This window comes from Molossus molossus, unplaced genomic scaffold (assembly GCF_014108415.1).
Source record: "Molossus molossus isolate mMolMol1 unplaced genomic scaffold, mMolMol1.p scaffold_m16_p_8, whole genome shotgun sequence".
Taxonomy (NCBI): domain Eukaryota; kingdom Metazoa; phylum Chordata; class Mammalia; order Chiroptera; family Molossidae; genus Molossus; species Molossus molossus.
Window position 1 is genome coordinate 5,415,378 of NW_023425402.1, and position 279,799 is coordinate 5,695,176.

Consider the following 279,799-nt stretch of genomic DNA (forward strand, 5'->3'; position numbering starts at 1 on the left):
AACCTGTCAGGTTGAAAGGAAATTACTTTCACCTCCTCTCCCCTCTTCTGGAGCGGGGACCTACGGGGCAAGACTGGCAGCGTGGGCGAGGGGCTCCGCGAGCGGAGGGCGCCCATCACCTAAGCCCGCCTGGAGGAATTCGGGGCTCGGTGTCCGCTGCCCGCTCCCCGGGGCGAGGTGCCGGCGGAGACTCCGAGGCCTCAGTTTTTGTTGAGGAAGCAAACGAGATCCTTTGACTTCAACGTGGAGAGGAACGGGGGTTCGGGTAAGAGTGGCACTTGAAGGCGCCCAAAACGTCTGTGGATTCCTCCTCAAACCCAAAGAATAGAAGGCAATGTCTGTAGGCTCCCCAGGGACCCCAGGAGCAGGCTGGTGGACCCAGGGGTCTGCACTGGCGGCTCCCCAGTAACGCTCGATCACGTCGCCTCCCGTGGGACGCGCGGGTGCCAGTTCTCCACGGCTCCAGAGGACCCTCGGCCCCACTACCGGACACCTGGCACCGCTGCGGGGCGGCCGAGCTGGTCCTCGGCCCCGCCCAGAAACCCCGAGGGGCGGAGCTGCTGATGCCCACCCGGACCTCGAGCTAAAGACCCGCGGAGGAGCTGCCGGCCGAACCCCACAGCTGGGAGCGCGGGGCGTGCCGGCCGTTGGACGCATGGGCGTGGGGGCTGCGGCGTCCTCTCGCACCCCGCCCGCGCCCCGCGCAGAGGCCTCGGGGTAACGGCCGCCCCCAACGGCTCCGCGGTCTGCCGCCCCCAGCTGCTTGAGCGCGTAAACGGGCCTGGACCATCGCAAGGGATGGGGGCGCCCTCCTGCAGGCTGAGAGCCGTGGCCCAGAGGGAGAGCGGTGGATGTGCCCGGCGGGTCCGGCGCCAGGAGCTCGGTTCTCCGTCCAAGCAGGCGAGGGCGGCCGCTGAAACAGGAGCGGGCTTGGGGCACCTGAGTGTGGGGCGGGCACTGCAGGGGCACCCAGGTGGCTGCCGTATGTTGGGGAGGAGGATTTGGGGAGTTACATTTACATAGCTCAGCCCACAACGTGGTTCCTGTGAAGTGAGCTTGCTGGGCTGCCTCCTGAGGGGCGCGTCCTGAAGACCAGCGGGTGGGGTGCGGCCAACAGGAGCGCACGCCCGAGGGGTCGCTCCCGCAACGGGCCCGGGGACGGAAACGAGGAACGTTAATGACCGGACTTCAACAGCTAACGACATGGGGTGGGCGGATGCCAGCTCAGATATTAAATAAGGACTGGTGGGCGTCATAATGTAAAAAGTGGGGGGCGGGGCTTGGAGGAGAAGAGGGTGGGGTGGTGTCCCTATCACCTAGCACAGCCGGCTCGTCAGCTTTTTAGTATCAGTCGTCAGCTGCCTTTGGGAGACATTCCCTGACTGTGGAATCTGTCCGTGCAGTGGGAGGGGGGAGACAGATATTCGGAGAAATACCTTCCTTCGCAGATTAGCCCAGAGTACAGCACATCTTTTGAGTCTCACCAAGTAGCAAAGGTTCTGAAGCCAGCTGGCATGACTTCATCCTTAGGTTTTCCATCACCAGCACCTGGAAAAGAGCTCTTCCATCCCAACGTCCCCCTCTGGCCAGGCCTGACAGCCTTTCCTAGGGAGAGGGCAAGGGGAGGGGTGCCGGGCTCGGGCGGCTTCCGGGCCGACTCGTGTCCTGGGGGTCACGGCATCAGGCCGGGTGTTAGTTGTGCTGCAAGACTTTGCCTATGTGACATATATGGGGAAGGTTTTGGGTTTTTTCTTTTTTTCCTTTTTAAATTTTGATCTTCATACATTCGATATGTTTGAAGAACAGCTTCCCATGTTAAAATTAAAAAAAAAAAATCCTGGACCAAATGGTCCCTAGAATGTGGACAGCCCGCAGGTCTGATTCATCTGGAATGGTTTCCCGGCCTCCCTCAGGCCTGGAGAACACTGACAGTGCCCCGGGAAGGAGGGGGAGGGCGAGGACAGCAGCTGGACGCGCCGGACTGTCCGCACACCAAGCTCGCAGCAGGGCACCCGGCGAGGCTCCGCGCCCGTCGCCGCCTGCGCCCTGGCCCTGCGTCTCCCCCCGTGCCCGGTGTACTGGTGCTGCGGCAGCTGTGGACCACATCCAGCAAGGTTACCGAGGTGGCACTGTCCCCTAAATTCACCTGACTTTCCAACGTGAGGCAGACTTCCCTTCCAGGCAAGGAGTGCCTCATTCACCTCCGGGCCCTTCAGACCGGCGTTGAACTGGGCATGGTTGGCACTGGCAGTGCACATACTTCCTGGATCTTGAAGACCCAAACTGCAGGCACACAGGCTGCACATCGGCAGTGGGGCGGGGAGGGGCTGGGGGACTGACGGAAAACCCTGGGATGTACTCGAGGAGGCAGTTGAGTTTGAGCTTTAACTGCTGGAGAATGGAGGCTGAGCAGCCCACATGCTGACACACTTGTAGAAAAGCTAATGTGCCTTCCAGGGACCTGAGAGCCAGTAGGAAGTTCCCTTCCTGTTGAACCATGAAGGGTTTCTGGGTGGGCACTGGCTTGTCTATGGGCCATGGCAGTACATCCCCCATGCCCCGGCCCCCAAAGTTACCTCCTCCCGAAAAATGTATGGAGACTACAGCAGCCTGGGCTAACTTCCTGAAGAAAGGATCAAGGAAGACCTGAGCCTGTGCCTGGCCCAGAGAGATCAGAGTTCAAAGGGAACCGTCAGAGTGGGTGACAGTGCCCAGATCCTTACAGTTGAAGTGAAGGCCCTGTACCCTTACTGGTGACTTGAACCTCCAGCTGTGGTGTCCACCCCATTGGTGCTCTCTGGAGTGGTCCCCTCCTCAGGGAGGCAGCTGTGGTTGACCTGCCAGGCGCACACCCTCCCCGGGATGCCAGGCTATTCTCGGCTTGGTTCTATTTTCGCTGGCTGTGGGAGCCTTCGGTCCTCAAAGCCAAGGAGTCAGAGCCCCTAAGGAACATCGCTGAAAGGACCAGAGACGCCTCACTGCCCCGGGTCCGTAGGGACTCGTGAGCTGTGAGGGCTGCTGAGCAGGAATTCTCGGATGAGGGTCGGGGTTGCAGGCACAGATGGCACGAGCCACACCTAAAGGCGGTGTCGATATGAGTGCATTCCAGACTCTTCCAAGGCCGACTTCCTCACCCGCTCCCCAGAGTTCACTGTGGAGTCGTGGGGGTTCCGGAGGCATTCCTGGCTCAGGGTAGTCCCCGCCTGTGGGGCAAGGCCAAGGCCCCCACTGGGACAGTGGCTCCCGCTTTGCCCAGACACAGACCCCACAAGCTGAGCTCTCTCACAAGAACAAGCAACAGCAGGATTGACCCTCCACAAACCTGAGGACTCTCAGGGAGTCCTGGGCAGTGGTCCCTGCAGGGCTCTGGGCTCCGGGGGCTGGGAGCAGGATCATGTCCCAGGGACCTCTGTGCGTGGGGATGACGGTCAGAGACTGGCCAAGGCCAGGGAGACTGTTAGGTCTGAGGTCGTGGTTTCTTCTGGACTTTAGCCAGAGGCAGAGCCCCTGGCCCCAGCCTGCTCCCCTCCAGCCTCCCTGCCTGCGGCTCAGGCAGAGCTGCACCGCTCACCTGACTCCAGGGTCATGAATTCCCCTCCGGAGGCAAACTGGGTACGTGACGGCTCCTTCCCTGGGTGCCAGCTCAGCTGGAACGTGGGCATCGGCTACTTGAAATGGATGACTCCTATTTGTGTGGTCCTTGTGTATCCTCTGCACCCGAGACATGGTCCCTGCCCCGCCCTGTGGGTGGTGCCCCCCCCCCCCCAGCTACTGCAGTCCTCTGCTGGATTCCTCTCAGATTCACCTGGAGCCGGCAGATGCACTTTAGCCACAAATACAGGAGTGGGAAGTTCACCTAAAAAGTGGTCCTGGGACAGTACACACTGGGGCAGAAGAAAGAGCAAACCTCCTCTTGGCCCCCTCTAGCCCCAGGCCTCCCATGGAAAGGTGTGCTTGCCAGGGGAGATGCTGTCACCTGAGGCCACACAGCCTTAGGGCCTCGGAGAACTCTGGACCACGGCTCTCGGGTGGGATCGCAGGGAGATGGAAAGACAAGCAATGGGGCAGAGGAGCTGACCAGCCATGATCTCTCTGCCCCTGCACCTGCCCGTCAGACCCTCTCTCTGAGCTCAAAGCCCCTGAGCCCGGAGAGCATCTGCCGGCAATAAAATGGGGCCAAGGTGGGCAGGGAACCCTGTGGACTTCTCAGACACCTCCGTTTCTCTCCCACGGGGGGTGGTTCCAGAACCCGGGGTGGCCTCGAGCTGGGGACTGGCAGAGGACGGGGAAGATGCGGTCCCCGGGCACAGAGCGCACCTCTCCGTTCTGCAACCTAATTGGGCAGAAAAATTCCAGGTGCAGGTGGGCCTCCACCTGGACTGGAGATTCTTGTGGAGAGCAGGGCCTTTGGCTGCTCAGATGACTGATCTCCCCCACCTCTCCCGCCTCCAGGCTCCAGATGTTTTTAAGCTGCCCCAGCACTTAGCAGGCCTGACATTAAGTTTGCTGCAGATTTGGGCCTGAACCGACATGTGCTCCATGGCCCCTGGTCCCTGGTTGCCCCCGTGAGAAGAGCCACAGACTGGGGTCCTTTAGAGTGGCTGCCCTGTTCGTTTAGAATTTCAGGCTCCTTCTCCATCCCAGGACTATTCTAAGGGCACAACCTGGGAAGGCGTGTGCTGGAAGCCCAGAGCGGCACGCCCTGATCTTCCTGTGACACCTTAGGACGGCACAAGGACTGACGTTTGTCTTTCTGGTTGGAGAGGGAAGGATGGATAACACTCCTTTCTCCGATCAGTCAGAAGGAGACAACTTGACCAGGATAGGGGAATAAGAGAGCGGGCAGCAGGCTTGGGGCAAGCTGGAAATAAGTCGCAACACAGGCTGGAAGGAGCCCAGGAAGGGGCAGGGGACCTCCGGCTTGGCCTGTAATGTGTGAGCCTGTTCTAATAAATCGATTAGCAAAGGATCTCCACGCAATGCTCTTTAAACTCTAACATATGTTCCCATAAATAATTCACACCGTAGATATTAATTAGAAGGTTTGGGAGGAGGGGATGGCCACTTTAAAAGTGCGCTGAGATGTTTCTTTGCCAAGAAATGCAAACTGAAACCCCTCCCTAGATGTAGACTGTTGTGAGCCCTGTGCCCGGGGACCAGTCTTACCTGCCCCCCGCCAGCCCCCAGCTCACGGCCACCCTGGGTTCTGGAACCACCACTGGCAGGGAAGAAACTGAGGTGTTTGGAAAACGCACAGGAATTTTCCTCCTCCTGTCCCTTAGTCACAGGCTGACACATCACCCCGCCCTGTCCCCAGCAATGACCCCGGAGGCAGTGGCCTGGGCCAAGCTGCCAGGCCCCCAGGCACCCTAGGGGTGTCCATGGATTTCTAGAACTGCAAGCATGCATCACACACGGCCTCCCCACCAGCAGGCGGAGGGCTGTTGCTCCGGCAGGGCACGGGACCGGAAGCAGCATGTCCCACAGGCAGCCTGGAGGCTCTGCTGGGCTCCTCCTTACCTGGGCCCTCAGACAGAGAGCAGGGGTCCAGGGTCAGTGATGGGAAGATCCTAGACCAACTCAGAGGAGATATCCCCCTACCCGCTTGGTTTTTGGAGGGTTCCAAGCCCCTTGCCTCCTTATCTCAGCAGTTTCCTTTGGAGTTTTGGCTTCTTTAGCAGATAATCATTGCTTTTAACTTTGGAAGGATCGGGGTTCTGCGGCCCCCACCAAGGGGCCTTGTCAGCCACGTTCTTGCAGTGGGCGGCTGATTGCCTGGCAGGTGGCCGGGCTTGTGCCACGGAGTAGGAGAGGAGCCGCACCTGGCCTGGGCAGGGGCCAGGGAGACGCGAATTCGTCTCATCTTCTGGGGGAATAGTTTGCAGCTCACTGAGACCAACTGGGAATTGAGAATACGCACAAGAAAAGTACTTTATACCCTTCGATGTCTGCTCTCCATCAAATATTGAAAGGGTTTAAGCACTGGGTAGAGAAATTGCCGGGCCTGGGGCCCATCCCCATCAGCAGGCGCCACACTTCATGCGGAAGAGGGCTGCCAAGGTTCTGTTGGTGAACTCGGGTCAGAGTGCCGTCTCCACTGGCACTTGGAGCCCATTTAGATGCCAAGCCAGCATGTAGACTGGCCGGGAAGCAGCAGCGCTGGCTGGGGGCCCGAACAGCAGGTGGGGCCATGCGCTTGCCCAGGCGGAGTCCAGGAGCCACCCACACCTTCTTCTCCATGAATTAACTGAGCATTTAGTTCCTGGAAGCTTGCTCTGCTGCAGGGCGTGCTCCTTTCTTTGTTTCGGAGTCTCTCGGTGCTGTCTTTGCTATAACCATTTTCTTTCTGGCTGGAGTCTTTGGCACGGAGAGAATGTAACGAGGTGGAGATCTCTGGGGCTGAGAAGAGCTGCTGGGCTGTTATTTCACACTTTCAGATTAAAAATCCAGAAAGAAGAGGTGGTCTCCCAGACGGATTCTCCCTTTCTGGGGATTCCCCTCTTGACTACAGATTCAAAGTTAGAGACCCGCCTGGGTGGGCGCCTTAGACCCCCGAGGAAAGGCTACGTGGTTGGAAGTCAGTGTGGACAGCACAAGGGGGACCTCCAGTGAGGTCGCAGCGGGCTGTGAGCGATGGAGGTGGCCACTGTTGGCCTCTTTCTTGGAAAACATTTACCATCTCACAGGATGGGCCTCAGGCTGCAGACAAGGCCTGGCTGGAGGTCAGTGCGGCCTCTGGGCACATAGTGTGTGGTTCTTGGCTGAAAGAAGGAGGGGTGGCTGGGGTGAGGCTCCAGACACTGTCACCGGCTCTGTCATTTAGGGTGGTGCCCTCGGAAGCCGCTGAGTAGTCAGGACAGCCCGCGGTCAGACCGCTTGTCGAGATTCAATGGGATGGAGGATGGGCCAGGGGCCAATGGCAGGTCAACTTGCTTTGTTTTATCCATAGGGACCAACATTTTTAGCTTCTATAGAGAGGCACCCAGATTCCAAGAGCAGAAAATGCCAATGAATGGAAAATAGAAACCTTCCCAATTTATGTAATGAGAACGTATTAGCCGGCACAGGTCCCCAGCGGTGGGGAGAACATGTCTCTGGAAGCCAGAGGTGGGCTTGGCAGAACAGAAGAGAATGATTGGTCTAAAGTCAACCTTTGCCCAGCTGGTGTGGCTCAGTGGTTGAGCGTCGACCTATTCACCAAGAGGTCACTGGCTCAATTCCCAGTCAGGGCACATGTCCAGGTGGTGGGCCCAATCCCCAGTGGGGCCATGCAGGAGGCGGCCAATCGATGTTCTCTCATCAATGTTTCTATCTCTCTCTCCCTCTCCCTTTCTCTCTCTCTAAAAATAAATAAAGAAAAAAATAAAGTCAACCTTTAGCCCTACTGCGGCCCAGATCTGATTTTCTCTCTCCAGTGATGTGGGAAGGTTTTGAGCACCAAGCCAAGGGAAGGGGTGTGCCTGCAAAGGCAGAATATAGGGATGTGACCAGGATCATCAGGAAAGGCAGGTGACGGCCGCTGCTGCTCCTCCATCGGTGCTCCCTAATGCTGCAGCGCGTGGTCTGAGAGGGGCAGAGCATGGGGAACAAGTGTTCTGTTATTTCTGTGGCTAGAAATGCAGGCACAGTCAAGAGCAGGAATCTCACAAAACACACACTGTATCTACTCCATCGCCTGCCTCTCCACCCCAAGGCTTCCCTAAGTACCAGCCTATGTCTTCTTTTCTTGAGGTGCCTGGAATGTGACTTACTCCCCTCTGGCTGGGCTTCTGTTCCAATATGGAGAGCTCTTTCCCCACCTGCTTCATCAGTTCCAAGCCTGGCCAGGTCTCAGTCCCAAATCATTTCCTGGGGAGCACCTTCCAGGACCCTTGGCCCCAGCAGCTGTTGGGGACATCTCCACTAACACCCCCTTGTGGCATTTAGCACAGTTTGAAATCATGCATTTATTTGTGTGATTATTTGATTAATGTCTCTCTCCCCTCCAAGAATGAACTTGCCTGGTTCAACTCACCATTTCCCCCAGCCTCTTGCAATGCCCAGCTCTTAATAGGTCCTCAATAAATATCTGTAGATGCATGAATGACGGGAACAAGGAGGTCCCCCTTTCCTCACACTCACCTGTGCAACCCTCATTCACTGGGCAGTTCACTTGAATTGCTTGGCTGCCTGGCTCCAGGAAGAGTAGGGGGGGGGGGGTCTGGAGCAACAGGCAGGGACATGGAGACCCACCTGAGGACCACTAGCATAAAGATGATAAAGGAGGCCGCCTGAAAAGCCAGAACATTCAAGGGGTCAGCAGAGGAAGATGGGCCAGTGTTGAGGGTTAGAGGAGGGAGTGAGAAGAAGAGGTAAGAATCCAACAGCAGAGTTTGCAGGCGGAAGTGGGGGCGGGGCTGCGGCTGCACCAGTCATGAGGGTGGAGGCACCTGCCCAGGTGTGCTGTGGGTGGGCAGGGGAGCTGGGACAGCCTTTTGGGGGGGCCATTTTAAATATAAAAAGTGGTTGCACTTTGGGGACTCTCTCCAACAAAAACACATTACTTTGTGAGGATATACATACAAGAAGAGTTGTGGCCATGTCGCAATGTTAAAAATTGGAAACAACCCAAGTGGTTAATTGGGAGCAGTTAGATTTATTCATATGATGGGAAACTGCAGCCTCACCAAGGTGTGAGGGAGATTTGCAACGATGTGAAAATTCGTCGATGCAGCAATTGAAAAAATAAGCTATTGAACGATGTTTGCTAGGATCCCATCTTCTGTTTTTTGTTTTGTTTTACAGAATTCCAATATTTCATCTATAACTCTGTGCATTAAGAACTGAGTCAAATTCTTTGAGAAATGTGTCGATGGCCATGAGGGAAGCCATCTGTGCTCCTTTGGTGTGAACCTGGACCATTAACGATGGGGCCAAGCCTCCAATGCTGGTAGACAAATATTAATTAGCATACGGTGAGACTGTTGTAAGTGGCTATATTTGCTGCATAAGATGATGTATCTAATGGGGAGTAATTTGCATGCACAAGGCTCAAGCCAGCTCTGCCTTGGCCGCATTAACTGGGTTTTCCGTCGCTCTTCTGTGTGAACTGTCTCTAGAGTCTCAACACAGAGCCGCTAGTACATGCCGAGTGGCAGGGCGGAGTCCAGGCAATGAGGTGCGCCAGGCACTGCTGCCGCTGATCCTGCTTGATCTAGGTCCGTAGCCTGTGGCAACCACGATGCAAGCCCACCGTCTGCTTCTTGAGGTGGCTTCAACGCCAAAGCAGTGGCGGGAGGCAGGAACCACGGCGCACAGTGTAGGTGCACACCGTGAGCAAGGAGTGTGTTCATTGAACATCTTGTGTCGAATGAGAGCAGGAGCATGCCCCTCAGTAACGGGTGGTGCGGCATGTTCACCTCGCAGACCATCACAGGGAGACGGTCTGCAACAGCCGCTGGCCCAGAGTCACAGTTCATCACTGTACACCAAGGGCGTTAGGTGTCTGTGTAAGCGGGTTCGATCCCCATTTCTTTTTTAAAGCAAACTTCTATCTCTGTGCATAAAACTACATATATATATTTGTGCATAGAAAAAAGTCAGGGAGGGTCCGGCCGGTGTAGCTCGGTGGTTGAGCACTGACCCATGAACCAAGAGGTCGCCAGTTCGACTCCCGGTCAGGGCACATGCCCAGGTTGTGGGCCCGATCCCCAGTGGGGGGGAGTGCAGGAGGCGGCCAATCAACGTTCTCTCTCGTCGATGTTTCTATCTCTCTCTCCCTCTCCCTTCTTCTTTCTCTACAATCAATAAAGGAAAAAAAAATTTTTTTAAGAAAAAGTCAGGGCGGGCACGCACAAGCCCACCTTCACTGCGCCTCGCCCCGGAGAAGAGGACTCGGCAGGGCAGGAGCGCGCGCTGTTTGGCGCTCTCTGTGGCGCAGTTAGAACAGCGTGTGCTTCTGTGTGAAGGAAGAGGAAAGGCTGTCTGACTGGAGTGCAGGGGCCCGCCCTCTGGAGCTCAGACTGCTCAGGCTCGGATGGAGGGCCAAGTGCACCGAGAGGAGTGGAAAGGAGGCATGGACAAGCTCCTGCAACTTCGAAGATCTTTCCAGACGTTTTCTGGTGAATGGCATTTTAAAAAGAGGGTGCGAGCCGAGAGACGACGCATGGTGGACGGAAGCTGTCTCACCTGTGGGAGGTGAGGCACGTTGGCGGGCTGCGGGGAGAGGCAGGGTCAGAGGGGTTTCACAGGGTACCTGGGAGGGATCCTTGGCTGGAAGCCAGCCTGGGGTGTGCGGGACCCAAAGCCCGAGTGGGGGCCTTACCCTCAGAGTGAGGGTCCTGCGGCGGGGTGGGGGGGGGAATACAGATGGATACGCGAGGTGGGAGGGCCCAGAGGGAGTCCGCGTGGACAGCGGGTGTTCACCGGTGCAGAGTGGCTGTGCCTCGGACAGGGAGCAGGCGAGGAATGGGAACGGTGGCGTGAGGCCGAGGTGACCTAGGAGTGGAGTAAAGGAAGAGCAAGCTGCCTACCAGCTGATGACGGGGAAGACCCTGCTGAACTCCTAAACCTTCGCAGCGGAACGACCCCGGGAGCTGCATCTTCCCCTTGCAGGCCCAGGAAAAACCGCTTGGTTCCGAGGCTGGGACCACAGGCCAGTCCAGCACAAAGTGGGGTGGGGCTGACCAGGAGGTACAGAAGCGACATGATATGGAACAGGAGTCTGCAAGTTGGGGTGAGCGGCCATGGAAGCACTTCGAGAGAAGGGAATTGTGGGGAGCGAAGCTGGGCTCCGTAGGTAATTCTGGGTTTGTCTCAGTGGGGCAGAATTGGAGCTAAGATTCTGAGGGCAGAGGTCTTAATCCATTCATTCAACCAATATTTATTGAGCACCTACTATGTGCCAGACAGAATTCTCAGCCCTCACGGGGAGGGGATGTGGGCGTCCGTTGGTTGTTAACAGATGAAGATGGGCAGAGAGAGCCATGTGCCACGGAATGTGGGCTCCAAGCGGAAGAGGGAGCATGACTTTGGAAGGAGTTAGAATGGTCTGGAAGATGAAGCCGGAAGCTAGGAGGGCTTGGGTGGATGGGAGAAGGGGAGCCGCTCTCTCAGAAGGGCTGGAGGAGTGCAGTCAGGGAGGGGCAGGCTCCGAGGAGCGAGGGAGGGGGGCTGGTGTGATCCTCCGGAGCCTCCCCCCCCCCCCCCCCACGGTGCAGGGCAGCCGGTGGGCGGGTCTCTCCTCAGCGGGCGGGAGGCGCTGTGCCGGCAGCTCCGGATCCTGGCTCGCAGCCACTGGGTGGAAGTGGAGAGAACGAGAGGGCAGGAAGACCAGACGGCGCTAGGAGAGAGAAGCGCCCAGGTGAAGAGAGGTGGGTGAAGACCAAGCCGGGAAGCCAGCAGGTGCTCCTGAAAGGATGTGGGTACAGAGAAGAAGCAGGACTGGAAGCAGTCGGATGCGAGGGGAAGGGGCCAGGCTCATTATCTGGCTCTGCCATGTCTTAGGGGTTCCCATTAGCCTGCAGAGGTCCCCCTGATGGCTTCTGCCTGTTCCTCAGGCCACCTACAGCCCTGGAGGGGGAAGAGGGTGGGGGCAGTGGTGCAGAACCCGTGACCTGGGCTCACGCCCCCAACCAAGGCGCCTTCCCTTCTACCAGCACATCCTGGCCCATGCCCAGTAGCCACCTTTCCACTTCCTAGGGTCACCTGCTTTCATTCTGACCTATTCCCTGCACTGCTGCCCTTGTCACTTGACTTGAGCCCTGTTCTTCATCCCCCCTCTCCTGGGAGTGGGGTCCCCACACGCACCCAGGGTGTGCCATGGGCTGCGCGCTGGCAACCAAGCTCTGCTCTTAGATTCCAGAAGAAACTCCCGGGCAGAGTGCCTGGGGCTGCCGGCACCCCGCACCCCAGACGCCTGCTCTAGGGGACCTCTCTGGTCTGGACGGACTTTCCGGAGGAGCAGGAGGCAGAGGCCTTTCGAGAGAAGGCAGGCGAGGAGCTGCGTTCCTGTGGATGCTCCTCCTCGGGCCCTCCGGCTCGGCCGCCAGCAGGCTGCAGGCGGTCAGGTTCCTCCTCGCCTCTCAGCAGCCGCTGCTTCGGGAGGGAAATCACAGGCAGCGGAGACGGGCGGGGGAAGGGAGGGCGACAGGAGCTGAGGAGTGGGAGCCGAGCCCTGGGAAGGGACACCGCGGGTCTCCTTAAAGAGGGGTGGGAATGGGGGGGCTGGAGGAAAGGCCTGCAGGTGGCCCCTGTGAGGCGCGGCAGAGAATTCTGGGGGAGAATGAGGGAAGAGGCAGGACAGCTGGAAACCGCTTAGAGGGCCTGAGGCAAAAGAGCAAAACCAGCCCGAGCTAGAAACAGCGGCTCCGGGGTTGAGGGCGGGTGGCGCCGGCCGGGGCTGCTTTGGGAGGAAGGAGGGCTCCGTCGCAGGCAGCTCCCTGGAGCCCACACACGCCTGTGCTCACCACCCTCCCGTGCTCGCTGGCGTCTCTGTGCGGCAGTCCTCTGCCCTGGGGCTGGAGCCCCATCCTGAACTCTGCAGAAGGGCACGTGCAGGGCGGGGCTCCCTCTCTGCTTCCCCTGACCCCCACTCCCAGGCTTTGGCTCTGCTCTGACTAAGCTCTGCCTTCTTCTGAGACCGTGCTAGCTTCTCACCGCCCAGACCTCTGCCCCCCGCTCCAGGTGCTTGCCCTCCCCCAGGGCAGAGTCTCGGAGGACTGGCGCCTGGTGCTGAGCCTCGGAGGGGCTCCCGGCACGCCCGCAACCGGCTGGGGCCTCTCATGCTCTTCGTGCATCTTAACCCTACTTTGTGTTCATTTTCAGCCTAGAAACCTCTCTTGAGAGAAGCTACCTGCTTGGCTAAATGGGTCCTTGCAGCCCCGAAGGGTGTCCTAGTCCTGTCGTAGGATTTCACGAACTGACCACGGGCCCTGCTGGCCTGTCCTTACAGCCTGGACAGCCCCGCTCAACCCTCCTCTTTCTAGAACCCTTGACCTTCCTGGCACCCTTCTCTGGACTAGGAAAAAGCCTGGTCACATCTGGCTTAAATAAACAGCCCCTCAAGTCGGCCTCAGGAGTGGAAGCGCCCCACTCTGTGTCAGGGTCCCTGAGGTTCTCTTCGGCTTCCCACTGGGCGTGCTCAGGGTGGCAGATCCCGTCCTCATTATAAGGGGATGGAGCTGAGTAACCAGGAAGTGCAGGTTTATTGAGGGAAATACCTGCCGGGCTGCCTCCAAGTAGAGCGCAGACTAAGGGTTTTTAAACTTAGGGCTGGGGTGGGGGGCTCCCCGCTGAGGAGTCGGGTCGTCCTCGATTGGTCGATTGGCCTGGCCGGGGCTGGGGTCTTCCGAGTTGTTCTCCTCCAGCGGCTGTTTAGGTTTAGGTGGGGGTTTCAGGATCCCGGTCCGCCTGGCCAGAGCCGTAAGCTTTCGTTTCCTGGAATAAGGGGCTTGGGGCGAGGTTAAACAGTAAGAGGCTGTAAGAGGCTGGGGGTAGTAATATGGAAGTTAAAGTTAACATCTGTCTGCAGCCGGACAGGGCCGTGCTTCCACCATGCACACTGGGCGCCGTCTGTCCTCCCTGAAGTTCAAGTCTGCCGTTTACTTCCCCCTGGTGGGCCTCCTCCGCCCCTCCCACCCCGCCCCCACCAGTAGTGGGGGATTGAACTGCTGGCGTTGAGTTGTCATTGGTTTTTGTATTCTCATTCTCCATTCAATAGGACAGCCCCCAGCACGGCGGCTGGGAACCGTTCTCTGCAGAAATACACATTTGGTTCTGCCTTTGAGTTTTGCTTTTGGCGATCACCTATCTGTACACGTGTTTGACACACCTTCTGTCTCAGATTTCTTCCTCCTTGAAACCCAGCCCCCAGACCTGCCTGTTCCCTTTCCAGGCCCCGCCCAGCTGGACGGACAGATCGGAGGGGAGGTCTCGTGATCCTGCCCCAGCCTTCCCTGTGTTCAGCACACGGGTCCTCTGGAGGGTGAGCTTCGGCTGTAACTCCTTCGGACAATGCCGGGGGTGAAGAGGGGAAGGCGGGAAGGCGGCAGCACCAGCCCCAGTCCTCCCCGTTTCGCCTCCTGGGCCCCATGGCAGTGTCCTTGCGGGCTCCCCCTCTTCTTTTTGTCCCTGCTGCTGTCCACACTCCTCTGAGAGCCACGCTCCAGCCCTCTCCACAGCCCCGCCCAGTCTAGGCTCAGGAGGCTGGCCTGAGGCCCGGCCGCAGGACGGCCGCCAGTGGGGCCAGGGGTGAACGGCACTGGGCAGCGTGAGCACTGGTGCAGCCCTGGTGGGCGCTCGGGCCCGGCTGACCTCTCTACTGCTGTCCTCTCTGGTCTCCAGCTGAGTGCCCATTCTTTCTAGGTCCCTGGAGGAGCTCAAGGTGACGACGCCACTGCTGGGCCTCCGCCAAGGCAGAGTCTCTGAAGACTGGCGGGGGCTGGTGCTGAAGCCCTCCACTGCAGACATCAGCGGCGACGCCCTTGTTCCCTGGCCGGGGGTCCTTTCCAGCGTGCCTTCCCAGCCTCTCAATCCCGGTTCCTGTTGGAAACACATCAGCCGGCACTCTGCCGGAAATTCTGATGCACCTCTTGGGTAGTGTGGGAGGCCCACGCCGCCGAGTGGACACACCGTGGATGCTCAGGGGACACCGTTGGCTCTGCCTGTGCCAGCCGGCTCTGTGGAGGGGACCTCTATGTTGTCTGGTCTTGGCAGCGATGGCAGACCTCGGTCTTGAGTTCAGCTAAGAAAGAATTCAGAGCCAAGAACTCTAGTGCTCTGCAAGCAAAGCAAAAGTACGTTAGAAAGAAAGAATTGAGCGTGTTGGCAAGGGCTCCCTTCAACCAGGAGGGGCTACTTTTTATTATTATTATTATTAATAACCAAATTTTAACGAACTGTTACTAGAAAGACTTTCGCAAGAGAGGAGGCAAAGTTCAGGGCAGCTTAGCTCTCAACACAAACTTTAAATGAACTTGGGCGTGAACTCCTCCCTCCTTTAGCTGACCTGCTGTCCCCTGTCCTGTACAGGAGCTGGTGATGCGATTCCCCACCCCTGTTCCTCCTCTGAGGGGTCTAAACCGCCTGGCTGACGAGGTGCTGGGGGCGGGAAGGCCATGCTGGGGGCGCGGTCCTAGCCCACAACAGTTGTTTTCCCTGGTTTTGCCCATGGCTGGGCCCCCGGGACTCCAGGCTGGCGACATCGTGCCTGGCCCCTCGTCCTCACTGCCTTCTCTGCCAGTCTGTGCAGTGAAACCCTGGATGGCTGGTTTCCTAAATGTAAGGTTTGCTGTGCATTTATTGAAGAGGCATCTCTGTGAGATGCTGAGACTCTTCCGGGGCCTCCAGGTGGAGCGGCTGGCTAGGAAGCCTGGGGGGCGGGGGGTCCCCAAGGTGGTGGTGCTGAGAGGAGGGACCCAGGAAGGAGATGAACCCTGAACTTGGAGGAAAGTTGAGGCCTCGGGGGCCAGCAGAAGTGACGTGTGCGGGAGAGTCACGAAAGGGCAGAGGCAGGGTGGAGAGAGATACGAGGAAAAATTGCTGTCCCGGAAGTAGAGTCTCAACAGAACACTGGTGTCAAATGCCACCTAGAGACCTGTGCTGTGTCCCATGAACATAGCAGGGCTGGTAGTGAGCTCAGCGTGGGGGCCTCTGCGGGGCCCCAGCCCTCTGAGGAAGGGGCTGCCTGGGTCAGGGCCTCAGAGAGGGAGGGGCTGAGGGTTCTGGGCTGAGGCCTAAGTCCTGGGGGCGGGGTGGGCAGGGGTCCCGGGCCCATCCCCCACTCCTGGATGCCTGGGGAAAGAGCCAAGTTCAGCTGATGGGCACACGGGCATGGCAAGGGGAGCGGGGAGCGGGGAGCGGGGAGGGAGGGCGGGTGAAGGCCCCCCGCTCCAGGACTTTCCTAACTAGCTCAGGGGCCTTGTGGAGTTTGGGTGATGGCTGCAGGAGGCTGGCTGTCGCCCCAGGTGAGGGTGTGGCACCGCGGGCACTCAGTCCTGGACAGCAGCTGTCCTGGGGAAGAGCGTGGGCTGCAGGGGAGCCTCCCCCGCCTGTCGCTTTGGAGAAGGAGCACAACCCGTTTCCCGTCTTCATGAAGAGAAACTCTTGTCTCACCCCAGAGGGGGCCCCTGGGGTCTTTGTCCCCTGAGGGTGAGCAGCGGAGGGGTGGAGCCAGGAGCCAGTCAGCCTGAGCAGTGAAAAGGCAGCTGGCACACAGGGTAGTGGTGCACGGGGGAGAGAACATCCTGGACAGCCGGGGGGCCTCTCAGGGCAGTTAGTGAGACGAGAGTTAGTTATTGAGAACAAGTCCATTGTGTTTGCGTGACAACTGTCTGCTTACCTCCCCCCTCCGGAGAACTGGCTGCTGAACCAGCCCCCCATGCAGCCCTCCCGGGCTCCCCTCCACAGAGAACCGCCTTGGCCGGAGCCACCGCCCCCTAGCGGTGACCCTCCGCCTCCCTCTTGCACCTCCCTCCCGGGGCCTGCGCCGCCCTGTTCCAGGCAGCATCCGACTCCGCTGGTGATGTGTGTGCAGAAAGTCACACACTTTGTCCGCTTCTCTGCCACTTCCCGAGCCTGCCAGTGTCCAGTTACGTGTATACATTTCACTGTTACTCCAGGTACCCGTCAACCTCTGACGGTGTGACGCCGATCGCTGTCTTCTCTGACTTGACTTGGAACCCTACAGGGTCCACTTGAGTCTCACTCCCAGCAGCTCAGAGCCGCTCACCCAGCGGTGCATTCAGTGTCAGAGGCCCTGGCGTGTCTCGGTCCTGCCCCGACCGGAAGACTTGGGGGGAGCCGAGGACGGTAGGATGAAAAATGAACAGCAGGCAGAGTGGGAGGAACTGAACGAAAGGTGAGCCCAGCGGCAACAGCCTGAGGGGCAGGGACAGCAGCCAGCTGTGTGGGTGATCTGGGGGCTGGAGCTTCTGGAAAAGGGGACCGGGCTCCAACAGAATTCGCAATGCAGACACAACATAACATTGCATTGTTTATTTTCAATGAAAGCATATTCAAGATTGTAGAGTGTATTTTTTATAATTGATGCAGCAAAGACTGGATGTATAGTCCCATCTGGCATAAATCAGCCTTAGAAATATATTGGCAGAAATGTACGTTGCATAGTTACTCAGCGGTGATTGTGCATTCTTTGTTTTCAATTATTTTATTGAATTTATTGGGCTAACACTCGTCAGTACAGTTGTAGAGGTGCCAGGCGCACAGCTCTGTGGGTTACGGCTTCTTGACACATTCGTCTTCTAGAGCTCCCGCTTGGTACCGGCATGGGCACCTGGAGCCCCCGCTCCATACCCCCTCGGTACCGGCATGGGCACCTGGCGGCCCCCGCTCCATACCCCTCGTACGGGCCATGGGCACAGGGGCCCCCGCTCCATACACCCTCGGTGACGGGCATGGGCACCCTGGCCGGCCCCAGCTCCCATACCCCCTCGGTACGGGCATGGGCACCTGGCGGCCCCCGCTCCATACCCCCTCGGTACGGGCATGGGCACCTGGCGGCCCCCGCTCCATACCCCCTCGGTACGGGCATGGGCACCTGGCGGCCCCCGCTCCATACCCCCTCGGTACGGGCATGGGCACCTGGCAGCCCCACTCGATGCCCACTCTTGGCTCTTGGAGGTAGATTTATGAAGGTGTTACTACACAATACAAGGTTTTACTTTTATAATTTGGGTGGTTTAGCCAGGAGAAGAAGCTAAACCTTTACATGCTGAAATAATTATTTCTTTGAGAGTATTGGGCTGGATGTGCAAATACAAACACAAAGTGAAAAATAAATTAACTTAGACTTTTTTTTTTTTTAAATGGGGTGTTGGGGAGATGGAGAGATGGGGAGAGGCGACTGAAGAAGCCCCAACATTCGGAGGAAGAATGAGAGGCGTGAGCGTCATGCTGGGCACGAGGTGCCCTTGAGCTGGGGTGACCTGGAGGGCAGGCATCTGGGCCTGGGGAGCAGAGAAGGGAGTTTGGGAATGAGGGCCACCACCCTCTGGGACCACAGACGAGCAAACGATGGGCAGTCTGATAGAAACCTCTCTTCTGCAGCCTCTGGCTTGGCCCCGGTGGGGGCTCCAGCTCCTCCCTCCCTCCCCCACCTCCTGAGTCACCACCAGCACTGGCAGCACAGTCCTGGGTCAGCCCATGGCTGGCCAGGGCACGAGGTCCACGCACTGCCCATCTCTCCCTGATATAGACCCCCAAATCCAAATAACGGGAGTTCCTCCCTGCCAGGCCTTTCCCCACTTGCTCCCTTACCCCCAGCAAACAGACTCCCCCAGATCCGCCTGCCTCAGCTGTCTGTCCTCTGGGACAGGCCTAAGGGAGGAGGGCTACTCAGGCCTCGCGAGCCAACCTCCCGGGCCTGCGGAAAAGCCACACGGAAATAGGAGGAGACTGACTAGAAGGACCCCCTTCAGTGGGCCCCAGGGATGCACCCTGGGGTGTCCCCTAGGAGTACTGCCGCTTCTAAGTATCTGCAGCTCCCCACCCACCCCTCACCTCTCACCACGCAGCCCACGAGGTCCGCCTGGGCCCCTGTCCTCCAGGGAGCGTTCGCGGTTCGTTCTGCCCCCGCTCCGGCTCCGCCAGCGCAGCGGTCTCGTGCTTGCTTGCGCGCGTGACTGAGCGCAGTCACACTCCGTTTGCAGCCCAGCTCTGCGCTTCTCCCCAAGAGTTTCTCAGGCGTATTTCTGCTCTAGCAAGACAACAAACTCCTTGAGGATGGATCTGACCCTGCACTTCTTTTAAAGCCCTCCCCCACCCTCTGAGCACTGATGGCCAGTGTCCTGGTGGCGTGGATAAGGGGACCGGGCGAACCAGATACTGGCCACAGACAGCGCGGGCACCCACAGCTGCGGAGGTCTCAGGGCGGAGGAGATGCTCTGTCCAAGGGCAAGGGCCTGGTCCCTAGGGCCCTCTCTGGACCTAGGGAACACAGGGCTGCGGCGGGGCTGAGGCATGGGGTGTGGCCTCCAGGAAGGGAAGCCCTTTGGAAGGGAGTGGACTAGGGAATGGGGCCGAGAGGACAGTGGTGGGCTGGCTTTTTTTCGTCAGTCCTGTTCCAGCCAGGTCAGCTCAGAGGAGGGCGGTGGAGGGGAGTGTCAGGTTTGGGGTACAAGGAGGGGACGGAAGGAGGTCCCTCCCAGGGCCCAGAGCTGGGGCCCACAGCAGGCTCCCGGAGGCTGGAAGTAGGGAACGGCCCAGGTGCTCAGTGAGCACAGGCTGAGCTGAACTGAACAGGGTGGGTAATAAATCACCCCTCGAATGTTGTCACCTCCGGAGGGAGAGGCAGTGGAAGGGGAGAGGAGCCCCATGCGATGCTAGCCAGGGCTCAGTTTCGGTGGGCTTGTCCTCCTTCCTCTTCAGAGACAACTGGCTGAGTCGAGGCAGCAGGGGGGCTCCTAGTGGGTGATGGGAGCAGGTTCCGGTGGGAGACGGGCCAGGCAGACCAGGCAGGGGGCTCCAGGGAGCAGCTTCTCCCTGGGGAGCAGGCCTGGGCGCCTCATCCCTGCTGGCCCACCCCGATCGATTCCCAGATAATAGAAACTGTCTGGCTTCTCCTGAAACACTTTTTCTTCTGCGCACTGCTGACTCGTCCTCATCCCTCCAGCTCACCTGGCACCCTCTGGGGAAAGTCTTCTCTGATGCCACGGCTCCGTGGCTCCCCACCAAGGCTGCCCTGTCCCCTGGGGGCTGGTCTCTCCCAGCGCGTACCATTACCTGCAGCTATCTGCCTGTCTGGTTTCCTGCTGGTGTCTGTCCGTCCACGGGGTGGGGGTGGGGGGGCGGGGTGCTTTCTGCGGGCAGGTTCTGTTGTTCTCAACTGCGCTGTCCCTTCGGCTTGCAGAGTGGGCACTGGCCCGGGGCGGGCACTGTGAGGGTTTGTGAATGAATGGGTGGGTGGGTGGGTGGACGCCAACAGACGGACAAGCACCGGGGCGCAAGTGGGGTGGGGGTTGTGCCAAACCTCCTTGACTCTCATCTTAGGGTGACCGGAAAGGGGACCTGGCCCTGAGCAGGTCTGCCTGGGCCCGCCGCCTGGCACTCGGTGGATTTTTGAGTTTGTGCAGGAAAAGTTTCTCAGGTGAATTTTAGGGGACGTTTATTAAAGTTGAGGACAGTGACATAAGGAGGGGCTGGGAACTGAGCCCAGGCTGGGCTGCTTTGGCTCACTGAGAAGTCAGAGAAAAGGGGACCTTGGGGACAGGTTCAGGGAGTTTGTCTGGGAGGAACTGCCGCTGCCCGTTGCTGCCCTGGTTGCAAGGCTCACGGGGTCCCTGGGCGGTTAGGAGGTGCTGCCTGTGGGGGAGAAGGGGCGGGGGAGACGCGTGGGCGGGCTCCTGGGTGGGAGAGCACCTCCTGGGCCCTTTGTCTTGAAGCTTTTATTTCTCTCTTGCAGGTGGGAACCTTAGGGGAGGTCTCAAGGGAGGTTTTCCACAGAATATCCATCAGCTTTATGCTGACGCACCAAAATGAGATTTACTCCCTTAACTTCATCTGTCCTGGGGTGTGGTTGGCAAATGGCACTAACTGGAATCCTGCTCTGTCTCCCTGAGTAGGTGACTTAAGCTATTAGCCCTCTGGTTGGGGAGAGTGCAAACCATTTACTCCCGAGTGGCCCTGGTTCAGGGAAGACAGGATGGACTAGGTGGCTGTGAACCGCTGTGTGGCTGTTTCCCTATTCCACTTGCCGAGGAATTTTCCTAGCTTCTTACTAACCTGCCTCACTCCCCCTCAGAGGCTTCTGTCTCTAAAATCTTTTAGGGGTGATGAGGGAGGGCGGTCTGTCTTCAGTGGCTGCTTCCTGCAGACAGGGCGGTGGTCCCACCTGCGCAGGGCAGGGCACGGAGTCTCTGCCGGCCCAGGGAGACGGGGACCTGAGACAGCCCGAGAGGCTGTTAGCTGCTTCTTTCCAAGGGGGATGGGCCGGAGTCCCTGACGCATCATCATCTTGATGTGAAATTGTGGTGCCCTAGGGGTGGCAGATTGCCAAGAAGGTTAAAAAGACATGGTCCAAAGATGAGGAGAAGTACAAATGCTGAGGGCCTAGTGAGGGCAGAAACCGGGTCACGGAGGGATGAGCAGACACGACAGTCCCCCCCGACTGAGTTGGCGTTAGGGTCCCTTTCCAAGGTCATGAAGCCGGCGGCCTGGTCATAGATTTTTATTTTTATTTTTTATGTCTTCCTCTGTTTGGCTCGAAGAGTGGCTGTAGGTGCAGCAGGTTGTGTCTGACTGCGCCCTCCCTCCGCCCGCAGGGAGCCGAGGGCCAGCTGCCGTGGGCACAGCGAGGCGAGGGTAGAGACCCCTGTCAGCGTCTGCAGCCGCCGCCAGTCCTTTCCAGGGCGTCCGCTGCCGGTCGAGCTTCGTAAGGTGGCCTCGTGGTAGCACATCCTCCCCAAGGGGCTGCTGGGCCGATGGCGGCCCCCATACCAGCAACAGTGAGACCGATGCCCTTTTATTTGCAGGGTGAGTGGCTTTATGAACAGTGACAGAAATCCTTCAGGGGCCAAGAAGACCTAAGGTGCACTGACTTAGAAATTGTATGTCCACACACGGCTGGTAGGCAAGAGCAGGTAATGGCTGGCGAGGCTTGCTGTAAGGGCTGCCATCATAAGGTAGGCTATTTTGGGGTGTCCACAAAGGAAGAGCTATCCATGAGGGGCTCATGCCCGCTGGGCATCTATGCTGTTGAGAACCAGGCTTGTAGGCTTGGACCCCAGTTGGTATCTACCTTGCAGTCAGGTGAGAGGGGTCCCCCTTTTAGGAGGGGTCCCTTGGCCCTGTGGGGGCTCTATGTGCTGTGGGGACTTGGTAAACAAGTTTCCAGTTATCATTAGTTTCTCCCAGCCAATAGCTGCAGGTGTTCTGAGGGTCGTTTTGAGAATTAGTTTCCCAGACACCCGACGGCCCCTGTGGCTTGGTGGGCACACCAGTGTGTCAGGTCAGGAGCACAAGAAACACTGTTAGAAAGAGTCTTGGGATACATTGTGACGGGACAGGACCATCTAGTTCAAGCTCACTGGTGCCTTTGTTGGCAGAAAACAATGACAGCAAGCTTCTTTAGGGGTTTTGCATAAAATCCCCAATACTGACCGGTCATTAATCTGGTTAACGATCGAGGTGAGGCTGGTGAAGGGAAGCCACCGGGAACGTGAGGGAGGCTTACTAACGAAGGACTACGTTTTCAGACTTTTGGGGGGCACTCTGATAATGGAGTTAGAGTCAAGGTGAGGTGGGAGAGCCATTGCGATTGGCTGTCTATTGTGACCCAGCGATGGGAAAGCGGACTAGGGCAGTGCTGGAGCGGGAACCATTCACTCCACTGTGCGTTCGCCTCCCGGCGTCCCTGCAGGCCCGGCGTGCAGGGGGGTTGGTTAGCGGGGTGGGGGTGGCCTTAACTGATAGGGAAAGACAATGGCACTAAAGCCCTAGTCCCGTCACTTGTCTGTGGCAGCTTGTTTCCTGAAGAGGAGCCTGAGGTCCCGGTGGGTTCATAAGAGTAGGTCTCAGGGGGGTTCCTGCGGGACTCACAACAAACAGGCTGAACCGGAGCTAAGGGAGCCCAGCTGCTGTCCTGGCTGGGCGCTAGGGGACCCGGAGGGGCCTTCCGTCTGGGTGTAGCTGGGACTCGGGACAGTTGTCCTCGGGGCTGACTGTCTGTCTGCTGGTCTCCGGGGGGGCAGACTCGGTGCCCCGCCCCCGCAATGCTCTTTGGCCTGTGCTAGGTCCGTGGTGGGAGACAGCAGTGCGGGGTTTGCTCATCTGTCAGCAGGTCGGATCTGAGGACGCCCAGAGGTGAGTTCAAGGGGCGCACCTGTACCTCTCCTTCAGGTGCTGCTTTCGTTCCCGTGAGACCTGTGGGTGACATGACACCCAGGACTCAGGGTCTCCACAGCGCTGGGCTAGGGTCCTTTGTGGGGTCTGATGAGCTCTTCCCACCTCCCCAGGGACTGAGTGTGAGTCCCGGAGCTCGAGCCGGTTGTGGGGTGATCTTGGCTGCAGAAGAAGGTCCACTGTCGCTCTGAAAGCTTCCTGGTACCAGAATGACATTTTATCTGAGTTCTCTTTGTAAGTGTTGGAAATCAGTAAATCATCAGCACATTGTGGGAGGGTCCCGCCGGTCAACTGGCATTCCCTCAGCTCCCTGCTAAGGCGTTTCCAGACAAGTGGGGACTGTCCCCGAAGCCCCAAGGGGCCACAGTCCAAGGGCACTGGCAGGTCTCCCAGCTTGGGGTTAGTCCATCCAAACGCGAACAGGTGCTGGGAATCAGGATGAAGGGCGGTGCGGAAAAAGGCCTCCTTTAGACCTAACACAGTGAGACCACTGGCTTGAGTTCAGATGGTGGGGGGTTGGGAGCACAGGTGTGCGGGAATTGCAGCCTCATTTCCTGCCTCAGGCCTTGCACAGCCGGTGTTCTCGGGGGCTTGTGCTGGGCGGAGGGGGTACTGCGCGGGGAGCAGGGCCCCAGAAGCGGCGCTTTCATATCCTTCAGCGAGAGGTTCGAGCCCTGTTATGGCCTCAGGTTTGGGGGGACTGTCTCGTGTTGGGTAGGGTACCCCTGGTTTTAGGGATATTCTGAGGGTACGTTTGTTGCCCCGCCCAGTATTCTAGTTTCCCACACCTCAGGTTGCCTTGCACGAGGACAGATCCTGGGATATTTCTAATTTCTGGCTCAGGGTGAGAGGTTAGACTGGCCCCTGGCATAACAACGAGGGTTCATTACCTCCTTTGGCCGGGGCTCCTGGGGTTACGGTAGACCCTGGACTAGACGGGTGTCCCTCCCTAACAAGGGAACGGGGCGCCCAGAACCACAAGAGAGGCACGATTGCAAGTGAGGTTCCCGAGCAGCAGCTGAGGGTTGAGTGAACAGTAGCGTTGAGGGTGCCCCCCCCCCGCCCAGTGAGCAACAGGTTTTGGGAGAAAGGCCCTGGTGAGTGGGTCAGAGCGGAGTGAGCAGCCCCCGTGTCTAATAAAGGTGTAACGGGCTTACCTGCCCCGTCAAGGGTCAGCCAAGGCTTCTCTGGCGTGATGGCCAGATGGTCAGTAGAGGCGGTGGGGGACCCGAGGCACCGTCAATTCTCGGGTGTTTCACCATCATTGGTTTGGAGGCACTGGGCTCCCTCGGAACCAGAGCACCTACATGTCCAGCGGCCTTCTGTCGGCAGGGGGCACGGTGCTGGAGGCAGCTGGGCCGAGTCGTGGTGGGCACTCCTTCTCCGTGTCCTTGTCCGCAGGAAGGGCGCCACCCCGTTGTTGTCCGCTGTGGCTTGGGAGCCAGGGGACCCTGAGGTGGCCTCAGACTGGAAGCTGCGGCTAGCCATGAGCCATTGGGCAGTCCTTGGTTCTTCCCACGCCTCTCGGTTGTTAAAAGCGCTGCCGGCCGTCACTCCCAGTGTCCCCGTGGGGCCTGGGTCCCTAGGCTAGTTTCTGCACCTTTCTCCTGATGTCTGGGGCTGCCCGCTGGGTAAAATGTATCTCCGAAGTGCTCAGTCCTCAGCAGACTTGGGGTCGAAGTTTGTGTACTTTCTAAAGCTTCAGTTAATCGCCCCCAAAAAAGAACGAGGTTTGGTCCAGTTCTTTAGTAACCTCTTTCTTTGGCTTTGTCATAATTAACAGGCTTAATTAATAGCACATTTTTTCACCCCCTCTATGAAGCAGGTTATCATGTGGGACCAGCGGGCCCTTCCCTCTGGTCCTTGATCCGACCCGGTTTGATGACCCGGCTGGGTCCTGCCTGGACGGCCTCTGCCCTGCTCAGTTAGGATGAGCATGACGACCGGCTAGTCCATCAGCGCAGGTCCTGGCGGCTCCTGTGAGGCGCTGCTTCCCACCTGCCGCGCAGCCGTGGGACCAGACGGTCTGTAAGTCACCCCAAGTCAGGTCGTGAGTCAGAGTTAAGGGGTCGAGCCCCTCTGTGAATTTGCCAGGGTCCTCAGAAAACCGACTACGTTTTTCTTTGCAAAGGGCCAGGACCATCTGAATATAAGGTATTTCACTCCATCTGCCTTCATTTTTGCAAAACAAATCTAATTGGAAAGTAGTGTTAACGTAACAGGCAGTTAGACAGACAGTAGCAGAGCAAGGACGGTGGGCCAGGTCAGAAGTCACCAGGGCAGGAGGCCCAGATGCCTAGCAAGAGTGAGGCCCGGTGGCTTTGCAGGCCCAGCCCTGCCCGTGGATCACGGTCGGATGAGTCTCTGCAGCCTCCCACACTGCGGTCCACACAGGGCAAGGTGCCTGCCGGGCATTTCCTCTGCGTGGACCAGCCACCCCCAAATCTGTCCCAGCTCCCACCCCATTCACTTCCCACTCCTTGTACTCATTTGTAACTGGGCTCTTGCCAGTTGGGCCCCCTCCTGCTTCCAGGCCTCGGGTCATCTCCCCACGATCCCTTCCTTGCTTGGGTCTCAGGGTCTCCGTTTGGCTTCCTCTTTCCTTCACAGCTGCAACCACCTACCCTACCTCTAGGGCGCTCCAGCTGCCTGATCCAGGACCTCCCAGTCAAGTGCAAAGGCCCTGTCCATTTTAAATGCTTATCTGCTAAGAATAAACAACATCAGGGTATTAAGGAATCTCAGAAACGATCACGAAGCAGTTGTCTCTAACCCCACAGAAATGTCAGTGGCGGGAAGGGCTCTTCTCCTCGGGCCCCAGGCTGTCTTCATGTTCGCACACCTTTGGATTTTCTTGAGTGTCCTAAAGGTCAGCTGAGACCAGTCTGTGCTGGATACTGTATGTGGATTCACAGGCTGCAAGAATTCGGGGGGGGGGGGGGCAGACTGTTTTGTTTGAGCAGCACCAGAGGACCCCATGGAAGGTGGGTGACAGCGAGCTGAGGCAGAGGGCCTGAGACAAAGGGCCGGGACAGGTCCATGTATCAGTCTCTGAGCCTTCCTGGCAACCCCCAACCCCATCGGCTGGAAAAGATTTGGTGAAGGGTCGAATGTAGATGGTAGAAGGGTTGGGGGCTTCCTAGGCAGCAACACTCACACTAAAGACCTTCAAAGGAGGGACCCCCTTGGGACTGACCCTGCCTGACAGCCCGCTCTGTAGTGAGGGCAATGGAATCCCAGCTGGGGTCTGTGGCTGTAAGGTTTGGGGGCGTGCCATTTTTGTAAGAATCAGGTATTGACATCACTGAGGTCTGACATCACTGCTATTCTAATTTCCGGGAGCTGTAGGCTTAGGGAGTTGAGTCAAGAGGACAGGGGGCTAAGGGTTAGCCCAGATGGCCGTGAAGGCAGAATGTCTGGTACTGGAATCCTGACAGAGGGAAGGCACCCTACGAGCAGAGGGGGCAACGGAGAGAGTGGGAACTGCTCCCTAAGAATCGGGGTTGGAGGCGTGGGGGGCTGTCCCTGGCTGAGGAGTGGCGGTATGGAGGAGCCGGGGGCAGAGCCTGAGTCAGGACGTCCATGGGGTCAGTCCCCTCTGGAACATAGCCTGGCCTTGAACTTGGCCTGGATGGTGAGAGACTCTTTGGCCTCAACTTCTTGGGAAGAGAATGTACACAAGAGCAGGGATGGGGTGGTTTGGGGCCTTCGTGGACTGAGGTGGCATCATCTGCCATGTGGCGAGCCAGTTCCACGCCAAAATGTCATCAAGGAGCAAGATAGGAAGTCCAGGAATAAAACCCAGATGGCGAGGTAGCCCAACATTTCAGGGCTAGGGTTGAAAGAGGGGGCACTGCGATTTGTTCTGGAAGAGGTGGAGGAGGCGACGAAGTAACCGTCAGCTTTGGGGTCTCAGTGGCGCCTGGGCCACAGCCCCAGGAGGCAGCGAGCTCGGCTGTGGCTCTGAGGAAGCGGCTGGTCCCCCTCACCTGCGAGGTGCACCTGGCCAGGCTCGGCCCGCTGGTCATGCAGTGTGCAGCGGGCCAGGTGGAAAAGGAAGGGCGAGCGGGCCCTGCCCGCCCAGGGCCGGTTGGGAAGGAGAGCAAAACCCCTTCTCCGGGGTTCAGCTGCAGAGCAGGACGGGCATGGCGAGCTGAGTGAGGTCAAAGCAGAGGGTGAGTGGCCACCTGCCCCTGGGCCAGCTGTCCTGTGCAGGCTGAGGGGTCATGCATCTTAGTTTTCCTTGACCTGCCCTTGTCCCCCCATGCTGTAGGCATTTGGCCCAAAGCTACCTAACATAGGGGTCATTCCAGTGGACACCAGGCTGGAGCACGCGGAGGCCACAGCTGGCTCGGAGCGTCACCAGGAGTGCCGCGTGGGCCACCGGAGCCACAGCCCCGCACCGGGCAGAACCCGCCCTGAAGACCTGGGACCCACACCTGGCCCGGCCGAGCCTCTCCGTTGTTGAATGGGACTGAACTTTAACCCTGACTGGGCACTTGGGCAAGGTTTTTATTTAAACTAGACAGAGTAAAGACATTTTATTTTCTCTAGTTCGTTTCAGGTGTTGGTCACACATCGCAGCCCTGCCCTGGCAGCCACCACTGTCACCGGGAGCTGCAGCCCTTGGAGATGAGGCCTCCTGAGCCGCCGGCATCTCCTGGTCCTTTCCAACGTGTGGACGGTTGTCAGCTGTGTGAGGACAGGAACCTGCTGGCCGAGCCCACGACGGCCTTGGCCCGAAACTCCTGTGTCCTGGCCAGCACTGGGCCCAAGGCTGCAGTGGTGAGCCCAGCGCACACCTCCGGGCCTGGCCGCCCTCCCACGCCCCAGCCTCAAGGTCTTACGATCCACCCTCCAGGGTAGGTGACAAGCCTTGGCAGGCGTCCCTGGCGAGGTGGATGGAGCCAGACAGGCCAGTGGAGATCAGGAAACATGCGAGCCCTCCTCCCCCCTCCTCCCACGCCAGGGGCCCTGGGCTCCGACTGTGCAGGAAAACAGAACCCGAACTGGGTGCAGGAGCCTGGGGACATCTGGCTGGGCTCTCGGCTCACAGGTGCCCACAGTGGGGTCTCCTAGCGGGGCGATGGCACAGCAGCGGGCAGCCAGGACACGAGGAGGGTGGCCAGGGGAGTCTCCCCAGGGGTCTTGGCCAGTGGCCGAGGCACAGCAGCCATGTCCCCGGGACAGGAAGTGTGGCGTGTGGAAGGCTGGGGCACAGGCCTCGGGACCTTGTCCATCTTCTGGGGTTCTTAGCATGTCACCTCCGTCCCTGTGGGCACAAGATGCTCCTCTAGGTGCCACGGGAAGGGACAGGGGCCTGCAGGGGCAGAATGGGCCACCACCACCCCCTTTTAACTGCCTATATTTTGGTAAACGCTCATTTATTTATTTACTTATTTTTAGAGAATAGTTTATTGATTTTTAGAGAGAGAGGAAGGAAGAGGGAGAGAGAAACATTGATGTGAGAGTAAAACTCGATGGGCTGCCTCCTGCACGCCCTCTACCAGGGATTGAGCCCGAAACCCGGGCAGGTGCCCTTGACCAGGAATCCAGCCAGCAACCTCCTGGTGCACAGGACGACGCCCGCCAGCAGCCGCGCGGCCAGGGCAGACAGGGCCTTTTCGGCCCAGTGCCTTCTGCCCGCGTCGTCAGCCAGGACCCTCGTGCGCCGCCCCTGTGGAGGCCTTGCCGCTGCCCCGAGGCGTTGACTGGGCTCTTGTGGCCCCTCCGCAGCAGCCAGGACGGTACGGCCGCTGCCACCAGTACAGGGCGAGCAGGGCAGGCTGGGGACAGCACGGGGTGTGGGGAGCACACAGGAGAGATGAAGACCTAAGGGACGAACAGCGGCAGGCGGGCAATGACTCCGGGAAGGTGGCTAATGACACAGCTAAGGGACCAGGAGGAATTCAACTGGAATGCCAAGTGCGGGCCACGCTGCAGAAGGAGCAGGGCCAGGCCAGGCATACGGGGCCTTCGGGCCACGCGGAGGGGTGGGCAGTGATGGGATCCCGTGTGGGCTGGACAGGCTCTTGGGTTGCAGGTGGCACAGGCAGGCTTGGGGCGGAAGCCAGCTGGGAGACTGTTGCAGTTAGAGAGGCAGGGAAACTAGAGCCTGAGCTCAGGAAAGGGCAGGGAGGGAACAGGACTCCAGAGACAGGCCCCAAGGCGGAGGCACATGCAGAGGCGTTGGCAGGGCGCTGGGCAGCGGGTGGCTTCCAGCGAGGGAGGGACGTGGGGAAGGAGCCAGCTCTGGGCAGAAGGGGCCTGTCTGATCGGAGAGGCTGGGACCAGCCTGCTGAGGAAGAGATGGAAGATGTGGGCACCTGGTCCAGGTGCTTGGCAGAGTTCACCCGTCCTCCCGGTTGTGCCACCTATGCGGAGGCCATCACCAAGGTAAACCGCCCTGCCACTGACAGCCGGGAAAACGGGTGAGGGATGAGGGGTAGGCAGAATGGGTCCGTTTCCTTTGGGCCAGCCTTGGCAGCTCTGGGTGGGCGTCTACAAGTCCCTCCCTGCCCCCATCCCGCCCCCTCCCGTTTCCCAGCGCCACCAGCGTCCTGGCTGCACTCGGTCAATCATGAGGTTCTGAGGGGAGCAGGGGACGAGGAGCAGCATCACTGGGCCTTTAGACTGTCCCCTGAGGAATGAGCAAAGGGCAGGCAGCTCCAGCCTCTGCCAGGGTGCCTGATGCCGCTGGGGTGGGCTGCGGTGCAGATCACACCAACCAATGCTCTGGCCCATCACAGATGCGAGAGAGGGGGTGATAACTCCCTGTATTAGGATTTCAGCCACCCCCAGAGCGAATGCAGAGAATTTTGTCCCTGGCTCCTTGAAAACCGGGTGGAGGCAGAGATCTGGGTTTCTGTCGTCAGAGGTACCACTGTGAAGCTGCCCAGGAAATTCCATTTCCCAAAAAATGAGGGGCCTTGGAGTCTTTGGTGGGTGAGCAGAGCTTCTGGAGTCCGGCCCCAGCACCCCAGGTGCCAAGCAGGGTGTGGTTAGCTGGCGCAGCACCTGCTTCTGGAAGGACAGGGCCACATGACCTGTCCCGAGATACCTCTGCGGGCCTGTCCCGGGAACAGGTGCGCTACAGGCGTCCTTCAGTAAGCCCCCTTTCCTCTTCACCGACATGAGGCTTCCCGAAAAGCCCTGCACACGAGCAGGAGTGTGGGTGAAGATCCCAGCAGGCCCCACGGAGGACGAGAGTTCCATGGGACAAGGAAAGCCCATCAGACAGGACCCCAGGGGCCAAAGCGTAGATGGAGGCAGGAAGGGAACCCACAATGGAAAATGGGATGCACCAGGCCCAAGTCAGAGGCTTGAGAGGCCAAGGATTGGCTGCTTTAGTTTCCTCACCTGTATAAACAGGATGGTAATCATTCACTCGCTCATTCATTCATTTGCTACTTCATTCATTCATTGGCTCATTCACTCTTTCACTCATTCATTCATTCATTCATTCAATCATTCCCCCACTCCATTTCCTCACTCATTCCCTCACTCACTCATTCATTCTTTCATTCGCTCACTCATTTCCTGAACAAGTATTTTCAGTCCACAGTTGAACAAAGGTTTTCAGATACCTGTCTCTGGGAATACAGCCATGAATAAGACAGACAAGCACACACCTCTCAGGGACCAATGTTCCAGATGACAGGCAGGGGGACAAAACAAACGCATAACAAATTAATAGTGTGTCCAAAGCTGTGGGTGTGGCAAAGAAAATAAAACCAAAGTTGGTGTCACTGAGCTGCAGGAGGAGCGAGGCAGCCTCTGTTGGAGGAGGAAGGAGCTGCTGGGGATGGGGGCAGAGAGAACAGTGAGCTCAGGCCCAGCTCCCTCGGTGGGGGCCTTGGAAGGCTGGAGGAGAGGACGGGCCTCGGCACAGCCCCCAGCCTGTGGCACTCCCAGAGGGAGGGAGAGGGTGACAGAGGTGGCAGGGAAGGGGGCAGGCTCTTGTCTTGTGGTTGCCCTGCTCTCTGTGACATGGGAGGTACGGCTCCGACTGGGGGCCTGCCGAGCCTGCTGGGGACATGTGGGTGTCGAAGTGGGGACCTCAGGGAGAGAGGCCAAGAAGGCTGAGACACGGGAGCACTGATGGGACGGATCTGGGGATGTAGCCCAGACGGTGGGTGGGAGAGGCAGGCCCGCAGCGGGAGGCACGGAGGACCAGAGCAAGGTCAGGAGCCCCTTCCAGGGACAAGAAGGGACCCGGGCACAGGAGTGGATGTGGGCCACCTCTGGCGGGGCAGATTCAGGGGGTGGGAGAGGCCTCAGTGCTGTGTGTGGCCGCAGGTGGCCAGTCCCGGGAGAGGCCACCCACACAGCAGGCTCACTTCCAGGTGAGTGGTTGCAGGCACCTCGTTCTGCTCCATCGCGGCACCCGGGTCCTCCTCAGGCCCTAAAACCTTGGCCCTACACACGATCCCCACCAGCGCCTGAAGAAGGAAATTGGGGGGAGGGGATTGAAATTTTAAATGTATTTAAACTGTCACCAAAACAGATAGTCATTTATAGATTTTTATGAGTAAACAGAAATTTTTACAAAGGACTTTGTGTTATTTTGGAGAAAAGACAGATGGGAGGAAGAATTTGCATTTATTTGGTGCCTACTATGTGCCCTCTGTCCACCAGTGGGCAGCAGCCTCCCCACCCCAGTTCTTGGCCACTCCAAATGAGACAGCTTGGAGAGCTCACAGGACAACCACTGAACATGCTTTTTGCCCAGAGACACGTCGTGTCCCCACTGGGCTCACAGCCCGCTGGCCTCCTCCTCCTGGCCACCTTCTGAACCGAGAAGAACCCGGCGGAGACAGGGTGGGGCGGGCGGGGCGGGTGTGAGGTCAGGCTCCTTTGCCAGGGAGCTGGAAGGAGGCCACAGGACAGTGGGGTCGGAGGGGGCGTGCGTGGAGTTACACTGGGAAGTGGAGGTGAGCAGCTGGGAGCCCGAGGGGCGGGGCCGGGGCACCTGCGTCCCCTCCAGCTCTTCCGCGGGCTTTGCCGCAGGGCTTCCTGGTCCCGGAGCAGCAGGGACTAAGCAGTGAGCGAGGGCAGCCCACCGCTTGGCAGCTCAGGGCCTTGGGCCAACTCCTAACCCGTCTGGGCCTCACCGCCTCCTTGACATGGGGACAGCATGTCTCACAGGGTTTCTGGGAGGGACAAATGTGACGGAGCATTTCCTATTCTAAGCATAATGCTGACACTTAGCAAGAAGAACTGAGCACGCACAGTGGGGTTCAGGGCTCACGGACACAGGTACCGCCACCCCTCCCTCCGCCCCAGCGCCTGCCCAGCCCATGCTTCTTGGTCCCACCGAACGGCCACCTCTTCGCTGTTTGCTCGTCTCAGTTCCATGGATCTGACATGCCCTTGCCCTTGACGCACGGCACCCTCCCACCCTCCTTCTCTTCACTTAAGGCCCATGGCTCCCCTACCCACCCTCAGAGTGCCCGGGCAGGGCTGAAGGATGTGTCACAGACTAAGGAGGGTCAGGTGACAACACCGTCCCAACTCTCGAAGGGGGAGTCTGGTGGCCAGGGAAGGAGGCCACAGGGCACACTTGCTCCCAGGCTCCTGGGTTCTGAGACCCTCCGGACCCCAGCACCAGGGACAGCGGCAGGCGGGGGGGGGGGGGTGGCGGCAGCCGCCCAAGGGCAGGAGCCCTGTCACCGTCCCCAGCGCTGGCCACCCAGACTGGCAGGGTGCCTCAGTCGCCACGGGACATCCAGCCCCTGCCTTTTGGGTAATGGAACCCTGCTTTTTAGGTGGAAAACAAGAGGTTGCACAATTTCACAGCCGTCCTTGGCAGCCGGTGTGGCCATGTGACTGGCCAGCAGCAACTGCCACGTGTGGACTTTGGTCAGCACCTCCAGGGATGCGCCTCTCGTCCTGGCTGGCTGATCAGAGTGATGTGCCACCTCTGACCACGACAAAGCATCTGGCCGCCACTGCACCACCGAGGACCAGCCCTGGACTGCCTCCGTCAAGGTGAGAGCGAAACATCTGTCTCATTAAGTCATCATTGTTGTGCAGGCAAACCTGATCCTGAGACACAGTACCACGATCCTTCCTCCCTCTCCCCTGTCTCCTACCAACGCTGATGAAGCACCTCCCAGGTGGAGAGCAGAGGAGGGACACAGGAGCGCGAGAGGCGAGTTAGAAAGGGCGAGGGGGCCAAGGTCGCGGAGGCGGTGTGGGCAGGGTAGAGCCCGGTGAGGGTCTGTCTGAGTAGAGGTGGTGGGCAGGGCCTCCCTGAGGAGCAGGGAGCAGGATCCCACATCCATCCCCACGCCTGCCCAGCTCTCCCTGGAGGGACCAGTATCCCCTCTCGACCCTTCACCTGCCCATCAAGGCTCAGTTCACCTTCTTTTTTTTTGTTTGTTTGGTATGTGCCCCTAGCGGGAACCGAACCTAGAACTCTCTGGTCCGCAGGCCAATGTTCCAACCGCTGAGCCAAACAGGCCAGGGCTCAGCTCACCTTCTTGATGAAGCAGCTGGTGGGGGTGAGGGTGCTGGTCTGGGGAGAGGGGCTCTGATGAGAGTCTGAGGCCAGAGCGAGGGGAGGGAGTGTCCCCCTAGACATGAAGGTTTTTCCAAATCAAGACAACAGGTCTAGAGGTGACCACGGGGCTCCCACCTCATTCTGCAGCCCCTATGCCGTCCATGTGGCTCACTTCTTAGAAGTGGGCTTCCTACTGGGTCCCCTTTGAGCTCAGTTCAGTAAACAGTCCTATTGTGTACACAACACGTGCACATGTACAAAAACTGCCAAAGGCCCCACACTGCAGGCCCAGGGCACAGCCCTGACTGGCTGGCCCGGCATGGGAGCAAGCTGGTGCAGGTTTCACAGCCAGCTCTCCGGCCTGGAGAGCTTGCAGAGTCCTGTGGTCTGACTCCTCACCGTGGCCCGTCCAGGCTGCATGCACAGAGTACCTGCAAGTGGACTTGGGAGGGGAGCTCAGCTCCACAATCAGCACACCCCTGCCGGGGGCCTCCAGCCTCGGCCATAGGTGCTACCTTCACCAGTGTGTCTTGGCCCTGAGCCCACAGGTTCCTGGCCCGGGTTTGGCCCCTGGGAAGGTGGGGCCTGGGCCCTAGAACCTCTTACCAGCCTGCACCTTGTCTGTGGCCGATCAGCCACCTGTACCGGGTAGAGAAGAATCAGGGGCCAGTCAGCACCCTCCGGAGGTGCTCACTCCCCCTGACTCCTGCCACCCTCCAGGTCCTGTCCTACTCTGCCTACTCTCCCTCCGTGCCTTCTCCTCGCCTTCAAGTTCTCTTGCTCCTGGTCAGAAGGGACCATCCCGTAGCATTTGGAGCCCAAGCCTCTTCCCAGCCCCCAAGCCTTTTCTCTACCTTGGAGCAGAGACTCTGCAACACCTACACACGCACACACACACACACACACACACACGCACACACACGCACACACGGTGCTTCCACAGCTGCTTCCTTCCGGGCTCTCATCCCCTCACCCCTTTGGCCCTGCTGCCAACAACCTGCCCCCCTGCCCCTCAGCCCCCCAGCCCCCCACTTGTCGCAGATGAGGCTTCTACAACACTCTCCCCCTGCAGGTCTGCCGCTCTCCGGGGCTGCCAGGCACTGCTGTCTTCAGGGAGGAGTGGGACTCCCCCAGCCTGCCTGCCGGGCTGCCCGGCCTAGCCCCAGCCAGCCTGGAATCGTCTGTCCCACCTCCAGGCGCTCAGAGCCCGCCCCCTCTGCCCGTGCACTGAGCCTTTATGGCTCCGGGTAGGACTCTGGATCTGGGCCCCCAGCTCCCAGGCTCCGAGGTGCCATCCCTGTAGGGGAGTTGCTTAACGACCTTGTGAGCAGTAATTACACCCCAGGGCCTGCTCTTAATAACCACGTATTCTCCCTGTCAATGTGCCTTAATTGAAAATGAGTAGGCGATACAAGTTGCTGTGAAGTTGGCTGGCAAGCCCTTAACGTGATATTAATTGCAGTAATTAGTAGTCACTTTGTGTTGGAGTCATCTATAAATAGGGGGCCCATTAGTTTAGCAAAAGAGCATGATTTAAAATGCAAATAAAAGCCCAATTATACAGAAAAATTACCAGTCTTTCCCAGTAAATGAAGGGGAGGGGACACTGCAGCCACTTTGAGGATACATTGGTCAGTTCAGGGGCTCTGGACTCCACATCATCTGAGCAGCCCATCTGGAACGCTGTCCCTTTAAACAGGTTTGCCAGGCTCCCTCAGGAGACTGTCACTCTTGGGGAGTACCGCAGACTTTATTGGCACAACTTGTGGTCAGGCCCCAAGTAGCTCCTCCCCCATCTGCTGATTGGTTCCCTCTAGTAACACAGGAGCACTTTTTTAAAGAGACTGAGCCCTGAAAGAATGGGCTGCGGTGTGGGAGGGCTCCCCTTTTTGAACGCAGCTCTCTGTGGCCCAGACAGAGTGAACCATGGATGCCACATGCCGGCCTGTGACCCACATGAGTTAAAAGCAGACTCACACATTGCTCTGGGAATGAACAACTTACTCTCCACTCCTCCCTTCCTTCCACAAAAATACGTGTGGTTTATCACACGCGCAGACCACACACAGAATGTTTCCACAGGCTTCGGCAAACCCTGGACGTGGAAATGGCTGAAAACAAAAGGTGGCAGCTGGGGAGGTGCCAAGGCCAGAGGGGGGACCGGCTAGTTCAGCCCTTGTCTGAGTACAGCCACACTGTGCCCAGCGTCTTCTCCCACACCCTCACCTCATCTCCCAGGTAGAGCTCCGCTGAGACCCGCCTGGAGACACGGCGCCAGTCCTTCCTCGGGTCGGCGCCAGTCCTTCTGGGGACCTGTGGTTCAGAGTCTCGATCCGAACTCATCCTGAGCCCACTGCCACCTGCCACCAGCCCCTCCCTCCCCTGAGCCATCCGCCTCACGGACAGCTGAGCTTGGTGCTCACAGGAGTCGCATTTTAACGAGTCAAAGCCGTAAGACAAGGCGGCCATGCCCAACAGCAACTGTCCATTCCAGCAGGAACTGTCCTGGTTGCCTGAGAAAGGAGGGGAAAGCAGGCAATTTGAGAGTAGTAGCTTTTAATTTACCCTCAATATTTTTATCCTTTTATAATGCTTGCAACAGGTGGTAGTACTTCTGATGTTTAATGTCCTGTTTGACAAAATAAAATATTGGCAACCCTATGTGGGTCCTAAAAATAGTTTTTAGAATTATTGCTAGGGTATAAAATCTAAACGTCTGAGAGCTGCTGAGCTAAAAGACCGACTCAGGGACTCGAGGCCAGATGAGCCGGCGGTGTGGGGGCTGAACTAGCACAGGAAGGCAGCTGGACCATGGCTAGGGACCTGGAGGGAGGCCCAGCACTGCCCCATCTGACCGCCCTGTGTTACAGAGGAGGCAGCTGAGGCCCAAGGAGGGACAGTGACTGGGCAGAGCCACACGGTGAGTTAGGCTCCAGGCTCTGTCCATCCTACACTGAGATCACCGCTTACCGCGCCCACCAGCCCTTTGTTCCTGTGCTGGCCCAAAGCAAGTGGCAGAGCAGATGTCCTAGGAGAGGGGAGGTAGGTCTGGGCCCACTGTTTCTACTTGTTCTGCAACAGGGACAATATGTTCACCCCGCTGATGATCAGACCAAGAAGTTCCCAAAGGAACAAAGGCCATGCACAGAAGAGCACACAGGCCGCTCCGGGCCAGTCTCTGAGAGATGGCACTTCCCACCAGTGACAGTTGATCACTGTTTTGATCCTCCCACCTCCTAGATAGGAACTAAGCTCCCTGTCACTGAATCACTCTACTCTTAGCAGCGCCCAACCCCAGAGGGGCCTCTGCTTCCCCGCCCTCCCCAAACCACTCAGCACGACCTAACCCTCTAAGAGGCCCCGCTCAGAACCCTCTTTTCGAGGTGCTCCAGAGGTGCTCCGGGTGTGTTCTCCTTTGCTGCAGCAAGCTAAACAAACTGGATATTTTTATTACAGGTATGTTTCTGGGGTATTTAGTTGTTGGGCTTTGAACACCCAACAAATACTTGAACCACAGTGTTCCAGGCCATGTGCTGGTGAAGAAAAGCAGGGAATAGGAGAACTGTGGCTTCAGTTAGGCATATAACGTGATCAGTGGCATAGGACCGAGAGTCCAGAAATACAATGTGTCCATGGTCAACTGATTTTCCACGAGGGTGCCAGGACTGTTCAACGGGGTAACGAATAATCCTTTCAACAAACGGTGCTGGGACAACTAGACAGCCCTACACAAAAGAATAAAATTAGACCCTTACTTCATGTCAAAAATTAGTTCAAGCCCTGGCCAGTTTCGTTCAGAGGTTAGAGCATCGGCTCATGCATCAAAGGCTCATGGGTTTGATTCGGGTTAAGGGCACGTACCTGGGTTGCAGATTCAATCCCAGTCCAGTCGGGGTTGTATAGGAGGCAACCAATCAATGTGCCTCTCTCACATCTCTCTCTCTCTCTCTCTCTCTCTCTCTCTCTCCCCCTCCCTCCCTCCCTCCCTTCCACTCTATCTAAAAATCAATGGAAAAATATCCTCAGGTAAGGATTAACAACAACAAAAATTTAGTTCAAAATAAATTGAAGACCTAAATGTAAGAGCTAAACCTATACAATTCTTAGAAGGAAACGTAGAGATACATCTTCAGAAGCTCAGATTTGACAATGGACTTCTGACACCAAAGCAAAGCAACAAAAGTACACTGAACTTAATGAAAATTGAAAACTTGTGCTTCAAAGGACACTAGCGAGAAATTGAAAAGACAGCCCATACAATAGGAGAAATTATTTGCAAATCAGATATCCAATAAGGGACTTGTATCTCAAATAAAGAACTCTTACAGCCCTGGCCAGTTTGGCTCAGCGGTTAGAGCGTCGGCCTGCGGTCCGGAGAGACCCAGGTTCGGTTCCCGCTAAGGGCACGTACTTCGGTTGCAGTTTGTCCCTGGCCCTGGTTGGTCGTGCGGGTGGCAGCCACTCGATGTGTCCCTTCACGTCGATGTTTCTCTCTCTCTCCCTTCCTCTCTCTCCCTCCCGCTCTATCTGAACAAAAAATGGAAAAATATCCTCAGGTGAGGATAAAAAAAAAAAAGAACTCTTACAATTCACCCTGGCCAGTTTGGCTCAGCAGTTGAGCATTGGCCTGTGGACCAGAAAGTCCTGGGTTTGGTTCCTGCTAGGGGCACGTACCACACACACACACACACACACACACAAATGGTTTTTAAAAAAAGAACTCTTACAATTCAATAAAAAGACAATTTAATTTTAAAATGGGCACAAGGTCTGAATAGATATTTTTCCAAGCAAGATATACAAATGGTCAATAAGCACATAAAAAATATGCTTGACATCATTAGTCTTCAGGAAATCCAAATCAAAACCATGAGATATCACTTCACTAGGGTGGCTATGATCACAGTCAGACAAGTATTGCTGGGTGTATGAAGAGATCCGAACCCTCACACACTTGCAGTGGGAATGTAAAACAGGGCAGCCACTTTGGAAAGCAGTTTTGCATCAAAAGTCAAACATAGAGTTGCCATTTGACCCAGAAATTCCTCTCCTAGGCGTGTGGACCCTGAGAAAGAAGATACCTACTCAAAAGGGCTCCCTGTGGCTCACTGGGCCCAAATTGAAAAAACAACAAAAACAGCCTAGCAGTCATTTCAATATAGGGGCCTCTTGTGCAAATTGTACTTCAGGGAAAAGCTTGCCCTGAACTGCCTGCCTCTGCACTGACCCGCCGCCTGCACTGCTCCTGCAGTCTGAGCCAGCTCTTATACGGAGTTCCTGGAATCCTATTTCAGCCAATAGGGCTGAGACTTTTCCTATCCCACTGGAGCTGAGCATAGCATCTTCACTGACCAATCAGAGTGGCTCCATTCTGACCAATCAGGGCAGTGCCTTTTGGACCAATCAAACTGCAGAGATTTGGAGTCTTCATTTGCATAAGGATGGACAATCAGAACTAGGGGCAGGTACTTGTGCCAAAGCCGGGCAGACCAGCGCAGGAGCAGAACAGAGCAGACCTGTCTAGTCAGAGAGGGGCCTCGCCCCAGGATCTCCTGGCTCCAGGGCTGCCTCACCGCTGCACAGTGTCACACTGAGCTGTTTGCACAAATAAAGTCTCTTTCTTCACCACACCTCAAGTCGGGGATACCTGTTGGCACTGAATTAGTTAACAGTATGTATCCAAGAGAAATTAAAACATACATCCACACAAAACTGTGTACACAAATAATCATAGCAGTGGTATTTACAATAGCCAAAGGTGGAAACAGCCCAGATGTCTATCTGATAAATGGATGAAGAAAAGGTGGTATACCGTACAATGGAATATCATTCAGCCATAGAAAGGAATGAAGTATTGCTCCGCACTACAACATGGATGAACCTGGAACCATCATGCTAAGACTAGTGAAGGAACTCAACCACAAAAGACCATATAGTATGTGATTTATTTGAAATGTCCAGAATAGGTGAATCTGTACAAAGGCGATTAGTGGTTGCTTATAGCTGAGGGGAGTGAGGGAGGGGGTGATAACTAAAGAGTACGGGGCTTCTTTTCAAGGGTATGAAAATATTCTAAAATTGATTGCGGTGATGGTTGCGCTTATCTGTGAATATGCTAATTCAACATACTACTGAATTTTATACTTTAAGTGGATGAGTTGTATGGAATGTAAATTATTGCTCAATAAAACTGCTTACGATAAAATAGAGCCAGCCCTCGCCCACGGAGGCTTGGTTCGGAGGACAAGGTTCACGCGAACAGACCACCCACCAGCACACAGCTCTGTGGACGGGGGCCGTGGGAAGGCAGAGGGCCAGGGACAGGCAGGGGGGCTGCGTCTGGAGGGAGCTGGGAACAGGTGTTAGCGAGGCTGCTCTGGGGAACTGACTCTTTTAATACCTTCTTTATTTTACAGCTTTAATGAGCTAATTTTTTTTTTTTCCTGGCCATAAATGTATTCAACATGAAATAATCCCTCCAACTCTACTGAGGTGGTCAGCCACGTCCACAACCCATCCGCCCCTGGACTGGAATCCCATGGCTGACCCAGCGCAGCCGGGGCTTTCCTGTCAGCAGGTGGGGCACAGTGCTCTCCCTCTCTGGGCGTCTCTGTCAGCTTCCCCTCCGGTGAGTCTCAGGACACTCCCCCCAGACCTGCCAGTCTCAGGCCGCTGCGGCGCAAAGTGGCAGGCACGATCTCAGGGGGCAGGTGGAGGTAATCTCGGAGATACTGGATGCCCTCGTTGGTAAAGTACCAGTAGAAGTGTCTCCAGGCAAACTGTTCCTTCACGTAGCCTCGGGATTTGAGAGACTGTAAGACAGAAAACTACTGCTGAGACACAACTAGAGGCTTGAAACTAGAAATGAGGCGCAAAGGGAAGCTAGACTGCATAGTGGACAGTTTCAGGATGTATCTACCTCACAGCCCTTCAAGGCAGCAAGAAGCTCTGGCTGTCCTGCCCTCTCCTCGGGATTTGCCTTGAACAGCAGTGGAACCCCTCCATCTGCACCCCACTCCAGCAGCGCCCGGCTACCTGCATGGCCTTCATGACGTGAAGATTAGGCACGTTCTTGTCTGCCAGCTCGGGGTGTTTAGGCATGTGCACGTCCTTCTTGGCCACCATCACCCCCTCCTTAGAAAGGAGTTCATAAATGGCAATCCGGTTCTTCCGGGGCGTCAGCATCGCGATGGCCACTGCATGCAGGGCAGGAGCGGAAAACAATGAGTTATAGTTTATATACCATAAAGTTCACCCAACTCAAATGTGCAGTATTTGGTGGATTTACTGTGTGGTGCAACCATCAACCATAATACAGCTTTAGAATACTTCCTTCACCCCAAAAAAGGCTTCTTAAGCCCAAATACAATCAACGCCATTCCTGGCAAATCTGTAGGTTTGCCTTTTCTGGGAATTTCACATAAATGGACCGTAATGCAGTGCCGCATGTCTGGCTTAGCATGCTCTGAAGGCCCGGGCTGTAGCACCCTGTGGTGAAGAGCGCCCCAGGGATGGAAGCCACGGTTGCTCACCTGTGCACCTGCTGAGGGACAGCGGGCTGCTTCCGGTGTGAGTGCAACTGCTGGGGACACTTCACACACGTCTCTGTGCAGATGTGTTTGTATTTTCCTTGGGTCATGCCTGGGCGAGGAATTGCTGAATCATATGGTAAATTTAACTTTTTAAAAGACTTTATTTTCCCAAGTCCTACCGTTTTAGATCCTGTGGGGAACTGGCATTTCCGCTGAGACCTACCAGGTGGGGAGGCGCCGGACCCGCGCAGTGGGCGAGGGGCGCTGCCGGCAGGGCGGGTGGGACAGCAGTGTGGCTCGAGGCCCGGAGGCCAAAGCTCACGGGACGGCGGAGCTGTCTCCCCTAGGACAAACGGGTGCGGTTCTTTCTACTGAGCCCGAAACTACACAAATGTGAGAATACAAAAAGGAGTCAGAAAGAATGAGGCCTCCAGGGCCGGACGGTGGGAACACAGGGTGTGTGTGGTGAACATGGGCAACAGGAATGTCCGTGATGTCGGGAGACTGCCGTTAGGGCGTCGCTGCAGGGGACAGCGCCAGCTGTGGAGTGAGGCCAGCCCGGGTTCCAACCCGGCGCGGCTCTGGGACGCTGGGCAGGGTTCCTAACCTCTCAGAGCACCAGTCTCCTCCCCCTGCCACAGGGGGCTTGAGGACTAGCCACAATGTGTCCCACCCAGAAGCCACAGCCACGGGTGGAGCCCCCAGACCAGCGGCGGAGGTGAGGAACAGCTCGCGGGGCCTGCCTGGGGCTGCAGCTTCATCTGGCCGGGAGGCAGAGCGAGCCCGCTGGAGGACTGAGCTGGCCAGCGGTCGGCGGCCCCGGGGACGTGCAGAGAAGGGGTCAGCGCTGGGAAGACAGGAGGCAAGTCATTCTGCTGTGATCGCAGTAATCCAGGCAGGATGACAAGAGCCAGGGAGGCGGAGGGAGAGGCTGGTAAGGGAGGAAGGGCAGGGTTACCACATGTGGGGAGGTGGAGATGGAGGAGTCTAGCGTGTCTCCAGGTGTCTGGCTTGGGTTGAACGCCCGGGAAGACCGAAGACTAGGCAGCAGCGTTGGCAGGGAGAGGGGAAGGTCCTGGGCCAGTAGACAAGCCTGTGCTGTGCCCACTGGGCCCTGGCAGATGTGGGAGGCCCTGTTTCTGGGAGGCTCAGGGTGTGGACTCGGGTGCTCTCAGGAGCAGCCCTTCCTGGGTGCCCATGTGCCTGCTGCCGCTGGCCTTGAGGAAGCTCCCCTCTCCTTCCTCCTCCGTTTTGTTCCCTTTCCCAATTCCCCAGCTCCCTGGGGCGTCCCGGCTGTGACTTTCAACAAGTCCCTGAGGTTTGGGAGTAATCGTATCGCGTGACCACACCAAAGCGTGTCTTCCGAGGCTGGCTGGCTGCATTACCCTGGCTTTGCCCTCTGCCCCGCCTGCGTGTCTTAGCCAAGCAGATCCCTGCATACAGAAAACGAGGGTTCCCCTGCCACAGCCTGCAGTGCCCAGCATCCTCTGTCTCCTGTGGACTCCTGACTTGCATCCAGGCATGTACCATCCGGAATAACCCACATTTCCACTCTGCTTGCAGCTGGGTGGTCATATGACTAAGTCTAGATGATAAGTGACAGTATCTTTTCCATTAAGTATCTATAAAGAGAGGAGGTGTGGCCTTCCTCCTTCCTCCTTCCTCCTTCCTCCTTCCTCCTTCCTCCTTCCTCCTTCCTCCTTCCTGTTGGAATACAGGTGTAAGGTCTGGAGCTCCAACAATGAACTCGATCATGAAGTGGGGGTGACCTCAGAAAGGAAGCCACACACAACAGAACAAGATAGAAGGAGCCTGACCGTGGCCTCCATTGCCCAGCTTCGGGGCACCCTTTCCATTGTATTCTGTGGTGACAGAGTACAGGATACAGGGGGAAAGGCACCCGGAGTCTGCGGAGCAGCGGCATGGCGCCTGACACCAGAGTGCCGCGCAGCCTGCAGCCGGGCTACCCCACCCTGGGTCTAAACCCAGCCCCGTCCTCCGTTCCTCTGCCCAGACCCTGTGTGCCCAGGTGATGACTGCTGACTCCCTTCGGGACAAACCCAGCCGAGCCCTGGGAGCAGCCCTGCACGCCAGCCCCCAGAGTGGCATAGCCAGGGCTGCCCACGGTCCCGGCCGTTCTCCTAGGTCTCACCGGCCCGTATCGTGTGATCATCTATTGCCAACCACTCCGAACTCCGACCTTCACACTATAATTTATCTCCCATGGTTTTCTGGGCTCACCAGGCATTTCTAACATAGGGACCCCACCCCGTCCCCTCGCCTCCTCTGCCCCTTCCTCCAGGAAGCCTCTGGCAGTCAGATGGTGCTGAGGCAGGAGTCATTGGAAGGCTCAACTGAGCTGGACATCCACAGTGACGTCCCCCACCCGGCGGGCAGCACGGCTGGGAGCTCGGCTGGGGCTGTCGGCAGGAGCCCCGGCCCGAGCTTCTCAGCGTGCAGGCCGGGTTCCCAGAAGCGTCCGGGAGAGAGCATTCCAGGGAGCAGGCGGGAGTGCAAGGCGCCAATGCTCCGGCCTTGGAAGTCACAGGGCGTCACTCCTGCCTCGTGGTTTGGGCCAGCGCAGGGTCAAAGGAGAGGACGACACAGGCCGTGACCACCGGCAAGCAGGGTGCATCAGGGCCTCCCTGCCACAGACACGGGCCAGAGCTTGTGCAGACACGGACTTGGACATCAGCAGTACCCATGCTAACTGAAGGCCGGACGACGAATCCTGCGTGCACGTGAGCGCGTGTAGCATGCGCAGTGTGTGTGGTGTCTGTTGTGTGTTAGGGGGGATGTTTATGTGGTGTGTGCTGGTGGCAGGTGCAGTGTGGGGATGGGGTACACACGTATCTGCACGTGGTGGGGGCTGGAGGCTGGCAGAGAATAAGTGGGATTCAAAGGAGGGGTGTGTCTTTAAATTAGTCTTCGGGGGTTTAACTCCCTTTTCTGCTGCTTCCCACTTTCCTCCTCCAGAGCCTGCGCCACCACCAGGAGGGGTGTTACTAGAGGCCAGCTCTGGGGGAGGAACCGGGCCTGGTCTCACCCTGCCCGCAGCCCCTCCTCGCTGCCCACTCACCGGGCCGAGGTGCAGGTGGAGGTCCCGCAGGCAGGAGGGCAGGGCTTACAAGCCAGCGGCTCCCAGAGTACGCGGTTCCTGTCACACCTCGGCCCCAGGCCAGGAGGCCTCTGGGAGGGAGCGTGGACCCTGGGGTCCTAGAGGCAAAAATCACGGGGCCAGAAGTCAGGAGTCCTGGGCCCCACTCCGGCCACGTGGCTGCAGGTGGGCCCCTCTGAGCCCACCAGAGGGCTGAATCAGACCCCGGCCATTTCACGCAGTCCCGGCACCGAACAGGGCTCCACTCAGCCTCCCTTGCTCTCCCTCAGTCATGTTCTACTTTCACGGGTGACACCTGGGGGTCCACAGAGGCAGGTCAGCACCTGAGCTCCGGAGGTGATCTCAGGCCGAGCCCTGCTTGGCTGCCAGCAGCGTCCCTGCCTGATCCAGGGCTCTGTCCGTCAGGCAGGGCCCAGCGGCGGCAGGGGAGGGAACAGAGGGGAGTTAATCTTCCCTGGAATATTAATGGCCCCGTCAGGAGTGCTGGGGACGCGCTGCGCAGCAATCTGCCCTCATTAAGGAGGCAGGCACCAGCTGGAGCACCGGCCGCAGACCGGAGCGGGGAGCGGCGGCAGCGTAAGGGGCCAGGAGGGCCGGGCAGCAGGTGGACAGCAGAGGGGGTGACCACACCTGTGCCTCCAAACCCCCTCCACCCTCAGCCACTGCACCTACCCCACTGCGGCCCCTCGCCTCCTCCGCCCCTTTCTCCAGGAAGCCTCTGGTGGTCGTGCTTGGCTGCGAGTCCGCAGGGCCTCCATTGGAACTGGCCGGTCACTAGCCCCGAGTTCTCAGCCCTGCCGCACGCCAGAAGCCCTGGCGAGGCTTCCTGCCCCTGGTGCCCGCCCGCACCCGGATCCTGATTTGCACGGTCCAGAGGGGGCTTGCCGGAGTGTTATGTGCTGTTAGTCCCCCAGGGGCTCCCCATGTGCAGCCACAGTGGAGACACCCTGCCTGACCTAGGGGCCCCTCACTGCCCGGCCCCCACGCTGCTGCGAGTGCTGACTTCCGTGTGCTCCCTGCGGGCCGGGCCCAGTGCCGCCTCATTTACACACACTGAACCTCACGCCACCAGCGACCAACTGTTAGGCCCCAGTTTAGTGGGGAAACTGAGGCACGGGAAGGTAGAGTAGCTGGCCAAGGTCACACAAACACAGCAGTGGGGCTCCAGAGCTGGGCTCCTCACCTCTGCACCAGGCGCCGGCGAGAGGGGCCTGCGAGAGGCACGTCTTAAACAGAGGCAGCCCTTGAAGGGGCGACAGCTGACAGACACCTGGTGTGTGGGCACCTCCGGCCGCGGGGGCCAAGCCCTTGGTTCCTGAAGGAGGATCTGGGCAGCGCCTCGCAATGTTCCCACGCGAGTCCACGTCCCGGGCTGGGTTCAAGTTCTTGAGAAAGAATCTGTCTCTGCTCTTGGTCAGGGGTCCACTCTAAGCCAACAAGCTGTGCCCAGCAGCTGCCAAGTTTCTTGGGACAAACAGCCCTTCAGCTGCGGACGGCGGGACCGGAGGAGGGCGCAGCATGAAGAGCCTCCAAACGTGTCCTCTGCGTTCAGTGCCGGGCGGGCGAGATTGCTGAGGCCAGGGGCTGGGTGCACCCAGCAGGGAGTCACGGCAAGAGGCTTCGACCAGGGAGGGCTTCACTCGGCCTGTCCCAGGGCGGGTCTGGGAGAAGGCGGTCCTGGGCTGGCACCGTAGCTTACGGGGTCGCTGGGGACCTGGAGCCCTTCTGTCTCCCTGCTCCATCAGATTTAGCATGTTGACTTTGTCCTCAGCGTTACAAGGTGACTGCCGCACCTTTGGTGACCACATCTGTGCTCCCCTTAAACAAGGCGAAGGGAACCGGACCCCGGAAAGGAGTGGGAAAGGGAGGGCGCTGGGCCGTCCCTGTGTGTGGAGGGGAATGCGCGCTCCCAGGACTTCACCTGCGCCCATCGCCGAGCAGTGGGAGCCGGGAGGGGAGCTCGCAGCTTCCCAGCCGTAGACCAGACGGGGGACAGGAGAGGGCGCTTGGTGATAGCTTCTGGGGGTTCACCACTGTGTGTGCCGCCACCACTCTGCCTGCCTGACCTCGGGCAAGCCATTTAGCCTCCGGCCTCAGTGTCCCCATCGATAATGGAGATAATCCTAGTGTTCACACCACTCGGTGAGTTCATACGACAGGCCTGGTGCTGGGAGACTCTCAGTGGATGTCAGCACCGCTGTGACTGGTGGCCCGGGATTCCAGGGCACAGTGGCGGCGTGCTGGGGGGCTCTGCCTGGGAGGGACAGCTCGCTGCAGTGTGGGGATGTGCCCCGGGGAAGCAGGCGGGCCAGGACTTGGTTTCAGTTTGAGGTGTTTGGGGTCACAGACAGGGGCCCCAGGATTTGGGGATGCAGCTGGGTGTGGCTGTGTCCCCTGCCCTGGGGGGGCGGGGCAAGGCAGCCTTCAGCTTGGGGGCGGGGCAGCTCAGTGGCATGTGACGGCTGGCTGGGCCCCTCTGGTGGGCACGATTCATTTTGATGAGTGGAATTTGGCCCTGGGGCTCAGTGATTCATTTCTCTTCTTCACTGTTGAGGAATCAGAACAAATAGATTGTGAGCAACTTTAATAAATTGTTTCAGTTTGATGAACAAAAGAGGCAAAAGAGAGGGAACTATGTGTCACTTCCAGCCATAGGCTGGTGGTTAATCTCGGCTTCATAACCCTGTCCGGTGGGGGCTTAAGTGCAGTGAGACTGGCCAAGGGGCGCCCTCCCGAGCCCGGCTTATCTGCAAAGGAGCCAATGGCCCACCTGGTCGGTGTACTCCGCTCCCCACCTGCAGACGCCCTCGGGGACCTGGGACATGCGGGGCAGGTCACATCTGCAGCCCCCACACCTGCAGACTTGCAGGAACATGCCAGCCCACACACTCCCACGTGTCCACACACGGTCCGGTCAAGCAGGAAGCCCTCTCACCCCAGCACTGGGCACACGGTCACACATGGACCCCCCCGCCTAGCCCCTCACCCTCCAGCCTCAGTTTCCCCCTCAGTAGTACGGGCACTGGCACGGTCTCCGAGGGCCTCAGGTAACTGGTGGCGAGCCACCCGGCCTTTGCCCAAGGCTTGCATCGCTTTGGCTCTCTAGCCCCCCTGTGACCCCCACTCCCCTGCCAGCTGACTGAATCTGCATGTGTTCTCAGAGCCCCAGTTCCCGGTGCCCTGGCCCCCGGTTGTGTGCATGAGGCCTAGGTCTTCTCCCAAAGGACCCGCAGCTCCAGCCCCTCTCGTCACAGGCCCCTCTCGCCACAGGCCCCTCTCGCCGGTTGCCAGGGAAGATGTGACCCCCCGGGTGGCCCGGGACTTGGACTCGCGTGGGAACATTGCGATGCGCTGCCCAGATCCTCCTTCAGGAACCAAGGGCGGAGGTGCCCACACACCAGGTGTCTGTCAGCTGTCGCCCCTTCAAGGGCTGCCTCTGTCTGAGACGTGCCAAGCCCTCTCTCCTGGGCTGCAGACACCCAGTGACTGATGGGGGAGGGGAGTTTCGAAGACCTGGTCCCCTCGCTATTCTAGGCCCACAGCTTCCCATGAAGTCAGCTGAGGACACTTTGGGGGTAGAGTCAGAACCCAGCTTCTCCCGCTATCCACTCCTGCATCCTCCCCTTTCCCTCCTCAGGCGTCAGTCCTGAGAACATTCCTCATAAACGCCCCCCACAATAAACTCACCTCACAGTCTGCCTCCCAGGGAACTTGGCCCGAGACACACGAGCTGAAGAAACAGACAGTTGTCATCCGTGAACAGAGATGAGAAGCCAGAACCTGGAGCGCAAGAAGGGGCGGGCGGAGAGGCCACGCGGAGAGGCCACGCGGAGAGGCCACGCGGAGAGACCACAGGGCCTCTGGAGGGAGCGGGCGAAGCAAGTGTCTGCTGATTCCTGGCGTTCCCCGGCTCCTGGCGAAGCCCTCCGGTTCTGTGGACACCCCTGATTCCTCACAGCACCCCTCTGTAGAGCTGGATTCCTATTTCTGTTTCTTGCCATCATACTATCCTTGAACGAGACCTGCTGCTGCTCTGGGTTTATGAATGAGAAACGGAAGCTCAGAGGGTGGGCCTTCCCTGAGGCCACAGGTGAGTGAAAGGGCTAGGTCTTCACCCTTCATTTATGCAACAAACAGCTCCTGAGGACCTGCCATGTGCAGGAATGGTGTCGGTGGGGTCATAACTCTAAGCAAGGCGAACATACGCCCTATGATCACTGAGCTCACAACCCCGTGAGAGAGACAAGTAAACAGGTAGTTACAGTAGGGAGAGAGATGTTATAAAACCCCTGGGAAGGGACTTAGACCAGGCTTGGAACCTCATGGAAGCCTCCTGGCTGATACCTGTGCCAAGGCCGCCAGGGGAGCAGAGCCCTGCAGGAAGAGGGACGGAGGCGGAAAGGCTCAGAACTAGAGGAGCAGGTGTGTGGAGTCCACATCCTGGTTTTGTCTGCTCAGCATCTGTCCCTTAGCGGGGCCTCAGCTCCCTGGCAACCGCCTTCTTCTGGGCGCCTGTGTCCCTCATCATAGGGCTAGTGCCATGGCCCCGTCTAGCCAGTCAGAACCTCTCAAGAATCTGCCTCCCTCGTGGAGACACGCAGGACGGACGGTGGCTGAGCCCAGCGTGGTCGTCAGGCTGCTGAGCCCCGAGCCGCCGGGCAGCCCCTCCTGAGCCCGTGTCTGACTTTCCCTCCGTTGCGTGACCTGCTGCACCGTCTCTTTAGTAAAGCCCTATTCTCATGTCTCTTTTTCACAGTCAATTTTTGGTTCTTGCAACCAAATAATCCCTATTTAAAAATTAGTACCAGGAGTGGGACTCGTGAAAAACCCCCAGGGATGTGTGAGCAGCTTGGAAGTGGTTTTCATGACTCCACGTGGCCAAAATCAGTAGGACTCTGGTTTCCTTTATTTAACAGAACAGGATACCAATGTCACCCAGCAGGGAAGGGCTGGTCACGTTGTCCCTCCAGCCCCGGGCCATGTGCCCCTGGAAGGGAGAGGCTCTGGCAGCCGCAGGGCCGAGGCACAGGGTGAGGAACCCGGGCTGGAGGCAGTGGTGGGCCCGGCACTGGACCATGAGCAAGAACACGACAGGCTCAAGTCGAATTGTTCACCTCAAGACACAGAATAAAACTCGGGGCCCGTCCACGGCCAGGCTGGAGGAATCTTCATCACACGTAGCCACAGAACTGAAATTGCTGAGCCTGAACCTAGAGGCTGAGTTTGAAGTTACTGAATGACGGGGCAGTCGAATCCACAGCCCGCCAGGTTCCGATGTGAAAGGGAGGAGGGCTTTGTCGGGCAGCCTCAGCATCCTTGGACTCTGAGGACTCGCAGGACCCTCAGTCCCCAGAGCCCACGTCACCCGAGCTCCCTCACGACCCACCCCCGTCTCTTCCAGAGCGTTCAGGATCCAGACTCCTTGCGGAGCAGACGCTGCAGCACAGAGTCCAGGGAAGGGGTGTGTTACAGCAGAAAGAGCTGCAGGGAGTCACCCGTCTCTGTGGCAGGGTGTGAGGGGTGCGGGTGCGGTGGACTCCGGGCACCGTGATCAAGCTGGGAGGGGCAGAGTGTGCACCGAGCTGTGTTTATTGATCTGAGTGTCATCACCAGAAATTTGCATTCTGGGTGCTCCCAGGCAGTTGGTAGAAGTTCTGACATTTGCAGAAGTCACTAATGGGAATCTGGGCCACATAATGATCTGCACGAATTGGCTAAAAATGACCAGAAAACCCCTGGCGTGATTAGAAGAAGGAAGGAAAGCTGAGTGCACCTGCTAGCCCCAGGACGCTCCCTCCCTGCAGCCCCTGGGGACACGGTCAGCAAGGCAGGAGCACAGTCTTGACTTTTTCCATCGAAAATTAGTACCGAATTTCAGACATACAAGAGGTGTAAAGAATAAGGTAACAAACATCCATGAACCTCCTGTCCACTTAAGATATGAAATGTGTGAGTTTGAGCCCTCTGAAAGCAGACAAGAGGAGATTAGAAAACACCGTGAGGGGAAATGGGGTGGGGAGGGCCCTCAGATCACCATGCGGTCTGACCAGGGACGGACAGGGGAAGGGAGGCAGCTTGGGAAGGAAGCGCCCGGACAGCAGCCAGGCCCGTGGAGCCAAGGTCCCGGTAAGAGGGGCCGCGTCCACAGGCGGCCTGCCTGATATCCCTGCCGGGCCAGTCGGGCGGGTGCAGCCTGGGGCATGTGGCCGTCACACCAGGCCCGTGGAGAACTTGAGTACCGCAGCGGGGCCATCGGTCAGTTTCGGGCATGGCGGTAGGCACGGCACATTTCCACGGCCACACGTGAACTGACCGATGGCAACCAAACCCCTCGTAAGCAGTGCTTCCCAAATCTTTACAGGGACTGAGCCACTGTCTCCAGGAGTTCGGGAAGCATGGCTGCTGAAGGGTGGGACTTTGAACCCCAGAGTGGGTGGGAGGAGCCCAGCGCGGGTGACTGTGTGAATATTGGGGGGTGTCCACTCTTTACGGGCAGAGGCCAGTGGGATGGGGCTATGGGACTCTCCCAGAGGCAGAGATCCCTGGACACGGGTGACTGATCCTTAGGGACAAAATGAGTGAGCAGCTCACTGAGGCCTCATTGGGGACCCACAGCCTCGAAACTGCAGAGGGGGCCATGCTTCCGGCGGGACCTGCCGTGACAGCACAGAGGGCGTGGTGAGGCTTCCGTCCAGCTGCTGCCCTTGCCCTGGAGCACCGGGCACAGGTGAGTGGAGACGAGTACTGGCCACTCTGACTCCGGGGACAGGAGCGCCACCATGGTCTGCAGGTCGGGGGCACTTCGCCCCCTCCAGGACTTACCTCTCAAGTTCCTGAGAGAAAACCCCGGTCCCTGTGGGTGACGTAACTCAGGGTCTGCCACCCTGTGAGGGTCGCACAGGTCTGTGGTCTGAGGTGTGCTGGAATGTTCTCTTCAAGGTGAAGGAGAACTGGCTGCGACGTGAACCCCTGACCTCTGCAAGGGAGGCACGTGCTCGGCGGCCTTTGGATTCTGAGAGCAGCCTCAAGGTCGGCTCTCCTGACATCCGGCTCTGAGGGTCCCAAGCAGCGGAGGCTGTGCCGGGGCCCGGGCTGTGGGCAGGGCTCAGGGCTGCGGGCTCACCGGCAGCCCCCCGTGGGAAAGTCCCAGAGGAGCCTCCTGCTTTGAGGAAACAGGTTCCTGCCACGGGCTCGAGAAAGACTGGACACCTGACCCGAGCCGTCAAGCGGTCCACAGCCTGGGATGCCCGTCAGGAAGCAGGTGCCCCGGCCTCACCCTCCTCCAACTCCAGGGGCTCTGTGTGTGGCCTGTGTCGGCTCTCACACGACAAGGAGCTTCGGTGCTCTGGGCAGCAGAGACCAGGGGCATCAGGAAGGAATGTGTGCTGGCAAGTAACAGAAAACACTGGCTTAAACAGAAAGGCTCACAGAATTTTAAAATATACAAAGTTAACTGCTTCAAGTGAAGCTGGATCCAGCAGCCCTTTGCTATCACTTGCTCCTGCCGTTCCACTCTGCTTTCCGTGGTGCTAACCTTCCTCTAACGTTGTCTTCTCTGCCCCGCAGGATGGCCGCCAGCATTCCCGGTGCCACGCTGGCTTCCTCCTCGAGTCCGGTGGCAATAAGCACAATTCTGATGGCAACTCTTGGGAAAGCAGAGGGGCCCCTTTCCCCGGATCCCCCAGCATCCCTGTGTCTCACTGGCCTAAATTGGAGCATGTGCCATTAGTACACCAACTCTTATTATGGCTGGGGAGTTTCACTGATTGGCTACAGGCATCCAGGCCCTGCCCCTGGGGCTGAGGGGAGCCAATCCTATCCAAGCAGCATGACCAAGCGTGGAGGAGGGGCAGTCTTCAAAGGGAATGGGGACTTCATTGTGGTAAGTGAGGGGAAAGGGCCCTGGGTCCTACAAACAACAGGCAGTGGAGGGAGGGGAATTGATTACAGAATCCCAGTCCCGTTTGTGGCTTGAATCTTATAAATTCTCAGACTCCAGCCATGCTCCGGGACGCCTCCTCCTCTGGGCTCTGCTGGCTGTGGGGAGGGGAGGAAGCCGTGGCCCCTGGGTGGAGGGCTGGGGGGACCGAGCTTCCGCTCCAGCTCTGTCTCTCCTGAATTCCCAGGCAAAGCCCTTCCCCCTCCCAAGGGTTGGCTTATTTTTTTTTTTTTTTTTATCCTCACACAAGGGCATTTTTCCATTTTTTTACTCAGATAGAACAGGAGGGAAAGAGAGAGGAAGAGAGAGAGAGAGAGACATCGACGTGAGAGGGACACAGCGAGTGGCTGCCACCCGCACGACCAACCAGGGCCGGGGACAAACTGCAACCGAGGTACGTGCCCTTAGCGGGAACCGAACCCAGGTCTCTCCAGACCGCAGGCCGACGCTCTAACCACTGAGCCAAACCAGCCAGAGCCAAGGGTTGGCTTTTTCTTCCATTTTTCTTCTTCTGCCCTGGGCACCTGTGGGCCACAAAGACTGCCTACTAACAAGGTTGGGAACCTGGGAACCAAGTCCCTCAGGCTCTGCAGTGGGAGACTCTTTGCCTCACTAGCTCTTATACAACTTTTCAAACAGCACCCGCCCCCCCGCCACGCCTCTTATCATACAAGCCTACCTCTCTTACTGGACAGGGGAGGGGCTACCTCTGTTACCAGAAAGGGGACCTGGCCAGGGCGGGCCGGCCTCCGCTGGCCTGTAGTCTGTGGTTCTTGACTTCGAGCAGGAAAGAGTTCGCAGTACAAGTCCAGGTGATTTTGAGGGTACATTTATTAACGCTGGGACAGTGAGGCCGGAAGGGCCGAGGACAGAAGAAGCGACAGGAGAGCCGGGGCCGGGCTGCTTTGGTTCCCTAGAAATGTAATAGAAAAGAAATGGTCCTATGCAAGAAGGGGGCCTTGGGGACAGGGTCAGGGATTAGCCCAGGACGAGCTGCCGCTGCCCATTGCTCCCCTGGTTGCAAGTGTCATGGGGCCCCATAGAGCTTAGGAGAGGCACACCTGAGAGGGGAGAAAGACTGCTCCTGGGAGGAGAGGGCACTGGGTCCTTCCTGGGAGGGTTTCAAGGCTGGGCCCTCAGGCGAGGTCTTAGGGGCGGGTCTCAATAGAATATTCATCAGTTTTATGCTGACGCACCAAAATGAGACTCATTCCCTTAACTTCATCAGTCTTTGGGTGTGGTTGGCAAATGGCACTAATTGGATTTCTGCTATCAGTCTCCCTGAGTAGGGTGCTTCAAGCTATTTACCTTCTGGTTGGGGAGGAGAAGTGTAAACCATTTACTCTTAAGTGTCCTTGGTTAGGGAAGATAGGACTTTTCGATTTATTAGATGGCTGCAAATTGCTTGGCTGTTTAACTATCTGTCTGTTTCCCTACTCCGCTTGTCCTGGCTTAGCAGCCTGTCTCGCCTGGAAGATACTGTGGGTTTGCTTCCAGACCAATAAAGTGAGCAGCAATCTTTTTGCTGGGGGACAGTTTTGCCTTCAATTTGTAAAAAACACAACATCTGTGAAGCATGATTAGCGAGGCGCGATAAAATGAGGTCTGCCTGCACAAACACTGTGCCCCCAAAGCCCCTAATTAAATAGACTGCAAAGAGACATTTCTGCGTTACGGTTTCAGACAGAGACACACTCACCACCTGCTTCCCGGACGCTGCCGTCTCCAGGCAGACTGTCCTCCAGGCAGACTGTCGTGTGGGCGCCTCTGCGTCTCATGCACGTCTGCAAGGACCAGGCTGCTTCTCTGTTATCACCCAGCAGGCAGTGCAGCGAGGAGGCACCTTCCCGCCGGCTGCTGCCTGCGCCCGCGCACACCTGCTCGGCGGCGCCTGGTGAGCCCTCACTCTGCCCTGAAGTAACTGTTCTCTGTACAACTTTACTTTCCACTGCAAGGTCAGCAGGAGCACGAAGGCACTGCCTGCGAGTCGGTCCTCGGAGCCCACGCCTCGCGTGTGGGGAAGATAAACTTCATCACATTACATTTGAGTGCAGACCAGAGCACTGAGTTAATTTCAGTCATTGTTTACTGTGTACATCAACTTGTTTTCCTTGTTCAGTTGCTGTCTTTTTCTATCTGTGAGAAGTTGAGTGTCTTGGCATGGACTAGATAGAACACACCATAATTTTATCATTAAAATTAATGGGAAAATTTTTTTAAATTTTTTATTGATTGATTGATTGATTTTAGAGAGAGAAGAAGGGGAAGAGAGAGAGAATCACTAATGTGAGTGAGAAACACAGATCAGTTGCCTCTTGTACGCACCCCAACCAGGGATCGAACCCAAAACCTGGGTGTATGCCTTCACCAGGAATGAACCCATGACCTTTTGGTGTACAGGGACCATGCTCCAGCCAACTGAGCCACATCAGCCAGGGCTGAAAAAATTTTCATTTGATAATATTTCATCCAGGGCAGGGTTTTCAGAAATGAATTAAAGTAACTGAATGAGGGGTAGGTGTGTTCACCCTGGCCTTACTGAGCATGACCTCTGTGGGCAGAGGTGGAAGAGGCGCCTTGCCCGGGCCTGCAGGTCCCGAGATGAGCCCCACTGAGTCCCCCGAGTTCTCTGCAGTGAACTTTATAGCCCTTCTCTCCCTAACTCACCTCACACTCCTCAGATTCCTTTTGACCCCCAGCACCCCGCCCAGTGCTGAGTGCCCTGGTACTGAATGGATTCTGATGACTGAAAGGCAGGTGGCAACCCTGCCCACAGGAGGGCTGCACCCCTGGGGCTGGCACCAGCGTCTGGAGATCAGGGATGTGGGGAGACGGCCAGCAAGGCCTCGGAGGCTGCCTTCTGACTGGTTGGCCCCTGGGCCCAGGAGGCCAAGCTAGCTCAGATGGCCCACTCCCTGCCTCCACTCCCCCCTGGGCCAGGGGCTCCCAAGGGCAGGCAGACTAGCACTGTCTCCCTACTGGGTCATGTCCAGAGGGCTGGAGGGGATGGACAGGAGCAAACTCCCATCCCATGTGCCTCCTGGAGATTTGGCCTGGAGCAGGGGAGAAGGAAGAGCACACTGAGTCAGAAGCTGACCCCTGGGGAAGTCTGCTGCTTCTACCCATTATCTTCTTCCGCTTGTCTGTCTGGAGTATAAAGACTTTTTAAAAAATCCTTACCAGAGGATATGTTTATTGATTTGAGGAGAGAGAGAAATCAACGTGAGAGAGAAACATCAGTCGGCTGTCTCCCGTACACACCTCACTAGGGATTGAACCCAAAACCTAGGTATGTGCCCTGCCCGGGGATCAAACCACAACCTTTTTTTTGTACGAGATGACACTCCAACCAACTGAGCTGAGCCACCCGACCAGGCTAAAGACATTTTTCTTGCAGCTAGGAGTGGTCATCTGAACTTTCAGGAATTTTACTTAAAGACAGCTGGCACACACACTTTGCTTTTTTTTATTCATCCCTTCTTCCTTTCTGCTGATGGAAAGAGGATGAGATGGCTGGAGCTGCAGCAACCATCTTGGACTATGAGGTGACCTTGGAATGGAGACCATGCATAACAGAGTAATAAGGAAATTAAATCCCCAATCCCTGAGGACTGTTTAGAGCAGAGCTGCTGTGTAGTTCCTGAACTACTTTACCCAAGAGAGGACCACAATTTTATCTTGTTCAATTTATTGATATTTTGTCTATTACTCCTAGTCAAACATAATTCTGTTGAATTCACGTTCTAATCCTGTGATTCTCTAGTGAGCCCAATAAGAAGGCTCTGGGGTAGTGGGATACTGGAGCTATATTGGAGCTCCAAGGACTGAGGCCATCCCCGAGGACACGGCTTCCCTCGTCCCTGTTCACTGCTGCTTCCCACCTCTGCCCCCATACACAAAGACCACCCCCGTCAGGACTCCACACCGCAGCAGAGCTCGCTCCGTGGCCGACAGGTACTGTGCACCTGTTCTCCGCACGTCTTGGGCACTCGGAGCTGAGACGTGGCTTCTGCAGACGCTCGCAGAGTCATGGGGTGATGACAGGCAGGAAGTACCACAGATGGAGTGTGCACGGGCACTGGTGCAAGGCATGAAAGTCAAAGAGTTGAGTCTTAATGGATGAACAGAATTTTGCTAGACAGCAAAGAGCATTCTAGACCTGAGATTTTCAACCTTTTTTATTTCATGGCACACATAAACTGATTACTAAAATTCTGCGGCACACCAAAAAGTATATTCTTTTGCAAATCTGACCAAAAAGATAGGAATAATTTTGATTCATTCACAATGGACGGCTGTTGTCGTGTTGGCTGTTGTCATTATTTTATTTCACAGTCTAAGTGAAAAGGGGTCAGTGCCCCTGACTGAAGAGTCAGGTTTGACATGTTTTAAACCCCCTTGTGGCACACCGGTTGCAAGTCGTAGTTCTAGGCTGAGGGACAAGCAAAAACAAGTATGAACGAACAGGTACATTCAGGAAACAGCCAACAATTCCCCAGGGCTGGAATGTGGGGTCTAGGGCAGGAAGGTGGGGAGCAGGCTGGAAAGGCAGCTGGGCCAGGCCCCTGGGTCGTGATGTCCACAGGAGACGGCTCCCACTCCCTAAGCAATGGGGAGCCAGCGATTCTCCAGGGGGCACGGTGCAAGGCCAGGTGTGTGATGCTGGTGTGACCAGTGAGGAAATTGGAGGAAGTGCCTGGCTGGGGTCTGGTCACTCATTTATCAGAGGTGCCCACACAGGAGCCCTGGATGGGCAGAGCCGCAGGGTGGCCCAGAGCTGCTCCCAGGGGGCGGGGCCTCTCCTCTGTCCTTCCTCCCAGGTGCCTGCCAGGCTGGGTCAAGTGTGCAGTACTGCCCCCACTTTGTTGGGGCCACAGGAGGTCACCTGAGGGCCGAGCTGGGGAGGGAGACCACGGGCCTCTCGGGGGCAGGGCTCAGGGAAAGAGCCTGGCCGGCCCGAGACCCCGCAGTCAGTGTTGGCCCCATGCTGCTCAGGGACAGTGAAGGGATGAGCTGTGGAGCCATCCCTGTCAGCTGCTGCTTGGTGCGCGACCCTGGCCCAGGACATGGACACAAATAAAACCCAGCCCTGTCCCTGGGGAGACCCTGGCCCAGGACATGGAGACAAATGAAACCCTGCCCTGTCCTGTCCTGCCCTGTCCTGTCCTGCCCTGCCTGCCCTGGGGAGCTCGCCGCCTGGAAGAGGAGGGGTCTGTAGCCGGCTCTGGCACTGTAGCAACTGCCCAGTCGCTGTAGCAACTGCTCGCTACAAATGGGGTCACATCAACTTGTAAACCTGTGGTTTATCTGCTCGAATGTGCCCAAGTAGTCTGTCGGCTTCTTACAGAGGCCCCTCCCCAGGGAGACCCTGAAAGTGCCCCATGCCAGCTTCAGCCAGCAATTTCTCATGCCCTGGAAGCTCCGGGCTGTGCCCTTGATGGGCTCAATTCAGTGGCACCCTGCCCTGCCCTGCCCTGCCCTGCCCTGTCCTGCCCTGCCCTGTCCTGCCCTGTCCTGCCCTGCCCTGCCCTGCCTGCCAGCCCTGCCCTGTCCTGCCCTGCCCTGCCCTGCCCTGTCCTGCCTGTCCTGCCTGTCCTGCCTGCCCTGCCCTGCACTGCCCTGTCCTGCCCTGCCTGCCCTGCCCTGCCTGCCAGCCCTGCCCTGTCCTGCCCTGCCCTGCCCTGCCCTGTCCTGCCTGTCCTGCCTGTCCTGCCTGCCCTGCCCTGCACTGCCCTGTCCTGCCCTGCCTGCCCTGCCCTGCCTGCCAGCCCTGCCCTGTCCTGCCCTGCCCTGCCCTGCCCTGCCCTGCCTGTCCTGCCTGTCCTGCCTGCCCTGCCCTGCACTGCCCTGTCCTGCCCTGCCTGTCCTGCCTGCCCTGCCCTGCACTGCCCTGTCCTGCCCTGCCTGTCCTGCCCTGCCCTGACTGTCCTGCCTGTCCTGCCTGCCCTGTCCTGCCCTGTCCTGCCCTGTCCTGCCCTGACTGTCCTGCCTGCCCTGCCTGCCCTGTCCTGCCCTGTCCTGCCCTGTCCTGCCTGCCCTGTCCTGCCCTGTCCTGCCTGCCCTGTCCTGCCCTGTCCTGCCCTGTCCTGCCCTGCCCTGTCCTGCCCTGACTGTCCTGCCTGTCCTGCCTGCCCTGCCCTGTCCTGTCCTGCCCTGTCCTGCCCTGCCCTGCCCTGTCCTGCCCTGCCCTGTCCTGCCCTGTCCTGCCCTGCCCTGCCCTGCCCTGTCCTGCCCTGCCCTGTCCTGCCCTGACTGTCCTGCCTGCCCTGCCTGCCCTGTCCTGTCCTGCCCTGTCCTGCCCTGTCCTGCCCTGCCCTGCCCTGTCCTGTCCTGCCTGCCCTGCCCTGTCCTGTCCTGCCCTGTCCTGCCCTGCCTGCCCTGCCTGCCCTGTCCTGCCCTGTCCTGCCCTGCCTGCCCTGCCTGCCCTGTCCTGCCCTGCCTGCCCTGTCCTGCCCTGTCCTGCCCTGTCCTGCCTGCCCTGTACTGCCCTGTCCTGCCCTGCCTGCCCTGCCTGCCCTGCCTGCCCTGTCCTGCCCTGTCCTGCCCTGTCCTGCCTGCCCTGCCCTGTCCTGTCCTGCCTGCCCTGCCCTGTCCTGTCCTGCCCTGTCCTGCCTGCCCTGTCCTGCCCTGTCCTGCCCTGCCTGCCCTGCCTGCCCTGTCCTGCCCTGTCCTGCCCTGCCTGCCCTGCCTGCCCTGTCCTGCCCTGTCCTGCCCTGCCTGCCCTGCCTGCCCTGTCCTGCCCTGCCTGCCCTGTCCTGCCCTGTCCTGCCTGCCCTGTCCTGCACTGCCCTGTACTGCCCTGTCCTGCCCTGCCTGCCCTGTCCTGCCCTGTCCTGCCCTGTCCTGCCCTGACTGTCCTGCCTGTCCTGCCTGCCCTGTCCTGCCCTGTCCTGCCCTGTCCTGCCCTGACTGTCCTGCCTGCCCTGCCTGCCCTGTCCTGCCCTGTCCTGCCCTGTCCTGCCTGCCCTGTCCTGCCCTGTCCTGCCTGCCCTGTCCTGCCCTGTCCTGCCCTGCCCTGTCCTGCCCTGACTGTCCTGCCTGTCCTGCCTGCCCTGCCCTGTCCTGTCCTGCCCTGTCCTGCCCTGCCCTGCCCTGTCCTGCCCTGCCCTGTCCTGCCCTGTCCTGCCCTGCCCTGTCCTGCCCTGCCCTGTCCTGCCCTGTCCTGTCCTGCCCTGCCCTGTCCTGCCTGCCCTGTCCTGCCTGCCCATCCCTGCCTGCCCTGTCCTGTCCTGCCCTGTCCTGCCCTGCCCTGTCCTGCCCTGCCCTGCCCTGTCCTGCCCTGTCCTGTCCTGCCCTGACTGTCCTGCCTGCCCTGCCTGCCCTGTCCTGTCCTGCCCTGTCCTGCCCTGTCCTGCCCTGCCTGCCCTGCCCTGTGTCAGGCCTCCTGACAGGAGCATGGGGTGTGTCAGGAGGTGGATGGGAGCATCAGCCCCGGGAGAGACTCAAGGCGGAGAGTTAGACCCTGCTCTGATATGGCAGACACTGGCAATGGGGAGCCATTGAATGTTCGGGGCAAGGGGCTACGACTCTCCTACTGACCCCCAGCGTCTCTCACCCCAAGCAGCAGCTCCAGGCCCCACCTGTTTGCAAAGCTCCCCTTGCTCCCCTGTCCCCAAGTCCAGTGACAGACACCCAGCAGCCACAGGAGTGCGGATGTGAGGGAGCTGCCCTGAGCTCAGCAGTGGGGTACCCCAGTGCCTCCGCAGGTGAGCAGGCACGTGTGCACCTGGGCTATGGAACTTCCGGGTGGGTGTCAAGTTGCTCGGACCATAGGACCTTCTCTGACTGCCACCTGCCTTCCAAGGGTCCTTGTCCCTGCGGCCCCCACAGCAACCCACCACACAGGTGTCTGTCTTTGCCCTAATGCTACTGCTTGACAACTGGCTACTGGTCTATCTCCCTCCTGGACGCAGTTTCCTCGGGCGGTGACAGGTTATCGTCCTGTCCCTGGGGAGCACCGCACCTGGCCTAGAATAGGTGCCCAGGAAGTGCCCACTGGCAATGGCTGTGCTCTTGGACAGCACAAGAGCTGAGTCTGGGGGTGCCTCTGAGGGGGGTGGGGGTGCAACAGCCCATGTGGTCCGGCCTGCATCTCCCTCCCCAGGGAAGCTCCTGCCAGGACCAGGAGGGGCAGGTGTCTGTCCCACAGCATTTGCATGGCAGGTGTGACAGGTTGTCTAACTGATAATGAGGAGGACCAGGAGGGGTGCTGGTTCCTTCTCTCTGTATTGACGCCACCAATCCTTCACAGCCTGAGAGGGGGTAATTAAAAGACGCTTCAGCATGCTGGTTATTGCCAATTAACAGACTTCAATATAAACAATTAATAAAGCCGGTGGGAGGCCAGAGGGAGGGATTCAGTGCCCCAGGCTGGGCAGCTCTGCCAGCTGCCGGGTCTCTGGGCCCAGCCACACAGATGGCCCTGCCCTGGGGGTCGGGTTACAGGTGGGTGCCTGGGAAGCGGTAGGGAGATGCCAGGAGAGAGTGCCGGGAGTCTGCCAGCCCTGGACCTGGAGGGAGGTGCGGGGCTGGAGTCCATCCCGCAATACCCATAGGGCATAGTCCCCGGGCGTGCTCGCCAAATTCCCCAGGGACCACCTGTACAGAGCTCCCGCTCTTCCCCGCGCCCCCCCCGCCCCCCGCCACCAGGCAGCAGCCAAGCCCAGCGGGTCAGGTCTCTGCCCCAACCCAAGGCCAAGGGGTCTTCACCAGTTACTGTGCCTCTTAGGAGAGAGGGTGTGACTGTCGCACCGGCCAGCGGGGTGCGGTGACTTGCTTTCTGCAGGATTGATGTGCCACACTGCCTAGGAGTGGTCTTGCCTCCTAAGGGCTGCTTTCGGGGATTGTGGTGTGAGCCTCCCAGGGGTGCCACCCTGCACCCACTAAGGTCAGATGCCACGCACACCCATCTCATGAAAGTCTCAAACAGATCTTGGTGAAGGGAGTGACTTAAAGATGGGGAAACACTCACCCCTCGAGAGGTGGTCGGATCACTCAGCCAGTACGTGGGGGGCCCTGCACAGGACCAGGTCCAGGCTCCACAAGCTGAGGGGCCCTAGGCCAGGGAGGCACACTTGCTCTGGACCACACACAGCGTGTGTCACAGCCCCCAACTGCGGATGGCGGTGCAAAAGCTGCCTCAGACAACGCCTAAGTGGACACTCGTGGTGCCAAGAAAACTTTATTTGTACACAACAACATTTTCATTTCCTGTAAGTTTTACATTACAAACTATTTTTATTTTTTTATTTTTTTTATCCTCACCGGAGGACATTTTTCCATTTTTTTGTTGTTGTTGTTGTTCAGGTAGAGTGGGAAGGAGAGAGAGGAAGAGAGAGAGAGAGAAACATTGATGTGAAAGGGACACATCGAGTGGCTGCCACCTGCACAACCGACCAGGGCCGTGGACAAACTGCAACCGAGGTACATACATGCCCTTAGCGGGAACCGAACCCGGGTCTCTCAGGACCGCAGGCCGATGCTCTAACTGCTGAGCCAAACCGGCCAGGGCCAAACTATTTTTATTTTGATTCTTGTACCGAACTCAAGGGGTTCACCACTTGAGGTGCTGTGTTCAAAATGGAGACGTGGTTTGCAAGGTAGTTGTAGTCACCTGCAGCAGGTAGAGGAGACGGGGTCACACCCACAGCTCTGCCTGTGAGGGAGGCTTAGTCACTGCTCACAGACACTGTGTGGTCAATTACATCGGTTGATTTCCTCTCGCAGTTGACTGCTTCCCTCTGGCTGAGTTCCTGGCGGCTGTCCTGTTTGCTGCTGCATCTGCAAAATACTGTGCTAGATTTCAACACCGAACAAGAAAGCAGTATTGAGTAAGAATGACTGCGACCTTGAGACCCTTGTCCTATCTGACAGTTCTTTTTCCCTCATTTAAAGGTGAAAAACCATTCTTAGCTCACAGGCTATACAAAAACAGGTGGCGGGCCAGGTTCGGCCCACAGGCCACAGCGCGGCAACCTCTGATTTAGACTTTAAGAATCTTTGGGACTTCCTGGGCACCCCAAAGGGAACTTTCCTGGGATATGATCCCTGGGGAGAGGGAGTCTATAAAGTCCCACCATACAGCCTTGCTGGTGGGGAGTGGGAAGGGCAAAAATGGGGTACTAGAGAACCTGTTCCCCCAGAAAGCCAAATGGCCACAAAACATGGCCCATGACATGCTGAGAGGCTGGTATGAATGGGAGTCAAGACAGACAGACAAACAGACAACGAGTGATGCCACCAGCTCTCCTGCTGCCCAGCTGGCGTGGGGCAGGGTGTGGACAATCCAGAATGGCCCCGGACAGCCTCCTGCGTCACATGGAACCACAGGTGCAGCTGAGGCCCGGCTACTGCGGTGTGGACGAGGGGCCGACCGGAGGGAGCCGATCGGGCGTCTCACCTGCTTCTTTCAGCCACCAGCATTTTCTAACATTCACGAAAGGCGCTCGTTTTCTGTTGGAGACAAAGCCTCCTGGTTTGCGGCTGTTTTAGGGAGTGATCCTGGGGGCGGGAGCATTGTGTCTCAGTACCAGGGATGTTCCTGAGCCGCACGGGAAAGGAATAAGCAGGACTCGTGTCAACCGAGCCGAGCCGGTAAGCGGTCTCCTGAGGGAGCCTCTGGGTGTTGGCGGCAGGTGAGTTAGCGAAGCCGCGCTCCGTGGAGGCAGCGGGAAGGCTTCATGTAAAAGGCAGAACTGACTGATGGGACAGGCACCAGCTCTGAGAAACCGAGAGGTGGGTTTGCAATCTGGCCGCTGTTGGGTGCTCCCCCCACCCCACGCCACCTCCCGTTGTCCCTGCCTCCTGCCTTGGCTTCCACAGGGCACCTTGTCCGCTGGGGCTGGGGCGGAACCAGAGCTCCCCATCCCAGCTGGAGCAGCCAGGGAGCCGATGAGCACCTCTCCTTTTCCCCGAAACCCTGCCGCTCTGCCTTAGACATGCTCCCCCCATCCCGCCACTTCTTCCCCCAACTACCACTCTGGCTGGCCTGGGGGATGCGGCCACCTCCTCACAGGCCTTCCTGCCCCATCGTCCACCCCCACCTGCACCACCGCAGCCCTGTGAAAGCCACTCAGACCGCGTCTCTGGCCCCCACGGTCCCACAGCCCTCCCTAGAATGAACCCACATGTTTAGCTCAAAACTCTGCAGCCTCGTGGCCACCACCCTCCCCCACTGGTGCACACCCAGAACACCTGCCTCCTCTGGCCCCCCATGACTGCCTGCGGGTGTCCCCTCCCGACTGGCTCCTTCCCACCTCCCCTGTCCTCCCTGCATTTCACCCCCTGGCTACCTCATCTGTTTATTTCCTGCTGTCTCCTGCTCCTGGGAAAGGCCTGGCGTCTGCAGACCTGGTCGGAGGATCCCTGCGCAGACTTCAGAGGGTCTGTGAATGTGTTTGGAAAAACACCACCTCTTTGTTTTGCCTCATCTTTAGTGAAATGTAGCTCTTCCTCCCATAGAGCATGTTGGCACAAGCCACGCGGTCGGCACAGAGCAGGTCATTTCATATCATAACGTAACTGTGCAGAAATCTTGAGATATTACTTATGCTCAGCCTACTTCAAACTGACGCTACTTCTATCAGACTCGCTGCTCACTTCTACCACTTATTGCATTAATAAAGAAGCATGTATATGACTTCATCCCAAGTTTTTCTTAATATTTTGATAACTGCATTTTAATATAATTGGTTTCATTTGAATCTTTTCGATTTTATTGTGTAGATTTACAAAGGTTATTCCGAGAAGGGGTCCAGATGTCAGAGGGGTCCAGGGCACAGCAACAGTGAGGGGCCCCTGTTCTAGAATGTAAACTGCAGAGAGAGCCAACCCAGCGTAGGGGCTCCAGAGATGCAGGTGGGGAGGAAGACAGGTAGGAGGAGGTGGGGAGCGGCAGGGGTGGAGGGCCCAGCCCAGAGTGCATGCAGCTCAGTGGCGAGCGCAGGGCCCGGTCAGCTGCCCTGGCTGAGCCCAGCTCCACCCAGTGCTCAGCATGGAGCCGTGGGTGTGTCATGGAGCCTCCCAGAGCCTCAGTTTGCTCATCTGTAAGATGGAGACAGTCTGCTTCACGTGGTTGTGGTAGAGATTAACAGTATGTTTGGTGCAGGACCTGGTGCACAGGCAATGCTCAGTGATGATGACGTATTTGGGTCAACGCCGTGGCTTCCCCAGCTCTGGGCCCATGAGTCTGGCTGCTCAGCCAGGAAGGCAGAGGGGCGCCCGGGGCGCTCCCGCTGTAGGTGCCCAGCGCCTCTGAGGAGACCGGCCGCACGGGCAGCCCGGCCAGCGCTGGGCCACAGGCGGTGTCTGGCAGCAGAGCGCAGACCTGCCCATCCTGGCTGGGCTGCGGGTGGTGCCTGCGCCTCATTCCTGGTTGGGGGGTGCAGTCTAACCGTGCCCCTGGGAGGAGAACCCTCCAAGACCCTCACTCCTGAACGTGGGGCATTTTCAGGGTGGTGGTGCCAGGAAAGCACCTGGGACAACGGTTAAGAGGGTCCTGGGAGCCCTGGCAGGTTTGCTCAGCGGTTAGAGCATTGGCTCACGGACCAGAGAGTCCTGGGTTCGGTTCCCACCAAGGGCAAGTACCTTGGTTATAGCTTATCCCGGCCCTGGTTGGGGTCATGTGGGTGGCAACCACTCGATGTGTCTCTCTCACATCGATGTTTCTCTCTTTCTTCCTCCCTCTCTCCCTCCTTCTCTATCTGAAGATAAATGCAAAAATGTCCTTGGGTGAGGATAAAAAAAAGAGGGTCCTGAGAGCCTGGGACAAACACGGCCTTACTGGCCTGCATCTGATTGTCCCGTTTCACCCTGTGACTCCGTCCGGGGCCAGCACGCCTGGGTTGGCATCTGAGGCCTTGCTTCCCAACCTTTCGCCCATCACAGCACGCTGGATGACAACCGTCTGCAGGGCGCACTGTGGCGAACAGGACAGAGAAGCCCTCGGGCCCCACCGGGCCGCCTCCTCGCCCCTCAGCGGGCAGCGCGCCCCTGCCTCAGGGCCTCTGGTCTGGTCCACGTGCCCGCAGGATTTGGCCCCTCTCCTCTAGGCCCATGGTCCAGCCTTCTCCATGGCCTGCCCGGAGTCCGAGGTGATGGAACCACCCCGGAGTCTGTTGTCTGTAAATAGGACAGTGCCACTGGCCCCTGGGTGGGACACAAGGACAGAGATGGTGTCTAGGCATTCCCGGCTGGAGCAGGCACCTGACGAGGGCCCTGGGACAGCTGGCCCCACCCCAGCTCTGCTGGTGAGAGAATGTGGTTTGGGGTTGGGATCTCCATCGGGGAGGTGCCGTCCCCCCTGGACCTCAGAGAGACCCAGCCCACTGTCCCACTCCGCCTCACAGCGTCCCCAGCACAGAGCACACTGGCTCCCCTCAGCTCCTCCCGGTCCTTGGAGGGAGGAGAGGTGCTGCCCAGGAGGAGCCCAAGGCCCCCCAGGGGAGGGGGGAGCACCCGGTCTCCCTGCACTGCCTGCCCCTGCTGCAGCCCTTTCTGCAGGCTGAGCCGCACGACTGTGCTCAGCGAGGGTGCAAGGTGGATTCGGGTCTGCAGTGTCGCCAGTATTTGTGTTTTGAGCCCTGACCGTGGGCTATGTGTCTGACTCTGGGACCTGCTAATCCTCACAAGTCTAGGAATAGGCATGGCTGTCCCCCATCCCCTGTCCTGACACTCAGCTATGAGAAACCCAGCCAGCAGCAGGAGTCAGCACAGCCCATGTGACATGACAATCTGGGCTCTCCCCTGCAGCAGATGAGAAGGGAGACAGGGACAGAGAGAGCGGACGGCAGCTGCACGTTTGGGGAGCGTGGGATGCTGGAGGGGAGGCAAGGGCGGGGAGCTGATTCGGGAGACAGAGCTGGAGCCAGGAAAAGCAGGCTAGCAGCCACTGGGGAGCCAGCTGGGGAGCCGAAGGGCTTGGCAGAGGAGAAGGAAGCTGCCGACACATCTGCACCCTCAGGGGCCAAAGAGCTTGGGGCAATGCTGGGATGAGAAGCGGGCTCCTAGGGACACTGGTGACACGTCCCTGCCCTGACAGGCCTGGCCTCCATGGCCATGACTGCACTCCAAGTATTGCAGTCCCTCCTGAGTTCAAAGATTGGACCTAGGGACAGTCAGATGCAGTGGGTCCCTGGGTGTTGCCATGTGGGCTAAATTTCTGAGGGCTGGTCAACCTGGGCTGGGTAGCTGCAAGGCAAGAGGGGCAACTTGTCACTTTGGGTGTGCATGTGTGTACTAACTATGTGCGCATGTATACCATGTATTCTTCATGCATGGGCCGCTGGTGTGTCTGCGTATGCACGTGGTGTGTGCATGTGTGTGTGCATGAGCGTGGATTGAGTGTGGGTGCTTGTGCGTGTGTGCATGTAGTGTGTGAGAGCACATGCTGTGCTCATGCACATGTATGCACACATGTGCACGTGTGTGTGCTGGAGAACTCTGCACAGAGAGCGGGAGTAATGGGGGAAGGATCCCGCTGTTCCCATCACCCCACTGAAGCTGGCTGGGTGAGGGATGTGCAGGGAGCAGGAGTCCTGGGGAGCCTTCTTCTCCCAAAGGTGCCATCAGCAGCAGGGGAGGAAGAGAGGGAGGAAGAAGCACCTTATTTAAATGCAAATGACTGAAATACAACTTTCTTTATTAAAATGCAAATTGCACTTCAGTCTCTGACACCTCAGGAGTGCCAGAGCCACAGAACACAATCAGGAATCCAAGCTTTGGGACCCCCAAGCAGCCAGGATGGTTCAGGTGTTGAAGATAGGGGCCAGGGGATGGGCCTCAGGTGGGCTTGGACCTCAGGTGGGCTTGGGCCTCAGGTGGGCTTGGGCCTCAGGTGGGCTTGGACCTCAGGTGGGCTTGGACTGCTGAGCCAGATGTTCCTCCTGCCTCCAGGGCTTCAGGGAGAGGTTGCAGCCACTGATGCCACAAGTAGGGGCCAGAGTCCAGATGTCACCCCTATGGGAGACCAGGCCGCAGCTTGTCATGGGCCATTTCCTGCTGGCTCTCTGCCTGGCGAGGGCAACATGCCCTGTGAGTTCCTGAGCCCGGGTCTCCCTGGCGAGCCTGGAGCTCCCAGCCGGGAGACGGCATGAACTGTTTGTCTGTTGCCAGCATGGTAAACAGACTGCATCTTGGGTCGTCAGACCTGGCTACTGGCAGCAGAGCACTGCGGCCCACCTAAAGCAGCACTGTCTCCGAGCTCAGGCCCGAGGCAGGCCTGCCCCTCGCAGCCCAGCCCCCTGCCAGGCGCTCAGGAGCAGGATGCCGGGCTGCCAGGTACAGCTGTTCAGGTCATAAGGGGCTGCAGTTAGGCCCATGCCCTGCTCCCCAAGCTAGGTGACCTGGCATGGGGCCTGTCCCTCTGGGAATAAGGGTGTCTTCTTCACACAGAGACACACTGGACTAAAACCTTTTTCTAATTCATCGGCCCACAGAGGGCACCTTTCCTATTTTGCACAAGTCACTGTAGAAGTTGGGGGCCACTGAGACCCCTGCCTCCTCTTTCTTCTGCTCTCTACCTCTCCCTGTCAGACCTTACCCCTCCTCCCTGCTCTGTGGTCCCTCACCTCAGCTATACTTTGTTCCTTCCACCCCTTCCTTGTCCTCGGCCTCTGCACCTCTCCTCTGTGGGATCCCCTGGTTTGTCCCCCCAGAATCAAAGTGGGACCAAATCCTTACCCCCAGGGGCTGAGGCATGCAGGAAGGGTGGGCAGGGCCCCGCTGGCTCAGGGCCGCCCTGGCTCGCAGAGAGCCCTGGTTGTGGGGAGGGCTGCTCCTTCCATCTGCCAGCACCCTAATATAGACTGCAGCAGCCCGGGTGCGACAGAAGGCGAGCTGGAGCTGGAGGGTGACGGGGCTGCGGTGCCTCATATGAATAGGCCCGTCTGTCATCCTGGGCGAGTGGCTTCCTGGGACACTTCTGATGTCATTGGCTTCCCAGGGGAGCTTGGCTGGTGGGAGCTGGGGGCCTGTGACAGGGTCTGAGGCGAGGAAGCTGCAGTGCTGGCGACCTGGCCCGACACACCTCAGGGGCCAACGCCTCAGGCAGATCTGGCCTCTTCTAAGCACCACTTGGGAGCCACAGGCTCACACCCAGGCTGTGCAGGCCACAGCTTGAGCCCCGCTGAGGTGCCTACAAAGTACCCTTCTTAGACATCACCTCCAAATCACGCAGCTGGTCCACCAAGCCCAGGGCCTGTACTAGCTCTGGAATGGCTCCCTGGGGGTCCCTGAGGGGGTGGTAACCTCATATAGATCCCCCCTCGTGGGGAGAGGGGTCCATGCAATGACAAGGAGTGTGGTGAGAGACCGGTGGCCTCCCCCCTCAGCATGGCCTGCCCCGGCCCGGTTCCCTCCGGGAGGGCCCACAAAGCTTTCTTCTCGCACCCACATGGCAGCCCCCGACCCCCAGCTGGTATTTTCGGGTGTCAGTGCAGGCATGCTCAGACCCTGCCGCCTTGTCAGGAAGGTGGAGAACACAGAGCTGCCCCCAGGTCTGGGGCCGTGCCTCCCAAGGGGACCAGGGGGCCAGGGGACGAGGCTGGTCGGCCCATCTGACTGCAGCTCCTGGAGGGGCTGGGCAGCGTCCCCGCTCCCTCTCAGTCCCTTTCCTGCGGAGGACTCCTGCAGGCCTGCTGGTGGACTGTCTGGAGAGCCCGATCTGGCCTGGAAAGTGGGGAGCTGCTGAGGCTTCACCCGGACCCCGACTAACAGGAGCGGCCTGAGCCTGCAGCAGGCAGGCCCACAGGACACTGCAAAGGGGAGGCCCCGGGCTGAGCTGGTCCGGGGGGAAGCCAGCAGAGCAGTGAGCTGGGAGCCCCCCTCACCCCAGGGAGCCGGGCTCAAATGTCCTCGAAGGGGGGACAGGTGGAGCGGGGCTGCGCCCTGGAGACCCCTGTGTGGCCGGTGGGTATCAAGCAGTACGCTCACCCTGCCGGCGGCTCCGTTGGTTGAGCGTCATCCTGTGCCCCTAAAGATGCCAGCTACATTCCCCGTCAGGGCACGTGCCCGGGTTGTGGGTTCAGTCCCAGGTTGGGACACGGATGGAAGGCAACCAATTGATGCCTGTTCCTCTTTCTCTCTCCCTTCCTCTCTCCAGGCATGTGCTCGTGTGGGAATTCAAAACAGAAACCAAACCTCAGTGCAGCCGCCGCAGCCCGGGAGCCTGCCGGAGCGGGAGCCGGAGCCGGAGCCGTCACTGCCCTCGCTAGCTGAGAGGACAGCGCGGCACGCGACCTCTCTGAGCCCACGCCCGCCCAGGGAGCCGGTCGGGACCGCGCCATGGGAGTGACTGCATGCAGCCCAGCTCCCGCCTCCTCTTCCTCGAGGGGTGCACGCCACGTCCCCTCTGCCCTGTCCACTCTGCACCCCGACTTGCAGCCCAGGACTTGTTGGAGAGCAGAGATGACTCTCCACCGTCTTCATTTGAGCCCCTCGTAGGGGAACTGTGGGGGTGCTCGGCGCCTCTCCCAGAGGTCCCCAGAGCTGCCTCCCTGCCTGTCTCGTGCCCCACCCCCTCCCAGCATTTCCTGAGATCGCTTCCCGATTAAACTTCAGTCAGAGAGATTTGAACCCCTGACTCAGGGCCGGCCTCTGGGGGAGCCCAAACGAAGAGTTCCGCACAGCTGTGGGCTAGTGCTCCCCAAGGCCAGGTGACAGAGAGGCTGGAACTGGGCAGAGGGCGAGCCGGCCACCGGGCGCTGCAGGGTCCCCCCGGGCGCAGTGACAGACCTGTCCCCTCCCAGACTCTCTGTGCGCCCATTGTCTCCCTTCTGCGTGGCTGTCGGCGGCGTGTGGGCGGCAGTCAAGTCCTGTCCGGGGTCGAGGAGGTGGGGATCCCGGGGCCGCTCCTGACAACCCGCGCGGGGCTGCCGTGTGCACCCGGCAGCGAGTTCGCTGCACGAGGACATCTGGCGAGAGCACAGACCGTGTTCTTCCCTCCGCGCAGCGCGCGGTTCACACCCGTGTCCCTGGGCGGGGGCGGGGAAGCTTCCTAAGGGTGATGTAGCGGACACGCTGGGCCATCTACCGCCTCGCTCGTGAGGGGCCCACAGTTATCTCCGTTGGAACGTCCGGAGGCAGCGCAGAGCAGAGCTCACTAACTTGCCCACGTTTCCTGGGCACCCAAGAGGTTAAAATGAGCTCTGACCCAAGACCACGGTCTCCGGAGCGTGTATTCCTGCTCCTCCACCTTGACAGGGCTGGGCCGGTGAGAGAGCTGGAAACCGGCGAGGGCTCGGATTCGGGGCGTCAGTCCTGAGGCCCCCGGAGAACGGAGGGGAGACCGCTCTCCCCGGCGACCAGGGTCCAGAGCCCAGGCCTGAGCTGCTGGCCACGGGGGCTGAGGCTATGGCAGGAAGCTCGGAGACCGGGATTTGGTCGCTTGTGATCCTGAGCAAACCACCTGGCCTCACGGAGCCTCAGTTTCCCCACCTACAAAATGGGCTGGCCAGGCCCCCCGCGGGCCTCGCGGGCCAGGACCAGCCAGCGGGAAGTTCCCCAGGGAAGGAGGCGCTCTGCAGTGCTGGGCTCACATCGGGCACTGCCCTGAGTGCTTGTCGGTCACCTGCTTAACAAACACTGCCCAGGCCTGTGGCGAAGCCCCTCTGGCTGCTGGAGCCCGCCGCCGCCCTGTCACACGGAGCCGCAGAGCCCAATGCCAGGGCGCTTCCGGCTAATGACTCAGCCTCCATAACGAGCCCAAACATCTGGCTGACAAAGGGCACGGCTCGCTCCCGAAGCGACTCCTTCTGCACAAATATGTTCCTAATATTCAATTAGTATTTATCCACCACGAACAGCAATTACGCTACTGACTCTCAACGAAGCTCCTGGTTAATTAATTAACGCCGTCTTTAGCATGCTGGCAGTGCTTCTCCGTGAGTGCCATGGTTAAAACTGGCCCGGTGGCGGCGGGATGAGCGGCACTGGGGGCTGCCGGGGTTTTCTGGGCTCCAGAGCGAGCCCCTCCCCCTCCGCCTGCTTCCTCCTCAGTAGGGGCTGGGCCAGGTGATCACCAGGGGGCCTCGGAGCCCCAAACACAGCTCGGTTCCTGACATTCAGATCTATGTTGACCCCACACCACCACCCAAGGACTGCCTGGGCTCCGACAGCCTGTCCCCTCGGGCAGCTGTGACCACACACCTGACACCTCCCTTCCCACACTGCCCCTGCCTCGCTGACTGTCCCAGCACCTGCTCCTCAGGCCCTGTTTCTTCCTCTTGTCCTTCGCCCTGGGAGGAGAGCGGGGACCATGATGGACAGGAGCAGCCTCTGCCACATGCCTCGGGGGCTGTTAGATAAACACAAACCCTTAGCACCTGGCAATCACAAATACCCCACAGGCGATTATTGTTATCACTGAAAGGGGCAGGAGAGGATAATAGAATAGGAAACTAATCATAGTGGCAGAGTAGCCTTAGTTATAAGAAATGTTAATCAGCCTTTGCAATGTTAATTACAGTTGCTTTGTTCTGATTAAAGAAAAGCCCACTCTGACCGGGCTGGGAGGGGTGCGCCTCTCGAGCTGACCTCAGGGATGCTGTCCCTTGTCCTGATCTGAGGACAGGGGACTTCCAGACATGGTGGAAAGATCAACAACCTGATATGTGTCTGCACGCTGAACCCTGGACCCACAACTGGGACTCCCTGGCGACCACTCCCCGCACCCCCCGGCCCACATTCCTCCCCCCCGCCCGAAACCTTTACAACGCACCCCCACGCCCCTCCCCCCTGCCTGCCATTGTTTCTCTACCCTTTAGAAGCAGCTGGCAAGGGGGGTCAGGGCAGAGCGGGTTTTAAGGGATGACCCAGTGCTCCCCGTACTGCCGCAATGTTGGAATAAACGCTCATATACGATTCAACCTTGTCTCTGCTTAATTGGCTTAAGTAGTGACCGGCGGCCTGGACCATTCGTTGTCCAGTTTCAGTCGTAAACACCCCATAGGCGGTTACTGCTATTACTACATGCGCCCACACTAGGTTCTGTGGGTACCAGGTCAATAAGACAGTCCCCACGTGTGAGCCCCCGCGGAGGAGGGTGACAGAGGAGAGAGATGAATGACCACCCACCATCCTTCAGAAAGCGCCACACCAAAGTATAGCCAAGGTGCCTCGGGTCGGGCAGGAGGAGGTGAGGGCTGGGCGGGGACCCAGGACTGGCTTTGCAGGGGCATGGCAAGGACCCAGTGTGGCCGCAGCCAGGCAGGGCCGTCACGGTCACATCAGGAGGACAGAAAAGCACCTGTCGAGGCTGGAGAATTGGACTTTCTTCTGGGGGGGGCAATGGGGGCTTTTGGACAGGTGAGCACAGTGACCTATATGTCCAATGTTCCTCAGGTACAGAAAGGAGAGGGGACTGGATCAAAGCAAAGGACTGGTCCTCGGCACGCTTCCCACGGCAGGCCCCCCAGTCCTGCAAGCCTGCGGTCCACACTATTCAAGTCCCCCTTACAGCCAGGTGCTGGCGTATGAATGTGGTTCTGCGGGCAGAAGCTGTCACCCGGGACCTGGGAGGCACGGCGGGTAGAGGTCACCTTCTGGCCGTGTCGTTTCCCACTGCAAACAAGGAAAGGTCACTGTGGCTCTGCAGCCGCGTCCCAGTGTCCAGACTCCCGCCTCCTGGGAGGTCCAGCAGTGGCGGGGTGGCCCCCTCCCCCGCTCCTGACCCTAGTCAGCTCCAGGACAGGGGGTGTTCTCAAACCAACGGCTCCCATGAAGGCTTCGAGCCCCCCGGCAGAGGCCCCACTGGCAGCCCGTCGGCGGTCAGCGTGGGCACCGTTCGTGCAGGCCCGGCCCGGAGTCAGGCCCTTCTGAAGACTGAACGAGCGCCCGAAGGGCTTGAGCCGGGGAGGCCAGCTGAGAGGGTCAGGCGCGGTCGGCAAGAGGCGGGGTCGGCCTGGACCGGGGCTGCGGCTGCAGGCTGGGGATTTGAGAATAGAGTTGAAAGGATTCTGAGGAGCCCATTAGGCTCGTCAATTTGTTGAGGGTAGATGGTGGGGGGCTATAAAGGACCCCAGCCCTGGCTGGGTGGCTCGGTTGGTTGGAGCATCATCCCATACACCAAAAGGTTTCGGGTTCGATCCTGGTCAGGCACGTTCCTAGGCTGCAGGTCTGATCCCCAGTTGGGGTGTGTACAGGAAGCAACCAATCTGTTTCTCACTCACACCGATGTTTCTCTCTTCCCCTTCCTCTCTCTCTAAAATCAATGAAAAACGAGAAGGAAGGTGACGGTTCCAAACTGGCCCCTTGGTCTGAGGCCCTGGGGGACGTCCAGGTGAAGGTGTCCAGTCAGCAGGTGCGGACTTGGGTCAGGAGCGCAGGAGGAAGACCGAGTCACACTGGCCAGAGGTGGGAATTCCAGCCACAGGGGGAGCCGGGGAGGGGGATACAGTTGGGAGGAGAAGGGAGTCCTGGCCTGAACTCTGGGGAACCCCAACATTTAGGGAGTGAATGGAGGAAAAGCGACCAGAGGAAAGGTCTGAGGTGGGGGGGGATGGGTGAAGGTGTCACCTCACAGTGAGGGCAGCAGGGTCCAATGTCCCTGGGAAGTCGCATGGGACAAGCCTTCCCATTCTACTAGGAGGCTCCTAGCAGCCTCAGCCCTTAGGTACTCCACTGAAATGGAATTTCATCTTTATGCATTTCCTCTAGGGTTTGCTTATCCATTTAGCTCCTTGATTGGCTTCCTGGCATCATGGCAGGTGGGGCCAGAAGCCTGCTGTGAGGGGCTGATCGAGGACGTTGGGTGGAGACAGCTCCATGGAGGTGTCTGCAGGGGTGGGGGGAGCCCAGGAGGCAGGGCAGGAAAGGACTTCCTTTTGGGGGAGTGGGGGTGGGAGCGGGCCTGTAGGTCGGGAGGACAGGGAGGTTGCAGCTGCTCCCCACCCTCCACCTATAGCCAGGTCGGTGCGCGGTCACCGGCTCCCCTTCAGGGCATCCTCCAGCCAAGTTAGAGTGAGCTCCTCAAACCCACCACGCCTCACCCTTCCTTACAATCACTCACTGGCTCCCTGTCGCCCCAAAGTCCCAGGCCTTCACACTCCAGGGCAGAGCCCTCCCCGTCGCCCCGCCGCTCGCCTTCCCAAACCATTTGCCTGCTCTTTCCTGCCCCAAATCTGCGGCCACAGCCAAACCACCCCAATTTAATTCCCCCAGATGTATCATGGTCACTCAGGCCTGCGAAAAAGCCACTCTGGCTCTGTTAAACACTTGTTTGAATTCCCTTGCTGGTTTCACAAATGTTGGGAAGCAAAAGGGTTTGATCCTTTGAGAAGCCAAGTGGTGATACCCACCGAACAGACGTGTCCCTGTCTTCCCCTGTGGGGGCTCAGGGAGGAAGTATCCTCCCCCAAGGCCACACATGATCGCCAAAGCCAATTATGGCAAACCCATCGCTCCCTTTTGCCTGTGACTGATTTAAAGGTGGGCATGTGACCCAATTTTGATCAATAAGTTATAAAGAGAAGCTTGCAGGAAGGACTCTGGGAAAGATTTTACTCCCTGATAAAAAGAGAGCCATAGGTTGGGAGAGGAGCCCTCCTTTTCTGCTTTTGGATACTGTGGTGGGGGAATGTGATGTAGCAGCCACTTTGTAACCATGAGGGGAAACACGGCTGACACGCTGATAATAGTGAGCAGAAGTGAGGTCCAAGATCATGTACTAAGCTGCTGGACCTATTCTGGATCTGCCCAACCTCCTGGCATCTTGTTACATGAGCTTGTGACCTTAAGAGAGCTACTTTAGCTTCCTCACTTGTAAAATTAATAGTAACAATAATGATAACAATACCTAATTGGATTGTGATGAGGATAAAAGTGAGTTATTATTTGTAAACCACTTAGAAATATGCCTGGAAATATTGGTGTTAAATAAATAGAAATAACTAAAACTCCTATTGGTTAAACCACTTTGAGTTGGCTTTTCTGTTACTTGCGGCCCAAAGTGTCGTGGCTGATACGCAGGTGGTGGGCAGTGAGCTCCTGCAGCAGGAGGCGGGCTGGGAAGCTGGCAGGATGAGCCTGGGAAGGACCCGGAGCCTCTGGGAGGGCGTGTGAGGTGCTGGCCTCTGGCCTGTGGGGGGAGGGTAGCATCAGCATGGTCTGGATGGTGTGGGGGACACCAGCCTCATCTCCAGCAGCTGTGTCCAGCACACAGTCTTGGACCGACGCCTCCTGCAGAGGGGACCTGAGCACACACGGGCTGTCGAGCAGGATGACCTTCAGGTGTCTGGGTGGCAAGACATGAGGCTCTGTGTGTCTCAGTCTCATCTCCAAACCATCTATGAGCCACTTCTCTAACTAGACACACCCTCCTCTACTTCTGCTGTGAGGATCCATCCCTTTCCCCTTGGTAAAAACTCACCTCCTCCAGGAAGCTGACCTGGATTAGTGATACCACATTGGATTGTCTCCTTTGCTCTACTCCAGCCCTGAAGCATTTGCATCTGTGATACTCTCGTGGGGCCCCATTCTGTCTCTGTCCAGTGTGTGTGTGTGTGTGTGTGTGTGTGTGTGTGTGTGTCCTGTTTCTCTCATTGAACTGGGAGTTCTACAGAGGCAGGACTCTCTCTCTGAAAACAAAGGTGGTCTCTCCCACCTGACCCAACTGAGGACAGGACTGTGTCTCCTCATTAGACAGGATTCCCAGAGGGCACAGCAGGGTGTCCTGTGTCGTGACATCTTTCCGGCCCAGTGACTGCATGGACAGAGACTTTTCTCCATGTCGTCCCCTAGTCAGATCATGGTAACAAGGACCAGCTGATCCAGCCGGGCTCTAACATGGCTAAGCCTCTCTAAATAATTCTCCAGTTCCCTGGCTCATGTGTGGGGAGGGGCCTAGGCTTCCATCAAAATCCCCGAAATCCTGAGTCCTGTCGAGAGGCCTGGAGGGTTGCCTCAGCCTGGGCGCTGCACACAGGGCTTCTCCCCTGTCCCCAGCCATCAGGAGGGGCGGCGTCTCCTAGTCACACTCCTGGCCTGGCCGAGGGGCGCTTGCCCTCCTTCTCTCTGACGGTCACACGGCGTGGCCTCCGAAGCACCCCTTTCCTGGGACCAGGCCCCTCCCCTGGCGCCTGCTCCCCCCTGGGCAGCTGAGGACGCACCGTGCGGCATGGTGGTGGGAGCGGTGGGAAGTAGGGCCCCAGCACTGGTGGTGGTGGAGGGCCCCAGAGCGGCTCAGGGTCTCGATACCAGCGCTGTGCAGCCGATTAGAGGCCTGGACTCCCCTGGACTTTGAGTCTCTGCCGGGCTCTGTGAGCCTGACCCCCCACCACCCCCCTCCTGGGCATGCTGCCAGGCACATGTGGTTCAGTGCTCTGTCCTGCCGCCGGGATTCCTCATCATTCCCCACAGGCCCACTGGGCCCTGCAAACTCCAGAGCCAGCCCTGCTCTGTGCCCAGACTGGAGTTTCTGTTCTTGCCACCGCAGCCCCAAGCTCCAGTCTATCCACCCCCTGTCCCAGCAGGTGCTGCTCTCAGACGTAACCCCCTGGACACCACCCTCCTGGCCCCGGAGCCGGCTCCCAAGCCCCTTGCCCCACGGCCACCTCCTGGGTTCGGGTCCACACTGCAGCCTGGATGACAGACTATAACAGCTCCTAGTCCATCTCTGGCTTCCAGGCCTCTCCCTCCTGTCTGGCCAGCAGCCACCAAGATCTGTCTAAATTACAAATCCAATCATGTCCCTTGACTGCTTATAACACTTCAGGGAGTCCTGCAGCTAGAGTTATAAGCCCCAAAGCCCCGTGGCCCCGGCACAAAGCACTCCTAATCCCACCCTGTCTGTGTTTCTAAAATCATCCCAAGCCATGCGCTCCCCGCCCAGTGTTCTCCGGCCTCCCCGTCTCTTTCAATTCCCAGCAAGAGCCTGCTTCATGCTCCGTTTCCCTGCAGTTGTTCCTGCCGCTGGAAGGCCCTTTCTCCAGTTCCCACTCAGCCTGCCCTCGGGCCACCGCCTCCAGGAAGCCTCCCCGTGCCCCAGCCCCTCGGGCCTCTCTCAAAGCAGTGGCTCTGACTGTCTTCTTGCCTGTCCCCTCCGCGTGCAGCACAAAGCCTCTGGTACGGCAGGGGCCTGCGGACTGCTGTGGCACCAGGGTCACTTCCTCTCTCTGGACCTCACTCTTCCGGTCTATTTGTTCAGCAGCAAATACGTGCTGGGCGCTTGCTGTGTGCTCGGCCCTCCAGGAGGGAGCTGGGCTCCAGGGAGATGACAAGAACACGGGGACCGTCCGATGTCAGTAAACACTACGGATACACTAAAGCACTCAGGGGACAGAGTGGGGACGAGGTGCTGTCTCATGTCGGGCCATCATGAGGGCCTCTCTGAGGAGTGGACAGTTGAACACAGGCCTGGAAGGGACAAGGGAGCCCTGCTGGTGTCTGAGGGGAAAGTTACAAACAGAGGAAGCTCGAGGGCAAAGGGAGAAAGAATGCCCGGTGGGCCCCGGGGCCAGGGAGGACGCCAGTGTGGCTGGAGGAGGGTGGTGAGGGGAAGAATGGAAAGAGATGAGGTCAGAGAGGCACTGGGCCTGATCTTGGAAGCATCCCCCAGCTCCTCCTTTGGGACCCCACCCCACACCGACGTTTGGCAGCCCAGGGTTCCCTCATCCAAGGTACCGCCGTCCTGGGGCAGCCCACATCGCTAACTGGTCAAATGGGGAAGACCACAGCCGACGCCCGGGCCTCTGCCGGGCCATCCGGACCCAGGGCTCCCTGAGGGGCAGCCAGGCCGCTGCTGGGGACTGCACCACCGCCGAGCTGCCTGCCAGTCCTGTTTCCTCACTCAACAGGTGTCATCCCGGGACTCTCCCCAGGTAGGGGGTCCGGCAAGTGAATTTAGCAAGGTCTCAGCACATAACGTCAACACACAAAATCAACTATTTCTATATACTAGCAATGAATACTCGGAAACCAAAATGTTTTTTTAAAAAATACCATTTACAATAGTTGCTAAAAATGCAATATTTAAACATTACTATGACAAATCCCCCCAAAATGGGGGATTTGTGTGCTGAAAACTACAAATGCTGATGAAAAAAATCAAAGAAGACCTAAATAAATGGAGAGATATACCATGTTCATGAATTGGAGGATTCAGTGTAGTTGAATATCAATTCTCTCCTAAGTGACCTACAGCTTTAACCCAATGCCAATCAAATTCCAGTGAGATTTTTCTTGCAGATATAAGCAGTGGATTCTAAAATCGATATGGAAAAACAATGGAACCAGAACAGCCAAAACAATCTTGAAAAAGAAAAAGCTGGAGGAACCAACTACCCAATTTTAAGACTTAATGATAAAGGCAAGGAGGTATTAGCAGAGGGAGAGACCCAGAGGCTAATGGAATAGACCGAGAACCCAGGAATGGACCTGCGCACATGTGGCCAAATGACTTTGAAAACGGTAAAGGCAATTCAGTGGAGGAAGGATACTCTTTTCAACAAATGTTGGTGGAACAGGTGGAAAAAATGCAAAAAAAAAAAAAAGGAATCTAAATCCCACAATTTATGCAAAACTTAACTCAAAATGAATCATAAACCTAAATTTAAATGTAAAATTATAAAACTTTCAGAAGGAAACATAGAAGAAAATCGAAAATCTTCACATCCTGGAGTTAGCCAAAGAGTTCTCACCAAAAGCACAATCCACACAAAAAAATGACAAAGTGCATTCATTGAAAATAAAAACTTTGCTCTGTGAAAGACACTGTTAAGAGGATAAAACAAACAAACAAACTACACACTGGGAAGAAAACACTTGCAAATCACATGTCTGACAAAGGACTGTCATCTAAAATATATAATGGCCCTGGCCGGTGTGGCTCAGCAGTTAGAGCATTGGCCCAAGGACTGAGGAGTTGCAGGTTCAATTCCCGGTCAAGGGCACATACCTCAGTTGCAGGTTTGAGCTCAGGCCCTAGATGGGGTCATTCGGGAGGCAACTGATTGATGTGTCTGTCTTTCTCACATCGATGTCTCTCTTTCTCTCTCCCTCCCACTCTATCTAAAAATCAGTGGGAAAATATCCTCGGGTGAGGATTGACCAGATAAAATAAAATAAAATATATAATAAACTCTCAAAACTCAATAGAAAAAACAACCAATTTTTAAATGTGCAAAAGACATTGATAGTTCACCAAAGAGGATATGTGAATATCAAGTGTGAACATGAAAAGATGCTCAACATCATTAGCCATCAGAGAAAAACAAATCAAAATCATAGATGCACACCTACAGAGGCCGCATTCACGACACCTGGGGCCGGCGAGGATGCTCAGCGACTGGCAGACCCGGCGTTGCTGGGGGGGATGGAGGCCGTGCGGCCACTCCAGAAAAGTGCGGCCGTTTCTTAGTACATTAAATATACACGTCATATGACCCAGCAACCCCACTCCTGGATACTTACCCTAGAGAGATGAAACCTCATACTCACACACAAAACCTGCAGAGGAGTGTTTATGGCAGCTATATTTATAATCACCAGAAATTGGGACCAACCCAAGCGTACTTCAGTGAGTGAAGCATTCAGTGAAGACGCCCACAGAGCGTGCCCTCAGTGTGACGCTGCTCAGGAAGGAGGAGACGATTCTCTCTCTTTTTTTTTTTTTCAGATACGGTGGAATGGGGGAGACGGGGAAGAGAGAAGAGAGAGAAACATAGATGTGAGAGACGCATCGATCAGTTGCCCCCCTGGCACAACACCTACCCTGCAACCCTTTGGTCCACGGGCCAGTGCGAACTGCTGAGCCAAACCGGCCAGGGCGGAAAGGACTATTTTTTATTGAACTTGTTGGGGTGACATTGGTTAACAAAATTACATAGGTTTTAGAGGCACAATTCTATAATCCATCATCTGTATATTGTATTGTGTGTTGAAAGGGGACTATTGATAAATGCAATCACTTGGAAAAATCTCAACGGTATTTTGCTAGATGTTAGAAGCCAATCTCAAAAAATTGTATGTTGTGAGATTCCATTCATACGGCATCTGGAAAAGGCAAAGCTACAGCGATGGAGGGCAGGCGGCTGCGGGTGGGGGCGGGGGTGACCGCGCAGGGCCAGCGCCAGGGTCTGGGAGCTGAGGCGCTGCTGGGGCTCCTGCCCTGGTGGTGGTCACACGAGTAAACACATGTGTTAAAGTTCACACTGCACGCCCTCCCGAAAGTCAATTTCACTCTGTCTGAATTTTTTAAATTAATTTGACCATGTCATTCTCCTGCTGACAATCTGCACTGGTGTCCAGTGGTCGGGCAGGAGCCAGAGTCTCACGGCAGGGCCTCCAGCCCCTGGCAGCTCCGTCGCACAGGGCGGCCCTGCGCTCCGCACCCCAGGCTCACCGCCTCCCCTCGGTCCTTCGGTCCTTTGGAGGCGCAGGCTCTCTCCTGCCAGGGCCTTTGCCCGGGGGGGCCCTTCTTCCGTGGGCCTCCTCCTGCCCCTCTGCAGCCAGCGTTGGCGAGTTGCAGAAGGAAGTGTGTGAAGGGGCACTAGCCTCCCTCCACTGCTTCACAGCTGGTGGGCAACTACCTGATCACCCCACCTCTGCCACACCACCCCTAAACTTGTCATGATTCCCAAGGACCAGGAGTTAAAAATGCAGACTGAAGGTTAACCTCAGAGCACACCTCTCACCAGGTCTTCAAATGTGTGCACCTCAGAAACACAAGCAGGGAGGGGCTGACCCATGTGACACGGTCCGCGCCCCAGAGGAACCAACACAGGGGTCAGGGCTGCCCAGGGACCTCATTTCAACACGAGCCAGAGGCCTGGGCTGGGGCTGGCGACCCTGGTTCAGGGCGCCCTGCCGCATCTCCGCACCCCCTCTGCCAGCGGACAGCCTGGGACAGGTGCCCAGGTCTGCGTGGGCAGCGCAAGGCTGAGCCCCCTCTGTGGAAGCAAAGGGAAGCCTTCTCATTGCTCCTTTGTGAGGACAAAGGACACAAGGCTGACTTCCCATCACAGTTCCTGGGGGCACAGAGCGCAGGGACTTGGCAGCGGCAGCCACCGTGATCGGCTGGATTTCAGGGCAGTGGTGTAGGGTTGGTGGTGGCGACCAGCCTGCCTGCCTGCCTGTGGGGTCAGGGGGGCGGCAGGAGGGTGGGTGTGAGAGCAGGCGGGGGCACTGGGCCTGGACACGGCCCCGCTGAGGGCAGTCGGGATAGGGGGCTTGCAACTGAAAGTTGGGGGTGCAGAGGGTTAGGGGGCAAGGACCCCTTTCCCCAAGGCTGCATCTCCCACTCTTAACTGTCCAGGACCCCATCACCTGCAGGCTAAGCCCTAAACAGCCATTCTCCACATCTGCAGGCTCTCCCAGGGTGATAGAAATCACACACACACACGCGTGCGTGCTTGCACACACACACAGCCACATGCACACGCGTGCACACACACTTCCCCTCTCTGGCTGGGGCAGAGCCCTCCTCCCAGCCCAGTCAAGGCCTCAGACCAGGGTGTACAGCAGGGGGTTGGGAGCCCTGGCTGCATAATGACAGGAGGAAAAGGCCCCAGTGAAAGGTTCTCCCCAGACCATGAGCTAGTTCCAAAAGGCTCCAGAAGGTTCCTGGAAGGGGCAAAGGGACCAGACTTCCAACAGAGAGTCAAGGCTCTGAGGGAGGCGGATGTGCTGGGGGGGGGGGGGGGGTGCTGCCAAAGGCCGGAGGGAGAAGGCCCTTCCCAGACTCAAGCCGGGACCTGTGCGTCCTGACAGTTCCACCCTTAAAAATCCAGACTCCCTGCCCGTCCAGGCCCCATCACCCCCCGGACAGTCCAGGCAGCCCTTTGTGGCCTGTCCCTCAGAAGCCACAGGAACCCTGTAGAGTGTCAGATGCTGTCACTCTCCTGTTCTGAACCCTCCCCTGTCCCCCGCTTCACTGCTCAAACCGTTCGACCTGGCTCCCAGCACAGGGCCTTGGCCGGCTGCTCCGCCGCTGCCCTTTCCCCAGATGCCCCGTGGCTCCCTTCCCTGCTTCAGGGTCTGCTCAGTGTCACCTCCCTGACAGGCCTCTCCTGCCACCGCACAGGGCCCCCTCCCTGTCTACAGCGCCTGGTTGAACAGCCCACCAGTGTGCCTCCCCCTCTCCAGCGACCATGCCCCTGCCCCTTGGGGTTGCCCCGTGGGCCGCCTGGCACACTGGGCAAGACAAGCAGAATCACCAGAGCACACAGGGCCGTGCCAAGGCTCAGCACTGTCAGCTCACCGAGTGGCACCGACCCCCAGAAGTTGGTACCGTGATCATTTTAAAGGTGAGGAAACTGAGGCCCAAGAGGCTAAAAGACTGTGGAAGAACAGACAGGGGGCGAGTCTCACTGTGCAGCAGGACTCGGGGCCTCGCTCCAGACGCCACAAGCCCAGGCTCCCGTCAGCCCACCGACCTGCAGGGAGCCAGGACCTGCCAGCTTACTGCCGGTAGGGTTCCCCACGCACCCGCCCTCCTCCCTCCCCAGCCTGGTGCCCCACATCAGCACCAGCGGTGGGTGTGGGAGGGAGGGAACTTTTGTCTGTTGAGCTCCTGCCAGGAGCTGGTTATCCTGCCGAGTGCTTCTCCGTCAGCTCTGTGCGCCTCACCGTGACCCCATTACCGGCCGAGTGGGCTGAGGACAGAGAGCTTAAGTAACTGTCCTACACCACACAGCTAACAAGGGGCAGAATGGGGCTCCCAATACCCGGAGATGGTCGCCAAGCCCCTCGGCTTTCCTGTCCCTCCCACCAGCTCCGATGCCCCCTGCCCGGGAGTGTCCCTGCCGGCCCAGTGGGCAGGAGAGCCAGCAGCCCAGCGGGGGGCGGCCGCTGTGTTTATTAATTTTCTGCTCCGGTGGGTCTGCAGCCCCAGCCAGAGTAGGCAGATTTGCCATCCAGTCCACTAAGTAATTCTATCTGGAAGAAGCTGGCATTCAGGCACCGCACTGCTGGGCCTTTCGAAGTTAATGGCCCTGCTGACCGAGATTAGAAGTGGGGAGGTGGGCAGGGGCCCAAACGAGAAGACCTGCGTTCCAGAGGCGGGGGTTGTGGGGAATGAAGTTCTGTCCGCCCCTCCCAGCCCTGGCATCTCACACCCTCCAGATCACCTGGGGGGCCTGCCAGGCCTGAGCCCCCAAACCTCCCCATCAAAGCGTTGGCTGCCTGGCCCCGGCTCCTCCGGCCAGCCACGCCAGGCTGCGTCTCCCTGCGTTTCCCGCAGCGTCCACTCCCCAGCCTTTGCTCATGAAGCCTCCCCACTTGGAAAGCTGTTCTGTCACCAGCGAACGCTCCCACCCTCCCGAAGCCCTCCAGGCCCCAGCAGAGCCAGGGCCGCCTCCGGGGTGGGAGCCCCCGAGAAAGGCCGTGTCCCCTGTGGTTCTGGTTGGTGCGGAGCCACCTGTCAGCGGCTGCACTGGATAACAGGCGACTTTCAGCTCCGAAAGACTCCTTCTTCCACCTCTTCCTTCCTGCATTTCCCTTCCCCCTTTCTCTCGGCTCTGTGCCTCCTGCCCTGGGGAAGCAGGTCTGAGGGAGGCCAGAGACAGGGCCCTGTCCTGGTTTCTCCCCTTCCACCTTCCAGGTGGCCTTCCCCAGAGCAAGGTTTGGGTCTTCACACACCCCAGAGACCCCCACCCCGACATACCAAGGCCTCACTGTCCACCAGCCGTCCTTCCCTACCTCCCTGAGCTCCCTTCTCTCTTTGCCCAGTCACGTCTCCAAGTTCCTGTGCAGTCACCCATTTCTCTGGAAATCATTCCTGAAAATCAGGCACAACTCCAAAGCTCTGAGCAACTTGATTCCGTACACATTGGTTGAGCACCTACTGTGCACCAGGAACGGTGCCAGGGCTGAGGACACAGCAGTGAACGAGGCCCCTGCCCTGTGGAGCTGACATCTGGTGCGGAGAAACAAAATACTAAGAAAACAAGTAAGGAAACAGATAATTGTAGAAAGCATGAAGTGTGCTAAGAAGAAATGAGAACCCAAGTGATGAGATGACCTGAGCGGTGACTGGTGAGGAGCAGCTGTGTTGAATGAGGTGGTCAGGGGAGGCTGTCTGGGGAGGGGACACCGAGCTGTGACCTGAGCCTGAGAGGCAGCTCACTGTGCAGAGCTTTGCAGGAAGGAATTTCTGAGTGGAGGACATGGTAAGTGCAAAGGCCCTGGGGCAGAAGCTTGTTTGGGAGGTTGGAGAAGTAAACCTAAGACCAGGGTTACTGAGGGTAGGAACTAGTGATATGACATAAGGTTGCCGTTTTGACTCCTTCACTCAATCACGGCCATCCTGGGAGCTGTTTGGAGAGGGAAGGGGGTCTTAAGTTTTGCTGGTCAGGCCAGATGGGCTCTTTCTATGTCAAGGTCAGAGAGTCAGACCCACATGATAGAAATGAGGCTCACAGGCATCTTTGTGGCCCCATAAGTAGCCTTAAAGCCTCGCAGCCCCCAGAGGGGAATTCTGGAAAGGAAAACCACTCAGGGCCCAAGGTAGCCACAGCCTCTGGCCTCTTGGTCAGACCACAGAGCGGGATCAGATGCATTTCTCATCTAGATGGAGACCAGCTCCTGTCCACTAGTCCCTCTGAGCCCAGCTGGGGACCTTGCCATCTTCATGTACCTTCTCTGACCAGGGCTTCTGCTCCCGTGTCTCCAGCTGTGGCCCCGTGTCGGGCGCCTGGACACAGCCCTCTCCGTAGGCCCCGTCACCCACGGCCTGTCTCACAGACCTCCTGCCAGGGGAGAACCAGCCAGAATGCTCCAGCCACCCCTGCGTATCCTGCCCCGGGTGTACGGTCAGGCTTCTCCCCAGCCGCTGGCCATGCGCTTGGGGCTCAGAGTCACGTGTCCACTGTGGGTGCTGTTGCCAATGGCCAGGCTCGCCGAGGCCATGGCCTGTGTGTAAGGACCGAGCTCGCCTGGAAAGCAGGGGGCGGCGGCCTGGGCCACCGGGGTCTGGCGACACCCGGCATTCGCAACAGCAGAGCTCTTTCTGAAATGAAATCTAAGTAGAACCACAATATGCAAAGCAGATAAAAGTCATACTCTGTTAGCACAAACGCACTTGATATATTCACGTGTGCCGAGGGAGAACAGTTCTAATAAGATTAGATAAGATGAGGACAAAGCTGTTTGGTTGAGTATAAGATAAAATTAAGGAATTATCAGTGACAGTTTCCACATTTTGTTTGTATTATACACTATTATTTATTCTTACAGATAAGTAATTGCAAATTGAGAGAGGATCATGCCTCCTGCAGTACTCTTCAATTAAACCGAGCAGGGGGGCGGCAGCCGCGGGCCCTCAGAGCAGCCTCTCTGAGCTTGCAAACGGGTTACAAGTTCTGTGACATCATTGCCAGTCTGTGTTTGTTTCTAAGTGGTGTTTTATTGTAAAAAATGGTATTGAGCCCTGGCCGGGTGGCTCGCTCGGTTGGAACGTCATCCTACGCGCCAAAGGTTGAGGGTTTGGTCAGGGCACATAACCTGGGGTGAAAGTTCGATCTCCGGTCAGGGCGCGTACAGGAGGCAACTGATCCATGTTTCTCCCTCTCTCAATACAAAACATACCCTTGGGTAAGGATTTTAAAAATAAAGTGTTCATAATGGTATTGAAACGCGCTTGAGTCAGACACTGGCATGTGCCGAGGTGCTCCCCGCGTACCCTGGGGCCGCAGACAGAAACCCAGCTCAGCCCTTGTTTCCCAGAGGAATTAACACAGGCTGAGCGTTGGGAAGGACCCCAGGGCTCCGTGATTCAAAGCCTACCTTGTGCAGGACTTCCTCCATAGCCCCTCCTACAGCAAGCCCTTCATCCTCTGCTTGAATACCTGAAGTGATGGAGAACTCACCACCTCAGGAGGCTGCCGGGTTCCATCATGGGGCAGCTCTAATTGTGGAGTGTCTTCTTCTGAGCCTATCTCCTTATCTACATCCAGTGCACTGCTGTGAAGACCAAATCAGATGACACTGAGCTGGCATAGACTGTGTTCAACACGTCTAGTCTCCTGTGTCCTTCTCTGTCCCCAGAGCACTGTCATTTTAGAGGGACAGACAGCCTTATGCCTGCAGGGACAAGTGCACAGTGTGGGGTGTGCTGTGCAGGGTGGCAAGGGTGGGCTGGGTGCGGAGGGACATTCCTCTGAGAAATCCCTCAGGGAAGCCTGCGGGGGGTGGGGGGCGGGGTGCCCATGGGAGCGAGGGGGGCTTGTGCCCCAGTGAGCTTCACCATTGCGCATGCCCCCCCTCTGCCTCAGAGCCCCATCTGTCTGCCCTCCTGTCACCCAGGCTGGAGCCTGTGGGGGAGGCAGGAGATTGAATCCCAGGGCAGCCCGCCCCGCCAGTGAGCAGGCACTCCATTACCAGCCTGCCCGCTGTCTGCGGCCATTGATCGGCCCTGGCCCGGGTGACCTCCGATCGATGGGCAGCGTGTTATTTACTGGATTCTGCTCTGAGCTGCCTGAGAAGAGTGGGAAGGGACCCGGTCAGAGCACAGCCACCTTCCTGAGACAGGACCAGGCACCGCAGGCCCTGGGGCGGGAGCGGAAGCCCAGTGGCGGCCGGGAGCCCTCCTCCGGGAGCCGGGGCCCTGGGCCCAGCGCAGCCGCAAGGCTGACATCCCGGCCTTCCCTTTCCCCAGGCCGCACAAACGCAGCTGCCCATCGGGTGACGGGAAGAGAAGATGAGTGGAGAGGCCGGTGCCCTGCCCAAGGAGGAGGCACCTGGTTCCCTCTGCCCCACCCCCCCACGCCTCATCACCGCCCCCCTCGGACTTGGGAAGTTGGGGAAGTGTCTGAGGCTGCCCAGCAAGCACCGGCCCACCTCCCCTCCTCCTCCTCACGCAGCCCCTCACCCTCCGCACGGAGGGAGGTACAAGGGAGCCCGGCTTCTGGGCGTCTCTGAGAGGGTGTGTTTGAGGTAGGCCTTGACCTAGAAGAGGGCATGGGAGATGGGTACAGGATTGCGGGGGCCCCCGCCCCAGTCCCAAGCTCTGCCCCAGCCCCTTTAGAAGGTCAGCTTGGTGAGGACCAAGGTTCTCATGGCCCTGGCTGGGGACCAGGGTGGGCACCCAATGAGGGGCTGGCCAGTCACTAGTGACAGAGGCTGCCTTGACCTATGGCTTGACCTGGAATCTGCTCAGAAGCTTGACCAGAGTATAGGGGACATTGGACAGGCAGTTGCCATTGGAGGGGGCAGGGGACATGCTGGAGAGGCCACGACGGGCCACATGGAATCCAAGGTGGGAGACAGCGCGTTCTGTGAAAGCAGGGTGAGCGGAAGCCCGAGCCCACACTGCACACAGGCGGCGGGGGCCCCCAGGACAGCCCTCAAAGAGGACCAGCCCCGGTCCCCACCTCCTCACAGACCCCCAGCCTGTCGCATGACTCCTTCAATAAACCTTTGGTTAAGATAGGTCAAGTGCGTCTGTTCTTTGCAACCAGATACCTGAGCTAGGACCTGAGTGGGAAGGGTTCTTGCAGTGGGCACAGCGCGGGTATGAATGACCAAACCTTTGCCCCTTGGCAGCTGAGCCAACCACCTCCACCCGTGACCCCCCACCCCACCCCTGACACCCATGCTCGGGCACCACATTCACATGTCTTCACATGTATTCACTTATCACAAACCAAAAATGGATAACGCCTCTAAGAAAGAGGTCCTGAGGGACCGGGCCGGCCTTGTGCTGACCACGGCCAGAGGTCTGCGGAGAAGGGGGGACAGGATGGGGTGGGTGAATGGGTGTCCCTCAGGTCTCTCTGCTAGGGGTCACAGAGAGGGGGCCATGCCGGGGCCTCTGGACCTGACCACAGTGTGTACATGCAGACCTCAGCCCTAGAGTGGGGGATTGGGAAACAGTAGGTAAAAGCTTAAATGTTTTGGTCTGGAGAAAGCAGCCTGTCCTTGTTCAGCTGTTTTAGTCTCAATTAACCTCTCACGTGGGTTTATGGGGATCTCCTTGCTGTTTTGGAGATTCTTCATACCAGCCCTTCTGTTTCACTAACTTGCGCAGTCTCCTGCCAGCCAGCTTCAGCCGAGTGTAAGGACACCTCCTCCTGGGTGCCTTCCTGGCTTGCCCCTTCATCTTGTGGCTGTCACCCCACCTTCCTCCCACGCTGCACAGACGCACATTGGCACTCACTCCCTGAGTGGAACTGTGTCCCTGTCCCCACCCCACGTACACTAGACCACTAGCTCGCACACTCATTTGGTGTCACGACCCCTTTAAATGATTTAGGATTCCAAAGAGCTTTTGTTTGTATGGCTTTATTAATGTTTCACCATATTAGAAATTAAAACTGAGAAACTACTAAGTATTCATTTGTTAGCTCGTTTAAAATAAAAATAGCCCTGGCTGGTTTGGCTCAGCGGTTAGAGCATCGGCCTGTGGACCAGAGAGTCCCAGGTTCAGTTCCCACTAAGGGCACGTACCTCGGTTGCAGTTTGTCCCCGGCCCCGGTTGGGGTCGTGTGGGTGGCAGCCACTCGATGTGTTTCTCTTACATCGATGTTTCTCTCTCTCTCTCTTCCTCTCTTCCCTCCCTCCCATTTTATCTGTAGATAAATGCAATAAAAATTAAAAAAAGTCCTCTGGTGAGGATAAAAAAAAACATATATGTATTAAAATAAAAATAAACTCAGTGCATATTAATATAAGTAATATATGTTTGTGAGATTACTTTCAAAAACAAAAAGAGCAGCCCTGGCCGGTTTGGCTCAGCGATTGGAGCGTCGGCCTGCGGTCCGGAGAGACCCGGGTTCGGTTCCCGCTAAGGGCATGTGCCTCGGTTGCAGTTTGTCCCCGGCCCTGGTTGGTCGTGCGGGTGGCAGCCACTCGATGTGTTCCTTCACATCGATGTTTCTCTCTCTCTCTTCCTCTCTCTCCCTCCTGCTCTATCTGAACAAAAAATGGAAAAAAACAAAAAAAACAAAAAAAAAAACAAAAAGAGCAGAGCGGGACTGTTTCTCATTTTAAATGTCTGGCTCCGCAGAAGACGGCTGGTCTGCCTCTGCATCGCCCCCTCCCCACCCCCCAGCATGCAGCCTTCACTGGAGGGAGCCCGGGAGCCCGCCTCCCTCCATACGCAGGCGGGGCAGGGGAATCCCAGTGTGGTCATTCTTTGATACTACACCAAAGCTCAATGCGTGGTAGACTTTTTTCTTTTTTTCTTTATTGAGACAGGTTTAGAGAGAGGAAGAGGGAGAGAGATATAAATATTAATGAGAATATTGATTGGCCGGCTCTTGTATGCCCCCCACTGGGCATCAGGCCCACAACCTGGGCATGTGCCCTGACCAGGAATCAAACTGGTGACCTCTTGGTGCATGGGTTGATGCTCAACCACTGAGCCACACTGGCCGAGCATGTGGTAGACTCTTGAGGGTTAAAGTCTGGAATCTGAACCCTCTTCAAAAAACTTTTTTATTCTGTCAAATTAAAATGCATTGGTCTGTCTGCACTTAGAACAGATCATTTACCTCGTATAATTTCATAACATCATGCATTGGCCATTTGGAAATAAAAGCCTTTAAGTATTGGGAAGCTCTCAAGCTCATAATTGCAGATAAACAGTGTCCAAAATTCACATTCTTGCTTTGAAATTTTGAAGCTCATATTTTATCACTGGCAACAAATGCTGACAGTTGTTTTCCTTGAAGTGACATGCTCACTTCATTCATTTTCAGGAAAATATGTGCCAAGTACCCAAGACTGGGGCACTTACTTTGTCTACAGTTGTACGAAATTTGGCCGCTCGGCTTCTGTCAATCACCCACGGCTGCTCTGTGAGCCAGCGCCGCACCGCGCCGGCAGCGGACACGCGTCGCCCGCACTTCCCCTGCATCTCCCAGAGGATTGAAAAGATGTGAACTCGAGGTGGGGATTTACTAAAGCGAATGATTTTCATTGGCTTATGAAGGACATCGTAGTGAGACTGCTCTGTCCCCCTGCGTGGCGGGGTGCATGGCCCCCAGCAGTTTGGTGCCACCACCTAGACGGGGGCGCAGACGCCAGCCCTGGAGCTCTTGGGCCATCCATGGCAAATGCCAACACAGGGACCACGGCGATGGCACCTCACTGTTACTGTGAGAATCCTTTTGGCCTCGTGGTCCCGGAAAGGGTGTTGGGACCACACCTTGAGGACTGTGTCTCTGAAGGGCTATTGGTCTTGTTCCCGCGTCCTTGGCACAGAGACAGTGCCCAACAAACCTGTGCAGAGTGACAGGCAGCAGCGCCGCGCTCGCCGGGACGTCCGGCCCTCACGCATCACCTTCACCACCACTCGGAGGCGGATGTCCTCACCCCCCACCAGCGGGGAAACTGAGGCACAGAGCAGTGCCTCCCTCCGCTGCCTCACTGTTGGCAAGAAAACCACGCTGACCTCCAGAGACGAGGCTGGAAATTCGACCAAACTCCATCAATGCACGGGAACCCCCTGGGCACCCCGCAGAAGGCCAGCAGCCCTCTTCATCCCTACGCTGCCGTCAGAGAAGCAGAGACCCCCCGAGACACGAAGGGCCTGCCCGGGACCTGAAACCAGGTGGCCAGGTCCCCTGGTGGCAGTGCCCCTCCCCCGACACGCTCCACTCCTCATCCTGGGACCCTGGCCCTGTGGACAGGTCTGGCTCTGGCTGGGCTGTATGACCTGGAAGAATGGCCTCCTCTCTCTGTACCAAATCTCCCCACTGGGACAGTAGGCGGTGGGTGGTGGTTGGCCTCTGACCACAGCTCCCTCCAGCTGCCGGCGCTGCTCCAGGCCTGCCGTGCGGGGCAGTGTGTCTGTGACCCAGTCAGTTAACACAGACGCCTCTCCAATGCGGAGGGTCCTGTGCTCATTCCCCCTCTCCCAGGATCACAGAAAAGTAAATAATCGCCTAGAGTTTGCCCTCCAAATTTCCACCGCCCCCACCCCGGGAGGCTGCACCAGGGCTGACCGGTGTATCAGTAGTTCACTGCCCTGACTCCTCTGTCCACTGCCCACCCCCGCCCCCAGCCCCTGTGTCAGAGCGGGAGGGTCTGCAGTGGCGGGACAGGCTCCCTGAGGGGCGCTGCAGAGCCAGCCAGAGAAGGCTCTGGAGGCCTGGAAAGGGCAGGCCTGGGGGTGCAAAGTGAGGGACATAAGTGGCCTGCAGCCAGCCAGGGCCCGACCCCCTGCCAACCGCAATGCCATGGCCCCCGGATCTCTGCACATTTTGTGAGGAGTACCCGCCACCCGGAGTCCCCTCTCCAAGGCTGCCGGGCCCTCACACTCTCCTCACCCGGCCCCAGGCTCCTGTCACCCCAACTTCTTCATGTCTCTATTCTGCTCCCCCTCACCCTCTACTCCCCTCCCTGTTCTCATCCCTTCCACCCTGAGCAGCCCCCATGACAGCCCCTCTCCCCCCTGGGTCCCTCCAAAGCATGTCCAAGGCCCTGGGGACAGGCACAGGCCAGGCCCTGAGGCTCCCGCCGAGGAGCCCAGCAGGCACAGAGGGTCACACAACTGAAAAAGGCTCTTTACAGGTGAGGGAACGGAGGGGGCAAGGCTGAGGGACTTGCCCGCGGTTACGGCTGGCAGGTGGCTGCGCCAGACTGGACTCCGGGCCCTTTTCCTGACACTGGGGAGGACGGGGCTACAGAGCAACAGGACACGTTGGACGGACTCCAGTCCTCGGGAGTGTCTGCAACACTCTGAACCTCAGTTTCTTCATCTGTGAAATGGGAGCAGACAGTCTCTGCCTCAGAGAGACATAGGAGAGCATCTGTCACCCAGTAGGTATTTAGAAAGCAGGAGCTCTAATTACTATTATTATTATTATTTTATATACTAAAGTTATTGTGGACTCGAATAACAGTCCCAAATCCAAGAGTAATTTTTTAAAACTATTTTTATTGATTTTTAGAGGGAGAGGAAGAAAAAGGGAGAGAAACATCGATGTGAGAGCATAACATCCATCGGCTGCCTCCTGCATGTGCCCTGACTGGGGATCAAGCCTGACACCCGGACCTGTGTCCTGACCAGGAATCGAACCAGCAACCTTTCTGCGCATCGGACGACACCCAACCAGCCGAGCCACACCGGCCAGGGCCCGAGAGTGATTTTTGTAAGGGACAGTTTTCCAGACAAACAGCCCCTCCCAGGGCCCCAGAATAAGAACTACTGGTGAAGGGTCAGGCTCCGGGGACTGGGTCGGGGTGAGGGGAGGGGACTGTGACAGCTGGGGTCAGAAGCGAAGCCGACAGGGCCGCACAAGCTCTGCCAGCGGCAGCAGGACGAGGACGGCCAGGGGAAACCAAGACCGCACGTCCCAGAGGTCAGCGAGAGGGCAGGAGGCTGGTCGATAACCTCGAAGAGGCCGGATGAGGAGAAGGGCCCTGGAGCCTGAGGGGTCATCTGGGGACAGAGGTGGCAGCTTGGAGTCAGCCCACAGCACAGGCTGGGAGCTGGCCCATCCCTGAGATGTCAGGTTCGGGGAGTCCCACGTTCCGAAGGTTCTGCCTCAGGCAGGAGAGGCCGCTGGCCAGGGAAGAAGCAGGCGTCAGAGGGCTACCAGGGTGTGGCCCAGAGGGCACCCCGACGTGAGGCCCAGCGTCCAGGCTCTGGCCGCCACACTGACGTGACTGCGGGCGGCGCCGGGCATGTCGGCTGGCTCGGAGCTTACACGCAGAGAACACTCACGTCTGTCTTGTTTAAGCCCTGCTAGCGTGGGCCTCTGCCGCGTGACCCTGGTCCTTCGTGGTCACCAATGGCCTCATCATGCCTCTGCTGGCTGGGGGCCGGTGGCCGTCCCACAGCAGTCTCCTTCCACCTTAGAACTCACTCTTTGGGACAGGCAGGACACGCACATAGCACGGCATTTCAAAGGCACTGAAGCCCTGGCTGGTTTGGCTCAGCGGTTAGAGCGTCGTCCTGCAGTCCGAGAGACCCGGGTTCGGTTCCCACTAAGGGCACGTACCTCTGTTGCAGTTTGTCCCCGGCCCTAGTTGGGTCGTGTGGGTGGCAGCCACTTGATTTATGTCGATGTTTCTCTCTTCTCTCTCTCCCTCCCACTCTATCTGAACAAAAAAAAATATCGAAAAATGCCCTCGGGTGAGGATAAAAAAACGGCACTGAAGTTGATCTTCAAGACAAAGGTTGACTGTCACAGAGATTGTCATTTGATAGTGACTTCTCTCGCAGGTGAGAGTCTGGAATAAGCGATCCAGGACATTCTGCGCCCCCAGGAGCTCAGGGTCCCGGGCTCCTTCATTTCACTGCCCACCCTGGGGTCCCCTTCTTCGTGGCCCAGCATGGCAGCCAGGATGGCTGTGCCCGGCAACAGCAGGGAGACAGGGAGGATGAAGAACGTGGCAGACTCATTAGTTGTCTTTTAAGGACAGTATTTAGAAGCTGCTGCAGGCTGCTTCTTCGTGCACCCCACAAACCCGAACTTAATCGGGAACCACACCAGCGGCACAGAGACTGGGAAACGCAGCCTCCCTGGCAGCCAGGTGCGCGAGGGGGGGTCGGGGACAGCTGTGCCGTGGAGAGTCTCTGGCGGGCATTCTCCGGGAAGGGGCAGCAGGGAGCTTTCGGGGCGAAGTCAGGTTCTCTGTCGTGCCAGGTTAGATGACACAGGTGCGTGCAGCTCTCAGCGCTCAAGGGACCATCCGCTGAATCTCTGCATTCCACTTTATGTAAATGTTATCTCTAGAGATCTTGAAACAAGCAAAAAAGAACTGTAAACAAACACTGAACTTCGGTGAACCATGCACACACTGCAGTGTCCAGGAGGAAGGACGGGGGTCACAGCTGCCTCTGACATGCATCGTGGAGTGAGGGGGGCGGGTGGAGGGATGTGGGATGAAGTAAATGGGAGAAATGTTCATGGTGGAATTTAGGTGCTGGATGGATGAGTGTAGACTGCCAACTCTTTCAACCTCTCTGCATGCTTGAAAGTTTTCATACTAAATATTTGCAAAAGAAGTCTCCTTGTCCCCACCCCCTCCTCTAGCCACCCATCCTCCCGCCAGCTTCCGTGGGACCCGCTGCCTGAGCCTCGGCATGTCACACACACCCTCAAGCGTCAGTCTGCTCTGTGTGCTGTTTGCTCCGTGATCCAGAGAAATCCCCCGGTCAAAGCCCCTGGGACCTGCTGCCCCGAGCTGGCCCAGGCAATCGAAGGAACAGCCACTTAGAGACCTGCCTTGGTCACTTCAATATCACTGCTGTCTACCGGCTGCCCCCACCCCACCGGCTCAGACCCTACCTAATGTACCACCACCCCCTCTTCTGAGACCCTCCCTGCCCTCAGGACCCTAGGAAACCTGGCTGACTCCTTTCCAGGACTGTTAGTCCTCCCCCTCCCCTGGCTCAGCATAAAGGTGATGCCAGGCGCTCATCCTGGTGGGCTGGAGGTCACAGTGCACACGTTTGCAGAGGCTGGGAGGTACCTCCTTGGCCTCCTGGGGTCATTGTCCTCTGGGTCCAGGTCTTCGTTCAGGCTCATAGCACATGGACTTCCTTGCCGCCCTTCTGGTCGGCCCTCCTGCCCACCCCCCATGGGGGAGACTGGGGCCAGGGCTTAGGGAGGTGGCATCTCGGTGAGGTCTTGGCAGGCGGCGGGTGAGCAAGTCCAGCAGAGTTGACAGCACAGTGAGGGCTGCAGGTGGGGGTGACTGTGGGTTGTGGGGCGGGGCCTGCTGGGTGGGGAGGAGGAAGCCAGGGCCTTGACCCCATGCAAAGGAATGGCCACAGCTCAGGTAGGCGAGGCAGTTTATGGGGGCAGGGGTGCCCCCCCATCAGAGGCTGAAAAGGACAGAGCCACCCAGGGGCCCGGGCCCTCAGGAAGGTGTTGGATGTTGAGGAAGGGCAGGAAAGACATTTTTAATTGAAAAGTATTGGCAAATTCTCCTCGGCGGGGCTGTGGCAGCCCCCCAGCTCCTTCCAGCAGGTTTGAGAGGCTGGTTTGTTCAGTTTCTAAACACAGCACGCAGGCACGGTGCCTGGAGGCCCAGCCAGGTATTGGTTTCCCCCAGCGGCTACAGACAAGCCCCGCCCTCTGCTGGTCCCTTCCCTCCCTCCGCCTGGCCTAGCTGCAGCTTCCCACCCTCACCAAGCTCCGGGCCCACCCTGTGAGCTTCAGCCCGTAACTGCCTCTTCCCAGAAACCCTGCCTGAACCCCTGTTCAGGGGGATGAGGAGCTTTTCTCTATACCTCCATTCTGCGTGGGTGTTGTTCAACCCCCACACCTCTTCCCACATGTTGCAACTCTTGGTTTAAGGTTAGCTGTGAGTTCTTTGTGTGTTGAGGGGGTGGTCTTCCAACCGCTGGGTGGCCATCTGTCCTCTTAGGCCCTAAGTTCACTGACACCTATGCAGCCAGCAGCATGCGTTTGCATCTGCTGGTAAAACGGCCTCTCTCTCTGCTGCCTTGTAGAAAGGACTCTTCGAGCCCAGCCGGTGTGGCTCAGTGGTTGAGCATCAACCCATGCACCAAGAGGTCACCGGTTCAATTCCCGGTCAGGGCACATGCCCAGGTTGTGGGCCAAATCCCCAGTGAAGAGCATGCAGGAGGCAGTCAGGCGATGTTCTCTCTAATCAGTGTTTCTCTCTCTCCCTCCCTCTTCCTTCCTCTCTCTCTCTAAAATCAATAAAGAATAACATATATATATATATATATATATATATATATTTTTTTTTTTTTTTTAAAGAAAGGACTCTATTGGAAGTTAGGGTGTAAAGACTCACATGAGACAAGTGGATGGAGTTCAGGTTCTAGTTGCCAGGGTCGGGTGGGGAGGTGAAGGCCAGGGCAAACCCAAGGACTCACATCCTACAGCATGACTGACCTAGAAAGATCGATGGCACCTTTTTACCCTCTCGGGAGGTTTGGGGCTTGTTTTCTACCCCAGCATGACTCAGCTCATGCTGACAATTACGACACTCCCTGGGCAGAGGAGAACGGTCCCCGTCTCCTCGTTATGCAGACAAGACATGGATACAGAGACCCGGCGCGGGGCAGCCTCACAGCACTCGCTCATCAACCATGCAGGACGTACTTATTGAGCACATGCTGTCGGACATGTTCTAGGCACTGAGGATACAGTAATGAGCAAGGGTCAAAAGTCCCTGCTCACATGCAGCTTGTAATCCAGCAAAGAAAAGACAGTCAATAAATTTTAAAAAGCAACAGGTACATATAAAGTTTTCATAGCACTTACAAGGAAAAAGCAAAGCCAGAGGACAGAGGCCTGTAGTGTGTGCTGTTTTAGATGGGTAGTCACAGGGCCCTCTGTGAGGAGATGACATTTGAGCTGAGACTAAAAGGAAGTAAAGCATGAACCATATGGCTATCTGGAGAAAGAGTGGTCCAGACAGAGTGACAGCAAGTGCAAAGGCCCTGAGGCAGGGGGCTACTTAGCACTTGGTGTGCTTCCTGCCTGCTGTAACTGGGGCCAAGACCTAGGTCTTTCTCGCTCTCACTCTGGCTCTCTCACTTGCTCCAGCAGCTAAGAAGAAAAACAGAGTTGGACCAGATTCAAGGGGGAGTGAATCAGCCGGGCTGCCCTGGGGCCTCCTTCCTTGAGTCCTCCCAACCACAGCCCTGTATTGCCAGCCCTGGCTGCCCTCCCAAGTTAACAGGTAGCCACATAACTGTTCATGCCAGGACTCCAGAGCACTGCCTTATTTTCATGCCAAGTTCCCTGATTTTTTACTCAAAGCCAAACACCATAATGCCTAACAGCTGTAACAGGCTCCCCAACCTAGATCCCGTGAGCCAGGAACTGGGCCTAGGGCGAGTCCTGTTCCTTAGTGTCCAGGTGTGGGAGAAGGAAGGGACCTCTAAAGTAGGTGCCCTGCCCCCAACCCCTAGGATCAGCTGGTTAAAGCTTGTCCCCCAAGGCACAGTGGTAGGTCACAGGAGAGGAAGCCCCAGGTGCTCCTAAAACAATGCCACTGAGACAGCTGTCCAGAAAAGGAGTTTCCCAAGCAGGCCGCCAGGACGCGAGGCTCGCAGCCAGGATGCCTGGGCTTTGATCCCTGCTCCATCCCACCAGCTGCCCGCCCAGGCAGGTCAGTTCCCGCAGGTGCCCTCTCCTGTAAAGGAGCAGGCTAAATGAGATCGTGTCTGTAAGGTTCTTAGCCTATGACAAGTGCTATAAAAGTGTGTGTGTGTTTAAGTTAAAAGGAAAGTGCTCAGCAAAGTGTATTTTATAATCACTCTCTTTCATGTAATTGTATTGAAAACGTTCACTAGGAAAAGGATTTGCCCCGTTTAAGAACAATCTGGGAAAAAACTGCTTCTGTCAGCACCAAGTGAGTGATCAGGAAACAAAGCAAGTGTTGCTGATGGTTTAATTAGTTCCTTTTAGCACCCAGGGCGAGGCCTCTAGGCCTGTGCCTTGGGAGGTGAGCAGCCTGGGGAGGGCCAGCAAAGCCCTGAGTTTGGGCCCCAGCAGCAGTGACCCCAATCCCAGCCTTGGCCCGCGGGCTGAGCTGCACTGGCAGAGCTGGGATGCGGTCCGGGGTCTTAGCTGTAGGAATCTGACCCTCAACAGCCAGAGGCCTGGGCGAGGTGAAGAGTTCTACGGGCAGGGCCTGGCAGCGGGACGGGTGAGTCCATGACAAGCGCATGGTGAGAATGGCAAGTCCTGTGAAGACAAGCAGAGGCTCAAGTCGGCAGGCACTAGGCCAGGCCTCCATTGTCCGTCCAGCCTTTCCGGACAGGTGTCGCCTGTTTCTTTCCATCTCTTTCATCACTAAGGTGCACTTCCAGTTTGCCCTAAAAAGGAAAACGCATGACTGGCAGGGAGGCGGGCATGAGCCTGGTCCTTTCCAGGTCTGTGTCCACAAAAGCAAATGCTAGTATCACCTATTGAGCGCCTAATAAGTGCCTTGCCGTGTACATTCGCCATTCCTCACAACTGCTACCCACAATGAGACCACACGCCCATTTCACAGACAGGAAAACTGAGGGTACATGACTGACTGCTCTGCAAAACTGCCAAGCTCAGAGCTCTCCTCCCATAGAGTAGATTTTCCTCAGAAGGAGTGCTCAGTGGTCAGGACTATGGCTGGGGTCCTGTTTGCCCCCCTTTCCTCCTTAGATCTCTTTACCTGCCTCCACCTCCCTCCTTCAGGTACTCATCCCTTGGTGACCCCTTCAAGGACTTAACCAGACAACAAACTCCCTTCAAACAACAGCAGTCACAGGGAAGGAAGTTAGTTCCCACCAAGCACCAGAATGCAGCGGGGTTAAAAGAGGGGCCGGGACTGCGGTCCGGAGAGACCCGGGTTCGGTTCCCGCTAAGGGCACGTACTTCGGTTGCAGTTTGTCCCCGGCCCTGGTTGGTCGAGCGGGTGGCAGCCACTCGATGTGTCCCTTCACGTCGATGTTTCTCTCTCTCTCTCCCTTCCTCTCTCTCCCTCCCACTCTATCTGTACAAAAAATGGAAAAATATCCTCGGGTGAGGATAGAAAAAAATAATAATAATAATTAAAAAAAAGAGGGGCCGGGAGAGATGCAGGTGGACATTCACAAATGGAGAGCTACGTGCTGCTCATGGACCCGGGGGGCTCATGCAGCAGAATGTCAGTTCTCCCTGCAATGATCTGTAGATTCAGGACAATCCCCACCAAAGTCCCAGCAGCTTTTAGTGGAAATTGACACGTCTATTCTAAAAATTACATCAAAATGCAAAAGACCTAAAATAGTCCCAACAATGATGAAGAAGAAGAAAGATGAATGACTTAAAGTACCCGAACTTAAAACCTTCCATGTGGAAGTCCAAGTAAAGCTACAGAATTAAGACACTGATACAAGGGTAGACAAATAGACCAATGGAATAGAATAGAGAGAATCCAAACAGAGGCCTACACACACATTGGTCAATTGGCTTATGACAAAGACGCCAGTACAGTTCAGTGGAGAAAGGATTCTTTTCAATAAGTGGGGCTGGACCAATTGGACCAATTGGATCATATAGAAAAAAATGAAGCTTGACTCCTACCTCACACTAGAAACAAAAATGAATTCTAAGAGGATCACAGATCTTAATGTGAAAAGCAAAACAATAAAGCTTCTAGACAAAAATATAAGAGAATATTTTCATGACTTTGGGATAGACAAAGATTCCTTAAACATAACAAAGCCTACGGACTACAAAGGAAACAGTGGATGTCACTGCAATGTAAACATCTGTTCTTCAGAAGCAGCCACCGAGAGAGGAGCAGAGCCACAGAGCGGCAGCAGCTCCTGCCCTGCGCGTCTGGAACTCACCCACAGCACATAGGTGGTCTCCGCAAACCAACAAGGCAAACAGCCAATTAAAAACGGCCAAAAAACTTCACCAGCCACTTCATAGAGAAGATACCCAAATATTCAATAAGCCGTACAAATCACCACTAGAATGCAAATTAAAGCCAAAACGAGATACCAGGAAGGCGCGGAGCCGCAGCACCTGTCCCAGCTGCCGTGGCGGTGAGCGGGCGGGCGCAGCACCGTGGAGGGGACGGGCGGGCGCCGTGGAGGGGAACGGGCGGGGCGCAGCCGCTGTGAGTGACGGCGCAGGGCGCGGAGCCGTGGAGGGAACGGGCGGGCGCAGCGCTTGGAGGGGAACGGGCGGGCGCCGTGGAGGGGAACGGGCGGGCGCAGCGCCGTGGAGGGGACGGGCGGGCGCAGCGCCGTGGAGGGAACGGGCGGGCGCGGCGCCGTGGAGGGGACGGGCGGGCGCCGTGGAGGGGACGGGCGGGCGCCGTGGAGGGAACGGGCGGGCGCCGTGGAGGGAAAGGGCGGGCGCGGCGCCGTGGAGGGAACGGGCGGGCGCGGCGCCGTGGAGGGGACGGGCGGGCGCGGCGCCGTGGAGGGGAACGGGCGGGCGCGGCGCCGGGGAGGGGAGGGCGGGCGCGGCGCCGTGGAGGGGAACGGGCGGGCGCGGCGCCGTGGAGGGGGACGGGCGGGCGCGGCGCCGTGGCGGTGAAGGGCGGGCCGCGGCGCCGTGGCGGGAACGGCGCGGGCGCGGCGCGACGTGGATGGGAACGGGCGGGCGCGGCGCCGTGGCGGTGAACGGGCGGGCGGGCGCCGTGGAGGGGACGGGCGGGCGCCGTGGAGGGAACGGGGCGGGGCGCGGCGCCGTGAGGGGACCGGGCGGCACGCGCCGTGGCGGTGTGACCGGCGCGGGGCGCGGCGCGTGTGAGGGGACGGGCGGGGGCGCCGGGAGGGGAAAGGGCGGGGCGGCGCCATGGGGGGACGGGCGGGCGCCGTGGAGGGAACGGGCGGGGGCGCGGCGCCGTGGAGGGGACGGGCGGGCGCCGTGGAGGGGAACGGGCGGGCGCGGCGCCGTGGAGGGGACGGGCGGGCACGGCGCCGTGGCGGTGAACGGGCGGGCGCGGCGCCGTGGAGGGGACGGGCGGGCGCCGTGGAGGGGACGGGCGGGCGCCGTGGAGGGAAACGGGCGGGCGCCGTGGAGGGGAACGGGCGGGCGCCGTGGAGGGGAACGGGCGGGCGCAGCGCCGTGGAGGGGACGGGCGGGCGCCGTGGAGGGAACGGGCGGGCGCAGCGCTTGGAGGTGAACGGGCGCGGCCGGCCTGGAAAACCACTCGGCTCCGCGCCTCGAACCTAAAGCTCGTGTCAAACCTGTGACCCAGCACGTCCACGCTAGGCACTTACTGTAGAAAATCAAAATACGTGTTTACGAGAGAGTTCAGAGAAGCTTATTCAGACCGCCCAGAATGGAAAGAACGCAGAGCTGCGTCACAGGGAGAGAGAACAAGCACGGCCGCTAACCATTCAGAGGAATACACTCGGCAAGCAGGAGTGAGCTACGGGCGTGGACACGATGCAGGAATCTCACAGGTATTATAGTGAGAAACAGTCCAGACACAAAAGAGTACAGGCTGTTTGCTTCCACTTATTTGAAGTTCAAAAATGTAAAACTAGTTATGATGATAGAATAGTGGCGGTTACTTACCGACTAGGAGAGGCATGAGGAATGGTCTGCAGTTCTGGAATATTCTATACCTTAACTTGAATAATGGTTACATGGCTATAAACACATGTAAAGATTCATCACACAGACTTAAGATGTATTCAATTTACTATAAGTTTGTTTTATCACAATTTTTTTAAATAATAAAAAGAAAGAGAAGCTATGGATGCTAAGGCCCACCGGGGCTCCAGCTCTCTCCCCACAGGGGCCCCAAAGCCAAGGGAGGCTAGAATGCCCAGGAAATTGAAAGGTGAAGTGTGTGCCTTTGATGAGTCCTAAGCCCTGCCCTTCGGCCCCTTCCTCCACCCACCTCCCACTCCCCACCCACAATAAGTTGAAAGACCTAACCGGGAGGAAGCCTCCTGAGTGTCCTATGGCACAGCCCCAGTTATCTGATTCCAGGGGGGCTCTGCCTTTCAGCTGCTCTTACAACTCTGGAAACTGTACAGAACTGATGGTTAAGCAAATGATTCTTTTGCATAGAAATGCAAATGAATTTTGTCCGCAGTGGTACAAATGAGCATTGACCTGAGGCTATTGACCAGTTTCTCATCCATTGCAAATTCCTTTCCTGGAGGCCAACCTACGGATTTGCAATTAGGATTCTCCTCTGAACCAGTTGTAACATCTTACTGGTTCCCACTTGAAATAATAAGTTAAAGTCTTTGATACACATTTACTTTATATTTATATTGACAGCAATTTTTTAACATCTTCTTGACCCAATTTCCTCTCTACCCACTCCCTCCCTACCCCCCTCCCGAAAACATCCTGGCTTCACTTCATCTCACGAAGTTCAAGCCTGGGGTCCCTGGAAGCCCCGGTTTTTCAAACCCACCCTCATTGGTGGAGCACCTGGTGTTTGCTGGGCTCTGTGGACACACAAGGGAGGAAGGCCCAGTTCTGCCCTCCCAGGCCAGGAGAGAAGACCTGACTAATTTGTGAAAGTTTTCAGGGCCTCAATTTGATCCTTGTAACAAACTCCGAGGCAACAGTCATTACTATTTATGTTGCTGTTAACATCTCTGCTTCACTGGTAGGAAACTGCGGCCCAGAGAAGTGAACTAGCTTGCCCAAGTGGGCCCAGGACTCGAAGCAGGTCTCCAGGTCCATTAGAGCTGCTGGGTGCTTAAATGTCCATTTCACACAGGTCAGCAGCTCCCAGCCCCCTCCCCTTGGGAACCCTGTGCCCATCCCAACACCTTTGTCCCTCCTAGCAGCCTGGTCTCATAGTGGGCACCAGAGGGGAGGCCCACTTGCTGAGTTGAGAGCCTGGGGGCGCTCTGGCCAGCTTGGGGAGACGCTGAGATATGAGCACCTTCCTGAGCCCCCAAAGGCAGTTGTTTTCCGAGAGGGACTCTGGGCCGTTGCTGTACCAGGCCATGCCACACAAATCAATGGTCTTGTTAATGAAGAGCTGCTGCCTCTGGGGGTGCCTACCTGGGCACTCCAGGTCCCTTGGGCTCCAGAATCGGCTTCATCCAAAATCCAGGCCAGGCCCATCATCCTGCCTCCCAGCCCCACCTGCCCACGGAGGGTCTCTCTGGGGACCAGAGCAAAGGTAAGAAGAGGCTTCAGAGGCAGCGAGAGGGTAGGACGGATGGAGCACAGGGCTGGACAGGATGCCAGTCACAGAGGCCAGAGGCCGGGTAGTGGCCATCGACTGGTAACAAGAGGTGACCTCTCTGCCCCCACAGGTGTCCTATTCCCCAAAGACTAGATCACGGAAGGGAAAACACTAGAGACGTTTGCCCCTCTTGTGCTTCTGGCCCAGGAGATCTGCAGAGAGAGGCTGCGGGAAGCCAGGAGCTTCTGTACCGGGGCTGCTCCCAGCAGGGGAGAGAGCCAAGGCGGGGGCAGGCCTCTCCCCTTCTGAACCATGGCACCACGTTTGGGGAGTACGAGCTGACAGCTGAAGACCTACTGTGTGCCACCCCCGTTTTAAGCACTTTACATCCTCGACTCATTTAATCCCCACAACAGTGCTATGAGGTCAATACAATTATCATCTCCATTTTACAGATGAGACAGACAACTGAGGCACAGAGCTATTGATTAACATGCCTGAGACCACACTGTAGTAAGTGGTGGAGACAGGATTCAGAAGTAGCAGCTGGCCTATTCTCCAATTCCCAACATGCTAGAAAGTGGGGTGCCCTTACATTACTGAATATTCAACAAGCATTCACAGAAGACTGCTGGATGCTGTGTCCACCAGGCAGAGGACACAGCACACACACGGCGCCTGCTCCGCCTGGACCCCAGCCCAGTCCAGGGCTCCCCAGTGCTGGTGGGGTGCCGTACACCGTGTGTAAACCTGTACTGTCTCCCCGGAGCAGCACGGGGTGAAAATATATTTTTCTGCTACCACAACAACGGTTGGGTCCCTCCTGGCCCCACGCGTGCAGGAGGGCATTGGTATTGACCTTACAGAGGGCCAGCATCTGCCCAGGTCTCACAGCTAGGAGGGCAGAGCAGATTTGAATCCTATCACTACAGGATTCCAAGAGCTAAACCATTACCACGGCCAGCTGAGCAGGTGGACTGTGGATTGAAATAAAGTTTGGGGTGAAGTTCAATGGGTAAACCAGCCGCCTACCCCTGCAACACACAGGCCCGTTTGCACATTGGCCCTGGCCAGGGGTTCAGAGGGGTCATGAACTCTCAGAAGAGGTCGCTGGTGGGTGTAGGCCAGCTAAACTGTGCGGGTTGGACAACAGCGGGGACGGGAGGCTGGGGCGCTGGAAGGTGCTGGGAGCAGAGCCACCCGGGCAGGCCACCCAGAGCCCTGTTAGGCGAGGCAGCTTCTTGGTCTCCATGGCGACGGGAGGGGGCCGAGCACGGGAGGCAGGAGGAGAGGCCTCTGCGTATTGATCTCTCTCCAGTCAGATTCAATCCCGAGTGAAATGCATTTTTTAATGCGTCTATTAGCTGCTTTGAAAACGCAAATTGAGTTCAGGAGAAACGGAGGCCGCCATCAGAAAACAATTTGGCGTCTGAGGCCCTGGGGAGTGAGACACGCCTCAGCAGGAAGACCGCCCCCTCCGGGCCTGAGTTTAGCCTTGGTGAGGGGGCAGGAGGACACACCCTGGTCCCTAGCGTGCGGAGATGTGGGCCAGCTCTTCTACAGAAATGAGCCGGTTGCGAACCCGAGGGAAGCCAGGCCCTGTGAAGGGCGCAGTCCCCGAAGGCTTCCCGATGCGGGAGGATTCTGAGGGTCCTTTGAAGATGACACTCAGCATATCCCGGGCCCAGGGAACAAATGATGCCCAGCCAGGTTTGGCCCAGCACCTCACAATTTACAAAGGGTTCCCTTGCTTGCTCTTTTTTTATTTTTTATTTATTTTTTTATCCTCACCCAAGGACATTTTTCGATATTTTGTTCAGATAGAGTGGGAGGAAGAGAGAGAGAGAGAGAAACATCGATGTGAAAGGGACACATCAAGTGGCTGCCACCCACACGACCCAACCAGGGCCGGGGACAAACTGCAACCGAGGCACATGCCCTTAGCGGGAACCGAACCCGGGTCTCTCCAGACCGCAGGAGGACGCTCTAACCGCTGAGCCAAACCGGCCAGGGCGCCTTGCTTGCTCTTAAAGACAGTTTAGTCGTCTTAAAGACTACAGAGAGCAGGTTGTGAGCCCATCTTACAGTTAAGGAAATCGAGGCCGGGGAGGCGCCTTGCCAAGATCTCTCAAGTAGGACCAAGGCTAGAGTGCCCAGTCCCTCTGTTGTGAGACCCACCTGTCCTGGAGGAAAAGGAGCGTCAGGGGCGGGCCTGAGCCTGAGGGCTTGGGGGCAGGAGGTCCGACTGGCCTGGCCTCGGTGGGGAACAGGCTGCCTCTCCGTCAGTTTTCAAGAGAAGCTAAGGAGGGGGTGGAGGAGGCAGGAAGTGGAAGGGAGGGATGTTGGGATTTGGGTCAGATACACAATTACTTCTCTCCATTATCATTCGCTGTGTATGGAGTCTTTGCATATGCAAATAAGTTCATCCTCCCACAATTACACAGTAATCAGGAACAAATTACCTTCTTGCTGTTTCCTTGCAGCGTCCTTAATTAATCTGGTTATTAGACAATTAATGAAGCTTGTTTGGCAAGAAATCCATAGTAAGAATGGAGAGGGGTGTGTGTGTGTAGGGGTGAGAGATGCTGCTCTAACCCAGAAATAGAGGCAATCCCTGGGCCTCCCCTCAGCCTCGCAGCCTCTCCTGCCTCCAGTTTCCTGTGCACACCCCGGCCCTGCTCTCCTTTCCCCAACCCACCATTCCCAGCTTCCTCTTGCAGACCATCACCTCCTCCACGAAGCCTTCGTGGATTGGGAAGGTGGCCCCTAGTGTTCCCCAGAGTCCCTTGAGGGCAGAGTCCCCAAACAGGCCTTCTCTATTGGCCCCGGGCCCACTCCAGGTGCCCAATTTCACACTGCCTCATGTTCCTGCCCCAGCCTGTGTCCAGGCAATGTTCCAAAGGGGGCCCTCTCTCTCTCAGGTGACCTTCTGTGGGCCAGGCCTCTGTCCAGAGGTTACTGAGTGTCACACACACACTGGGCCATGAAATCACTAAGCCCATCTAGAGGGAACATTAGGATCATATTTCTTTTAATATTTTAACAGTAAGTGTGGGCCCCCACCTGCTCATGCTGGCATTTCTCCTGAGGTACATTCTCTACGTAATTTCTGGGCATCCGAGGACCAGTGTTCCATCCTAGGGTCATTTGTAATCTGACTCTTTCTATTTAGCTGCTTTACAGAGCTCTTTGGATTTCTGCGGTTTCACTACAGTGTTTCTGGGTTTCTCCTTATTTACTCTGCTTGAATTCTTCACGCTTCCTTCCCAGGAATTGTCATTTGTCTTTTTTATCATTTCTGAAAAATTCCTAATCAACATATCTTTAGATATTGCCTCCCCCAGTTCTCTCAATTATCTTTCTGAAATTTCTAGATGACATTTGAGATTTGTAGATGACATATCCCATGTCTTTTTTCCTTTTGTTCATGTTTTTCTCTCTGTGTTGAATTATGGCTAATGATTTCTTCAAATCTATTTTCCAGTTCACTAACTGTCTCTTCAGTTGTATCTAATCTGCTGTTTAACCCGTCCCTTGGGTTTTAAATTTCAATATTATCATTTTCATTTCTGAGTCTATTTGTTCATTTTCTATTTGCCTGGCTTTCCCTGTAGCATCTTTATTTCTCTTAACATTTTAATAAATAAGCTGTTTTTTGTGTGTGTTTTTTTTTAATATTCTGGACCTTATCATTCCAATATTTTAAGTGTCAAAGGTCTAATTTTGCCATTTGTTGTTTTTACTGACTCACTCAGGGTCGATTGTTTCCCTGTGTGCTTTGTGATTTTATACAGTAAATTCAAGCTTAGCTGGGCTAGCCATGGGAATCCTGTTCAGTACGGGTTGAGAATTTGCTTTTGCTTCTGCCCGATGCCCCAGGTGCTACCAACACAGCTGGAGTTAATTTCACTACCTGGAATTTCCTGGAACACCAGGAAATTCACATGCTGTCCCTAAAGCCCTGGGTAGACAAGCTTGTGGTTATAAATTTAAAGGCTTTTCTTTTTACCTTGAGCAAAAACTAAAATAGACAAGTATTCTTATCATTTCTCTTTGCCACCGGATAGATTTTTTCCTCTATCCTTTCACAAATAGTGTAGCCTTTGAGAGCCCTGGGTTTCTGTAGAGGTCTCAGTTATACTCCCCGTGATACACTGCCCTCAGCCTGCCTCCTTCTTCTCTGTAGGACCCTTAACACCCAAGTCTCTTGGCCTTTGTTTCTCGCCCTGGACAACATTGTCCCCCAGGGAACATTTCTGGTTGTCAAAACTGAAGGAGGGAGGTGCTACCGGCATCTAGTGGGTAGAGGCCAAGGTTGCTGCCAAACACAGAGTGCACAGGACAGCCCACCTCAACAAAAAATAATCTGGCCTAAAATGCCCGTAGTGCTGCTAGGTCATGGAGATGTCTGTGCAAATGTCCTGAGGTGTCCCTGCAGCTTCAGAGCCAACTAGCACCCAGGCTTCTGGCATTCTCTTTATATTTGACATCCTAAAGGTTGTCCTTGCATTCGTTCATGCATCCATTCATTTCACAAACAATCATGCTGCATTTTCCGGCACACTTCTCTGGGTGGCTGCATCTTCCGGCACACCTCTCTGGGTGGCTGCATCGTCCGGCACACTTCTCTGGGTGGCTGCATCTTCCGGCACACATCTCTGGGTGGCTGCATCTTCCGGCACACCTCTCTGGGTGGCTGCATCTTCCGGCACACCTCTCTGGGTGGCTGCATCGTCCGGCACACCTCTCTGGGTGGCTGCATCTTCCGGCACACCTCTCTGGGTGGCTGCATCTTCCGGCACACCTCTCTGGGTGGCTGCATCGTCCGGCACACCTCTCTGGGTGGCTGCATCTTCCGGCACACCTCTCTGGGTGGCTGCATCGTCCGGCACACCTCTCTGGGTGGCTGCATCGTCCGGCACACCTCTCTGGGTGGCTGCATCGTCCGGCACACCTCTCTGGGTGGCTGCATCGTCCGGCACACCTCTCTGGGTGGCTGCATCTTCCGGCACACCTCTCTGGGTGGCTGCATTGTCCGGCACACCTCTCTGGGTGTTCGGTGGTGGGAGATTTCTCAGGATATCACTCCTGCCTGTGTCCACAGCTCTAATGTTTGCTCCCCCAGCTCATCTCTCACTGTCTTGTAACCCCGTCCCTATTTCATATCCGCTCCCTGCCCCAGTGCGCATCTGCAAGCCTAGAGAACGTATTACTGAATGTTTGGAAAAGAATCAAAAGACAGGATGTGATGTGGCAGTAACTCTTGAGACTCACAAAGGCCAAAATCCCACCCCGTGGCCCCTGCCTGATTCCACAATGTCTTTCTTCCCCAGATCTCCAGGTTTCTTCACCTCCTGGCCACAGCCTCAGGGAGTGTCCTTTCCTCCCTTCAGCCAAGGATGAAGTAACTCCTGCAGCAGGACGGTGCAGCCTGTCCCTTAGGGTCTGTGTCAGCCTTGTGCACTCTGGTGTCCGGTGCCTAGGCCACAGGAGGGCTCAGTACTGACTTGCTGAGTGATGAATGAATGAATGAATGAGTGAATGAATGAACGAGGTCCGGCTTCTGGGCTCAGGCAAGGCAGTCATAACTGAGTGTACATTTCCCAGAGTCTGGGTTATTCAACTTCAAAGTGACACCATGTGGGGACAGTCACAGAGCAGTCTAACTGCACGTGTAGGGAAGACGTTTCCGTAATGCTCCAAAGGCACAGCCGGCGAAGCTCCCACTTTCCCGACCGAATAGCGCCCTAAACGGCCTCTGCACTTAGATTTGTGGGGACTTGACGGTTTCCTCCAGAACAAATGGGGTGGGCTCCTGGATGGGGACAAGGCAAAGCAGGCTTGTTCTGCCTCCAAAAGCCCAAACTATCCGCAGTCCCAGCTGGCCACTCCCCAGAAAAACAACACAAGGTCTCCATCTTCCATCCTTGGAAGTGCAGAGTCCTTCCTTCCCTCCTTCCTTCATTTGTTCATTCATTCGATATTTGCAGACTGTCTTCCATGTGCCAGGCACTGTTTCCGGCGTTAGAAGTTCAGTGGGAAACAGAGTAAGGTCCCTGCCTGCTCAGGGCTTGTGCTCTCCTGGGGGAGAGACGCCTCATCAGTGTGTCCTGTAACGTGGGGGTGATGGGGTGATGGGGTGGCAGAGGAACGTGTGGGCCAGTGGCTACCCTGATGCAGGCCGGTGGATGTGTCTCTGTGGAGATAGCGTAGTGAAGTTCCCCAGAATTCAGGGAGAAGATGCCGTGGTGAAAAAACTGGACTGTTTGGCCCAGCCGGTGTGGCTCAGTGGTTGAGCGTCGGCCCATGCACCAAGAGGTCGCCAGTTCAATTCCCGGTCATGGCACACGCCCAGGTTGTGGGCCCGATCCCCAGTGCAGGGCACACAGGAGGCAGCCAATCGATGTTCTCTCTCACTGATGATTCCATCTCTCTCTCCCTCTCTTTTCTTCTCTCTCTAAAATTAATAAAGAAAAAACAATTTTTTAAAGGAACTGGAGCGTTCGGGAAGAGCGAGGAGGCCCAGGGGGCTGCCGTGGGTGAAAGGGAGGGAGAAAAGGAGCAGGAGGAGCTCAGAGGGCCTAGGCCAGAGGTCTGGGGTCCGTTCCAGGTATGAGGGAAGCCTGCTGGGTTTTAAACAAGGCTATGAAAGAACCGATTTTGACAAGATCTTTCTGGTGCTGCTGGGGAGCTGAGTGAGGGGTGAGGGCTGAGGCAGGGGCCGCTCGGAGGGGCCGCCATGGTGGTTTGTACCTCATGGGAAGAAGCAGGTGGATTCTGGGACATCCAAAAGGTGAGCCAACAGGATTTGCTGACACACTGGATGAGGGTGGCAGGTAGGGGTCAAGGTTGATCCCAAGCTTTCTGACCTTGAGGATCACGGAGCCTTTCGTTGAGGGGGAAGCGGGTTGAGAACATGCTCAGGAGTCTGGATCTGCATGTGCTGGGGTGGAGGTGACTGGTGATGGGGTTCAGGACACGGTGCCTCAAAAGGTGGCACCTTAGCATGCCTAATATTTTAAGCTGAAGATGTGGCAGAAAGGTCCCTCTGAGCATCCCCGCCACCCCTTCTCCCTGAGACAGATTATAAAGCCCTCCTGTAAGAAGTACCTTCTTACGCAGGGACAAAACAAGCTTCCTTGTCCCTGGAGACAAAGGGACCTCAAAAGGAACCCTCATCAACAGCCTCACCCTCTCACCCGCCGTGTGTCTGCCGACCGCCCTGTTCTCTCAGCCACACGGAGACACTCGGCTGACTGCCTTTGGTCTTCGTCCTCAGAGGGCTCCCAGGTTGCCTAACACTTACAGCGAATGACTGTGTATGCTCTTCCCCTGTGAGTCTGTCTGTTAGTTTACTTTTCAGACCCAGCCAGGGAGCCCAGGAGAGTAGAGGGAGATGTTCCCTCCCCTACAGTGGGGAGTGGGCCGGCCGTCCAGGTGCAAGGACCGTCCAGGTGCAAGGACCGGGCGCATATGTGCATTCGGGAGTCAGAGCCACCGACCTGGTGACAGCCCTGGGGCGACACACCTGGAGAAGCACGGAGGAGGCCCGCAGGCCGCGAGCCCTGGACACATACAGTTCAGAGGTCACTTAGCGCTTTCCAGCGGCCTCCTGGCTGCATGCTGCCCGGTCCTGGTGACCTCCCTGTGGGCCCCTCTGCCCTCACCGCGCCCACAGGCCCCGCAATCTGCGCTCCAGCCTCAGCCTCCTTCAGTTCTTTTTTTTTTTAACTCAAAAATACTTGGGTTTTTTATTTATTTTAAAGCAGTCCTTTTAATTATGTTTTAAGTTTTGACTATTTTATTACAGCTGTCCCCTCTTCCCCCCACTGACACCCTTCCCCGCGCCCTCCGCCCCGCGTCCCCAGCCCTCCACCTTCGCTGTCTGTGTGCAGACCCTTTCCCATCTCGGGGCCTTTGCACATACTGTTCCTGCTGCCCTGAAGGGCTCTTCCCTCCCCCTTCCCCTGACTGTGTTCTTTTCCTTTGGATCTCACCTCAAAGGAAGCCTCCTCAGAGAGGACTTCCCTGACCCCCACTTCAGTGGGGTCTCACACACACACACACACACACACACACACACCCCGACATTCTCCTTCGTGGGACTCTGTTCTTGTCTTTCAGAGCACTTATTACAAAATGTAACTCCTTAGCCCTGGCCGGTTTGGCTCCGCAGTTAGAGCGCTGGCCCCCGGACCAGAGAGACCCGGGCTGGGTTCCCGCTAGGGGCACGTACCTCGGTTGCAGTTTGTCCTCCTCCCGGTTGGAGTCGTGTGGGTGGCAACCAGTCAATGTGTCTCTCTCACATCAATGTTTCTCTCTCTCTTCCTCTCTCCCTCCCACTCTATCTGAAGATAAATGCAAAAATGTCCTCAGGTGAGGATAAAACAAAACAAACAAAATGGAATGTGTTGATCTGAGTAATGTCTGTCCCTCTCCCCCCCCCCCCCCCCCCCCGACTGCAAGCTCCATGCGATGAGGGAGGCGGCTGTGTCTCGCCACCAAGGTGATAACCCGGGAACAGAAACACACTGGCTGACTGTGGGCTGTTCTCCGTGTTGGGCCAGGTTGCCACCCGCCCGACTGCGGCAGACATCACCCTGCTAACCACCATTTCCACGCCTGTCTCCTGCAGGCACGCGACCGCTGGGAGCGCCTGTCTGGGCCAGCGCACTGCGGGCAGGGGGTGCGCCACTCCGGGTGGACGCGGTCCGAGCTGCTGTGCAACCCGCCTGGACCTCCCCGCCAGGGAGGCTGTGCGCCGTGAGGCCGTCATGAGGGGGCCAGCCTGCCATCCCTCAACCTAGGCTGCAATCTCTGAGGTCAGCATGGCCACTCCAGCTCCTGCCATCACATCAGCATCCCAGCCAGAGGGAAAAGGAAAACGTTAAGTGGAATGCATGCCAATCCTTTTAAAGATACAACTGAGAAGTCAAGGCTTCACCCTCCCCTTCCAACAGCTCCAGTATCGAGTCACCAAGCCAGCCTCATTCCAACTCTTCCCCCTCAGTTACCCTCTACATCCAACCAAGTCCCTTCTCTCCAGGTCTTCACCTCCTGCCGGGCCCATGGCAGTGGCCTTCTAACAGGTCTCCCGCCTCCAGCGCAGACCCTTCCGACCCGTCATCCACACAGCCTCTGTCCTAATTGCAGCTCTGACCAGATCACTTCATCCTCGGAGGAAAGTCCAGGCCCCTGGGCAGGGCCCTCCTCCCCTCACCCACGCCTGCCTCTCCAGTTTCAGTTCTCACCTCTGGGGTGCTCATCTCCACCTTCCCAATGTCCCTGCTCAGCTCCTCCCTGTCCCTTTGCTCATCCCTGAAATAGCATTTCTTGTCTTCACCTTACAGACTCCTTAGCTTTAGGAATCAGCTCAGGCATACTCCTTAGGAAACAAACTCTGAGCTCCTGGTACGTGAACAACTCTCCACTTCCCCATTATTCTATAATTATTTCTTATTTTTTTTAATCCTCCCCCGAGGATATTTTCCCATCCATCATCAGATAGAGTGGGAGGGAGGGAGAGACATAGAGGGAGAGAGAAACATCGATGTGAGAGAGACACATCAACCGACTGCCTCCGGCACGACCCGACCAGGGCCAGAGACGAACCACAGCCGAGGTACATGTCCTTGACCGGAATCGAACCCGCAACTCATTGGTCCACGGGCTGACACTAACTGCTGAGCCAAACCAGCCAGGGCTATAATTATTAAGGCTATATCTCTAGCAACTACTAGCGGATCTGGGCACAGCAGTACTTGAAAAACAACTGAGAGAGAAATGAATGGTGGGAGCAGAAGCCAGCCAGAGTGTCGTAGAGAGGAGGCTGAGGGCGAGCACTGTAGCCGACTGCTGGGTTCAAATCCCCACTCACTACTTCCTCGCTGTGTGCACCTGCGCAAGTTATTTAACCTCTCTGAGCCTCAGTGTCTACTTCTGTAAAATGAGAACAAAAACAGTGCTTTGCTCATACAGTTGTAAAGATGAAGCGATTCAATGCATGTGGAACTTAGAACAGTGCCCAGCACTAAACTAGCCCTTCTTGTTATTAGGCCAAGGTCACTGAGAACTTCTGACGAGAGCCTGAGCAGGTTTGCAACTCAGAAAGAGAGGAGAACACTTCCACTTCCTACCAAAGTAAAGTAGCAGAGACCAGACCTACCTTTCTGCTGAAACAACAATAAAATGGACAGAACCCATGAAACCACAGCTCTGAAGACATTGGTCATTAAGCAATGAATGACTGATCCCTGAGTTATGGGACGCAAATGAGGTGAGCCCTCCCGTTGTCCCTCGTAGTGTCCAGAGAGAGCCCCAGGCTGCGGCCCAGGGAGCGGGATCCAGGCAGAGCCTGGAGTCCAGGGAGGCCCAGGCAGGTATTGCTCACAGGTCAGAGGCCAGAGAAGAGATTGCTGCAGAGAGAGCCCCAGAAGGTCGCCCCCAGCACTCAGCTGACCACGGAGCAGGTTCCTTTAGGAAACGAGCTGAGCCTGGTTAGGGGAGCATCCCTGGGCTCACACAATATCCAGCAGCCAGAGCAGGAACCCATGGTTGATGGAACGGAGGCCAGAACACTCATAAAGGTTTTGCCTCACTAGTGGGAAAAACGGGCCCTGATTAATGCTGGTCTGGTCCCATCTAACAAAGCTTGAAATCCAGACTGCAAGGATCAAACCGTTTCCAGCACCTCAACCGCATTCTGGGCAAAGCTCAAGACTATTTCCATGCGTATAAAAATAACCAGCACCTGTGAGGTAAAACTCACAGAAAGCTGTATCCAATAAGGACTCACCAGACAAGGGAGGAGGAAAACGAGAAGAGACATAATGAGAAGAGAGGTCAGTTAATTAAAACCAACCCAGAAATAACGTGGATGACAGAATTAGTGGACAAAGATATTCAAATAGTTATTATAGCTGCATTCCATGTGTTCTAGAAGCTTGCAGGGAAATTAAACACTTAACTAGAGACATAAAAGATAAAAAAAAAAAGAATAAATACCCAAGCAAGCTTCTAGAGATGAGAGCTGCAATGCTGACATGGGAACGTAGCAGATTGGATGTCACAGAAGAAAAGGTTAGTGAACTTGAAGACATACCAACAGGAACTGTACAAAATGAAACACAATGAGAAAAAAGACCAAAGGAAAGACTAGTGCATCACCGAGTTACTGGACAACCTTAGAGCTCATACATGTGTAACAGAAGTTCCCAAAAGACAGAAGACAGAGAGGCAGACAGATACATTTTTTAAGAAATAATGGCCCCAAATTTTCTGAATATAACAAAAACTGTAAACCCACAGACCCAAGCAGCTCAACAAGAAACATGAAGAAAACTGTACCAAGGCCGTAATGCTAGAGGTGAAGAGAAAACTTGGAAAGCAGCCAGGGGAGACACGTTCCACACGAACGGACAAAGGTGAGGATAACAGCGAATGTCTCCTGGGAAAGACACAGGCAGACGACAGGGAGCAACATGGTTAAAGAACTGAGATAAAGGCTGGACGCTGGGAGAGGAGCTGGAGACCACGCCTGCCGTCCAGGGTGAGGTGGTGGTGTGAGCCCAGAGGGCGCAGTGGGCGTGGGGAGAGGTCAGAGAGAGGACAGGGACTAGCCACTGACCAGAGGCGGGAGGGGCTCCAGGGGAAGGTGCAGTTTCTGGCTTGGGTGGCTGCTGATCACCAAAATGGAGACCACGGAAGAGGAACACAGTTAGGAGAAGGCTGTGTGTTCCTCTGTGGGCGATGGAGCAGCCAGTGGGGGCCGAAGGAAGTTTGGAAGCCGGGAGACAGGTATAAACTTGGCAGTTGTCTGATGATATATTAGTCAGGACAAGAAAAGCTCTAACTTACAAACAAATCCTGAAATCTCAGCATCACAGCCTTAAAGTTTATTTCATGTTCATACAAAGTTCACCATGAGTTGGCGTGGGGTCTCCCCAACCAGTGACTAGGGACCCAGGTGCCCTCCATCTTGTGTGCCACCATCTCGGTACGTGACTCCCGAGAGGGCCATCGCATGAGAAGAGAGCCCGGGGCGCCGAGCCTTGGTCAGGAGGTGGCGGGCATTGCTACTGCCCACAGCTCTGGGTCAAAACTGGTCATATGGCCTGAGCCCCACTGCAGGGGCAGCTGGGACATGCATGGGGAGGACATGGAATACCGGGAAGGCACTGAAGCCACCATTCAGGTGACAGAGGCCATGGAACTTTGGTGGAAGAAGAAGAGGTGGATGGACATGAACCTGGAGCCCCGAGGGAGCCCTAGCATTTGAGGAATGGGTGAAAGAAAGAGGCCCAAAAACACAGAGGAGGGGGAGCCGGGTCAGTGGGGAGAGGGGAGCAACTGTCCTGAGCAAGCCCCCAAGGCCCCAGGGCCTCTCTGGCCCCCTGCTGGCCCCTGTGTTCTTAGGATGCTTTCTTTAGCCCTCTTGAAACTAATTCGGTAGATGTTATTCTGTCTATTTCACAGAAACTGAAGTTGGGAGAGCTGAGACTCGGGCATCTGAGTCACAGGCCTGCCAGAGACCAAAGCCAGGGTTTTAACCCCAGACTCCGCAGTGGCCTCCCTGTGTTCGCCCCCCCACCCCTGCCCGCCTATGCCCAGCAGGTGCGGGCACAGCCGTCTGCCTGCATGGATTGGACGCACAGACTGGACCTTGCAAGCCTGGCTCCCTGCTTCCCCAGTACGAGCTCGGAAGGCAGTGTTCACCAAGGGGAGTGTTTATGGAGCCTCTAAAACCATGCTCCCCTAACTTTCTAGGTTGGTCCAAATGGTGGTGGGAGGGTTTTTCAGGGTCTCTCAAAAGCCTCAGTTTCCTCTGCTACTGTATGTGTGAGGGGGTCCGTGGATGGTCCTTGGGGTCCCGTCCAGCTGAGACACTTTCTTCGCACCGACGCTCATCCACTACTGTGGCAGCGTGGAGGGCAGGCTCGCCCAACAGCCCCGCCACACTCCACCCCTTCCACAACCCACAACACTAACAAAGCCTGTTCCTCGCCACAGACACACAACCTGGGTGGGGGAAGGGAGGGCCTGATTTGCATACTCAAGCCCCTCCCCCAGTCATAGTGTGTGCACAGTTGCCATAGCAACTGGCCCCAAAAGACTCTTTTTTGCAGTCACCTCCTTCTTCTGTACTGCTGCAATGCTGGCTGCTCACCCAGACTCTGAGAGCTCAGAGCTCAAACCTTCATTTTTATGGATGAAGAAACTAAGGTCCAGAGAGGGAAAGCAACATGCCCAAGGGCACACAGCAAGCGAGCATCAGAGCTTACTTAGAATCCAGATTTCCTGATTCCAACTCCAAGGTGCCTGTAATCTTGGGGGGGGAGGTGGGCAGATGGGGGTCTGTTCCCTATTCAGTGACAAGCATGCCACATCCATGCTCCTCTGGCCTCTGGGGACGACCTGGGGGAGCTACAGTAGAGAAATGACCCATGGGACTTTGGGCAGACTCGGAGATGGAGCTGAGCTCTAGGGTGGGAGTGGGAGTGAAGGGGAAGATAAAGCTAAATAGGTCCTTCTAGGTCTCCACCCCCCTTCCCCACACAGTAGGCATATCAATGTTCATTCAACAAGTATTTATTATGCCTACTGTGTGCCAGGTACTGTGCCAGGCCCTAGGCATTCAGCTGTGATCAAATAGGCAGAAGTCCCTGCCCTGGTGGCTGACATCTCTTGGTGAAGATAATGAACATGATGTCTGGGACCGCGTGGTATTCAGGAAGCGTGGGGTGGGGGGCTGCTTGCTACTTGAATTAAGGTAATCCCAAGTCCTTTCAAACTCAGATCTTTCGAAGCTTCCCTGTCCCCCGTCTCACGCCTTCGGGCTGCCGAGAGCTGATGCCTTGACGCCTGGCTCCAGTCGGCAGCAAACTGACCCGTGAGTGTGGGAGCACACGCCTTGGCCCGGGAGCCCGAGGCTTTAGCGGCAGAACTTTAGGCAGCAGAGAGGGCAGTTGGGAAGGTGTTTGGGGGCAGCTGCCCGTCGGTTCCCAGCAGGCCTGTGGGCTCGGCGAGTCTGATTTCAGGTGCCCAGAAAGGCTCACCCACCACGCACCAGCACCACACTGTGCCTGAAATGTGGTTTCCGCCGCGCAAAGGCCCAGGCGCCTCTGAGAGCGATACCAGGTGCCAGGCTCTCTCGGACCCCTTCCTGGGAGGGGAGTCCTATTTAACTATTTATTACAGCAATTTTCAAATAGGGGGAACAGTACCACAGCACAAGGATTCCAGGTACCCGTGCACAGACTCGCGGCTCCTCTGGGTTCAGCCCCCCACCCCGGTACTCAGACAACTGGGCTTCCTCCCACCCGGAGCTGCGCCAGGATGACCCAGAAGCTCGGGCGGGGAGGCCAGCAAAGAGGGCTCTTGGGCAGAAAAGAACCTGAAGCTCAGGAGGCACAGGGCTGGCTGCCCCAGAATGGGGGCTCCTGCTTCTGCTGCTGGAACGCGGGAGCTGAGCCCCACTTCCTGCCCCGGCCCCACCTCTCTCTGTTTTCTGTCCCTCCTCTCTCCCCCTCACTTGCAATAAAATCATAATTACCGGCCTTATTAAAAATAAGGGGGCAGCCCTGGCCGGTTTGGCTCAGTGGTTGAGCGTCGGCCTGCGGACCAGAGAGTCCCAGGTTCGGTTCCCGCTAGGGGCACGTACCACAAAATAAATAAATAAATAAAAATAAGGGGGCAAATTATGGTGACATGCTTTAATTGCCTGCCGAGCAATGCCCGAAGCACAGGGGCAGGCCTTGGCGGTCACCTGAGGATAGAGCAGGGGCCTCCTGAGACGCTGACGCCATGCTGCCACCTGAAGTGAGGTTTTGGTGCCGTGCCGCCCTGTCTTCAGGGAGGTCCCGGGTCTGTGAAGCTCAGAGCACCAGCGCCAGGTCCTGTGGGCCAGCCAGACAGTGCAGGGGGTGGGGGCGGGAGAGTCTCCCGCTGTTGTTCGGTGTGGGAACCCAGGCCAGGAGGGGGGGGCAGTGGGCCTGCCCTCTGGCTGGAGGGGCCACACCGTCTCCTGTCTCCTGGCAGCTCGGCACTTCCTGCGGCTCCAGGCACAGTGCTAACTGGCCCCCTTGCCCGGCCCAGGGCCTGAGAAGGCAGGATGGGAGAACTCGACGGGACGCTGGCGCTCAGAGCCAGCCACCGGAGCTGCCGGGGCCCCGAGTTTGTGTACTGCTTCTGCAGCTGGGTCCCCAGGAAGATGCCGTTTCCAGCAGACCTGGTGGCTTGGTGAGCTCCTGCTCAGGGCTGGGAGCAGCCCGGTCTTGGTTCCGTCGCTCCCTTGTGATGTGGAAACCCCAAGACCAGGTGCCACACGTGTCTCGTCCACCACTGCGCACCTGGGCCTGGCCAGCGTAGGTACTTAACACTGTCGAATGAATGGAAGGAGGGGTCTGACAGAGTGGCCAGCTTGACTCGTTTTTCTGGCACATCCCAGGTTCTAGCACTGTGAGCACTGCATCCCAGGAGCGCCCGTCCTGGTGACCCTAGGCCTGGACAGCCCCACCTCTCTCCCCCTGGTAGAGTTCCATCCCAAGCCTGGGCCTTTTGACAGTTAGTGTTAGGCAGTGGTTCTCAAACTCTCAAACTCGGGCTTGCGCCGAGGGCCCTGGAGGGCCCCACCCCAGAGCTTCGGGTCCAGCGGGCCGGGAGGGGGCCCCTAATGTGCTTTTCTAACAACTTCCCAGGGATGCTGCTCGCTGATTTAAAGAAAGGCTTCTGCTTCTGGAACGTGGCTTCATCTGGCGCCCTGGGCTACACAGCAGACCCCCGGGGAGTTTGAGAACATCCTCCCGCAGGCCCACCAGAGCCTCCGGTCTCGTCCTGGGGGGGTTAGCACCTGGCTCATCTGACGGGTGCCACAGTGTGCGGTGCAGGCAGAACACCGCTCATCCGCCCGGAGACCAGCCCTGGGGGCTGCCACTGACACCCCTCTGGGCCTCTCTCTGGGTGACTGAGGCCCTGGAGCCCTGGAGTGGGGAGCACAGAGCCTCTGGAGCCCATCACCCCTCCTGCAGAGCACAGGTCTCGGGGGGCCACCAGTTCTCTGTCCAGTGAGCAAGGACACTGCAAACCCCCCAACTTATTAAAATATAAAACTCTGAAGATACCGAGCATCTGTCCACCTTTCATGATGTCCCACGTGAGCCCAGGGAATTGATATGGGACCGAGAGCAAAGGTGAGCAGCCAGCTACCAGGAAGGGCCGCGGTCTTCCCGCCGCGGCACCAGCTCAGGTCTCGCCGGCCCAGCTCCGGCTTCACTGGCCCCCACCAGCCCCCTCTGCTGTGGCAGGTCTGACTTCCAAAACGCCTGCAGGAGACCGGTCCCTGCTCTCCACAGGCCCGTACCTCTCCTCTGTACCCCGGGCTCAGCGCTCAGAGTTCACACCCACCCCAGGCTCCCCCACTGAACCTGCCTTTCCCACAGTGATGGGACTTTGGCTGTTTGGCTCCCTGAGGCTGTGTCTCCCCAGTAGACTGGATGCCCCTCCCCACCTGCCCTTTCTCAGAGCCCCAGGCAGGCTGGGCGAGGCCACGTCTTGGGGACGCCTGACAGGTCTAAGCCCCACCGGGAGCCTACCCGGCTCCAACCCTGTCCTCTTCCTGGCCCCCCACTGGCCCCTCCTGAATGCTGAGGGAAGTAGAAGGGATAGCACCCCCCCTTGGAAAAGTGACTCCCCCCTGGGACCTAGACGGGGCTCCGCAGGTGTGGGGGTCACCTGGGGGAGTCCCGGGCTGAGCATCAAACCCTGGGGTTCCAGGCCAGGCCTTCAGGCGTGGGCCTCGGTGAGGCCACCACCATGACAGGGAAGTGACCAGACAAGGGGCAAGGGGCCGGGCTGGGGTGCGGTCAGGGAATCAGGGGGAGAGCTGGCCACGCTCCCCTGAGCATCCAGCTCCTCCCAACACCACCCCACACACCCCTACAAACACTGCCCTGGAAGCTTCTAGCACCCGGCCTTGGCCTATTGGTCTGAGACAAGGGGCAGGATCTACACGGGGTCTTAGGGTCCATCCTGCGACAGCAGGGCCATCAGCAAGGGCCACCTGCCCTCACACGGGTGTCTATGGAATGAACTGTGTCGGTGCTGCCCAGCCACACCTGCCCTGGGAAGAACAGGTTTCCTGCGCACAGGTGTGCTCACGCGAGACCAGCCTCCCCCGAGGATGGGCGCTCCAGAGGGCACCAGCACCTGGCACGATGCAACGCTGCCCTCCACGCGCACCTCCACATCCGGTCCCTGCCTGACCCCCCAGGGCCCCTCCAGGCCCTCGGCCCGGGCCCCACCCCCATCGGCCCAGGCGGTGGTCCACGGGAGTCAGCAGGGGCAGCGGGGTCCAGCTGCCGCCTGTGGCCTCATTGCTGCCAGTTCTGTAGCAGGGCCCATCCCAAGCCTCTCCCCGCTCCCCACCTCCCTACCTGCCAGGGGAGCCAGCTGCTGAGAGCACACTCGCAGCCCTGACACCGGCCAGGGACAGGCCCCCTCCCGCCATGGGTGCGACGGGGACTCCGCACTTGGGCCTACACACACTCAGACACACACATGTGCAGGCGGAGGGGCCAGGAGCACACACATGCACACCTGTGCCATGCACCTGGCCCATCTGGACACACATCACCTTAATACCTGCGGCCTGAACACAGGACAAGTAGGAGGGGGAGGCATGGGTGCTGGAAGGGGAGCCAATTCCTCAAGAGGAGAGCTTCCTGGGTGGGGGGGGCTCAGGTGATGGCAGGGATGGGCGCCCCAGGGTGAGGGATGAGCCCGAGGGGAGGCAGGGCAGGGACGGGGCAGAGCCTCCCCCTTAGCAGGTGCTGATTTCTGGAATCTTCCACAATGTCCTGGCCCCTCCCTGCCCAAGGCCTCTGCACCCACACTGGGTGCCAGCCCAGGGAGCAGCCCCCACCACCCCGAGCCACCCCCAGCGCTAGACCTCCATCACCAGGCCTCCTTCCCTGTCTGCAGGCCTCTGGCGGAGGGCTGAGCCTAGACCCTCAGTGGATGTGGAACCAGGGTGCAAAACCATGTGTTTATTTTTATTAGAAATGTTCTTGGTATAAAAAACAATCATGCGCTACACATGTCATCAATAACCATCACCAAACACCCAGGCACTGAACTGCATGTCATCAGCAGGAGGGCAGGCGGGCAGGCGGGCGGGGCACACGCAGACGGGCAGGCGGGCTGCGGGCCACCAGGAGGACGCGGCGCTTCGCAACACTCAAGGTTTGTTTTTGTTTGGCTTTTTTGTGTTTCGATTTTTTTTCCTTTTTTTTCTCTTTTGTGACATGTAAGATTTAGTGACTTGGGAAAGGGCAGTAAGGAGGGAGCCAGAGGACAGAAAAGAAAAATGCACGAGCGGAGAGACCCGCGTAGAGCGCACGAGAAAACGGGAGGGCGGAGGATCGGAGCACACAGACAGATGGAGACAGAGGGGAGGCGATACAGAGAGAGAAGAGAAATGAAGACAGGACAGAGACACTGAGAAGGTCACCCATGGGACAAGCAGAGACAGAGGGAGAGAGAAAAACTGGCCCTGGGGCACATGTAGCCCACGTCCCTGCGATTCGGGGTCAGGAGGGGCCCTGGTCCAAGACACAGGCTCTCGGGGTGGCTGCAGCTGCCCCAGCCTTTCGTCTTCCTCCTGTCACCCCCCGCTTGCCCAGGCCACCCAGCAGTGACTGCTGGGCTCCTGTCGTCAGCACCAAGCCACAGCCGTGGGTGCCCACGGGTAGGCAGGACATCAGCGGGGCCCTGGGAGTGGCCCTGGCTCGATGCACCGTCCACAAGGGTCTCGCTCCTCCTCCTCCTGTTCGTCTGTGGCAGCCCAGCTAGATCGCATGGTTGGTGTAGCTGACGTAGGTCTGTTTGGTGGCCAGCACTGGAAGGAGAGAGCAGGGGCACCCAGGAGTCAGAGGCCAGTTTCTTCAAACTCCCTGCCACATGGGCGCTGTCCTGCCCATGGTGTCAAGTCCAGAGCCCCGAACAGCGGCCCCCATCCCCCATCTGGGCACCAGCCCCTGCACTGGGCCCAGCCTCGCAGCCTCACACCTTCACTTGGGCGAGCTGCTGGCCCGGAGTGCCCTCCCTCCCCACCCCCACCCCCACAGGTCCCCACCACCTCCTGACTCCACCACACTTTAAGAGAATCGTTTTTATCTGTGATATACTTTTAAAACACAGTTGAGCCCTGGCCGGTTTGGCTCAGCAGTTAGAGCGTCGACCTGCGGTCCTGAGAGACCCGGGTTCGGTTCCCGCTAAGGGCACGTACCTTGGTTGCAGTTTGTCCCCGGCCCTGGTCGGTCGTGTGGGTGGCAGCCACTCGATGTGTCCCTTTCACATCGATGTTTCTCTCTCTCTCTCTCCCTCCCACTCTACCTGAACAAAAAAAAAATGGGAAAATGTCCTCGGGTGAGGATAAAAAAAAAAAAAACAACAGTTGACCCTTAACGCAGGTTTGAACTTCATGGGTCCACTTATGTGCAGTTGTTTGTTATTTTGTTTTTGTTTTGCTTTCGGTCAATACCTTCAGTGTTTTCCACCCGCAGCTGGGAGCCTGCGGACGCGGGGGGCCTGCCATACGCACGGAGCACAGCACTTCATAGAGGGGACTGGAGCGTCGCGGGTTTGGGTGCCCACTGGGGTGCTGGAACCAAGTCCCCAAGGATACCAGGGGACAACTTCAGTTTAGGGGAAGTCAAAAGTTATATGCTGCCCTGGCCAGCCTGGCTCAGTGGTTGGAGTGCCGGCCCACGCACTGAAGGGCTCCAGGTTCGGTTCCCAGTCACGACCAGGTACCTGGGTTCCAGGCTTGATCCCCAGATCAGGCTGCAGGCTGCAGGCTGCATGCAGGAGGCAACCAACTGATGTGTCTCTTATACGCGTGTTTCTCTCTCTGTCTCCCTCCCTTCCTCTCTCTCTCGAAAAAAAAAAAAAAAAAAATCAATGGAAAATATATCATTGGGTGGATTAACCAAAGAACATTTTAAAGTTATATGCAGATTTTTCGACTGCACAGGGTTGGCGCCCTCCGTGCCCTGCTGTTCGAAGGGACGTTTCAGAAGTCCGAGCGCACGTCCTGGAAGAGGACATGCCCGAGATGCCGGCAGCCTGGGGACAGAGGAAGGAAACACTGGAGCCCGAGAGGGCCTGGCTCAGCTAGAGACTGAAGCATATGGCTGACTTGCCTCTCCCCAGGCTCATGGAACCGGAAGTTCTTAGGTGCCCTCGGCTCTCCACACGGCCACCCTGCCCACTTCTGGGTGTCCCTATCCTGCCTCAGCCCTGACCCTCCCTTATCTACACCCACCTCTCGGGCCCTCACTCACTCACCTGGGACCAGGGTCACTGTCTGGGCAGCTCCCATTTCCCGGCCACAGCCCTCAGGCCCCACCCCAGCTGTCATGGCACCATGAGCATGCCCCCAGGGCGCGACCTCTCAGCAGCCCAGTGAGGACGCCAGATGAGTGTTACCCCATTTGGAAAATGAGGAACTGAGGCCAGGGGTGAGGGGCCTGGCAGGTCCTTGGTTTTGTCCCGTCCTGCCAGGGTTCAGGGTCTCCCTCCATCGCCTGGGGACAGCCGGTGGAGCACAATCAAGGGCAGAACTGCTGTCTGGGAGGGAGCTGGTGTGCTGCTGCAGAGGAGGCTGGGAGAAATCCGTCTCATTTGTCACAGAGCTGCCCTGACCCTCCATCAGGATCCTGTCAGCTCAGAGAAGGAGGCAACGGCCAGGCTCAGCCAGGGCATCTGGCCCAGGGGACACTGAGGAGAGAGTGGCGGGCTGCACACTGCCCCTCAGTCCTCTTTCTCCTGTTTTGGGGGGCTCACCACTGCCAAGTTAAGGCCCACACTGCCCGGCCTCCTCGCAGCGAAGTGTGGCCCTGCCCAGCGACATCCCTGCTGACACGGGAGAGGAAGGGCCGTGTGCAGCCTCACGGCATTCAAGTACATCGGTCCCCGATCCCTCCTCTCCTGCCTTCCGTGGGCAGGACAGGGGAAGCAACCAGCCATGAGGACAAGAACAACCCTCTCAAAGCTGATGGAGCAACAAGATGGAAGGAACCTGGGTCCCCGCTCCTGCTGCCACCATGTACTATCACATCAGACAGAAACAATCATTGTCTGACTGAGCCACTATGTTTGGGGGCCTCTTTGTCACCGCAGCGTAACTGAAAGCCCACTGAGACAGGCAAGATCCCTGTGCCCCACCCTCGGGGTCCACTGAGTGTGGGAAGCAGTGTTGGGGCAGGTGCACAGCGGGGCTCGCCGTGGACCAGTGGGGAGGCCTGAGGATCAGCCGAAGGAGGAACGCCCCCCTGGCCAGAGCTCAGAGTGGGGGGGTGGCCTTCTGTGGTAGCTGGGCTCCCTGTCACAGAAATGTGAAAGCAAAGATGAACGACCACTCGTTCCGGGTGCCGCCCAGAGTGCTGGTGGGAGGACACGGTGCCTGTGGCCCCCAGGAGAGGATGAGGACACGGCAGTGCTTGCAGTACACCAAGACGTCCCCCTTCACTTAACATGGCCCTCGCCCCTCCAGGGTGCTGGGTGGCCCAGGGGGAGTAGGGCCCCCAGGATGGAGCAGAATGCAGGAGGGGCCTTGCAGGGGAGCACTGCGGAAGGGAGCACTAGAGGCTGGGACCCCGAGACGCCTAGCTGCTGGGGGGGGCAGCAGAGCACGGCTCTGGAGACCTGTGCCCTCCGGCTGCTCCTTCCCTGCCTGCGAGGCCTCCGTTTCCCATCCTGCAACAGAGGGGTGGCCCTTTTTGCCTAGGCTTCTCTTCCTGAGAGAAACGCCCCCCCATCTCCACCCCACCCTACCCCCACGGCAGACAAAGAGCCAGCAGCAGCTCTGCGTCATGCCCTGCGGGCCAGCCGGTGAGAATCAGCTCCCGGGGCATCACCCCCGGGTGAACCGATAACACTGTGTTTCCAAACCTGTAAACCGCCAGAGCTCCAGGGAGGTGAGGGAGCACCCCAGCAGCACAGCCCACGAGGGAGCACCCCCAGCTGCACAGCCCACAAGGGAGCACCCCAGTGGCACAGCCCACGAGGGAGCACCCCAGCGGCACAGCCCACGAGGGAGCACCCCAGCGGCACAGCTCACGAGGGAGCACCCCCAGCGGCACAGCCCCACGAGGGAGCGCCCCCAGCGGCACAGCCCACGAGGGAGCACCCCCAGCGGCACAGCCCACGAGGGAGCGCCCCCAGCGGCACAGCCCACGAGGGAGCACCCCCAGCGGCACAGCCCCAGGACTGCAGGGAGAGGGACCAGCAGGGAGAGGGACCCGCAGGCAGCTGCAGGCCCCAGGGCTGGGGTGAGAGAAAGTGCCGGGAGGTGAGGGACATGGGCACCTGCAGTCCCTCTAAGACCAGAGCTGGCCCCAGTCCGTGGCTTCCAGAACCTGAAAGTGCATTCAGCCCTCAGCTAGGGGCCAGGGACGCGAGTCCTTAGGCGGAGCCCGTGGCACCGTCGGGAAAATGGGAGCAATGTCTGTGCAGATCCCAGGAGCTAGCTGTGAGGAACAGACGGAGGAGTCTGGCAGGAGTCAGGAGACTTGGGGTCCAGTCCTACCCTCACCAGTGCAGGGAGCTCAGCACCTCAGTCCCCTCAGCTGTAAAATGGGCGATAACCCTTGGCTGGGCCACAGGGTGGATGAAAATGCCCTTCGACCCTTGCAAAACAAAGAGCCAAGGGGCAGGGCTGAAATAACTACATGGGTGCAGAGGGGTGGGCAGAGCGACTCCCGGGCACACCCCGGGGGTGCGGGCAGAGCGCCCAAGCCCACCCCTTGCTGGTGACAGGCCCCTGCTGCTGTTTCCGGCCGGCCGCCTCGGGCACTGTGGGCTGACAGCCCTGTCGCCCCGTGTCTCCCACCCAATCTGCCTGCAATCAGCCTCCTGAATTATTTATTCTCTTGTTTGTTTAAAGATACGAGGCCTGCCAGTGACAGAGTGAAAAATGCCCCTACTCCACAGGAGTGACACCTCCCCACCCTCCCGCTCACTGGCTGTCCCGGAATTAATCACCTGGCTCCTGCCGGGCTCTCTGGCCCCCGTTGTCACGAGCTGACGGGGCGAGGGGCCCGGGCCCTGGCTCTCACTGTGGGCGGGGGCGCGGGGGCAGCTCTCGTCCATCCCCGGCGGGAAGCAGGGAGCGGGGAGCACTGGGTCTTCCCTGCCATGCCTCCCACCCCTCCTTGTCCCGTCCCCAGGTGACCAGCCTGAGTAGAGGTGGAGGCAGCAGCCTCAGTGAGGCGTGAGGGAGCCCTGTGAAGGCCTGCCCTCATGGTCCCCTAGCTGTCAGCACCCGGAGTGTCAGCCTTTGGGGGCAGCGTGTCCTGGAGCAGGGCTGCTCCTGCACCAGTGTGGCCTGGAGGGAAGGGACAGTGAGCTCTGGGGCCAGGCGGCAGGGAGGCTCCCTGCTAGGGCAGGAGGGGCTGCACCGGGTGGACAGGAAAGGCCAGAGGCGGGGAGTCCTGAGGACACTGTGCCCCTTCCCGTGTCAGAGCGGGGCCCAGGGGGCATCTGAGGGGAGCTCCGGGCTGCGCACAGGGAAGCTGGCACTCTGGGCGGAGGGGCAGGACTGGGAAGAACCAAGGTCATTTGGTGGAGAGTGGTGGTGCCCACGTAGTCATGGGGTGTCCGTTACAGGAGGGGAGCTTCAGAGGCGGGGCATGCCATTCAGCAGAGAAAGGGGACCCCAGAGACAGGGAGGCCATAAGAAGTCGGGGTCGAGGAAAAGATACTATGTGGGGCCAGCCAGCTACCACCTTGCTGTGTGACTTCAGGAGAGTCACTCACTGTCTCTGAGCCTCAGCTGGGGACCAAACGTCCACCCTACCCAGGCTCACGTTTGCCGTGAAGACCACTGAGGTGTGAGACCCTGCTGGAATGTGGGGGGGCACGGTCCCTCATACTCGACACTCTGTGCTGAGAGGAGGGAGCGAGGCTTCACCCGGGCGCCGACCTCTTGGTGGGTGACAGGGCTCCTCTCTGGAGCCTGCGCTCTGGGCCCTGTGCTCTAGCCCGCGTCCCTTCCGCTGCCATCGACACTGTCCGCTTCTGGCCTTCCCCCCAGGACCAGGAGGAAGAAGCGCAGTGCTCACTCCCAGGTCCCACCAGGACCTGATGCCCCGCAAGACTCTCAGAGGGTGGGGAGGCAGCAGGAGCTGCCATTTAAGCCATTTGGCCACTTTACAGGGTGTCCAGAGAGGGAGCCACGGCCTGCAGTGGGGCAGGGTGACCACAGCGACCCCTCAACCCTCCTACCCTGAAGCAGCTGGAAGCAAGGCCATGGAGCCCCCACCCCACGCGGGAGGCCCCGTGGCTCCTCCACGGCAGAGGCCAGGGTCTGTGCCAGGAGACAGCAGGCAGCAGGGGCAGAGGGAGGTTGGGTCCACCCTGCCACCTGCTGGCTGTGTGACCTGGGTCGGCCCCTTGCCTTTCTGTGCCTCTCTCCTCCTCTGTATTACGCAGATGATAAAAACGCCGTCTTTCAAGATTGCTGTGAGGACAGGTGTGGCACACAGGGTCCCAGAAAGGGTCACCATTCCTGGTCCCGAGGCCTGTCCTGTCCCTCACATGCTGCCCCCTCTCTCCTCACACGGTGTCTGGCTGCAGGGGCCAGGGAAGTTGGCCAGGACCGTGGCGCTGCTCCCTCCCATGTACCCGCCTTCGCCAGCCTGAGGGGCCTGTCTCGCCCAGGCCCAGACCTTGGGCCTGTTCTCCAGATGCTAAGTCCTCTCCTCCTTCCCTCCCCTGAGCCCCTCAAAAGACCCTCGACAGCTGAGGTCTCCTTGGACAACCCCCTGGGCCTCTGGAGGCCTTCTGCCCGGCCCCAGCCCGCACTGACCCATCAGGGCCCATGTCCCGAGTCCCCATCTCTAGGGCCTGCTCCAGGGTGATGGGCTGGTGCCAGGGCCACCGCTCCCAGGTTCCCAAAGGGCCAGAGAGCAGGGGCATCGACACCACCGCTTCTCCCAGAGGGACTGGAGGTCACAGGCCCAGACGTGGGTGCCACAGCAGAGATATCCGGGGGTCTCATATCACAGTGCATGAATCAGGCCCCCCATGGCCTCCCTCTAGGTGGGGCAGAGACCCCTGGAAGGGTGAGGCTAGGGTGGGCATGCGGTGGCACCTGGAGGTTCTCTCCTCTCCCAGGACAGGCAGGCAGGGAGGAGGGGTCCTAACCTGCAGCCTCCGGGTTCTCCCAGGGCCCCAGTGACCTGGCTAGGGGCGGGGATATGGGGCGGGGCCTCTCCAGGAAGGGGCAGGGCCAGACACTCACCTGGGGCCTCCAGGTTCTCGCAGAGTTCAGACTTGGCCTCACCGTTGGGACGGAAGCTGCCCTTTTGTGTGAACTTGTTGGACATGGTGGCAGCGGTGACCACGGCTTTGAGGCTGCGCTTGCGCTTGGGCACGTTCTGCTCCGGGTGGAAGAGGATGATGTAGACCTTGGGCATGTAGAGCATCCCCAGGGACACCGAGGCACTCAGACTCACGGAGACGGTCAGCGTGGTCGTCTGGATGTACAGCTGCGGGGCCAGGGGCACGTCAGAGCAGGCTCCGCCCTGGCCCCTGTGCCCATCCAGGCGGGCGGTGGGCACAGACTGGGGACATCTGTGTACGACTGGAGCGAGTCGCGGTGCAGGCCTGGGACTCTAGACCAGAATCCCTGGGTTCAAATGCCGACTCCACCACTTTGCTCTGTGGTCTTAGACAAGTCCCATCCCTGTGCCTCAGTCCCCTCACGTAGGATATAGGCATGACGATTACAGCCCTGCACTGACCGCGCAGGCCGTTGTGAGGATGAAAAGGCAGACACATGGTAAAAGGATGCTCAACAAGACCCGGCACAGGGCAAGTTCACAGAAGTGGTTCCCACCGTCATGCAGCCCCGAGGAGGGGCCTGGGGACCACAGCTGACCCTCCGCAGGCGCAGCCCCCGCACAGGCCTGGGAGTGAGATGGTCACCCGCTGGTGCCTCGAGCAGCTCCCAGTGGCTGTGCCACAGCCCCTCCACCAGGCCCCACTCCGTGGCCGCCCGCCACGTGCCGCCTGTGCGGAGCAGGCCGCTGGGACAGGAGGCACCGCGCCCAGTGAGACGCGGCAGTGGCAGCCGTCAAAGCTCATTTCACGCCCGCTCGCCAGCACTAACGGTGACAGATGTTTAGCAAAATGAAAGTCCATTCATCTGGGTGTCAGATAATCCATTCTTCAATGGCGGGGCCTTCCGGGCGGGTTCTGACAAGCCCCACCTCCACCAGCTGGACTCCCCGCCCACCACCTCCCTCCCCACCCCACGCCCCAGGTCCCCAGGCCTCAGCTGCCCCGACAGCCGTCCTCAGCCAGGGTGAAGACCAGGTCTGGGCATGGGGAAGCAGGATGCTCTCCTCCCTAGGCTGTTTCAGGGCCTCGGCCCCTCCCCTGGGGCCTGGTTGGTGTGCCGCCTCTTCCAGGAAGCTTTCCTTGACCCCAGCCCCATCCACCCCCATGACACCCTTCATTCCCGGCACCTAACCAGCAGTGGACATCACGGGTCTGGACGTGCTTCCTGAGGGGCCAGGGGCCCTGGCCATCTGGTAGCCCCCTGGGGCAGGTGTTTCTGCTCTCAGTTCCTCCCATCGCCTGCCCCTCTCCGTGAACACCTCCTGACCTGGTCCGAGGCCTTCATTCCAGCCTCCTTCCCCGGTGTCCGGCCTCTGAGAGCAGGTCTGAAAGGAGAGGCCCCGGGGGAGTCTCGTCCCTCGCCAGCCCTCAGTTTGCCCGTCAGTGCAACAGGGTGAAAGCGCCCGCCTGACCCAGACCACGCGGCGACCCCCAAGCACCACCGTGAGGCCACGTGAGACTCACGGCAGGCGTGGGGGAGGAGGCTGAGTATGGAGAGGCTGTTCCGTGTCCCACTGTTCAGGGAAATGTCACAGGCCCAGGGGAACGAGAGCCTGTCCCAGGAGCACTCTGCCCCAGACACAGGCAGCCAGTCCCCAGTCCTCACACGCACCCACACTCCGCACGGCACAGAGCTGTCCCCAGTGTTGAAGAGAGCGGTCGTGACAAGCCAGTGGGAGGGGACAGGAGAGGGGGATAGGCTCACAGCACGCCCTTGGAGCACCCATGGAGGTCTGGGGTAATCAAGACCAGTTATGTGGGTCTTCCACACTGGACTAGGAGGGTCCTGGGGGCAGGGTGAGTCCCCCTCATTAGATAGGGGTTCCCTAATGTGGGGGGGGCTGTCTCTCCTTTCACACTGTAGTTCTTGGGAGTACGGACCACGCTTCCAGGTCTGATATCCATCTTAGGCCCTTTGCCCCACCTTGTTATGGGAGGGAGGGACCCAGCTTGATCTATGTGGGGGTGGTGGGATGGGGCAGAGGCCCCCTCTGTGGGCAGAGTGAGCCCTGCAGTGGACAATGACTGTGTTGGAGGCCAGGGGTCTGGGCTCCAGACTCCACTCTGTCCTGACCCAGGTTGGGCTGCTGAGACCCTCCACTACCACCACCAGTCAGCACGGGGTGCGACCTGTGCAGTCACCCAGGTGCCCGCGCTCAGCACGCCTGCGCCTGGTTTAATGCCTGTTGCCGTGTCTCGAAGCCTGAATGACATTTTCATTCTGCGCAAGGCCTGGAAACTCGAGCCAGCCCTGAGCCAGCCCTAAGCACAGTCCTGAGCACAGCCCTGAGCCAGCCCTGAGCACAGCCCTGAGCACAGCCCTGAGCCAGCCCTGAGCACAGCCCTGAGCCAGCCCTGAGCACAGCCCTGAGCCAGCCCTGAGCACAGCCCTGAGCACAGCCCTGAGCCAGCCCTGAGCACAGCCCTGAGCCAGCCCTGAGCCAGCCCTGAGCACAGCCCTGAGCCAGCCCTGAGCACAGCCCTGAGCACAGCCCTGAGCACAGCCCTGAGCACAGCCCTGAGCACAGCCCTGAGCCAGCCCTGAGCACAGCCCTGAGCACAGCCCTGAGCCAGCCCTGAGCACAGCCCTGAGCCAGCCCTGAGCACAGCCCTGAGCACAGCCCTGAGCCAGCCCTGAGCACAGCCCTGAGCCAGCCCTGAGCACAGCCCTGAGCACAGCCCTGAGCCAGCCCTGAGCACAGCCCTGAGCCAGCCCTGAGCCAGCCCTGAGCCAGCCCTGAGCCCAGCCCTGAGCACAGCCCTGAGCCCAGCCCTGAGCACAGCCCTGAGCCAGCCCTGAGCCAGCCCTAAGCCAGCCCTGAGCCAGCCCTGAGCACAGCCCTAAGCCAGCCCTGAGCACAGCCCTGAGCACAGCCCTGAGCACAGCCCTGAGCCAGCCCTGAGCACAGCCCTGAGCACAGCCCTGAGCACAGCCCTGAGCCAGCCCTGAGCACAGCCCTGAGCCAGCCCTGAGCCCAGCCCTGAGCACAGCCCTGAGCACAGCCCTGAGCACAGCCCTGAGCCAGCCCTGAGCACAGCCCTGAGCACAGCCCTGAGCCAGCCCTGAGCACAGCCCTGAGCACAGCCCCTGAGCACAGCCCTGAGCACAGCCCTGAGCCAGCCCTGAGCACGGCCCTGAGCCAGCCCTGAGCCAGCCCTGAGCACAGCCCTGAGCCAGCCCTGAGCACAGCCCTGAGCACAGCCCTGAGCCAGCCCTGAGCACAGCCCTGAGCACAGCCCCTGAGCACAGCCCTGAGCACAGCCCTGAGCCAGCCCTGAGCACGGCCCTGAGCCAGCCCTGAGCCAGCCCTGAGCACAGCCCTGAGCCAGCCCTGAGCACAGCCCTGAGCACAGCCCTGAGCCAGCCCTGAGCACAGCCCTGAGCCAGCCCTGAGCCAGCCCTAAGCCAGCCCTGAGCCAGCCCTGAGCACAGCCCTGAGCCAGCCCTGAGCACAGCCCTGAGCCAGCCCTGAGCCAGCCCTAAGCCAGCCCTGAGCCAGCCCTGAGCACAGCCCTAAGCCAGCCCTGAGCACAGCCCCTGAGCACAGCCCTGAGCACAGCCCTGAGCCAGCCCTGAGCCAGCCCTGAGCACAGCCCTGAGCACAGCCCTGAGCCAGCCCTGAGCCCAGCCCTGAGCACAGCCCTGAGCACAGCCCTGAGCACAGCCCTGAGCCAGCCCTGAGCACAGCCCTGAGCACAGCCCTGAGCCAGCCCTGAGCACAGCCCTGAGCACAGCCCCTGAGCACAGCCCTGAGCACAGCCCTGAGCCAGCCCTGAGCACGGCCCTGAGCCAGCCCTGAGCACGGCCCTGAGCCAGCCCTGAGCCAGCCCTGAGCACAGCCCTGAGCCAGCCCTGAGCACAGCCCTGAGTACTGCCCTGAGCACAGCCCTGAGCACAGCCCTGAGCCAGCCCTGAGCCAGCCCTGAGCACAGCCCTGAGCCAGCCCTGAGCACAGCCCTGAGCCAGCCCTGAGCACAGCCCTTGGTGTTTGACTGGTCTGCTTTCCAGCCCGGGAACCTTTCTGCAAACCGGGCACTAGGGGTGTAAACAGCAAACCTAAGCAAAGAGCCACCCATCTGCTGGGGGCCCCTCCCTCCCAGCCTGCGCCCCTCCAGCCGGCCCGCAGTGTGCACCCCACCCCTCTCCCTGCCCAGGGTCTGGGGCCCCTGTGAAGGTGCACATTGTCCCCAGGAGGTGGTAGCATCGGGATCCTGTCAGAGAAGCTGTGGTCCTCTAGAACCCGGCGGGCATTCCTACAGAGATGGGGCCCTGGCACGGCCGAGTGAGGGGCCACCTCCCCCACCCACTGGTGCCCCGGCCCGAGGGGTTTGCACTGCTCCACCTCTGCTCCCCTCCTCGGCCAGGCCCTCACTTCGCTCCAGGAATCCTGCAGGAAGCTCACAGACGGAAGGAGGGTGTCCGGCTGGGTCTGATGGGGTGACAGAGGTCACCTTGGGGTGGGGCAAAAGGCACAGGGAGGAGCTACTTGGCTGTGGGTGAAGGATTTCCTGTTTCTGTGCGAGGCCTGGTGGGTACAGAATGCGAGGGGCCCTAGTGGGGGTACTGAGCTCTGCCTACTCTGCGCTTCCGCCCAGACCGACCCTGCGGACACTGATCCTCAGAACCTGTGCACACCAGACAGACCTCCACAACCTGGCCGGCCTCCGCAGCCCCATCCTGGCCAAGCCTGGCTGAGCAGGAACCCCCCCCCCCCGGTGCCGAGGCCGCCGGCTGAGGCCGTAAGCCCTGGAAATCCGGGCTAATGCTGGGAAACCCAGCCGCCTGCTCACCAGAGCGCACAGCCGGCTCCAGCTGCACCAGCACCTGCACCCTGGGCGGCAGGCACCGCAGGGCACCTGCAAGCAGTGCGCACACACGTGCACACACACACCTGCGTACTCAGGCATCTCTGCGTTCACACTCACACCTGACGCAGACACACACGTACCCTTCATGTACCCGGGTACTCACTCAAGTATGTATATACACAAAGATGCACTCACACATCCACACACATCTGAACACATACCCAGACACCCACACATACTCCATTACACTCACATTTACACATAATCTTCACAACCATACCCCACACACCAGCAGCCATGAACCCCTAGGCACACACACTTGCCCATCCCCACTCACTGTGCACACACACACACGCACACACACACACACGGCAGCCAGGCCTACAGCTCCCACGGGGGCGCTTTGTAGCTACAACATGACAACACATATACGTCCCCAGGGTTGCCTGAGGCTCCAAGAAGCCTGGTGGTCTGAACCGGCAGGGACTTCGAGCTCATCTGCTCCACCCCCCCCATGCAGAAACCAAGAGGAGGGCCCACAGCCCGTGCGGTGCCATCAGGGTTAGCGCTGGGTCTTATGGCCGCACGCTGGGGTGAGGGTGGCCCACGGGGCGACCTGGGGCGAGGCTCTGCTCCGTGCGGCCTCAGAAAAGGTCTTCTCGGGCTCCTGCCCTGCATCAGTGCTGAGGGGAGCCTCCTAAAGAGGGAGAAATCAGCCCTGGCCGGTTTGGCTCAGTAGTTGGAGCATCAGCCCGTGGACCAGGGTCACGGGTTCGATTCCAGTCAAGGGCATGTACCTCTGTTGCAGTTCAGTCTGTGGCCCTGGTGGAGTCGTGCGGGAGGCAACCAGTGCATGTGTCTCTCTCACATCGATTTCTTTCTCCCTCTCTCCGCCTCCCACTTTATCTGAAGATAAATAGAGAAAAATATCCTCAGGTGAGGATTTTTAAAAAATAAATAAAAAGAGAAATCAGAGGCAGGTGGGGTCACCTGGAGAGATGTGTGGGGGCTAGGCCCCAAAATCTGGAGGTGGGAGGGTCTGATACCCTGGGAGGCAGGGACACCCCTGAGAGTCCCTGAGGAAATGACAGAAAGCAGCAAGGGGCTTACCCACCAGGCAGCTGGCAGGGTACTTCTCTCTGAGGGGGTGCTGGAGGGGCCTCCTGGTATTACTGAGGGTGACTCCTCAAGCTGCCAGCTTCCTGGGGCGTGGAGCGCCCTCGCCCCACCCCGCTGGCTTCATGGCCCCTGGCGCTGCCGGGCGTGGGGCCTCTGCCTGCACCTTCCCTGTGCAGGGACGGCCTCCAGCAGGCCGAGTGGGAGCTGGAGACCTGGCTCCATCCAGGCCTAGCAGCTGATCTGGCTCAAGCATGCAGCACGCCCGGAGCCGGGCCTGGTCTCAGACCTCAGGGCACTCCCTGCCAGCCCCAGGGCCTGCTCCTTAGAACCCCCGCCCACAGGGCCACCACTGGAGGACAGGCCACAGGCTTCCCTGGGCCTGGGCCAAGGCATTCGGAGTGGAGAACGCAGCTCCTGCCCCTGAGGGGCTGTTGGAGAAGAGGTGGGCACCCTCCAAGGGAGCCCCTAGGAGGGGAAGGTGTCCCAGGGCTGCCGGGGACAGCATGGACTGGGCTGGGGACTCCTGGGTCAGAGCAGGGTCACGTCCAGCTGTGCCACCTACTGGCTGTGTGACCTTAGACAAGTCACTTCGCCTCTCTGAGCCTCCATGTCTTCATGTATAAATGGGGGTGGTGATATCTACCCTCACCTGCTATTGTGGGACTGCTAACCCTTAGGTAAGGCCCCTGGCGTGTGACAAGCACACACCCAGGCCGCAGCTCTGAATGCCATCCACGGGCCGACGACTCTCCCAGCGCACCTCCAGCCTGGCCCTCGCCCCATCTCCAGTCTCCTCGTTCAGCCGCTGACTCGACAGCTGTACTTGGACGTCTAATGGGCGTCCCAAACTTAGCATGTCCACAGGACCTCCTGATGTTCACCCCACACCAGCTGCTCTGTCATCTCCCCACCTCGGTGCCCCATACCCCTTCCTTCCCACCCTCACGCCAGAGCCACGGAGCCGTCCTTGACTCCCCTCTGCGTCTCTCATCCACACGCATCCCTCAGAAACCAGCCAGTCCCACCGCAGACACATCCACAACCCCTCCTCACCACCGGAGGCGCAGTCTCTGCCAGGATTACTCAGGAACCTCCTCATGGGTGCCCTGACCCCCCCTCCTGCTCGCCCCCACCACCCTCCTCAGTCCCAGACCCAGACAGCAGGCCAACGGCTTCTACACCCATCGGGCGTGATTCTTACACCCATACGGCTGCAGGGAAGGATCCCAGCCCTCGCCCATGGACCAAGAAACAGGTGGAGCGGCCAGCTTCCAACCACTTGCCCGGGATCCCAGTTAGACAGACTCGGGCCAGGAGCTGGGGTCTGGGGCCCCACGACCTTCCATGTCTCTGGCCTCTCCTCCACTGACACCCAATTCTTCAAGGGAATCCCCCTGAACCCAGGCAGTGCTGCGCTGGGACGTGGGCAGAGTCCGCGGGCCTTGGGGAGTGCCCAGGATGGCCTACAGAGCCAGCAGGAGGCGCGGGAGGGAGGGCCCTGGGCTGGCACAGCTGGGACCCTGCGCCATTGGGCCGGGAGAGGGGAGACAGCGCCTGATACATCTCTCACCCCAGGCCCCATGGGGATCCTGTGAGGGCAGAGACAGGGTGGGCAGAGGAGGAAGAAGAGAGGGTCGGACAGAAAGCAAGGTGGGGTGAGGAGAGAGGGGTAATGGAGAGTCTAGAAAAGAATGAAGAATGAAAAAAGGTGCAGCCACGCAGTCTCACGGAGAAGAGGGAGGAAGAAGAGAGAAAAGAGGGAAGGGGGGAGAGAAAGAGAGGGGGTGGGAGAGGCAGGGGTGCAGAGATGAGGGAAGAGGAGGAAGCTAGAAAGAGGGAAGCGAGGGAGGAGGACGGGCCGGGGGGAGACAGAGAGACAAGGGAGAGGAGGCAGGAAAAGAGAAAACCCAAAACCTGGAAAAAAGAACCTCAGAATGGAGAGAGAAGATAGAATGAAGCATGGAAAAGCACCTCCAGACTAGGGTGGGGCCGCCAGCCAGTCCCCCAGCCCCGCCGCCCCTGCCCTCACCTTGTCTGCCGACTGCGAGGTGCCGAAGAAGATGGGGATGAAGGCGAGCCAGACGATGCAGGTGGTGTACATGGTGAAGCCGATGGGCTTGGCCTCGTTGAACGTCTCTGGCACGCCGCGCGTCTTGATGGCGTACACCGTGCATGTGACCATGAGCAGCATGCTGTAGCCCAGCAGGCAGATGAGCGACAGGTCCGAGATGTCGCACTTGAGCACGCCCCTGGCGAAGCGGGGGTCGAGCGTCCGCTGGTCCTGGAAGTCCACCACTGAGTGGGACGGGTCCACCACAAACCACACGCAGATGCCCAGCAGCTGCAGCGAGATGAGGCTGAAGGTGATGGCCAGCTGCGAGGCGGGGCTGATGAAGCGCGGCGCGCTGACCGAGCGCTTGCCCTGCTCGAAGATGCGGTAGATGCGGTTGGTCTTGGTGAGGAGGGCCGCGTAGCTGATGCTCATGCCCAGCCCCAGGAAGATGCGGCGCAGGGAGCAGGTGCCCAGGTCGGGCTCCGCGATCATGAGGAAGGTGGTGGCATAGCACAGGAAGATGCCGGCCAGCAGCACGTAGCTCAGCTCGCGGCCCGAGGCCTTGACGATGGGTGTGTCGTTGTAGCGCACGAAGGTGACCACCACGAACAGCGTGGCCGCGATGCCCACCACGGCCAGGAAGAGGGGCAGCACGGCCCAGGGCGAGGCCCACTCCAGCTTGATGATGGGGATGGGCCGGCAGCCGGTGCGGTTCTCGGTGGGCCGCATGTCGTAGGGGCACGTCCGGCAGCTGTAGCGGTCCACCTGGTACTGGTACCCAGTGCAGGGCTCGCAGTGCCAGCAGCAGGGCATGCCCTTCACCGTCTTCTTCCGCTCGCCCGGCCGGCAGGGCAGGCTGCAGATGGAGCGGGGCAGCTGCCCACTCCCTGGCCAGAGCATCTGCTCCACCTGACAATGAGAGCGTGGAGGAACGGGCCTCAGGACATGCCCCGGTGCCCCGGGCCACCCCACTGGCTGGCACCCTGTGGCCCACATCTGAATCACCCTCTTCCCGGCTGCAAATCCAGCTGCTCGGTCCTGCCAGACCTGCTGAAACCAACAGCTGGATGTAAACACGCTCCCTGTATCCAGGTATGCTGACCTACAGGGAGTCCTGGATGGCTGCCCGTATCCAGGTATGCTGACCTACAGGGAGTCCTGGATGGCTCCCGTATCCAGGTATGCTGACCTACAGGGAGTCCTGGATGGCTCCCGTATCCAGGTATGCTGACCTACAGGGAGTCCTGGATGGCTCCCCGTATCCAGGTATGCTGACCTACAGGGAGTCCTGGATGGCTCCCGTATCCAGGTATGCTGACCTACAGGGAGTCCTGAATGGCTCCCGTATCCAGGTATGCTGACCTACAGGGAGTCCTGGATGGCTCCCCGTATCCAGGTATGCTGACCTACAGGGAGTCCTGGATGGCTCCCGTATCCAGGTATGCTGACCTACAGGGAGTCCTGAATGGCTCCCCGTATCCAGGTATGCTGACCTACAGGGAGTCCTGAATGGCTCCCCGTATCCAGGTATGCTGACCTACAGGGAGTCCTGGATGGCTCCCGTATCCAGGTATGCTGACCTACAGGGAGTCCTGAATGGCTCCCCGTATCCAGGTATGCTGACCTACAGGGAGTCCTGGATGGCTCCCGTATCCAGGTATGCTGACCTACAGGGAGTCCTGAATGGCTCCCGTATCCAGGTATGCTGACCTACAGGGAGTCCTGGATGGCTGCCCGTATCCAGGTATGCTGACCTACAGGGAGTCCTGGATGGCTCCCGTATCCAGGTATGCTGACCTACAGGGAGTCCTGGATGGCTCCCGTATCCAGGTATGCTGACCTACAGGGAGTCCTGGATGGCTCCCGTATCCAGGTATGCTGACCTACAGGGAGTCCTGGATGGCTCCCGTTTCCAGGTATGCTGACCTACAGGGAGTCCTGGATGGCTCCCGTATCCAGGTATGTCCCCGTAGTCCAGGATAGCTGCCCTATCCAGTATGCTGACTACGGGGTCCTGGATTGCCGTATCAGGTCTGTGACTCAGGGAGTCCTGATATGCCCAGGGTCATTGGGGGACCGAGCACGGGAGGTCAGGCTCAGGGAGCGGAGAGCTCAGCAGCCTGGCTGCTCGGCAGTGGCCCAGACAGCATCACCCAGGGGCTGGTCGGAAAAGCGAGATGTCGGCCCTCCCCGACCCACTGACTCAGAATCTGCGTCCTAACAGGACCCCCAGAGATTCGGGCGCACGCTGGCCTTGAGGGGCGCTGCCCAGGGAGCGGGCCGGTGGGCAGAACCGAAGTTTGCTCATAGGACACCCACTGTGCCCAGGGCTGGCATCCCTTCTCTTCCTGCTCCACACCCGTGCTCGTCACCACTGGGAGCGAGGGGCCAGGGAGTGTGGCTGTCACAGCTCTGGGAAGGCAGCCAGAGGCCCCAGAGCGCGCCGGGCAGAGGAAGCTAGCCACACCTGGGAGCCGAGTTCAAAGCGCCTGTTCTAATGAATGAGTCCAGGGAAGAGCTGAGGCCTAGACAGCAGGGCCCGCCTGGACGGGGGCCACGGCCGTGCCAGGGGCCGCTTCTGGAGAAAGAATGGCCAGCTGGCCCTGGGGCGAGTTTCAGAGCGAGGAACAAAGTGGGGCGGGGGTCCCAGAGGGCCTCATGCTGGTGGGAAGAAAACCACGAGGAGGCTTGTGCTGCGGCTCTGGGAGTACAGGTGGTGTGGGCCCCTCGAGCCAGAGCAGAGCAGTGACCAGTGCCAGCACCCGCCGGGACGGGAGGCAGGACAATCCCTGCTCGGAGCTGTGGGGCTGCGGGGCACGGGTGAGGCAGGTGTGGGATCATGGGGAAGGGCCTGCCCCAGGGGACACGGCTGAGGCAGGTGTGGGACCTCGGGGAAGGGCCTGCCCCAGGGGACACGGCTGAGGCAGGTGTGGGGCCTCGGGGAAGGGCCTGCCCCAGGGGACACAGGCTGAAGGCAGTGTGTGGGGACCATCGGGGAAGGTCCTGCCCCAGGGGACACGGCTGAGGCAGGTGGGGGACCTCGGGGAAGGGCCTGCCCAGGGGACACGGGCTGAGGCAGGGGGTGGGACATCGGGGAAGGGCCTGCCCCAGGGGACACGGACTGAGGCAGGTGTGGGGCCTCTGGGAAGGGCCCTGCCCCAGGGGACAAGGCTGATGGCAGGTGTGGGACCATAGGGGAAGGGCTGCCCCAGGGGACACTGGCTGAGGCAGAGTGTGGGACCTAGGGGAAGGGCCTGCCCCAGGGGACACGGTGAGGCGTGAGGTTGTGGGACCATCGGGGAATGGCCTGCCCCCCCAGGGGCAAGGCGTGAGGCAGGTGTGGGGCCTCGGGGAAGGGCCTGCCCCAGGGGACACGGCTGAGGCAGGTGTGGGGCCTCGGGGAAGGGCCTGCCCCAGGGGACACGGCTGAGGCAGGTGTGGGACCTCGGGGAAGGGCCTGCCCCAGGGGACACGGCTGAGGCAGGTGTGGGAATCATGGGGTACAGGGCCTGCCCCAGGGGACACGGCTGAGGCTGGTGTGGGACCTCGGGGAAGGGCCTGTCCCATGGGACACGGCTGAGGCAGGTGTGGGATCATGGGGAAGGGCCTGCCCCAGGGGACATGGCTGAGGCAGGTGTGGGACCTCGGGGAAGGGCCTGTCCCATGGGACACGGCTGAGGCAGGTGTGGGACCATGGGGAAGGGCCTGCCCCAGGGGACACGGCTGAGGCAGGTGTGGGACCATGGGGAAGGGCCTGCCCCAGGGGACACGGCTGAGGCAGGTGTGGGACCATGGGGAAGGGCCTGCCCCAGGGGACACGGCTGAGGCAGGTGTGGGACCATGGGGAAGGGCCTGCCCCAGGGGACACGGCTGAGGCAGGTGTTCTGGAAACTCTGGCTCCAGGGGAAGGCGCAGGGAAGCCACTTTCCGTTACTTAAGGTGGTTCCCACTCAGAAGTCACAAGGGAAATCCTCCGGCTCCGCCAGAGCATCCCGCAGGGCAGGGTCTTCCTGTCTGCTTCCCTGCTGCCGTCCAGCCCCGCCGGCTGACACCCCTCAGCCCAAGCCTGCTCTGCGCCCCCAGGGCACAGCCCACAGTGAGCTTCAGGCAGAAGGTGTGGTGTCCGGGCCTCCTCACCTGCTCCCAGCTCCCTGCGGGTGGAGGGGCCTTCAGGGGAGGGCTCCACTGCAACCCCCACACCCAAACCCTGCCTCCACTTACCACACCCGGGGCAGGGTAGTACGTGCCTGCCTGCCCCCCAGCCATCGTCCTCACGGGGAGGCCAGGACGGGAGCTGCAGGCGGCAGGGCCGAGTCACCGCCCCACTGCCCCGGAAGGACACAGGACTCCAGGAGGGGCCCTGTCCCACACTGCCAGGGGCTCCCACCTGCCCTAGTCTGTCTGTCTGTCTGTCTGTCTGTCTCCACTCAGCAGCCCACGCAGTATCACCACGGCGTCGAGCTCTGTCCCTGCCACGCTGGGCGGCCTTCCGAGTGGCCCTCGGGCTGGGTTCCCGAGCTCTGCTCTGACTCAGGAGACAGGGCTCCGCGGGCCATGGGCAGAAAGTGCTCTGCAGAGCTCCAGGGCCGTCACCAGACGAGGGGGACACAGGGCAGCTCTCCCGGGATGCGGAACAAGCAGGGCAGGCCCACCATGGGCCTGGGCCCCGGAGCGCCCTGGTCCATGGAGACGCCACGTCGTGCCCGCCCGAGCGCACTTCACCCTTCAGCCCGTGAGGAGGGACCAAGTGCAGAGGCATTTCCTTGGGGAACAAACACAAGTCCTTTCTCTGTGAAAACACTGCTGTTTCACGGCAGGGGACCTTGGGGCCAGAGAGGAAGCCAGCATGTCCCCGGAACAGCTGTGAGCTGGGACAGTGTGGCTGGGAGGACCCAGAAGTTCCCCTCCCCCTCCATCGTGCCCAGGAAAATGCCGGCCTTGCCATGTGGTTTGACAGCTGGAGGAACCCCTCAAACAGCTCCCCACTGCGCCCCTCACCTGACAGGGGCCCTGTGCAAATGCAGCCCCGCCCCCACGGCCCCACAGCCCGCCCTCCAGCCACTTCACTCCAGGTGGGCCGTCCACAGGAGTGGGAGGCAGGCAGGAGGCCCGGCCATGGGAGAGGGCAGGGGCCGACCCTGCAGAAGTCCAGTGGCCCTGGCATCCATTTCGGGGTGGGGGCCTCCGGGCTCTCTGAGGTCTGGGAGGGGCGTGGAACAAAACTCCAACGTGGCAGCAGCGATCCCAGAGATCAGGGCTCCTCGGGCCTCCGCCCAGGCCCTCCCCCCCCTCCTCCTCCCAGGCAGGGACGGTGCAGGTGACTCCCTCCCCGGGGCCTCCCACCTTCCTGCCAGGCGCTTACTCTGAGGTGCAGGTGGTCAGTCCAGGAGCCAATGACCTTGTACTCGGCAGAGCCGTTGCGCAGCTGGTACTGGTAGATGTCATAGCGCCCAGGTGCATCCCCATTCTCGTTGAAGGTCACGGGGTTCCCTGCGATGCCTGTGGGGGGCAGGGGGTGTCACACACTCCGTTTCTTTGCAGAACCTTTACCGAAAGGCTAGGAGGATTACGATGAGCCCAGGGCAGAGGAGCCTCTGGGGAAGCCCCTGGACGGAGCACCTGGGGAGCTTCCACGCCCTGGAAACATCTGCGGAGACCGCCACTCCCACCCCACGGAGCCCAGGACCCGGGGCAGGGGCCGCGCCGTGGTCCCACCTGAGAAGTTGACGCTGCGGATGTACTTGAGCAGCTGGGAGCCGTCCACGGGGTCCATGCGCGGACAGAGCCCCACCCGGCCCGGACACAGGTCCCGGTGCATGGCGTGCAGCGCGTGGCCCATGGCGTACACCGCGTCGATCACAAACTGCACCTTCCCCTCCTGCTCGTAGGCCGAGTCCTGCCCAATGCGCTCGCGGTCTGCAACCAAACACCGAGCGGCGTGCGGTGCCCACTGTGCTCGCCGACCAGCCGTGGGAAGCGGAGAGGTGCTGGGCGCCCAGCACCCCTCTCCGCTCCTGGCCCACTGCTGCTCTGTTCCCGGGGGGTGGTCTGCGGAGGCGCCGGGGCCCGAAGAGTGAAGGGGAGGGCCGCTGCTCTCACTGTACCCCTGGACCCTGTGTGCCACCTGCGGCGGTGCTGCGGGGCCATGGGGAGTCCGGGGTGACAGGTGGCGGCCAGGGCGGCTTTGCGGAGGAGGGAGAGTGCTTCCTGGCCTGGGCACAGTGGTGCAGAAGGGCTGCTGGCTCCCCCGAGCCCCTCCCTGGCCCAGCACCTCACCTGTGCCGACACTGAGCTGACACTGAGCTCACCGCAGTGCCATGGGCTGAGGAGCTGCCCCTCTCAGAGAGGAGGGGCCGTGGCCCAAGCCTGTCGCCACACTGCCTGAGAACATAGGAGCTGGGTTTGGGGGCAGGGAGCAGGAATGGGGGGGGGGCCGAGGGCGGGAGAGGATGACAGCCGCGTCCTCCGAGGCACAGCCCCAGCACACAGCGTGGCCGCAGCCTCCTCCCTCAAGGCTGGGAAAAGAAACGTAACCTTCCTAGGCCACCCACCCTGCGCCACCCTGCCTGCCAGGGCCAGGGACACACCCTGCCCGGTGGGCAGCAGGTCGAGCAACTGCGTCTGTGCCAGTCCCCTGACCCCAGCCTGAGCCTCCAGCATCTGTTATGTGGGGCCAGGCTGAGCTGGGTCAGCACCAGGCCCGATGCCCTGGGAACTCCATAAGTCACTGTGCCCACCCCCTCCTTCGATGCCTGAGACGGGGTGCAGGGGACACACTGCTGTCCCTGTGGTCTGCTCCGCCATCCAGTCCCCTCCCAGGATGTGGGAGGACCTGGCTACGGCCTCTGTCACCCCTCAGCTGACCAAGTCACTCAGCTGGCCACCCCATTCTCAGCCTGGCTCAGGACAGATGCCCGCCGACTGCTGAGTGGAAGCAGAAATCATAGAATCACAGAGCTAGAGACGGCGGGACTGCGGGGACCACCTGCTCCAATTCTGTCATCTTACAGGTGAGAAAACTGAAGCCCAGAGAGGAAGCCCAGGTCCCAGCAGCCTCTAGGTGACAGGATGAGCTCCGGGCTCCAGCCCCTCCCCCGCCCTCCGTCCCAGACTGCACCTGACCTTAGGCCCAGGAGCCCGCAATTCCCTGCCTGGGTTCCTGCATTCTTACCCAGAGACATTCACCCCCCGCCCAGGGCCCACGGCACTGGTGGCACATCTCGTGTCCCTGCCTCAGCCTCCAAGCCCTGCAACCAGGGCTGAACCTGGCACCAGGACCCCAACCTCGGGGTCAGGGTCAGAGCCAGTACTCAGGCTGCATAGTTTGGGAGCAGGTGTCCAGTGGGTCAGGGCATGATGGTCCAGCCAGAGCCCACAGCTCTGCAGTGAGGCCTCGGGGCTGGGGGGGGGGGCTCCGAGGCTGCACCCCTCACCCGGCCCCCTGCAGGGCTGGAACCCCACTCCACGGACACCTCCAGCTGTGTGACCTTGAGCCTGTCACTCCACGAGGCTTCCATTGCCTCGTCCGCAGAGAGGGGAGAATGACGGTCCTTACTTCAGGGTCAGGCCAGAGCCCCGTGGGGACTAATGGGTTAACATCCCCGCGGGTGAGACAGCCTGAAGTTTGTTAAACACCAGGGAGCAGGACCAGGACAGGGAAGCCCCGCCCTGCCCGCTATTTCTAGGTCGAGGCACAGACAGGATGATGGGAGAGTAAACCCTCCGCATGGCCAGTCCACCCTCTGTCCAGGGCCTCTGATCACAAGGCTCTCAGAGCCCGGAGAGACACGCAGACACCGTCCTGTCCCCAAAGGGGCTGGGAAGGCAGCCTGAGAGCCCCCCTCGGACCCACCCCCACCCCCCACGACCCTGGGTCCCTCCTGCTGCAGCTCCCCGCAGCTCCCACCACCCCGCGGTGCAAATGGAGGAGAGACCGAATTATCAACCAGGGCGGAGGGAGGAGGCTGCGGCCGCTGCAGAAAGGAGGCAGCTCTCTGCAAGGCCCCGGGCACACGGGCCTGCGAACCCTGGCTGCACCTGCCAGCTGAGCTGCCCTCGGCCTCCTCGGGTCTCCCCAGGGGTCCCTCCCCAGGGGTCCCGCTGAAGCATCCACTCCTGGGCCACTCGGGGCCTGGGCCAGGTGCTCTCACTGGGGCTGCGAAGCCACCGGTGCTGACACTGAAGTGCGGACGACCCCGCAGGAGCACCCACACCTGGGCAGCCTGCTCTGCCCTGGAGGCTCCTGTGAGAATGTGCTATGGGCCCCTCCAAACCTCCACCCCAAAGCTCCACGGTGCCAGCCATGGACTTCTAGAAGCTTCCCAACACACTTGCACGCCCTTGGCTTCTGTCTCAAGTCTAGCCCCAGTGACAGATGAGAAAACAGGTGCAGTGAGGTGGCCTGTCACCTTCAAGAGAGCACCAGGCCTTAGGGAGACACACACACGCACACACACATGCACACGCACACACGCACGCACCCCTCCAACCCCAGCGCCCTCCCCCGGGCCCCACAGGAGGTGCCAGGGCAGAGCCTAAGTGTGCTCATGCTGTGGGGGTGCAGGAACCACAGACCCCAGTCAGACAAGGACACTGACGCTCCGTCCCAAAGCTGTGCCCATAACCAGCAGGGCCCCCTCAGCACACAACCCGCCAGCCCGTGGCGCTCACGGAGGGCCAGCGCCGGCCTGCCAGGTCCCTTTCCCGCGGCTCTGGGAGGGAGGCTGGACCAGCCCCTTCAGAGGGGTAACAGGTTCATAGGTAGTCGAGTGACGAGTGATGACGTACCCAGAGTCTCAGGAATCCTGGCCCTAGCAGGCGTCCGTGCACACCTGGGATGACCCTGGTGGAGTGGCAGGGCTGGAATCTGCACCCAGATTCTCTGGGTCCAAAAGCATTTCACTACCCTGAACTGTCCCTCCCCTTCTCGGCCCTGCCTCCTTCCCCCTGGGGCCCAGGCCTGTGCCCACTGTCAGGAGCTAGGACCCGGTCTGCAGGGTCCAGGAGGTGGGTGGCTGTGGAGGGAAAGGGGATCAGGAAATCCCCTCTCCCTGTGGGCGAGACCCCAGGGGGGCACTGCAGCCCTGGGAGGAGGCGACACACCTCTGAGAGTGAGTGGACGAGAGAAAGTCCAGACGCAGGCGGCAAGGACAGCAGCGACAGTCGAAGATGTCCTAATTGTGTCCGGGGGCACGGAGCCGGAGATGCGGCTGGCCCTGCCAGGGCTGACAGCCGCCCAGGGACCCGTGGAGAGGATTTTCCCCATCAAAACCCACAGCTGTGGTTACTACGGTGACGGCAGCCTTTGTCCGCTGGTTGTAAATTGTAATTGAAATGTGTTTTCAGGGTTGAAATAATCAGAGCTCCTCCTTGACTCCCTCACCTCTCCACAACTCACCCGGCCCAGCACAGTCCCCCAAGTTCACACACACACACACACACACACACACACACGCGCGCGCGTGCGCATGCTCCCTCGCACCGGACACAGAATCACCCATACTCCCACATGCTTTCACATCTACACATACAGACTAGCACACGCATATCTACATGCATCTGAACATGCCTGTACACATATCCTTGTACAAACATATAAACACACGTGCACATGAACACACAAGGCATGTACACAGCTACACAACTGGCGTGGCATTCCCTCGAGCATGCGTTCGTGCGGATTCGCCCACTGCAGGGCTGAGAAGCCCCACCGGCAGGTCCTGCCAGGGACTGAGCACGGCGTCTTCTTTGGGAGGCGGTGACCTGAGCACCAGTGGGGGTGGGGAAGTGAGACGGGGAGACAAAGAGCTAAGTCCAGGTGTGGGGCTCAGTCCTGCTGGGACCTCCTGGAGACTGCGCAGCACACGGCTCTTCGTGCCATCTGGGGGGTGAAGACCCCAGCTCCCACCAGTCTTAGGCTGAGGACTGCTCCCGGGGCACTGACTCCACTGGCAAGAGCAGGGATGGTGAGGGCCAAGGGACGGGGGCAGCGGCAGTGACCGCAGTCAAGGTACAGTCCACACATGGGCCCAGCACAGTGTGTGGACATACCACACATGTCGACACACATATCAACTTGCATTTACGTACAATATGCCAACACACATCAGCTTCTGTTTCTTGGGCAAACTTCAGGGAGTAGGACAAGAGTGCCAGGACCCCCCAGAGCGAGCTGTCCGGTGTGACAGACCCAGCAAGCACAGCGGGCCCTGGCTCCGCCGTGGACGAGCGCAGACCCAGGCTGGGTGGCTGGTCTCGGGGAGCTCAGTTCCCGCGGATGCGGTGCAGGAGAGGGTTACTGCCTGGAGGGGCCCCTGGAGGGTTCACGGAGGCGCAGATCAGAACACGGCATCGTACCTCGTGCACAGGAATCCTCTGTAAGCCTCAGCTTCCTTCCTCCTCCACCCTCCTCCTCTGGCTCACACACACGCTCATGCACACATGCACACGCATACCCACATGCACATATACACACTCATACACAGGCACACGCACATGGTCATACACACGCACACACGCACACGTGTGCACACATGCACACAGGAGCCCAGTCAGCTCAGCGCCCGTAGACAGAGGGGGAGGAAGCCGCTGTGTTCTACTTCCTGGCCACCCCCTTCCCTGACCACCTGAGGACGAGCCGTTGCCCCGTCACCTCCTGGAAACACGCAGGTCTTCCTGAGGGCACCCCAGGTCCTGTGGCTGAGGCCGCGCTCAGCAGCTGCACAGGCCCCCAGAGGTTCTCGGGCGCTGGGGCTTCGCTCTCCCAGACAGGGGACCAGGGCCAGGGGGTGCAGGAGAGAGCTCTGGGGGCCTGAGTCCCGGGCCTCTCCCCGCCCCTCAGCCATGCTCCTGCCCCGCCCAGCAGCACCCTGTCCCGTCTGCTGAGCCCTCCCTTCAGCACAGACACGTGCTGCCATTTCTCCCACTGAAATGAACAAAGCCCCCTCTTGACCCCACTTCACCCTAGCTAGCATCCCTCCTTCTCTGTTTACAACAAAACTGCTCAAAAAGCTGTCCCAACTCAGGGTCATCAATTTCTCCCCTCCGCTTTCCTCCTGACCAACCCTAACCCAGGTCTGCAGCCACCTCTGAGGAAAAGTCCACTAGCCCATTCTCAGCCCTCAACAACCTGTGAGGGTGTCAGTCACCCCTCCTCCCTGGCACGCTCTCCACCCCCCGGGCCCAGCTCCTCCTCCCCACCGCCCTCCACATCTCAGCATCCAGGGCTCGGCCCAGACCTCTGACTGCACCTGCGTCCCTGGGCTCGCGGCCAGTCCCGTCCGCAGGCTGACAACTCTCCGAGGCATAAGGCCACCCGAGCCCCTACTCCAGCCCCTCGCCACGCGGACCCCTGCAGGCACCGCACTCTCCCTGTCCGCACCCAACTCCTAACTCTTCTCCAGCCTGACCCGCCCCACCTCACCGCAGGGCAAGAACCTTGGAGGTATCCTTGATTTTCTGTCCTCTCTCACCTCAAATCCTTTAGCAAACTCTGCGGCCATACTGCAAAACTTAGGAAACTCTGACCCCTTCTCACTTCCTCCACGGCCACCACCCTGCTCCAGGCCCCCATCCCCTCCCACCTGGGCTACAGCACCGGCCTCCAAACTGGTCTCCCATTGCACCTGCGCCCGTCTCCTCCCCAGGCACAGCCACGTGAGCCTGTGAGAACATGAACCGGGCATGTCAGTCCCCCCACAATGGCCTTGTCTCCAGTGTATAACAGATGAAATCCTTACAAACTGTCTACAAGGCCCACGCGGTCTGCGCCCCCTGCCCCTCATCTACTTGGTGCTCTCTGCTTCAACCACAGAGGCCTCCTCCTGCTCCTCAGCCTGCTAGCTAGGAGCCTACCTCAGGGCCTTTGCACAAACTGTGTCTTCTGCCTGGCTCTTTCCTAGGTTTCCACATGCCTTGCTCGCTCATGCCTTTGAGTCTCTGCTCAAGTATCACCTTCTCAGTGAGGACTTCTGACCTCCTGTTTTAAAGGTGCAACATCCCGAGTCTCCCACCCAGAGGCCTCCCAGACCTGCCCTGTCTGGCCTCACTGTTAGGCCCTCCCTGGAGGCCCAACTCTGACTGCTGGGAGGACCCCACCATACACCACCTTGCGTGCAAGGTCACACTGTCCCCGACCTGCAGGGAGAGCTCCCGGGGCAGGTCTGGCGCCATCCCTGCGCCCAGCACAGGGCTGGGCACACAGTCAGCCACTTAGCAAACACTGGTTGAACAGGTGAGAAGCAATGAGTGGAAGGGCCCGGATCCCTCTGGCCACCAGCTGGCTGATGGCATGAGTAAGTGTGAGTTCCTCTATCAGGGGCGGGGAACCTTTTTTCTGTCAAGGGCCATGTAAATATTTGTATCATCATTCACGGACCATACAAAATTACCAATTTAAAAATTAGCCTGCTCGCCCTGGCCAGTTTGGCTCAGCAGTTGGAGTGCCAGCCTATGGACCAGAGAGTCCCGGGTTCGGTTCCCACTAAGGGTACATATCTCGGTTGCAGTTTGTCCCCGGCCCCAGTTGGGGTTGTGTGGGTGGCGGCCACTCGATGTGTCTCTCTCACATCGATGTTTCTCTCTCTCTCTTCCTCTCTCCTTACTGCTCTATCTCAAGATAATTGCAAAAATGTCCTCAGGTGAGGATAAAAAATAATAATAAAAATAAATAAATAAATAGATAAATAAATAAAAATTAGCCTGCTCTATTTGGTCAGGCTAATTAGGTGAGGTGTGTGATGTCAGCTGGTATTCATTTCGCAGGCCTCATACGCCCACGGGCCAGACGTGCCCAGCCCAGCCTGTGGCATGGCCGGGCACACAAGGGTAATTCCAAATGTTGGTCTCCACAGGTTCCTTTGGGAGTGTGGGGGTGGGAAGGTCCCGCAAAGCCAAGCTGGAACCGCAGGAGGGCTCTGGGGATAGGACATCAGCTGGCCCAAGGCAAAACATTCTGGAGCCAGACAGCCCGGGTTCAAGTCTCAGCTCTGCTATGTATTACCTCGTGCCCTTGGGCAAGTTTTTAACTTCTCTACGCTTCGGTTTTCTCATCTGCAGAATGGGTTGCTGTGAGGATTAAATGCAAAGCGCTAGAACAGAGCTCAACGCGCAATAAATACCATATAAACATTGGCTGCTGCTGCCACCGCTGTGAGCACGGGCTGGGTGATCAGCCTCTTCCCACACATCCCCAGCTGCGCACAGCTGCCCCCCTCTCGAGCCCCTGGCCCCGAGCAGCAAGCAGTAAATTTCTCCTATTTCCTCATAAGCCGGGCCTTCCTCCACTCAACCATCACCGGGCTGGCAGTGCTGACAAGAAGACGGATGCCACATCTGCCCTGTTTACGGCTTCAATTCCCAAAGCCTGCTCCGCCGCACGCTCCCTGGGAGGAGGCCAGGCGGGGGGGGGGGGGGGGGGGGAGCAGGCGCTGCCTCCCGGAGGCCTTGGCAGCTGCAGCGATGCCCGCGCAGTGACCCCAGCTCGCTCAGGAGTGGGGTGATCCATGGGCCCCTGCAGGTGCTTCCTGCAGACACCTGCTTCCCTCCTCTGGAAACCGCCGGGGAGGCAGCTCCGCTGGGGACAGGCCTCGGGAGGTGAGGTGACCTGCCCTCGGCCACACGACTGGGCAGTGGCAACACCTGGACTGACACTCAAGTCTGCTGGACTCTCGTGGCTGTACGTTTGAGAAGGAATGGGTGCTCACCCACACCCCAACCCGTACCACTTTGAGGCACAGCAATCCCGTCTGCAACCGCCAGTACCTGCCACTCTGCTGAGACTTCCTCCGGTCACAGAAGCCCTCGCTGCCCAGGCGTGCGGCAGGCTGGGTGCTGAGGAGTGACCACCTCACTCAGAGCTCCAGTGATTGACAGGGTGGTGTCCACATCCCTGCTCCCTCCCTCCAGTGGGATGCTGCTGCTCTGTCCCAGAGCCCCGGGGGTGAAGCCCCAGCTGCTGGGTGGTAACCTGCTTGGTGTCGCTCCCTGCCCTCCCCCCGCAGTGCCTCCTGGGAGCCCCTCCCAAATACACTACTTGCTCTCAAATCTTTGTCTTAGAGGGAATTCAACTGAACCAGCTTTGAAGGATGGATCCACTCTTCCCAAGTACAACACCCCAGGATGAGCGGGTCCTCCCCTCCTCTCAGATGCCACACGGCCCATCGTTGAGCTGGGGTGCTGACAGGCAGCCGAGGGGGCTCGTTCAGTGGAGACCTTGGGCCGCAGGCAGGGCCGAGGCAGACTGTCAGCATCCAGGGGACCAGGGTGGGCCAATCCGAGGCCCGCAGGGTGGAGGGGCAGGCCTCCTGGAGGAGGGAGGTGGGAAGAGGCCCTGGAGACAAGGTGGGGGTAGGTGGAGAGTACAGAGCTGGCTGAGGACAAGGGGGAGCCAGAGGAGTGGGCAGGACGGCAGTGGCTGGCCAGGCTTGTTTGGGGTAACGCCAGCTCTTCCAATTGCCCAGTGCTGCGGTATTCAAACTGCCTCAGTCTCCCCTTGTGTAAATGGGCGCAACACACCCGGCTGCTGTGGCTCAGTGGCTGAATGTCGACCCATGTACCAAGAGGTCACCGGTTTGACTCCCAGTCAAGACACATGCCCAGGTTGTGGGTCTGATCCCCAGTGGGGGCATGCAGGAGGCAGCCAACTGATGTTCTCTGTCATCAATGTTTCTGTCTCTCTCTCCCTCTCCCTTCCTCTCTCTAAAATCAATAATGAAAACAAAATTGATTTTAAATGGGTGCAACACTTGTGACAGCCTGCCCCCCAGGGTCCAGGGTCCCACAGCTGACTGACTGTTAAATGGCCCAGCTGCCTACAAATCCCATCTCGCTCGCTCTCTACCAACAGTGACAGCCCTTCATCAGCTTCTCGCACAGCCGTCCATTCTCAGCCGCCTCTCCACACACTGTATCTCCAACCCTCGCAACAAACCACTGAGATGGGCATTATCTTTGTTCTACTGACAAGTGTCTGAGACTCGGAGAGGTTAAATAACTCGTCCAAGGTCACACAGCAGGGAGAAGACAGAGTCAGATCCAGACTTGGGTGACTCATCCCCTTTCCCCTCCCTCCCGGGCATCCAGTCAAGAGACAGTACTCCGTGGCTACTGTCCTGGTCCTCCCAGCCAACGACATTCTCCCAAGTGACCAGGTCAAACCAGGGCAGGGCTACGGGAAGCCAGAGCTGCCTCCCCGTCCCAGGGCAGGTCTCAGACCCCACAAACATCGCCAGCAGCTGCTCCGCTCCTCGCCGCACGCACCCCGAGATGGATGGGCTCCCGCACCTGACCTGGGCCACGCCAGGACTCTTACCAGCCTCTGCTGGGGCTTCAGATGCAGCGAGAAGGCTCAGGTCAGCGGTGAGTGCTGTCCTTCCTCTCCTGCCGCCACCCGCGTTCGTCCAGCCCCTGCGCCTGTGCTCATGCCGCCCTCCTGCCTGGGGTGCATGCTGTCCTCCTCCCCGCACCCACCTCTCAGCCAGCCACCCACGCTATACTGCACAGAACACCTGGGGCACTTTTTGAAAATCCTGATGCCCAGGTTGCATCCAGTACCCTTTCAATCAGGATGTCTGGGGGTGGGAGTCAGGCATCAGTAGTTTTAAAAGGTCCCCAGGTGATTCCATGTGAACGAGGTTGGGGAAGTACTGCTCCCACGCAAGGTTCCCAGCCCTACACATACATAGTCCCCTGGGGAGCTTTAAGGACCCCACCGCCCAGGTCCGCCCCTCAGGTTCTGCACAGGGGGTCGGGGGCGGGTCCCGGTAGCAGGCCACAGCTCCCCTGATTCCAGTGCACAGCCAGACTTGGGAGCCAGCATTTCACAGTTAAGGTACCTCCAGTAACACCTTCTCACCTGTCCCGAGATCCCTCGGGCTGGCTCACCATCAACCCCACTCAGAGGAGAAAGCAAAGGCCGAGCGACCCGCAGAGCCTGCCTCAGGCTCACAGTGAAGCACGACCGCTTCTGAAGGCCGCTCTGCCAGCCTCCCTGAGGGCGGAGAGGTGCCCTCTGCCCAGTGCACCAGCCCAGCTGGGAGATGCTCACGAGTCCCCACCTGAGAGGCCACACGGACTGACCAAGGCCCTGTCCCGCCTGCCTCTCAACACCACCGGTGACTCCAGTAAGCCCCTCGCCCTTGGCAAGCGAGGCCAGTGGCCACTGCCCACCTCACCATCTCCACCCCCGAGCCACACCTGACGACCTACGATCAGGGTGACCATACAATTTCCCACCACCACTTGGGCACTTTTGAGAATAATTGGGATGGTCTCAATAATTACACCAAAAAAAAGCATGTACAGGACGCAAGCCACCACACCCGTGGGCTCGCCTCCCGCGCCCAGACACGTGTGGGCTTCCCGGACTTCCGCCGTGACCACCGCCTGCAGAAGGCACCCGCTGTGCAGCCTTGGGCAAGGTGCGTGGGCTCTGACTCTCCATATCCTCCCCCGTGATACGGGGATCACAAGTCCCTCGAGTTACTGTGAGGGCGCAACGAGGTCTTTGACGTGTTCGGAACGTACTAGATGCACTCTAAACAGCGGTGCTGACGGTCATTAGCTCACCTAGGAACACAAGCACCCCACACACCCCTTCTCCCCTAGACATACTGACTCACGCACACATGACCACACACACCAGTGTGCGACACACACTCTGCCCCCTACACCCACACTGGAACTTCCCCAGGCCCCTAGAGGACACCCACAGTCCTAAGTGGCCACCATGCCCACTGGGCCCCCACCAGAGGGCAGCCTGCTCCCCACCTGCCCACTCACCTCATCGTGCTCCCTCCTCCCCTGGCGCTAGTGTGCCACCCCCCGCCCGAGAGCCATGCAACACGTCCCTGCGGCCCTGACCAGTCCAGGAGGGTGCGAGAGGGAGCTGGCCGTCGTCACATGGCACCCCTCAGGGGAGGCGCCCAGGCCCTCCCGGGGCCACTGAGGCCCCGCTGCAGAGCGGCCCCGACCAAGAGACACCAGGACACACGTCGAAATCGTGAGGGCAACCCGAGGGCTGAGGGCCTGGAGCCCACAGCTGGGCTACCACCTTCCATCCCAGAAACTCGGTCTCTTTACTTACCCTCTCTGGGCCTGTTTTTCTATCTGTAAAAGGGGCCGTTGTCCTGTGCTGCCGAGGGTCTTAGGACCCTGAGCAAGTGCTACGTTAGCCGGGAGGCCATCCTCTTTCTTATCTGCCTTATTGTCCCCACTGCACGTTTTCCTCTGACATGGTCCCGTTCACTCCCTGGTCCTGCTTCGGTCGCTCTCCCTTAGGGTAACCTCCAGGGGGTGTCTGACTCTCCACGCTGCACCCCTGCTCAGAACAGACATGCCCTGGTCCAGCTGGTGTCTGCTGCGCGGCCGGGAGCCCGAGGGGTTAGAGACGGTTTCTGTACAGGCCCTGACCCGGAGTGTCTGGACTTGACACCGGGCAGCTGGGATCGGTTCACTTCTGTGGGCTCCCGATACCCCAAGGCAACCACGGGCCCCACAGGCCTCTGGGAACACCAGGAGCCGCTTCCCCTCTCAGCAGGTTCGCGATGGCTTGTCGTGGGAGAGATCACCTTAAGGCCCCAAGGCTTCTAGGGTCTAACCCTAAATTGGCCCTGGCCCCAGCCCCTCGGGCCTGGCCCCTCGAGCCCCCAACTCGGACCCCAGGTGCCAGCCCATCTGCTCACCCTGGCACGGGGACCCCTGGAGACTCCTGCCCCTGCAGGACCTGCGCCTTACTGGGCACAGCCTTCACCTCCACAGCCCGCCCCCGGGCCCCAGCGCGCCGCCCGCGTGCTCACTGGTGCACTTCTTGACGTGGCTGCCCTTCTTGAGCGCGTGGCGGCTCAGCTTGCAGTGGAAGTTGTCCTCCCAGAACTCGGCAAACCAGATGTTGCGCCGGTTGTTGTCCAGCGTGCGGCTGGAGAAGTAGCGGTCGAAGCCTGGCAGGGAACCAGATGTCAGGGCCTCACAAACCCCTCTCCACTGTCCCAGGCCTTCCTGCCTCCCCCGGGCAGAGGGAGGGGGAAGGGAAGAGCACAGCTCTGATCCAGGGCCCAGGTGGAAAAAACAGAACGTGGAGCATTTCATTTCGTTCTAAATGAAAAGAGCTGTATGAAGTCCCAGGGGGAGCATGTGTAATCTTACTACTGCCTTTATGGAAGAGAAACACGATGGGATGTTTCTGCTGCCTTTTTATTACCAAAATGCTAATGCAGGGCCTCTCTGAGAAGGAGCCACCTGCAGGTCCTGAGATTGGAGCAGAGGCTGGGGGAGGGGTGAGCTCGCAGGTTCTGACGAGGAGACTGACCAGAGAGGGTAGGGGGTGACCCAGGTCACACAGCAAGACCGAGGCTGCACTTCTCCCTTCAAGTGCAGAACTGCCCACCACTACCGCCGCAGCCCCTTCTGGAGACTCACCCTCTCCGCTCCAAGCCGAGAAAGCCCTTTCCCAGGGTGGGCAGGCTGGCGAGTGGATAATGCCCTCTCTCTCCACCCAGTGCCCCTTCTACATCTATGACTGTTCACTGTAAGGTGCGCGGTCGACTCAGCTGCTTGGACAGGCCAGAGGACCCCAGCCTGAGCTCCGGGGGCCCACGCCGAGCGGCGAGCGGCCTGGCTGTGGCAGGGCCCCAGGGCAGGTGCAGTGATCGCCATCAGAGCTGCAGAAATGCTGGCACTGGTGAGGGACTGGCCTACAGCAGGGCTTCTCACCGGCTCTCTGGGCACCGTGGGCCCCCTCGCTCACTGCTCGGGGGCAGGGAGGCACCTGTGCACTCGGGATGTTAGACAGCATTCCCGGCCTCTACCTACGGATGCCCACTAATCGTGACAACCAAAACTGTCTCCAGACATTGCCACGTGGCCTGCAGGGTAAAGGCCCCTCACACGAGAACCCTTGCTCCGAGGCTTGTCTAATGTCCAGAGAGAAAGTGCTCGTCGGGCAAGCACTGAGTTCAACCCCGGCTCTGCCCCGTGGTAGCCACCATATGTCACTTAATCTCTCTGAGCCTCGATGTAAATGTGGACAAAGTGTCTCACATGGTTTCTGGGAAGGCTAATGCGATGTCTGTAAGGGGCCTGGCATTTGTATGTACCGACAGCCAGTTATTGTTATTTTGTGTTTATTGTGGCTCGAGGCTGGGAGGGGTGGTGTGCAAACGGCTGCCTGTGCTCCCTCTGCCTGGGGTGAACAGAGGACACGGCTATGCGGCCTTGAGCAAGTCCCCGCCCCGCTCAGGCCTCGGTCTCTTGGAAAGTCTGGTGGAGGCGGACGTCCGCAGACCTTCCCGTCAATGGAGCGAGAGCAAGGGAGAAGGCCCTGGAAGCCTGCCTCCCCTGTGGTGAGGACAGGGGGTCCCTGGCAAACCAGGCTACAAACGGAACTTCACAGCTCACAGCAGGTTCAGCCAGAGCCGTCTGCTCCTACCCAGGTGACAGTGGGTTCCGTCCCAGGAAGGGATGCTGAGCAGGGCAGGCCCTACCCCAGTACCTCCCAGGGCCTGCCTGCCCCAGGCAGCTTCTGCACGGAGATCCCTGCCCCTTCCTGGCACCCTTGTCCTGTAGCCTCCAGGCAGCTCCCAGTCCTTCCTGCAGAGGGCGCCCCAGGCAGGAGGAGGGCCTTGTTCCAGCCGGAAAGGGGATGGAGTACATGGGGACGAAGATGAGCCCTTGGTAAATGAGTCTTCCGTGTGTGTCATACGCCTCCCACACCCAGAAACATCTGAGGGGAAGGAAAACCTGAGTCTGGATTCCCCCTGCTGGGTCGAGTGTGGCCAGAGAGGTCAGCCCGGAACATCAGCCCAAAGAGGCTGTGGGCCCAGGAAGAAGGGAGACAGGAGGTGGCGATAGGAGGGGGGGGAGTGGGGGACAATAAGGAGGGACAGGAGGGATGACACGGACCATGGCGGTAGGTGACGGGTGGGCACGCCACCCAGGCGTGCCGGGCCTACCTCGCACGGACATCCTCTTGGGGAGGATAGTGACGGCGCCCTCGGCCACCTCCTCCAGGTGCAGCACAGGCGCGATCTTGGAGCCCCAGCTGTCCGAGCCCATCCAGAAGAAGTGGCCGGTCTGGTTGGCCTTCCGTGCGGCCTCCAGCACGCGCCTGCGGGAACACACACCAGCCCAGCCCAGCCGTGTCTGTCCACGCAACTGCCCCGCCCCGGCCGCACCTACAAGCGGACCGTTGGCTGATTCCCACAGCACACACCTGTCCCCCTCACAGCCCGTGACGTCTCCGGGCTATGCCTGGATTCCCCCACACTGGCCCACGTGAGCCCAGGGCCCACAGCTGCCCCAGCGTCCATGCTGGTACCCCCGGCCCACTCTTCCCTCTGCCCCTGGCCCACACCTGCCCACAGGCCCACAGGTACCCCTCTCACCCATACCACACATGTACCCATCACCCCTGCCGATCCTCTACGCCCACACCCGCCCACAGGCCCCATATGCTCCCCAGCCCCTCTCCTGTCCCCTAGGGCCACACCTGTCCTGCAAGTCCAGACCTGTTTCCCTAGGTCTGTACTTGCCCCTGTCTGATTGAGGCCCAGAACTGTATCTGCCCAACCCCTGTGCTCAGGTTCAAGCCACCCTCGCCCTGAACCACACCCATATTTCTTGACCCCTTCTCACATGTATGTGCACACGCACACACACACATGTACGCACACACATATGCATGCGCACACACACTCCTGCACACACCCCTCTGCATGTGCTCCCCTGCCAGCAGTGCCCTCTCATCCCACCTCCTTCAGTGCCAGAGTTCAGGGCCTGCAAAGAGCTCTCCCCACACCTCCCGGACGGGCGCCCCTACTGCGGCTGTGGTCTTGGTCAAGCCAGGGACCCTAGAGCCGCCACTGAGCCAAGACCCCAGGAGGCGCTTAACAGAGGCAGGAAGTAAGTGGGCCCTCAAAGACATGTTCTGGGAGGAGACAAACGGGGGGCTGGGAGAAATGACCCCAACCCAGCTCCTCCCACTGGAGCAGAGGAGGCAAGCGAGTGAGAGGGTACCAGACCCTGGCCGGGCCCCTCCGGGGTGAAGCCAGGACACAGCCCCAGGGCTCGGGTGGCTGCTGGATCTGTACAGAAGGCGACCCCCTGGGAAGGACAGCCTGGGGCCACCAGGGAGCAATCGTGTCCAGGCCTCAGAGCCCAGGCCTTCCCTCCTCCCATCTCCTGACTCCACATTTCCAGCCCCGAACCTGCTGCCGCCCAGGGACACGCACCCAGGTGTGGCTGCTCTCAGAACCCCACCCACAGCCCTATTAATACCGCCTGCACCACGCCAGCCGGGAATGACGAAGCTGCAGCCCTGCAAAGCCACCTGGGTTTATTTTTACTTCTGTTTTCTTCTAGAAATGCATGTGGATTTCCAGAAATGCCCCCGACCTCCCACCATGCATCCCCCTCCCCCAGGGGCCTCTTCTCCGGGACCCCGTGGCTCGGCGCCTCCACCTGCCCCTCCCAGCTCAGGGTCCATCTGAGCTGAGCTGGGGCCTGGGGTGGGCACATCGGGTGGGATGAGACCTGACTCGTGCAGGGCTGTGGGGTGGAGGGGGAGACACATGGACTGGTGACTGAAGTGAGGAGAAAGTGCTCAGAAGGGGTCCCTTCCCTCCCCTGCCCACCCCTGCCCGCACCCCCAGAGCTGACTGACCTGTGGCAACAGGAACCTCCAGAATTAAGGAACCTATAAGCTGTGAGGGGTCAGGAGCAACCTCTGTGCTCAGCTCAGAGGTGTCAGACTCTGAGGACATGTCTGGTCCTTCGCTGCCTGAGTTACCTCCACCGCAGCTGGTCCTCAGCCTCCTGAGGCCCTAATGATGTTCCGAACCTCCCCTCCTTCCCTGCAGGGACCCGGCAGCGCCCCCTGGGGGAAGCTGCTCTCCTGCAGTGCAGGGGTCCAGGAGTCCAGGGGTCCAGGACGGGCCCTTTACCAAGTGGACAAAGTGTTGAAAAGAATGTGACCCAGAGGGGATGCTTGTTAGCAACAGGGAGGGAGCCGACGGGTGCGGCCAGCAGGCGAGGAAGGGGGGCTGAGGGCACAGCAGCCCAGCCAGCTCCCTGAGGGCAAGGCCTGCGGAGGATGACGTCTGTCTCACCTCTCAGCAAATGCAGGCCAAGCCTCCCCCACTTGACTCTAAACAGGGCTGTGACCTCCCTCAGACTGGGGCTCCCTGAGGGCAGGGCCCCGTGAGCTGGCCCAGGGGTTCTGCCCTGCATGGTCCTGGCACCTAGTGCCCACCTGCTCCCATTCTCCAGATGCAAACGCTGAGGCCCAGGAAGGGGCCAACACTACCCACAGTGAGTGTCCCCAAGCCAGGACTAGAACCATCACCCAGGCCTCTTCCCGCGATTCCGAGCTCAACAAAGCAAAGAGGAAGCACGGAGAGGCCTGCAGGCCATCTCTGCATCAGTTTGTAAGCATTGTCAGGCCGAGGTCATTAGCTTTTTTTTTAGGCAGAAAAGAGGCCCAGAGAGCTTGAAAAGCGTGCCTGAGGTCAGAACCAGTGGAGAGGGAGCAGGGTTACAACCTGGTGCTCTGGCCCCAAGCCCAGGGCCTTCGCCCTCCATTAAAGCGCCTGCTCGCACCCCTGGTTGGAAGCGTGGATGCAGGACACAGGGGCGGGGAGCAGAGCGTGGGTACCACCACCCTGTGGCCCTGCCCGAGGGGTGTCCTGGCCCCACACGCACTCGCCCTACCCCTCTGGATCCTCAGACTTGTCTAGGAAGGTCACCAACAGGGACCCCTGGCTCCCCACCCCTGCCCCGCTGCCCCCTCACCTGATGTCATCCTCATTGGCAAAGATGATGATGCCCCTGGCGTTCGAGGTCTCCAGGAGGCGCCGGATGACCTTGTCGAACTCCCCCGGCTTGGGCTCCCGCGGTATCTTCACCGACTGGGCAATGCACACGCCCCCTGCAGGGAGAGGGCTGGTCAGCCTGGAGCGGACAGGGGAGCAGCGAGCTCTCCCCCTTCACCCCAACACACACTCCTCCAGGAGAGCACGGCCGAGCTGCCCAAGGTTCCACCACTCACCAGCTGGGTGGCCCTGGACATGTCACTTAAGTCCTCTGTGACTCAGTTTCCCCATTATAAAATAGGCTGCTAGCAAGAGGCAGTACAGCATCGTGTTAAGTAGCTAGTCTGCCTGGGTTCAAATCTCAGCTCTGCTTCTTGCTGCGGTGTGACCTCAAGGCAGTTCCTGAACCTCTCTGTGTCTCAAATACATCATCTGTAAAGTGAAGATAATACCACCCACTTCACTGGGTTGCTGTAAAGCTGGGGTAACGCATGTAAACAGTATCTGGCACCTGGTAAGTGCTTAGGAGACCCTGACTCTTCATTGTAACTACATCACAAGGATCTTTGGCGGAGTGGGTCTGAGAATGAGAGCACTCCCCCTCCGTGGGCCACCAGCGCCCCCACACCCACACGCACACCCCCAGGCCCCGGCTCGGAGGAAAGAGCAGCGTGCACGGCTGCGGACTGATGCCCACACATCCTGGGCAGCGATGCTGCAGCCCAGCTCGGTGACCGTCCAGGTCTCCCAGGTGCCTTCCCGGGCACGCGCAGGACCCACAGGGGTCTGCTCTCTGGCTCCCAGCCTGGCCTGGCTGGTGTCTTGACACCTCAGCCTCCGCTCCTCTTACTTGGGATGGACTCGCAGTGGGAGCGAGTCAGGGTTCAGGTGAGGGAAAAGCAGGAAGGATTATTCTTAATGAAGCCAAATCTGTTATTAAGGCCATCACCCACCTCTGAGTCCCACTCAAGGGTCTTGGCCCAGCTCTACCTCCAACCAATGCCTCAAACCATCCACCTCGGTTGGGCACCCCTGGGCCTCCCAGTGGCCTCCTGGCCAGGCTGGGGCGACCCGAGGCCTCTGCACAGCTCCCTGCACCTCTGTGCCGAGGCCTGGGCTGCAAGAGTCCCAGTGACCGGGACCCAACCCAAGCACCAGCCCATGGGGAGAGGTGCCAACACCCAGCTCCACCCAAGGACTTCTACCTATGGGCACAGTTGGTAACCAGGGAAGTCTGCCCAAAGGCGGAGACCCTGAGCTGGGTCTTAGAGGGAGGAGGTGTGAGCAGCCACGTGGGGGACACTTGGGAGAACAGGGTACAGGGTGTAGCAGGGAGGCAGCTCCATGCCAGGCACCTGCTGGGCCTGGGGCCACAAACACACACCCACATCCCTGTCCCTCTGCAGCGGGCACGGCAGCATGCCCTCTGCCCCCACCCTCCCAGCACCCAGCCTCCTTACTGTCTGCCTCTTCCAGGCAGGCCAAGTTCCTCACTCCTCCCCTAAGCCACCCAGAGAACCCCCAAGCTCCAGAGAGGAGCAGGGGCAGGAGCTCATGGGGAAGGACGGGAGAGAGGGACCACGGGTCCTTGGGCAGGACTGGGCCCCTTTAGTCCGTGGTCACCGGGAGAGCCGAAGGGACCCGGTCCACTGCCACAGCGCTGGCGGCCGGGCAGACTCCGCTCGAGCTGAACCCTCCATGTGGCTGTTCTCCAGTTAGAACATTGCCCCCATCTGGCTGGGGTGAGGTGAGCCACCTGGCTGCTGGAGGGAGGGAGGGGCCCCAGGGCAGGGGGAGGGGCAGGGACGGGGGTTCATTGTCCTCTGACAGGGAGGAACTCTTAGGTTAAGGTGTCATTTTGGGCAATGCTCCCGCAGGTTGTGGGTGCCTGCCTGACACCCCGGCACCCCGTGTGCTCCGTTCTGCTGGTGAAGAGGCCTCAGGTGACCACAGCTGTCAGCGAGGATGAGAGTCACGGGCACTCCAGACTGAGCGTGGTCTGAGCCAGGTGTGATATTCTTACAACCACACTGGGGGCTGGATGAGGGTTTGGGGGTACGCAGCACTCGGTGAGCCTGGGCAGCGTCTAGCCCATGGTGACTATTTCTCTGAGGTGTTACGTCACCTTTATCTACGGTAGGCAGCATCAGCACAGCTCCAACATACAGGTGAGGAAACTGAGGCACAGAGAGGTTAAGTGGCTCTCCCAAGGTCACACAGGCAGGTGCGGGCAGAGCAGGGATTGGACTGCAGGCCGCCGTCCTCCCTCAGCCATCCCTTCAAGCCGTCCACTGTGTCGTGACCAAGGCCACGTGGAAGGGGTTGGGTGTGGAGTCCAGGGACACCTGGGGCCTGTGAGCCTGGCACAGCAGCGGACCTGGGGTAAGCACCCACCGCCGCTGCCCCCAAAGGAGAAGCCCAGTGCCAATGGGCCCCGAGCAGGACACACGGGGCTTCGCGGGGGTGGCACGAGCTCCAGCAGTGGGGGCACAGCATCTGCCCTCCTGCCCTCTGTAGCCAGAGAGGACTGAGGGGCCGGGGCAGGACCCCGCACGCTGGCCCTCGGGGACTCCTCACACCGGGGGCGGTGCTGACAGCCCCTCCTACAGACGAGGAGACAGGCTCAGAGGAGCTGAGGCACCCGACAGAGCCCACGCTCCGGGAAGTGGGACTGCAATGGGCAGGGAAGGGGAGGCCTGGTCCCTGGGTCCCTGACCCCATCTCCTGCAGTCACCCCCACCCCTGGCAAGACCCCGAGGCACACACCAAGCCCACCAGCCCTCCTGTGTCCAGCCCCTGCCGTGGCTTCATCACCGTGGGGACCACGGCAGACACTGCCCTGGGCGCCTCTTCAAACCTCTCCCCCAAGGGGGGCACCTCTCCACACTCCACTCCTCTCCCCCAGTCTCTCATGGGTCAAATAAGAACCAATGAGTCCACACTGACAGTAAATAGGGTCAAATCAAACCCACCTCACGAGAAACAAGCCCACTCCCTACCTCTGGGCAGAGGCTGGAACCCTCCAACATCCCCAGCTCCTGGCACAGGATCGTAAGGAGGGAGGGAGCATGGGGGAGTCTGGGGTTCCCCATGGTGCCTAGGCCCTTCTGGATCCCCCTTGACAAGCCCCTCACTCTACAGGCCAGCACCCAGCACCCAGCCCCTGGTCAGCACCCAGACCGAGGCCAGCACCCAGTCCCTGGCCAGCACCCAGCCCCTGGCCAGCACCCAGACCGTGGCCAGCACCCAGTCCCTGGCCAGCACCCAGTCCCTGGCCAGCACCCAGCCCCTGGCCAGCACCCAGACCGTGGCCAGCACCCAGACTGTGACCAGCACCCAGCCCCTGGCCAGCACCCAGCCCCTGGCCAGCACCCAGACCATGGCCAGCACCCAGCCCATGGCCAGCACCCAGCCCCTGGCCAGCACCCAGACCGTGGCCAGCACCCAGTCCCTGGCCAGCACCCAGACTGTGACCAGCACCCAGCCCCTGGCCAGCACCCAGCAGCCACCCACCGGCCAGTGCTTCCTCCTGCAGGGCCGGCAGGAAGCCACAGCCACTTGCCAAGAACGTGAGCACCTGGGTAGCAGGGCCCTCAGAGACCTCCTGCCCAAGCTGGACTTGCCGCGGGGAGACAGGCGAGAGCCGGGCAGTGCTTTGCCCAGGGGCACACAGCGGGGGCAGAGCCCCTCCAGCTGAGCTCTCGCCACTGCACCGGGGGCTGGAATCCAGGCCAGCTCTCCGACCGCTTCCCCGCGTCACTGAAAGCAGAGCCCCCGCAGTGAGGCGGCGCACCCCGTCCCTCCAGGCCCCAGCAGCCCACTCACCTCTCCCAGCTCCCCAGCTCCCACCGCCCTCACCCAGCCCTGCAGGAGGGCCCTGCTCACCCCCAGCTCCACACCTTGCCCCCGCCTGGTGCCATTCCTCCAGTCAAAACTGGCCTGTCCTTGGTCCCACCCCTCAAGGCCCTGCCCTTGCTGCAAGAGAGTGGACAGTGTGACGAAGAAGTGTCACCTGGTGGTGATGTCCCGTAGACAGGCTGAGCGCCCACAGGCCAGCATGTGCTCCCACTCCTCCCAGAGACGCGCAGGGCGCGGGACCCGGCAGGAAGCCCGCTCACCGCAGCGCTGCCTGAAACAGCAGCTAGGAGGGGACACGAATATTCCACAAGATACACTGTGGTGTGCTGGGCCATGGGCTGTTCCGGAGTCCCAGTGTTAAAACAGCCCTCGTGATCGGCCGGCAACATCCGGGGAAGTTACTGAAGAGTAAACTGCAGCAGGTCGTGTGAAGACCACACGCTGAGATGTACCGCCTGCCACACGCACACACACGCGCACACACCCGTGCACACGCAGAGCTGCATGGAGGCAGGACATTCTGTCTGTGGGAGCCTCTGCGGTCTCCCGGCGCCTGGAGCAGGGCCTGCACGTACTGGGCGCCCCACAAATGCGCACTGAGTGACTGCACGGGACAAGGGGTCCCACCACCCCAGAGTCGTGGTTGCCCCGGGGCAGGACAGGACAGGGACGGGCTCCCTGCGGGGCTTCCAGGCAGTCCGTTTACTTCCTCAGAATAACCAGAGGCAAATATGGCAAAATGCAAATGCTTGGTCACGTGGACACCAGGACCCAGGCCAGACAAGCTCTCAGACACAAGGGACAGTCCTCGCGTGTGCTGCCTGGCGGAGAACACCCCCGGGAACCCCAGCCGCCCTGTGTCCTTCTATGAAACGGGCCACTCGGCCACTCCCAGCCCAGTGGCATCCAAAGCACACCTGGGGGGAGGGGGCACCCGGGGCTGCCAGCCAGCCGGCTCCTTCCCCTGAGGACGGCTCTGGCCTGGCCAGCCTCCCCGAGGACAGGGCAGCTCAGGCCGGCCAGGCTGCTGGAGAGGCAGGCAGGTGTGGACTCTGCCCAGACTCCTCCCGGAGCTGCTGCCTTGCCTGAGAGCCAGGGGCTGACAACACTGGACTATAAATCCCACCCCTGGTGAGGGCGCTCTGCTGAAATTACCTTGTTTTCCTGCCCTCCACTGCCTGGCTTGTCCAAGCCTGGACCCTCCGTCAGCACAGGTGGTCCAGGGAGCCTGTCTGAGGACTGGCCCTCGGAAAGGTGCAGGCACACTGAGGGCCGCCAGCCACCCGCTTTCCACCTGGAGGTGTCTCCCCAGTGCCCAGTGCGATCATCACACCTGTGCTCAGCATCCTCCTCCCAGCACCTCCCTGCCCCACCGGATGGCTCTCCCACTCCGCCTATTTAAACAAGTCTCCCACCGTCCTGCAAGCAGCCCCCAGGTCTCCTGCCCTCGCACCCCCGCCCTGGTGGCCTGGGCAGCAGAAAGGCCTCTGACTGGAGCGGCCTGCCTTTGCCACGCCCATCCCAGGGGACCTGGCTCATCACAGCCACATCCCCCAGGCTCGGGCATCCCTCTCACGTTCCTTCAGCCTTCTTCCAACTCCGCATTCATCTCTCACCAGGAGACCTACCCTGGCCAGGCCCCAAGGCCCCAAGGTTAGAGCCTTGCCCAGGGAGGGGCTAAAAGGCCAGCCCACAGGCAGGGAGGTGGCCCAGGTCACCAAGACAGGGCACCACAACCAACAGCTCCCTGGGGCCTGGAGCCCACCTCCTTCTTGCTCCGGCGCCAGGGCCCTGGGTCACATTCTGCAACCCTGGCTGCTCGCTCTGCCTGGGCAGCGCCCAGCTCTGGCTCCAGGGCAGGGAGGAAAACGTCTTCTGGAGCATTTCCCTGCGGCCCAACCGTGCAGAGGGCACAGCCAGGCCTGTCCTCGCAGTCCAAGCAAGCAGCCTTTTAAATTTAAAAGGGGAGAAAAACAAGGAAAAGACAAATGCTAGGAAATCAAGCGGAAAAATCTACATTACAGCAAAATGTGAAGGCAGCAAATTGCAAAGTGGAGAGAAAGCAGGGTTTACACAACCCAGGGGGTCCCCAGTCCCCTAGGTTCCCAGCAGAGAGGGAGGTGGGGGAAGGCGTGAGGGAGGCTGGAGTCACCCTGGACTGCATGGCCTCACACACACATGCACACACACTCATAGGCATGCATGCACACACATGTATACATAGGCATGCACGCACACACATATGCACACACATGCATACACGCACACACACATGCACACACATGCATACACGCACACACATAGGCATGCACGCACACATGCACACACACACACGTGCTTGCACAGTCCTTCCCTCCTTCCCTCCCACTCCAAAATCAGCCTTCTCCCCAAATTTGCACTCAGCAAAGGAAGCTAGCTACTCAGAAGGGTCGATGACTAATAAGGTGCTACTTTTTTTAAAATGTGTTTATTTATTATTTTTAGAGAGAGAGGGAAAGATAGAAACATCAATGAGAGAGAAACATCAATTAGCCACCTCCTGCATGCCTCCCACTGGGGATTAAGTCCACAGCCCAGGCACGTGCCCTGACCGGGAATTGAACCAGCAACCTCCTGGTGCATGGGACGAAGCTCAACCACTGAGCCACTCGGCCTGTGCCTAGATAAATGGAGCTCTACGGCAGATTCCAGGCAGCAGTGCTGCAGCCAGAGGGGTCTTTCGAGGTTGGAAAAGCACCCAAGCCCTGAGTGAATGCCCCTAACCTGAGGCTATTCCAGGGTGGGCAGGACAGTGAGGGGGTGGACTCCAGCTGGCTCTGGGGGTCCGCAGGGGCGAGAGACAGAGGCAGGGTTCAGGCCTGGTTCCTGGCACCACACCTTTCTGTGCCTGCTCCAGGCCCACTCCCACCATCCAGTCTCCATTCCAGCCTCTAGATTCTAAAGCACAAATCTGACACATGGCTCCCTGCCTCCGTGGATCCCGTGTGTGTGCATGTGAACGTGTGTGTATGCATGTGTGTGAGAGAGAGAGAGAGAGAGAGAGAGAGAGAGAGAGAGAGAGAGAGAGAGAGATACTCAAGGCCTGCATTTCCTCCTTGGGTCTACACATCCAACCTCACCATGGTCCCGACCAGAACTCACCATCCTATACATCTGCTCCCCACAGGCTTGAGAGGCAGCTCCCTCCGCCAGGAGGACCCTTGGGCTGGTCAGGGACCCTCTGGCTCCTCCGTGTAGCCCTTCCCTTTCTGGAACTCGGTCATCTTGTTGGCAACTGCCTCTCCACTCGAGGCCTCATGGGACCCAGCACGCAGGTGGTGCCTGCCCAGGACTGGCAGCGATCCATGCTACCTGGAGGAATTAGCCCTCGAGTGACCAGCCAGCAGAGCAGCCTGGCAGGAGCTGCGAGCATGGGTGTGGGCACAGGCTCTGCAGGGATCTGGGACAGGCACCTGCTCCTGCTCGAACCCTCCCACCTCCTGAGAGCCTCCCTAACCCCACAGCCCACTGCAACCTCCCTTCTGTGTCACCACCTGGTCACGCTGAGTGCCCAGATGCCTGTGCACACACATGGGGCATCCACTTTGCACTTAGCACCTACTTCGTGCCAGGCTCTGGGCTAAAAGATAATCCACCCCTGTGTCTGCCCTGGCAGGACCCGCCGTGAGCTCCATGCACACGCGTGGGCTGGGCGTCACAGACACCTGGACACCTCTCAGCCTGGCCTCCTCTCCACCTGGATGCGAATCCCCTGCTATGAGCACTTAGGGAATACATGTGAACACAGAACGAGAGGAGAGGGTAGCTGAGTGAAGGGCGGGTCCACAGGCCCGGGGCCTGTAGAGAAAGACGTGCAGCAGGGGGCATGGGCCCCAGGCAGAGGACAGTCACCTGGCCTCGCACCCAGAGGGGTCTCCCTGATGCACTGCACCAGAGGGCGTGCACAGCGTGAACACTGCCCGGTGCCCAGCTTCCCAGTCCTCCAGAGGATGGTGGCTACCGCTCCTGGCTGTGTGACTTTAGACAAGTTATGCAGCCTCTCTGAGCATCAGGCTTTCCATCTGTGAAATAGGGAAGGACTTAAAGAAACCATACTGTGAAGTTGGAGTGCGGATCAAACAGGATGGTGTTTGTGAAGGCCCAGGTCTGCCTCCAGGAGCCAAGGCCCGGGTCTGCCCGGAGTGGGCAAGCCCGAGTGGGGTGAGGCTGCTGGAGCAGCAGAGCAGGAGCTGGAAGGACAGGGACCTCATCACCCAGCTCAGGTTAGGAGCCAGGCTAATGAGGTCCATGTGTTCTGGGGACCAGAGAGACAGGTGCTGGGAAGAACGCAGGTCCATCACTCAGAGGCCCTGGGACTGTTCAGGGCAGGACACGCGTCCTTTGTTTCCTAAACAATCTCAGCACACACACACACAGGCCACACCTCCCACAGCCACACACAGGCCCCCGCCTCCCACAGCCACACACAGGCCACGCCTCCCACAGCCACACACAGGCCACGCCTCCCACCGCCACACAGGCCACACCTCCCAGCCACGCAGGCCACGCCTCCCACAGCCACACACAGGCCACGCCTCCCACAGCCACGCAGCCACACAAGCTCACTCAGAGCCACACAGCTTCACACAACCATACTCATCACACCCAGCCTTTCAGTCACACCCTACACAGTCACACAGCCACAAACCTACGCACACTGGCACACGAGTCGTGTGTCCACACCTCCCCAGAGCCACCAGCCAGACCAGCCCGAGCCACACCTCGGCACCAGTGATGCCTCCCCTTTGCTGCCGGCGCACAGGCGGCCTGGCTGGGGAGCACCCATGGGCACGGGAGCTGACTGGATGGAGACATGCGTGCCTGTCAGCCAACAACTGCACGCCGAGCAGCCTCAGGAGCCCCGACTGAGGCCGAGTCCTGAATTTTCTCCGAAACCCTCTCCCCAGGCCCACCAGACCCTCCACTCATGCCCAGCCCTGCCCCCACAGAGAAATGGGCTGGATCTGGGGGTGCAGGGGCACAGACACCAGAAGGCTGGCCTGGTGTGACACAGGGCTGAGCCTGGGCACAGGCAGGGCCCCTGTCCCATCTCAGTCACCTACTTGCTTTGTCACAAAAGCCACTTCACCCACCCTCTCTGAACTTCCATTTCTACACCTGTAAAATGGGACGCATTATCCCCACCCCAACAAGCAGGGCTGCTGTCGGATTAAAGGGATCACCTGTGCACAGGCCTGGCCTGGGGGGACATGTGGGGAGGGGAGAATGCAGGCTTTGGGTGACAGTCGCAGCAGCTGGGCTCAGGCCTGAGTAGGGGCTGCCGTCCACCCCCAGGGGGCGCTGCGCAGCAGCATCCGTCATGGCCTGCAGCTCTGAGCAGAGTGAAATCAGACAAGTGATCGACCTAATATCTTAACACAAACCCATTTGGGTAAAACCCATCTGAAGTGAGAAAGGAGGAAAAGAGTAGAAAAGGAAACAAAGGTGTTTGGAGGCAGGTGAGGGGGGCAGGGACTGGAGGGAGCAGAGCACAGAGATGGCTGGTTCTGGGCCTGCCCCACCCAAGCCATCCTGGGAGACCACTGCCCTACCCCAGGCCGCCCGCTGGCCCCACCTTCCCCCACTCTCAGTGGCAAGAATGAGAGAAATCCACCCATTTCTCAGATTTAGTTCAGAGAAGGAGAGTCTGACCCAGAACTGCTGAGAGTTCATTCAGAGTCCTCTGCCCAGGAGCCACTCAGAACAAGACTCCCACCCCTCCCCCATCTGCCCCGAGCCCAGTGGTCCCCCGGGGGTGAGGTCACGCAGCAGCCTCTCGCCCCTTCCTCAGCCTCGGACTCCACGCGCTACCACAGCAGGCCCTTCACCTCAGCTCCCACTCTGCCACCCTTGAGCTCTGGCTCGTCCCGCTCCCAGACACCTCCTGCTTCTCCACCTGCTCAGCCCCACCCATGTCCCGAAACACCCCAGACCCTCCCCAGTCGCTGCCCACTCAGGCTCTCATCACACCCTCTCCGCTGGGCTCTCGAGCCTCTGCCTGAGCTGCAGTTGGTTCTGTAATTATGCTTCAGGGCGTGAGGGCTGCAGCCAGGTCACCTGGGTTCAGATCCCAGCTCTGCACTTCTTAGCTGTGTGACTTTGGACAAGTTACTTAACTTCTCTGGGACTTGTCTCCTCCTAATAGAATGTGAAGATAAGTGAGTTAATACATGCAAGGTGCTTAGAGCACATACGTACTCAATATGTGTTTGCTGTTACTACAATACTGTCTGTTTTCTCTAGCCCATAGGCCCCTTCCCGGAGACAGTCTTCCTCATTTCTGACTCCCCGGTTTCCAGCAGAGTGCCAGTCACAAAGTCAGTGTTGGCTGAACTGAGCCTAATTTCCAGCACTGTTGTGTGCCTGGCCTCTTCACCCCAGACCCCTGGCGAAGAGGGGCCAGCCTGGGCTGGTGGCGGAGACCCCTGTGTGGGGCAGGGGCGTGGAGAGATGACCTCGCAGCCCCACAGCGGGCACCAAGGCTCGCGGGCAGGGAGGGGCCAGGCTAGGGGCCAGCAGCAGGTCTTCAATTTGGCGGGAGAGGAACAGGCAGCTGCAGGCCAGGATGAAATATGCAGGAGCCCACATCCCCAGGAAGCGGAAACTGACTAGTGAAATGAAATGTTGAGGCGTAATTACCCAGGCAGGCGGAGCATGTCTCCTGCTGGCGCGGGCTCGGGCCCACCCGGCCACAAGCAGGCGGGGGCAGTGAAGCCCTGCGGGACCCTCCCCCGCACCAGCCCCCACCCTTCCTCTTTGGGCCAGGCAGGGGGAGAGCGGCAAGGGGCTGGCTGACCCTTTCCGTGGCAGAAGGGCAGGACCCGCAGAGAAGGGGAGCCTGGGGGGGCCCTGCTGCTGGCGGTGTCCGGGGCCATCCCTTCACCCCACCAGGCCTGGGCTCCCCCAGCCAGGAAATGGGGCCACTGACCACACCTGGGAGGGAAGACGGAGACAGTGCGTGAGTGTGCCCCATAATCTGACCTTCGTGGAGGACGGTGGTGGGGTGGGGGCCCCCACAGTGAGGACAGGCAGACAGTCTGACCCAGCGCACCGCGAGGGCTTTCCCGAGGCGCAGGGCAGTGCAAGCTGAAGGGCGAAGCTCAGGGCTGAGGCCCAGATGTGCTCACCTCTGCACAGCCACCGCTGCCTGGGCTCCCCCGACACTGCCGGGGAAAGGCTTGGGGCCCTGCAGCCGGGGGCCCGTGTGGCCAGTCACGGGAGGGGACAGGCTGGGACCAGGGAGAGGAGAGGAGGGCTCTAGGCCTGAGTCCCTGGAGCAGGCTGAGTGGGCTCAGGAGGAGCCCAGGAGCGGGGCCTGGGGAGGGTGCTCAGCGGACCCTCAACCTGTACACCAGAGCCGGGGAGGGGACGCTGCAACCCTAGTTTTTCTCAACAGGTACTTGGGACAGCTTTTCCTAGTGTGGAACTGTCCCGGGTTGCAGTACGAGGGACGTTCTGGGAACCTGGGCACTAAAGGTCAGTAGGGACCCATGTCATGGGGGCATTTATACCCCGGGTGGGCTGCCCGGGACCAAGAGCTCCTTTCTGAGCTAAACCAGGCCCCAGGCCGCCCAGCACACCCACTCACACACGGTGCCCACAGGGCCTCACCACGGCACAAACCCACTCCTGACCCCGCTCGCCAGACCCGAGCTGCGCCTGCAGACCTCAGCCCGCCCAGCCCGGCCCCCAACTCTCCACCAGCCCTGCCAGCCCACCCGTCACTCCCCTCCCTGGCTCCTCAGTGGCTCTCACTCCCTCGGGGCAAAGTCCAAGCTCCTCGGCCCAGTCCTGAGGCCCTGCAGCCTCATGTCCCACCAGCCTCTCGTCCAACAGCACCTGCCACATCAGACAGGAGTTCCCATCTCCGGGCCTTGCTCGGGCTGTTCCCTCTGCCTTTGTGCCAGCTCCTGTCTATTCCTGGGGAGTCAGCTCAGCCCCCACCTCCCCCAGGTGCCCAGAGCATCCCAGTGTCTCAATTACTGTATCAGCACCATGCACGGAAGTGATGGGCTAGACGCCACCGTGCCCACCGGCCTCAGCTCCAGGCACAGGGCAGCACCGAGCTAGCCACGATTTCCCAAGCACCCCTGTGCCAGGCACTGTCCTGGACACTGGGGTGCAGCCATGAATAGGAAACACAGGACTCCTGCCCTCAGGGACCAGACATCCACCTGCGACGTAGATGACAGATGCTAAAGGAAGAGTTAATTAATTAATTAATTAACAAATAAAGGAATAAATGGACTAATTCATTAATTAAGAGCTGGCTTATTGTCCAGAAGGTCTCCATGCCCCATCTTCAGCTCCTGTCCCTCCACCTTCCTCTTCCTGTCTTCTCCCCCCACTCACACACTCTCACACTCACAACACACACATACACACACACTCACATACACTCACACGTTCACACATTCACACTCACACATACACACTTGCATACACACACTCACATGCACACACACACACACTCACACACACGCTCAAACACGCCCTGCTCCCCATGAGTCCTCGCTCCCTCATGTTCATGCAGCACTCCTCAGTGAATATTTTCACATGTTCTCTCATTAGCTCCTCCCAAACACCCGTCTTAGGTATCGCGTCCAATGTACTGAGAAGAGAACCAAGCCCCACGACCCAGAGCTCTGCTGCCTTCACCTTCCCCTCCCCAACCCTCTTCTCCTCCTCCTCCCTCCTCCTCCCTCCTCCTCCCTCCTCCTCCCTCCTTCTCCCTCCTCCTCCCTCCTTCTCCCTCTCCTCCACCCCTCTCTCCCTCCCCCTGCCTCGTGACTGACCAGTTGCCTCACTCTCTGCCCTGTGGGTGTAACAGGCTGGCCGGCAGCCCCAGGGCAGTGGAACATGGGGCCTGGGCTTCCCTCCCCCACCCCTCTGCAGCCCCTACTCCACCTCCTCTGTTTCCTTTCTCCCCCCTCTTCTCTTCCTTGTCACTTTGTCCTCCTTCCTCTCCCATCCCAAGGCCTCCTGACTCACTAAAAATGAGAATTTGCAGAGATATCCACATGACCACTCTGTCTATAGCAAAATGGAGCACGGGCAGCATGCACCATGGGCGGCGGGGAGAAAGAAGACATCATCACGGAGGACAGCCCCACGGCGGACAGCCCCACGCAGGACAGCCCCACGCCGGACAGCCCCACGCAGGACAGCCCCACGCAGGACAGCCCCACGGCGGACAGACCCACGCAGGACAGCCCCACGCAGGACAGCCCCACGGCGGACAGCCCCACGCCGGACAGCCCCACGCAGGACAGCCCCACGCAGGACAGCCCCACGCAGGACAGCCCCACGCAGGACAGCCCCACACCGGACAGCCCCACGCCGGACAGCCCCATGCAGGACAGCCCCACGCCGGACAGCCCCACGCAGGACAGCCCCACGCCGGACAGCCCCACGCCGGACAGCCCCACGCAGGACAGCCCCACACAGGACAGCCCCACGCAGGACAGCCCCACACAGGACAGCCCCACGCAGGACAGCCCCACGCAGGAAGAGGCCAAGGGCTCACCCCGGGGTCTGAGCCCAGAGGCAGCCCCCTCCCCTTCGTGGCCTTTCCGATGGCTAGTTCACCTGTTGCCGTCACTCTCAGAACCAACACAGGAGGGACTACAGTTATCGTCACTTTACACATGGAGAAATCGAGAACCAAAAAGGAAGGGGCCTGTCCAAAGACACACGGCGAACCCCAGGCCTGGGGGCAGCACTGGGCATGGCTCGCTCACCCCCTCAGGTGGGCCTGCTGACCCTCCTCACCTTCAGAAGGAGGTGGCATGAAGAACCAAATTCAGCACGAAGCCCCCCTACCCAGAGCACCCTCCTGCTCCCCTGGGACTGACCCACCCCTTCTTCAAGGCTCCCCCCGCCCAAGGAAGACCCCTCCCCCACCGCACTCTCCTCCGCCGCTGCCCTTAGCCAGATGCAGACTTGGAGACGCTTGCCTCCCAAATCTCATCCCAGCTGTAAAACTGCTTCAGACCCACCTCATCCCCAGAAGCATTTGCAGCAATTCCCAGAAATAAACATATTTGGCTAAAAAAATTTTTAACAAAATTGAGGGGAAGGGAGCTGCACTTTGCAGATGCGGCTGTCTGCTCAGTGTCCACAGACTGGCCAGGACCCGGAGAACTGGCCGTTCGCTGGGGACCTGAGCTGACCGGGGCGGTGCTGGAGGCCTCGCCCCGGGGCGGTGCTGCTGTCCGTGGTGCTGAGGTCAGGCAGGTCTGCGGACGCCGCTGCCCTCAGCCCACGCGCAACCTGACCACAAGCCCAGTGGGCTCAGATCCAAAGCACTTCCCAAATCTGTCCCATCAAGCCCCAGTCCATCCGCACGCTCCTCTGCGCACAGCCCTCCGCTGGCCCCATCTCACTCGGAGCAAAACCGAAGTAAGTCCTCACGGTGACTCAGAGGCCCACGGACCTGCCCTCCCTCCCTGCCTCTCCCCTGGCTCATTCTGCTCCTGCCTCTTGGCCATTCCCCAAATGCCAGGCAGGCCCCACCTCGTTGCCCTCGCTGGTTCCTCCGCCTGGGGCCCTCTCCCCACAGGTCTCTGCAGGGCTCACACCACTCTGCACCTCTGCAGAGAGGCCTCCCCTGACCCGCTGCCCTCTGCCCCCTGATGCCGCATTCCTCTTCCTGGGATGCCCACAGCTCCCGTGTGAATTCACCTCACACCGTGATGTGCTCACTTGTTTACTGCAAGCTGTGCCCTCAGGGTCTGAGTCAACGCCTGGCACACGGTAGGTGCTCAGTAAACATTTATTCACTGAATGAAGCACTGCTGAGGCGAAGGACAGACGGAAGGGCTGAGGAGCAGGAGGAAGGATGCCGTCCCCTCCTCGCGGCACGGCCCCTGGAGCAGGCTGCGGTGTGGAGGCCTGGACTCTGTCCTCTGAGTCCCTGAAAGCCCAGGAGCAGGACGGGGGCCGGCGCTGAAGGAGTGACCACCAGGGCATGTGTCCCTCCCCACCCCAGGCCGGTTATGCCCACTTTTAGACAGGACCCTGACAGGCAGGTACCAGGCCACACTCGGCTGGTGACACCTGTCACACACACACTCCCACCACAGGAGCCACTCACCTCCTCCTTCCCCGGCCCTCTGTGGGGAGGGTGCTCCTAGGTCCGTCCATCTGACTGACACCAGTGCCTCCCTGGGGAAGCGGGGTGAAGGGACCCCCGATCCCTGGTTGAAAGGAGAGCTCTGCCCCCTCCCCTAGAGCTGCAGAGCTGGGCAGCGCCGGAGTGGCATGGACCTTCCACGCTGGGACAAGCCCTCGGGTAGCCTAGGCCTTGGTCACTCCCCCTGTAAATGGGGACAATCCTCAGGGCAGCTGCGCAGGGGCCAAGGGGGGTCCTGGGCCTGGCATCTCCTGTGAGGACAGATAATGACACGATCCCTAAAAACATGTACATGAAAACCAAGGGAAGTGCAGGGGTCCTCACAGCCAGGCTGAGGGCCCGCGCAGGAGCAGAGCCTGCGGGCTCAGAGGCTCTGGGCGAGGACTGGGGGTGGGCACAGAGACGGGGGGAGGGCTGTGGGCCCTGCGGGTCCCCAAGCGTGAGCCACTGAGGACCCCATAGCCCCTTCCTGGGGTGGCGGGGGAAACACTGGAGGTTCGGGGAGGGGAAGTGACCTGCCTAAGGGCCCACGGGAGTAGGAATGAGGCCACAGGCCCACCCCCGACGGCCGGCAGCGGGGAGCCTGGTGGGAGGGAAGCAGCCTGAGCTCTCAGGGCCTCCTGAGCTGCGGAGAAGAGGGTGGGACCTGCTTCTGCTACACACCAAGGAGCGCCGAGTGGGGACTTGGGGTGCTGGGGACCCCACCCCAGATAGAAAAACAGGCTCAAGTCCAGTAATCAGCAAACAGGGGGAGAGCTTTCTGGGGGTAGGAGAGGGCAAAGGTCCTGGCCTCCAGCACCTGCTCTGTAGCAAAGGGAAAGGGACCGGCAGGCGTCCCGTCTGGGCACCTGGGAGGGCAGAGGCCCACACAGTGAGAGGCTCAGGCAAGGGCAGGAGGAACAGACAAGGTCACTAAAGTGAACTTGGAGAAAATGCAGAGATTTGTCAAAGGATGAGTTCAAGAAACCGGAGGCTGGAGAGGCTGAGGAAGTGGGTCGCTGTGGATGTTTCCTTTGTGCTCAGGTCTGGGCCCAAGAACAACAGACACTGGAAGCCACAGGGCCACCCTCGGTGCCCAGACCTCCATGTGGCAGACAGAAAAGCCAAGGGAAGTGGGTGAAGGACGTGAAGCCCTCAGACGTCCCCTGACACATCACCTCCACATTGGGGATGAAACTGAGGCTCAGAGAGGGAGAGTGACCAGCCCAGGGTCACACAGACACCCAGAGACAGAGCCAGGACTAGAACTGGGCCAGCCTCCCAGCCCAGGGCCCCATGCCCCTCCACTCTGGTCGGGCAGCTCAGTGCAGGGCCCAGGCCGTGCCAAAGCTTTACATGTGTTAACTCCTCGCGCTCACAGCAACCTACAAGGCAGGTACTGTTAACACCCCACTTCGCCAGACGGACAGAGGTGCACACACCCTAAGTGACTGCTTGAGGCAGCACAGCTTGCGGGGGCAGAGCCAGCACCAGCTTTTTTTTTTTTTTTTTACTGATTTGAGAGGGAGAGAGAGCCAGAGCCATCAATGAGAGAGAACATTGATTGGCCACCTCCTGCATGCCCCCCATTGGGGATCGGGCCCACACCCTGGGCATGTGCCCTGATCAGGAATCGAACCGGCAACCTCTTGGTGCCTGGGTCGAGCTCAACCACTGAGCCACACCGGCCACACTGGACAGCATCCAGCTCTCAATCACTCCACTCTACTGCGCCGTCCAAAAAGACAGCCTCGGAAGGCCAAAGCCTCAGAAGGGGCTGCCGCCAGCAAAGGGCAGATTTTTTAAGCCCAAAGGAACCCTCAAGCATGTGCCGCGAAGGAGGCCAGGGAAAGAAGCGGTTGCTTCCATCCCAGCGGGAAAGGATGGGATTCGGAGTGGCAAGGGCTCGGGTCTGACATCTTCCCGCGTCACTCCGCCGAGCTGAGGCAGATCGGATGTCACTCTGTCTGCTGCTCCCGTCGTGAGAGGTCAGGGCGAGCACCTCAGCCAGAGAGACAGGAAGAGCGACCTGATGCCACTCAACCCGAGGACTCGCAACACAGAGGTGTCAGCGCCCCAGAGTGGCAGAGAAATCAGAGCAGACAGGCAAAATGCCCGAGGGGGCCAGACAGGCGCAGGGTTCATCGTCACAGCGGGACACAGGCTGATCTGACAGCCACCGAGCAGTCGCACTAACGCCAGCACCTTGCCCATCTCCGGGCGCCGGCTGGGAGGCTCGGCCAGCGAGGGATGGATCTCACGGCTCCGCGGGAGGTGCGCACACCAGGTCCACTTAATTCCCACCCACAGGACAGTGACGGGCGGTACAGCGGAGCCAAAGATGTGATGGGAACCCAGGCCTGTTCGGCTCAGCAGTTAGAGTGTTGGTCTGCAGACCGAAGGGTCACAGGTTCGATTCCGCTCCAGGGCATGTACCTGGGTTACAGGTTTGATCCCCAGCCCTGGTCGGGGTTGTGCAGGAGGCAACAAATCGATGTGTTTCTCTCACATCGATGTTTCTGTTTCTCTCTGCCCCCCACCCCGCTTCCATTCTCTTTAAATTTTTAATTTAGTTTTTAAAAGATGCAGTGGGTCTCAGGTTCAGGGTGGCCTGGTTGATAAGCTAGGATGGTGGGGACTGGCTGCTGGGCAGGACTCCCTCCCACCCCACACCCTTGGAGACTGCCTGGTCAGCGGGCCGGGCACACCGGGCCCCAGCGGCCGGGTCCCTGAGCTGCGAGTCCAGGAGGCAGCTGGAGGGACAGTCCAGAGGTCTCTCCCTGAGGCGATGCTTTGAGCCATCCGTGTCTTGTAAACACCAAGCCAGCGGCAGGACCCGTCCTGCTTCCCTCCGCTAATGTCAACTCCATCTCATGATTCAGGGCAAGGCCGCAGGCTCCAGGCTCCGTCCCCTTGCAGCTGCCCCCCCCCCCACCCCTGAACCAACGCCCAAGTCCTAAGTGCCGCCACTTGACATCCACTCCAGCCCTGCTGAGACATGCATCCTAAGTCCGTCCCTGTCCGTGGGTGTCCAAGGGTGTTCTCAGAATGAGTCAGGGTCGGGGAACAAGCCCTGGCGGCCTTTGTTTGCGAGGAGAATGTGGTCAGGGCCATGGCCGTGAGGACGCAGCCTGTCGGGGTCAGAGCTGGGTCCTGGAGCCGGGGACGGGCCTCACCTGCTGCAGAGACAGGGAAGCCCAGAGGGCAGTGACATGCCCCAGGGCACAGGGCTGGTCATCTGTTCGCTATTTGTTCATCCTACAAACATCTGCTAGGGCCCCGCTGTGTGTCGGGGAGGGCGAGGGGCACACAGCCATGAGGTCCTGTCCCGACCTGGCCTCGAGGAGCCCAGAGTCGAGTGCAAGGGACAGAGGGAGAGTTGACAGGCGGTGAGCCCCAGGGAAGACCATCCCCACCCAGGTGAGCAGCTCTGCGTGGGGGCCAGGGGTCAGGGGCCTGCAGGGAGGAGGGGTCTTGGCACTGAGCCTGGAAGGCAGAGAGAACCCGGGCCCTGAGCAGGTTGGAGGTAGCAGGTGGAGAGGGTGTGTGCTCACAGAATCTGTCGGGCAAGCAGGCACGAAACCAGGTGCCAAAGATGTTTAAATACAGGGTTGGCCTCAAAGAAACCGCTCAGCTCCATTCCATATTGGTCCCTGTCCCATGGCCACTAGGACAAGGCCAGGCCCCTCACCGGGGTCCCATCTGCCTTGTTCACTCTTGCTCATGCTGTTCCCCCACCTGGCAGGCCCTTCCCTTCCCCTGACTTGTCCAAGCTCCCCTCCCCTGAGCCTGTGGGGCTGCCCTCTGGCTGGCGGGGCCCCTGCACCCCCACGCACTCCCTCAGCACCTGATGCTGCGGGGCAGGGTCCTGCCCCCACGCCCACCAACAGCAGGGCCCACGCCCAGCTCCCCCCCACACCCGCAGGTGTGAGGTAAAGCTGTGGAGCCCAGGCCAGCTGGGAGCCTCCAGCGGGTCTGGAAGGCTGGGCCTGTCCCCTTCCCGCCCTCGGGGGGCAGGCAGCCCTCAGGATGACACAGCTGAGGCAGGCCCTGCGGTGAGAAGTGAGAGGACACTGAACCCCACATTTCAGCCTGAAGCAGCTGCCCCCAGAAAGGATTTCTGTCCTCAATGAGTCAGTAGAGACCCGGGGACAGCAGGAGCTCAGGGGGGAAGGAGGCTGAGGTCCCAGGGCAGCCTGACCGAACCCTCGATGCCTCTGCTCTGCCGGCCTCAGTCTGCCCTTCTGGAGGCTGGCAGAGCAGCCTCGCAGGCCCAGGGCCAGAGAAGGAGTAGCTGGGGATTCTGTGGTCAGTCAGCCACTCCGCAAACCCTCTCTAAGCAACCACCGGTGCCCGTCAGGGACTATGCTAGAGGCTGGGGTGCAGCAGAGAACAAAACAAGCGAAAAATCTGCCTGGTAGACCTTAAACAAATAAACATTTACATGTCAAGTGCTTTAAAGAAACAGAGCAGGGAAGAGGGGTGAAGAGTAACGGGCTGGGGACAGGCTATGTGCGACGCGGTGGTCACAGAGGCCCTGACATGGGGACACCTGGGAAGGCACCCGCATGCACTGAGGATGTGGGCCACATGGGTCTCCAGGGAAAGAGCCTCTGGGCAGAGGGACCAGCCAGTGCAAAGGCCCCGAGGTGGGCTTGTCTGGAGTGTTAGAGGGGCAGTGAGGCGGCTCTGGCTGGAGCAGGGAGAAGTGGAAGGAGACTGGGTCAGGAGGTGAGGGAAGGCAGCAGAAAGGGTGGGGGGCACCCTAAGTGTCCACCCTCAGGGGTGTCTGGATCCTGGGAGTGCCCCAGGGCAACCTCTCCTCTGGTCTCCCAGGAACATGAGCACCCAGAGGGGCCGGCACAGTTCTCTGCAGCTGGCCAAGCTCCTCCCCCAGCCCCTCGCAGCCTCCAGGAGGCCAGAGTTCCATTCACAGCCAGAGAAGCTGAGCCCAGAGCTGCACATAGCCAGCAGGACGAGGAAGCAGCCCAGCCGTGGGCCGCAGGCCCCGCCCTGCCTGTCGCCGCTCGTACCCAGGCCAATGCCACTGCACTGCCAGGGGACATCTAAACACAGGTCTGAGCCTCAGCCCTGGGAGGTGGAGCTGGAGGTCAGACCAGCAACCAGTTGGCTCATCAGCATCTGGGGACTCTCAGTGGGGAATGCAGGGACAGAACACAGAGACGAGGCTTTGGAACCTCCCAGGGCGCAGTGGACAGGATATCCCCAGGGAGCGGCCTGGGCTGCTCCTTCCTGCCACACCCAGAAAGGCCATCTTGTTCCCACCCTGGGAGCACAGCCTTGACGTGCACAGGGTGCTGGAACTGCTCGCCAGGAGGACCAGAACCAAGCCCCCCGTGAGCCTGGGGAGAGGCCCCTCTTTCTTTAAGCCCTCGGCCAATGTCCCGATCAGTGCTGGTGCCACCTAGGAGCTCCCCACGCAGAAAACATTCTGGCTGTGTGGCCATAGGAGACTGACCTACCCCCTCTGGCCTCAGTTTCCTTATCTATAAAATGGGCATAATTATGGTCTCTGCAGGTCCCCGGAGCCTAGCACACAGTAGGTGCCGGGACCTGCTGGCCAAGCTCTGGCCACAGCTCCGATTGTATCCTCGGCCTGCGAGCACACCCTCCTCTCTGCCCCACTCCTCTGGGCAACCCACTGATGGCTTATACTTCAGAGGACAAATCAATACAAGATACGGCCAAAGACATCTTTAATCTTTCGCAAGGATTAGGCTACAAGGTACAGCGGCCTCTTTCTACTGGCCATTCAATTCTGATTTCAGTTTGGCCAGCTGGAACATGGCTTTCTCTCTCCGTTTCTGTTCACTCGCCCACAGACGGTCCTCCAAATAAACTTCATGTAGCAGGCAGGGCAGGGAGACCTAGCTGCCACTGGCCAGGGCCCAGGGCTGTGCACCCTGCACTGGGGGACAGCGAGGGGATCTGGGGACAGGAGGTGCAGCTGGGTGGGAGGCCAGGCCCTCCGCAATGCACGGAGAGCAGGGACAGCAGCACTGTGAGGCGCACCTGTGCCAGGGCAGGAGTGTCCCTGAGCTGGAGACTCGGATACAGTAGCTAGTTTTCTTACTTTTTGAAAGGACCTGAAAAATCTTGAGTAGACATTATATTTTCTAACTACCCAACACCTGATTAGATGCTTATGGGAAATTTAAATAGAATCTTAGCTTCAGATAAAACAAAATGCCCAGATTCCACCCATATCTCATGCCTCTGCCGCTCATAATGCTGAGTGTGCATGTGTGTGCATGCATGTGTGTGTGTGCGTGTGTGCATGCCTGCGTGTGTGCACACATGAGTGTGTGCATGTGCATGTGTGCATGTGCACGTTCTGCACATGTGCGTGCATGTGTGCGCGCGTGTTGCACAGGGAGGGCACATGGGTCTCAGTTAACGCAGTGGGAAACGAGCAGAGAGAGTGACAAGAATACAGAAGCAGTTAAGGCCTGAAGTCCCGGAGCCAGCCTTCCAGAGCTCAAATCCCTTCTCCACAAGTAACGTGCTGTGTGACCTGGTGCCAGTTATTATTTGGCCTCTCTGTGCCTCAGGCCCTCCCTATGGAATGGGGGTACGTACTCACAGGGTAGGGAGGAATACCCAGGGCAGCAGGAGTACGACGGGTGCTCAGCACTGCCAGGCACACAGGGGCTACAAAGACTGGGGTGACTGCTAGGTCCCTCATAGCAGGGACTGAACATGACCAAACGCTAAGATGCTGAACCTGTGTCCCTGCCTCACCCGGGATCTTTGTCCCCAAATCCTGCAAAGGTTGCATCTTACACAGAAAGGCAATAAACTTGTTTGGAGAAAGATTCAAGCCACTGAGGAGGAGAGGAACCTGGGGGGGGGGGGGCTGGGCCAGTCTGAGCAAAGGAGGAAAGGGTATGACGGCCACCAGGAGGGCTGTGGCACCAGCATCTGACACTGCCACCGGGGGGGCTCGGGGAGCTGCCACCCCTGTGGCTGGAGATGGGAGTGGGTCCGTGCAGCCCGCTTCCCTCTGCAGGCCCAGCTGCCGGAGCGGGGTGGCCGGGAGTCCCCGCCATCAGTCAGCGCTGCCCCACCTCCACCCGCCGCCCTCTCTGCCAAGTGGCAAGCACCCGAGAGGCCTTGGCTGTACAATTAAAGAGGCTTATCCAAGATTTATAGCAGAATTATGCCCTCCGGGTGTTACTGATGCCAGCCTCCGGACACCCTGGTCCTTAGAAAAAGCTGTTAAGAGTCCAGGGTTATATGAGTATAAATACACAGACACCATCCCCCAAGGTCGAGGGTGCCGCAGGAGCTATTTAAAGACAGGGCCTTGGGAGAGGCCCGGAGAGGGGGCGGTGGGGGCCCTCTCTACAGAGAGGTGGGTCTGCCTCCCACTCCCCCCCACACCCCACCGGCTACCCCTCAGCCCCATGGCCCTCAGTCAGCCACCCCTGCAGGCAGGGCTCGCCCAGCCCAGGAGGAGCCCCCAACCAGGGGCCGGCCTGCCCCAGGAGCCTGCCCTCCCTCAGCAGGGCACTGGGACAGACCCCGAGGGTGTTAACCCCGTTATGTCAGCCTCTCTCCGCCCGCCAAGGGCGAGGGCTTTACCCCGGAGCTGCTGACTCAAAGGAAGGAGAGCAGTGAGCTTCACCAGGCCGGCGGCCGGGGGCCCGAGGACAGCACACTTTCCCACGGTCCCCACCCCCACGGGCACCGACCACACCGCCGCCGGGGTCCCCACCCCCACGGGCACCGACCACACCGCCGCGGGGGTCCCCACCCCCACGGGCACCGACCACACTGCCGCCGGGGTCCCCACCCCTACGGGCACCGACCACACTGCCGCCCGGGGTCCTCAAACCCCCACGGGCACCGACCACACTGCCGCCGGGGTCCCCACCCCCACGGGCACCGACCACACTGCCGTCGGGGTCCCCCCCCCCACAGGCACCGACCACACTGCCGTCCGGGGTCCCCCCCCCGACGGGCACCGACCACACTGCCGCCCGGGGTCCTCAAACCCTCCCCACGGGCACTGACCACACTGCCACTAGGGGTCCTCAACCCCCCCACACACAGGGCACTGACCAACACTGCCGCCCGGGGTCCCCACCCCCACGGGCACTGACCACACTGCCGCTCGGGGTCCTCAACCCCCCTCCATGGGGCACCGACCACACTGTGCCCAGCCAGCAGTGAGATGTGGCTCCCCGCCCCTGCCCCTCACCCCCACCAGACCACTCAGTCTAGGGACTCCGAGTTCCTGATCCCTCAAACAACCCTTGCTCCAAGCACCTGCTAGCTGGCACCTGGGACCTCCCTTAGCAGGCCCCGTCCACCCCACCCCTTGCCCTCCTCTCCACTCCAGGGATGCCAGGCCCCCTGCCACCTGCCACCTGGCCGCTGCTACAAAAGCCCTTCACACCCACTGCTCCCCCCAGGAGTCACCCAGCTCCCAGCAAGGCCTCAGGCCGGTCCCCAGTGCTGCAGGAGAGACTGAGGCCCACCAGGGGCACGGCCCAGGGCAGGCAGAGCCCACAGCAGGGCCCAGAGAGTGACTCTTGGTCAGTGCTCAGCACGGTGCTGGGCCCCACCCAGCCCCCCAGCATGACCCTGCAGGGGCGCCTGACTCACCGTCCTCTCGGGACTTCTGGATGAAGGCCTCCACGCCACTCTCGCCGTAGCTGCCCTCCGAGGCCAGCGTGGACACGTAGTTCCACTTGAGGGCGCGGACGATGTCCACCATGGCCTGGGCCTGGTACGTGTCCGAGGGCACCACGCGGGAGAAGAAGTCGTAGCGGCTGTTGTCGCTCAGGTCAGGGGCTGTGGAGGCGTAGCTGATCTGGGGGATCTGGAGGTGAGAGGGGCCACTAATGGGGTTGGCACCCCCACCCTGCCTAGCCAGCACCGCACCCCTACACACTAACCTCCCTTCTGTCCCATGGCCTCGGAACTGACCCAGCCCTTCCCACCAGCACTGCCCCCTCTAATCCTGGGGGACACCCTGTGACTGAGTCCCAGAGATGGTGGGCAAATGGTTGGCCAGCCCTGCCCCTGGCTCCGGCCCCACCTCCAGGCAGCTCTTCCTGACCCCATGCCCCCTGTGGCCCTCCCCACTGCCAGCAGGAGTGAGGCTGGCATCAGGTGGAGAAGTGACTGGCATGTCAGCATCAAACCCTCCTCCAGAAAATCTCCCAGCTAGCCTTACCCGGGCCTGTGGCCGATGGTCCCCCAACAACACACACATACAAGCCATTGGGAATCTCATGCATGCATACACACGTGCACACATGCACATACTTGCACATAAGCACATGCATGCACATACTTGTGCACACTCTCACACACTTGTATATGCACACGTGTGCACACATGCACATACACGTGAGGGACCTCTGGGTGCCTTGATTTACATAAAGAGCTGGAAGATCTCAGCTGGGGAAAATCCCCAGGTGTGTGAAATGGTTTGGCCTGGGGATGGGGTAGGGTGAGGGTAGTAAGATGGGACCGTGGGGGTCCATCTCCTTTCCCCAGGTAGCCCCTAGATCACCACCCAGCAGACCCTGTCCCCACAACTCCCTCTGGGCTCAGGCTCCTTCCTCCTGCCCAGCTCAGAGGAGACAGAGCCCCGGCTCCAGCTCCCCTAGCCCTACCCTCTCATGGATGGAATCCCAGGAGGCCAGAGTGGGCAGGGCCTTTGGGAAGGCCCAGGACTCAGGGCCCAAGAGGCAGGGCCCACCAGTCCCACAGCCTCTCAACAGCAGACTCCAGACCTCCAGCCTCTCCCCTGCCCCCACTACCCCAGCCAAGGAGCACTTACCTGGCCCACAGCGCCCACCGTCCCGCCTCAGGCCCAGGTGAGATGAGGAGCCTTAAGCTGCCCTTCCTCCCATTGTTAACATCCCCCAGCCTGAGGATCTCGCCTCCCCTCCTCCCAGCCCCGCACTCACTTCCCCAGTGCCCCCCACAGGACTCTCGCTGCCCAGGCTCCCCAGGTGCTTACGCCCCACCATTCGCACCTCCACGCACACCACACGCACTGTTCCCGCGCCCGGCCCTGCCCTCCGCTGTCCAGGGTGAGGTGTGAAGGGTGGGCATACTGATCTGGGCTGATGTCAAATCTAAGATTTATCACCTTAGCGGATCACTAAGATTCAATCCTGGCCCAAAAAAACAGAAAACAAAAGGAAACCTCACAGCCAGAGCTGAAGGTGGGGAAACGTTCCGGGACGAGAGGACTGGGATGCCCTCTGGACAGCTGCTTGCCCACCTCATCCCTGCCTCTGGTGTCCCTACCCCCAAGAAAAACCAGGGTGCAGGCCGCGCTTGGCCCTCGACGCCCACCAGGCAGGCCCAGCCGCCCACCACTGAGCCCACTCATGGGCAAGGACCCGGTCCTGGGGGGCGGGGGGCTTGGTGGGGCGACGCACAAGTGCTGCTCTGGGTTTTCCGAGCCACGAAGCCCTCTCGTTGCAGTTCTGTGGTCTTTATAACGTGGTACCTTCTCCGCCATGCACTGCAGCACCCTCTGCAATAGCAACGCTTTGGAAACGGGCTGATGGAAGAAGCTTTAGCCACACAAGGAATACTATGCAGCTGCAAAAAGGAACACAGCAGCCCTCCACGCACTGCTCTGGACCGCACTCTCAAACATGGGGTAAAAACAGCAGCAGCGAGAACCAGGGTGCAGACCTGGGCACAGCAGCACCCTGCTTATTGTGTGAGGGGCGAGCATACTCAGCTATAAACTCACACAGCCCTGAAACAAAATGGTCACAGTGTCTCTGGGGAAGGAACCAACTGGTTGGGGGCAGGGTTGGGCAGGGACCTTTCACCTTGAACCCTCTGAACCTTTTGCATGTGGAACCATGCAAACAGAGCCCGTTTAGAACCCAGCCACAAGACCCAGCCACGTGTGAATCTCAGTGAGCACATGGGCCTCTCCCGCCTGCGCCAGCCGGGTCTCTGCCTTGGACACAACTTCGCAGGAAAACACCACCCTCCCAAGGGTGGGGAACCTTTTTTTCTGCCAAGGGCCATTTGGATATTTATAACATCATTCGTGGGCCATACAAAATTGTCAACTTAAAAATCAGCCTGCTATATTTGGTCAAACACTTAATTAACTCAGCCCTAATGTGATGGCTGGGGCTGCTTCTCTGTGGCGAGGCTGTGATGTGAGCTGGTATTGATTTCGAGGGCCCCACGTTCCCTACCCCTGTATCTAAACATAGCCTCGGATTGGCTATCTGATGGTTAATTTAAACAGTGTTGCTATTTTTAAGGTCTGATAAATGATGTTACAGTTGCAGTCTGTTTGGTTGATTGGTTTATGAGTCCCTGTGTCTCAGCGCAGGCTGTCTGATCCTCAGCACTAATACTTTGGGGGGATATTTCTTTGTTGGGGGGCTGTCCTGTGCCATGGAGGAGGTATAGCAGCGTCCCCATCCCCTACTCACCAGATGCCAGAGCACACCCTCCCCTCATGGTGACACATGGCCAAATGTCCCCTGGGGGCAACCCTGTCTCCGCTGACACCCACTGTTTGAGAGAGATGCAATAAAATATTGGAGATGAAGTGAACTAACAAGGTCTGGGGTGTCCTTCAAAGACATCGCGGGGGGGGGGAGTGCACGAGAGCTGACAACGCCTCAGTGGTGACACATGGGCGCTCAGCCCTATTTGTTGAGCTTGTATATGTGTCTGAAATGTCCACATTTTTTAATTTGTCAACAATAAAACAGAACAAAATGAATGCAATTTCCAACTCGTGCCTCCGATCAGAAGTCCCTGACTTGGGAGCTGAGCTGGAGAAGGGGGTGGAGTCGGCTGCCAGGCCCTGGGGCAGCCTGCGTTCCCCTCGCCTGGCCCTAATCACCCACCCGGGAATCCACTCTCCTCCTAATTAGAAAATTGTGTCTTACTTCTGACGTTTTCTCCCAACACGGCCTGCAGTCAAAAGTAGGACACAGTAGGACACAGCATCTCCTGTCATATCCTCAGAGGACAAGAGTCAGCAAGAATCCCGATTCCAGCAGCACCCAGCCAACCACAGGTGTCCTACTCTAGGTCTGTCTGTATGTATTTTTCTCTTTCCTTTCTGTCCACAGAGCTCAGACCTCATGTCCCCACATGCAAATCTTCCCTGTGAGGCAGAGCCCAGCTCAAATGTCACCTCCTCCGAGCAGCCTTCCCTATGCCCTCATCCTCCAGAGAGTCTGCTGAGACTCTCCACGGCACGGAGCCAGCGGCTCCAAGGGCACCGGGCACATCCTCTGAGCTGTCTGGACACTTGGTCTACGTGTCAATTCAACAGGCTTTCTAAGGCACCCCACTGTTCTGAGGAAGGCCACGTGGGGAGCAGGGGGGACTGGATTCATCCCACCCCCAAAACTAGTCAATACCCACTGCACTGTGGGATGCCCTGGGAAGGGGGCGGGTGGGACGCCCCTGCCTGACACACTGTCTGCAGCTGGCACCCGGTGGATCCCTTCCAGGAGGGCTGAGGACTGAAGGGCAGGGTGTGCATGGATGAGCCTGTTGCCCCCTCTGGCTTCAACGAGGCTCATGCCACTGCAGAGAGACAAAAGCTGCTTCCAGGGTTGAGCAACAACGAAGATGAGTGCCAAGTGCATCTGTGTGTGCGCGTGTGCATACACAACACGTGCTGGAGCACACGCCCTGAGCACACGCGTGCACAGTACCCTCATTCTTTATTCCTCCACCACAGGCACTGAGCGTGGCAACCTGCCAGGTGTGGTGCCGAGTACTGGGGACAGACGGTGACCAGGGCCCTCGTGCGGCTCCCGATCTAGAGATGTCAGTGGAAAGGTGATCCAGAGGTCTTCGGTGGGATGAGGGTCCAGGAGGAAAGAGAAGAAAGGGGAGGAGAGGGGGACTATTAGAGAGAGGGCTGGGGAAGCCCCTCTAACAGGTGACATTTGAGCCAAGACCCCAAGGAGACAAAGGTGGAAGCCACGTGGGTATGTGAGGGAGAGTGTTTCCTGCAGAGGAAAACAGCCAGTGCGAAGGCCCGTGTGCACGTATGCACGTGTGTGAGCACATATGTGCGCTGTGTCTGTGCACACACGTGTGTTTAGAGCCTGACTCTGTTCTCGGGCTGCTGTGCTAACCCGCAGCCACACGCACCAGGTCTGGGGACTGCACACCGCTCAGGCTGTGGATCACTGGCTCCCAGACTGAGAGACGCCCGCCCCGTCCCACACCACCCGGAGCAGGAGTGGGGGCTGGGAGGTGGCCGACTGCTCGGCATCTCAGCCCACTCAGGGCACAGTCTCCTGGCGGCCACTGCTTCGTTCAAGGCTTTTCAGAACAGGCAGGAGTGAAACCTCGGACCAGCACAAGGCCTGGGACACCTTGAGCCAAGTGGCAGGATGTCCATCACCACGGATACCCCAGGGCCCCCTGAGAAACCCCAACCCTCTTGTTGTGAGCTTTAGTGTCTAAAAGCACCTCCTCTTCCCTCCCCTCCCTATGCTGGCACACCCGTAAGCTCCCAGCACACACAGGAGCCCGCCGCCGGGGCTGCGCGACCTTGCTCTGTCATCCTGCGCGACTTAGGCAAGCAAGAGGCCTCTCCGGGCCTCAGTTCTTTCCCCTCTGAAGTGTCATAGCAACAACAGCAAGGACTGCATTAGTGAGCACACGCAAAGTGCTTAAAGCATGGGGCCTCGGCAAACGCTAGAGACTACTGCCGGGAGGGAGGCAAGGCTGGGGCCCTGGGGCCCATTTTACAGATGAGGAAAGTGAGGCTCAGAGAGATGAAAATGCCCTCTGAGTACCAGAGCCAGGAGATGCCTGAAACAAGGCAAAGAGAGCGTGCTGCCTCCCAGTTCACCACCCTGAGTCCCGGCCTCAGGCCCTGCTCACCACCACCCCCCGCCCCACCAGCTGACTGCTCCTTCCGTACTACCCACAGGCCAGGCCAGGCAGCCCCGTGGGGGCCACTAACCCAGCCTGGGCCAGGGTCCACACAGACCTGGGGGCCCCACCTGCCCACCTGCACCCCCGAGGCCCGGGAGCAGGGACCCTGCATGGGGCCAGGCAGACCTGCAGCGGGCTGCCTGCTCTTGGCCCTTCCGACCCTGGCTGCTTGAGGCCTCCGCACCGACTCTCAGCACCACTGTTTCTTCACAGATAAAAGGCAGCCAGGCACCCTGGCCAGTGTGTCTCTGTGGTTGGAGCGTCAGCCCATGCACCCAAGGGTCTTGGGTTCAATTCCCAGTCAAGGGCGCGTACCTGGGTTGCAGGTTCAATTCCCAGCCCCTGTAAGCATGTGAGGGAGGCGACCAATCGATGTTTCTCTCTCCTCCCTCCCTTCCTTCCACTCTCTCTAAAAATTAATGGGCAAGAAATATCCTCAGGTGAGGAATAACAAAAAGGGGGGGAAATGCAGCCAGGACTTGAGGTACATGGAAGTACACAGGCAGGAACGTGGGGTCAGAGAGGGGCCAGCTTCCAAAGGCACAGCCTGCACTGTCCGGGCTTAGGGGCACCATCCTCCACCCCCGACACCCCACCGCCTGAGCCGTGAAGGGTCTTCGCTGCAGAGACACGGTGCCCAGAGCGAGAGGTGCTGCCGGGAGAAAGGGGGGTCTCCCTGAGAACTGGGTGCAGTGGGGGCTGCACGCGCCCCCCTGGAGCGCTGAGCACCTCCTGTCTGCCAGGTGCCAGGACGTGGATGTAAATAAGCCACCTTCAGAGATGGGGGGGGGGGCTGGAAAAGGAGGTCCTCGGAGTGAAATGCCTCCAGGCTGAAGTGCATTGGGGGGACCAGGAACTCCTGGGGGCCTCGCAGGGGAGCTGTGGAGAGAGTCCAACTGCCTGGTGCCAGGGAGAGTCAGCCCCAACCAGGCCTGCTGTGACAGGTTCCAGAGCAGAAGACAGGAGCGACCCCACAGCCTGGGATAATCCTGAGGAGCCTCACACACCCAAACCCTATGCAGGTGCCCCCACAAATATCAAAGAACAGAAGGGATTTCCAAAGCTTGGGAAGGGGGAGTGCCCTGGGCAGGGGAATGGGCGGGGGTCCGGGTGGTCTTTGGAAGGACCAGGATAGGCCACTTGCCCCCCCAGGGCCACACCCGCTGAGCCACTTGGGGCTGCTGGCCACTTCCCACAGAACCCCCAGTAATGCAGGTCAGGCTGGCCTGGGCTCCTCCCTTCAAGAAGCCCTCATTCATCAGATCTCATTACTCTGCTCTGTGGACACAGACTGGCCGTTGACTCCCAGCCCAAGCATCCGGTCCCCCGGGGGCCTGGCCCCAGGCCAGCAGACCTGTGTCCCCATGCCAGCGATGGCCTGTCCAGCCCAGCCTCCAAGTCCGACTCATCTTTCGCCTGAGAGCTGAGCCTGCTGGTCTTTCCACCCCAGGAGCTCAGTCTCCCGCCTGCCGTCCCCAGGCCTGGGGACTGAACCCCCGCCCCGTCCCGTCCCCCAGGACTCACTCTCACACGGCGGGCCGCGGCGCTTCCCACATACCTGAGCAGTGGATGTGAGGGGCTGAGGAGACAAGGCCTTAAAACACAGTCGCACACGAGGCCCACGTGGTCCCTTCGCCTCAGCTGCTCCCACGCCACCAGCCCCCTCCCCTACTCGCCAAGACACCCGCAGACCTGAGACCAGGGATTCGTTCATGAATTCATGGTGCGTGTGATGGCTCACCGAGCACCTACTGAGCACTGGGCCAAGCACATGGACAAAGCCCGGCCACCAGGGAGCTGGCCCTCTAGTGAGAGACCATCAGGAATGGTATGTACACGACTGATGATGGGCACTGGTCCTGAGACAGCTCCAGCCCCCTGCCTTCCTGGCACAAGGTTCAACTCCCGGCCCCTGAGTTGGCCGGGGCCACGTGACATGTTCTGGCCAGTGAGCTGCAAACAGGAACAACGATCACTTCGAGGCCAGAGCTCTTCCCTGCAGTGGGGAGCCCGCAGGGACACGTGCCCTCTGCCGCCGTGACCAGCATGCTCCAGAGCAGCCGTCCCCGAGGAGAGGAGGCGAGCACCCAGCCAGCCGTGGAGACATGGGGTGCAGCCGTATCACGTGTGCGTGTTTTAAGCCGCAGCCTGGGGTGGCTGGTTCCTGCAGATCACCCCGACGCGGACACGGGCACGGAGCCCTGGCCCCAGGAGAGCCCCCCACTCGTCTCCGCCCACAGGCCCGGACGTGGCAGGCTCGCCCTCCGCACACCTGCGGTCCGCGCCGCGGGAACGAGATTTACTGAGTGCTCAGTGCCAAGACCTGTCCGCGCATTCATGTGCCTTAACCTCCACTCTTACTGTAACCCTACGGAGCAGGCCCTCTTATTCTCCCCAGATTTGTCCAAGATCACACAGCGAGTGAGGAGCTGAGCCAGGATTTGAACCCAGAGGAACTAGCCCAGGGCCCATGCAAACTGTCATGTAAAACCTCAGTTTCCCCTTACACGAGTGGGCCACACACGTGCGTGTGCACGCAGACACGCAGCATCGGAGGGTGATGGCGGCAGCCCCAGTGCTGAGGAGGGTGGGCAGGGCCCTGGGGCAGCAGCGGGAGGTCAGCCCTGCTTCCTCCTGGGCTCAGCCCCGCCTCCACTCCTGGCTGTCACACTATGGACTGAAGTGGCCCATCTGTCTCCAACACAAAGGATCATCTGCAAACCTCTGTCTCCCAGACGAGATGAAATGATTTAATTAGAAATTCTATCATCAAGCCTTTTGGACCCAAGCTTTTAATTAGGATCACCAACTCCACCCCAGGCTGCCCGAGAGTGGGCTCGTGGCCCGCGGCTTCTCTCCCTGAGGCTGCAGGCACAGCCGGACTGCGTGGGCAGCTCCATGGTCACCAGGGCCCACTGGCCGGGTCAAGGCCCCTCGCAGACCATTACCGTCACCCCACCCCACAGCATGGCCCCCAGGCACCAGGCGCCTCTTTTCCTCCTGGCAGCATAGCGGGAGAACAGCTTGGGAACAGCTCCTGTCCCCCCGCAGCCATCGAGGTGGGCAGGAGACAGGAGAGAGAACAGCCTCCCCTTTCAGCAAAATTCACATACCAGCCTTTCTTTGGGAGCCCTGCCAGGTGTTAATAAAATGCCCTTTAGAGCTCAGTGTAGGGCAAGCTGTAAAAGTTACCAGCAATACTTGGCATTTTACCAAAGCATGTTCACACGTATTACTCCTGACCTCCTCTCCAAATACTCCTGGTCGCGGCTTCAGCCACACCGGTCTCCGTGCGGTACAATGAACACGCCAGGCACACTCTGCCTCAGGGCCTTTGCCCTGGCCATTCCCTCTGCCTGAATGCTTTTCCCCATATATGTAACATGGCTCACTCCCTCACTTCCTTCCCTTCAAGACTGCTCCATCACAGGCCTTCCCCAACCACCCTCTTCAATAGCGATCCCCCTCCCCACCCCTTCCGGGCGCCCATGTCCACCACGCCTGCTTTGATTTCCCCACTCTTTCTTTTTTAATCCTCACCTGAGGATATTTTTCTATTTATCCTCAGACAGAGTGGGAGGGAGAGGGAGGGGGTGGGGGAGAGAAACATCTATGTGAGAGGGGCACATTGACTGGCTGCTTCCCACAAGACCCCGACCAGGGCCAGGGATGAACTGCAACCGAGGTCCGTGACCTTGACCAGAATCGAACTCAAGACTCATTGGTGTGTGAGCCGGCGCTCTAACCACTGAGCAAAACTGGCCAGGTCAATGATCACTTTCTAACACGCTCTTTATTTACTCGCCTGTTTAGTTTGTTATGCATCTCCCCCTCAACATCAGCTCCGTGACACCAGGGACCGTCCCCCACTGTATTCTCTGACCCCTGGCACAGCTCTTGGCACAGAGCAGGTGTCCGCGAACGCAGGGCCGCTTCATCCCTTCCTTACATCCAGCTCGAGGACGGGCTCCACAGTGCCGTGAACACCTTGGGGGTGAGAACCCCGAGGCGCAGAGCCTTGGGCCTCGCTAAGGCCACAGAGCTGTCAGCGGCCAAGCTCTTGTTCTCACGTGGTCTGACGCTTCGCCTGCGCAAGCCAAAGGCATCGCTCTGTCAAGTGAGCCTTGCCAGCCAGTGCCTGGCACACAGAAGATGCTGCCAGGTCTCTCTCCTCCCTCCCCAGGGCAGGCCTCCCCTCCAGCGTCCCTCACCTCCTGGGGTCTGCTGCACCAGGTCTGCCTGATTTCACAGCAACACACCAGAAGACGATCGGGGGGACCGTCCCATGCCCGTCTCTGTGCAGCCCTCCCCGGACCTGCCCAGCCACTCATCAGGAGAGCAAGCCGACGCCTGGATTAATTTCCAGGCCGTTCTGAGTTATGTTTTCCGAGAGAGGGCCAGGCAGATGCAGGCAACAGGCCTTTGAACAAATATTTCCCCAGAAAGCACTTCACTCAGACCCTTGTTTCTCCATTTTAAACACTGTTTTCTTAGGGGCCCAGGAAGAACGGGGCAGCCGAGAAGGCACGGGGTCGAGAAGAGCGGAGGGCTCGGTGGGAGAGCCTGGGCCGGCTGACAGGAATTGCCGAAGAGGCCAGGAGAGCGGGCGGGGGGCGGGGGGTGGGGCACGTGGCTGAGAGCAGGCGAGATCCTCAAATCAGCACTCGTCCTATTTCATAAGCAAAATGTAGATCAATAAATTACACTCACTTTTGCAGGTTTTACATGCTGACTCTGTAACCCTGTCAAGAGTGATACATGTGAGGGAGGCCAGGGACAGAGGCGCGCCGAGCCCGGGCGGGGGGGGGGGGGGGCAGCGCCCTGGGCAGCCCGTGGAGCCACAGCGCTGCGCCCCTTCCCAAAGGGCTCAAGGCCCAAGTTCTGGAGGTGAGAGGCAGGCTGCCACCCCCACCCACTGCCCGGCTCTGTGGCCTCAGTCTCCTCAGCTGCTGAGTGGACACAGGGGGTAAGAACCTGGGCTCTGTCCACCTCACTGAGGGGCTCCCATGGGAGAATCGATGTCAAGGAAGCTTGGAAAGAGGGAAGCGAACCATAGTTACACCTCGATTTGCATTCCCGGTGCAGCAATGAGCTATAGTCTCACCCCCGGAGGCAGGTTCCACGGAGCCACAGGAGATGTGGTCAGGAAGCTGAGGCAGGTGCCCTGTCACCAGCACTGGGCAGGGGCGGCAGCCAGACCTATCTGATGCAAAGCTGGACTTGTCCATCCCACAGGGCTCCTGTGGGCCAGGAAGAGGCAGCGCTGGGCCACACCCACGTGTCAGAGGGAAGGACTCGGGGCCAGCTCAGGTGGCTGCGGTCCCCGGGGCCAAGCTGAAGGTGCAGCTGGGCAGGGCCTGGGGCATGCACCTGGCTGGGCCAGGCCCAGGCATCTTGATAGCTGGACAGGGGCTGGCAGCAGGCAAGGGGCTGTGCAGGTGTCAGTGGTGATAACACCACTAACCAGTGGCTAATGTTTAATGAGCGTTTCACAGGGATTATCTCCTTTAATCTGTATACAATAACCCCATGAAGTGAATACTATTTATTACCTTCATTTTCAGATGAGTAAACTGAGACCCAAGAAATTCTAAAACGAAATCACACAGCAAGTGACAAGCGGGGATTTGGATCCAGGGTTGGCTGACTCCAGCTCCAGCCTCACACCCCACCTTCATTCCCGCCTCCGACCCTGCGCCCATACCACCCCTGCACCATGGAGGCAGCCGGGACAGGGGGTCAAGAGTCCTTGCCAGGCCTCTCCCCATCCCCTGAGCATGCCACTTCCCAACTCCAAGCCTCAGTTTCCACATCTGTTCAATGGGAGCTAATGACCCCTGCCCCACTGGCTTCACCAGGTAAGGACAGAGTGATGGGCCTTCACAATGTGGGAGCGATGACCAAAAGTCTCTTCTGCAAAACCTGCCAAGCCCCGGCCGGTGTGGCTCAGTTGGTTGGGTGTTGACCAGTGCACTGAGAGGTCACCGGTTCAATTCCGGTCAGGGCACATGCAAGGGTTGTGGGCTCGATCCCCAGTAGGGGGCGTGCTGGATACGGCCAATTGATGTTTCTCTCTCTCTTTCTCTCTCTCTCTCTCTCTCTCTGTCCCCCTTCCTCTCTCTCTCTAAAATCAATAAAAACATTTAAAACACACACACACACACACACACACACACACACGAAGCCGATCTGCCCACAGGCTGCAGGAGGATGGGCAGAGCTGGGACAACCTCAGTGAGGGGGCCCCTGGGGTGTCTGTAATTATACCTGTGTCCCCGCGATCACGGCACACAGGCTGAGCACCTGGGGCGTGGCCAGGCGGGAGGAAATGAACCCCAGTGCCTGCCTGGCGCCTCCCACGTTAATGTGCTGCTCTGTGTGTAATATGCGGCTCTGTATTAATATAATGGGATGTATTAACATTATTGAACACAAGCCGATGAAAGTCCCATCACCGTCACTCCGGGTAATTGACATCACAGCCAGGCCGGCAGGAGGAAGGCCCCGCTGGAGCTCTGGGGCTTCCGCTGGGAGAAGGGGCCTGAGCCCTGGGCAGGGACAGAGCCAAAACCAGAAGGAAAGTGCGGCCAAGCCGGCCAGGCCAGGTGATGCCCGGGCTGGACCGATCCCAGGGCTGGACCGCCAGGCTGTGGTTTGGGAGCTCCGGCCCCAAGCCCTCCAGCCGGTCCACACTGGACCCCCGCAGCACTTGGCCGCGCCAGCCCCCACGTGGCCGCCTGGCTCTCCTCTCCCAGTCCCCCCCCCCCCTTCCTCTCGGCAGCCCCTCCGCCTCCCTGCTGACCCAGGGCTCAGTCTCCGGCCCCTCCTCTCTCTCCACTCTCTCCCAGGCCACCTGGTGGCACAGCCCTGAACTCCAGGCTCCCACCCCTGCCTGCTCCCCCTGGCCATCAAGCAGGCATCTCAAACTCCAAAGGCCCAGAGCTGAGCCTGGACCCCCAGACCCTGCCCAGCCAGACCAGCGTTGGACACAACCATGACTTTCTCATGCCCAACCCTGATTTATCACCAACTATCACTGGCTCTACCTTGAAAACAGATCCAGAACCCAGCCGTCTCCTCTGCTGCTGCTGCCGCCCGGGGTCTGGCACCAGGTCTCTGGCCTGGACTTCGCAGAAGCCTCCTCGCGGGTCTCCGCCTCCCACACTTACCACCCACCCCCACAAAGGCACAGTCCACTGCCTACCTGGCAGCCCAAGCTACCCACTACAGCCCCAGTGAGAGCCCATCCCTCCACGCTTCAAGTCTTCCATCTCAGCCAGAGTGAAAGCCAAGGTCTTGCCACGGGTCCCTAGGCCCCACCCCACCTTCCCCCTTAGGCTCCCGACCTCCACCCCCTACCTTCCCCTGCTCACCCTGCTCCAGCCACTGGCCTCTGCTGTTCCTCCCACACACCAGGCAGGACCACCTCTGGGCCTTTGCACTGGCTGTTCCCACTCATCGCACCTGCAATACTATACACTTCCTTCGGGCGCCCTCTCGACCCTCCGCCCTCCCACTGGAACGTCCAGCCCAGGGCGCAGGGTCTGGGCGTCCTGCGCGCTGCCACGGCCCCGGCACCTAGGGCAGCAGCTGGTACCTTGCAGGCTCTGCAAGTGAACACGAGCGGCCAGTGAGTGACGGGTGGCCAGGCAGCAGTCTGCTTCCACCGGGTCCTCACGCGTGTTTCCACAAGCTCTGCTGAATGAGCATCAGCTTCTGAGGAAAGAGTCTGGAAACCACTGGCCTGGCCAGAGGAGGGAGCTGAGAAATGGACAGGCCAAGTGGAGCAATGTAGCCAAGACCACAGGGCGGGCTGGTGGGCAGCCGCTCCTGGAGTCACCGCTCCCTGCCCACCCCGAGGCCACACTGCCCCCAGTGGGCCCTGGGCCGAGCGGCTGCTGAGCACTCGGCCTGCAGGGCGCCTCCAGCCTCCACGGGCTCCTCTGGCTCCTGGCTGCCCCTGTTCTGCCCCCACTCCCGTCAGCAGCCTCAGGAAGGGCCACGTGGGTAACTCTGGGTGGTGTCCAGCCCAGGTTCCCTCTGGGGGACGTCTGCAGGGGAAGGCCACCTCCACGTGCAGAGCGAGGGCTCTGGCCCCCGGCAAGGCTGGAGGTGATGCGGGCTCCCACCATCACTCATCCACTCGGAATACACCACCTCACTGCTCCCAGCACCGCGGGCGGCACCAGGGGACAGGTGTGCAAAAACTGGCACGTGGGGCCCGGGCCTGGGGAGCTGAGCGCCGCGGGGAAGGCGGGTCTCTAACCGCACACAAGCCCAGTCACCCCTCCGGGAGGGGGCAGCAGAGGCTGGGGCTGCGAGAGGCTGCGGTGAGGGTCCAGACCCTCTTCCTTCCCACACCCAAGTCCTCCTCTAACAATCGTCTCTACCCTGACAGCTTGCCCTCCCGGGGCACCGACTACGGGCGGCCCTGTTCTCAGCACTGCGTATGCACTAACTCGTTCAGTGCTTACCAGAAGCCGGCCAGGGGTGCTAGCCCTTAGCCTGTTTTAAGGTTAGGACCTGGGGTCCAGAGACATGAAAGCACTTGCCCAGAGACATGTGTGTGGTTAGCGGCCAAGCCGGGATTTGAACCCTCGGAGCCGGCCCTGCCTGCCTCCCGTGGAAATGCGGTTGCACTGATCACCTCCGGCCCCTCCAGCTCTGAGAGCTGCACTCCGATTCTCAGCCCGCAAGCTGGCCTCCGGCAGGAAGGCCCAGCTCCTCCTGAAGGCCGGCAGCTGGGGTGGGGCGGGTCTCCCCAGACCCTCCTACTTCTCTGCACCTTCTGCTGAAACCTCCAAATGTTCGACTCAGTTCAGTGACCACAGTCCACCTGCCCCCAGTGCGCCAGGGGTTGGGACATGGCGGGGACAGGACAGTCCTTGCCAAACACTGAGACCTGCTGTGCAGTCCCCAGCAGTCCCAGTGGGGTGGGCCCTGGTCACCCCCGAGGTAACCTGCTCATTAAGGCAGCTCCCTCCCCGCACTTCCCCTCTGGTACATCCAAGGTCACCTCCCAGGACAACTGCCTGTGACCCTCATCTCAGGTCTGCTCCGGGGACCGACCTGCAGTGCTTTCCACCATTAACTCACTTAATTACTCCTAACGACCTTCAAAGTAGATACTATTATCCGTGTTTTATAAGCGAGGGCTTAGAGAGAAGTCATCCATGCCCGGTGGCTCAGCTGCTGGCTGGCCTGGCCACCAAGCCCACAGCAACGGCTGACAGACAGCTGGTCCTGAGGGGACAGGCAGGGACGCCCGCAGGCCCACTGCGCCGCCTCCAGCAGCCGGAGGTCTAAACCGACTGCCGGGGAGGGAACCGGGTCCCAGGCCCTCAGGCCCCTGCCCCAGAACCCCCATAAAACCCAGAGGGTTGATAAAACTCTGCCCCCTGAGCGAGTCCCACGGGGCGGCCCGTGATTGCAGAGCCCGGAGAGGAATCTCGCCACCCAGCACACATGGCCCAGCCAGGTCCTCCCTGCGTGCCAGCAGACAGTGGGCACCTGCAGAGTAAATTCAGAGGAGCCCAAAGCTTGGCCCTGGTTCCCCAAGCAACTCCCCACCTCTGCTTCAGAGTCCAAATCCCCATCAGTGAGTCAAAGTAAGTTTCTACCCAAATCCACCCACATGACCTGGAAGAAGGTACCTTTAACCAGAGACTCGATGAGGAGGGGGGATTGCCCTCCATGGTGTCGCTGACAAGGGTGCCTGTGCTTGCCTTCCTCCTACAACGGGCACCTCACCACTGCACGCAGCGGCCCGGTCCAGTCCCAGTGCCTGCGGGCTCTCCAGGGCTCGGAGCTGGCATCTCCCTGTCACTTAACATGTGCTTCCAGGTCTGCGCTCCGGAGCCAGAGACCCAGCCTGTGCTCAGCTCAAGGCCCCCGAGGCTTCTGGGCTCCCTTCTATGTTGACACCCCAAAATGAAGTCCCCTCGATGTCTGGCCTGTCTCCCGCCCTCACTGGTCCAGGTCTGCACCTGTGCACACACGGGATACAGTGGGTACACTGAGGCAGGACCATCACTCAAACGGGAGTCTGGTCACTTCACTCCTTGCCCCAAACCCTCCCCACTTCGAAGTAAAGCCACCACACTGACCCTGGCTCATCACCTCCCACGGGCCACGCCACGGGCCACACCAGGGGCCACACCTCGGGCCACGCCGGCCTCCTTCGGCAGAGCCTGAGCACCGAAGCAGGGCCTCCCTCACAGCCTTTGCAGCAGACCGCGTCAGCCTAGCTGGCTATTCCCCACAAAGCGTGCTCTTCCCTGTCATGCACATCCCTGAGCAAATGTCACCTTCTCAGAGAGGTTGTCACTGAACAACACTTCTAAGGCAGCCCCACCCCAGCCTGGCCCCTTACCCAGGGCCCTTCTCACCCTGCCTGTGTATAACGTGACTCTCTTTGATGCGTGTCCGTTCAGCCTCTTGGCTGTGCCTGGCAGGACTGGCACCACGACAGCCTGTGAGCCACAGGAGACACCTGGGCGTGAGAGGTCACGACGGTCCCTCCCCTGGCCCAGGCTGCAGGGCCATCTGTCCTGCCTGGCAGCTCTCCTTTGCCTCACGCAGGCCTGGAGAGGGGACGACAGCAGGAAGTTCTCCCAGGGTGGGCCGGAGCGTGCAGAGTCAGGCGCCCACAGGAAATGGCCCGTCTCCAGAGGCATCCTAAGCCCCACCGGCTGCAAAGAGCAAAGCAGAGACAGGGCTCCCCATGGTCACCTCAGGCTGCAAGGCCAGGGGACAGCTCCAGCTAACCCAGGTTCACGCTCCAGAGTATCGGCGGATAGTAGCCGGGGCCGGTGAGGAGGAAACACACACCCAGGGACCCAGCCGTGGCAGGACAGGCAGGCTGTCAGCCCACCCAAAGCATGCACAGGGTATGCTCAGGGACGCTGGAAACGGTCTCTCTGTCACACACACGCACGCGCGCGCACACATGCACACACCCCAAAGTGCTCAGCACACCCACTCCGCACACACTAAGGTACACACGCACACACACACCCCGAAGTGCTCAGCACGCCCACTCCCCACACACTAAGGTACACACACATACACACACCCCGAAGTGCTCAGCACACCCACTCCGCACACACTAAGGTACACACGCACACACACACCCCGAAGTGCTCAGCACGCCCACTCCCCACACACTAAGGTACACACGCACACACACACCCCAAAGTGCTCAGCACACCCACTCCGCACACACTAAGGTACACACGCACATGCACACACCCCGAAGTGCTCAGCAAGCCCACTCCGCATACATTAAGGTACACATGCATGCACACGCTCACATGGAGTACATATGAGTCACAAATACACAGCCACAGCGTGCTCTGAGGCAGGCGGGCACACTCAGGTACACTCATGCACACGGAACAGTTGAGACGCCCACTCCTGGATGCACACGCTCGTCGCTCACGCGGCCCATGGTGACAAGGACGCCTGACTGTACACTCACACACACTCCCTGTGCGGTCAGGACTGCAGGGCAGCGTTCACCGTGCATCTGGGTGAACAAGTGTTCATAACCTCCCAAATGTCATGAGTGTCGCCACTCTGCCCAGCTGTCCATCAAGCGACGGGAACTCCTAACTGCCCGAGTGAAGGGCTGGCCCGCTGGCCCCCATGAACACCTGGCAGGGCAGAGCCCGAGGTGGGCGCGAGCTGACGGGCTGGGGAAGGTGGGGTGGGGACCGAGGCACCAGCGTGGGGCAGCCCAGAGGCTCTGACACCTGCTGGCCTGTTCCCTCAGACACCACAGGTGGGCTGTAATAGGCAGGCCTGCCCCTCACCCTGGGAACCAGCTCAGCCAGGCGACTGGCACTGCTGGGGGGAGATCACCTGGCCAGCACCCCATTACTGTCTTTCCTAGTTGTCCAGATCTTCCATGAGGCTGCAGAGACCCCAACAAGAAACAGGGGCCTTGCCCAGAGATGGTGAGGTGGAGAGGCCTCCGCACAACACCCCGAATTGCACCCAAATAACCATTGTGGAAATGGGGGTCAGGACCATTCCTTGTGAGCCAGGCCCCACCCCAGCCAGGAGGAGAGCAGTGTCTATCATTTGTTTTAATAATCCAGCTGAACTGGGAGAAAATTAACAAACGAGAAACCAGCTCAAAATTAATCAAACGTCCCTCTGTCCATCCCCCCACCTTCCATCTTAATGAAGGTTATTTATCCAACAAGCGGAAAAACACAGAATTAAGTTAAAAGGCCTTTCCTCTTGTCCTCGCGCCCACCCAGGGGGGCAGTGTCTCCCTGCTGCCAGCTCCATCCGCTGCGCCTGGGGAGCCAGCCTCGGGGGCTTCCCCTGGACCCTGGGTGAGCACCGTCCCAGCCTGGCTCTCCGCCAGGGCTCGGCCAGAACCGGCCAGAACCGGAGCACAGCCAACGCCGCCCTCCTAGGCAGGACAGAGGGAGGGGTTCCGTGGTTGGGGGAGGGGGCTCACCAGTGTCTCTGTGAGGGGAGGAGGGCCTGGCGTGGAAGGTGGGGCACGTGAGCACCCCCCACACGAGGACACTGGGGTGCCTGCAGCAGGTCCCAGCTGGAACCCATCCTGGTCCCCAGCTCTGGGTGGGAGGGCAGGGGAGCTGAGGAAGGAACTGGACTATCTCTCCAGCCCAGGGCACGTCACCCTCGGGCCAAGGATGTGCCCACGACCTCTGGCAGCCTGTTGGGCATCTGCCTCCTCAAACCTCTCTTCTCTGCTGCTTTTCACTCCATGTTTCATCCAGGGCCACCTTCTGGGGTCACAGGTCCCTAAGTGACGACTCCCAGGGACCCCTCAACCCTCTGATCTTCCCCTGCCTTCCATTTACAGCTTTTACATACATTCTTCCATGTAAACCTCACATCAACCCGGCGAGGGGGACACTGTCAGGGTGCTCACCTCATAGGTGGGGAAACTGAGGTTCAGAGAGGGCCCTGCCCTTTCTCCCACCCAGCAGTGCCTGAGGGCCCAGCCCACCAGGGGCCAGGGCTGTGGGGAGGGACAGAGCTCTCTGCAGGGCTCTGTGGGGGGACTGGGGGGGACGGTCCCCTGGAAGCCTCTCAGGGCTCTGTGGGGGGACTGGGGGGGACGGCCCCCTGGAAGGGGGAGGGGAGGGGGAGGGGAGGAAAGGGACTGGAGGGGAGAGAAGAGGGAAAGGGAGGGTAGGAGAGGAGGGAGAGGAGGGGAGGAGAGAGGGGGGGCTGTTACAAGAAGCCACAATACCCCAGGAGCCATGATCATACTACAGATTCAGTCTACACGGGGCAGCCAGAGGGCACCTTTTTTTTTTTTTTTCCCTCTCCGAAGGACATTTTTGCACTTATCTTCAGATAGAGCAGGAGGGAGAGAGGGAGGGAGAGAGAGAGAAACATCAATGTGAGAGAGACACATCGAGTGGTTGCCACCCACACAATCCCAACCGGGGCCGGGGACAAACTGCAACCGAGGTATGGGCCGTTAGCAGAAACCGAACCCGGGACTCTCCGGTCCGCAGGCCGACGCTCTAACCGCTGAGCCAAACCGGCCAGGGCCAGAGAGGACGTTTCAAACCATCAACCTGATCCCGTCACTCTGCCTGAAACCCTCCAAAGGCTGCCCAATGCACAAACTGTCCTAGGACCAGGAGCTCCTGCCGGTCAGCCCTGCCACCTCATCTCCCCTCTGAGCAGTATCCTGTCATCCCTCAGATGGGCCAAGAATATTCCTGCCTCAGGGCCTTTGCACTGGCTGGGCCCTCCACCATCCAGCCCTCTGGGCTCCCTTCCTGGCCTGCCTGGGTCTATTCAAACGTCCCTCCCCTGAGTCTCTCCCCTGACGGCCTTGTTTAAAGGAGCCCTCCCTCTCCTCTATCACTCTCAAGACCCTGGGCAATTTTCCCCCAGGGCACCTGTCCCCAGCTGAATTTCTGCTTCTAATTCCTGGTCTTTCTCCCCTTCTAAGAAGTCAGCTCCATGTGGGCAGGACTGTGTCCTTGTTCAGGGCTGTACTCCTAACCTAGCCCAACATGTGACTCACTCTATTTGATCAGTGAGTGAGTGAGTGAGTGAGTGAATGACAAAATGCTTAAGATCATTATTTGGGCCACACCATCACTGCCAGTCTCAAGTATGTCATCTGTTTCCTAGTCACTCTCGGCCTGCAACCAACCCGCCACTCCACACCCCGCAATCTGACCAGGACCCTGTCCTGCAGGATCAAGCCGGCACTCTTGGCCTAAGCCCCGCAACCGACCCCGCCACAGCTCCACTGTTCACCAATTGCCCCTCTTCCATGCCACAAGCCCTGCTGTGTCCACACCAGACATACCTGAAGTTCCAGCCATACACGCCCTCTCTGCTCAGAGCACTGCCCTAGCTCCCTCTCCGCCTGCAGACACCAACCACCTCCTCCAGGCAGCCACCCATGCACGCCCTGTCAGAACTGACTTCTCCCTCCTCTGCGTCCCCACAGACCCTCACCTGCACCCCACCACACCCAACCCTAAATTAAGCTGTGACAAATCACACACGTGTCACACCTCCGGGTCCAGGAAGGACCCAGAGTCATCCACTCTGGCACTGACATCCTGGACAAACTTGGAGCTCCAGATTTGCTGAATCAAATGCGACCAGTTCAAACACAGCCCGGGGAGAGTGCCCATTAGGAGAGGCCTTTCCTCCAGGCGGCTGGCATTTAGGCTGGTCTGAGGACAAGCAGATCTTTAAGAGCCACTTAACCACAGTGCCCAGGAGAAGCTGACCCACATCCCACTAACCTCTCCTCAAGGGCTGCCCGGGAGGAAACGGAGTCACCGGGGTTGAGAGGTGGCCAGGGCGCTGTTAGAACGGCTATGTACTACCTCTGGTCCAGCCACCAGCCCATAATAGTAGCTCCTGGCCCACCCTGAAGCTTGCATGTGTGAGCACACGTGTGGCCACCCCCATGCGTGAGGACAGCAGGCACAGCACAGCCACCACTGAATTATTTATTCAGTACATTGTTAGCACAGTAGACAGAGCAACCGTGTCTCCAGGCTTCAGTTAAAATATCAAGGCACCCGCACCGTCTGCCCGGCAACATGCCCAGCTGCCACCAGGACTGGCAGGAGAGCACCTCCCGGGAAGCCGTAAGTGCCCCCAAGGCCAACACTGCTGCCCCTCCTCTGCCTGCCAACAGAGAGGTGCTGTTTCAGAACCTGGACAGCGGCCCTCGGGCCTCGGGCTCCTCAGGGGTGTGTGGTCACCTTCATCGCAGAGGCTGCCCTGAGACCGGGCAAGCTCTCAGCACTCTAAAAGGCCATTTGGTAAATCGATGACTTAAAGGAGCCTTCCCAGCTTCCCCAAGCAGCCCTGGGACCAGCCCTGCTGGGTTTGAGCCTCACCCCAATCCTCCACCAGCTCCCAACCCCCTTGCTTCACAGCACGTGGCTGGCAGGCAGAGATCGCGGCTCGCGCCCCAGCTCCTCTCCCGGCTCCATGGCAGACTCGGGCACATCACATCCCTGGGCTCCAATTTTGTCACTCGAGAAATGCAAATGATGACAGCCAGGCTGTGACCTCCAGGGATTGTCACAATCGATAGAAGGGAACTTTGAAAAAGTAAAAACGAGGTGCAAATGTTGGCCATGCCTGAGAGGGCTTTAATTATGTACGAGTGGGTTTCTGCGGCCTTGCTGTCCCCACCCCAACCCGGAAACCCCCAGTTCTGCAGCACAGGCTCCGCGTGAGGAGAGCTGACAGATCTTTCAGGAGCTGGCTGGGTCACAAGCTAACTAGGTCACCCATGAGATTTAATTCAACAACCCCCGGACTAGAATGTGAGGCCAAGTAAAATCAAAGTGGGCGAGCTGAAAAAGAGCAAGAAAGCCCAAACACATGCCGTGAGTGCTGTGGCCGTGCGTGCGCCCCGTGGCCGTGCGTTTGCGCTGTGGCCATGCGTGCGCCCCGTGGCCATGCGTGCGCGCGCGCTGTGGCCGTGCGTGTACGCTGTGGCCATGCGTGCGCGCTGTGGCCATGCGTGCGTGCTGTGGCTGTGCACAAGCGCTGTGGCCGTGCGTGCGCGCCGTGGCCATGCGTGCGTGCTGTGGCTGTGTGTGTACGCTGTGGCCGTGCGTGCGCGCTGTGGCCGTGCGTGCGTGCTGTGGCTGTGCACAAGCGCTGTGGCCGTGCATGCGCGCTGTGGCCATGCGTGCGTGCTGTGGCTGTGCACAAGCGCTGTGGCCGTGCGTGCGCGCCGTGGCCATGCGTGCGTGCTGTGGCTGTGCACAAGCGCTGTGGCCGTGCGTGCGCGCCGTGGCCATGCGTGCGTGCTGTGGCTGTGCACAAGCGCTGTGGCCGTGCGTGCGCGCCGTGGCCATGCGCGCGTGCTGTGGCTGTGCGTGTACGCTGTGGCCGTGCATGCGTGCAGGCTCCGGGCAGCACCGCAGGCCTCTGCTGCCGCCTGGACGAGCCTGTTTCCTCCCCTGCAGAATGGGGCCAGTGACCCTGACTTTCTAGCCAGTGACAGACATTAGATAACCTACATGAAACTCCTCACACAGTGCCAGGAGCATAAACTCAACCACTGGTCTTACGAAGCACTTTCTAGGTTACAGGGCAGGAGACGGGCCAGCGAAGAAGAGACACCCCCTGGTAGAGCTAACGCGAGCGCCCGGTGTTGTCACCATCAGGATGATGGGAGAGGGGGCGTTCAAGATGGGCCTTGAAGCACAGGTGGAGTTCCCAGAGCAAACATCACAGTGAGAAGACAGTACCTCGGGAAACGCTTGGCGGCGCCTCAGAAAGCTGACTGTTCATGCAGCCTACACATTCGTGCGGAACGAGCCTTCGTGTCCACTGAGAGGCGGGCACACAGACGTTCTGGTAGCTTTACTCATGAGCCAAACGCTGGATTCAGCCCTGGTGTCCAGCAGCAGTGAATGGATAAAGAAGCAGCAAATTATGCAAACAAGCACACAATGGAATACTACAGGGCAGTGAACAGGAGAAAATTACCAATATACCTCCCACAGGGGTGGACCTCATAGATGAGGGGAGTGAAGGAAGCCAAACACAAAAAACATGATTCCGTTGATCTGAAGCTCAAACCCAGGCAAAACCGTTCTGTGCCATAAGAAGTCAGGCTCCCGGTGAGCCCGGGGAGGGGAGGCCAACAGGAGGGAATGCCGGCACTGAAAACATTCTCTGTCTTGATGCTGATATGGGTACATGCATTTACAAAAGCTTATCAAGGAGTATACCTACAATTTGAACACTTTACTGTCAACACATATATTGTGTGTATGTTATACTTCAATTTTTTAAAATGTAATGCAAAGGTGGACAGAGCATTCTTCAGGGGTTCAGGGAACATCAGAAGCAGAGGCTAGCAGACTGAACACCGAGGGCTTGAGAGAGTGGCCTAGGGGAACTACAAAGTGGGCGAGGTGGGCGGCCAAAATAATGCCACCCTGGGAGCCCCAGGCCTCTGCCTCCTCCTCCCAGGCCCCTCTTGCCATGCTTCCCACCTGTCCACAGCAGACGGTAAGAGGGAAGCCACCTGCCTCCCCTGCCAGCCTGGCCCCTGCCCACCTCCTCCCTCAGCTCCGCACTGGATGGAAGTCCCTGAGTGGTTTCCAGGGCTTCAGAGGATGTCATCCTGAGCGGGAACAAAGGGAGCACAGTCCCCCAGCCCCACGCCTGCCATTCAGCTCTGCAGTCTCCCTGGCCCCCACGCCCACGCCCACAGCACCACCGAGGACACCTGGTTCTGCCTCCCACACTCCACCTGCCATGTCCACCTGCCCACCCGCTGTCACGGGGAGCTCACCTGAGCACCTGTCTCTCAGGATAACCGCTCCAATTAAGTAGGGCCCGCCCACTCCTGCTTCCCACACCCAGCACCCAGCCGTCATCGCTGCATCTTGCGAAAAGAGCCATGGGAAACGCAGCCACAGCCAAGGAAGCAGCCACCAGTGAGACGTGGCACATCGAAGGTGATAGCGCCCCCCGTGGCGGCTCCGTCGCCATTGAACACCATGTTTCAAAGACTGTTTAAGGATATTGGAAAATGCTCCCAGCTGTAGTCTGAGGGACAAAAGCCAGCTATGGAACCACACAGACGTTACGATGTCAGCATCGTAAATCAGAGAGAAGAAGGGCTAGAAGAAAACACAAATGTCTCGGGGTCACTCTGGGTGGTGGGATGAGTGGGCACATCTCATTTGCTCCTCACGCTCTTCTGTTCTCCTCCACATCTGCAGGTAACATGTTGGCTTGATGACAGCGCCAACAGGACGGGGTCAGGGGACATCCGGCCACTCACACAGCAGGCCCCAGGCCCCCACCCCTGCTCCGTGGGGCAGAGGGAGGACATGAATCGAGCCCGGAAACCACCTGCAACACCACCCACAGGTCCTGCGGTAAGGGCTGCCCGTGGCTCCAGATGTGGAGGGGCTGGGCATGGCTGGGGGCCTGGGACCCCGGCTCTAAGCTCAGCTCTATCCTACGTGCCAGGTGGCTTCACCACATGAACTTCTCTGGGCCTCGGTTTCCCCACCTGTGAAATGAGGCATCTGTCTGCCCACTTGGCAGGATAGCTGCATGGAATAATCAAGAAGAGACTGAAAGTGAATTGGGCAGGGCAGTGACCGACCCAGTCCGTTTCCTGTGCTCCCCCAGGCCCTGTGGCCCTGGCACAGTGCTAACAGAGGCTCGAAGCAGCCCACAGTACAGCCCAAAATACCTGAAAACCGGGACCATATTTATAGGCTGAACCCCAGGCAGTACGTAAAATACACATATTTTCAACTAACCTAGAAACCAGGCAAAAGCTGAGAAAAAAGTCACTTCCTTGTTCAATAGCAAAATGGGGGCCTGTCGGTGGTCAGTAACTGTCAGTGAGCACAGCCACGCAGACCGGGGCCTGTCGATGGTTAGTAACACTGTCAGTGAGCACAGCCACGCAGACCGGGGCCTGTCGGTGGTCAGTAACACTGTCAGTGAGCACAGCCACGCCGACCGGGGCCTGTCGGTGGTCAGTAACACTGTCAGTGAGCACAGCCACGCAGACCGGGGCCTGTCGGTGGTCAGTAACACTGTCAGTGAGCACAGCCACGCCGACCGGGGCCTGTTGGTGGTCAGTAACACTGTCAGTGAGCACAGCCACGCCGACCGGGGCCTGTCGGTGGTCAGTAACACTGTCAGTGAGCACAGCCACGCAGACCGGGGCCTGTCGATGGTCAGTAACACTGTCAGTGAGCACAGCCACGCCGACCGGGGCCTGTCGGTGGTCAGTAACTATCAGTGAGCACAGCCACACAGACTGGGGCCTATAGATGGTCAGTAACTATCAGTGAGCACAGCCACACAGACCAGGGCCTGTAGGTGGTCAGTAGCTGTCAGTGAGCACAGCCACGCAGACCGGGGCCTGTCGATGGTCAGTAACACTGTCAGTGAGCACAGCCACGCAGACTGGGGCCTATAGATGGTCAGTAACTATCAGTGAGCACAGCCACACAGACCAGGGCCTGTAGGTGGTCAGTAGCTGTCAGTGAGCACAGCCACGCAGACCAGGGCCTGTCGGTGGTCAGTAGCTGTCAGTGAGCACAGCCACGCAGACCAGGGCCTGTAGGTGGTCAGTAGCTGTCAGTGAGCACAGCCACGCAGACCGGGGCCTGTCGATGGTCAGGAACACGGTCAATGAGCACAGCCACGCAGACTGGACCGGACCCACCACAAAGTAGGGATGTGCCCATGCTGATCGGTACCTGCTGTCTCCTCTGAAGTAGGCTCTGTGCCTGATTTCTCCTGATTTCTCTCAGGAACAGAGATTTTTTTTCCACACTGACACCTCTCTGTTAACAAGAAATTTTGACTCATCCCTCTGGACTCTATGGGGACCCCCAGAAGAAACGGATGCAGTAGTTCCTAACCTCGGGATTTCTCTCTCCCTCCCTCTCTTCCCCCCGCCCTCCCTCTCCCTCTGCGCGGGAGGGGAAAGCTCAGTGGGCAGCACTGGCTGTGAGGAGTGGGAGTCAGAAGCCGGGAGAAGTGGCCTGGACATGGAGCGTCCCAGAGAAAGAGGAGGTTTGAAGCTGCAGGTGACGAATAGGGAAGGACAGGTAGGGTTTCAATAGGGGAGGAACCATGTCTTTTCCAAAGGAAGTTTGTGAATTATACAAAATTAATATAATAAGTATGTACAATGTGCTCCAGGTGACAAGCTTTTCTCTCTCGCCTCACTCTGCTCTCAGGCGGGAGACTGAGGCAGTAGGTTCCCTGACACGTAAGACCGTGTTTACGTGGAAAACGGCCTCAAAGGGCTGGCAGGGTTTGGTCCAGGTGTGTTTTGCAGACGGAGAAACTGAGAAGCAGTCTCCATGACTTTGTCCAGGTGCCAAGGCTGGTCAGAAAAGAAGGCAGGGCACTCGCGGCAGAGAACTCGGGGGCAGTGCTGGGGGAGGGGGGGCTGAGCACAGGGTGCTGCCCTGGGACAGAGGACCCCATGAGCCACCTCCTGGCAGAGCCGCATTGTGAAAGGGACACACAGCAGCCTCGGCTCCACAGGACAGCAGAGTACAGCCTGGTCACACCACAGCGATGGGGAGGCTGGCAGTGAGGGTCCCCACCACCTTCCCCAGGGCATGTGTGGGAAGGAGGCCCCAGCTCCCCAGGCCTCCTGCTCCTGCCAGACCTGCCAGGAGGCCTGGGGTGCTCCTGCCCCCACCCCACCCCACATAGACCCACAGTGAGGGCCCACTCACCCCTGGGTGCTCCTGAGCTGAGGGCTGGGGCCCTGGGGTCCTGCTCTGGTCCCTGCACGAGGCTGCACCGAGGCCACCTGAGGAGGGCCACGGCCTCCTTCTGCCCCCCTACACCCCTCTGGTAGGAAGGCCAGGTGGACAGACACACGTGCCCGTGACCCAGCACCCTGTCACAACACACCCTGCGGAGATGTGCAGGGCGGCCGGGGCCCGGTCACCTGGCCCTGTGGTAAAAGCGCAAGACCTGGAAGACGTCCCTCATGGGGAGGCGTGGGGCATGTTGGCCACACAAAGGCCTTTCCCGCTGATGGAGGTCACCAAGCAGGTGCTGCAGGCGCATCAGTACGGTACAGGAAGACACAGATGTGCACACAGTTCCTGTACACTGGACAAAGGGTGCTTCCCAGGGTGCAACACAGGCACCCTGTGCCCAGGCACTCCTTGGAAAGGGGCACACAGGGAGGGTAAGGAAGGGCACACAGAGAGGTCACACACAGGGCTCACACGCAGGGCACACACAGGGAGGGCACACAGAGAGGTCACACACAGGGCTCACACAGGGCTCATATGCAGGGCACACACGCAGGGCTCACATGCGGGGCACACACGCGGGGCTCACACACAGGGCACACGGAGGGCACACACACAGGGCTCACACACAGGGAGGGCACATGCAGCACACACACACACAGGGCACACAGGGAGGGCACACGCAGCACACACACACAGGGCACACAGGGAGGGCACACACAGGGCACACAGGGAGGGTACACGCAGCACACACACACAGGGCACACAGGGAGGGCACACACACGGCACACACACAGGGCACATGGAGCACACCACCTCCAAGGCCAGGCTGGGGCATGTCCTTCTTCCTTTGAACGTCCTGGTAACGTGTTATGCATTGAAATAAGATGCTGTAACTGAAAAGAAAACTGTGCCAAGGGGCTCCCAAGTCCCCTGGGGCCGCTGGACAAAGGCTCACTCGGGACAGAGGCGTCTCCATTGGAGACCCTCTAGGTGCCCCACACACCCTCTCCTCCCCCACCCCTGCCCAGCCTGAAACGCTTCCGAGAAGCCAGGAATCAAGGCCGGAGAGCCCAGCTCAGGGGTGGGGGCTCCGGGCCTGCTGCTGGGCAGTGAGGGGAGGGCGGGCCCGGGGGATGGGGTGGAGGTGAGGGGCTCCTTCCCCCGGTGGGGTTTGTTGTACTTTCCTAATTGATTTTGTGTCTGTGTCACTGGGACGCTTAGATCATCTTAGAAACCACTTAAGCGATTTAAAATAATCAAAGTACTACACTTACAAGGCACTTAACATCTTCAGGCTGCACACAAACCCTCCAGCTGCTGCCCGAGGCCAAGCAGTCCTGGCGGGGGAGGTGGGCCCGTGTCAGGCCCAGCTCCTGCCGGTCACCCAGCCCCAGCAGCCCGGGAGCAAGCCCCCCCCCCCCCCCAGCACACCAGGCTGTCTCCCCAGCAGGCCTCTGGCCGCGGTTCCCTCCGGCCCAGGGTGCCCCTCTGCCGGCCAGGGTGCCCCTCCGCCTTGCTAATCATGGCCACTGACTCGACCAGTTGTCCTCCTACAGGAAGGCTCCCTGAACCCCCACCCCCAGGCTGGCTGAGCACCCACGGCCCTGCCCTGTCAGGAAGTTACTGCTCATTCAGCCCGAATGAGGGTCCCCGGCCCACACTCCCCTTTTTCTACAGCAAGCACCGCTTGTTCTGCACACAGCAGGGGTCTGCGACGTCTGTTGAACAAAACAGTGAAGGGCAGGGGCCCTCACAGACAGAGTGGGGAGACCCGCCTCGGGGGGACGCCAGCGCCCAGCCAGGCTGCAGGGCTCAAAGGCGACACGCTGCCCGGCAGGCAGCGAAGTCCAGCCTGACTGACTGCTCACCATGACCTCACCCCTCCTGGATGGGGACACCCGAGCTCACAGAGGTCCAGGGACTCACCCGGAGTCTCACAGGGAGTCTGGGCAAAGATGCAGGGGGACCTGCAAATGCCGCCCGAGAAGCTCCCTGGGCTGGAAGACACAGACCACACCCTGGGTCTCAGACTCCCCTGAAACCTGCTGCAACAAGTCCTGGGGGCTCCACTGGGGGCAACATGGAGCCCCCAGAGCGTCTTGAAGGCTCCTCCCCCAGCTCTGCAATCCCGCTCTCGGGTGTGACCCCAAAGAAAGTCCCCAGGAGCAGGCACAGGGAGGTCATGGGGACTGAACACGGCCAGGAAACGGAGGAAAACCGCACGACAAAGCATGAGCCCAGGGGTTGTCTGTGGACACAGAGACACAAAGGGCCCCGGAGCCCTGGCCGGTCTGGCTCAGCGGTTAGAGCGTCGGCCCACGGACCAGAGAGTCCCGGGTTCGGTTTCCGCTAAGGGCACGTACCTCGGTTGCAGTTTGTCCCCGGCCCTGGTTGGGGTCGTGTGGGTGGCAGCCACTCGAGGTGTCTCTCTCACATTGATGTTTCTCTCTCTCATCCTCCCTCTCTCCTTCCTGCTCTATCTGAAGAGAAATGCAGAAATGCCCTCGGGTGAGGATAAGAAATAAATAAAATAAAGTGCCCGAATTAAAGAAAGTAAAAACAACCCACAGGACAGGGCACAGGTCTGAGGGGGAGGAGGAGAGTGAGACCCCGGGCTCCTGCAGGGGCCTCGGATGATATTGGCAATGTTTTCTTTCTTAAAATAGAAACAAATTTGACACAAAACTTGGGCTTACTATCAATATTTTACTAAGCCTAGTGGTGGGTACCGGGCACTTCACTATGGGCAGTTCACTATATTATTCTCTGTAATTTTTCATAAGCTTGAAATCTGCGAGACCCACACTGAAGACACCATCCACCTTTACTCAAATAAAAGGCATACTTGGGAAAGCTGTGTGCACCCCGCTTCCTGCATGCCCCTCACCCCAGTCCTAGCCCTCCAATATCTCCCCCGGGGGTCTCGCACACGCTGGATTCCCTGCAGCTTCCAGAAGCTGAGCTCCGGGGAGGCGGAGGCGGAGGCTCTGGGCATGGGGAGGAAACCAAGCCCCCTTGCCCAGAGGGTAATGCTGCCTCTCCCTCCCTAAACCACAGCGGGGATGTAAGTGCTGCCTCTTCACTCCCAGCCCTGCCGCCAGAGCCCAGTAGGCCGCTCTGCTCTTGCCCGGGCCGGAGGGGTGCTTAGTGGCTTCCTCCCTTCAGGATATTTCAGCTGTGATGAGGTTTCTTTTTGTGTCTTTTGTTGTGGTTGTTGTTGTTGTCCATCCTCACCCAAGGATATTTTTTCCACTTATTTTTAGTGGAAGGGAAGGAGGGAGGGGGAGAGAGAGAGAAACATCGATGTGAGAGACGCATCAGTCGGTTGCCTCCCACACACACCTGCGGCAGGGGCTCTGGCTCAAACCTGCAACCAGCTACATGCCCTCGCCCGGGGATCAAACCCACGACCCTTCGGTGAGCCAGCTGATGCTCTCACCTCTGACCCACACCAGCCGGTGCTGTGATGCGTTTAAACACCCCCTCAACCCCAGAGATGCTGGAGAGCAGCAGGCCGCCAGCCTCCCACAGCCTGGTCCCCCTCACCGTACCTGCTGGGCCGGGGCAAGGCTGGACGAAGCACAGGTGCATACTCCTGGGGTTCCCTGGGGCACCTCTCGACGGACCCCAGGGAAAAACTGAGGCCTGGGAAGGACTCAGGTCCACAAAGGAGGGAATAAAAAGAGGGAACAAGGAGTAGAGTCCAGCCCCTCCTCACACACGATCACACTTCACAACAGCTACTGTTTCTTCAACACCTACTCCAGGCCCAGTGCCGGTTACTTTACACTGTCCCGTTTAATACAACCACCCTACCCATTTTACAGATCTGCAAACTGGGCCCAGAGAGGTCACGTGACCTGCCCGAGGTCACAGAGTCCATAGGTGGCAGAGCCAGGAACCTCCCTCTCCGAAGCAGGCCGGTGCCCAGCGACGGGCCTGGCAGCCCACTGCCCTGGGGAGTCGGCGGGGCCAGTGCATCCCAGGCGGGCAGAGCACAGCTCAGAGCACCAGCAAGACTCGCCCACAGTCAGGTCACACTTTCCTTTTTTTTTTTAATCCTCACCCGAGGACATTTTTCCATTTTTTGTTCAGATAGAGTGGGAAAGAAAGAGAGGGAGAGAGAGAGCGAAACATCGACGTGAAAGGGACACATCGAGTGGCTGCCACCCGCACGACCAACCAGGGCCGGGGACAAACTGCAACCCAGGTACGTGCCCCTAGCGGGAACCGAACCTGGGTCTCTCCGGACCGCAGGCCGATGCTCTAACCGCTGAGCCAAACCAGCCAGGGCTCAGGTCACACTTTCAAGGGGAAATTTCTGGGGCTGTGTAGGGGTGGGCCCGGGGCAGGGAGGGGCCCGGGGGGGCTGGGTGTCCACCAGGTAGTGCTCAGTACGGAAGCCACAGCCATGGCCAGGTATGAGGCAGGCAAGTGGCCAGAGTAGGCGCAAGGCTGGGGCACCTGGCAGGAACAGGAGGCCCATCGGCTGGACCTCAACCCTGGGGCAGAGAATGAGGCTGCCCCACGTCCCCCAGAGAGGCCCAGAGAGGGACCAGGAGGAAGAGAGAGGTGTGGGAGGGCACAAGAGGAAGCCACAGGAAGCCAGGGTCCATCGGGGAGGCAGGGGCTGGGCCAGACGCTCAGAGGACGCTGTCAGAAGGGTGTCCCTGCTCCCCGCCCACAGCTCAGGTTCCCCAGGCCCGCAGGGATCCCCTGGGACCCGCCCCTCTCCCCGGACAGAATGGAGGCTGAGCCTGCACGCCCTCGCTCCCGCCCAGGCCCCCAGGTGAGTGGCAGAAAGGTCCACTGAATGTAAAGCGGCGTTTGCCTTCTTCTCATTTCCAACACGTCCGCATCACGAACATGCTGGTTTAATGACTCGGGAGGAAGCCCGAAAGCACACAGCTCATTCAGGGCTGGGCAGGGGGAGGCAGGGGCTGGACCCTCGGGTGGCGTGAGCCCACCACTGCGGCTCCCTGACTCCCTGGCTTGTCTGTCTGTCCGTCTGTCCTCAGGCCAGGCACTGGTGCTGGCAGGAGGACAAGGGAGGTCCAGCCCAGTCCTGCCCTGGACATGGTCATGGACTTCGGGGAGACCATGGGCAACCCACTCACCCCAGGATCACTTCAGCTTGGGGGGGCAGGAAAGTCTTGGGTTTGAATTGAGGTTGAAGGAGGGGTCCCACTCTGCCCACCAGACATCAAGAAGAGCATCCAGGAGGGTGTGGCCCAGGCCTGGGTGCGAGAACACGGCCGCGATGGAGGCACGTGCGGCAGAGGGAGGGCTGGAAAGGCAAGGCTCAGGTGGCCGTGGCGGTCCCATGGCCAGCCTGACACCCGGAGTGAGCTCAGGTGGCCGTGGCGGTCCCGTGGCCAGCCTGACACCGGGAGTGAGCTCAGGTGGCCGTGGCGGTCCCGTGGCCAGCCTGACACCCGGGAGTGAGCTCAGGTGGCCGTGGCGGTCCCGTGGCCAGCCTGACACCCGGAGTGAGCTCAGGGCTCCACTGCAGGAAGACCACTGGCTGGAGTGGGCAGTGCCTCCCTGACCTGGTGCCCATTTCACAGGGAGGACCCCAGCCAGGGTCACACAGAGGGTTGGCAGCAGAGCCTAACAGACCCGAGGACCATCACACAGAGGGACTGGGGGCGCTCACCAGTCATCCCTCTGCCAACGGCCCAGAGCTGCCCCTGCGCACTGCAGGGTGCCCACCTGTAGGCCTCGAACCAGGTTCTGCCCCGGAGGTTCCCACGCTCTGGCAGCAGGAGACAAGGATGGATATTACCAAGCCCTCCTGTGCACCCACCCACTGCCAGCTCCCATGATATCACTCGACTTCCACACCTGAAAGGCGCACATAATTCTGCCCATCTTGATCCTCCCCTCCTGCCTTCCAGAGCTATCTGAGACCTCCCTCTTGAGCTCCTGGGTCAAGTCAACAACCAAGCACAATCTGCCCCAGGGCCTTTGCACTTGTTCCATCTGGAACACTCTTCCTACGGCTATCCATAGGGCAACCCCCTTCACTCTATACAGGTTGATTAACAAATGCCCCCTCTTCTATTTTCTTATAATATATATATATATTTTTTTGGTTTTAGAGAGAACGGAAGAGAGAGATAGAAACATCGATGAGAGAGAACATCAATTGGCTGCCTCCTGCATGCCCCCACTGGGGATCGGGCCCACAACATGGGCATGTGCCCCGACCAGGAATCAAACTGGCGAACTCTTGGTTCATGGGTCCACGCTCAACCACTGAGCCACACCAGCCAGGCAAATTCCCCCTCTCCTAAAAGTCCACCTCTAATTCCATCTAAATTGGCACCCCTTTGCTCTGCAGGGAACTGCTCCCCATGTCATTACATGGTTTTTTTGTTTGTTCACTTTTTGGTTAATTGTTACTCAAGGATATTTTTCCATTAGACAGAGTGGAAGGGAGAGAGAGGGAGAGAGAGAGAGAGAAACGTCAAAGTGAGAGACACATTGATTGGTTGCCTCCCGCATGACCCCAACTGGGACCCGGAACTGAACCCAGGTCCGTGCCCTTGACCAGGAATTGAACCTGTGACCCTTCAGTCGGCGAACTGACGCTCTGCCTCTGAGCCAGACCAACCAAGGCACATGTTTGTGTGTTTGCCTGTTGCTGCCTGCCTTCCCCTTCACCAGGGAACCCCACCAGGGCAAGGTCTCCCCGTTTTGTTTCCTGCTGTATAAAGTTGCTCAGTGGTCGTTCTCCACCTGGTTTGCACAGGGTGTCATCTGGGGAGCCCAGGCCTATGGCAAACCAATCAAACCTGCATGTCTGGAGTGGAGCCCAGTACCAGGAGTTTTGTTTGTTTGTTTTGATTTGATTTTTAAAGACAGGGAGAGGGAGACACCAGTCAGGCAGTGCCAGAGTTTACACTCCCTGGGTGCCTCCAGTGGAGAGCCACTGCTCCAGCAGTGACAGGTTCAGGGGTGTCCAGTTCAGATTTGGGGAACAAACAAACGAACGAACGAACAAACTTTTTACAGATGGGCAAACCGAGGTCCCAATGAGAGTGTGAGCCAGAAGCCAGCCATCGTGAACCCGAGCCTCCCAAGACTCAGCCCCTCCACCACGCCACGCACCTCGCCCAGGGGCCTGTCAGCTCCGACCTGGTCTCTGAGAGCCCACCAAGCCTCCCTCCAGGGCGTCTCCAAGAAATGGTCCCCAAAGGCCTCTGCTCCCTTCTTTTAATTCTGCAACATGAGCCTGTTTGCCAGTCCGTGCCAGGGCTGAACCCCTGCTTCCACTCCTGCACCTGTTTTCAGAGGGGTCCTGCCACCCCAGGTGCCCCTCCTGGAAAGGGGGCTTGCGAGATTGCGGGGAGGGGGGCGCTCCCTGGAGAGGCGGGCAAGGCAGGAACACTGGCGCCCTGAGGGGAACTCGGAGCATCCAGTCCAGCGGGCAGCAGAGCCTCCCAGCAGGTGTCCAGATGCAGACGCGGCCCCAGGTCTCATCACCCTCTGAGGTGCAGGAACAGCATGCTCCCAGGTGGCCATGATGAGCCCCAGGCTTGAGAGCCACGGAGCAAGGCCACTGGTACCCCAGCGGCCCCTCCACGGGAGGGTGCAGCCAAGAGCACAGGAGAAGGGGCAGAGTCGTCTGGGGTCCCAACCCCCGGGACTGCTCCCCACGCCCACATTCCCCTCCTCCACTCTCCCTCTCTCCTCTCCATTTGGGCCCCCTTCCCAGAGTCCTGCCACACAGGGACACCTGGGCCAAGGGGAAGACTTGCTGTAAAGTCAGAGAGGACAGCCCTGAGGCCGCCCTCCGTAAGCCCACCCTCCCACCAGGCCCTCCCTGGGCCGCCCAGCACTCCAAACACTTGAGGTCTATCAAAACTGTTCTGGTGACACCGGTCCCCAGCACCTAAAGGTTTTGCACACATTGTTGTTCCCCCAGAGAAGCCATTTCACAGAGGAGTAAACTGAGGCTCAGAAAGGCCTCACAGTGAGCATTCGGCCAGATCAAACCCAAGCCAGTCTGACAGCCAGGAGATAGACAGCGAGTGGTGAAAGGGGTAGATTTAGGGCCGCACAGCCTGGATTCATACATCAGTTCCACCACTTACCAGCTGTGTGAACTTGGGCAGGTTGCTTAAGTTCTCTGTGCCTGTTCTCCATCCGGAAAGCAGGGGTAACAACGGTACTCCCAGCCCCGGGCTTGCTGCGAGGACCCAGCCTAAGGGTCCCAGAGGTGGGTACTGGTGGGCGCTGGTTTGGCCCAGCAGCAAGGCGGGCCCTGCAGGGACTCGGCAGACCACGGCCCCTGCTGTTGTGCAGAATTCTGAGGGAGGTGCAGCTGCAGCGGCCTCACTCCCCTAAGTCCCTTCCGCCAAGATTTCCTGAGGGCCTAGGGCTGGCCAGCATCATTTGGGGTCCTACAGGCACAGCTCAGGGCCCAGCAGGGGTCTGGCTCGGTGCTCAGTGCTGGGCCCAGCTCGGGAGCAGCCCAGACGATGCGGCATGAGCCCGGCATGAGCCGCTGCTGGCCGGGCTCCCACCCAACTTCATGGACGCTGGACTTTGAATGTCATAAATTTTCCTGTCATGACACGATGATGCTTTTGATTTTTCTTCATTTAAAACACAAAGACCATTCTTAGCTCATGGGGCACACAGAGACAGGCGGCAGGCTGGAGGGAGGCCGACGGCAAACAAAAACAAAGGCCGGCCGACATGGCCACCAGCTGGGCAGGGTGGGGCGGTCTCTGAAAAGTCCGTTTAAGCTTAAGGTTATGTACAGGTCCAGCCTCCGAGAGTGCGGAGAACACGGCAGACCGAGGGGCCCTGGGGAACACAGCACGGTGTCGTCACGAAGAGCAGCGTTGACGGGAGTGACAGGCACCAGGAAGAGACAAAGGACGTGGTCAGGTCTCCAGGTCACTCAGGACCTCGCAGACGGCATGGAGTTCAGGGTTTGCATGTTAATCTAAGAGCAACGGGAAGTCCATGAAAAGCTTAAGCCCAGTGATGAGCAGACCTGAAGCGGCCTTTAGAAAGGTCGCGCTGCCGCCGAGCCCAGGTGTGGCTGCAGAGGCCACCTGGAGGCAGGGAGCAAGAGAAGAGGGGGAGACGCAGGCCAGGGGGTGAGGAGTGCTCATGTCCAGGTGCTTTCTGAAAGGAGAGACTGGGATCTGCTGACAGTAGGAAGAGGGTGGTCAGGTGCCGCCACGGCGTTTGGCCTGGGCGCCGGGAGGACGGAGCTGCGTTCAGGGGGGAGGGCCAGGTGTGGAAGAGTGTCTGGGCTCTCTCGAAAGTTTCTATTAGTTGTGCAGTCAAAATACTTTGAAGACACCAAACCCACAGCCTCAACAGAATAGCTGGGGTTAGCTAAGCCACAAAGGTCCCCCGGGAGCCCCGGGCTGGGCGCTGAGGGTCAGACCAGCCAAGCGCCAGGCAGGCGGCTTTCTCCAGCTGCAGCCGCGAAGCTCTGCAGCACTGACAGCCCCACGTCAACAGGCGAACCCACAGCCAGGCCGGTGCACAGGCTAGCGTCAATCTCCAGCATCCCTGGCCGGGCCTCTCTGGGAAGCTGGGGCACCTGCCCACCCCCTGCTGGCTGGCGTCCCCTCCATCCTCCCTCCTGCCTGCCCCTTCGTGCCCTCCCTCCACTCCACCCCACCCCTTCTTCCCATCACCACTTGTGACAGCGAGAAAACTCTCATTATCCGAAAGTTAGGTCGGCTGCTCAGTCTCAACACTGCAGGGAGAGGCAACAGACCCAGCAGATGGTGGGGCCCCTCCAGGATCAGCCTCAAAGGTCACCGTCTGTCACTGCCCACCCACTCCAGCCTCTCCTGTGTGGACGAATCTCTCATGCTGACCTCAGACCCAGCCACAAGCTGCGCGATGACATTTCCTGCGGGCTGACTGTGTGCCAGGCACCGCAGGAGGCCTTTCGTGGCCATGAACTCTCAATCCCACACCTGGTCTAAGAGCCCACTGTCATCCCCATTTTACAAATGAAGAAACTGAGGCACAAACAGGCTAAACAATTTGCCCACATGGCCAAGGCTGCCTGGCTCCAGCGCCCAGATCCTTGGCCAGCACACGGCTCTCTCCTTCCAGCCTCCGCTGTTCTCTCCACTGTAACTCCAAGATGGGACTCGATGAAATGATTTCTGGATCCTTCTGTGTTCGTACAGGTCCAGAACTTGACAAGCGCTTCCTTCAAAGGCCCATATATGTATGTTCTTCTGCCCCCGACAATGGCTGCTCTTAGGAGAAGGTCTTGGCGCACGCACACTGCGGTGTCAGTGGCTGACACGGTGACAGGATATGGCGCGAGCACTCTGGCAGAGCAGAGGGTCAAACCCAGGCCTGACTGGCTGCAGAACCTGGGCTGCCGCCACAACATGGCCTTGTACATGCTCTGGGTTTAGGATCTCATCCAAAAGGCATTCTTTATATCCATCAATATTCCCTCTCCTCGGAGAATGGAGCCAAAAGGAAGATGAAGGAAGATGAAGGAGGAGGTGGGAGCACAGAGGATATGCTGTCAGACCCATGACTTCCCAAAGTCAGGGCTTCCGATGCCCTGGGATTGAGCCCCACGTCCAACCCAGCGGATGTGGGCAGGCAGCCTGGAAGGAGTCAGGTCTGGGAGGCGGGACCTGACTTCCGGTGTTGCCCTGCTACCTGATCAGGGCTGGTTCCACATCTGCAGGAGGGGGCTGGCCCCTTCGGGCTCTGCTTTGTTCACACCCTGACTGCATCCATTAGCATTCTCTAGGCAGGAAACCAGCCCCAGTGCCCCAAGCCAGAGCTCCCCGGGAGCTGTGCACAGGAAATCCACCTCTGAGGGGAAGGCTGTCACAGCCTCAGGCAGACGTTCCCAGCCACCCGCTAATGGCCTTCGTGGGAGCAGGAGCTGCCTGGGACCCACTACGGTGCCCTTTGAAATCAACACCTGACAACGCAGCCCCCCAGGGCCCCCCAAGAGGCCCCTCCCTCATCCTCTTCTGCTTGAGGCTCCTGCTCCTGACCTCCCTCCCCAAAGTTCAACCGTTTTGCCTCTGTAAATGGCTTTTAAGTTTCTCGCCCAGCCTCTCGTGTCTATCAGTTTAATTATTGAACAGCCTTCTTGTCGCCAGCCTGGAACATTAACACTGTTAAAGGGAATGCCGACCACAGCCATCAGTCTCCCTGGGGCTCTCCCATCTCTCCTCTCCCCTCCCTTTCCTGGGGGCCCCTGACCCCCACCCCAACCTAATCTGAGGAGGTGCAAACTGAGGCCCGGCCACATCCACAATCCACCTGACCAGAGAAGGAACACCTGTGAGCCCCTAGGCTGGAGAGGCACTCGGCCCCAGAGCCCCTAATCCCACCCAAGACCTTCCCAATCCTAGAAACAGTTCGCACAGAAGTCACAGCCTATCCCTTGTGTGACACTGGGCACCTCACCCCAAAATATCCATGTTTCTAAGAACACACTTTAAGGCCTAATGCAGACAGTGACCTTTCCTACCTCTTTTGCCATGTGTCAAGTGACACCTCAGTTCCTTTGATCTTTTCCACCTCCCTCTAATGTAGGCACAGCCTCCCCTCTGGGAGATGGGGAGCGACCCTCACCAATGTCATACTCCCAAGGGCCCAAACAGGCTGTTTAATAGAAAGCTCAGATAAGGAAGCTGCAGCAGCCCCACCCAAGCTCTGGCCTTCACAGAGGCTGGGTGTCTGTGCCCCACCAGACAGGCTGACAGGGGTTGTCCCCTCTGCTAGATGACCTGGCTCTCCTCACCTCCAAGGCAGGTGGGCTGATGTGATGACTCAGGTAGCCCAGGCCACCACCAGGCCCCAGCGGGACAGCCAAGCCCTGCCCCACCCCTCCCAGGCCTCCAAGCCTTGTGCAAAACTGAGCAGGTGGAAGGATGGAACTAGGCTACCACTCCCAAGTCAACCCGCCGGGGACGCCTGAGCAACACAGCTCCCAGGGACTGTCCAGGTGGTCCTTGGCAAGGGCAAAGTTCCCTTCAAGTCTCCTACTTCCTTCAATTCTGTTTTGCATTCTTCATCATGCACCATTTGTTTGCAAATTAAAGTAGTGCTTTCATTTAGATCATCAAGTAAAACCATCACTGACAGGAAGAAGGTGCAAGGCAAGGACCACACGGCACACGCAGCCCACAGCAGCCCATGGCAAACTTCCAACCCCACCCATGTCATGACAGGACAACTCTAGCCTCCTTCCTTTCCCACCCACACCATCCCCAACACAGGAGTCTTCTGAACATTCACCCCCACTTCGACCTGGCCCCCACAAACACAAAATACTGAGGCATGGTGGGATTGGGCAAATGGGTTCCCAAAAGGGTCCAGATGAGAGGGCTCTAGGTCCAGCGTTTCCTACCCTGCATGGGGCCGACAGCCTGTCTCAGCTCAATCCTTAACTCTGGAGACTCTGAGGAGACAAGGGGCCAAATCCATCCAGAGGCTGACAATCTGACACCAGGGGGAAGAAGGCACTCAATGGCTTCCTCTGTGCATACTTTCCTCCTCACCTTACCCTCTCCCTCTCTCTCTCTCTCTCTCTCACACACACACACACACACAAACATACACACGCACATGCACACACACAAACATTCACACACGCACACACAGGCGCATGTGCACACACAAGCATGCACATGCACAAACATGCACGTGCACACACAAATGTGCATGTGCACATGCACACACAAACATGCACATGTGTGCACACAAGCATGTACGCACAAGTACACACGCAAACACGGGCACACAAATGTGCACAAGCACACATGCACAAACACAGAGCAAACAAGGAGGCTTCGAGAGAGGAGCAGGCACATAATTACGGGTAAAATGCTTGTAAATGTTTTTCTCTCTACACGGTAGCTTTCAGTTGCTTTACCAGCTTAGCAAAGCACTTGGCTCCCATTGAATTGCAAATCAGCAGCTCCTGCCCCAGGAAGAGAGGAAGGGAGGCGGCAGGGAGGGAGCAGGGAGGGATTCCAGAAGGAAAGGGAGAAGGTGTGTAAGGAGGAAGGGCAGAGGAAGGAAATAAGTGAGGGAAGCTTGGTTCAGAGCCAAGGGCACCAGAAACAGGGACCGCCTGCTTGCTCCAGGCCTTTTTCCATCCTCACCTCCATTTTCTGTGGGCTCGGTGGCCCAATGCCCATATGAAAAATCAGGACACATTTTCTAACCATAATCTTGGGGTGTAGCGAAAGGGCATGCGGGGCTTTTGTAGTGACCCAGAAGAAAAACACATCTTGGGAATTACAATTATTTGAAAACAATGTCAGAATAAGTCTTACCTTTCTCCCTGGAAACACTCATATTCCCATTCCATCTATCTGTCTGTCCTTTTAATCTGTCTACCTGTGTAACTGTCTGTCTTTTTCTATATCGGGCTGCACATCTCCTCCCGCCTGTTGTTCACCAGCACTTCCTTTTCCCTTCTTGGCTCAGAATTCCCCGCTGAGGAGTGGAGCTGACCGAGGAGCTGCCAGCGGCAGGTGCTGTTTCAGCACCACGGTCAGCACCACAATGCTGGTGCCGCCCCCAACACCATCACTCTGCTGGGCTTAAGTTCTACATGTAGGACAGGCCCCAAATTTTCAGATACTACTCCCGGGGAAAAAACTGTTCTCTCTGGGAGTAAGGAAGAGAAGAGGAGAAAGGAGCTGGCCAGGCCTGGCACCGTTTGTGAAAGAACACCTCCGAGGCCAACTAGCAGGCACTAACCTTGAAGAGACGAAGGATGTTGGCCACCATGATGGAGACTGAGCTCCCTGAAGCACCGATGACGCCCACCACGCGTTCAGGTTTAGTGATGATGGGTGGGCCGCCACTGCCGCAGCGGACCTCTGTGCCATCCTTCTCGATGAGCGCCTGCACAAAGGTCAGTGACTGCTCGAGGGCGTGGGTGTCCCTCGAGCAGGTGTCCAGAATGCGGGCGCCCAGCGTGATGTTGGGCAGCAGGTCCGGGTCATTGTTGATGCGATCCAGAGCAAAGAGCATGGCCTCCAGTCGGTGGATACCCTTTTCCTTCTTAAGTTCTCCACAGGCCTTGCCCTCTGAGCCCCGGCCGTGCACCGGGAACAGGCCTCCCAGTGTGATGTCCCCGTCTATGCGGATGGAATTCATGTGGGGGTGGCCCTTCGGCTTCCCCAGGGAGGAAGGTACCCAGGGGCCATAAAGGCTGAGGAGCAGGCAAAAGGGCAGCTGGGCCCACCACCAGCCCCAGCCTCTCTTCCCAGGCATCTCGGCAATCCCTAGAGACCCATGAACAGCAGGCCCCACTCCTACCCCTGGCAGGCCCCCGGCCCCACGGCCTGGGTGGGCATAGGTAGAGCAGCCCCCACGCGTCTCTCCAGGGCAGCTTCAGCAGCAAGGTGGCTGCAGGCTGCCGACAGGGTAAAGCATGCCAGTGCTCCTTGCCACTCGGCCAAGGCTCAGCTGCACACACAGGCCATGCACACCAGCGGCAGGGAATGGCCACGATGCAGCAAAGCTCTGGTCTTGGTCCCCACGTCCTGCAGGCCTGTTCTTGGTGGATGACTGTGAACTGGGGAGCGTGCTCCTAGCTTGGCGTATCTTGGCATCAAAGAGGAAACAGCTCCAATGCTCTCCTCCTACCAACCTTAGAGGGGAGAGAGAGAGAGAAAAAGAGAATCAAATAGAAGCCCAAAGAAGACATTAGCTATTCTGATCTCTCATCGGGAGCCTGAGAGGAGACGCTGGAGGTTATCGCCAAAGACTCCACATATCTCCTCATCTTCGCTTCCTCCTGGCTGCTGCGCAACTTCAGTGCAAATGGGAGAGCTTAAGGCAGAAAATGGGTCATGTTTGAACATTTCTTAAGGCCTGTACCCACTGCCATCAGAGCCTGGATATCAGAGAGCATGCTCCCCAGGGACAGCCTGGACTTGGGAGGGACAGGGCCCCTCCTCAACACTCATCCACATGACAAAGAAATAAGAAACCAGTCCCCTTGAGCCCAACCCCATTTTAGAGATGAGGAGACTGAGGCCCAGAGCAGGAGAGCATTTTGCCCAAGTCACATAGGTAGAGACCAGCAGAACATCACCTAGCACCCAGCTTCCCAGCTCAAAAGCCAGAGACAATTAGGCTCTTTGGGGACTCGGGGACAAGGAAGGCCAACAAGGGCCCCTGGAGAAGGAACCAGGCTGGGGGCTGCTTCTCTGAGGGCTGGGGGGAAGCTGGGGCTATCAGGGATTCAGGATGCTCCTGACTCAGAGAGCACAAGGTGGGCCCTCGCGTTTCATATTCCCACCGCTGCCAGCGGCCCCAGGCAGAGAGCACTGTGTCCATTGCTCCTTCTCTCCCCACTTCCTCCCCGAGAGTGGGGCTCAGGTTACGGCCTGAGCTACTGCACACTATTAGGATCATCGTCATTATTACTGTTGTTGTGATTAAATATTTATCTGCAAGGGTAGAGGAGAAGACACCAGCTCTTCCTCATCTCACTGCTAATTTGGGCTAATTCCCCCTGGGGCTCCTTCCCTCCCCCAGCCTCCCGGCTCAAAACCAGCAACCTCCCTCCTCTCAGCTCAGGCCACAGGGAGAAGGCTGGAAGCTGAGTCAGGGCTGGGCTGGAGGGCCAGCCCAGGCGCCCTTCCTCATGGGTTTGTCACATGAAGACCAGCAAGCTACCTGCCCACTGTGTGCCTCGGTTTTCCTAACCATTTGGAAGAAGGGCTTGTGTTTGGAGTAGGTCTCCCAGGAGATGTGGTCCGTCCACCGAGGCTAAGCTGTGGTCTCAGAGCCGCCAGCCCTCCACCTGAAGTCCCTACAGAGGCCCGGACTGCTCCATTCCCGCGACCGGGAGGGGAGCACCAGGTGAAGAACCTGCGAATCCAGCCTCAAGTCCTGGGTTTCTCTGCCAAGCCCCTCTGGACCCTCACATTTCACCCCTCATCAAAACGCTCCCTCCCCGCTAGCTCCTCAGAGACCAAGAACACTGTTAATTCTCCTTGGCCCATTCTGCAGGTGAACCGGAAGCCCAGAAGTCAGGGTGGGCCAGGACCCACAGCCAGCACCAGTCACAGAGAGCCCCGGGGATGCCCGCAGGAAAGCTTCCTAACACCACCCCCACCCCTGAAGCCAGGATCCAGTGGCTTAGGGCTGGGGTCTGTGCTTTGGGGAGGTGTAAGAGCTGTTAACACACAGGAGAGGGGGTGGCTACAGCTGAATGGAACTGTCATCATCACACACCTCCATGTGAGTTCATCAGAGCTCCTTCCCAGGTGGCTGTGGGGACCTGGTTGCTGATGCCAGTACTAAGCAATTCAGAATGAGAAACTGGAGAAGCCTTAGACAGATGCCACGTCCTGCTACTGCCCTGCTGGGGACCAGGCATGTCCCCTAGAGAGTCCTCAGTTTCAAAACCTGTAAAATGGGTGGGTTGGAGGAAAACCCAGCCGAGGAGACATACTGTCCCTGGAGGGGCATTTTCAGCTGTCACAATGATGGCAGGGAGTCACCTACTAGCCTGCATCCGGCAGTGGTCAGAGGTGCCATGCAGACAGTCCGCACAAGGAAACACTGTCTCGTCCAAGTGCCAATAGTGTCCCAAGGAGAAATAACAGCAAATGATAACATACCGCATGTTATCTGTCCTCAGTGCTCTGTTTACATTCCCTCGGGCAGTGCTCACCCCCTACGAGCAGGGGGTGTCTTTGTCCTTATCACCCAGATGAGGAGACTGAGGCACCAAACCCCAGCTGGAGACACAGCCTGGGGACACAGAGCCTGCGCGGGCCGGACCACTCCACCACGCGGGCCCCGCCCAGTTCTGCCAGCCTGGGGGCTCAGGCCTGGTGTTCCTGAATTCCCAGTGCAGGGTGTGGGGCACCGAGGCCGCAGCAGGGCACTGGGCTGGGAGACAGCGCACAGGCAGGCTTCCAGGTCCTCCCTGAGGTGCAACGTGGCTTCTCCTTGAAGCCTGAGCATCTGTGGGCTGGGCAGTGTGCACACACAGGCACCACACGTACACCATGTACACTAGACACACGCGCGCGCAGAAAAGACAGAGATCCACATGGGGAAGGAGGCCTCAGTGAGGCAAAAGGCCCAGGATCAGAATCAAGACCCCAAGGACGGGGGTCCTGCCCGAGCTGGCTGGACTGCCCAGAGCCCCCCTCCACGGGGACCGGGCCCCACTCCTTCCCTCGGTCCCGCCGGGCGGCCTTTTCTGAGCTTCTCCAAAGAGCTGGGCACACCGCCGCAGCTTCCGGCCCCCCTCCTTCCTTTGATCATGTAACAGGAACCAGGGAAAAGTAAAAATACCTGTGAATGAAAGGAGTCAACAAGAGCAGAGGCTGGGAGGGGGCTGCCTCCATCCGCAGGGGAGGGGAGCAGGCGGGAGAGGCTGGGAGCCCTCAGACCATCACCCTCCAAGTCCAAACAGCCAGAGAAGCTCCACCCTGGGACAATTAGGGGCTCCCTCTCCAGGGGAGACCGCCAGGGTGGCTGCAAGTCGGAGCCAGCGTGCTCCCCTCACCCAGGCCTCTCCTCCCTGCCCCCTCTGCCCGCTCTCCCTCTGGCCCTTGCTGCGGGCCCTGGCTCCAGGGGGCAGACGGGCAGGAAGGAGAGGAGCAGCGGGAAGAGGACAGTCATGTCACATGGCAACGGCTCGCTGGTCAGCGGCATTTTCCAGAACATTCTCTTCCGTGAAGGGGATTTGAGGGGAGCTGTGGTACGAGGGGGGGTTGGAGTCCCCCCTTGCCCTGGCCCAGCCACCCACCATCTGAGGGTCTCTGCTTCCGGGCTGCAGAGGGCTCCAGTCTTAACAAGCAGAATTCCAAGCTCCCCGAGGTCCAACCTAAATCCTTCCCTCGGCAACCAGGGCCTGAGCCAGGAAGAACCACAAACCACGGAACTACCAGATCCACAGATCGCTACTGTGATTTACTAAACTCTGATTGAGTTCTCACTGAGCTGCCTTTCATTTTCCCAAGCCCAAGGAAATGGAATTTTCCCAAACTCCAAAATACAGGGCAGTGAGAGGGAGTGACCCTGCACCGTGCAGGGTGGAGGGGGACCCGGGGGCTCCCTCCTGCTTGCAGTGCTCTGAGGGGCTCCCAGACCCTGCTCCCCAGTCCCGCCCCTGGGGCTCAGCGAGGACAGCCAGGCCCTCCCAGGGCTGCCCCAGGGCCCTGTCCTCTGCCTTCCTGAAGCCAAGCCTCTTGACCTGCTGGGGCCTGGTCCGCTCACGGTCCTCATGTTCCCTTCAGCACGCATTTCATTTCCGGCACCTCTGGCCCTGGGACCCCGCTGGCCGGGCAGAGGCGGGGTTGGCTGGACAGCCTGGACTCGAGGAGCAGGTCGGCAGAGCCATGCTCCACCCCAGCCGGGCCAGTGACAGGGTGATCTACCCTGCACGACTCCCGTTCTGTCCAGGGGAGAAGGGGGGTGACCAATTAGCTCCCTGACACCCTAGTAGCACAACTCTCTCCCCACTTGAGGGGATCCTGTTCTACTCCTCCTGATACTGCCACATCCCCGCCTGCACAGCAGGCATCCCCAGCAGGTTTGTGGAAATGACTGAATGATGTGAGTGATGACTCCTGGGCTCGACCCACCCTTCTCTCCCAGGTACTCGATTTATCCATGAACAGAAGGAGCAGCCCTGCTCCCAGTCACTCATTCAGCCTGAGCCCTGTTCTAGAGCAAGGAGGAGGGCACAGTGGGGGTCCAGGCACAGGCCCCCTTCCCTTCTCTTCCTGGGGCTGCTCCAGCTCACCAGCCTAGGTCGTGAACCCTCCCAAGTTCAGAAACACCAGACCTCCCTGTTCCAACAAAAAGGCCTGATTCAGAAGCAACTCGTTCTGTGCTGGGCATGTGGTGGGCACTGAGAAATATGTGTGAAAAGAAGAAGGAAGGAGGATGGAGAAAGTAATTATTTAGCTTAATGCCCATGGCAAGAAAGGAGGGAAAAACCTTAAGTCAACTGCCTGTGCTTCCCCCTCCCTGATTACCTCCAGCTTCCTCCCTGTGATACTCAGCCACCTGACGAGATCCTTCCTCCTCCAGGAGGCCTGCCCTGCTTATCCCAGTTCCTATTATCTCCTTCCTCCACAGCTAATGCTACAGCAACTCTGTCATCTGGCACTGATGAGCCTGGGAGCACATTAAGGGCCTGTCGGAATAGCACCACCCTCACCTCTGTCCCTGTGCCTAGCCCAAGGCTCAAAACACTCAAACAATTCTCAATAAATACCGAGACAAAACCGGGTCCCTGCTCAGGGCCAGCATGGCAGCCACCCTACCAAGGCAGAGCCCGGAGCAAGGGTTCCATGGACAGGAATCACACCTTGCACTGAATTTTTATAACCCCCATGTGTCAGGCAGAGAACACAATCCTTTCTGCTACAACCATTCAGTCACTCGATGTATCACTCAAATATGTGTTGAGCAGCCACCATGTGAAAACAGATACAAACACCTGCCCTGTGAAGCCAACGTCCCCGTAGGGGGTGGCACAGGAAAGACAATAAATACATCCATACACAGATGTGTGGCACTTCAGCGAATCAAGGAGCTATGAAAAAATAAGGCTGGTAAGGACACAGGGAATGGCCTAGAGGGACTTTTTCAGGGGGGAAAAAAGTCAAGGAAGGCTTCCCTGTACAGGTCGCATTTGAGTAAAGATTAAAAACAGTAAAAGGCCCCAGCCAGGTGGCTCAGTTGGTTAGAGCATCGTACCATACACCAAAAGGTGGTAGGTTTGACTCCCGATCAGGGCACATTCCTAGGTTGCAGGTTCAATCCCCATCAGGACGCATACAGGAGGCAACAGATAGTAGCTAGAACAGCAAGTGCAAAGGCCCTGAGGTAGGCATGTACTTAGCATTCATGTTCAAGGAACGGCAAGGAGGCCAGCATGACTGGAAGGCAGTGGAGAGAGAGGTAGGAGAGGTCAGAGAGGGTGCCAAGCACAAGATGAAGCAGGACCTGTGGGCCATGGTGTGGACAGAGAGGTGAGGGCCCACAGGAGGGCTTTGAGCACAGTGACAAGCAAGGATTCATGATAAGAAAAACCTGAGCCTGAAAGGGCAGCTACCTGGTAAGGCCATAGCAGCTCACATCAGTTGGAGGACAAAGCCCTTGATCCCACCAGTTCAAGGCAGAAAATGTCCAGCCCTGACCTCCCCCCTCACCCAGAGCCAGGGGGCCAACCACAAATCTCATGCTTGCCCAGATCTTCTACCACCAGCCAGCCCCTCCTCTCGTGCAACCCCCAGGCCTCTCCTTCCCACCCCACTGACCCCTGCAGGTGCCACCACCAGCCTGTTTTCCCGCACAAGACCCAAGTGGGCAAGTGTCTTTGTTTGCAGCTGTTGCTATTGTGGGCTACCCGCTAATGCTGTTTTTTCCTCTCTCCCCTTTCTTCCTGTCTCCCCCTCATTACATGGGAGCTCCCCCAACCCCAGCACTGCACTAAAAAGCTGGGGCCCACTGGCTTAGCAAGTCAACACCCAAAGTCAACCATCTCACACAGCGTGAACATTGTACGGCCCTGGGTGAGACTTCCATCCCCAGGCCACACCGAGGCTGGGCACAGAGAAGGGACAGTGCCGTCTAAGCAGCCATCACCCACCAGAAACTTAAGAATCAGGTCAAGTCCCCAAGGCTTATTTCAGTATTCAGATCTAAAAACAACCCTGGAGCAATGGCCGTCTTTTTACTAAAAGTCATGGGCCCCAACCAGAAAACAGGCCCCGGGGGTAGTATCTGCCCTCCTGAGGAACAGAGGGGAGGCTGGGAGGGCGAGTGTGAGACGCGGACAGGACACAAAGCTCCTGGGCCTGATGCACGGGGCCCAGCCCGGGATGAGCAGCCGGCTGAGCTCTCTGGGGCCTCGCGGTCATCACAGTCCACGGGCAGCCAGCGTTCTCTCCACACCCCAGCCGGCTCCCCAGCACGGCTGGGCCCGAAGTGGCATGGGCTCCCCAATTACTGCAGATAAGATCTACCTTAATTGAATGGGGTCCAGATAATGTCATTCTGCCCTGCGTTCCCCGATGTAGTTAACACACGTGTGTACACACATATTTAAGCCTCACTGCTGCCACGAGATTGCTAAATGGTGAGATTAATAATAAAACATTTTGACAGGAGTCATCAGCTTTCATTTAAGAGGTGATTTTTACTACCCTTGTGGTGCTCGTTTTTCCAAGGAGCCAAGAGAGCCAAGGACAGGCTGGAAGAGGCTCTCTCAGGCCTGCAGCTAGGGGGTGGGCTGGGCAGGGCTGCAGGGCAGGCCTTATCTTCTCTAATCAAGTTCTGTTTATCCACCTCCCTTTCAGGCTCAGGCAGTGAACCAGAGGTGGGGGTAACTGAGGCAGAAGCACCCAGAGTTTGACTGGAGGGTGGAGCTTGGAAACAGCTGCAGCCCGGGGTGGGCTAGGAAGCTGGAGACTCGGCAGGAACACTCAGTAGAGAGAACCAGGGCTCCCGGGGACGAGGGGAAAGGCAGCCTGTGCTCTGTACGGCCAAAGGCAGTGAAATCTCTAAATTAATTTTTGATAGTCCCCTGCTAGCTAGGGCAGAGTTGACACGAAAACAAGCCATCCCTGCTCTTTGCAGGAGCTGGCACCAGGCTGGGTGGGAGCGAGAGAGCTGGAATCCTCTGCTCCAGGCCCGCTGCCCGCCAGGGCCAGGCGCTCGGCCTCCGCCCTCGGGTTTGCCTGGACTACCAGCGGCTCCAGCAGCTCCTCTGCCAGCCCCAGCGAGCAGGGCAAAGCCCAGATGCCAGCTCCCCCCCTTCTCTGGGCAGCAAAGGCTGCTACCATTCTGCAGAAGTGTGATAACCTTCCAGCTAGCAGGCCCAGCTGCCCAGACTGCCAACAGGGCCTGCCCACTGGAAAATTGGGTTCTAGGCCAAGCAGAGGAGGACAGCAGGGGTGGGCAGATATCTTGGGGTGGGTGGTAATTAGGGGCTGCCAGCTCCACACTTGTCTAAGGGAGAGGATGTGTCTATTGACTGTAATTATAACCCTCGTAAGCTGGTGGGTCTTGGTCCCATCTTTTCCTGCAGCTGTTCCCATGCTGCGGGGTGGTTCCGATGTGGCCAAGCATCCTGGAGGCTGAGCTGGGGACCTCTCAGGAAGGGGGTGGGGGCTGCAGAGCGCTTCTGGCCTGGGTCTACTCCCTGACCCTTCTGCCTAGCACACTCCTCACTCGCGCTTGTTCCATCACTGACTCACAGGTGCCCTCACCTGCCTCTGGCGGCCTGCCTGCGGCTGAGCACGGGCTCCCTCCTGGAGGTGTAGGCCTCCAACAGATGAAGCCTGAGGCGCCCAGATGAAGGGGTGGGGAGAGGAGAGGCCTATGCTAGGTCACTGAGGCCAAAAAAGCTCAATTCCTGCCATGCTTCCCCCTCTCCCACCTCCCCCTCTGTGACATACTGCAAGCCCCCCTCAACCTTTCCATATCTCTCTCCTGAAAATCCACCACCACCCTCAGTAGACCATTCTTTGGGTTAAGCATTGCCATCTTCCTCTCTGGTCTCTCTTAAATGCAAAAGTCCATGGGAGGGGTAGCCCTTGAAGTGACTAAGGGATAACTTTTTGCTACTTTCATCTCTGAGAGGTGTGAAGGTGTTGACAGGTAGGGGAAAGTTCACGGCTAAAAGGACAAAAGGGGCTGAAGACAGTGGTCACCTAATTCACAAAGTGGGCAGGCTTGTCATCCAGGGCTAAGCAGAGGCTCAGGGGCACCATCCTCAAAGGCCCCCACCCCATCCGAAGCACAGGACTTTGTCTAAGGTCCTCTAGGAAAGTGACAGCCAGGGAGAGGGGAAGGGGCTCTGACCCCACTCTCCAGTCACCAGGCCCCTTCAGGGGCCCTCACCACTAGTCCCCAGGGCCTGCCCAGGAGAGGTGATGAGCCCCCTGCCCAGGACATGACCACACCCAGGAGTCTCCAGAGTCCTCGGTGGGGACTCTCTGCCATCTCAGGAAAAGCTCTGGAAGGTCCTCACTTGTTCATGTAAGTTCTCCCACCATCTAGGCCCTGAGGCCTCTGAGACGCTGACCCTGCCGACCTCACCGACCTCACCGACCTTATGTACAGAGCCTGAGGCAGCCCAGCTTCCCATGTGGTTCCAGAGGAGCAGTGGGGCAGAGCCAGGGCTCACCCTGGGGGTGTGGGGAGACGGGAATTAGAACATTCCTTACTTCCACCTGAGAGGGGAGCTGGCCCAGAAACAGGCCGAGGGGCAGGCTGTGGGGACTGGATGCCCAGTATGGAGACTCAGAGAGCTGGGTGCCAGCCTGCCCTGTGCCCCCACTCCCAGAATAAAGAAGGGAGGGACTATGATGGAACACACACACTACTCCCTCCCCCATCACGGAGGCCTTTTCGCAGACTGACAAGAAGGGCAGACGGACTAACTGCTCCAACAGACACGTGGCTCCAGGCACCCCACTAGGCAAACCCGGCTCAACACCGCAAAGGAGCTTTCTCCCGCACCAGGCGCTGGGATGCTGACTAGAGAGGAGAAGCAGCAAGGAGCGCCTCCAAAAAGGACCGAAAGTCTAAAGGCGGGGGTGTCACTCGTGGCCTGGGGGCAGGGGGCGCTCGTTCGTTTGGGCCTCAGGACTCCCTGCCGCCGCCACAGCCTCCCATTTCAGCACAAACAGCCTCAGACCGCCCTGGTGCGGGGGCGCCTCTCTCAGTCAGGTCCTCCACCTCCCAGCCCCGCCCCCGCGCTGCCACGGAGGGGGCGCTTCCAGCTCCTGAGTGCTGGGGAAGCCCGACCCCGGAAGGGACCCCCCAAACGCACACACACACACAGCCTGGCTGCCACATAAAGACATGAGTTCACATGGGTCCAGGAGAGGGTCGGTCCAGATTGTCCGCGGAGCACCTGACCCTGAGGTCTCAGGGCCGGGGGAGACCCCAGACCCTGAGACGCCGTCCCAAACCGGCCGCGGCCGCCCCAAGCGGGCGCCGGGCTCTGCTCGGTGTCGAGGGCGGTGCTGGGGCGGCCACGGGAGCGGGACGCGGAGCAGGAAAAGCAGCCGCGGCGCTGGAGGCTGGCGCTGCCCTCCCGCCGGGAGACGGCGAGGAAGGGGTGCAGATAATACTCCGCGCCCCCACCTACCCAGTCTCTCCGCGAAGGGGCGCGTTACTGCTGCCGCCCCCACCTGAGAGCCGGCACGACCCCCCACCCGGGAGACCCCGACATAACCCGGGATACAGAGACTCCTTCCCCCAGGCCCACAGAAAAGCCGCTGCCCCATTCCCTCCCTTGGGGGCATTCGGAAAGCCGGGCCAGCCCCGAGGGGAGACCCTCCAGCCCCGAGAACTCCAGTCCGCCGGCCTTCCTGCGGGAGCTCGTCAGAGGCCACCTCCCCGAGCCCCGGGGTCCCCGCCGCAGCCCGCGCCCCAGAGGCCGGAGGGCACGGTCCCCTCTGCCGGGTCACCGCGGGCCACAACTCACCGCGCGCCGGCGAGGTCTGCACCGCGCCGAGGGGTCGGTGGCGCGCCCGCCCGCCCCGGGGGCGCGGAGAGACGGCAGCCAGAGGCTGGTTCTCGCGGTGCCCAGAACCCGGGCCGCGGCGGGCGGCGCTGACGCTGCGGACCGAGCCGGGTGCGGAGCCGCCCGGAGTCCGGGACGACGCGGGGAAGAGCTGGCGGCCGCCGAGCTGCAGCCGCCGCCAAGCGCGCGGCGTTCGGCGGCTGCTCCGGGAGAGCGCGCGGGCGGGCGAGTTGGGGAGCGCCGGCAAGCCCCGCTCCGGCCGCCGCGGAGCTCGGTGCCCGAGCCGGAGGAGAGGGCGAGGCGGCTCCGGGAGCGCGGTCCGGCGAGGGCTCCGGGCTGGGAAGGGGGTGGAGCGGGAGCCGACCACTGGCGCAGCCGACCGAGGTGCGGGCGCCGCGGCAGCGGTAGCAGGAAAAATGAGAGCGAGCGAGAGGCTGGGAGAGCGAAGCAGACGCGGAGAGGGAAGGCTGCGGGAGGGGCGGGAGCGCCCGGAGCACGAGGGGGCGAGGGGATCGCGGCCGCTCAGCCCCGCGCCCGCGGCCGCGGCCGCTGCCGCACGCGAGAAGGCGCCAGCCCAGCCCAGCCCAGCCCGGCAAGTTTGCGCTGCAAGTCGGGCTGAGCGCGCAGCGCTTCCGCCGGCCTTTTAAAGAGAGAGCACCTGGGAACCCACCCCCGACCCGCACCTCCACCGCCGGAAGCCTGGGGCTCTCAGAGCTCCCCACCGCCCTCCACACCCGCCCGCCGTCTGCTCCCCGTCCCGCCCTGCCCCGCCTGCGCCCTCTCCTGGAAGCCCCTTTCTCCCCTCTTCCCACCATGGGGATGTCAGCTCATGGACCCCTACTGGACGTAGCGGGGTCCCCTCCTGACCCCAAAGGTCGGGGTCAGAGAACACAGCCTCCCCACACACCCCGAGAAGTACATCAAAACCAGCGATGCAAAGGGGTTGCGCTCCTCCCCCACTACCCCCGTGCGTCAATTGAACCCCCTCCCGATGGGCTGCTTCTCACATCCTCAGGAACAGTGGCAGTGGCGTGTGCCCCCATGTGGCATGTTCATTTGCACACCCCACTGCTCCTGATTCAAGCATATGACACCGGGGAAAGTGAGGCCCAGTGAGGTTATTTCATTTGCTCCTGGTCACACAGCCTGTGGTGAGGGCCTTTCCACTGAGAACCTCCTCCACCTTGGAGCCCCACCGGGTTAGGGGAAGCCCCACCCCATGGCCCACACACAGCTCGCTGGTCTCCCTCTAGCGTGGTCTGCAAAGTGTAACAGGTGGCCTGGCCCACAGACTGAAGCAAACCTGGGAAAGAATCCCTCAGCCAGGGAGAAGCTGGAGCCCTGGCTCCCTCCTTCCTAGAGGGCTGTGAAAAATTCCGGCCAGGCTGGCCTCAGAGGCAGGCAGGGGAGGAAGAGAGGGAGGGAGCCATGTGGCCCGCTCAGGATTGCAAGAGCATCGCCTCCCAGACTGCAGAAAAGACTTCAATTAGAGCTGTGATGTGTGACTGTCCTTGTCCCAGGCAGGGTGCTCAAACACAATGCCAGGAAGCTGGGGACAGAGAGTGACTGGCCTCCCTTCCCATCAGCCCTTCTGGCTCACCTGCAGAATGCAACCCTGGGCTCAACAGTGCCCAGGCTTGGGAGACTCAGCACCTTCTCACAACCCAACCCCAAATTTCCACAGATAACCTCCTTATAAGTCAGGGGAATGGGGGGGGGGTTCTAAGACTAGCAGGGTCTGACCCTCCCCCTACTGGTCCACGTCTCCCTCCACCCCCTATCCAATAATCGTTCCCCTTCCCAAAGACCCACTAACATGCCCCCTCCTCCAGAATTACAGACCATGGCAGGCCAGAGCCACATCTGTTCACCGTGGTTCATCTAGTGCCTGGCAGCTTGCCTGGCCCATAGTGTGAGCTCAATGAATGTTTGGTGAATGAATAAATGTTGGCAAAGCACAAACTCTCTGCTGTCGCATGTAATGGCCCCAAATACATGTCTTTTTTACCCAGTCAGACTGAAATCTCTGACAGAAAGGCCTAGACCATGCATTTATTCATGTCTCTTTTTTTTATGCAACCAGCCCAGAAGCAGATCCTGCTCCAGTCCCAGCCCTGGGAATACACAAATGACTGAACATCATCACCCTGACCTTGACCTGTCAGGATGGTGTACAAAAAGCCACCCAGTTGAGGGGGGGGGGCACTGGGAGGCTCAAATTCAGCCCACCTTGGGCTTGATAAATGACATGTTCTATCTTGAGGCTATGTCTGCCCAAAAGGTATGGGCAGTGCCCAGTCCTGCTTTTAGGTGCCTGTAAGTAAGAGCCACTGCAATTTTTACACAGAATATAGTACTCTATATCCTTTGGCTGAATGAATGAGTGAATGAATGAATGAATGAATGAATCTGAAAATAAATGGGCCATTGTTTATTGAAAGCCAAAACTAACCCAACCACTCTCCCCACCCCCTGCCCCTCAGTGTTGCCTTCACTCAGGCCATAATTACCCTGCCCCCCACCCCACCCTCCACCCCACCAGCTGTGTTGCAGAAGGCTCTGCAGGCTCTATTTTTCAGGGGTTAAAAAAGGAAACACTGTTGGCTGGCAGATGGCTGTTTGTGGACTCGTCCAGTTTGAAGAGTCCCAGCCCCTGAGTGGTCAGCCACCTGCCCTCCCCATGCGAGCCCCAGCTTGGTACCGCTGGGACACCCTCTTGCTGACTATGGCTGACACCTGTACATATACACATACACAGACATGCATACACACAGAGATCCTCAGACACAGACATATGCACAGACACACATACCTCAAGGAATTTCAACTGATGGCCCCTGCCCTGAGGGATTTGGGGTTAGTGGGTGGACAAGGGAGCTACAGAGTAACCTCTGTGGGAGAAGAGTGATCAGAAGTGACCTCCAGGAGCCGTGTAGCAAGGGCTTGGGCCTGGGTCGGCTAGTACCATGGCCTGAATTCCAAACTGCCCTCTCCAGAGCCGTCTGTGCCTGGGAAGGGGACACAGGGCTGTAAGCAGGAGGTTAAGTCCTCAGTGCTCGGACTGTGTGACCTGGGGGAGAAGCTCAGCCTCTCTGAGCATTGGTTTCCCTGTAGGAGACATGGGGGTTGAGGTTTCTCTAAGGACCTGGGATTAGGGGTTGGGTCTCATCCTGAAACCTTTAAAGGAGGCTGACCTGAAGGACACTGGTGAGGTGAGCAGGGTGGCCACTCTGAAAACCAGCCCCATGTGCACGGACTTACTTAGAGAAAAGGAGACACTGTCTCAGCACAGGGGGAAAGAAAGAGGCAGGCAGTCCTAGAGAAAATAACAATACAAAGTCCTGCACTTGTGCTGCATGCCTTTGTGCCCTGGAAGTTCTTTCTGGCGTCTGCCTTCACTCCCTCCTGCTGCAGCAGAGTCTTTCTTCCCCTTCTTATTCTGCCTCCCTGGTAAGGGAAAACAACTTGTCCACCCTTCCCACCCACTGTCATGGCAACTCAGACCCACCAAGCTGCTTCTATGACTTCTCCATTTCAGAAAGGTCCTGGCAGGAGTGGGCAATTGTCTTTGAAAATCCTGAAGTTTAGAATTTGTTGAAATATATCAAAGAGAGCTTGAAGGCGCAGGGGTGAGAACACCTGATAAACGGTCCCATGTTGAGCTGACCCAGCCACCGCCTCAGCCTTGTGCCTGATGGGTTTCAATTTTGGTTTCTCCTAAACCAGGCCATTAGATGGAAATGTCTCTGATGGGGGAGTTTATTTAAACCATAACTGTCCCCTGGCTGGACATTTCCAGGATGAAGAGCTGGCAAGAGGGACTGGAATGGCCCCGGGCTCTCCGGAGAGCCCTGAGTCACCTGCAGCGTGGAGGAGCGGAGGGCTGGGGTCAGAGGCTGAGCTTGCCCCTTCAGCATCCTGGAGCAAGTCCTGCTGTCGAGGAAAGAACACGCAGCCTAAGAAAAAAGTCTTATCAGAATTTATTTGAGCCAAATAGATGACTACTGCCAGGAAGCAAAATCTCAAAGGATTGCAAAGATGCCCTGGGAAGCTTTTCAGCTTATTTTGTACATTGGAATCAAAGGAGGGGCTACGTGGAATTAACTGGTGGTAGGCTAAGGGGGTGCAAGAAAGCAAAAGTCTCTGGAACTGGATAAAAATTAGAAGCGAGAGACGCTGCTGTTGCGTTGGCGGGTACAGGGTAGTTAAGGGTGAACACTTGCAGCACACAGAGCTGGTATTCCAGAAAGATGACGCGGTCTGTGGTCTGTGCTGGGTGCGGTGGGTGTGCCCCGGGGGCCTGGAAAACAGTACTCTGACAAAGGTATGTTATCTTAGATGCAAAAAGATAACAGACAGGCTCCTTAGGGTAAGATTGACCTTTGGCAAGGAAGCCACAGGCCTAGGATGACTACCATGACTTGGGAGTTTTTGTTTAGACCATCCTATAAGGCCACTGCGCAGGCCTCCCTGAGCCTGTCAGGGTTAGGATGTGGCCCCTTTTTTGTCTACGCTACTCTGCCTCCCTGGGTCACCCCAGCACCTCTCCTTTGACCCAAAGAGATATTGAGACTCAAGGGCATGGGGCTCTGAAATCGCCCCAGCCTGGGCTCTGGACTGGCTGAGAAAAGGGGAGTAAGCCCTTCCTGACACCCCTGGCCAACAAGGGACCTCAGAATCTGCTCTTCCCTCAGGCCAGTACGGGTCTACTCCCCAGGACCCCTCCTACATCCCTGGACTTTCTCAAACCTTTGGCTTGAAGAAATGACTTGGCGAAAGCCACAATCCCTTATTCCCAGTTTCAAAATCCAAAATGCTCTGAAAACCACAACTTTGTCCATAAGTTTTCTGCACACTCACTCAGCAGCAGAAGCTGATGTGAAGGAGTCTCTGTGGCTACCGAGCTCCCGGGGCGGGACGCGCGGGAAAGCAAGCCAATGCCCCAGCTCTCCGGGGGGTGCACAGTGTGTAACATCTGCAGCATATATCTCTTTAAATTCCAAGTGGCCTGGCTCCAGGGGTCTCGCAGAAGGGCCTGTGCACCTTGAGTCGTCCATCTGGACCAAGGCGCCCGGCACCGCTGTCGCAGTGCCCTCCAAACAGAGGAGACCGGAGAGCAGGGCAGGCTCTGAACGCATCTCTGCTAAACCCACGTGCACGGCACGAGATGCAGAAGCCAGACGAGGCAGGTGAGGGTTTGGGGCAGAGGGCGCTAACATGCTGCAGGGGTGCCCCACAAGAACGGGGTGCAGGACAGGGCTTAAAGGCTCGGCTGGGCTCTGTGGCTCTTCCCACTGCGTGGAGATCAAGGCAGCCAGGAAGGAGGGAGCATTCACCGAGTGGGTGAGCAGGTGAAGAGAGACTTTAGTCAAAGTTAGGTCAACTTTAGCTTCTGGGTTTTTTTTAATCCTCACCAGAGGATGATATTTTTCTATTTATCATCAGATAGAGTGGGAGGGAGAGGGAAGGAGAGAGAGGGAAAGAGAGAGAAGCATCGACATGAGAGAGACACATCGACTGGTTGCCTCCCGCACAACCCTGACCAGGGCCGGGGACACACCTCAACCGAGGTACGTGCCTTTGGCTGGACTCAAACATGTGACTCATTGGTCCACGGGCCGCACTCTAACCACGGAGCCAAACCAGCCAAGGCAATGTTAGCTGCTTCTTCTGTCTGCTCCGGAGCTTCCTGGCCTGAGAGACGAGGCTTCTACTTCCCTTCCTCAGCCTCGGTTCCCCACCTGGAAGGCTGGAGAGGGAGGAGACATGAGGAAGGAAAAGAAGAGAAGACACTGGCTGGCACTGCTCAGTGCTTGGAGCATTGGCTCACACACCAAAGGGTCATGGGTCCGATTCCCAGTCAAGGGCATGTATCTGGGTGGCAGGTTCGATCCCCGGCCTCAGTCCAGGTGACTTCAGGAGGCAACCAATGTGTCTTTCTCACATCAATGTTTCTCTCCCTCTCTCTCTCCCCCTCCCTCCCCCTCTCCCTTCCACTCTCTAAAAAAGAAAAAAATCAAAGGAAAAAATATTTTCAGGTGAGAATTAGCCAAAAAAGGGGGCGAGGGGCACCAAGGCTGCTTCAAGCTCAAAGGTGGCCAGGAAGGGAGGGGCAGGCGAGGCCTGGAGGCCAAGGCCCTGGAGGAGGTCCCTGTCACTGCCCCTGGACCCTGGCAGAGGAGTGGGCTCTAGAAGGGCGGAGAGCCCAGGCTGCAGGGCCACACGGGGTTCTGCCCCTCGGGGCTGAGACTGTGCCACATGCAGCAGGTGCCCAGTAAATATTCCCTTGTTAAACAAATGAATGACTAACCCCTGCCCCAGAGAGAAGGAAGTGGCTTCTCCTCCCTCCCCTTCTCCTCCCTCCCCTTCTCCTCCCCTCCCCTTCTCCTCCCTCCCCTTCTCCTCCCTCCCCTTCTCCTCCCTCCCTTCTCCTCCCCTCCCCTTCTCCTCCCCTCCCCTTCTCCTCCCTCCCCTTCTCCTCCCTCCCCTTCTCCTCCCTCCCCTTCTCCTCCCTCCCCTTCTCCTCCCTCCCTTCTCCTCCCTCCCCTTCTCCTCCTTCCCTTCGCCTCCCTCCCCTTCTCCCTCCTTCCCCTTCTCCTCCCTCCCCTTCTCCTCCCTCCCTTCTCCTCCCTCCCCTTCTCCTCCCTCCCCTTCTCCTCCCCTCCCCCTTCTCCTCCCTCCCTTCTCCTCCCTCCCCTTCTCCTCCCTCCCCTTCTCCTCCCCTCCCCTTCTCCTCCCCTCCCCTTCTCCTCCCTCCCTTCTCCTCCCTCCCCTTCTCCTCCCCTCCCTTCTCCGCCCTCCCCTTCTCCTCCCTCCCTTCTCCTCCCTCCCTTCTCCTCCCCTCCCTTCTCCTCCCTCCCCTTCTCCTCCCTCCCCTTCTCCTCCCTCCCCTTCCTCCCTCCCCTTCTCCTCCTCCCTCTCCTCCCTCCCCGTTCCCTCCCTCCCCGTCTCCTCCCTCCCTTCTCCTCCCTCCCCTTCTCCTCCCTCCCCTTCTCCTCCCTCCCCTTCTCCTCCCTCCCCTCTCCTCCCTCCCCTTCTCCTCCCTCCCCTTCTCCTCCTCCTTCTCCTCCCTCCCCTTCTCCTCCCTCCCCTTCTCCTCCCTCCCCTTCTCCTCCCTCCCCTTCTCCTCCCTCCCCTTCTCCTCCCTCCCCTTCTCCTCCCTCCCCTTCTCCTCGCCCTTCCCTTCTCCTCCCCTCCCTTCTCCTCCCCTCCCTTCTCCTCCCTCCCCTTCTCCTCCCCTCCCTTCTCCTCCCTCCCTTCTCCTCCCTCCCCTTCTCCTCCCTCCCTTCTCCTCCCTCCCCTTCTCCTCCCTCCCCTTCTCCTCCCTCCCCTTCTCCTCCCCCCCTTCTCCTCCCTCCCCTTCTCCTCCCCTCCCCTTCTCCTCCCCCTCCCCTTCTCCTCCCCCTCCCTTCTCCTCCCCTCCCCTTCTCCTCCTCCCCTTCTCCCCTCCCCTCCCCCTTCTCCTCCCCTCCCCTTCTCCTCCCCTCCCCTTCTCCTCTCCCTCCCCTTCTCCTCCCCTCCCCTTCTCCTCCCTTCCCCTTCTCCTCCCTCCCCTTCTCCTCCCTTCCCCTTCTCCTCCCTCCCCTTCGCCTCCCTCCTCCCCTTCTCCTCCCCTTCCCCTTCTCCTCCCCTCACCCTCGCCTCCGGCCTCCCCTTCTCCTCCCCTCCCTTCTCCTCCCTCCCCTTCTCCTCCCCTCCCCTGCCTCCTCCCCTCCCCTTCTCCTCCCTCCCCTTCTCCTCCCCTCCCCTTCTCCTCCCTCCCCTTCTCCTCCCTCCCCTTCTCCTCCCTCCCCTTCTCCTCCCTCCCCTTCTCCTCCCCTCCCCTCCCGGCGTCTCTCCCTCCCCTTCTCCTCCCTCCCCTGCTCCTCCCTCCCCTCTCTTCTCCCATCTCCTTCATCCCTCTCTTCGTCCACTACTCGCACTCCCCCGCCTCCTCCTCCCTGGCCTCCCCAGTCCCCTTCTGACCTCCCCATCCCCTTCTCCTCCCTTCCCCTTCTCCTCACCGCCCCATTCTCCTCCCTTCCCCTTCCTCCGTCTCCCTCCACTTCTCCCCTCCCCCTTCTCCTCCCCTCCCCTTCTCCTCCCTCCCTTCTCCTCCCTTCCCCTTCTCCTCCCTTCCCTTCTCCTCCCGCCCCCTTCTCCTCCCCCTCCCCTCTCCTCCCTCCCCTTCTCCTCCCCTCCCTTCTCCTCCCTCCCCTTCTCCTCCCCTCCCCTTCTCCTCCCCTCCCCTTCTCCTCCCTCCCCTTCTCCTCCCCTTCCCTTCTCCTCCCTCCCCTTCTCCTCCCCTCCCCTTTCTCCTCCCTCCCCTTCTCCTCTCCCCTCCCCTCTCCTCCCTCCCCTCTCTCCTCCCTCCCCTTCTCCCCCCTCCCCTTCCTCCTCCCTCCCCTTCTCCTCCCTCCCCGTCTCCTCCCCTCCCTTCTCCTCCCCTCCCCTTCTCCTCCCTCTCCCTTCTCCTCCCCTCCCTTCTCCTCCCTCCCCTTCTCCTCCCCTCCCTTCCTCCACCCCTCCCTTCCCTCCTCCCTCCCCTTCTCCTCCCCTCCCTTCTACCTCCCTCCCCTTCCCTCCCCTCCCTTCTCCTCCCCTCCCCTTCTCCTCCCCTCCCCTTCTCCTCCCCTCCCCTTCTCCTCCCCCTCCCCTTCTCCTCCCCTCCCCTTTCTCCTCCTTCCCCGTCTCCCTCCCCTTCCCCCTCCCCTCCCTTCCCCTCCCCTCTCCTCCCCCTCCCCGCCCCCTCCCCCCTACCCCTTCTCCTCCCCTTCCCTTCTCCTCCCCTCCCCTTCTCCTCCCTCCCCTTCTCCCTCCCCCTCCCCTTCTCCTCCCCTCCCCTCCCCTCCCCTTCTCCTCCTCCCCTTCTCCTCCGCTCCCCTTCTCCTCTCTCTCCGTCCCTCCCCTTTCCTCCCCCCTTCTCCTCCCCCCCATTCTCCTCCCGTCCCCTTCTCCTCACTCCCCCGTCGTCCTCCCCTTCCCCGTCTCCCTCCCTGCCCTTCTCCTCCCCTCTCCCGCGTCCCAAACTCATCCCTTCTCTCCCCTCCTCCCCCCTTCTCCTCCCTCCACGCGCCTCCCCTCCCTTCGCCTCCCTCCCCTTCCTCCCCTCCCCTTCGCCTCCCCCCCTTCTCCTCCCTCCCCTTCTCCTCCCGCCCCTTCTCATCCTCCACTTCTCCCTCACTCCCATTCCCTCCCTCCCCTTCTTCTCCCGCCTCCCCTTCTCCCCCCTCCCTGTCTCCTCCCTCCCCTGCTCCTCCTCCCCTTCTCCTCCTCTCCCTTCTCCTCCCTCCCCTTCTCCTCCCCTCCCCTTCTCCTCCCTCCTCTTCTCCTCCCCTCCCCCTCTCCTCCCTCCCCTTCTCCTCCCTCCCCTTCTCCTCCCCCCTCTCTGTTTCCGTAGACTCAGGATTCCCAGACTCCTCCCCAGGCTGCCATTTAAAACTACTTCTCATCCCTCTCTCTCCACCTGTCTGGGGGCTGTCAGCGGGAGCCAAATGCCATTAGGATGGATGTCACAAGCCCGAATGTCAAAATACAATTAACATTTAAAAGCCCCCACTGCCCTGCCTGTGGCCTGCTGGCCAACCTGCACTTCCTTCCCTGGGTGGCAGGGCTCTGGGCAGCCAGGTCATGTGCAGGGAGGGACGCAGCCCAGCCCCTGGGACACACCTCGGAAAGGGAATGCCCACCGGCAGCGCCTCCTGGGGTCTTCTCCTGCGCCCACCAATCCCTTCCACACCCACCACACTGCCCAGCCTCAGTGCCACGTCCACAGCCGCCGGCCACAGACACTGTCCCCGGCAGCACAGTCCAGCGGGCAGGTGTCCCAGCCGCTTCTGTGCTGAGCGCAGCCTCTCCACTGTCCCAGGTGGGTCCCCAAGCTGCTGGGCGCTGCTTCAGGAGGAGGGACGAGTGGGAAGCGCTGTCCAGGTGCCAGGGATGCTGACGCCTGGAGCCTCAGGTGGTCTGGTGGCTCTTGTCCCCCGCGGATCCCAGGCCCTTGGACCAGGGCCCAGGCCCACAGCCTGGCTGGCTGACTCGTGGCTGGGCGGGGAATGGGGTGCTGGGCCCTTTAATCCCCGCACACTGCGGCGCTGGTCCCCGGAGGACCTCCTGGACAGTGCTGGCAGGAAGCTCAGTGACTGACTCTCACTTTTTTTTTTTATTCCTGATCCGAGGATATTTTTCTACTTATCATCAGATAGAGCGGGAGGGAGAGAGAGAGAGAGAGAAACATCGATGTGACAGAGCCACATCCACCGGCTGCCTCCCGCACGACCCCACCAGGGCCGGGGACGAACCGCAACGGAGGTACGAGCCCTTGGCTGGAATCGAACCCGCAACTCATTGGTCCGTGGCTGACACTCTAACCAGCCAGGGCGGCCCACTCTTAAAGGGGACTTAGACAGCTGACAAGACAGGAAGCCGGAAATGACCCCCAGGGCCTCCTGCTCACAGAGCCTCGGCAGCCTCCACCACCCCTGCTGTCTCCAAGGCTGAGGTCGCTGAAGCACCCCTACAGTGAGCCAGGGAGGCTGTCCTGACCCCAGGGAGGTGTCACGGTCAGGTGTTGGGGCTGGGGCACAGCTGCCCTGCCCCCACTCCCCAGGCATCCCGGAAACCTGAGCAAACAGCGAGTCTGCTCTCCTCTGAGGCGGCAGCATCAACGCGAACGCCCTTCACCCTCCACCTGGACCCAAAAACCTACCCATCACCCAGACCCCAGAGAGGACGGAGCAGTGCCGCGGAAGAAAGCCCACACCCGCCAGCTCCTACCCTCGTGGGCTGCATTTTAATGGCATTTGATTGGATCAGATATGTTTTTAATTCCCTACTGGGACATCAGAAGGAGGGTAGAAAGAATCTTTAATTCATCAAACTGAAATATTAATAGAACTGCAACCAGCTAGAGTGGGGTAAGAGGCTCCCACAACTAAAGATGGGGGACAGGCAGGAGCAAGGTGGGAGAGTAGTGGGGGGCGGGCAGATGAGGCCTCGCAGCAGGGCTGGGTGGTCGCTGGTCCCCACAGCCCTCACCCAGGGGACGCCCGCCCAAGCTTCCCAGCCACCTGCCCATGCGCTCAGCTCCACCCCACATCCCACACCTGGGCCCCCCCTCCCCCCCGCGCTCCCTGCCTCAGGGGTCTGCACCTTGCCTTCAGTGTGCAGTCCAGTGGCTGAGGCTCAGAAAGGGGGAGCCACCGGGCCAGGGCTGCACAGCAGTTTTGCCACAGAGCTGTCCGGCCTCTGTCCCTGGCTCCACTCCACACAGCCCCAGCCTCAAGCCCAACCCATCCCCCCGAGCCCAAGCCTTCCCTGGCCCAGCCCCCAGGGATTGCAGGACTAGTGGGCACACAAAGGCATTGGCTTGGCCCCTCCAAGTGTCCCCTGCCTTCTGGCAGAGCCAAATCGCCTTCCCAGGGCAAAAGCTTTTCCCACCCCCTGCAGAGGTCGCGGCAGAGCCTCTCCGAGAACGGGATGGAGGGATACAGGGCAGGAGGAACCTCGCGGGCACAGAAGTCGGAGCCAGGAGCATGAAAAGTCCCATCTGTTCCTGGGAGGGCAGTGCTAGGACTGTGAGCTGACACAGGCTGACCTGGCCCAACCCCCCGTGAATGTGCTCTGTGGTTATAGGTTCTTTCTCCACCTGAGCCCCAGCGGTGGACACCAGGCAAGTCTCATGACCTCTGCAGCCTCAGTTTCCCCACCGATGAGGGGGGGCAGGTGAGATGTGTTTGCAGCTCCTGGCCCACCGTAGTCCCATCCTCTCTCCCTCCCCGGTACCCTCCAGCCCCCAGGCCCTGAGCTCTCCTTTCTCCCTCTCGCCTCTGTGGCTGAATCACCTCTTCTCCCTCAGAAAGCCCCTCTCTGGCCGTCAAGGCCCAGCTTAACCATCACCCCTGGTCCAGAATTTGGAGGCACCCAGGCACTGGTCCACCTCACCCAGATTGAGAGGGAAACTATTTTACAGGCCCAGCTGGCTCACAGCCTACAGAGAACAAGTGTTAGGTGGGTAGACAGGTGGATGGCCACACAGATGACTGGTTAGACGGTCCTGACACACACCCCGGAGTTCACGGCAGCGGAGCACGTGGGAAATGCGAGCCAGAAAGAAGACTCAGGAGCGGGGATGACGGCCGCACTTCTCTCTGGGGCTCCTGCAGAAGGATCAGAAGAGCGTGTGCATGGCCTGTGCAGACCCCTGCCCGGCCTCCTCAGGAGGAAGGGTCCATTCGGCCACTCCACCCCGAAGTGCGGGGAGAAAGGGCATGAGAGCCTCCCTTCAGGACAGCCACGCGCAGGCCGTCCTGCCCCACGAGCCTGCGTTAGGCGCCCATCGCAGGCCAGCAGCGCCGCCCCGTGGCCGAGCGCCCTCCCTGCACGCACCGGCCCGCCTGGCTGGTCCGCGCTGATCTGAGCGGGACTCAGGTCCGCCGGGCTCTGCGCCTCCGCCCCCTGAAGACGAGAAAGACGCTAGAATGCAGAGGGTTATTTGTCCCCGGAGCAGATTCTGGGCGGAGGCAGCGCGGCGGGGGTGGGGGGATCTATTTCAAGTCCGTTTTCGCAGCTGGGCCACCGAAATCCAGAGACATCTCTGGATACCCTCCCCCAAATCCAGAGACATCTTTGGGACCACAGTGCCAGGCACAGGGACAACGCGACAGGCGCTGTCATGGGGTCGCCTCTGTCATCCTCACCACAGTTCTGGGAGGTACGTAGGATGATCCCCATCTTCAGAGGCTCAGAGAGCTTAGCAAAGAGCTGGGATTGAACCTCCGGGCCGCGCTGTGCTAACCAAAGCTCCGCGCAGCCGAGGTTCTCGGTGCGCACCGTCCGTCGTTCCTGTGCTGCTTTGACCGACAGGACAGCCTCGTCCTCCCAGGGGCTGGGGAGGACGGAGTGGAGAGCAGGGCCCGGTGGGCACTCCAGGAAAAGTTCCCGTGTTTGGAAGTGCAAATGGCAAGGGTGTGTGGTGGAGAGGTGCGCGTTTCACACACAGAGGCCTACGGATCTGCAGTGCAGAACTCACAGCGACACTCCTAGACAGGGAGAGGCTGCCAGGGCCTGTGCTGTTCCAGGCCCTTTGCAGGAGCTCAGCGTGGGAAACACAGCACGGACAGCTGGGTAGCATCTGGTCCCATTTTACAGATGAAGGCCCGAGTTCGGAGAGGTGAATTGGTCTGCCCGAGGGCGCTGGAGGAATCTCCAAGTCCTGTCAGTTCCAAAATAGATCTTAAACCTATGCAACATGAGAGAAGCTCACAAGAGAAACTGGACCCAAGCATACATACTGCGTGACTCTGTGAGTCCATCAGACCATGTATAAAAACAAGTCAAAGTGACTTACAGTGAGAGAATTCAGATGGAGGTAGTGGCCAAAGGGGACATAAGGGGACCCCTGGGAGCCTGTGTGCTCTGTCCTTCGACTGGATGCTAATGACACTCTGTGGAAGTGTGTTTTGCTCAGTCAAGTTGCAATAAATACACAGAATTCTGAAGCTGCCCAGTTACCCAAAATGCCCTTGGGGCTTCAGGATGGCTTGAAACAGGCTCTCCCAAGCTCTTGGGCCTCTCAGCGCACATCTCTCCCTGCAGCCCAGCTCCAGCCAGGCAGCAGGTAACATGATGTTACAGCTAGGATTCTTTGGTTGCAAGCAACAGGATGACTGACCAACGTCAGCAAAAATAACATGAAATGACAGGAACTTAGTTGACATGAAACTTGCTGGTGGTCACTGCTGGTTCACTAAGAGGACCTGAGTTGGCTTCCAGGTTCCTTAGGATAATGGCAGCTGCCAAAATCCAAATCTACCCACTCTCCCAAAGCCATGCAGAAAACCAGGGAAAGCAAATAAAGGCCCCAGGCCCGTCTTCAGGGTAACCAGGAAACAGCGCGGAAAACTTCTGTCTACAGCTAAGCAGGGGAATATATATCGGAAAGTGGCTGCAGAGGTCTGACCCAGGAATAGAGGGTCAGGAGAGACTCCGTGCAAAAGAGGAGAGGGTGCCAAGAGCCTGGATGGAAACACAAATCAAATTAAAGAGAGAGAGAGAGAGAGAGAGCGCTAGAGAGAGAGAGAGAGAGAGAGAGAGAGAGAGAGAGACCTACCCTGGTGAGAACACACTGAGAACAGGTCAGAGACCCTGTGGATCAGAGCACTGGCTTCTGTGGGGATTGAAAGGATGGTGTGGGAATGTGCAGGACCAGAGCGGCTTTGAAAAGGCACCATCTCGGGGTAAGAGGATGACAGATGCCCCCTGGAGGCTGCTGTGAGCTGTGCAAGTTGCTGGTCTTAAGGAAACAAGAATCACTAGATCAAAAAGCACACCAACCCCTCCCCTCCAAAAAAGGTGTCCTCGGGTTTTTTAAAACTTCACTCTACCAACAGAAGAGGGCTCCCTTGAACTAAAAAACGTGTTAAGTCACCCAAACCTCACCCAGTCTGTAAATGCTTATTATTTCTGGTCAAGGTAAAATAGGAGATTTTTAAAAGTGAACAGAAAAGAAAAGGGGGAGGGGGGGACAATATCCATACAAATCTGTAAGAAATAGAAAATGAGAAAACATGTCAGCTGATGAAATGTCTCCTCCATGGAAACACCACCAGAGGAAAACTCTAACACAGCACTCTAACCTGCACTAGATATTTTGAAACGAGCATTTGCAGATATGAAAAGCACTTTAAATCAGAAATTTTTAAACATCAAATAGAAATGGACCAAAAAATAGAAAGCAGAAAATGAGAGTTAACAAAAACCAGGAAAGAAATTGAAGAAAAAGTCAAAATCATCTCAGTAGTGAAGATTAAAATACAACAAAGTACTCAAGGAAAATTAAATTCAACTGAAAATATAATGAGGCATTCATATCATTAAAGAAATGAAAAGAGACAAGGGAACAAAAATAAAATTAATAACACTTTAAAAAAGTATCACAGAGAATGACAGTTACAAAAGACATGCAAAAAAATGACCCAACATACACATAACTGGAGTGTGAAGAACAACACAATAGAAAAGAACTAACAGCAAACAAGGGTAACCCCACCACCACCACCAAAAACAGAAACTTTCTAGAAATAAACATCATGATCTACATATTAAAGGGCCTACTAAGTGCTTAGAAAAGTTGACCTGGAATGGTCAACTCTGAGACCTCAGTAAACCTAGTAAAACCTAGAAAAGGGGGAAGTACCTTTACCGTGAAGAATCTGGTCGACCGCACCTTACTCAGGTGACCCAGCTCAGCGTCACCAGTGAAGGTACACACTGACCGCTGCGGGAAGTATGTGCCCATCTAGGTAATACCCTTGTCAAAATGTTTTAACCTGACTCTAATCATGAAGAAACCATCAGACAAAAATGGATTTTAGGATATTCTACAAGACAACTGGACTCTCCAAAAATGGTAATACCATAAAAGACAAAATACACAGGTAGTGTTCTCAGGTATTAAGAATCATGACAACCACAGTGGAGTAAGGACAGCCTCTTTAATAAAAGGTGCTGGGAAAATTGGACAGCTACATGAAGAAAAATGAAACTAGACCATCAACTTACACCCTACACAAGAATAAACTCAAAATGGATAAAAGACTTAAATGCGACTCATGAATCCATAAAAATCCTAGAAGAAACTGTAGGCAACAAAATTTCAGACATCATGCACAGCAGAATTTTCACTGATACATCACCTAAGGCAATAGAAACCAAGGAGAAAATGAACACATGGGACTACATCAAACTCAAAAGCTTCTGCACAGCGAAAGATACAATCATCAAAAAGGAAAGGCTACCCACTGTATGGGAGAGCATAATTGTCAATGATATATCAGATAAGGGGTTAATTTCCAATATATATAGAGTGCTCATACAACTCCACAAAAGGAAGACAAAGAACCCAATTAAAAAATGGGCAGAGGAACTAAATAGACACCTCTCCAAACAGGATATACAAATGGATAAGAGACATATGAAGAAATGTTCATCATCACTAATCATCAGAGAGATGCAAATTAAAACAACAATGAGGTATCACCTCAGACCTGTCAGAATGGCCGCCATCAACAAATCATCAAACAACAAGTGTTGGCGAGGGTGTGGAGAAAAGGGGACTCTAGTGCACTGCTGGTGGGAATGCAGACTGGTGCAGCCACTATGGTAAACACTATGGTGTTACCTCAAAAAATTAAAAATTGAACTTCCATTTGACCCAGTGATCCCACTTCTAGAAATATACCCTAAGAAGCCTGAAACACCAATCAGAAAGAATATATGTACCCCCATGTTCGTAGCAGCACTATTTACAATAGCTAAAATCTGGAAACAGCCCAAGTGTCCATCAGTAGGCAAATGGATAAAAAAGGTGTGGTACATATACACAATGGAGTACTACGCAGCTGTAAGAAAGAAAGATCTCTTATCCTTTGAGACTACATGGAGGGAACTGGAAAGTATCATCCTAAGCGAAACAAGCCAAACAGAAAAAGACAAGTATCATATGATCTCACTTATTTGTGGAATATAATGAACATAACAGTCTGAGGAATGGGGTAGTCCCAGATATGTGGAAGTGGGGTACAGACTGACAATCCCCAGAAGAGGGGGGTGGGGGAGAGATAAACCACAGAACTTATATGTATGTATGCATGAACAGTGGACATGGACAACAAACTGGGGACAGGGCAGGGAGGGAGGGGGAGGGCGGAATCAGTGGGGGAAAAAGGAGAAACATCCATAACAAAAATTAATTAATAAAAATAAATAAATAAATAAATTAGCCCTGGCCAGTTTGGCTCAGCGGTTGGAGCACTGGCCTGCGGTACAAAGAGACCCGGGTTCGGTTCCCGCTAAGGGCATGTACCTTGGTTGCAGTTTGTCCGCGGCCTTGGTTGGTCGTGCGGGTGGCAGCCACTCGATGTGTCCCTTCACATCGATGTTTCTCTCTCTCTCTCTTCCTCTCTCTCCCTCCCGCTCTATCTGAACAACAACAAAAAAAAAAATTAGAAAAGAAAAAAAAAAGAGTCATGACAACCAAATGCAGTGCATAACCTTGACTGCATCCCATTCTTCTATTTTAATTTTTTTAAATATTCTTCTTTTTTTTATGTTTTTATTGATTTTTCTTTCTTTTTTTTTTTTCAGACAGACATAGGAGGGAGAGAGAGAAATAGAAACATCGATGACAAATGTCGATTTGCTCTCTCCTGCACGCCCTCTACTGGGGATGGAGCCCGCAACCAGGGCATGTGCCCTGACTGGGAATCAAACTGGGACCCCTCGGTCCATGGGATGATGCTCAATCCATTGAGCCACACTAGCCAAGCCGGATCCCAGACTTTTAAAAAATAGTTTTAAATGACATTATTGGGACAAATTTAAATATAGACTGTTTTAGGTAATATTATTGTGTTGATATTAAATTTATGGGGTTGAATGGTAGTTTTAAAACATAGCCTCCAGCCCTGGCCGGTTTGGCTCAGCGGTTAGAGCATCGGCCTGCGGTCCGGAGAGACCCGGGTTCGGTTCCCGCTAAGGGCACGTACCTGGGTTGCAGTTTGTCCCCTGCCCTGGTTGGTTGTGCGGATGGCGACCACTCGATGTGTCCCTTTCACATTGATGTTTCTCTCTCTCTGTTCCTCTCTCTCCCTCCCACTCTATCTGAACAAAGAATGGAAAAATGTCCTCGGGTGAGGATGATAAAAAAAAATAAAATAAAAAAATAAAACATAGCCTCCAAATTTTTTTGACACTTCTTCAGTCTAGAGATGGGGCTCTGTCCTGTCCCTAGATCTGGGCTCTGACTACTTGACCAATAGAATATGGTAGAAGTGGTGTTGGCCAGTGTTTAGCCCGCGCCTGAAGAGCCCGAAGGATTTCACTGCCTGCCTCCTGGGACCCAGCCACCGTGCAGTGAGGAAGCCCAGGTCACTGGAGAGGCCAGCCACAAGTGTTTTGGCCAACAACTCCAAGCAACAGGCAGTCTCAACCACCAGCCATGTAAATGAGGAAAACTTAGATGGCTCCTCCCCGCCACCATCTGACTACAACCACAGGAGAGATCCCAAGCTATAGCCATCCAACTGAGCCGTTGACCCACAGAACCAAGACAGATTATAAAATAATTGTTGCTCTTGTTGTTGTTGTTGTTGATTTTAGCCACTAAGTTTAAGGTGACTCATCGTGCAACAGTGATAACTGGATAATATGATAATTGTACTATGGTGATAGGGGAAGATGTCCTTATTCTCAGGAGAATTTGCCAAAGGACTTATAGATGAAGTGTCACTAGCAAATGATTCAGAAAGAAAGTTTGAGTGTGTATATATGAGCGAATGTGGCAAAATATTACCAGGTGGTGAATCTAAGTGAAGGGAACAGGAATACTCATTGAATTATCTTTCAACTTTTGAAATTTTTCAAACTAAAAAATGCATTGTGGTAGGGTGGAGCACTGGAGAACAGAAAGGTAGAATTTACTGGAAACTCCTGACTTATAAAATTAGGATGGGGAACCACATTTGACTAACCAGATCTCAAGGAGGACAGAACAGGAAATGGGGACTTCAGGGACCCCCATCTTTTGGGCCCACTATGGGGTGGGGGTTGCGCCCTAACCCCACCCCCACCCCTACCCCATCTCTCTGGGTATTTCTGCGCAAGCACCAAGCCTCCAGGAGAGAATCTGATTGGGCCAGTCCCTTTGTCTGTCGGTCCTATCAGACCACAGGGAGGAGGACACTTCCCAAAAGACTATCAGGAGGGCATCGCCTGAAGATAAGAAACCACTTCTGTTCCACCCTCATGGCCTCCAAGAGCTTCTGAATTTAAATTCTTGTTGCATTCCACAGGAGAAAGAGATTGACCTTTACCCCTCGCATCCCAGTTTCAAACCCCCACCGGGAACAGGAGTCTTCTCCGCCTGGATCTGGTTGGCTCTGGCGGGGGCCAAGGTCATACTGGCGCAGTCCAGTCTGGTGCCTCCTCAGAGTGTGACCTGTGGCCAGGCTTTGAGGTGGTATAAGAACGCAGCTCTGCACACGTGGGGAGGAGTTTCTAGAGGATGGGGTTCAGAAGGCATTGTCGGTGGTGCAGGTGAACCGGGATGTCCTGGGAACGCAGAGGAGAAGCACCAGGCCCAGGCCCGATGATGCCGGGGAAGCTGAGTGTGGGGTGAGTGGGAGCTGCCGGGCGACACCCAGGACGGGGCCTTCCAGAGAGACCTCGGAGAAGCCCAGTGCTTTCTTCCAGGAACGTGGACAAGAGGAAAGAGACTGGCTCCTGTGCCTGGACCTGCAATTCACGAACTGTGCTGTGGCCCCGGCGGCAGGGAAAAGCTGCATGTCCACCGAGAAGGAGGGCGTGGCCCCAGGAAGGGGGCCGGGCCCTCCCTGCGCCTGCTGCCCTTTGTGCCAGCTAAAGGGTCTTCTGTTCTCCCTGCCCAAGTCCCCACGCTTGCAGGGCAAAGCGGGCAAAAGCCAGCGGAGCAGCAGAGAGCGGCGGGCGGGGAGGCCCTCCATGCGAGCAAAGGGAGGGACGTGGCACCGACCACCAGGACGCTGGTCTCGGACATACCCACCAAGAGTGACCTGGGCTCAGTCACCAACCTCTCTGGAAAGTAACACAAAAACCTCTTTCTGGGCTGCGGAGGGTGGAGTGGGAGGCAGCCGTTAAGCACTGTTACCCTGATCGATGCACCAATGGGCACCACTCAGAGGAAGTGACCGGTGACGGAGTCCCAGGCCCCCGGGAGCCTCCGCCCTCCCTGCCACACGCCTGCCTCCTGGGGACAGGTTTGGGGACTGGGTGTCCCTGCCATCGCAGACGGGCACAGGCGTCCTCCACGGGGACGGGAGCCGCTCCCTCATCCCCATGAGGGATCTCTGTCCTCAGCTGGACCCTATGGGACTGTGACCGTTTTTCCGGAGATGGGTGCAGACGCTTTTCCAGACTCGGAATCGTTTCCGACTCGGCCTCTGACCACCATTGCCAGCAGAGGGCGCTCCGACAGCCCTTTCGGTCGACCCGGCGTTGCTCCTGCCCACCCACTGCTTCTTTACGGAGGTTCTAGGGACGGGGCAGAGCAGGGACCTGGCATTTCCTGTGCCCCAGGCTCTGCGCTAGACCCTTACAGGGTGTCGTGTATGGGCACAACAACCCCCATGATATCTACCGAGGCTCAGAAAGGTGGCTTTTTAAATCATTTCCCACCAGGAGGACACAGCTCCTGAAACACGCCCACCTTCCTTCACTCGGCGCTGGAGGCCACCCTGAAAGGCCTCACAGGAGCAGTGCGAGGGGACCGCGCTGCTGCCTCCTGCCCCGGTGCCCTCCGCAGGCCGGCTCCGAGCTGCCAGGGCAGCCACGCCTCTCTCCCCTCGGGCTCCGCCTCTGCTCCCAGTGCAGGGCTTTGCTCCTCTAGGTCCCCAAGGGCCCTTTGCTGTCAGCTGAGCCTGACCCTACCGAGGGCGGGAGGGAGGAGGGTGGGCCCCTGGCCGAGCTGGTGCAGTCCAGGGGCCTCATCCCCAGGACAGGACGTCCTGGGTGGGGTCGCCAGCCCGAGAGCTCTCTCCTCAGTGTCAGTTGTCACCACATCATGCCAGGAAGGGCAGGGGCTCAGCTTCACTCCAGGGGTCACTCGCCCCTGGCTCCTGGTTCCAAGCACCCACGAGGGCTGCCAGCTGAGCTGGACACCGGGGCACAGAACTGCTGCCCTCGAGAGGCTGTGCAGACCAGGTCCCTGAGGCGGCTCAGCTCAGAGAGGCTCTATCACGAAAAGCTTTGATATCCCCCAGATCAGCCTTCCCACCTCTCAGCATGCTCCATGCTCCGGGCACAAGCCCACGCCCATCTGAGGCTCATTTACACTCTGCCTTGCAGTGGACACTCCGCCCTCCTTCCTGCCACATGCCCGCCCAGGGGCTCCCCTGGCCTCTGCTGTGAACACCTCCCTGAGGGGTCACCATCATCCTGCTGGGTGGCTGGTGCCCCCGGCTGGCCTCTGGTGGTGTACATGATGGACTGCCAGGGGCCTGGCCGGGTGCCCTGCCTACTGAGTGCCCTGTGCCAGCTTTACCCCTTCTACCACCCCCTCAGTGCCCACCCAGGGTCCACCCCCTACTTCTGAGGGTCCCTTACCCAATACCCAGCCCTCCCTGGGGGTAAACAAGCAAAATGGCCCCAAGCTTCCTGTGGGGCCCACTCAGCCCCAGGAGACTCACTTGCCCAGGGCTGCCCCTTCCTACCCACGCTGTGTCCTCTTCCCCTGCCCCGCTGAGCATGCAGGGACCAGCCTGACCACTGAGGGAGCAGATGTCCAGCCAGGGAAGGAGATGCCAGTACCCCCACCCTCTAAGAGAGGAGCCCCTAGAGTTCCTCCTCCCAGGCCCTCTGGGTTCCGAGGCTCCTGCTCACACAGACTCAGGCAGGAGTTGGGGGACAGGTGGGAGTTGGGTAATAACAATAATAACAGATACGCACATTCCCTCCTGGGTCCTGGTTACTGTTCTCTTTTACCCGTATTGGCTCATGTAACCCTCAAGCAATGCCAGGAGGTGGGCACCGTTTCCAGGGGCTGCAGCTGAGGCACAGCGAGAGCAGGTGACTTCGCAGTGACCGGATCCAGGGATGCACCAGCCCTGCAGGGAACTAGCCGAATGCAGGGAGAAGCAGACCTGGTCAGCCACTTTCTAACGAGCCCTGGCCCGGAGTCTGCGCCCCTGGTGTCCACTTTCTCTAGAATGTGAACCCAAACACTTTTTTTTAATTCTCACCTGAGGATATTTTTCTATTTATCTTCAAATAGAGTGGGAGGGATGGAGGGAGAGAGAGAGAGAAACATCAACGTGAGAGGGACACATCGACTGGTTGCCTCCTGCTTGACCTCGACCAGGGCCGGGGATGAACCGCAACCGAGGTACGTGCCCTTGACAGGAATCAAACCCGAGACTTTGGTCGGCAGGACAATACTCCAACCGCTGAGCCAAAGCAGCCAAGGCCCCAAACACTTTTTGTCACAACTTTGGTTCCTGAGTGACAACAGGAAAAGTGTCCTTTGGCATCCTTTTTCACAATCTCAGATTGTCACACCTGCCATTTTACCTCCCCTTTCCGTCATCATAATTTATTCAATGTCGACTTTGGTCACTGTGTCTAATCCTCACCACCAACCTGCAGACCAATTACTAAGCCCATTTTACAGGAGAGGAAACAGACTCAGAGAAGCTAAGTGATTTACTCAAGACCACACAACTTGTTGGTATCAGAACCAGTCAAAGTCTAGGGAATGCCTGACTTCGAACCTGAGGTCTGGCATAAGTCACTTCATAAAAACATTTCTTGCCACTTCAGCCCTGGGTGCCAAGTTGACCGAGGCAGCCCCTCAAACATCACAGCCCAGTGAGGCAGCACCAGGGCAGGGTCACACACACACACACACACACACACACACACACACACACGGCATAACGGAGACCGGATGGCTTTCACGGGGAAGGCGTGTGTCACTCGTCAACAACAAGATGGGCACATGATTCCACACCCACTATGTGGGTCCCTGCTTTAGCCAAATATGTGTGGCGCAAAGACTATTACAAATGAACAGATAGCTGTTTTATTTTTTCAGTTATCTTTATTGTTGAAAGTATTAGATGTCACCCTCTTTTCCCCCATTGATCCCTCCTCTTCACCCCTGTCCCCCTCCTGCCTTCCCCACTGAACAGATGGCTTTTAAAATAGAACTTAAAGAAATAAAAAATATAATGGTTGAAATAAAAAACCTGTTAAAGTCATATTAGACACAACTGAAGAGAGAATCGAGGAGCTGAAGCTATATCCGAAGACATTACTTGGCAAACAGCACAGAGAGGCAAGGAAATTAAGTTTTTAAGAGCTGGGGACGGTAGAATAAGAAAAGCTAACGTGTATTTAGGAGAATCTCTGAAAAGAGAATAGATAGAAACGAGGCAGTGAAATGAGAGACAGGAGACACGCACACGCAGGTACGTCGGCGACAGCGGTCCTACCGACCGCAGGACAGCTGAACCCACAGAGAAGCGCCGGCTCCCAGAAGACAATCTCGTGCCTGAACACCTGGCGGCGAACTGTAGACCGCCAAGGACGGAGGTCTTCCCGCAGCCCCAGGGCAAGGACGGGCCACCTGGACACACAGCGATGTCACACACAGTGGGATAAGGTCTTCAAAAGGTTAAGAAAAAAATTAATGTCAGGTTAGAATTATGGTTAGAAAGGTTAGAAAAACCACCTTTCAAGAACCAGGATGAAATAAAACCATTCAGGTATAAGCCTAAACAGGGAGTGTTGTCGCGGGTGTGGTGGGAATGTAAGTGGGCCTGGGCCTAAACCAGTGCCGACTGGAGCGTTACCTAGTGAAACGGAAAATGTGCCAGCCCTGGTCGGTTTGGCTCCACGGTTAGAGCGTCGGCCCTTGGACCAAAGAGTCGTGGGTTCGATTCCGGTCAAGGGCACGTACCTTGGTTGCGGTTCATCTCTGGCCCTGGTCGAGGTCATGCAGGAGGCAACCAGCCAGTGTGTCTCTCCCAGATCAATGTCTCTCTCTCTCTCTCTCTCTTTCTCTCTCTCTCTCTCTTTCCCCCTTCCTCCCACTCTATCTGAAGATAAATTTAAAAATATCCTCGGGTGAGGATTTTTTTAAAAGCCCTGGTTTGGCTCAGCAGTTAGAGCATCGGCCCGCAGACCAATGAGTTGCAGGTTCGGTTCCGGTCAAGGGCACGTACCTCGGTTGCAATTCATTCCTGGCCCTGGTTGGGTGATGCAGGAAGTAGCCACTCGATGTGTCCCTTTCATGTCAATGTTTCTCTCTCTTCTTCTCTCTCCCTCCCACTCTATCTAAACAAAAATGGAAAAATGTCCTTGGGTGAAGATAAAAAAGAAGAAGAAGAAAAGAAAATATGCCTAACCTACAACCCAGCAGTTCCACTCCTGGGTAAGTACACTGCACTGGAGAAGTGCACACAACTGCACACACACGCACACACACAGGAGACCGCTGAAAGCGCACACAGCACCTTGCACACGATAGCCTCACTGGAAACGAATCATACACCCATCAGCAGGGGACTAGACAAATAAATCATGGTATGTTGACAGGATAAAATTCCACATGGCAATCAAAATGCATGACCTGCAACTGCATGCAACAACTTCGATGAAGTGTACAAATGACGCTGAGAGGAGACAAGAATATATGCAGTAGGTTCCACCTGCACAAAGTTCAGAAATAGGCAGAACTGACCTGTCACAGCAGATGTACATGTAGGTGCAACCATAAAGAAAAGCAAGGAGCCTGACCGGTGTGCTCAGGGGTTGAGTGCTGTCCCAGGCACCAAGCGGTCGATGACTCAATTCCCGGTCAGGGCACATGCCCAGGTTGTAGGCCTGATCCCCAGTGGGAGTAATGCAGGAGGCGGCCACTCAATGTTCTCTCTCATCGATGTTTCTATCTCTCTCTCCCTCTCTCTCTCTCTAAAAAGCAATAAAAAAAAAAAAAAAAAACATTTAAAAAAGGAGATCATGCATCTTTCATTTTCAAAGAAGAAATTTATTTATTTATTTATTTTTTTAATGTATACTCAAACATCACAACCAATTCCAAATTACATTAATTGGAAATGACATGCCTAATCCAGGAACATAATAAACCCCTTGATTTAAAAGTTCTTTTTTTTTTATCTTTATTGTTGAATGTATTACAGATGTTCCTCATTTTCCCCCCATTGACCCCCTCCTCCCCACTCCCACCTCCCTCCCACCTTTTCCCACACTGTTGTCTGTGTCCATTGGTTATGCATATAAGTTCTTAGGTTTATTTCTTCCCACCTCCCAACCCCCTTCTCTTTGAGGTTTGTCCGTCTAGCAACCAATTTGTACTTCTTAATCCCTTCACCTTTTTCACCCATTCCCCCAACCCCCCTCCCATCTGGCAACCAACAAAATGTTCTCTGTATCTATGAGAATGTTTCTGTTCTGCCTGTTCATTTTGTTTGTAGATTCCATTGCCGATAGATATATATTCATTGTCATTTTGTTTGTTCATATATTTTATCTTTTTTCTTCAAAAAGACCCTTCAACATTTCATATAATAACGGTTTGGTGGTGATGAACTCCTTTAACTTTTTCTTGTCTGGGAAAGTCTTTATATGGCCATCAATTCTAAATGACAGCTTTGCAGGACAGAGTAATCTTGGTGGTAGGTTCTTGTTTTTCATCACTCTGAATATTTTTTGCCACTCCCTTCTGGCCTGCAAAGTTTCTTTTGAGAAATCAGCTGACAGTCTTATGGGAACTTCCTTGTAAGTGACTAACTGCTTTCTCTTGCTGCTTTTAAGATTCTCTTTGCCTTGAAATTTTTGCATTTTGATGATGATGTGTCTTGGTGTGGGCCCCTTGGGTTCATCTTGTTTGGGACTCTCTGTGCTTCCTGGACTTGTATGTCTGTTTCCTTCACCAAGTTAGGGAAGTTTTCTGCCCTTATTGTTTCAAATAGGTTTTCGACTTCTTGTTCTCTCTCTTCTCCTTCTGGCACCCCCAAGATGTGAATGTTGGCACGCTTGATGTTGTCCCAGAGGCTCCTTCCACTATCCTCATTTTTTTGGATTCTTTTTTCTTTTTGCTGTTCTGATTGGGTGTTTTTTGCTTCCTTGTATTCCAAATCAATGGTTTGGTTCTTGGCTTTACCTACTCTACTATTGAATCTGTGTAAATTATTCTTTTTTTTTTTTTTTTTTTTTTAATCCTCACCCGAGGACATTTTTCCATTTTTTGTACAGATAGAGTGGGAGGGAGAGAGAGGAAGAGAGAGAGAGAGAGAGAAACATCGATGTGAAAGGGACACATCGAGTGGCTGCCACCCGCACGACCAACCAGGGCCGGGGACAAACTGCAACCGAAGTACGTGCCCCTAGCGGGAACCGAACCCGGGTCTCTCCAGACCGCAGGCCGATGCTCTAACCGCTGAGCCAAACCGGCCAGGGCTGTAAATTATTCTTTATTTCACTTAGTGCCTCCTTCATTTCTGACTGGTCTTTTTTAATGCTCTTGAGGCCCTCACTAAGTTCACTGAGGTTCTCACTAAGTTTATTGAGCATCCTTATAAGCAGTAACAGATACTTATACTCAGTCTGTTAGGTTGCTTATCTCCATTTCTTTTAGTTCTTTTCCTGGAGTTTTGTTCTGTTCTTTCATTTGGGATCTGTTTCTTTGTCTCCTCATTTTGGCTGCCTCCCTGTGTTTGTTTCTGTGTATTACTTAATGAGAGGTATGGGGCTATCTGAGACCAGATGCTGCTTGTTTGAAAGAATTTAGGAAAACTTGAAGCAGGATCCAAGACAGGCCAATCCTATGGTTAAGCAAGTGGCAACAGCTTGGGTGGGCCTGAAAGTTGGGTGGGGCGGGGCCTCAGGGACTCACCAGGGCAGGACAACCAGTGTGAGCCAGATTGCTGGAGTCCCAGATATAGTGGCTGTCTGCTGTCCCAGGGAAGGGCTCACCAAAGAAACAAAGGCCTCCAACAGTATGTCTGTCCTGGAGAAAGCCCCCTCTCCAGCCCTCGCTCCAGTGCCAAACAGCCTAGTTCTTCCCTGTATGTTTCCGGCGCCCCTCGAGCTGCCTCCCCTCCAAGCTTAGAGGGAGAGAGTCCGATAAGTCTGTGCGCGGGCCCTTTAAGAGGAGCTGCCTGGGGCTCCAGCCGCCTCAGCCTCCCTGAGCCTCAGTTCCTGCTGGTTTTTCCAGCCAGAAGTTATGGGGATTCTCTTCCTGGCACTGGAACCCTGAGCAGGGCACCTGGTGTGGGACGGGGGCCCCTCAGTCCTCAGGGAGGACCTTCCCAGCCGAGGTGTCCTCCTGATTTTTATCTGCCACACGTGGGTGTGGGACCAGCCTGTCCCCTCCGCCCCTCCTACCAGTCTCGATGTGGCCGCTTCTTTAATTCCATAGTTGTAGGACTTCCATTCAGCTCGATGCCAGGTGGTTTTGAATGATGGTCTGTAGTTTAATTGTAACTTTGATGTGGTTGTGGGAGGATGCGATATCGCTTTTACCAACACTGCCATCTTGACCGGAAGTCCAAAGAAGAAATTTATTAAAAAAGAAAAGCAAGCATATGATCGGCATGAAAGCCTAGTTCCTGGGCGTGGTCCAAAGGAACACCTGGCGGTCTGGTGTCCATTTTATCATTATTCTGCCACTGTTGTCTTATGCACTTTTCTATACATGCACTGTACTTTACTATTGTTTAAAGTTACAAAACAAGACTGGGAGTGCACACCACTACCAGACCTACACTAATAAAAGGATGTTCTCCAGGAGGGAAGAAATTGGTCCCAGGAGGAGAGTCTGAAATGCATGAGGAGCTCTGGCCGGTTTGGCTCAGCAGTTAGAGCATCGGCTCGCAGACCGTAAAGTCCCGGGTTCGGTTCCCACTAAGGGCAGGTACCTCGGTTGCAGTTTGTCCCCGGCCCTGGTTAGTCGTGCGGGTGGCAGCCACTCGATGTGTCCCTTTCACGTCAATGTTTCTCTCTCTCTCTCTTCCTCCCACTCTATCTGAACAAAAAATGAAAAAAAAAATGTCCTCAGGTAAGGATTTTTTAAAAAAGATGTAGATTTGAATGATGAAATTAACAAACTTGACCTAATGGACACACACAGCAGCCTCCGGACAGCTAGGGAAGAGGCGTTCTTGTCAAGGACACGTGCACTAGTCCCCTGCCAGGCTGGCAGGTGCGGATGGGTCGGTTGGTTGAGTACAGTCCCCTGTGCCCAAGGTGGCCAGTTTGTTCCCTGCAGGAGGCAGCCAACTGACGTTTCTCACATTGATGCTTCTCTCTTCCTCCCTCTCCTTTCCTCTCTCTCTCTCCAAAATCAATAAAAACCCATTTTTAAATGATCACACACTAGCGATAGAGCAAGTCTCAAGAAATATTAACAATTCAGCATCACGCAGATCATAGCTCTGACCACAATGTCATTATATCATTAGTCATTGACAAAAAAAGATAAATAAAATGTTTTAATACATTTAAAACACATTCTCTGAATAATCCAGGTATGGGAGTTGGAGAATGTGTGGGAATATATATGAAAAAAGATGCCAGAGCAGCCGGTGTGGCTCAGTTGGTAAGGCGTCATCCCAGGCACCTGGAGGTCAGGGCACACGCCCAGGTTTCGGGCTCAGTCCCCGGCAGGGGTCGTGCAGGAGGCAGCTGATCGATGTTGTGCTCTCGCATGGATGTTTCTCTCTCTTTCTTCCTCTCCCTTCCTCTCTTTCTAAAAATCAATAAACTATTCTTCTAAATAAAACAAAAATGAAATACGTAGCAGATTGGCCAAAATGAATACCCCTCATCAGGTCGCATGAAGAAACTGGAGTTTCCTACTTCGTGGGAGGGTCCATCAGTGCTGCCGTGCGGAGAGCGATCTGACAGCTCTTAGTAGTCGGAGACGCATAAACATCATGGCCCCGAACCCCTGCTTCCAGCTGCCGACGGAAACCTCTGCAGGTCAAGCAGACCGGTCAGGAGGACGGCACGCTGCTTACAGTCACGCAGCCTCACAGACTGGCCTTCGCGGGGGCAGGGGATCATGGTCATCATGAAAGAAAAGCCGCACAGGGATTGCCATGGGTGTGTTAGGCTGACATAGATCAGTGCTGCGGTTGAGATGAAGCAGTTTGCAAAATATGTAATATTATGATACCATTTATATGGAATTTTAGAACATAAAACAATATGATATATTGTTTATGGATACATACCTATTTGGTAAAAGGTTTAAAACATGTTTGGGAATTTTATTTTTAATATTTTTCCTTGATTTTTCTTTTAGATAGAGAGGAACGGGGAGAGAGAAGAGAGAGAGAGAAACAATGATGTGAGAGAGAAACATTGGTCGGCTGCCTCCTGCACGCCCCCTGCTGGGGATCGAACCGGGACCTCTCAGTCCATGGGACGACTCTCAATCCACTGAGCCACACCAGCCAGGGCATCTTTGGGAATTTTTTTTTAATATGTCAGGGGTGCCCTGGCCAGTTTTGCTCAGTGGTTAGAGTGTCGCTCCACGGACCAAAGAGTCACGGGTTCGATTCTGGTCAAGGGCATGTACCTCGGTTGTGGTTCGTCCCCGGCCCTGGTCGGGTGGTGCAGGAGGCAACCAGTCGATGTGTCTATCACATGGATGTTTCTCTCTGTCTCTCTCTCTCTCCCTCCCTCCCTCCCACTCTATCTGAAGATAAATGGAAAAAAATATCCTTGGGTGAGGATTTAAATAAATAAATAATACTTCAAGGAAGGAAGAAAGAGGGAGGCCAAGGGTGAGCTTTAGTTCTTTCTCTAACAGTTTTTCTTCGTGATCCAAAATATTTTAAACAAAATAATCTTGTTGGAGAGTTATAGGTGTTTGTTATAACATTTTCTGTGCTTTTCTGTATGCTTCAAATATTTCAAACTTTGCAGTTAAAAGCAACACAAAAAGAGGACCACCCATGTTGACAGCCAGGCAGGGCAGGGGGAGAGGCACCCCGCGGGGCCTGGAACCCCAGTGTCTCTGACACCCTCCCCACCGTGTCCCAAGGACTCAGCCGCCCCATCTGACCCAGGCCTTGCTGGCACCGCCTGGATTCCGGGAGGTCAACTGCCCGCTTCCTGCTGGAACCCCCACCACGTGCTCTAACGGGGTGTGCAGCTCAGGTGGCTGCCCCCTCCGGACACGAGGCCCAGCAGAGCATAGAGGATTTAGAGCCAGAAAACTGGGGGTCCAAAGACAGTTCTGCCGTAGCCGGGCTGTGTGACCTGGGTGGTCACTTCATTTCATGTTGAGGATGCAAGAACAGCAGAGAAGGGGCCTGGACACCTCCCCTCTGGTCTCGTTAACGCGAGAGAAAGAAACCCCACCCTGTTGAAGCCACTATTACTTCAGAGGTTAACCGAGAGAATATCTGCTCTTCCCAGCGCTGGCCGGGTGTCTCAGCTGGTCGGAGCATCGTCTCCTACACCAAAAGGTTGTGGGTTTGATTCCCAGTCAGGGCACATACCTAGGTTTTGGGTTTGATCTGCAGTTGGGGAGCATAAGAGAGGCAGCCAATCGATGCTTCTCTCTCACATGGATGTTTCTCTCTCTCACTCCCTTCCTCTCTCTAAAATCAATTTTTAAAAAAACATCCTCGGGTGAGGATTAAAAAATATGTATCTGCTCTTCCCACAATGTCCTCCCCTTAAAACTCTGCATCTCAAAATGAGGGCCTCGCTCAGGGGAACTGGGAGATGCAGAAGCTCAGGCAAGACCCCGGGGCCTCGGTGCACCTTGACTGTGCGCCCGTCAGGCCTAGGGCATCAGGACGGGCTTTCCTGTGGTCCTGGAATTGCTAACGTGACAAAAAGGGGAAAGTCAGCCCTGGCCAGTGTTGCTCAGTGGTTAGAGCATTGGCCCTCGCACCAAAGAGTCCAGGGTTCAATTCCCAAACAAAGCATGTACGTGGGTTGCAGGTTCGATCCCAGTCCTGGTCGGGGTCATGCAGGAGGCAATCAATCCATGTGTCTCTCTCTTACTGATGTTTCTCTCTCTCTCTTTCTCTCCTGTCCTCCCTTCCACTCTATCTTTAAAAAATCAATGAAAAAAATATCCTCGGGCGAGGATTAACAACAAAGGGGATCAGGAAATAAGTACCCTTTTGTTCGAAGTTGCTCCCAGGGCCTGACCCATCACCAGCCCCAGCCGGGTGGGAGGACGGGAGGAACCCACAAGCAAAGGGAGAATGCTGCAGCTTCTCCTTTTTGTGACAATAGAGGAGGGCTCCAAGGTGACCTGGGAGGGGCACCTGCAAGAAGGGGAACCTAGCCAGTGTCACATTCCCTGTAGTTATGGGATGTCCCAGAGAACGGCACCCTGTCCTGGGGTGTGTGAGCTTTCTCCAGGGGTCCTGTCGGGTCTCCACACTGCCCGGCACCTGACGTAGGAGAAGCCCAGCAACTGATGAGTGGATAAATAAAATATGGCAGATCATATAATGGAATATTACTCAGCCATAAAAAGGAATGAAGTGCTACAACATGATGAACCTTGACGACATTGTGCCAAGTGAAAGAAGCCAGACACCAAAGACTTCGTGTTGTATGGACCCACTTACAGGAATGTCCAGAATAAGCCAGGCTGTAGAACAGAAAGTAGATTAGTGGCTGCCTCCAGCCGACGGAACAGACGGGTTAGGGAGGGTGATAGCTGAGAGGTACGGGTTCCTTTTGGAGTAATAACAATGTTCTAAAAGTGATTGTGGTGATGGCTCCACAACTCTGTGAACATACTTAAGACCACTGACCTGTATTCTTTAAGTGGATGAATTGTATGGTATGTGAATTATATCTCAATAAAGCTGTTAAAAAAAAATTGCCCTGGCCAGTTTGGCTCAGCGGTTAGAGCGTCGGCCTGCGGTCCGGAGAGACCTGGGTTCGGTTCCCGCTAAGGGCACGTACCTTGGTTGCAGTTTGTCCCCGGCCCTGGTTGGATCGTGTGGGTGGCAACCACTCGATGTGTCGCTTTCACGTAGATATTTCTCTCTCTCTCTCTCCCTCCCACTCTATCTGAACAAAATATCGAAAAATATCGAAAAATGTCCTCGGGTGAGGATAAAAAAAAAAAAAAGAAAGAAAAAAAATAAGCAAGGCCCTGGCCAGTTTGGCTCAGCAGTTAGAGCGTCCTCCTGCGGTCCAAAGAGACCCGGGTTTGGTTCCCGCTAAGGGCTAGTACTTCAGTTGCAGTTTGTCCCCAGCCCTGGTTGGATTGTGCGGGTGACAGCCACTCGATGTGTCCCTTTCACGTCGATGTTTCTCTCTCTCTCTTCCTCTCTCTCCCTCCCACTCTATCTGAGCAAACAAATGGAAAAATGTCCTTGAGTGAGGAAAAAAAAATAAGCAAGAATTCAAGAGAATTTCTCTGAACTGAAGGACATGAGTTTGCAGAGTGAACTGGCCGGCCAGGTGCCAATACAATGGATAAAAATCCATCCTCACCAGAGCCCATCACCATGAAATTTCAGACACAGATATTCTATAAGCTTCCAAAGAGGGAAAACTGGGTCACATTTTCCTTAAAAGGGTCAGGAGCTAGACCGGCCTCAGACTGCTCCATGGTGACAGTAGAAGTGTCACTTGGACACTGAATGCAAGTGCTTCCCCACCCTGAGTCCTGTGGCAGCCAAGGCACCAGGGTGAGGGGACTGAAGACCTGTGGGGCCTGCCCTGCTTGACAGGCTTTGCCCCTCCCCCAGCCCTTCCAGAGAGTTAGAGGCTGTGTTCCACCAAGAACAGGGGGTAAGCCAAGGACAGCATGGGGCACAGGGAAGACCCGTCCCCCACAGCAGAGAGGCAAGGACTCTCAGAAGGGGGACAAGGAGAGGCCAGGCATCCAGCAGAGAGAACAGCCAGACGCCTCTGCTATCTCTTCAAATAAGTAAAGTGTAGTTTATCCTCCCCTAGACAAGATAAGTGCTGACGATAGAAAGTGTCATATACTAAAGGGCAGTCTGGCCCAATTCCCACCCCCTGTGATCATTTGCTCTAGCCCCTCATGCTGGCCACCAGGACCAGCTGGGGTCCCTCACGCTCCCGCCTTTCCCTGCAACAGAGGCGGTCACTGGGCGCTGAGAGGCAGGAATCCAGAGGCACCCGCTCCCCACCCAGCACCCAGACACGGGCCTCACCACGGACCTGCAGGGAGCCCCGAGTTCTCGGGACTCATCACCACCTCACCCACCGACTGCTCCAGGCGAGGCTCCTGTCCCCTCTTGGGAAAGCTGGAGGCAGGTGGTGACCAGGGGCTCGTTCAGTGGACCCCCTGGAGCCTCCACCAAGGGACAGGCGGGCCCCTCTCGCCTGGCGGGGCTGCTTCCACCAGCTTCTGTATTGACTACCCTTTTTCTTCCGTTCAGATGCAAAGCCTGCCCTTTTTAAAGCTTTTCTTTCGGTTAGGAAGGAACTAGAGTGAAGAGAAGAGTGTGTCAAAAGGCATGGACCACGGGAGCCGTGGGGCAGGTACCGGCAGTGCCCCTGAAATGCAAGTCTGAGGGCGGCGGCAGGCGAGTCAGGAGGTGGGCCAGCGGGCTGACACCCGGGAGGGACTTGGGCCCTCAGCACAGTAGGTTCCCAAACCCTCTCCTGAGGGTCATTCCTACCGCCCTCTCCCTCCCAGGGGACCGGACAGCCCTGGCCACTGCTGTTGCGGGTCCTGGGGCAGCCTGGGGAGTCCCGTGAGGCCCGGCGTCCCCACACTGTGCCCGCCTTGCTGCCACCTGGCGATGTCCCCGCGCGGTGGGCAGACCAGGCTGGCCCAGGGAGCTCGTGTCAGTTCCGCGGGCACATGCAGGGTTCCGGTCCTGGATGGGTGTCAGGCCTGGGCGGTGGCCCCTGCCCTCCCCATCTGTCCTCAGTGATCAGGAGACAGTGGAAGACACACAAGCTATCCCGCCTGGGCCACAGATGAACCTCTGGAAAGGTACGGGATTCAGCTCACGTAAACAGCCTCGAGTGGATACTGGGGCGTGCTTCTCCTCCCGAGCCCCAGGGAGGGCCCTCACCCCATCCCTGCCTCCCTGGACTGGACTCCCTGGACTGCTTCCTTCCCCACCTTTCTGCTCGCCGCAGACCTCTGGGGGTCCTCAGAGCCTTGGCTGTCCCCAAGAATAGGGGTTGGGGGTTCCTCGCAGCATCACCGCTCAAGAGCCCAAAGTGGCCCAATCCCAGCCCAGCGCCCCGCGCCAGCATCCTTTCAGAGCAGACGCGGCAATGCCACCCGTGACCACGAGGTGGCGCCAGGAACCCGCCTGAGACGCCCAAACCCAGCCCCATCCAGGCCACGTTTCTCAGCCTCCAGGTGGCCACTGCCGCAGGCCCCTTCCCCCGCCCCAACCCCCGGCCCCCAGCCCCACGCCCGCGCTGGGCCCTAGTTCACGAGGGAGCAGTCGGTGGGCGGCGGGCAGGGGAGGGGTGGGAGGACATGGTTCAACCGGTATCCTCGTGGAAGGAGCCTAGGGACCGCTTTGGTCCAGAGCAACCTGTAGGCTGGAGGGCACAGGAGACACCCCGGGATCCTGGAGGCGCCTCCATCAGGTGTGCAACACCCCTGCCCATGGGGTGAGCGGTGCTCCTCCTGGACTGTAAAAGGGAGGGGGTGGGAAAAGAACATGGAGGAGAAGTATTAGAAGACAGCCATTGGTAGAGCACCTCCTGTGCCCGGCTCTGCCTGGGCCCGGCTCTGCCTGGGCCCGGCTCTGGGCCAGTCTTAGTCAACATCCCTAATCTTTACCAGAAGTTCCTATCTCCTGCCGTTCTCCACTGCCTAGAGGGGTTCCATGCCTTGCCCATGCTGCACAGCCATCAGCGTGGGGACTCAGGGGCACTGAGTTCATGTCTGCCACCAACCCCCACCCAAGCCTCCCCAGCCGCAGGTGGGGGCCTCAACCCCACCTCACTGGGCAGAGGTGCTCACCACTGTGCTTAGCCAGGCACCTGGCATGTGCCTAACCCGAGGCCCAGGCCCCATGCAGTCCCACTCCTGAACTGGAGTCACCGTCCCACACGCCACCGTCCTGAAAGAACAGAGGTTTGGGGGCCCCACAGACCTGGAATAAAGCTGGTTCTGCACTTAATGGCTGTGTGATCTCGGGCGAGTCATCGAAGCATTCTGACCCCCACTTTCCTCGTCTGTGAAATGAGAGTCCTCGTGCCCACCCTGGCGAGTTGCTGTAACTATTAGGAGTCACATGAAAAGCAAATGTTCTTAGAAATAAAATTCCTGGTGTGTAGTAGATGCTCAATAAACGCTGGCTACTGAAGGAGTATTTAATGACTCCTGTGTTGTGCCAGGCCCTCTGCTGGGGTCCAAGGGACTCCAGAGATGAACGGATCTGACAGCTGCTGCCCAGGAATGAGGCTGGGGGGGAGGAAATGGGTATTCTCCCCCTTCTCCCACCCAGTCCGGAAGGCTTCAAGGAGAGGCCACTCGCCTGGACGTTGAGTGTGGTGGCTTTTCAGGGTGTATGCCATGCCCAGGGAGCACGTGCTGCCGGAGGCCGTGGTGTGGGCACCTCGCTGAGGACACACGCTGCACCAGGTTCTTCGCCGACGCTGCGGGCCTAGCGGGTGCCAGGTCTTCCACCAGGAGCCCCCCGGCCCGTGACTGCCCACGTGGAGCAGACAGTCCAGTGGGCAACAGAAGACAAAGTCATGGCACACATACTGTTTGAGGTAAGTGCTTCAGAGGGAAACAAAGGCAGATTCAGTACCAAGGAGGCGCGTGCCAGGGGGCATTGGGGGCATCAGCCCCCAGGTAGGCAAAAAGAGGGGGTGTCATCAGCAACAAATTTTTAAACAATAAGAACCCACTAAAAGTTAGTCTGTTTTGTTTTTTTTTTAATAGTGATTTCATTTATTTTTATTTTTATTTTTTATCCTCAGCCGAGGACATTTTTGCATTTATCTTCAGATAGAGCGGGAGGGAGAGAGGGAGGAAGAAAGAGAGGGACACATCAACTGGTTGCCACCCACACGACCCCAACCAGGGCCGGGGACAAACTGCAACCGAGGTACGTGCCCCTAGCGGCAGAGAGGGAACCAAACCCGGGGCTCTCTGGACCACAGGCCGACGCTCTAACCGCTGAGCCAAACTGGCCAGGGCCAGTCGGTTTTTTATTACCACTACGTACCAGTAATTCTACACAATGTCCTCCCCGCTGCCAAACTCTTTTATTGGTTTAAGACCTCAACAATTGTTACTGCTGACTTTTCATAATATATATGTAAGCTTCAAATTAGCACCTTTTTATTACTTATCTTTTAATACGCATTGTATTCTATTTGGAAGTTAATTGGGAGAATTCCCAGCCCCTGAGCCACTCCTCACGTGGGGACCCAGCCACTCAGGGCCACGTGGGTGCACAGCTGTCCACATCCCTTCAGAGGAGAGCTGTGCTCTAACCCTGCTGTACTGTCCTTCGTTTACAGTGGCTTCGAAATCAACATTCGTAGCATGGTTCAATGAGACCATGTGGAGTTTTATTTGTTTAAATTTTTTCAACTGCAAAGATTTTTGAAAGCTGCTAGAATCAATCCCAAAGAAAATGGACAGTACAATGATTTCTGGAATTTATTGTCAAACTGATTCTTTTTTCTGAATTTCTGCCAAATTTATCTTTATGTTTAAGGCTTACCCTGACTATCTGTGTATCCATTGCTTCATGTGAGAAAAAAATTTTCCAAATAAAAAAATGAATAACAAGGATTTTTTGGTCATTATGATCAAAGATAAACTGACAAATCTGCCTAAGCTATTTCTTAAACATAAATAGTCAAAGATAATTTTGATGAGGTCATTAACAAATCTGCAGAAGCCTGGAAAACAAATAGTGTTATTATTCATTACTGCAATAGATGTACATATACATTTTTCCCTTTTTTAATGTAATAAAAAGTATTAGCCTCTTTTTTCTTTTTTGTGCCATTATATTTTACTTAACTTTTTTGTTTTGTTTTGCATTATAGCCAGATAAAGCGGGAGGGAGAGAGGGAGGAAGAGAGAGAGAAACATCGATGTGAGAGAGACACATTGAGTGGCTGCCACCCACACGATGCCAACAGAGGCCGGGTACAGACTGCAACCGAGGTACATGCCCTTAGTAGGAACCGAACCCAGGTCTCTCTGGACGGCAGGCCGACGCTCTAACCATTGAGCCAAACCGGCCAGGGCTTTACTTAGTTTTTTACTATGATGATTATATATATGAAATTCAATAAAAAAATTTTTCATTGCATTTTTTATTGGCTACTATTACTATTTGTGGCAATAATTATTATTGAAAATAATGTATGGGCTCAGCTGGTGTGGCTCAGTGGTTGAGTGTTGCCCCACGCACCAAGAGGTCGCCGGTTCAATTCCTGGTCAGGATACATGCCCAGGATGTGGGCCCAATCCCCAGTGCAGGGCAAGCAGGAGGCAGCCTATCAGTGTTCTCTCTCATCGATGTTTCTATCTCTCTCTCTCTAAAATCAATAAAGAAAAAAAAAAAGAGCCCTGGCCAGTTTGGCTCAGCGGTTAGAGCATCAGTCTGCAGTCCAGAGAGACCCGGGTTCGGTTCCCGCTAAAGGCACGTACCTCGGTTGCAGTTTGTCCCTGGCCCTGGTTGGGTTGTGTCCCTTTCACATCGATGTTTCTCTCTCTCTCTCCTTCCTACTCTATCTGAACAAAAAAGAAAAAGAAAAAATGTCCTCGGGTGAGGATAAAAAAAAAAAAAAGCCAAAATCTTTTAAAAAGAAAGAAAATAATGTATGGAAGAGAGGAAGTTTTTCTTTTCTTTTCTTTCTTCCTTTTTTTTTTTTTTTTTTTAGATAGAGTGGAAGGGAGTGAGGGAGAGAGAGAGAGACATCAATGTTAGAGACACATCAATTAGTTGCCTCCCTCACAGGCCAGGAATCAAACCTACAAACCAGGTACATACCCTTGATCAGGAATCAAACCCAAGACTTCTCGGTCCACAGCCCACACTAGCCACCGAACCAAATTAGCCAGGGCAGGAGGAGTATTTTTTAAAACTATCTGCTTGCCTGGCCCGCCTGAGAGGTCAGTTCCAGTCAGGGCACATGCCCGAGTTTTGGGCTCGATCCCCAGTAGGGGGCATGCAGGAGGCAGCCGATTGAACATCCATGTTTCTCTCTGTCTCTCTCCCTCTCCCTTTCTATCTAAAAATCAATAAAAATATTTTTTTAAAAAACAACTACTGCCCTGGCCGGTTTGGCTCAGCAGTTAGAACGTCAGCTTGCAGTCCAGAGAGACCCGGGTTCGGTTCCCGCTAAGGGCAGGTACCTCGGTTGCAGTTTGTCCCTGGCCCTGGTTGGGTTGTGTGGGTGGCAGCCACTTGATGTGTCCCTTTCACATCGATGTTTCTCTCTCTCTCTCTCTCTCTCTCTCTCTCCCCCCCTTCCCACTCTATCTGAACAAAATATTGAAAAATGTCCTCAGGTGAGGATAAATAAATAAATAAAGTAGATAGTTCAGTGGTTTAAAAAAAAATGTATAATATATATATATATTTAAAAAAATAAAAAACAACTACTGCCCTGGCCAGTTTGGCTCAGCAGTTGAGTGTCGGCCTGCGGTTCAGAGAGTCCTGGATTTGGTTCCTGCTAGGGGCACGTACCACAAAAAAAACCCAGAACCAACTACCTGCCCTGGGTATGGAATAGTGTAGGCATGGCCCCGCAGTCGGGGGAGGCTCCCGAGTCAGAGATCCCAGCTGAGGGTGGAAGGGGGCTGGAGGCAGCCAGGAGGAGGTGCTCCCCGGGGGAGGACGGCCCTGCAAGGGCCCTGGGTAGGCCGAGCTTGCGTAGGGAGGCTCGGCACAGCTGGAGCAGAGTGAGCAGGGCCAGGGCCAGGGCTGGCTCCACAGGCCAGCGGGGCCATGTGACTGAGGGGGATCTGGTTGGACTGTGAGAAAACCAAACTAACTGACTTAAGCTAGATCACAGTGTATTGCTGTTTTCCATGAAAGAGGCCTGAAGGTGGACAGGCGTGCGGATCCGTGCCAGGGACCAGGCCTTTTCCGCGCCTCCGCACTGGCTTCCTCCTCGTGGTCCAGTATGGCTGCTGGAGCGTCAGCCACCTTCTACATTCTCGTCAGCAGGAGGAAGGAAGGGGCAAAGGACCCCCACCCCACCCCCATGTAGGAAGGCAACACCTGCCTGCATCCAGTTGGCCAGGGTTTAATCACATGGCTACCTAGCAACCGGGGGACGATGGGAAACGGAGTCTTCATTTACATGGCCTTGTGCCTGCCTTGCTACAGATAAGGGGTCTCCCGGCCAGTGTGGCTCAGTGTGGCTCAGAGCGTCAACCCACGCTGGTTCGATTCTCGGTCAGGGCACTTGCCCAGGTTGTGGGCCCGATCCCCAGTGGGGGGGCATGCAGGATTCGGCCAATTGATGTTCTCTCTCATCCATGTCTCTATCTATCTATCCTCTCCCTTCCGCTCTAAAATCAATAAAGGAGAAAAACAAGAACAAATTGGGGATTGGTTCTCTTTCTGAAGAAGAAAAGAATGGATAATGGGGAAGGGTAGTGACTCTGCCACACCACAGAAAGCATTTTGATCTTTTTTTTAATCCTGACCCGAGGATTTTTTTTTCTATTTATCTTCAGATAGAGTAGGAGGGAGAGAAAGGGTGAGAAAGAGAAACATTGATGTGAGGGACACATAGACTGGTTGCCTCCTGCATGACCCAGACCAGGGATGAACCACGAACCACAACCGAGGTATGTGCCCTTGGCCAGAATCGAACCCGTGACCCATTGGTCCATGGGCCGATGTTCTACCGCTGAGCCAAACCTGCCAGGGCAGCATTTTGGTCTTTATCCTAAAAGCAGTGGTTTTAAGAACAAGACAGTGTGGCCGTGCCTCTGGTTTAAGAGGTAGGGAGTGGCCGGGGCTCTCCCGTGGCCTCTGGGAGCGGAGGGAGGTGCCAGCAGGGCCCAGGCGCAGTGGGCCGGAGGCGGGGTGCACGCGGGAGGGGCGTGGAGGACGGTATCAAAGATGACAACCGTGGCAGCCGGAGGCGGGACACTTACTGAGACTGGCTGGAGTGGAAGAGAAGCCAGTGTGTGGCGACGTCAGGAGCTCAGTGTCAGACCTGTGACGTCCACGGTGCCTGACCCACGCGGAGGTGTTGGCGGCTGCTGGGTATGCGGACCCAGAGCACCGAGTGGCCTGGAGGCCGGCAGGGGGAGATGGTGAGGAGTGCCACGTGCCAGGCGAGCACACAGGGTGCGCGTGGGAAGGCCGGACCTGGGAGCTGCAGCAGTCGCAGGCCGGGAGGGGGAGGGGAAGGAGACAGAGGGAGACCAGAGGTCAGATGAACTTCAGGAGAGGGGCTCCATGGACGCCAAGGAAACGGAGTGCTGTGGGAGGCCTCCCTCGCCGTGGCCTGCCCTGACCCATACTGATGCAGAGGTAGGAAATGGGGAAACTGAGGTCAGGAGCCAGCAGACCGGGGGTTCTAGGCCCAGCCCTGACACTCCCTTCTCTGGAATTCAATCCTTCACCTGTAGAACAGGCCCAGGCACCGACCCTTCTGTGCAAGCCCCCCGCACGTTCCTCCTGACTCCCTCACAGAGCCCCAGTTTTACTGGAGTAACTGTGAGAGAGATTGCCAATTGCTCCCTTTTTCCGTAGAAATGGAAATTACAGATGCACTAAAGACTACATTTCCCAGCCTCCTTTGCAGTGAGATGTGGCCATGTGACTACAGTGAGTTGGGTAACAGGAGAGAACCCCTGAGCTTAGGGAACCTAAATCTTTTCAAATGGGAACTAAACAAACTGCTCTTTGGTCTGGAGGAGAATCTATATTTGGGGGCTGTTGGCCACACACACCACTAGAGAGAAGTGCAGAAATATGAGAGAGCCATGAAGAATTACTTTTCTCCCAACGCTGTGCTAGTAATGGGTTTTGAATGAGCAGTGATGCAATCATAACCACTGAGACGTGAAGATGAATTGTTGGTACCTCCCAGGAAAAGTCTTCTCTTCTTTCACTGTATGTTGTCATGTCTGGACATGATGCTTGGTGACAGGCAGCCACCTTGTGACCATGAGGACAAACATTGCTGACCCTTGGCCATGGCAGAGATGAAGGCTGAAAACAGCCATAGGCCTTGATGACACTGCTGAGCCACTCAATTAACCAGCACTGGAACCACTTCACTTCGGTCACCTTGTTCCAGGACAGCAGAAATGTCCTCATCTGAGCCAGGTGTCAGATGGAGGCGTCCTGCTCCTGGAAGTGCTGTGAGACCATCTGGTGCAAAGCCCTGGTGGGAAGCACTTCCTCGCAGGAGACGGACCTGGCCTTATCCAGGGGGACAGGCCAAAATAGCTCAGTTAGGGGTTTTCCTCATCCAAAACCACGGATAATGGTACCTTGCCCACCTAACAGCAATGGACGGGACCAATCGGCTTACTGGGGTCCCGTCCAGCTCCGAGTGCCATGGCTGTGTGACACCAGCTCACCCCACCCCAGCTCAGCTGGTCCTACACTCTCCGGGTGCGTGTCTACTGGGTGTGCGTGGAGGGGGTGCAGCCCCGATGGGGGCGCATTCTGTCTCATTCATCACCAAGGGAAGCCCAGCAGGGCCCTGAGGGTGGTGCTTGGAGGCGTAAGTTTTGGTGAGAGGAGGCTGTTACTTGGGGCTGGGGTGACAAAGAGGGGAGTCCAGACCAGCAGGGGGTGACTTGGGGGTTGGGTGGTGACCCTAAGGAGGAGGGAAGTCAGGCGACGACACACTCGGCGGTTTTACAGTGTGGCTTGGGGCTGGTGGTGACAGATGGTTTGTCAGATCAGTTCATCAGGACTAATGGGCTGCCTGTTCCCCGCCCACGGAACACGCTGGGTGCAGATTTGCACGAGGGCTTTCTGGAGACACTGGCTTTTCAGCCAGATATGATTCTAACGGGGGATTTCAAGCACCTTGAACAAGCTGGGGGAGGGGGCGGTATTTAGGGGAAAGGCAGGGATTTTATCACCCCTCAGATCTTCAAGTAACCCTTCTCTCAATTAATTTCCAAAGCAATTGTTCAGCACCTAGAGTGAGCAGATGAGACAAACACAATGGCCCCCTCTGCTGACTTGACATCCTGAAACAGGGCAAAGGCACCTGTCACCGCTCAGCTCAGGCTCCTCCCTCCTGCAGCCTTTCCAGGGGGCACCCTCCCACCCCACCCTCTGTCCCCCTCCCAGCTGGGTTACCCCTGCTCCCTGTAGCCATTAGTTAGCCTCCCGGAGGCCCTCCATCTCAACTGAGTTAGCCCCGCCCCCGCTGTGCCCAGCACAATGCCAGGCACAGAGAACAAGGCAGAGGGCAAGTCCCAGAGATACAGAGGAGGTGGGCCCATCAGGAACAGAGGGAAGGGGCTGGGTGTGGGGACAGCATGTCCGGTGAGGGGACAGATGGGGGAGCAGAGGCCAGGCCCCGGGCAGAGCTGTGAGTCCAGGGCAGGCTGGGTGGAGGCTGGTGCCTGGCCTTGGGGAAGCCCCTGAGAACAGTTCGCAGGGAAATTCGCCATCGTACAGCTTTATCTGGGCCAGTCGTGATGGGCCAGGTGCTAACCGAGGTGTTTTACCTGGATTTCCTCTCGCGATCCTCACAGGCACCTGACAAGACAGATATGAGCGTCCCACTGGATGGCTGAGGAGCTGAGGCACCACGACCGCCGAGCAGCATGCTGGACCTGGAGCCTCAGTCTCCTGACCCTGTGTCCGGGACCTGCCACTTACCGAGCACCGGCTGTGGGCCGCGTGCCCCACAGACAGCAGTTCTCTTCGTCATCCTGGCCGCCCTTGCTGGGCCTTATCACAGGCACCATTATGCTGCCCTGTCTACCCTCTGCCCCCAGAGGTGGCGACCATCTTCACTCAGGCAAACCTTCAACAGAGGGCGGGCCCTCAGCTCGGGCACCAGCCAGGAGAACGAGCCACCTTGGAAATGGCTTCTCTGGCCCCACTGAAACTTCGGGTGACAACTGCCGTCTCCTAATGAACTCCAAGCTGAACCACCCAGACCCCTGACTCCCACTCGCCGAGTTTTGGAGGGATTCTTACCCATCAATACATAAATAACACACATTCCATTCAGGGTTCAGCTCTTCTGGCTTTGTGACTGTGGGCATCTGTGCCTCCCTGGGCACGTTTTCTCCAGTGCAGACCCTTCTGCTGAACTCCACATCAGTGCACTCAGCAGCCCCATTAAGGTCCCTCCGGTATGGGAATTTGGCATATCCTAGACAAATGTCTCTAAAGTCCACTTTCCACCATGGCTCAGTCCCTAGTCTCCTCTCCCTTCAGTTACTAAAACAGCCTCCACACTGATTCTCCTGCCTTGTATAAGACTGCAAATACTAAAATCCTAAATACCAGTGGATTACACTAGAAGTACATTTCTCTCACACATTCAAGAAGCCCAGCCTGGCCAGTGTGGCTCAGTGGTTGAGCATCGACCCATGCACTGAGAGGTCATCGGTTTGATTCACATGCCCAGGTTGTGGGCCTGATCCTCAGTGAAGACGTGCAGGAGGCAGCCAATCCATGTTCTCTCATCCATGTTTCTATCTCTCTCTCATTCTCCCTTCCACACTCTCTCTATCATCAATAAAGAAAAGAAAAAGAAGTCCAGAGGCAGGCAGCCAGGGTTATCATGAGCATGGTGTACCACAGTCCCAGCAATCCAGGCTCTTTTGGTCTGGTTGCTCTGCAGTGTGCAGCTTTTACTCCCAAGCTTTCCTCACGTTCTAAAACAGCTGCTTGTGCTCCAGCCATCGTGTCCACATCTAGCTTTAGAAAGAAGTAACTGGAGAAAAGGAAAAACAAACAAACACTCCTTCCCTTTATTATTTTTTTTTTATCCTCACCCGAGGACATTTTTCCAATTTTTGTACAGATAGAGTGGGAGGGAGAGAGAAGGAGAGAGAGAGAGAGAAACATCTACGTGAAAGGGACACATCGAGTGGCTGCCACCTGCACGACCAACCAGGGCCAAGGACAAACTGCAACCGAAGTACGTGCCCTTAGCGGGAACCGAACCCGGGTCTCTTCGGACCACAGGCCGACGCTCTAACCGCTGAGCCAAACCAGCCAGGGCTCCTTCCCTTTAAAAACAATTTGCTTAGCTCTGGCTGGGTAGCTAAGTTGGTTGAGAGTCCTCCCAATACGTCAAGGTTGTGGGATGGACCCCTGGTCAGGGCACATACAAAAATGAACCAATAAATGCATACAAATCAATTTTTTCTCTCTCTCTCTAGCCCCCTGCCTCTCTTTAAAGTTAATAAATAAACTATTTTTTAAAATAAAAACATTTTGTTTATTTTTCACTGACCACATGTCATAAGGGAAACCAGGAAACACAGTCTATTCTGAGGGTCACTGTGTGTCGGCTAAAAACACAGTTTCGTACTCAGGGAGAATAGATCACGTGGGCAACACCCTCCGTGCTGCTGCCCGTTACAGGGGTTTATTATTATTTTTGTTTGTTTATTCTCTATGATAAAAGAATATAGGAAGCGAAGCCCAGAGAGGCTCACGGAAAGCTGCGGCTGAGCCAGAAGCAGACCCTGCCGCCCTCTGCATTTCAAGTAAACGTTTATAGTTCCATCTTTTAAAATAACAGAGAAGGGTAACTCCATGTTTCGAGGATGTAAATTCTTTTCCTGGTTAAATTCTTGGAAGCAACAAAAATTATTAATAAATTTAAAATAAATAAAAAGAAAAATTATTATACCTTTTTTGCTTCAAACTTATAGAAGAGATGCCATTTTCTTCCTTGTAAATGTAAAATTGTCATTGTTGGGTGATAGTAATGGGAAACAGATATGGAATATTTTGAGCTGCTAAGGGTTTTTGTTTGTTTGTTTTTAAATGTGTTTTTATTGCCCTGGCTGGTTAGGCTCAGTGGTTAGAGTGTCAGCCCACGGACCAGTCTCAGGTTCAATTCCCGGTCAAGGGCACGTACCTCAGTTGCAGGTTTGACTGCCCAGCCCCAATTGGGGTCGTGTGGGAGGCAACCAGTCAGTGTGTCTTCCTCACGTCAATGTTTCTTTCTCTCTCTTTCCCTCTCCCTCCCTCCCATTCTATCTAAAAAAATCAATGGAAAAATATCCCCTAGTGAGAATTTTTTTTAACAATGTTTTCTGTGGTTCAATGGTTGAGCATCCACCCATGCACCAAGAGGTCACCGATTCGATTCCTGGTCAGGACACATGCCCAGGTTGTGGGCCAAATCCCCAGTGGGGGGCATGCAGGAGGCGGCCAATTGATGTTCTCTCTCATCGATGTTTCTATCTCTCTGTAAAATCAATAAAGAAAAAAAATGTAATTAAAAAAAAAAACACAATAGCAGCCGGGCCGGTGTGGCTCAGTGGATTAAGCATCATCCCACTGACTGAGAGGTCCTGGTTTGATTCCCAGTCAGGGCACATGCCCCGGTTGTGGGCTCCATCCCCAGTAGGGGGCATGCAGGAGGCAGCTGATCTATGTTTGTCTCTCACATCAATGTTTCTCTCTCTCCCTTCCTCTCACTCTAAAAATATCAATAAAACATATTTTAAATTAATAAATAAAATAAAACAATGGTCAATGTAAAAATAAAAGTAAAAATGTGTTTTTATTGATTTGAGAGAGAGAGAGAGAAACATCCATATGAGAGAGAACTATCAATCGGTTGCTTCCCACACACACAACTGAGGATTGAACCCAAAACTTGGGCATGTGCCCTGACTGGGAATTGAACCAGCAACCTTTTGGTACATGCGACGATGCTCAACCAGCTGAGCCACACAGGTCAGGGCTGAGCTGCTAAGTTTTTGTTTGTTTGTTTTGTTGTATTTTTATCCTCAAGCAAGGACATTTTTGCATTTATCTTCAGATAGAGCAGGAGGGAGAGAGGGAGGAAGAGAGAGAGAAAAACATCGATGTGAGAGAGACACATCGACTGGTTGCCACCCACACGACCCCGACCGGGGCCGGGAACAAACTGCAACCAAGATACATGCCCTTAGTGGGAACCAAACCTGGGACTCTCTGGTCCGCGGGCCGACACTCTAACCGCTGAACCAAACCGGCCAGGGCTGAGCTGCTAAGTTTTTTAAACATGACATAATATTGAGACAGGCCAGTAAGCCAGGATAAGTGGAATAGGGAGACTGAGACAGTTACACAGAGGTTTGCAGCCACCTAGTCCATCCTGTCTTCCCTGAACCAGGGACACTCAGGAGTAAATGGTTTGCACTCTCCCCAACCAGAGGGCTAATAGCTTAAGCCACGTACTCAGGGAGACAGAGCAGGAATCCAGTTAGTGCCATTTGCCAACCACATCCCAGGACAGATGAAGTTAAAGAATAAATCTCATTTTAGTGCATCAGCATAAAGTTGATGAATAGTCTATTGATCCCCCCTCCACGACCTCCCCTAAATGCCCAGCCTTTAAACCCCTTAAACAAAGGCCCAGCTCCCACTCTCCTACCCAGGAGCACGCCAGTGACACCCCCCTTCTTCCCCACAGGCAGCATCTCCTAAACTCTAAGGGACCCCACAAGGTTTCCAACCAGGGCAGCAATGGGCAGCAGTTCATCCAGGCAAACCCCTGAACCTGACCCCAAGGCCCCTCTTCTCTGACTTCTCAGTGAGCCAAAGCAGCCCAGCCTGGGCTCAGTTCCCAGCCCCTCCTTGTTGCACTGTCCCCAGCTTTAATAAACGTCCCCTAAAGTTCACCCGGACTCCTGTTGTGAAACTTTTCCTGCACGAGCTCAAGAACCCACACACTATGAACCGACCCCAGGCAGACCCGCTCAGGGCCAGGTCCCCTTTCCGGTAACAATATGAAAGAATTAAAGGTTCACTTTAAGATCTATCCTTTAAGGTATATGCAGAATGTTAACAGAGTTGGGAGTATGATGGACTTCCCTGTGGGGTTACTACATATATCTGTACCATTTGAACTTGATCAGGAGCATGAATTGACATATAAGTGAAAAAAAGACGTTTAAAATAAATAAAGTATAGCCGATATACTCTCCCTAAATAAAATAATACGTGCTCATTATAGAAAATACAGAAATATTTTTAAAAGGCCATTTTAATGATCACAATTTTACCTTTCATAGTTAATATTTTGGCATGATGTCTTCAATTTTGGTCCTACACGTATATGTGTACATAGATAGACTTTAAAAACAAACGGGATCATTCTGAATTTAGTTTTCCCAAGATTTTATTATGAAAATTATGAGACAGCCACACTCAAAGAATTGTTCAGTGACCACTCGTACCCACTGCCTAGATTCTCCCATTCACAGTGTGCTGTTACTTGCTTTATTGCGTAGTTATCCAACTGCATGTGTGTAGTTGTTTTTTAAATTATCCTACAGTAACCATGGCCCCTTTGGTGGGCAGTTCTAGGAATTTACATG

General features: G+C 58.0%; 1 protein-coding gene and 1 pseudogene across 3 annotated transcripts; both read right to left on the bottom strand.

The window, feature by feature from the left end:
* Positions 1 to 39,824: 39,824 nt before the first annotated feature.
* On the bottom strand, positions 39,825 to 40,525 carry LOC118621724 (annotated as a pseudogene).
* An 80,508-nt stretch (positions 40,526 to 121,033) lies between these two features.
* On the bottom strand, positions 121,034 to 233,722 carry GRM4 (glutamate metabotropic receptor 4). Of its 3 annotated transcripts, XM_036248497.1 has the most exons (11): positions 233,633 to 233,712; positions 222,030 to 222,927; positions 182,212 to 182,428; positions 158,551 to 158,686; positions 155,715 to 155,869; positions 153,564 to 153,704; positions 141,484 to 141,684; positions 141,131 to 141,267; positions 135,745 to 136,677; positions 127,687 to 127,933; positions 121,034 to 121,278 (listed from the first exon to the last, which is right to left on the bottom strand). In XM_036248497.1, exons 2-11 carry the CDS (start codon positions 222,546 to 222,548, stop codon positions 121,229 to 121,231), a joined length of 2,736 nt encoding a protein of 911 aa, XP_036104390.1. In that variant the 5' UTR covers positions 222,549 to 222,927; positions 233,633 to 233,712; the 3' UTR covers positions 121,034 to 121,228. The 3 variants fall into 3 exon arrangements, with proteins under 3 accessions (XP_036104390.1, XP_036104392.1, XP_036104391.1); XM_036248499.1 differs by lacking the exon at positions 182,212 to 182,428 and having other exon boundaries at positions 121,229 to 121,278; positions 233,633 to 233,722; XM_036248498.1 differs by lacking the exons at positions 153,564 to 153,704; positions 233,633 to 233,712 and having other exon boundaries at positions 121,229 to 121,278; positions 222,030 to 222,712.
* Between the last annotated feature and the right edge of the window lie 46,077 nt (positions 233,723 to 279,799).

Coding starts and splice junctions, on each gene's coding strand:
- GRM4 (XM_036248497.1), bottom strand. CDS start 222,548: ATGCCTGGGAAGAGAGGCTGGGGCTGGTGGTGGGCCCAGCTGCCCTTT. Junction 182,429..222,029: donor ACATCCTTCGTCTCTTCAAG/GTTAGTGCCTGC, acceptor TCTCACCTCCAG/ATCCCCCAGATCAGCTACGC. Junction 141,268..141,483: donor CCGCAGCGTCAACTTCTCAG/GTGGGACCACGG, acceptor TGCCCCCCACAG/GCATCGCAGGGAACCCCGTG.